Source organism: Cynocephalus volans, chromosome 10, assembly GCF_027409185.1.
Source record: "Cynocephalus volans isolate mCynVol1 chromosome 10, mCynVol1.pri, whole genome shotgun sequence".
In the NCBI taxonomy this organism is placed as follows: domain Eukaryota; kingdom Metazoa; phylum Chordata; class Mammalia; order Dermoptera; family Cynocephalidae; genus Cynocephalus; species Cynocephalus volans.
Window position 1 is genome coordinate 27,389,168 of NC_084469.1, and position 243,227 is coordinate 27,632,394.

At 38.1% G+C, this 243,227-nt stretch overlaps 3 protein-coding genes, 1 non-coding gene and 1 pseudogene across 5 annotated transcripts; 3 read left to right on the forward strand and 2 right to left on the reverse strand.

The window, feature by feature from the left end:
• Positions 1–19,276: 19,276 nt before the first annotated feature.
• On the reverse strand, positions 19,277–30,388 carry TMIGD1 (transmembrane and immunoglobulin domain containing 1). The gene is made up of 5 exons (XM_063108892.1): positions 30,292–30,388; positions 28,175–28,453; positions 24,720–24,998; positions 21,004–21,107; positions 19,277–19,321 (listed from the first exon to the last, which is right to left on the reverse strand). The coding sequence occupies exons 1-5, from the start codon at positions 30,386–30,388 to the stop codon at positions 19,277–19,279; spliced, it is 804 nt and encodes a 267-aa protein (XP_062964962.1).
• Positions 30,389–71,552: 41,164 nt separating this feature from the next.
• Positions 71,553–154,279, forward strand: CPD (carboxypeptidase D). Its single transcript, XM_063110462.1, has 21 exons — positions 71,553–72,345; positions 77,795–78,042; positions 109,095–109,237; positions 109,942–110,111; positions 110,992–111,341; positions 111,804–111,995; positions 113,408–113,575; positions 125,003–125,112; positions 134,206–134,308; positions 134,787–134,929; positions 136,354–136,523; positions 137,859–138,182; positions 140,570–140,765; positions 143,003–143,138; positions 144,174–144,305; positions 145,160–145,255; positions 145,361–145,425; positions 148,695–148,826; positions 149,372–149,557; positions 149,981–150,080; positions 151,497–154,279. The coding sequence occupies exons 1-21, from the start codon at positions 71,624–71,626 to the stop codon at positions 151,721–151,723; spliced, it is 4,113 nt and encodes a 1,370-aa protein (XP_062966532.1). The 5' UTR covers positions 71,553–71,623; the 3' UTR covers positions 151,724–154,279.
• LOC134389842 (small nucleolar RNA SNORA1) lies at positions 81,373–81,507 on the reverse strand. The gene has a single exon (XR_010024801.1). It is a non-coding gene; the product is annotated as a small nucleolar RNA SNORA1 (small nucleolar RNA).
• LOC134389511 (histone deacetylase 2-like) lies at positions 129,245–133,137 on the forward strand (annotated as a pseudogene).
• An 11,753-nt stretch (positions 154,280–166,032) lies between the features above and the next one.
• Positions 166,033–213,647, forward strand: GOSR1 (golgi SNAP receptor complex member 1). 2 transcript variants are annotated; one of them, XM_063111231.1, is made up of 9 exons: positions 166,033–166,070; positions 168,454–168,574; positions 172,266–172,353; positions 172,721–172,828; positions 177,145–177,236; positions 179,391–179,465; positions 201,561–201,590; positions 207,976–208,058; positions 211,743–213,647. In XM_063111231.1, the coding sequence occupies exons 1-9, from the start codon at positions 166,040–166,042 to the stop codon at positions 211,865–211,867; spliced, it is 753 nt and encodes a 250-aa protein (XP_062967301.1). In that variant the 5' UTR covers positions 166,033–166,039; the 3' UTR covers positions 211,868–213,647. The 2 variants fall into 2 exon arrangements, with proteins under 2 accessions (XP_062967301.1, XP_062967302.1); XM_063111232.1 differs by having other exon boundaries at positions 168,454–168,568.
• The last annotated feature ends 29,580 nt before the right edge of the window (positions 213,648–243,227 follow it).

The window sequence follows — 243,227 nt, forward strand, 5'->3', positions numbered from 1 at the left end:
CAAGGTGATCCCGCTTCCTGCCCACGGGGCGCTCTCCCGGGATCAGGCCCGCTCCGGGGAGGGCGGCCGAGGGGTTCCGGACTGGCCCAGACCCCGAATACTCTAGCTCGGGGAAATGGATCCCATTAAGCCTTTTGAGAAGCCAAAAGGGGGCTCGAAGCGGTAGGGGGAATCTGAGGGGCCGCATAATTACGCACGGGGCTTAGGATGGGTTGACAGATCACAAGAAATGTGCCCAAAGGCCCTTCCTATAGGCCTCCTCTTCTGACCAACCACTGCATTTTCAATGGCAACTTGTTGCTTGGATTCTAGTCAGAACCAAGTGTTCGTATTTGAGGGGAAATTGAAACCAAGCTGTTCCCCACCCACTCACAAGCTACTACCATGGTACATCTGCTCATTTCAAGAAAACTACCCGTTCAGGGCTTCATGGATTTCAGGGGTGTCTCATGTATAGCCCAATGGTACTGTGTGATTTAGCTATGGGGATTGACAGAGGTCAGTCTTATGCATCATTACCTGTCAATGATGCTACCTTTTTAAGCTTCTGAGATAACTCAGCAGTTTTCCAAGGTTTTGAGACTGTGAAAACCTTGTTTTTCTTTCCATTGTTTCATGCCTGAAATCTCAACCCTTAGTGAGATGTTGGGATGATACCCCCAGGTGATAAAACAAGTACACATATATCTGCCTTAACACTGAAACTCTGTCTCTGCTATTCAAAACAGAGTTTTCTGTAGGACCTAGAATCTAGGTCTTAGATTGAAACTTATCACTGATTCTAAGGAACCCTGATATCTCGAAAAATCCATATTCAGACACCACTTAGTCATTTGAGAAATCACAGTCTGTCCCTAGAGATATTCAGTTAAAGATTGGGGATATGACATAGCAACTATCTCCAATGGGGTCCATCAACCGATGGCTTAAATCTGAGATTCTTTCAATATTTGTAGAAAAGGAACAGGCTGAAGATTACGCTGAGAGAAATCATTGGTTCTTTCACAAAATAATGTTCAGCATCCTACCCAATTCAAATCATAAATTTTTATTCAACATCTACAATGGAGCAGGCACTGGGCAAGCTGCTACTGCTATGGAGACTAACAAAGCTTAATCTCACCCTTAAGAAACTCAAAAGGTAGTGAGAAAGAGATGCAAAACAACTTCTAGATGATCCATACTAATCTACAAATAGTGCTGTAGAAGCAGAGGAAAGAGCTGTTACTCAGGGTGAGAGGTGCCTGAAAAAAGAGGTGGCAAGGAAGCATAATCTTGATTTTACAAGGCAAAGAACAGAAGAGCATTCAGGCATCAGCAAAGGCACAGAGACATTAAAGAACATGGCAAAGTCATGTTCAAGAAACTGCGTGTTATAGTCTGATGTGGTTAGGAGCAAGGAACATGTTGGGATCAGAGTCAAAGCATAGGACTGGAAAAGTAGGTTGGGGCCAGGACATGAAGGGTTTTATATGCCACGCCTGAGCATTCAGACTTTATCTCATGGTTAATTGGAAACCAAAATAGGTTTTTAAACAAATGAGCAATATGCTCAGATGTGTGTAAGGAAAGAAATCTGGTGGTAGTGGGGAGGGTGATTTGGAGGAGAGAGATTCTGGAGATAGGGAAACTAGTTAGAAGTCTATTCTACTAGTGCACTTGGGAGATATCAGAAGTCTTAAACTGTGGAAAGGAAAGAGGCATAGATAACCTTGCAGTGTTCAGTGGAAGGAGAGGATGGAAGGTGGTGTCATTAACTAGGACAGGGAATACAGAAAAATAGGCCTATTTGGGAATATGCGAGTGTGCAGATCTGAATTCAGTTTGGGCCACAGCAAGTTTGGGGTACCCCCAGGACACTCAGGAAGAGAAGTCCAGGAGGCAGATAAAAAGATGCCTAGATATTAGGTAAGACACATAGATTAGAGTTGGAACCATGAAAACCAACACGATTGCAGAGGGAAAGAAGATACAGCAAGAAAGAAATGAGGACCAAGGGGAGAACTCTGGGCTGCAGCATGCAGTTGCACAGGGTGTTCATGGTACCAGAGCACCAGACTGAGTGTGGTGAGTAGAGGCTGAAATTTAGTCCAGGTTCTGCTTGCTAAACCACACACCCTGGCTCAGGGCTGTGACCAATCAGAATATGATGTACCTTTTACTACTTCTTACAAGGATGCCACATGGGAGTAGCATTAGCGCTGGAAACAGTACCATTTAAAGCCTGGGTGAAGACAGAGGAGCCAGAAGAAAAAGGAGTAGTCAGAGAAGTGAGAGAAGACCTGGGAAATTATATCCCGGAATCTCAGGAAAGCAAGGAGAAGATGGTGAATGGGACTAACAGCTGCAGAAAAGTCATGTAAGATTGGGTTTGGCAACTGGGTCAGAGTCAACCTTAGAGAGGGAAGTTTCAGAGGAAGTGTGGAGTGGGCAGAAGCCACAATGCAGTAAGTTGAGAGGGAGGTAAATATTAGGGAAGCTCTTTTGGGAAAAAAGGAAAAATTTATGTCTACTGGAGGATGAGAGAAAGGAACCAGTACAGATGAGAGATTAAATATATGTCAGAGAGGGTCCAATTGCTAGAATAAGAGCTCAGAAAAAGATGGGATGGAATCACTGGAGAGTGAGAAGGTGGAGGTGACCAGTTTTACAACTACTGCCCTGCTTTTCATGCCAGTGATTATATTTCCCCACCCCATTCCCAGAGATTTCTATCATCATCTCTTTACCAGGCATCCTGCTCTACCCTCATTGTCAGGGTGGCACCCTTAGTACCAGCTTTCCACCCAGCAATTCACATGCATACATTCAGCCCCCATGTGTGCATGGAGACAAGGTGCAGAATAAAACTGGTTTCTTAGTGGGTCCACCCGAAATGACCCAGCCAGGAAGACATTTCTCCATGAATTGAATTCTTAGGACCTACCCCTCTAACTCCAGCCAGAAGAGGTGCAGGGTCCAACAACACCTTGTGGGACAAAGCAACCAGAAACAGAATTCTAGTGTGAAATCCCTTATATTAGAAAAGAAAATCTATATAAATCCTGTGAAGTGGCAGCATCTGCCATTTCAGATACGCCTTCTGCCTATTGCTTCCATGGCGCTCCACCCAGTTAAAGCAAACAGGGCCAGTCTTAAGGCAAATTCTCCATCCTGTGGCTCCAGTCTTTGATATGTGTTGTTCAACTGCTTCTACTTTGATGGAAAAAACCAGATTTTTATATTGGATGGAAATCTGAATTAGAATCCAACACAAACATTCTGCAGTTCTATGAAACTCACTCCCATGTAAGTGTTGCCCCAATGGACTCTGAGATCTGCTTTGGTCAGAAAGCCTCCTGATATTTCATCAGACCTGATAGTAAACTTTAGAGTTCACAAATTGTTTGCCAAATTCAGCTCCTAGATGTTTTGTTTGGCCTACAGGGTAATTAAAAATTTTTGAACCAGTATACAGAATTGGGAAGTTTTGTATAGAAAGCTGTAGCTAGCTTTTCTTGAAAATATTGTTGTTTTTCCATGATAGTCATTTCTCCATCAAAAGTGAAAAAAAACAAAAAACAGGTCAAAGGGCCCACATGATTTTCTTTGTATGTAGCTTGCTTCATTCATTTACATTTATTGCCTGTGCGTATTTAAGTTTTTCAAATCCTGATTTAGAGCGACCTAGGTGGAGTTTGGGAGAATTACCTCTCCCCTTCTACACTCATCCCCACCCTTACCCCATAATTCCTGGAATGAGCAAAGCCAGCAGGAGCTGACCTGCTAAGCCTTTGAGATACAGAATCCTGGCACTTTCTGGTTCCAAAAGAGCCTATATCCCTTCACTACAATTTTCCTCCAGAATGTGGCATGCACCCACCTGAATACAGGTGAACTGGCAGCTTTAGGACTTCTACCTCCCCTGCCACTTTAAACTACACGTCGGCTTTAACCAACACTTGTCTTCCCTCCCTCAGCGCAAAAAACTTTAGATTCAGATTTTAAGTGTTTCAGCATATTTGACATTGTTTGTAAATTATGCTTTAAAAAAAAAGTATCCAGTGTTCTTAAATGATATTGCTATACCCACATATTATTCCTGCCTCTGGATGTGACATTTCTGCCAATCACTGTTCTCCTAAATGCTAGCAATTCACAGAGTATTCCAGGCAGAGGAAGCAACACGTACAAAGGCAGAAGCATGAATGGGCGTGAGTGTCATCAGTAACAATGAGAAAGTCTGGTCAAGTTGTATAAGTATTTGAGTTATGCAAATCTCAAGTAGTTCCTTATAAACCATTAATAACACCTCACTATATGCACAGAATTTGAAGTAACGTGAAGCTCCCACAATATTTAACATTTGTCAGGAGTTGCATAGTTTCAAAGCTGGTGGTAGTGATGTGAATTAGAAACTGTTTATGCTATTGCCACATGGAGGAGCTATTTAAGCTGGAAAAATAGTATCTTCCTTTCAATAAATTTACGTTTATTGCTGTGAGAAAAATAGTCTTGAACTATGGAAGTTTTTCATTTTGTGTAAATGTTTCAGAAATGTATCTCTTTCATAAAATTCAATTTGGTGGCAAGAATGTAGAGTAAATGGTAGGGGGAAAGAAGGCATATAGAAGGTGAGAAATGAGGTTGAAAAGGTGGTTTACAGTCAGACCATGAAGTGCTTTGAAGGTCATGCATCCTTTATGCATGGGGATATTACTATATCTGCAAAATGCTCCCACAGGCAGTGAGAAAAATGGGAGAGAATCATCTTCAAATGATATTACTCATAAAGGCAATAGGTTGGCATTATATTTCTCCAAAATTTATTTCTTTCTCTCTCTCTCTCTCATTCATTTATTCAACTGCTTATTAAATACCTACTGTTTGGCAACAACTGTACTAAGCACTTGAAACACAAAAATGAATAAGACTTTTAGTCCCTGACCTCAGAGAGCTTCAATCTAAAGGAGAAGATGAAAAAATTAAACTAACCACTGATTTTTAATTAATACAAAAAATACTCATTGAGCATTCGTATGTGTCAGGCACTGTGTTTTCTGTTTATTAGACACAGAAATACATACGAAAACCATATAGACAAGGTCCCCACCCTCCTGGTGCCTACATTCTAGTGGGGGAGACAGACAATAAACAAATAAATGCAGTTAATTTCAAATAGTGTTATAAAGAAAATAAAACAGGATGATGAGATAATGACTAGCCAGGGGTAATGGTGTCATAAAAAGCCTCTCTGAGGAGGTGACCATTTGGGCTAAGATTGAATGGCAATAAGGATCTGACCTTGTGAGGATCAGCGGGAGAAAGTTGCAAGAGGAGGGAAAAGCAAGTGCAAGGGCCTTAGGATAGAAACAAGCAGCTTTCAGCAAGGTGGTAAAGAACCCAACTTCTTCCCAGCACTATGATCTGCCACCTGTGGTGTTAGTATCCTCCTTGGGTCCGTTGTCATTCTTCCTCTTTCAAGTATAGCAAGGAAAAAGTCTGGCTTTTTCTCACCCCCTCCTAAGGGTGAAGACCAGCTTTCCCAGAAGCTTTCAGCAAATCTCTCTCTGAATTTTATTGTCCAGAATGAGGTCATGTGCCTTATCCTGAACTGTTTTTTGGCTAGAGGAATGGGATTACCCTTATATCAATAGGGCCTATCCCTAGCACAATGGTCAACTCCCTAAACTGCATTGCTTCTCCTCGGTGCTGCAGGGGTTGGACGGATGTTGAGAGCCAACCTTAATGTTTACTATGCCATGTAAGAAGTTTAGATTTTATACTAAGGGCAATGGGAAGCCATTATAGAGTTTTGAGGAAGAAAGAGACATAATTTGATTTATGTTTTTATGGAGAACATTGAAGATATTTGTAACATATTAAATCAGAAAAAATAATATTATGAAAGATAATGAACTCCTAAATATAAATAGAAAAAAAGACAAACAACCCAATAGAAATAAAGACAAAAGACCTAGACAGGCATTTCACAAAAAAGGAAACATGAATGTCAAGTAAACAGTAATGATGGAAATGCAAATTGAAACTGAATTAAGATGCCACTTTATACCTAGACAGCCAAAATTTTAAAGGCAGACATTAAAAACTACTGTTGATGATTCTTATATATTGCTGGTGGAAGTATAAATTAATATTACTACTTTAGAAAATATTTGTCAGTGTTTTGTAAAGTTGAGGGTGCATATACTCTATAACCTAGCGACTCTATTGGGTGTATAATCTAAAGCTATTCTGTCCAATATGGTAGTCACTAGCCACTTGTGGCTATTTAAACTTAAATTAATTAAAATTAAAAATTTAGTTTTTTCATTTGTAGTAGTCACATTCCAAGCACTCAATAGCCACATGTGGCTGGAGGCTACTATATTGGACAGCATAGATACAGAACATTTTCACCATCGCTATAAGTTCTCTTGGACAGCACTCCCCTAGAGAAGTTCTTGCACATGCACACTAGGTGTCATGGTCAAGACTATTTTAGCATTTCTAGTGATTGCATAGAACCTTAAAAAAAAAAATCCAATAGTTCATCAACATGAATCTGCATGAATTGTGATACATTTATAAAATGAAGTACTACACAGAAGTGAAAATCTATGTGAATGAATTCCAGAAACAATGTTGAGTGCAAAAAGTCATTTTTGAAGAGTTCAGAAATAAGTAAAATTAAATAATGTATTGTTTAGAGATACATACATATGCAGTAAAATAATTTCCTTTTTAAAACAAGGGAATGTTAAACACCAAATTCAGGACAGTGTTTACCATTGGGAAGGAGACACTGTTGAGTTTCAAAGGTATTTGTAGTTTTCTATTTCTTAAGCTGCTGTTGGGTGCATACGTGTTTTTTCTATTTCTTATACCTAATTTCAGACATTATCTATATTTTCCTATATATGAAATATTTCTTCTTAAAAAGATCACTGTGACTGCAGTATGAATGATGGACTAAAGAGAGAGAGGAATGTAAGCAGGAGACCTGTTAGGTGACTATCATTTGTCCAGGCAAGAGGTGAACAGTGACGTGGATCAAGAAGGCAGTGGTAAAGCTGAAAAGAAGTGGATGAATATGGGATATGTTTTGGAGGTGGATTATCCTAACCCTAACCCTAACCCTAACTATGGTGCTGTGGTAGAGGTTTGCACAGTGTGATGTGGAGCATGGAGGAAGACTAGCTAAGTCAAGCTGGGAGCTTTAGGGAAAGGTTCTTGAAAGAGATAGGTCATCTGAGTTTTGCACAATTAGGAGTTTGTCAAGTGATACCGGCTGGGGAAAAGAAATTCTAGTTGGAGGTACTGGCATATTCAAAAATCTTAAGGCAGAAGATCTCTGGAAACTGCAGACTTGAGCACAGCTGGAACTAAAGAGAGAGGGCAGGGGCCAGACCTGGAGAGCCAACTGTGTCCCCTGAGGAGCTGAGACCTTGCTCTGAAAGATGCAGGGAAATTGCCTCTATTTCTCTTTCCTTCTCTCAGGAAGAAAGGAGGATCCTTGCAAAAAAAACAGCAAAGTAAGACACTGATCCTCAGTGACCTGAGGATCTAGCTGTTAGGTGGTCCTGGTTGTGTTGGAGTGAGCAGGATTGAAGCCATGCTGTGACCTAAAGCCACATGGGTTGTAGGAAAATTTTTAAAAGGATACAGTTTTTTTTTTGTTTTTTGGTTTTTTTCTTAGCATGCATTTCTCTGGCTAGAGAAATGTCTCTTTCCTATGGCAAGATGACATTGTTTACATGAATGTGGAGTTGTTTTCCAACTCGCCTGAGGCTGCAGGCTCGCAGACCCTGGGAAGCCAAGGAAGACATCAATCAAGCTATGCTGACTCCACCCCTCCAGCAGTATCTTGAGATGACAGCAAGGATGGCAGCAGGGCCCAAACAGAGTCCTGGTGAGATTTTGTACCAGAGCCAAGTGGTTCAAGCTCATTCTCTGAGGAGGGCATTAGTTATCCTGCTCTGAGTTCTCACAGAGTGACTGCCATCCAAAATAACCATCATGGTGCTTCAAGGATACGAACCCTTGAGCCTCTACACACTTGAGCCTTCCACGGGGCCACTCAACAGTCTAGGTAGAGAATTATACTCCCACGGACAGGTAGGGACAACTGCTCTGACCCAGCAAGAAGCAGCTATAGGAGGCTGGCAGGATGGATCTATGGCCTTCAGCTCCCCCAAAAATATTTATGGGAGCAAACTCTCTCAGGGGGGAATTGATGCAGGACAGAGTAGGAACACGCCCCAGGGAGGCTGCTCATAAATATTCTGACTGGATCGGCCAGAGCCTGCACACTAGGCAGGACAGGAGGCGCAGAGGTCAGCCTTTAGGAGTTCGCACGTGGGATGGAGAAGATGGAGAAGGTCAGGGGCATGTGTGTCTCTCTCTGGCGGAGATTTCCTTGGCGTGTACCTTTGCTTGGTAATAAAGCCCTATTATGTTTCTCTGTCCTCTCTTCCTTTCCTTTTGCCAGTCCATGAAAGATTCTCTGACGGATCAAGAACCTGGATGTGCCACCTGGTAACAGCTGGGCTACTCTGAAAATGCTTCTCTTGCACTAATCACTCATAAAATGATCACCCACAATTGCCAAAACCTAAATTCTGTTGAAGTACAAAAAGGTTGGAACGAAGATAAAAGGAAAAGAAGACCAAATGGAAGAGAAAATGACAGAGATGAAACAGGAAAAATTGGACTTGAGAGAAAATAATAATTATTATTGGAGACCATATGTCCTGGTTTCCTTTTAGGAATGCTGTTAGACTGGCTCTGCTTAAAGCTGCAAAACCAGAGCTTTCGCTAATTCTTCTTTTCTTTATGAACTACATTCTTTACTATCTGAAGCAAATATTTAAGTATAATGATTATGGTGTTATTATCCTCTTTTTAGAGGCTTTGCTTGAGATGTAAAAATCTCAAAAATAAAATTAACATGCTTTAATTTTTTATTTTTTTAATTTTAAAAAAAGAAATTAAATTGAGTTGGTGACTCAATTTCACCTTTTCCAATACATATTCTTTGTAATATTTTCTCATTCAATTTCCATTTTTGATTCTCACCTTATTTTTCATTCATTTAATATTCTTTTTTCCTTGTTCCAAGAAAAACCATTCATCAGATAGAAGTAAAACTGAACACCTTCGCAGTGCAAATGGAAACTAAAGAAAAGAGAACATGCATCTAACTCCAAAAGTGTATTAGCCAAGGTCAGAGGTTTGGATCCCTGTACCAGCCAGCTGCCCAAACAAGAAAAAAAGAAAAGAATGAAAGTGCATGAAAAGATTGGTCTCATTTTTTAGGACTAGAAAAAAATTTGTTCCCTAAAAGCTTCAATTAAAAAATCTCATCTCATACATTAGTTGAGAAAGGCATCATGAAGTTAAGGGAAAAGCCAAAGTTTTAAGTCCAATATACCTGGATCTACTATTATAAGCAAATAAAGTAATTTAATCTATGAGTCTCAATTTCCTCTTCTGAAAAGTGGGTTTGGTAATAATACTAGCTATAATAGCTAAAATGTATCGAGTACTGCTATGCCACAGGCACTGTTCTAAGTTCTGTACAAGCCTTATCTCATTTAATCTTCACTATAACCCTCAATCAGAAGGTAGGTTCTGTTACTATCTCTATTTTACATCTGAGGACATGCAAGAACAGAGACGTAAAGTAACTTGCACATCATCACATAGCTAGTAAAGTGGTAGAATCGAGATATAAACCCAGGTATTCTGATTCCAGAGACGAAGAACTTAAAGCTCTAATCTAAGCCTAAGGATCAAAAGATATAATGTAAATGAAAGCACTTTGAAACTCAAGTACTTCAGACATGCCAGTCGGAACAACAAACCTGCAGATTTATACATTTCTAAGTGTTGTTGCATGTCATTTTTCAATTTGCCACAAAGTAACCATTTGTGGATGGTTTAGGTTTATGGGTGCTTTTACTCTAGGCTTTTGCAAATGTAACATAATCATGAAGTTTTTCTTAGGCCCATATGTTTGCAGTTAAGTTTTCATATTAACCCATTTTAATTTGTCTGATGTAGGTAGAAAATAATGATGACTTCTCAATGTGACAAACAATGAATCGATGATAGAAGCTGTAATTGGATGACTAATAGCATTGTGGAATAATAAAAGCATTATTCCTACATTTAGAGTGATCAAAAATGATTGTAAATGTTAACACAAATATGAACTTGCTAACAAATCATTAAATATTTTCTTAAAAACCAATATAACCCACATCTCAAATTGGGGCAAAGTCTTTCAGACTGGTGATTTCCAAGTGAGCCAAGTTTGTTATTACACATTTTTCTGAAGTACTTTAACTATAAAATCATTTAAGGAATTCAAGGCTATAATTCTTTAGCAGCAAAAAGTTTACAGCCTCTTTGATGGAATTGTTTAATGATGCCCGTGAGCTGCCTATAAATCTACAAATAACAGCTGGCATGAAAATGACCTATTTGAGGCTGAGAATCTGTTTCAAAAGGAATATACAGTTTGCAAAATGACACAAAAGGAAGTAGTTAGGCCTTTTAAGAGCTGTTCCATTATCATTAAGTTTTTAAAATGTCAACCGTATAATATTGGCTCACAGGATCTTACAGATTATCTTCTGGTCTAGTCCCTCAGTTTTGAATCTATGAAGGATTATGTGACTTCCTTGAGCTGAGCAGCTCATTAGTGGCTGAGCTGGGATGAAAGGGCAATTTTTTGAAATAACTGTTCATACATCTGGTAGCTTCACATATGTCTAGTAGCAACTTTTCCAGAGCAACATTGCACATATACAGCAGAGTTGCATCACAGACCACAGGAGTACAAACACTTCAGCACTGACCCTGCTCAAAGGTGTACGTGGGGTTGTGGCTTCCTCAAGGGTTAGGTTCCAAAGTCAAGCAAAACCATACTTTAAATTCCTATACAACCATCCTGTTTTTCACTTTCAGTACAGTATTCAATATACCACTTGAGATATTTGACACTTTGTTATAAAACATGCTTTGTATTAGAAGATTTTGCCCAACCGTAGGCTAATATAAGTGTTCTGAGCATATTTAAGTTTGGCTAGGCTAAGCTATGATGTTTGGTAAGTTAGGTGTATTAAATGAATTTTTGATTTACAATTATTTTCAATTTACGATAGATTTATTGAGATGTAACCTCATCGTAAGTTGAAGAACATCTGTAGAGTCAAAATTATCCATGGAAATTTCTTGGGAAGGCATCTTCAGAGACCCAAATGCCTCTTCTTAGTAAGCAGAGCCAGTTTTTATCCCAGGATGGGGAGAGATGGCTGTTTCTTTGGTTGAGAACCAAATGAAGTAGTTGGCTTGCATTTAGGGGCCATTTGTAAGAAAAATGCAAATTCTCGAACACTGGACTCATATAAGATACTCACACTTAGAGAGCCATGAGCGGACTAGGTCTGGCCAGGAGAGCTGATTCTTCTCCCTCTCTTATGCCAACTTCAGGGCACATTTTCTTTGACTGGAATGGCAGGCCTCATCACAGGCACTTTAACTCGCTCTCTCTCTCCCCCAATCCTTCTTCCCCCATTTTCCCCTTCCTCCCTGTCTCTCCATATCTGCTTTCTATTTGAATTCAAATGTTAAATGTGTCAATGATGGGCATTAAATGAGTCTGTTACATATGTGTCTTCCTGGCATATAGGAAGTACCATATAAATGTTAATTAATTCTTAATGTAAAAAGCGATTTAGCCTAGTGGTTAAGGACCCAGGAGCCATACTTCCTTGGTTCAAATCCTGGTTCAGCCACTAACAAGTTGTGTGACCCAGGGCACATGAGTTAAATCCTCTGTGCCTCAGTTATCTCCCCTGTAAAATGGGTGTGATAAAAATAAAACTGTGATTGTTATGAGGATTAAATAAGTGATGATGTATTTAAAGTGCTCAGAACAATACAGGGCAACTACTTATAGGAGTGTAGCTATTGTTACGGGATGCCACTATACTTCAGATAGCTCAGAGAACTCAACTTTGACCATTCTTAACAATACCCAATGGAAACAATTGGTATTTGTGTATGATAGTTTAATTTCTCATCTCCTATTGCCATTCTTCCTGTCATACAGCAATCACCCATAAGACAAAAGAACTGAACGATTGCCCTATACAAAACTGAAAACAATTATAGTACTTACTTAGCGCCAAAAGTCAGGGTAATGGAAGGAGTGACCCTTCTTACTAGCTGTGTGACCTTGGACAGACCACTTAACCTTTCTTAGTATCTCCAGTTGCAAATCAGAAATAATGAAAGCACTACCTGGCTCACCAAGTGACTGTGAGGATCAAACAAGATATGTGTAAAAACATTTTATAAACTATAAGGTAACATGAAAATGTAAGAGGTTGTCATTACTAAATATAATATAAACAGAGGCTAATGCTATTGTTGCTTTCAAGAGTATCAAAAGAAATAAGGACAAATAATTCATGAGTTTCCACAGCAACACTTTATTGTAGGAATCTGTTGGCAGGAGCGGATCTCCAGCTTTTTCTTTATGTAACATATATAAAATTATCTGAGAACTTAGTTTTTTATGAATTTACAATAGCGTCCTCCATGTTTTCCAGAATTATGTTAAGTGAAAATGACCCATGATATAAATTGTTTGCTACATAACCACCTTGATGTTGCAGATATAGGCCCTTAAGAAAAGATTACCTGAGTGTTGAGAAATTTGTGATTAATGTATCGATTTTGTTCTCTATAGCTGCTGGCCTAAGATTAAGTATAACTTGGATTTTTTAAATAAAATGACACAAATTAATTCGATTCTGGCTTGCACTACTGCTGCTCTGTTTCCTCAAAGATGTTTTGTCAATAGATGTAAGTTTATTCGAAAGGAAAAACATAAGTTTGTTGCAGGTTATTCATTATTTAATATTACTTGGGGTCCATGATGGGAAGGTTGTGTTGGGGGGTGGATCACGCAGAGGAATCCAAGACCGGCATCAGTGTTGCAGTTTTACAGCTCTTTATTTGGTGTTACAGCTTTTTGTTCAGTGTTATGGCACCTTTTTGCTTGCAAGCAAGGAGAGCACCAGGGAGTGAAGACTCTTAGACCAGTGTCTCCCCAAACAGAGGAAAGAGGCAGTCTTATATAGCCAAAATTCCCACCCTAACTTCCCGCCCAAGTTTCCATTCAAGTCCTCTTATGTAAATCAGGGACTCTGTCCTGCTAATTTGTATTGGCTGATTATGGGACACAGTCCACTGGTCGGCTCTGGGGCCTAATTTGCATCCAGACCTTAGGTCGATGTGAGACTGTTGTTGTCTCCTATTAGCACATGGATACAGACAGGTGCAGGAACCAGGCAAGCTAAGTTGCAGGAGCCAGAGTTTGCTATTAAGAAAGTCAAGCATAAAATTTCTAAAATGGTTTCTTGAGCAGAAAAAAAGGAAAGCTTTAACAATTAGAAAATGCTCAGGGTTCCCTGCAACATTTGGAGATTATTAAGGAATTTGCCCCTGAAAATAAGAATTATTGTTTTATTAAACTATACAAAATGTCTTGTGAATTCTTATTGTGATGAAAATACCTGCATTAATCAGAATAAGCTAAGTTAGGCTGCAGTAACAAATTAACCCTAAAATCAAATGACATAACACAAGGGTCTATTTCTCAGGAAGCTCTGCTTCACATAGTTATTCAGAGCCCCAGGCTGATAGATGCTCTGACATCTCTCCATAGTAGCCATGTCAGGGGAAGAAAGCATCTAAAGAACATGTACCTGTTCTGCTTTACTTTGCCCAGAAATGTCAACATTAATTATGTCCATGGCCACTTGACTACAATGACACACAGACTACCTAATGGCAAGGGGGCAGAGAAATGTAAAGAGCAGAAGGACATTCAGTGAATGAGAAATATTTCTGCCACAATCCCCAGGCACCTATAGCAGGAAGATGCTCTCAATCACGTTCAAGTACTTTTATCCCTGTCCCCTTGCCCCAGGACCATATATTGTGGAGAAAGGAGCACAGATTATGGGGTCAGACTGCCCTGGGTTTGAATCCCAATTTCACCCCATGCTAATTGTGCAACTTTGAGCAAGTCATTTTGTTCTCTAACCCTCTTTTACCTGTAAAATGGATATTCCAACATCTACCTTACAGGGGTTGTTGCAAGGAGAAGAAATGATCTATGCAAACACTTGGACAAAGAGTAATACTTGGTGATTATTATCATCAGGAGGACAAGCAAATATTTAGGGCAGCAATTCTCAGTTCCAATCCTGCAACAGTCCATGACATTGCAAATTATCTAAAGGAGTACTGTAACATTTTCAAAAGGCTCTCAACTAAGATTATGGCAAATTGCCTTTACTTATAAAAATTAATTCTCTGCTGGTCATTAGAAGTAAGACTGACATTGACTTCACTCTAGGAGTGTTATAAGAAAGCTGAGATTTTTCTTTGTTATTCAACAAAGAAAACGGAGATATCCTCTCCCCTACAACAGTCCTCAGGCTTTGGATCACCCTGGGTGTGAATCCCAGCTTAGTCACTCTGTACACATTAGGTAAGTATTTTGAGCCCAAGCGTCCTCATCTTCAAAGTTGGGACAATAATGACTACTTCATAAGGTTGTTTATAGGATCAAATAATGCAAGTAATGTCCTCAGCGCAGTATGACTAACTGCCCTCTGACTTTTTACCTTGTGATCATGCCTGAGCTCCGGGAGAGAGGAAGCTATGAGTGGAAATTATAAGAGCTGTTTCATAAAAATCTCTGTGAGACGATGAAAGCCCAAGTCAACACTGGATTATAGCCCATCTTCCAGAGAATAGCAGAGGACCCAGGATTAAAACAAACAAACAAACAAAAGAACTTTTAAAATTAGAAGAATTACACATAAAAATTCAGATTTCTGACTTCTCTTAAAGAATCAGAGGATCTGCCCCTGTTGGTAACTATCAGCCCTCTTTTTAAAAAAAATTTATTTTTATTGAAGCATAATTGGTTATACATATTTTGGGGGTTCAACATTGACTACCATCACCTGTGTACAATGTATGTTGATCAAATCAATATTATTAGCATCTTCATTCTTACAAATCATACTTATTTTTTATGCTCCTTGTCCAATCTCTCCCCATACCCCTCTCCCTCCCCCCATCCCACCTCTAATAACCCTAGATTTCTTCTCTCCTTCTGAAAGATTAATGATTATTCTGTTGTTTTGTTGCCTGGATGATCTGTCCAGTGCTGAGAGAGGTGTGTTCAGGTCCCCTACTATTATCATAGAGCAGATGCTTCTTCTGTTACTCTGGAGTGAACTTAGTGGAGAGAGACATGCTTTTCTTTTTCTTTGGTATCCACTGGTGACTCTCCTTGTGTCTATGCAGTCGAGTGGCTGGAAGACCACCTGCATGGTGGCTGTGTCTACTTTTGTGGCATCTAGCTGCTTCTGTGGCAGCCATGGCTATTGTGGTGGCTGTGTTGGGCCACCTGTGTGGAAGTGGTGTTTTTGGTCTGCTCCTTGCCTGGTTGTGGGCTGGGGTGGCGGCCCTTGGCTCCTGCCTCAGGACCCAGCACGACCCCTTGGTGGTGTTCTCAGCCGTCTCTTAAACACAAATGCACTCTCTGCCACAGTACCCACTATTCCCTATTGCTTCACATCTAGCCCATTTCACTCACTGATCTTCTTGACAACTGTAAGAATTTGAGTTTATGACCCCTGGCCAATAGGTTCAGCAAAATAATCATAATGGTGGTGATGACAGGGGTAAAGTTGGTGGGGAAAAGTAAACTTTTCTCAGTGACCCAAAAATCCTAATGTTACATTAGTATTTTTAATCCAATGGTTATATTGTTGACCTCTAAAAGACTGCACAGGTTAACCTGCACCAGATTTCTTTGATTTTATGTGGAATTATATCAACTGGGTAATTGTGTTGTCATAAAAGAGGCTCAGACTGGCAAGTAGATATCATGTTGATAAATGTTTTAAAAATTGGAAAAACAGATAAATATTATTTAATAAATAAAGTTTGGGCCAGCCTGTGGCTCACTCGGGAGAGCGTGGTGCTGACAACACCAAGTCAAGGGTTAAGATCCCCTTACCAGTCATCTTTTAAAAAAATAAAATAAAATAAAAAATAAATAAAGTTTGCTTGATACACTGGTTCTTTAAAAAGTGGGACCCAAGAAGGAGAAAAAAATAATAATGAAAGGTGTCCTCACTGGCAGAAAAATTGAGAAGGAACCACTGGATTTGTCACTTCTCCACTGGTTTTGTAGTCCTGAGAGTCAAAACCAGAAGAATGAATGTTGGAGTTTCAGGTATCTCAGAATAAGTAGAGAAGACATTTGAGGAGACAGTGGGGACCTCTTTTGAGTCCTGAAATTTCATGTCCTTCCAAGGTAGGCTCATTTCTGATTTTAGTGTTCATAATAGATATAGTTTTTAATACAGGCTCTGTTTATTCCTGAAGTGTAAAGTGAAATGAAATGAATGGCTAGTTATGATATTGCTCTGCTCAATGGCTATTTATGATATTGCTGTGCTAAAACAAGTTAAGTTCCTTGTTTGTGCTAATGTACAAGGCCACTGTATTTTATAAGGGTGAAGAAACTCTTTTCTGTTGACCTGTAATTCTCAAGGATTGTTATATGTCCTAGAATAAAGCTGATTCATAATTCTACTAAGTGGGGCAAAGGTATTACATTTCCATTCTTGCTTACCAACTCCTTTCAGCATTTAACTAAAGCACGTAGGAATCTTTTAAGAATCATAGAATTTTCAAGCTAACATGTACTTTAAGGATCTCTTAATTCAACTTCCTCATTTTCCAAAGGCCCACGAGAGGGAAAAGGACTTGCCCAAGGCAACAGAGCCAAGAGTGGAACTCAGGTCTCCTGATTTCAAGTTCAATTTGATATGTAAGTTTTTATGTTTTCTTTTCCACTTTATACTATCCCAACCTGCCATTGGCTGAAATCTGTTTTTTTCTTTTTTCTTTTTTTTTTTTTTGCCTTTTTTTTGTGACCGGCACTCAGCCAGTGACTGCACCGGCCATTCCTATATAGGATCCAAACCCGCGGCGGGAGCGTCGCCGCTCTCCCAGCACTGCACCCTCCCGAGTGCGCCACGGGCTCGGCCCTGTTTTTTTCTTTTTTTACAGTCTCCCAGCTTCCCCTTAATTGTCTAAGCTTTCAGATTTTTCACAATCCTCCTACTTTATCCTTAACAGCATTTTCACAGGGATTCCAGATTCTACTTTGAGAAATCTTGAATGAGGGACATGATCTGGACGTGCTGGGGCCTCCAAGAATACAGAGAGATCTGTAAACAACAGTCTTTAGCAGTCTCTCTCTCTCTGCCCATCCCATGCTGGTTTCCAAGGCAGCTAGGAGAGCCTAACAGGAGGCTTGTGTCTGTTCTTTTTAGAAACAAGTTGTTGAGATTTCATACATTCTGCTCATCTCTTCTTTTTGCTCCTATGTCAATAAAGGGAGTTTTACCACCTGATAATATATCTCTCACGCACTGTGGCACATTCAGTTACTGCAGTGTTAGATGGAAAAATATATTTTTTTCTAAGGTAGAGGAAGAGCACAGCAGAGACATCAGAGGTGGTTCTGGCTAAGGCTCCTTTTCCCACTAGTCCACCCCAGCTGTGTGGGAAAGAGAAGCCTAGACTCTTCCAGGAGAAAACTGAACAAAAAATGGAGGTGGGGAAAGCCAATAGTAAATTAGGAGAGAGCTGTGATTTAAAGTTGAGACACATGAAGGGGCCAGCCCGTGGCTCACTTGGGAGAGTGCGGTGCTGATGACACCAAGGCCACGGGTTCTGATCCCTATAAAGGGATGGGCGGTTAGCGCACTTGGGAGAGCGTGGTGCTGACAACACCAAGTCAAGGGCTAAGATCCCCTTACTGGTCATCTTAAAAAAAAAAAAAAAAAAAAAAAAGGTGAGATACATGAGAAGAGTACAGGCTGACTCACAGTCAATACAGGTAGCTCTATGCAAGTACTATGCAAAAAGAGGCAAAGGAGACTTGTAACGAACTTGCTGGGGGGCAGGGGGAAGACACTGGTCAGCCCCCACTCCCCTGCTCTTTGCACACTCATAACCACATACAGCTCACAAATTTTGTGACCGTGTTGACGTGATGAGATGAGAAAAATGAAGACATATGCTGAATTTTTCATAATACTAAATTTATTCCATTTTTTAAAGTGTCTTACATTCTGAGATTATACTTCATTCTTTTTTTAGTCCTTAAACATTTCTTTGATGAAATGACAAGCTAGCTGATAACTGATATTTTATGTGCTTCCTTGGCAATTTAAAAGGTTGATTGCTCTGTGGTGTCATTACCCGCCACCATCTTTTTTTGGTATTGCACTGATTTGTGAAACCTAAATGTCTGCTAATCTCCTGCCTAGAAAAATACACATTAAATACTAAATGGTTTCAAACTTATTTGGAACAGATCTCAATTAATTAATATATACTTCAAGGAGAAAATTTAACAAAATCTTACTTTTCATTCTTAACAGCTCTCATCATAAAAATGTTCCATAAGTATACAAATCAGTCAGAACAACTATTGTTAAGTGATTAATGAAACACTTCTTCATAACCTCTGACAATTTGACAGGAGCGAATTTAATAATAGCAATAAATACAGATGGGACTACATAAATTGAGGAGGTCTGATGCAAAACTCTTCCTGTATTAGTTGGCATCTCAGCTTTTTCATCTGAAACGAACCAAGAAATTAATTATAATGACAATCGTAGCAATCAGAAAAAAATTCAAAACAAAATCCATACTCTGTCAGAATGCCTTTGTTCTTGAAACCCACTGCCCGCTTCCTGTTTGCTGCAGGCAACAGACTAAAGGAGGCTCCAGAGAGAGGTCAGTACTCAGGATGAAGAACGTGGCTCATGACCTTGCTGTGAAGGAAAACACAGCAGGGGCAGTGGCTTCCCCCAGGGCAGGCCCTCTCAGTCATTTATATTGTGTGGCAATAAAATGCAGTTGCACAAGCATTGGCCAGACTTGCTTAAAGAGAGAGCAGGCTTAGAACCAAAGTTGTTCTCGGTTCTAGGCAACCTTCCAACCTTCCTCTAAAGTGGACGCAGATTTTCCTCCACCTCTTATTCTCCTCTGAACCCCTTCACCTTCCAGCACCTCCCATCTCTGGAGGAGTTTGCCTGGAATGGCTTAATGATGCACACCACTGCTACCCATCTGCTTATGGAAAATCACTGGCCCCAGCCCAGAGTACTTACAGAGCTGTTTCTTTATGAGGGTCTTCATACTTTATGCAGAGCTAAAAGCAAACACAAAAAAAGGCAATGAGTTTGCCTGCTTTTCTAAGGCCCGTGGATAAACATTTTGAAGACATCAAGATGGCTCAGGGACAGGTGCTGCGGAAATGCAGACACCTCTGCTCTTGCTCAGGTCTCATTTCTTTGGGCACATTAATAGTTTTTATTGAACTTAAAGAAGATGTAACTCTTAATCAGGGAGCTTCAAGGATTCTTAGGTAGCTGAGTATTTCTTTTTTTATAAGAAAAATTTGCTTTAGATTGGAACAGAGGGGTGGGGTGAATTTTTTCTTAGGAGACATTGTTGCCCTGAATAACACCCAGTTATTATGTGTTTCAAGGACAATGCCCCTTGCTGCATGATGAACTCAGCCTAAGGTATACTGGCCTTTCCTTAGAGGCTTTCTGCCATACCTGCTCTCCTTTGGTACTGGATTAACTGGCAGAGTCAAATGCATGGAATTAACCTATGCATGCACATATTCTGAATCATGCTACCCAACAAGGTTAACCACTCAGCAATACCAAACCCCAGCCCACTGCAGCCAGGGCATATGGCTGTACTTAAGAGGTGAGCAGCAAGTGCCATCTTTTTCATTCAGATCTCTGAATCCAGAGCAGATGTTCCTCCTTAAATTTATTTGTTGTACCACAGGCACCAATAGCAACAATAAAGGGAAATTTAAAAGGAAGAAAATTCAACCCCAAATCCCTGACCCCTAACACCACAGCGTTTTTCATTCAGGCCTTGCTTGTGAGCACTCCTATTCTTTGTAAAGCTGTACTCATGATTATATACTTTTAGTCCCTTGAGCAACTTTATTTTATTTTGTTTATTTATTTTTTGCTGTTTTTAAAAGAAAAATTTATTTGACAAGATTCACTTGCTGTAATACACTTAAAAGAAAATCACAATACAATGAAAGATTTAAATCAAGGCCTCAGAATTTCATACAGACACTAAGACTGAAATCCTAAAGTCTTAGTATTGCATCTCAAATTTTCCCTGTTAACTTAAAAAAAAAACTCTTAAACTTATGTGTCTTACAGGTTATTAAATAAAACTAGAATTAACTAATGTGCCAAATGTTTCACTTTTAATTGTAGGCACAGCTCCTATATTGTTTTACAAAAAAGCATGTCTTTCAGCATGCATCCAAAATGTTAAATGTCGTGGTATAAGAGCAGCATTTAACACAATTCAACTGCTTTAACCTAAATATGCTTACTCTTAAGTACATCCTACAATATAACCAACTTGGGAAAAGCTAAAAATTGTTTAACAGTTATAGTTTCCTCAACTTCGTTGCTACGTTCTAGATGAATATGTTCAAAAATACTGAACCTTAAAGTCTTTCAAACAATCCTGGGGCTGGCCGGTTGGCTCAGGTGGTTAGAGTGTGACCCTGTAACACCAAGGTCAGGGGTTTGGTTCCCCATGCTGGCCAGCCACCAAAAAAAAAAAAAAAAAAGAAAAAGAAAAAGAAAAAGAAATCCTGATTTCCACTTACAGAGTAAGCATAAATCACAAGCTTGTATGAGCAACTTCATTCTAGACCTCACATTAGAGAGACCAGATTCAACTTTTCCCAAGAATGGTTCCTAGCTCAAGTCACTTATATAGCCAGTTTTCTACCTTTATTTAGATGACTTTTTACCTAAATAGCTTAAAATACTTAGATACCTTCATTATTCTTCTTCTTCTAGCAAACAATCCAAAGCACAATGTCAGAAAGATTACAACACAAGCAGCAATAACGGGTTCTATTGGTACTTTCACAGTTTCATCTGTTGGAAATGCAAACACAGGGAACAAGAATGAACATTTATCTGCTTCTAATTCATCTGCTTCTAATATGTCCCAGCCATGGTGCCTTGCACTTTACATCTATCCTCCTCTTAATTGAATCCTCCCAACAACTCTACAAGATAGGTTTCATCGTCCCCATTTTACAGGTGAGTAACGAGGAGCTTTGAGAAGTTAGGTTTCTTGTCCAAAGTCACAGAAGTAGTAAATGGCCAAGGCAGGTTTTGAATCTGTTCCTTTGTGGAAGAATAATTTATTGTAATATAAATAACTCCCCAAAGCAAGTAGTCAGACCATCTTGCGCTTTCTTCATTCACAACTTTTGCCGCACAGAAAGCAGAAGTAGATTGAAATCAATGGTTTTTCCTGCCTTTTGAAAAGGCGAAAAGATATTGGGAAGTATTCCAGACGGGGAAAGAGAGGAAGGAAGGCTTTAAGAACAAGAAGAGAAAGGGTGGTGAGCTTTCTAGACTAAGAAGGACAGAGAGGTCTGTAGGTCCCAGGAGGAGTGGAGACCCTTACCTAGTACTGTGATAGTGTTTCAAGCAGGTGACAAAACATTATAGAAGGTGGCTGCATGGTGCCCCTAGGGAAGGAGGACTCAAAGCATTAGCCTTCCCAACCTTGGCAAAGATTTCTGTATCTCTCTAAATGACATGAAAGGACAGAGAATCTACTTCTAACCCTGACTAGAAAGAGATTAGCAGCAACCATAATAGCCTGGAAGCTCAGAGCTATTTTATTTATCAGACACTACAGGCCTAGTGACTGTGTCTGCAAGCTTTCCAAGAGCCTATGAAAATATTTGAGAGCTGAGAAAAAAATGTATTGGCTCCAAAATATGAAAAAAAGTGGCAAAATTAATCAAAATTAAGAAATGTTTATCTATAAAATGTAACCTTGTGTCAACTATAACTCAATTGTTAAGCAATAATGCTTAAACCTCAAGAACCAAACTAATAACTTATTTATAATGAAATTCAAAATCTATGCAAATTATACAAATCCTTTCAAACTTTTTACAGCAAAAAGTACATTTAATGTGCCTCACTTTAATATGTTTGCCCTAATATTGGATGAAACTCTCAAAAGTAAGAATGCTTAAGGTCAACAAAAGTTCTTAAATGACCTTATCTGAGCCCCTGGATTCTAATGCCACCAAATTAGGGGAAGGGGTTACAATCATTGCTTAAATAAAATTTTAGGAACTTAAAGGAAATAAAGAGTGTACCATTTATTATTCAATTGACTTTGTGAAGTGAGATGTAGTCAAACAAATATTAACCAAGTGACTGATATGTGTTAGGTGCTGTGCTCAGCCCTGCAAAAAACAGGACAAACATGGAAGGCTCATCTACCTTTGTGGAGCTCATATTGTAGTGGGGAAGACAGACATTAAACAAACAAAAACTACAGATCGAGATAAGCAATATAAAATAAACAAGGTCATGAGATAGTACACAAGGGGCCGAAGGGGGAAAAGAGGGGAAAAGTTGACTTTAGAGAAATCTTATTTCAAAGCCCAAGCCCTATATGCCTCAAGATTATGAAATAGTCCATCCCCCATAACTGTATAACACACTAACCATTAATCATTTTCTTCTCCAGTATTTGTCCAGCTCCTGCTCAGAATAATTGGGGAGTAAGTGGATTCATCATTCTTCCCTTTTGCTCTCTCTTGGCTATTCCTAAACTTTATTCTCATGAAGGTGTGTGTTGTACCTCTCCCCTCTCCCTGCCCCGAGAAACTTTGCTGAATGGGCCTTCTTCTAGTAAGCCCTGGCTCTCTAATAGCCAGCTCTGGGACATCAAAGGGTCATCACTTTACTGGGAAGCCCCTCCACTTGTGTGCCAAGGAAAGATGTCAACATGAAGGGAAAGCCAAGGTGGGACAATTAGGAAAAGAAATCATAATTCAGTCACAGGCTGGAATAGTTTTACCAAGCCACTTACGACAGCTTTCACCACATCACAAGCTGAAACAAACTGCCTGACCCATTGGCTCACTTTGGAATCCAAGTTTCCGCTGAAGGTGACTTTGGCAAGTGTAACTAACAGCACCTCTCTCCTCTTGTCCTGTTTTACACTCTCATTTGTAACCAGAACTGACATTTTTTCCCTCCATATTCATTATGATAAAATAATTCCAACACGTGGGCTCAATCCTGTGCTCAAGATCCATGATGTCATTTCCAGCTCTGCGTGGCCTCAGTTAGAACCTACCCCACTGAGTGGTGAAGTGGGGAGAGGCTCATGGAAAACTCAGGATTTAGCCTGAGCACCAGAAGCAGAGTGCTTACGCTACAAAGGCAGCCAATAGCCAGCGGAGTAAAAAAGCAGGAAGAAATAAGAAAAACAAGTTGGTTTGGATGAGCTCCACCCAAAACAAGTTTCTGCCCACCTGAAAGCCAATTTGCCAAGCTGGCATCCTGATTACTATACAGCTGTATTTTTTTTTTTCATGTGACATAGAGCAATTACAGTTTCTTCTTAACTGAGAGGGATAATATAATTTCCTAGTCTCCAAGTGTGGTCTTCACAACCAGTTAGGATGGCATGGCATGAGGCCCACCCTACCATGCTTTTGTGAACCTGGGGGGCAGTTAATAGCCACAAGCTATTTCACTGCTTCTATCCCATGGGTACTAAAGTTATTTATGGGTTTGGTTTTTAAGGCAAGTGGCCCTGGGCATACTGTCAATGCTCTGTAGGACAAATTACTGAACATGCCAGTAATCACAGTGATGGGCATTCTACCAACAGCAACCCTTCCTCCCCACCAGATATTTTGTTCATGTCCCAGACCCCCCAAGGGGGAGGAAATAAGATGTCCTTTGATTACATCAGTCTAACATGTCTGGCAGGGATTCAGTTGGCATCCTGGGAATGGGCAAGAATGGCAATGAGTAGGTACAGGGAGGCAAATGACAAAGTGAATAATGTTCTAACAATACATAGGAACCTCAGCTTATTTGGCTGCTCCTCACATACTGGCCCAAGACCAGAAAATGCGTGCATGAGCATTTTCTGCATCTGCTACACCAGGTAGCTCACTTTCTCTTTTTTGCATGAGCAAGAAATGTAAGCAGATGAAGCATGAAGCCAAGAGAAGGAGTTTTTTTTTCGGATTTTTCTCCACTTCCTCTTCTGATTAACCTACAGGTTAGAATTTCAAAGTTAGGAGTGACTTTAGAGATCCATTTATATCTTGTCAGCATCTTTCTTCTTTGTATGTTTCTGACTTCTCTTCTGTTTGCCATTATGCTGAGAACTCAAAGGTACAGTTCCTACACACCTTGTTACCCAGGAGAATTCATGGAAATACTCTTCCCTAAAAGCCAACCAGAATTTTCTACACTTGGTTCCAGAAAAGGACCTTTACTCAAATAACAGTGTCTTATATGGAATGGACATAATTCCCCCAAAAGAATGAATTAGAATTCTTAATGGAAAATTCTCGGATGGGGATTGTTCTCCAGAGAAAATCCTAGCTACTAATCATAATTTTCATCATAATTTGTTGTCACCAAAAATATTTACTGAGCATCTATTCTGAGTTTTGCACTGTGCTAGGTATTAAAAAAGAGAGTTACCTGTAACAATCAGGTGAAAGTCCATGGTCTCCGTTTGCACAGTTGAAATTGCAATACAGTTGTAGGTTCCGTTGTCAGATTTTTCGACGTTGGTGATTGACAGCTGAAAAGACTCTTTCGTCTGTTGGATTTTGTGACGATCTTTCTCTAAATTCAGGATGTTACTGTCCTTATACCACATCATTAGAGACTGGGGGTTGGATTTCACATTGCAAAGCAACTTCACGTCACTGCCTTCCTCAACTGTTTGAAGGTCCTTTCCACTTAGGAGAGGAGGATCTGTAAGACTCAAGCATTTAGGTAAAATTAGCAGATAAGCAGTAGATCATATGTCTCAAAGTCATAGTCATGACTTACCACTTTGAGACAGTTACTTAACTGCTATGGCCTCAGTTTCCTCAACCAAAAGATGGGATAATAACACCTACCTCATGAGTGGCTGTGAAGATTAAATGAGATAATCTCTGTTAAGAATTTACCGCAGTGCTAGCTATTATTGTGGTGCTGCTGGTGGTTTGGGGAGCTACTCGCATGCTCTATTTTTGCATTTTATCTAAGTTCATCTGCCCTGACCATGTATTTACCAATGCAAATTTGCATTTCCTCAGTGATCTTCTAGAAATAATGTCTTCCTCCCACGAGGTGTTCTAATTGTGGCAACTATGGCATCTGTGGAAGGTGAGAAATTCTTCTCATCCCTCTGTGTAAGCAACTCCTTATTCCCTCCACAATAAGGACAGTTGTAGACCTATAGACAGTCAAACTAGATAGCCACATTATTCATCTTCACCAAATAATTCCAACCCTCACCCTCCACCAAGGCTTTCCCACATCTAGGGGGAGAAATGGCTGAGCTGACTTTCTCCTCTACTCCATGCCCCTTGCATTTTCTGGCAAAGGTGCAGAAGAGTAATTAAATGTTTGAAGAGTGGGAAGTAGGAAAGAGGTAGAGGCAGAGAAAGAGGAAAAAAGGAGCTTGTGTAATGTGCACACTGAATAATTAGACCCTGAGTAGGCTGTGCTATTAATAACTCTCTCAGAAGAATGACATTTTGTTGCTCTTTGGAATGAGCTTAAATTCCGTATACATATCCAACAAGGATGTTATGTGGTATTCAGATATGTAGGGAGTTGCTAGAATAGAGAACATAATTGCCAAGTAGAACAATCCCACTTGTGGATAGATCCTGTTAGTTATTCCTTTTTATGTAACTATGTAAAATTATTTTAAACATATAAACTGTATATGACTATCCCCCTTTAAACAAATAGTACATTTCAGATAAAGGTAAAGTCTTCCTTGACTCTGGTCTGGTCATTTTCTGACTCCCCAGAGATTCCCACTGCTATGAATTTGGTGAAGATTCTTCCAGATCTTTTTTTTTTTTTTTAAATAGCTTTTTAAACATATAATGTACCCACAGGAAATATGTTATTTGTTGTTTTAGGAGCACAGGAAGGGTTTACATAAAAGACTTCATTCTCTCAATAACATGCATGATTTTGAGATATATCCATATTGAACCACAGAGATCTAGCTCATTGCTTATAGAGAACTATAGTATAATATATGACTCTAATCATTTCAGTTTAATGGGCATTAGGTTGTCTTCATTTTAAACGTTAAATATTTAAGTGCTACAATAAACATCCTTGTACATGTCTCTCTATGCACATATGCTTTGTTTCTCCAAGGTTAACATCTAGAAGGAGAAACACTGGGTCATAGGATAGGCGCATTTTAAATTTTGATAGATATTGCAAAAGAGGTGGTCTCGATTTATACTTTCAGCAACGATGTATGAGAGAACCTGTTTCTCCACACCCTCCTCCGAACAGTATACCATCAAGCTTCCATTTAGTTCTTGATCTGCTATTTACGACACTTATAATACTTCTCTGGATTGTACATGATATTCTTGACACTTTTTATAAGCTCATTTTGATATATTGATTGATGAGTTTGTGTCAGTTGTTGTCATTATGAATCACTGACCAACTGGTTATATATATATATATATATATATACCCACACACTCTTGGCAGCAATATTTAGGAGGTTGCAACGAACATTATTTTAAAAGTGAATTGAGTCTAGAAAACAAAATAATTTCCTTAAGCCACCAAATCATATTTTTGGCATTTCTGCCATGTCTCTCTTGAGAAGGTACTGTGGGGGACTGGCTGGTTAGTTCACTTGGTTAGGGCAAGGTGTTGGTAACATCAAGGTCAAGGGTTTAGATCCTGCACGAGCAAACCACCAAAAAAAAAAAAAAAAAAAAAGTACCATAGGAAAAGCACTAAATTACGATCCTGGGATTTGTGTTCTCTTCCCAGTTCCAGCTGTGATTTGGGCCTCAATTTCCTCATCTGTCATTTTATAAGATTGGATTACAAGAACTCCAGGGTTCTCTGATAGTCTTATATTCTATCAAAGCAGCAGACAGGTAGCTTGCTAAAAATCACATTTTACTGATTCATTGAAAATGAAAAACAAGGCTTCTGTGCTTCGGGACATGCAAGTGATTCACTCTAGAAAAGCAAGCTGCAGGATGCCAGCATTTTCCAGAGCTGGGTTCCTCAGCATTTTCTCCACACCTGTATCTCAGGGGCAATGGCACCAATTTTTCACAGAAAAGTTGGCTGAGCTCATTTGGGTCAAATGGTTTTAACTTTTATTACTAGGTTCCAAGTCAATACAACACCATCATCCTACTTGTATCACTTCTCACTAATCACCCACACCTCCCTCATGCAGAGCCTGCTTTCCACCTGAACAACCCACATGTTCACCTACATGGTATCATTTGAAGGTCCCCTAACCTTATATAGCTCCACCCATGGGTTACCAATACCCAGAACCCAACCATTGAAGAGCTTCACCTTTTTGGGCTTTAAGGTGATGTGAAAAGATCCCCAGTGGAGGTCTTTCTAAGTAGAGCACAAAAAGCTAGACACCACAGAGGAAAATATGGGTACTTAAAAATATATAAACATCTAAAATTTAATACGGCAAAAAATAACTATAAGAATTTTCAGAAACAAATAGGAGAAATACTTACAATCCAAAATGACAAAGGGCTAATTTTCTTAATTTATGAAGCCCTTGTACAAATTAATGCAAAAAAAAGGCAAATAATGCAATAGAAAAAATGATTGAAGGTGGAGCAGGCATTTCACAGAGAAGAAACATAAATAGCCAAACATTTATGAAAAGGTGAACACCTTAATTCTTAATTTAAAAAATGAAAATGAAATTTCAGATTAGGCTGTCAAATTCTTAGAGTCTGAGGATACTCAGTGCTTGGGAGGGTGTGGGAAAATAGGAGATCTCATGCTTTGTTGTGGGAATATAAATTGGGCAATTTGGCAATATCGAGATCTAGATTTCAACTACCACTTAATGTAGTGCAGGCATCACAGACTGACTAGCAGTTTCTTTTCCCCACACTCACATGTAACATTCAGCACAACTGAGATGGACACCGTCTGATCCCTCTTCAGCTTGCAGGTAAAGCTGACTCCATCGTCATCTTCACTGATGGGAAAGACACAGACAGAGCTGGAGTTGATTTTGTTTTCAGATTTCAAATCCACGCTCTGCTCTTCTCGGTACCAGAGAAGTTCTTCATCACTGGTGTGGTTTTCAACAGCACATGTCAGAGATTCTTGGAAGCCTTTCTGGGTGTCCAGAGTATAGTTTTCAGTGTTACCATTCACAGTTAAAACAGAACCTGGGAGTATAGAAAGAAACTATTAAGATACACAGAGTGAACAACCTAGATATCCATCAATAGGGGATTGGTTAAATAAATTATTTTACATTGGTCCAACAAAATATACTCTCAACAATTAAAAATAGTCATATTGATCTATATGATATTACAAGGCAAAAGAGTCACAAATATTATAAACTAAAAAAAGAAAGAGTTTAAAATGGTAGTTACCAAATTTTTCTGTACATTGGAATCACTTGGGGAACTTTTAAAAAGTACTGATGCGTGGCTCTCATCCCCAGACATCTGTGTAATCGACATGAGTGCAACCTGGGCATTGGATGTCTTAAAAACCCCCAGATGATTCTAACATGCAGTGAAGTTTGAGAACAACTGGGTTAGAAACTGGTATGTACAGAATGATTTTACATATATACAAGGGTACTTCGTGGAAAATGGAATTAAAAGATAATACAAATCCTTCCATGAACTTTTTGAAGGCCCTTCATATATAATCATTCATATATGTGTGTGTGTATGTATGTATGTGTGTGTGTATATATATATATATTCATTATTGGGGAAAAGTCTTGGGAAAAAATTCTATATACATTGAGTAAGATTGATAAAAATAGAGAAAAGTGGAAAAATACTTATCAGACTTAATTTGTTTATTTAAGGGGTTGAAAGTAGCAAAGCAAGGGAGTGGAAATGGGGAAATAAAAAGGAAAGGACTATAACAAAATGGAAAGATATTTAAGATATGAACCCTAGCAGAAAAGACGGAATATAAATTACAGCTACAATAATTCCTACAAATGTATCAAAATTGAATATGTATCTGGGCAAAAACTAATTTGGAAACAGTTTTCAGATTAGATGATAGGATTATGGACAAATTGGGTCTTTCATTTCTGATGTTTTAATACTGTTTTGGCAGTGTAGTAAAATAAAAATATATTTAAATAGTTGTGGTTTGTGGAGTAGACAAGTTTTTGTGGGATAGGTGATCAGGATATATAGCAGTTTATTTTTCAGCTTTGGTATTTAGGAATCCATTCATTGTATAGTAATATATCTGAATTTCAATTTTTATTTTCCTGGTTCAGAAGTAAGTAACAAAAAGTAAAAAGAACTTTAGCTGCCACAAACTCCCAGATAAAATTTCTTAATATATTCTATAAACACATTAATTTTTTGTTTAAAAAGCATAAGCTACTGGTAAAGATAATGGGACTGCTGCCTAGTGTTTTTTTAAAATCTGGAAGACTGAGGGAGGAGGGAGGGAGGTTTTGGTGATGGGCAACAATAATCAGCCACAATGTATATCGACAAAATAAAATTAAAAAAAAAAAATCCGGAAGACTGTACACCAAAATGTTGAGTGGTTATCTCTGGATTATGGAATTTGAGGCGATTTTTAGTTTTCTTTTTTCTTATGTAGATTGCCTAATTTATTTCACAATGACTATGTATTATTTTTTTAAGTCAGGGAAGAAGGGTGGAAGCTACTTCCAGATAGAGGTAAGGAGCGAATATGAGAAAGATTTTGTGTAAGTGGCATGTTCAATTGAACAAGATTATTTTGGGTAAGATTAGTAATGAAATGCTAATTAAAATGTAGGAAAATTCTGGATGTGGCTCTGGAGAGAATACAATGCTTCACCTTGGTCTTGTCATATCAGAACCATAAAAACAATATTTTTTCACTTTTATTATGTTTTCTGACTCCTATATTCTGAGCCATACCAACTATATAGTCATTCTAATTTGAAATTTAAGAAGGTACCTAATGCCCATTGATCATTTTTTAATCTGAAATTATTCTTTATCTAAAAAGAGGCCAAAAGACTTACTTGTCATCTCATGCGGCAGAAATAAAATCACTAAGAGAAGAAATCTGCACATTTGCATTATACCAATGCTCTTCCATGCCATCTTTAATAAATTCATCAGATCTGCCAGGGGAAAAAGAATGCAGTTGGTTCCGTACTTTGGTCTACAATGAGTTTATAAACCTTCCCCGTATTATGCACTTAAAATAAAGTCCCAGATGAGTCATCCCGGCTCTAACGGTACTACCTCTAGTTTTTAATTAAACAAACGTGTTCTAAGTTCAAAGTAATTTTAGTATTAAGGACTTTTTCTTTAAGGCAACAAGAAGAAAACCACAAGGAAATAGGCTATAGAGCATCCCTGGGGAAGATAAAACAACTGTTCCCTACAGAAATTGATAGAATGTTATTTTAACAGAAGGAGAAATGAAACTTGCTTTATTCTCAGATGATCCTTACTGAACAAAGTGATTCTTGTTTTAAAAGCCTCTCTTAGGTCATTTTTGTAAAGTTGTTCCCTATTAATAATAATAGAGACTATTCCAAATCCCATAGATTTAAATGTGTGTGGTTAGAAAAGACTTAATCAAACATGGCCTCTAGTTTTAAACCATGTTAAACTCTGCTTTCCCCTACCCCTCTCTCATTCTTCCCTTTATAATTCTCCTTCCCCCTGACCCAGTATGGGCTAAAAATAACAGATAATAAAGGTCTCCTTTCTCCCTTTTTCTGTGCTTTTGTTCCTACCATCTCTGTCCCCAAGATATTCTCCACTTGCATCTGAGAAAAACATATATCCATTATCTTCTTTCAAGAGTACTACTATGAATATAGTAGAAGCACATACAGAATGCTTTTTGTGCAACAGGCACTGTGCTAAACACTTTACACACATTATTTCAATCACGATTAAGCCCTACACCACCTTTGAGGTTTAGAGAAATTATGAAATTTGCCCAAGATCCCAAAGACGGTAAATGTCAGAGTTAGGATTTGAACTCAATATTCCGAAGAACACTCTTGTAACCACCCTACTGCCTAGATTAATATTCACACCCTTTAAGAAGTTGCTGTTAATCCCTTCCAGTCCCTGGCCACTCTATGGACCTCAGTAACTCGGAGTTTTGTCCCCTTAGCTCAAGTATTAACTTTCAAGAGCTGGAACATACCTAGGACTTCTGTGGGCCTGCTCAACTCCTCCCCTGTCCCAGGCCTGTCTTGACAGGAGCAAGTGTCATTCCTGCCAGGCTCACCCTTTTCGGCTGGCAAGCTTGTATCAATCTTTTAATAAGATGCAATTAAATAAGTACTAATATTGATTCTTTGGTAATTTTAAACTTTTTCCAAAAAGATTTCAATCACAGTGTTGCAACAGTGATGATTTCAGAATTCATTAATAGAGTTTTCTCAAGAACTCTCCACTGTAGGTGCTCCATAAAAACAGTGAGTGTGGGCTTCTTGGCAGACCTGATCCCATCCAATCCAGGGGGAGAATTAATGTCTTCTCTTTCCTTCCACCCCACCAAGATAGCAACTTTTTAAAGTAAATTTCCCTCATTTGACCTATTTTTAATTTTCATAACTGTCTACTTTCTATATGAGACAGTCTTACCACTTACCTGCTGAGCTCTAAAAAGCTGACTTCCTGGGTCTGTTCTTCTGCCTGGGAATCATGAATTCTTTCCCTGTTACTATCCTTTATAATACTTGAATTTGAACACTTTATGACAGTAGGATCAAGTCAAGAAGATAGATTGGGTTCAAAGTCTGTTTCTCTTTATGGATTCTTAGAGAAGGCAGTAATTGGGAAAGACATCCTCTTAAGGTCTAAGTTTTCATGTGTACCTAGGTTACTAGGTGGGGCCAGATATTACTAACAAGGATGTATTATTCCAAGAAAGCCTGAACTGGTGCAAAAATTTGTAGCATATATCACTGAACATTGTCATCTTCAAGTTAGATGACTGTGCTTTGGTAATCTGAGAGCCTGGGGACTTGACTTGCACAGCAGTCAGAACACTGGAAGATTCCACACAACTCAAGTAATGCTGGAAAAGTATTACTCACCACTAGTAACCCAAGACTCTTACCTTGCATTAAACATTCAAGAATTAGCAATTGGGGATAACCTTTTTTTAATTGGTAAAAAATACATATATTTATGGCATTGTTAATAATACAAATTTTATGTGCCAAGTGCTATTGTTCTCATTTAAACAAAAAAAGAACAATATTTATGGTTATCCCCATGTTTTAACACATTAGTAAAGCCCACCAGAGATCTGCCTCTTATTACCTGTGTGACTTTGAAAAGTTATTTCACCTTTATGAGCCTCAGGTTCTTCATCAATATAATGGGAATAATAATACTACCCTCCCTACAGAGTCACTGTGAGGAAGAAATGAAGCATGTAAAGCTGCCACACAGTATGCTCTTAGTAACCACAGCTATTATTAGTAGTATTAAGATAGCCTGGATAAGGCATAATAAATACACATAGCCTCAAGATAGCATTTTTTTCAAGTAAGAATCATAACCAAGAGCAGTTTCTATTGGCTGCGTTGCAAGCACCACCTAATCAGGTTTTGAGTTTGCTTCTCTATGGACCCCAAAATGTGTGTTTTATGATTATCATTTTTAAATGAATTTAGCAATGGACTGTTGTCTTGTGCTGGGTCCATCCAAAACAAACCCTGAGACAAAGCTTTGGGTGCAAGTAGTTTACTTAAATGTGGTTTAGGAAGTACAGTAAGGAAGTGAGATAGGGAAGGGAGGAAAACTAACAAAGGAATGTTAATGAACAGGTTACTGCTACAGGCCACCGTCACTGCGGATCCTTTCTTTTCAATTCTTACAGCAAGTTTCTGTGGAATACACGTCAGAATCAGCTCGTGATGGGGGAAAAGCTTGGGTATTTATCCACCAACTTCTCTCCATCATTGGCTGAGGTGTTGACTCCCTAGCACCTCCAGCCTGTGCTGTGAGGGTGGCGTGTGTCTCTCAAACCAGCCAAGAATGTCCGGGCAAAGACACCTAGGAAGTCACGTACTAACAGGGAACTCTTTGCAGGTAACCTCTAGGTAGGCCAAGGGCATGTGGGTAGGGCACCAACAGCAATTTCTATAACTGCATATTAGTTGATATTAGGAAATAATGGTTAATTATTCTTAGGCGTGATCATGGTATTGCAGTTATGTAGGAGAATGTCCTCATTCTCAGGAGATGCCTGCTGAGATATTTATGGGTTAAGTGTCATGATGATTGCAACTAACTTTCAAATGACTCAGCAAAAGTAAATAAATACACACACACAAACACATATGCACAAATACAGTTGGCCCTCCATATCCATGGGTTCCACAGCCCGTGGATTCAGTCTCCGATCAAAAATATCCATCATGGTCAACAACAGCACCTTCAAAAAAAGAATATTCAGGGAAAAAATTGCATCTGTACTGAACATTACAGGCTTTTTTTTTTGTCATTATTCCATAAATAATACAGTATAACAATTATTTACAAAGCATTTACATTGTATTAGGTATTATAAGTAATCTAGAGATGATTTAAGTATATGGAAGTTATATGCAAATACTATCCCATTTTATATCAGGGACTTCAGCATCCTCCGATTTTGGTATCCACGGGAGGTCCTGGAACCAATTCCCCACAGATACTGAGGAATGATAATACAGCCAATGGTGACATTTACTGAATCTAGACAGGGGTATATAGATCTTCATTGTACTATTCTTTCAACTTTTTGTATGTTTGACATTTTTCATGACTAAAATGTTGGGGAAATGTATTTAGCAGATATTTACTCAGGATCTACTGTGTGCCAAGTATTCTAAGTATTGGGGATGCCAATCCTACCCAAGCCAATATGGTGGCTTTGTCATGAATTAGGAAAAGATGGCCTCTCACGTCACTCTACTGCCATCTGTGGAAAATTATTGTAATAACTCTACAAAGCTATGATGTCTACAAAATGAATGGTGCTCCCTGATCTCCACAACATTAACTGGGTACCCTGGGAGATATGTAGATGAGTCAAACAAAGCTCTAGGCCTTCTGGGATCTTACATTCTAGAGAGGAAAGTTAAAGATGGTCAGGAGCCACACAGAATGCCCTTAGGTGTTGAGGAGGGATTTCAGATAAGAAAAATGGTATCATGGCACCCCTTCTGGAGAGTCAACGAAGCGTTGTGACTTGTCTAAGGTCATATAAATCCCTGGAACATTCTTTCCTAGAACTGACAGAGGGGAGAAGTCGTTTTTCTATAAGTAATTAAGCCATTAAGCCATTTTTCCATAAGTAATTTAGTTAACCATTAAGCCTAAGTAGCTCGCTGGTTTGAAGTATTAACAGAGTCCAATACTCCACAGCTTTCCCAAGTAGCTTAGGCCCAGAAGGAAAGAGGAGAGGCAGCCTTGCGTCTGAAAATTCCTGGGAGTAGAGACCAACCTGTTCCATATTCCCAGGCCTATTACCTTCAGGAAAGGTAATAAAGAAGGGAGTCCAGGAGCCAGCAGCCGTGCCTTTCTGATTAGGGTGAGTATAAAAATCACCTGGAGGAGTCTCCTGGCACCTTTCCTTCATCAGTTCTGATGAGACTGAAGAATCTCATTTTTAACAAGCCTCCCGGGTAACTCGGATGCAGTGGTTTGTGAATCTTACCTTGAGAACCAGACTATGGGACTAGGTATTGACCAAGGTGGTAAAGGTGAAAGGCCCTCAGCTAAGGGGAAGTATCTAGCACAGCGCCAGGGCATGGTGGATACTCAAGAAACATTAGCCAAAGGAAGAAAGGAATGGAGGGGGGAGGATGCCCACTCTGAGATAGATTAGAGGTGCAAGTTGGGTGCCCCACCCGGGACGGGGATGTGCACACAGGGCTCCCCTGTGAGAGACTGGCCCTGCAGGTGCCCAGGCCTCGTAGTACTTTCTGTCATTTGACAGTGAAGAACAGGAGACAGAAACAAGCAACCAGAATGCAGGAGAGGCCTGAGGGGCAGTGCTGCTGACTGCTGAACAGTGCCATCCCCTCAGGCCTTCGAAGCCACGGCCTTCATATCCTTGTAACCAGACTTGATGTGATGGAGACAGCAACTCAGCAAATGGCCAGAGGGTCGCAGGTTGCAGGCCAGCAGGGTCATCCTGCCAGGCCACTGGGAATGCCATTGAAGGTTTTAGGGTGACAGAAATTCTAGAAACCTGGCAGTCACAGCCTAGCAATGATAGAATGGTTCTTTGACCAATGCAGGGACCCAATGTGTTACCTTTTCCATCCAGAATCCAACACAGCACTGGCATCCATTAAACTGCTTAAATTGGTCATGGGACTTGAATTTCCAGCTTAAACAGTGACCAACGGTGCTCCCTAACTTCCCATACCCCACATTAGGATTCCTCCATCACCAAAAATCTTAGACCTTAAAGCAAGACTTGAAAGGCCACCTGTCTAGGGTTGCCAGATTTAGCAAATAAAAATTTGAATTTCGGGTAAATAATGAATGCTTATTTTGTATAATTATGTCCTGTACAACTACTATGTGCTAATTCATCAAAAAGCCAATATTTAGTACATACCAATATTTTTTAAAAAATCATTGCTTCTCTGAAATTCAAATTTAATTAGGCATTTTGTCTTTTATATGGCAATTCTACATCTGCCTAGCCCTTGCTTTTGTTAACAGGTGAGGAAATGAGGTTCAGAGAGGTAAAGGGACGTGTCCAAAGTGACACAACTATTTAGTGGCAGAGCAGGGATCAGAATCCATTCAAGATTCCTTACTGCCACACTGCATCCTTTTCCAAATGTCTTACATCAGAGTTTCTCAATTTGGCTTCTTGAACCACTATGGACAAGCTTTGGAGTGTCAGTGAAACTGCTGAAATCATAGGCAAAAATGTGTGTGTGTGTATGTGTGCGTGCATGCACATATGTGTATTTTTCTGGGGAGAAGATCTCACCTTAGCCAGAATGGACTAAGACACCATCCTACCCTCCACAACCTACCTATATCAAAACCCCAAATTCCTCTGATCTATCCTATATTCTCTTCCCTTCTTTGCCCTCTATGAATTTTTAATTTGAATGGAGGAGTAAGAAAGTTTTACTGAGTACCTCTTGCATGCCAAGCCCTTTACACATGCTCTATCATTCAATCCTCATATCCACTTACAAGGTACCTCTGATTACCACCAATTTACAGGTGAGGAAACTCAGGTAGCAACCCAAGTTACTCAGGGTGAAGATGATAAAAGTATGACAATAACCCAAGTGCAAATGCTCCCCCAAACGGTGCCCTTTCCCCCGAAGCCCCCTGCCTCCAGACTGACAACAAGTGGGAAACTGTATTGATGGGTTTTTATTTCCCCAGATTACTACCCCTCTTGGAACGAACAACCCAGAGTTGACAGACCAGAACGCCTCTAAGAGAATAGGTAGAAGGGAGCAGTGATGTGACCTTTGTAATTGACCACTAGGGGTCCCTTCTCATCCAGTCATTCTGGAGTTAGACTTTGCTAGGAGTTAGAGAACATATTTCCTCGGAGCAGGTCTCTGCCTGTTATAGGCATAACTGGGATATTCTGTACCAAGTAGTGGGGGAGTGGCCGTGTGATACAGCAGGAGCGATGCAGAATAAAATGCCTTCCTTAGAAGAAGGTGGACGATATCCTTCAGTATCAGTCTTGAAGGCAGAGTGTTCAAGTGGAAACAAGGTTCTAAAGCTTCTTCCTCACCCAAAAGGAAAAAAACGCAGGACATTCCACCACCCACCATTACCAGGCAAACATCCAGTTTCCTTCTGAGTACAGTCTAGCTCCAGGGGCATATTTACTGGAAGCTAATGAAGCTTTAGCTTCAGGGACCCTCATTTGCACAGGCCCCTTCTAAAGGCACTGACCCTGGTCACTTTATATTTGTAATTTTGTATTCTTTTCTTTAAAGAAGCCCCTTTACCCAAAATATATAATAAACATTAGATGCATAGGGCCTGGATCTAGCCCTGTCTGCCTCCAGGATACAGGGTTTCAGAGGAAAGGAAAGTGGGGGAGGGGGTGTTTCAAAGGGAAATCCTACTGGAGGCTAATGAGAGAGGGTTTCCTGTGGGATGTGGAAGAGACTAATACATGTGCCAAAGTCCCAGGCAGCCACTTAACTTCCGAAGAATCAGAAACATGGGCACCAGAAGTGAGGGAGCCTCCTTCTCTTGCCTGCTTGGAGCTTTCCTTGGCCAGCAAGAGTTTGTCAAATCTTTAGAGGCAGGGTGGTTGACTGACAGGCCTGTAGCATTCTGTTGGCTGATTACTGAATAAACAGATGGTCTTGCCAACCATTGTGTCGATTTGGGGGTGGGGGGTGGGGGAAAGGAAACCGCAGTTCCAGAATTTCTGAGTTGTGATGAACTATAAACTTTACAAAGGAATAATCAGGGTGGAATGACGATTCTGTTTGAGAGATAGGGATGGATGTTAGCACAAAAGCTAAAGCAATATCCTCAACTTTAGAAGCAGATGAGTGTAAGGAGCTGGGAGGTTTTCCATTTTTGAAAGAAAGCTGGAAAAGCAACCAGCAATGTGCTGGAACTGGCTTGCACTGACTGGTGAGAATTGACTGTATCTCTTCCCAACTCTGCATTTAGTGACTTCAACTTGGTAGCTTGAAATGGGTCACAGTGGGAGCATTTACACCATTGAAATTGGCAATTGCTAAAAATCAAGTCTCTCCTCTCCAGAACTGGTTGTTGACTTTTACTGGTACATCATTGCCTGTATCTCACCCCTAACACTCGTACACACACCACAGAATCTGCAAGCACTCTTCCTCTTTACATATGTACACTTTCCCTTTATAGCCAGCTTGGATCTCAGCAAACAACCTTGCTCTGTCATGCTGACATATTTAGTGTTTTCCTACTAATTACATCCTGATCCCAGACAGTGATCTCTCTCTTTCTTGAATTCACAATTGTTCTTTCCCTTATGTCACGAGGCTCCCAGTGCCTCTGGGATTAAGTACCCGATTGTGAAACCTTCTGAGGCAATGATACAGTCAGGACAATGGATCGCCCTATCTGTCCACAAGTGAGCTGTAAAGACGATAACAACACAGTATCATCCAAATAGTAACCATGTTAAAATTTGGCCATTGTTCTTTCAAGACACTCAAAGCTCTTCCTGAGTTCTCGCCACATAAATCCCATTCCTCTAATATACACAGAAATTTGAGATGATCATCTGTACGTTAGATGGACAAAAAGAAAGAGAAGTCATGCAACTTGCTCAGGCCAGACCCAACAATGGATGTCACTTCTTAGCCTGAAACACCTTGAGCTGAAAAATACTATATGGGAGACATAAAGGAGGGGACTGGCATTTACGTGGCTTCTTCATGTCAGGTACTCCCATGTCAAATAGTCTCTAAGGGAGACATTATTATCCCCAACTTCCAGATGAAAGAACTGAGGTCCAGGGAACTTAGGTAATCTATTCAAAGATATACCACTAGTAAATAGTAGAATATTTTGTTAATAATTTAAATAAAGAAAATTTTAAATCAAATAGCATAGCAGGGCTTATTGAGGAAAACAATCTCTTGCTCTGTTTCTCTTCTCCCCTCCGCTTTCCTAAACCTGCTCCCCAAAGCAACTCTTGTAAGACTTTTAACTCTTTCTTTCGGTAGTTACCTTAATATCTCTCTCTTTAACCAATAGGCTTATCACTAGAATAATGAGTGCAGTGACTTTGTTTTGTTTATTTTGTGGCTGTATCCTCAATGACTAGAACAGGGCTTGACACGTCGTAAATATCTGTTGAGAAAATACTATCATTTCTTGTGATTTATTAACTGACCTTCTGCTATGAGAGGTAAGGATTCAGTACAGTAACATTTTCCTTTTACCTCCCCAACTGCTTCCTTAAGATTTTGTCAATGTTTTTAGTTCCTCGGCTACACCTTTGTAACCCTAAGTCACGCACACACCTTTATTTCTCGTTCCACAACTACAGATGGTATCTTTAGATTCCAGCATGAGAGTCTTGATTTCATGCACGTCTGCCTGACTTGAGAGCCTACACCCTTCCACTCCACACTGAGCCTCCCACACTGACTCCTTCTGGATCCTTGGCCAGAGTCCCTCTGGCTAGTTTTGGGAAATATATTTTAAAATAGGCATTAGGAAAAGGATTTTGAACTAGAAGCATTCTTTGGCCAGCATATGGGAGAACAAACCGAAGACAATGGAATGAGTCCTAGCTAGTTTGTGAAATTAAAGTTAAATTTGGTTCAGAGGCATTTGAAAAAAATATCCACAGTCCAGATTTTGGCTCATAATCTCCTGTTCCCTAATGTGAGCTCCTGCTCTTTCCACAGGGCAGGACTTGCATTTTACAATAGGAATACTTGGGTCTGAAGAAACTAGTGGACACCTTGGATTCTTCCCTGCTACGATCGGCTTAGAATACCCCAGAAATGCCCTCTGTGTATGTCCTGAAGCAAGTATTTTCCTTGGCATGCTCTGAAAAGGAGAGTGAGATCTGAGCACAGTCCTGGCATAAGCCTGGTGTGGGTTTCACTAGAGAAAGTTACTGACACTGCAGAGCAGAGGCCATGAAGGAAAACAGTCATGTCCTTTGTTTTCCAGGGGCCTCTGGCTGGCACTGCACACACAACGCAAACACTGTCCACATTGGTGCCTTATACAGATTTTTTTGTTTGTGTCTATTCCCTGCCTGCTTCCAGCAGACAGCTTCCTTTGCCTTTTATCTGCACTTCCTCAGCCCTGGCCACTCCCACCCCTTGTTCTGAAAAGTACCTGCTGGCTCTGTGGATCTGAGTTAGACAGGAATTGACCTTGGTAGTCTTGTACCTGCCAGGCCTTTGGACTTAGGCAGCACCCAAGGAAGATGGCAGGAAAACTTGGTTCAGGGCCCCACAGCCTCCTTCAGGTCCTGCCACCTGCTAGAACCCCAAGGACCTACCCTCTGCCCTAGCCCCACTCCAGTGGTTCAGCAGGAACATCCAGCTCTCTGGGGAATGGCCCATACTCTGAACACGGCTGGTCAACACATCCTAGGGCCTTACCCTTTACCAGGAACCTGGCAATGTTTGATATAACTTGTGCTCTATACTTTAGAGATGATACCTCCCACTGGAAGTATTGTGGTTGGAAGCTGCGGGGCAGCTCAGGTGACAGCAAGCCCGGATTTGAATTGCATAAGTTTAGAATTTGGACTTGAACAAAGCTACATCATTAGTTAGAATTAGAGTTCGTTAGGAGTAACAGAAAAATCTAGAAATGGCTTACATAAAAATGCAAATTTATTTTCTCTTTCATACTTAAGAAGTCCAGAGATAGTCAGCCCAGGACTGATATGGCAACCTTTGTCCCTGGCATGGGAAAGGAAGAACAACAGGCTTAGACTTGCCCCACCAAAGAGCCACACCAGCTGAAGGGGACAGGGGGAATCCACCAATCCTGTAATAGATGTGTACTTAAGGACACCAGACTTTTAAATCAGGACCCAACATAGACCTTGCACCCATCTCTAGCACCTAACTTGGCTCGTCAGTTTCTGCCTACCAGAGCACAGAACCCTGAGAAACTGAGAATGCAGGCCGTGAGGCCATGACAGATTCAGGAGCCTTAGAGCATTTCACTGACCAAGACCTGGTAAATCTCATGGCACCCTGGACCAGGCAAAGCCACACCCATGAAATTGCGATGTGGATACTGTGTTAGGAAATCTCTGAGATGGCTCCAATGATCCCCACTTCCTGGTGTTCGTTACCCTGGGTAATCTCCTTGTGTGTGGGCTGGACCTAACAACTCATTTCTAACAAATAGAACAGGACAGAAGTGATGGGATGTTACTTCTGAGATTAGGTAACAAAAAGATGGTGGCTTCCATCTTGCTAGTCCTGTCTTGCTCACTTGCTCTGGGGGAAGCAAGCTGCCAAGTTGTAAGATGCCCTAGGAGAGAAGATGCCCACGTGGCAAGGAACTGACATCTCCAGCCAACAGGCAGGAGTGATTGAGACCTGCTGACAGCCACTTGAGTGAGCTTGGAAATGGATCTTTCTCCAGTCAAGCCTTGAGATGAATGCAGCCCCAGCTGATGGCTTCACCAAAACCTCATGAAGGACCCTGAGGCAGTCACACAGCTAATCTGCACCCAGATTTCTGCCCCACAAAAACTGAGAGATAATAAATGTTTGTTGTTTTAAGTTGCTAAATTTTGAGCTAATCTGTTGTGCAGCAATAAATAATACAGGTTTGAACACACTTTATTTTATTTATTTATTTTTTGATGGCTGGCCAGTACAGCAATCTGAACCCTTGACCATGGACTCTAACAACTGAGCAACTGGCCAGCCCAATACAGGTTTGTATCTTAAGAAATTCTGCTAGTTTATTCTCATTCTCAGCTTTTAAAATTTGTTGCTCTACCAGTCTCAAAGTAATAGGTTTAGGCCATGCAAGAATGTGAATACAGAGCTGAGATAATCCACTTGAATATAGAGAAACATCTCTACAGGCATTATGAGTGTCAATGAAGAAACACTATAAGTTATTTCCTTTATTTACAAAAATTTGTGGGAGTACGCTTATAAACAATATGCCTTCATATAGAAAATCAGCGTCTTCTATTCACTGCCTGTTTCTTCTCATAACACGCTGCAAAGATAGATAACCGGTGGTTGTGCCCTGATCATATTTGCCAACTTCAACCCTGATTCAAGGTCAGGGTGCATGTTGTCTGCTAATTGTTCCTGGTGAATGAAGCAGTATGTGCGTTGGCATTCAGGTGCAGCCTTTTATTCCCATGGTAACACCCTTCTTTGCTAAACATATGTCCTGGATTCCATCAATTCTGACTCCAACATACATTTTTCTCACAAAATAATTGTTACCGATGAAAAATCTCTCTCCCATAGCATGAGTCTGCAGTGACAAATAGAATTAAACATCACTGCATTTTTCTCATGTATGTGGTACCCATATGCCAGAGACTGATTTATACCTAGCACATCAGCTGTTTCCTTCCCATGTGAAGGGTAATATCTTTTAGGATGTGCACATGATCTTAATTGCTCTTTGTGATATTGTGAAATATATATTTGGTCCTGTCCCTGTTTCCTGGCATACAACTCCTAAAATCCTTGAAATATCCAAACCGATAAGTGTTCTTTTGTATGGTAATGAAATGACCGGTAGCCGGCAGCCCCTAGGTAGTTTCAGGGTAGGGTCTGGTCATGGGAAAGACCGAGGCATGATTGGAGGGTTGGCACTTTTCAGTTCAACTCCCCAATCTCCAGGGGATGAGGGCTGAAGGTTAAGTTGGTTTACCAATGGCCAATGATTTAATCAATCATGCCTACATAATGAAGCTTCCGTAAAAACCCAAAAGAACAGAGTTCAGATGAGCTTCCAGATAGTTGAACTCATGACGGCTCCTGCAAGGTGGTGCACCAGGAGAGGGCATGGAAGCTCCCTGTCTCTTCCCCTATACCTTGCCCTGTCCATTTCTTTACCAGGTGGTCATCAGTATCATAGGTAAATGTTTCCCTGAGTTCTGTGAGCCACTCTAGCAAATTAATCCAACCCTAGGAGAGAGTTGATAGAACCCCAATTTATAGCTAGTGGGTCAAAAGCACAGGTAAAACAACTTGGGGCTTGCAATTGACATCTGACATGGTGTAGGGAGGGACAGTCTTGGGGACTGAAACTGTTGGAGTGAGCAGGACTGAAGCCATGTTAGGACCTAAAACTGCTTGGGTTGTAGAGGTGGGGAGGATTTTAAAAAGGATTTCTTTCCATTCTTTCTTCCCATCCCCTGACTTTATTATCTCCCTCCCTAAGTAGGAAAACAAGGCCGAGAAGCTAATTAATACTCTGCAAAGCTAACAGTTATTTCTTTGAAATTTGTTGAGTTTTGAGAAATGATCAAGGCCAAACGACTGAAGCTGACCTTGGGCACTAGCCAAGTACACCGGCGCAAATCAAAATCTTGCAGGCTCCTGAGATAACAGCGAAGATGAGAACGGAAACCAGATGAGGCCTTGACGAGACCTCATACCTGACCCGTAGCAACGGGCCCCTCATAACTCACATCTCCTCTCCTGCTTTTCACCTCCCACATTCCATTCCCTCAGCCCCTCCTTTAAAAACCCCTCAGTAAATGTAAATCTTTGAGATGGGGTAGCCTACCATCTCCTTCAGCTGAATGCATCTGCTTTTCTACCACCAAACACTTGACTTCAGAGTTTTTTATTCTTTCCTTCTCAAGGGGGCGGGCAGCTGGACCTGAGTCCGGTAATAAGACCTCAACCTGTGGGATCTGACACTGTCTCCAGGTAGACACTGTAGATAGCGATAGAGTCAGAACTGAATTGAATTAGAGGACACCCAGCTGATGACTGCTGCAAAATTGCTTCCTTGCTTGGAGTGTGTGCGAAAACCCTCACACACTTGGTCATAGAAGTCTTCTGTGTTGATTGTTGAGTACAGGAGAAATTGAGTTTGTTTTTTTCTATATATTCTCAGACTCTTTCATGTTTTTTGCTGTTGAATATTTGCAACAGCCTAGAGTCATTAGATAAAGAACTTTTGTTGCTTTCTCTTCAAGTATAAAATGTATTGTTAGCTTTGTAAATAGATTTATACCTTTTTAGCAACAGAGGGATTTATAACCTTGTTTTACTAAAGGAATATAGATATCAATGATGTTGCTATAGTTTTGGTATTTTATCTGCCTTTAGAAACAAAATTCATCAGTTTGGAAAGAAATATTTTGTTCTTTTTCTTTCTTTCAAAAAAATTTTTAATTCTTTTTTTTTTATCATTACACAATGTAAACATTTTTGTGCCCCTTCACCAATTTCTGCCTATCCTCTCCCTTCCCTTTTTCCTACCTCTGGTGGCCTCAGTTCCGTTCTCCCCTTTTGAAAGTTCAAGGAATTATTGTGATTATTGTATCTTTCTTTCTTTCTTTTTTTTTTCAGTTCCCAATTATGAGTGAGGACATGAGGTATTTCTCTTTCCATACCTGGCTTATTTCACTTAACATAATTTTCTCTAAGTTCATCCATGTTGCTGCAAATGGCAGAATTTCATTTCTTTTTATGACAGTAGTATTCCACTGTGTAAACAGACCACATTTTCCTTATCCGGTCATCTGTCAATGAACATTTAGGTTGCTTCCAACTCTTGGCTACTGTAAAGAGAACTGCAATAAACATGGGAGGGCAGGTATCCCTTTGACACAATGATTTCCATTCCTTTGGGTGTATACCCAGCAGCGGGATTGCTGGATCACATGGCAGTTCTATGTGTAGCTATTTGAGGAACCTCCATACTGTTTTCCATAATAGCTGCACTAATTTTGTTCTTATCCTAGAAAAAAACACATAATCTCTTTACTAGAGAGGTACCTGTGTTTTGTTCGAAAATGACATTAAAAAAGCATGGGTGGCTTTCTGTGCATATAGAAGCAAAGTTCATAATAAACAATGCACTGAAGAATAGAGATGAATAAATTGCTAGCCCACTGTATTGATCAGTGTTGTCCAGAGAAACAGAACCAATAGGATCTATCCATCTCTCTCTCTCTCTATGAAGAGACTTATTATAGAAATTGGCAAACATGATTATAGAGGCCGAGAAGTCCTACCATCTGCCCTCTGCAACCTGGAGAATCAGGAAATCTGGTCGTGCAACTCAATCTGAGTCTGAAAGCCTGAGATAAAGGAGTACTGATGTCCAAGGGCAGGAGAAGTTGAATGTCCCAGCTTAAGCAGAGAGAGAGAATTCACCCTTCCTCCATCTTTTGTTCTATTTGGCCCCTTACAGGATTGGATGATGCCTACTCAAATTGACGAGGACAGATCTTCTTTACTCAAATGCTAACTCTTCCAGAAACACCTCACAGACACACCCAGAAATAACGCTTTACTAGCTGTTTGGGCATTGTTAGCCCAGGCAAGTTGACACGTAAAATTAACCATCACACACAGTAAAATCCAATTTACAGACACATCATCCCTTTAATGATTTGCACTGTAATTTTTTGGCATGTTGTACAAAATAATCATATTTTTAGATGCTTATCCTATAACATACAGAGTCACACTTTATTTTTTCATTTTTGGAGCCTGGCTGGTATGGGGATCTGAACCCTTGACCTTTGTGTTGTCAGCACCAAGCTCTCCAAAGTGAGCTAACTCTGTCATACTATATTTTAGTTAGAGTCCTGTTCACTATTCAACTTTATAATGCTATTCTGACTTATGGTATTTACATTACTATAATCATGATTTTTAAAAAACTTTAATAACAGGTTTATTGATATATAACGCACACAAAACTTGCCCTTTTAGTTTTTTTTTATTTTTATTTTTTTGTCTTTTTTTGTGACCGGTAAGGGGATTGCAACCCTTGGCCTGGTGTCGCCCGCACTGCGCTCAGCCAGTGAGCGCACTGGCCATACCTATATAGGATCCGAACCCACGGCGGAAGCGCCGCTGCGCTCCCAAGCGCAGCGCTCTCCCGAGTGCGCCACGGGCCGGCCCAAAACTTGCCCTTTTAAAGTGTACAATTCCATAGTTATTAGCACATTCACAGAGTTGTGCAACCATCACTACTATCTAATTGAGAACATTTTCATCACCCCAAAAGGAAACTCTGTGCCCCTCACCAGTCACTTCATATTCCCTTCCTGCCTTCCAGCTCCTGAAACCAATAATCTACTTTCAGCCTCTGTGGATATGCTTATTCTGGACATTTAACTTAAAAGTAACCACATAATATGTACCTCTTTCACTAAGCATGATGTTTTCAAGATTCTCTCATGTCATAGTATGTAACTTCAAGGCCAAATATTATTCATGGTATGGATATAACACATCTTGTTTATTCATTTATTCAGTTCATGGGTATTTGAATTGTTTCCACTTTTTGGCTATGATGAATAATGTTGCTGTTACCGAAACCCCAGAGGTCTGTTTGCTCACCACTCAATAGCCAATAATTGAGAGACAAGTGTTGGTTTAAGGAAAGGTAACCTTTAATCAGGAAGCCGGCAGCCTGGGGAAATGGTGGACTCATGTCTCAAAGACCATCTCTGCTTTTCCCAGACTTGCCAAACGGTTTTATAGGGAAAGGTGGAAGGGGGGCTGCTTCATGGCGATTTAAGCGGAGACATGCAGGCACAATCATAAAATTGAACATAAACCTCAAAGAACTTCTCAGGTGGGAGCTTATTCATGGAGACCATCCTCCATGAAGTCAAGTCACAGATTCAGTTCCTGTTAACCTCAAAAGATCTAGTTAGTAAGCCAGTAAAGAATGGCCACCGGTATCAATAATTTCTTCTATAATTATTCTGTGTACAGTGTGAGAGAAGGTCATTATGTTCTAGCAATCATGTGAACAAGAATCATTGCATTCTAATGTCTGGCTGCAAGCTATGCAGTTCAGGTTACAAGAGTAAGGAGGAAAAACCTTTTCAATTTAGAAGTTTAACAAAATGGAGTCACTTTTGTTCAGCCTGTTACACTGCCATGAACATTTGCATACCAGTTTTTGTGTGGACATATGTTTTCATTTCTTTGGGTATATACCTATGAGTGCAATTGCTGGGTCATATGGTAACTCCATGTTTAACATTTTGAAGAACTACCAACCTGTTTTCCAAACTGGTTTTGCTATTTTACAATCCCGTCAGCAATGCATGAGGGTTGTAATTTTTTCACACATTATCAACACTTATTATTGTCTCCCTTTTCTATTTTAGCCATCCCAGTAGGTACAAAGTGGCATGTCATTGTGTGCTTTTTTTGTAACAGCTTTATTAAAATAACTCACCTACATATGATTCCCCCTTTTAAAGTGTACAATTCAAGGGCTTATAGTACATTCACGTTTGTGCAAACACCACCACAATCAATTTTAGAACATTTTCGTAACCCCCAAGGGAAACCCTGTACCCTTTAGCAATCACATCGTAGTTTTTATTTGCATTTCTCTAAGAAATAATAATGTTGAACATCTTTTCATGTGCATATGGCCATTTGTATATATTATCCGGAAAATGTCTATTCAAATCTTTTGCCCATTTTTTAACTGGGTTATTTTTCTTTTTATTATTGAGTTGTAAGATTCTTTATATATTCTAAATATGAGTCCCTTATAAGAACAAGGCCTTATTATGATTTGCAAATATTTTCTCTCATTTTGTGAGTTGTCTGTTCCCTTTCTTGATAGTGTCCTTGGTAGCACAAAAGTTTTTCATTTTAAAGAAGTATAACTTAGCTAATATTTTTTTGTCACTTGTGCTTCTGATGTCATATCTAAGACACCATCGCTTAATCCAAGGTCACAAAAATTTACTCCTATGTTTTTTCCTAAGAGTTTTATAATTTTAGCTCTTACATTTAGGACTATGATATATTTTGAGTTCGTTGTTACATATGGTGTGAGATAAGAATCCAAATTTATTCTTTTGCATGTGAGTATCCAGTCAACCCAGTGCCATTTGCTGAAAAGACTATTCTTTCCCCCTTGAATGATCTTGGTACACTTGCTGAAAATCAATTGACCAAAATGGGAGGGTTTATTTCCAGACTCTCGATTCCATTGCGTTGATCTATAGATCTATCCTTATGTTAGCTCTCTTGATTATTGCAGCTTTTTACTAGGTTTTGAAATCAGGAAATATGAGTCCTCCAACTTTGTTCTTCTTTTTCAAGATTGTTTTGGCTATTCGGAGTCTCACTTACCAATTTATACAAAAAAAAAAAAAATGATGGTATTTTGATAGGAATGGCATTAATTCTATAGATCAATTTGGAGTATTGCCATCTTAGCAATATCAAGTCCTCTGATCCATGACTATGGGATGTCTTTCCATTTATTTAGGTTTTCATTAATTTCTTTCAAGGAGATTTGTAGTTTTCAGTGTACACATCTTACACTTTTTTGCTAAATTGATCCCTAAATATTTTACTCTTTTTGATTCCATTGTAAATGGAATTTTTAAAAATGTTTTCATTTTTGGATTGCTCATTGCTGCTGTATACAATTGATTTTTCCATGTTGCTTTTCTATCTTTCAACTTTGCTAAGCTTGTTTATTAGTTCAGATAGGTTTTTAGTGAATTCTTTAAGATTTTATATATATAATATCAGATTATATCATCTACATAGAGATAGTTTTACTTCTTTCTTCCCTATCGGGATGCTTTTTATTTATTTTTCCTTGTCTAATTGCCTTGACTGTCATATCCAATACAATGTTGAATAGAAAGCAGACATTCTTGGCTTGTTCTTGATTTTAAGGGAAAGCTTTCAATCTTTCACCATTAAGTATAATATTAACTGTGGGTTGTATTAATATTTTAATGAACTACTTTTCAGCTACTAATCCTTTTTGTTTATTTTTTATAGAATTTTGGAAATATGATGCACTGTATTAAAAACAATGAAAATACAAACTTAATCATTGTTGAGTCAGAGTTCCTAGTTACAAGTAGCTAAAACTAACTCTAGCTGACGTAAGCACAAAAGAAATTTACTAAAGAGACATTGTTGAGAAGAATGGAGAAATAGGCTCTGAGAATGATCAGAACAAGAGGATCCCAGCAGTGACTAGGACCACAGCTTAAATATTGCCATAAATTAGTCCAGGATAATACTGTGACCACCACTGCTGAACCATTGAATGCCACAGCTTGGAACAGGGGCCCCCACAACATTGGATACTATCCCAGGGCCGAAACTAAAGTTGCCCTGGGAGTGGACATTTCTGCCTCCGCTGCTGCCACTAGACACCATAACCGATTCCTGATTCTTTGTGAAACTTGCTCTCGATACAAAGTTGGGGGCAGGAGGATGCGAGTGTACTTTCACCTTTGCCTTTCTTACTTGCTAACACTTCCCAGTGGTGAGAATATATAGAGCTCCTTCACTAAGAGCCCACCTCTGGAATAAGACTGGGGTAGCTCAAGAAGGCAGCAATCTGGTTGGAATGAGGTCTGGTGTTGAAGTTGCATTTAAGAGTTAACACACTGATTTTCCTTAGGTTGTATATTTATTTGTGGTGGCTTTGGACAAACTAATGGAAGTTACGTAGAAGCTAGTGACTGTAGCACTCCTCCACACCAATCCACCCTTTAGCATACACAATTCAGATCCTAGAGGAAGCACTCGATTTGGTTCCGTGAGATTAGGAAAATTATTTAAATTTTCTAAGCCTCAGTTTCTCTGTCTAGAAAATGGAGACATGGCTTTTTTACAGTCATTCTGAGAGTTAAAGGGACAATGAACATGAGGCAAATAGGACAGTGTTTGAGACATAGTAAGCATTAATAATTGATGGCTATTATACATATTCTCTGCTGGCCTATTTCTACCAGGTTTTTTCCCTTGGAATCAGCCACAGCGTCTGCTTTTTACTCTAGCTTTTGAACCACCTATGACTCCCAGTATTCTTTCATATTTCAGCTCCCAACCAATGCCGGTATTTTTGAACTTGAGTATCTGATCCACCCAAAAGCAGCACTTCCTCATATTGAACTTGGCCATGCTGTTGGCTGAAAGCTATCTGGCTTAGAAATGCCTCTCCACCCCTACCGTAATTAGTCATGGCAAGTTGGCATGAGGCAGGACAGAAACAGCCAAGGCTACAGACTCTGGAGTTAGACAGCCTAGAATCAAATCCACTCACGTCCCCCACTTATAATGAGCGACTTTGGGGAAGTTATGTAACCTCTGTGCCTCAGTTTCATCTTCTGTAAAGTGGGGTTAGTACTGAATTATTTCATAGAGTTATGAGGATTAAATAAATTAATACAGGAAAAGCACGTAGAAGGCAAGGAGCAAGCTCTGTAGTGTTTGCTATTATTATTATTATTCAGTTTGGGACTCAAATTCAAGCAATGAGAACATAAGGCAGGAAAACCTCAACTGGGAACTAAGATGCTAAGGTCATACTGCACCCAGCTGAAAGACTGGCTCACGCCAAACAGTGAGTTGGTGACACTCGTCCCCTACATCTCAGGAGCAGAGGCAGCTCCTGAGCCTGGAGCACAGCTGTTATAAAGGGCTCAGCTGTGCCACTGAGAAGGCAGAAGGGGACTGGAGGGAACTATGTTATCAAGAAAGAGTATGGGCTTTACCAGCGGATAAATGGACAATGGATAGATGACAAAGGTTTGCTGGCAAGAAAGTGAAAGGATCAGAGTGGTGCTTCAAAGGGGCTGTGTGTGCTCATTCCTGCAAGTGCATTAGATACTGCCCTGGGCTACAGAAAAAAATGTTAGTACTTCTATTTTCCTTTAAAAGAATTAAACCTTGCTGATACCTAATATATGGAGTGATGCTGACAGCCACTCTTGTCTATATATGAGTCAAGTTGTCATAAATGGTAAGAAAATTCTCCTGAGAGGAACATGTGTGCTGCAGGGTGTCATTAGGACTATTTTTATTTTTTTATTTTTTTAAAGGCAAAAAATACACAAGGCCTTTTAATAGTAGAATCTTTATAATACTGTGTAATGAGATGGGACAGACCATAAAAATCAATTGCACAAACGGGTTCATAGGTCATTCGGGAGTAAAGGACTTAAAAGAATTGTCAACTTAAAGATGAACTACACATTTTTTCTCTTACAAAAAGACTAGTGTTCCAAAATTTCTGACCTTTTCTGTTATGACAAATGACTTTCAAAGCTATGCTACTAGAAGATATTAAAATTATAAACACATTCAATCGGTATTTTTAAGGAAAAGGTGGTGTTTAACAGTGAGTGAAAAGCAACTGCTTGTGCAAAGAAACTTTTTATTGAGAGAGCATTTTGAAAATGGATGCTTCGAAATGTTTCCACTATTATTTTATTCCTGAAAATGATATAACTGTATCATTACCTATGAAACATTTATAGCTGCATGCTTAAAAAAAAACTTGGAAACAGTCTTTAACCTAGCAATATTCCAGACATAGATTTACAATACCTTCCAATTAGTTTGCAAGAATAACTCTCTGACATCAGTAAATTTAATGACTGAATTTTGATAAAACTTTGCATAATTGCTAGATGAAAATAAATATTATGACTTAATAATGCATTTTTGGTGCATCTTTGAGAATATCTTTTTCAGCTATGATGACAATCAAAACCTATTTTCAAAATAGACTGAAGTTAGAAACACACTTGTGAGTCCCTGTATCACAAATTGTTTATTCAATTATAGGAGGAACAAAAATGTTTCTGTAACTCTATGAAATCAAATAAAAATTTTAATTAAAAATATTCATTTCCTTTCTTTCAAATTTCTGTATTTGTGTGCATTTTATAATGTATGTATATGTTTAGTCCTGTGCATACATTATTTAGAAGTAAACAAATATAATAGGGATTCATGCTCAAGTATTTTTACTGATGGAGTGTAGAGACTACTGCTTTAGAAAAACAAGTCAGAGGGCCGAGCCCGTGGCGCACTTGGTAGAGTGCTGCGCTGGGAGCGCGGCCACGCTCCCGCCGCGGGTTCGGATCCTACATAGGACTGACCGGTGCACTCACTGGCTGAGTGCCGGTCACGAAAAAACGACAAAAAAAAAAAAAAAAGAAAAACAAGTCAGAGCCTATGTATGAGATAAAAGAAGAGAGAGTGCAGAAACATGAGAGGACAGAAGACTAGTCAGTTACTTCTGCAATGCAATATTCCAGGCCTGTGGTAATAAAGGCTGAATTGGGGTAATAACATCTTGAATGAAAAGGAGTAGATTAAAGAGAATGAGATAATGGGAAGACAGAAGCAATAAGCTAACTAATGGCATGTAGAAAGCAAGAGAAAGGGAGGTGCCTATGAATGAATTGAGAGGAAGAAATAGTTATTGGGGGATAAAACAATGAATTTTGTTTTAAATATGTTGAATTTACATGCCTTTTGGGACACTAAGTGAAAAGACCTAAGGAGCAGTTGAAAAAAAGAAATTGGGTGGCAGTGGCTAAAAATTACTTTTTAGACAAGTTTTACAGTCCATATATTTTGCAATTCTAACATACATTACTGTAAAGATAGTGTGCCTTCATGAGAATCAACAAATTTAACTTCTTAAAGTATGAATACCCTTTGGGGGCATACACATCTTTTTTTTCCTCTCAGAACTTCCCACTGTAGCAGAAGATACCCATGTGAACATTGCTTTGGGAAACTCAGGTTCCAAACTCACCCTATGTAATAATAATTATGTAATAATGCAACTCTAGAGATTTATTTAACCCTTCTAAGGCTTAGTCCCTTCATTTTTTTTTTTTTTTTTTTTTTTTTTTGTCTTTTTCGTGACCGGCACTCAGCCAGTGAGCACACCGGCCAGTTCTATATAGGATCCGAACCCGCGGCGGGAGCGTCGCCGCGCTCCCAGCGCCGCACTGTCCCGAGTGCACCACGGGCTCGGCCCCTTAGTCCCTTCATTATTAAATGATGGCATAATAATACTTATTTTATATAGCTATTGTGAAAATTAAATGAGCTAATATATGTAAAATGCTGATGTCTTTGCCTTGTATAGTTAAACATTAAGTAAAAATTAGTTCTAATTATTCTCTGGTTACTATAGTTCTTGGAGAACAAATTGGTCACTGCACTATCTTTTATCTCAGCCTACTGTATCATATGCTACATATTCACATGAACACACATGCTCAAAATAAAGATCATGCACAAAGTTTTTAGTACCTGAGACCTGAACTGAGAAAGAAGATAAAAGTTGCCATATTTGGATCACACCTATAATAATAATTACTATCCTTCTATCTATATAGAACTCTGCAGTCACAGAAATGATATCCATTGATAAAACACAACAGAAATCCACCATATATTATACTTGGTGTCCCCAAGTAGAGAGCAGAGCAGATAGAGAATAAAAATATTCCAAGAGAAAAGTATAGTTTTCTGAAATGAAGAACAGAATGTATAAATTTAAAGGACACACTATGTTGTAGGAAAAATTAACACAGAGGCATAGAAACATGGCATAGCCACATGAAGTGACTAAATTTCATGAACTAAGTGAATAATTCTGTGGGTATCTAGACAGAAAACACAAGTCACTTGTAAAGAGGTAAAGTTGGGCTCAAACTTATTCAGAGCAATGGTCCATGCCAGATTATAAGGCAATGTTTGCAGAGTTCAAAGGAGAAATGAGTCTGACCAAAAATTTTATACCCAGCTCAATTTCCACTTGTATACAAAGGCAATCAAAAAATAGTCTCAAACATGCAAAGGCTCACCTCAGATAAGTGTGTGATTGTTTTTGAAAACGTGTCTTAATATATCAGATTTTCCCCCCTGGTATTACAGATATTTATTTGGGGGAAACAACACAGAAAATATGTTTAAAGTATTATTTGATGTATATATGTACAAATTCTAGGATTATCACATTAATTCGTCACATGACACCAATTCCCTTCAACTGTGTCTTGCTTTTCTAATACATAAATAAATTTGGATGTATCGTTAAGAAACTTTGTCATGCTAATTTGATAAAGCATTTTAATACTAATTAAAGAATGTGAAGTGGCTAGACTGCACGTAGACCCTGAGATCTCCTGGACCACCTCAATTTGCAATGTCATTCACCTCTTTCCTCACTACTGCCCAAGCAGGCACATGAAGCTTGGTCACTGCACAGACTCCCAGAATTTTCTGGATCTCCACTGTAAAGTTTGAATCTTGGAATTTCCTTGTGGTTTCACATTTGTTACATTTTCTTCTCACTTTGCCACCCCCCACACAGACTCAGCCTTCCGCTACAACAACATGTGGTTGCTTCACTTCCTGGCTTCTGGGAAGCCACAGTTGCAAGAGCTATTGCTGGGGAAGCTGAGTCCCCATCAAAGACACATAAATTAGGACACAGGTGCAGGGGAACCACAAGTGCACTATGTGAACATGTTTCCCCAGCCCTCACTCATCCTCTGGGAGAGACGCCTCTCTGGTTTTCCATCTTCACAGGGCTGCCTATGGGACATTTTTACATGATATTCTTCTTCACATTAATGAAAGTATGCTTTCAGGACACAAGAAATATCACATTGAGTCAGAAAAATAGTTTGATGGGCTCAGGGTTTTTATCATTTGTGGTACTGTTAACCCATTTTGTACTATCTACTGGTTGTTCCAAACTCTGGTCTCCAAACGGGTACTGACATGGGAAAATTTTTTTAATAATCAATCTTTGATGAAGTAAAAATAATAAGAAAAATGTGGGAGAACATGTCCTAATGTCATTTTGGGCGAACAGCTACTCTTTATACTAAGACTATATTCTTCTCACATTTTTAGTTTCAATAATATACCTCTTTTTATGAAATGCAGGTGATAGTCAATGGCGGGTTGTTTATTGTTTTTCAGCGTCTTTACTTGGCAAAGTAAAAAGTAAGCAACCAAGATGAAGAAGAAGAAAAAACAGTAGACAACCTCATGTGAGTCCCTGTGCATCTTTTTTCCAATACTCTTGTGTTTCAGAAATTATGGTAAAAGACACAGAACTTAAAAGTTACCATCTTAACCATTTTTACATGTACAGTTCAGTGCTATTAAGCACATTCACACTGTTGTGCAACCTTCATTGCCATCCATCTGCAGAACTCTTTTCATCTTGTAAAACTGAAACTCTGTGCAATAACTTAAATACCAACTCCCCAATTCCACTCCCCGTAACCCCAGCCATCACCACTCTCCTCTCTGTCTGTCTCCATGAATTTGACTACTCTAATATTTGTCCTTTGGTGACTAATTTATTCCACTTAGCATAATGTCCTAAAGGTTCATCCTGTTGCAGCACATGTAAGAATTTTCTTCCTTTTAGGGCTTACTAGTATTTCATTGTATGTATATACCACATTTTGTTTATCCATTCATCTGTCGATGGACACCTGTGTTGCTTCCACCTTTTGACTATGGTGAATAACTGCTATGAACATGCATGTACAAATATCCTTTTTTAAAAAAAAAAAAGAGGTATAATTTATATACAATAAAATGCACAGATTTTAAGTGAACCATCTGATAAGTTTCAACAAATATATTGGTCAATTCGTCAATTCAACTACTATCCTAATCAAAATACAGAACATTTTTATTACTCCAGAAAGTTCCCCTGTGCCTCCTTACAGTCGATCTCTCCTCCCAAACAACCACTGTTGTGATTTTCATCACCATAGATTAGTTAGGCCTGTTCCACTTAATATAAATGCAGTTAAACACTATGGACTCCTTTGTGTCTGGCTTCTTTTGCTCAATATAACATTTGTGGAATTCAGCCATATTGTTGCAATTCATTCCTTTTACTGCTAAGTGTTGTGCCACTGTAAGAATATACCATGATTTGTTTATATCACAATTTCTTATTTGTTATTCTCACTTGGTTTGCTTCCGGTTTGCGGATATTATGAATAAGGATGCTATGAACATTCTCTTATGTATTTTTTTTAAAATCTATTTTCATTTCTCTTGGGTAAATACCTAGAAGTGAAATTGCTCTCATTGGACAGTTGTATGTATAACTTTATTAGAAAATGCCCGTTTTCTAAAGTGTTTTTGTGTTGCTGTTGTTTTTACCATTCCTTCCCCATCTCCCAGCAACGTAGGAGAGTTCCAGTTTTTCCACATTTTTACAGATTAATATTGTCAGTTTTAAAATCTTTAACCATTCTAGTGGATATGGGATAATACCTGTGCTACCTTTTATAAATCCCCCAGTTGATTAATTTTATTAATTATTGTTGGATGGTTTTGCTAGGACATAAATCTTTGGATACGAGTTGTAGAAACACAATTTAAAACAGTTTAAGTGGAAAGCAGAATTTGTTGTCTCCTGCAACCAAACCATGGAGAGTAGAGGTGGAGCTGCCCTCAGGAGTGAACTACCTTTGGATGATTCTCCCATACATCTGTCTTCTCTCTGCACACTGGCTTCATTCTTGCAGTTCCGTTGTTCCCACTAAACTGGAATTTTATCTTCAGGCAAGTCTGAGCTTTCATCCACACAGTCTTCCATCTGAGCAAAGGAGAGCCTCTTCAATAAATGGTGCTGGAAAAACTGGATATCCATATGTATAAGAATGAAACTAGATCCATACCTCTCACCATATACCAAAATCAACTCAATATGGATTAAAGACTTAAATATAAGACTTGAAACTGTAAAACTCCTAAAAGAAAGCATAAGAGAAACATTTCAAGAAGTAGGACTGGGCAAAGACTTTATGAACAAGACCCCAAAAGCACAGTCAACAAAATAAACAAATGGGATTATAAAAAGAAACTAAAAAGCTTCTGCACAGCAAAAGAAACAATTAACAGAGTGAAAAGACAACCAACAGAGTGGGAGAAAATATTTGCAAACTGTGCATCTAACAAGAGATTAATATCCAGAATATAGAAAGAAGTCAAACAATTCAACAGTAAGAAAACAAGTAACCCAATTAAAAAATTAGCAAAGGAGCTGAATAGACATTTCTCAAAGGAAGATATATACGAATGGCCAACAGACTTATGAAAAAATGCTCAACTTCACTCAGCATCGGGGAAATGCAAATCAAAACCACATTGAGATATTATCTTACTCCAGTTAGACTGGCCATTATCAAAAAGACAGAGAAAAATGCTGATGAGGATGTGGAGAAAGGGGAACCTCCTACACTGTTGGTGGGACTGTAAATTAGTGCAGCCGTTATGGAAGATAGTATAAAATTTCCTCAAACAACTACAGATAGAACTACCATATGATCCAGCAACCCTGCTGCTGAGTATATACCCAAAGGAATGGAAATCATCATGTCAAAGGGATCCCTGCACTCTCATGTTTATTGCAGCTCTACCTACAACAGCTGGAATCAACCTAAATGTTCATCGACAGATGACTGCATAAGGAAAATGTGGTCTATATATACTCAATGGAATTCTACTCTGCCATAAAAAAGAATGAAATTCTGCCATTTGCAGCAACATGGATGAACTTAGAGAAAAATATGTTAAGTGAAATAAGCCAGGCATCGAAAGAGAAACACCACATGTCCTCACTCATAAATAGGAGCTAAAAGAATGAAAGAAAGAAGGAATCACAATAATACATTGAACTTTCAAAAAAAAAAGAAGAACAGAACCTTGGTTATTAGAGGTGGGAAAGCGGGAGGGGTTAAGAAATTAGTTAATGGTCACAAAGATTGACTATGTTTTGTAAACATGAGATTACTAATTATCCTGATTTGATCACCCCATATTGTACACATGTATTGATATTCAAATCTGTACCCCACAAATGCATATAATCAATTATGTTTCAATAAAAAAACTGTCAATAAATAAATAAAAAGAACAGAGGAGAAAGCACCTTCCCACCGTTTCTAGCTAGAGAACTCTGAATATCCTAGCTTGGGATATGTGCCATCCCTGAACCAATCACCATATTTAGAGTGAAGACCAGCTCGGGTTGTGTACCCATTCTGTAGCTGGAGAATGGAGAAACCGTGCTTGGACAACCTTGCCGTCACTGTGTTTGGAACGGGGAAGGGGCAATTCTCAAAGAAGAAGAGTACTCTTTGAGGCAGATAAAACAATAAATGTCTATGTAGTCTCTCTGATTTTTAAGAGAATTTTGTGTTTGTCTGAAATCCAAAAGTCTTGGAAACTTTGTTCTTCAATTCACTGGCAACCACAATTCGGGGATGCCGGCCAGATACTTCTAACCTCACTTAACTGGTTGTACATCTCTCAGCTACGAACTTACTTAAACCATCCATGGACCCAGTTCTATTTAGGTTTTGGCCTGTGTGACCTCTAAGGCTAACATAAGGACTAGGAGAGGAGAACCACTTAAGCAATGTTCTGTTGAGCCCAGTAGCCAAAATCCTACATAGGCCTCCTAGCAGGCCTACCCCACCTCGTAAACCTGTTGACATTCTCTTTCCATATTCTCCTTTGGCTACTTAATCCTTGTCTTTGGAACCCAACTCTACTCAGTAAATCATTATTGGCTTTTAACTCCTTCCCTTGCCCACCTTTTAACCTTGGAAACTTTCTGTGTTTCCCTGAAATTCTCAGCACCTTCTCACCATTGGCAATTATTCCGGCCATTGGAAGCCATCTCAGGAACTCTCTTTTCTTCCCTCACCTTTACTCATTCCTGTACTGCTTTTCTGTGGACATGTCATGAACCAATTCCTGCCTGGTTTAACATTAACAGTTTCAAGAACTGACCTCTAATTCTAGTGTTTGAGGAAATGATGAACAAGGCCACATTTGCTGAATATGACATATTGCCTCCTGACTTCTATATGTCTTGATAGTGTTAAAAGTATGAAATTATTTAATTTATCCCAAGATGGAATCCATTCCATCCCTTTGGCATATTGGTGTTCTCAAAACCTTTTCCACATCTTGAAGCATAGCTACCAAAAGTTCATTCAGCATCCTGATTATGATAGCCCGATGATTTTGTGGGATTTTTTTCAGCAAATAGTCTGGCCCCTTTTCAAGAATACCAATTCCTCCCCCTGTTGCCACCTCAATCTCCTTCCACCCATTAACAACCATGGTGGCTACAGAAATCAGGAAAGAAAAGAGCAGCCAGGGTAGCCAGAAAGATGGGAGTCATTCTCCCATAAGCTTTTTAAACACAGGGGACATGTTCACAGTCATCTCTGAAGGCACCAGCAAAGCAGGAACACCAAAATAAGAGAGAGGGAAACATTCATCTTTCATTAATGAAATCTGAATTTTGTAATCCCCAAATCTAGAAAGAACCTATTTTAACTTTAGCATATAATTAAGGTTTATGCCACTCTGAAAAATAAAATTTTCTTTTGGCAAGGGGACATCCTAGTCTTTCTAGTGCTTAAGACCTCTGAGGCTCTTCCTAATCTGGCCTTAATTGTGTTTTCTTCACTCCTACATGCCCAGAGCCTTGTACTGGGCCTGGCATAAAGACTGTTCTTAATCAAGGTCTGTTGGATGAACTAATAAATGGATGGAAGATCTTGCAGAGCAGAACCAAGTGCTGGGAAGGGAACGAAGATGGGGGTAGGGAGCAGGGTGGCATTGGAAAACAGCATTAGAAAACTTGACTGGAACATCTGCTCTGGTGCCCTAGAGATCTGCTGTGGTTTGTACGAGTTTTGTCTTATCTGTGGTTGCATTAGTTCACCCTGTTTTATCTGGCTTAATAGTCTGTTCTTTCCTTTCTTTAAGTGTTTCTCTTTCCTACTGAGCATATCAGCTAGTAATTGCTTTTTACAAGAGTTTTTGTAGACCCACTGCCCTTTTCTGTGTCCCTGGCACTCAGGGTCTCCTTGGGAGCTTTGGCTGTTGTTTGGACCTGCAGTATTTTGGCAGCTGCTTTCTCCAGTGCTGTAATTCCCCTTGTACCATTTTTCACTCAGAACTGTAACAGAGAGATGGCTGCAGATTGCTCCCATAAATAGCATCAATCTCTTCACCTTCTGGAGCTTCAGCTTGTACTCTTGAGATGGAGTTCAGCTGGCTGGATGTGAATGTGCATTGTTTATGCCAATTCAGCCCCGGCAAGTATTTTCATCAAAATTAGAGGTTGAAATTGCTTGTTTCCAGAGCATCCCTGGTAACTGAACATTTTTCTGGTAGGGAGTGTGAGTTCTGCTCTAGGTCTTTTATGCAAGAGTGCACAGTCCTAATTTCTTGCTATTTTTATTGGAGGATATCTTCAGGTCTGGGCATACCATATCACATCTGGGCAAAAGAGCATTTGGTCTCATTGAAATTTGTTGCTAAAATCTAGGGCCAGCCTTGGGCAAACCTGTAAAATAGGTAAAAGGTATAACCCAAGTAAAACAAAACTATATTTAGCCCTGTCTCAGCACAGGGTCACAGCTGAAAGAAATCCAAATCAAACTTCTATACAAGCTTTAAAAAGTATGGTAAATCTTCACTGAAGTTATCTTGAGAGCATCTAGAAGGAAGTTACTGGGCCCATCACAGAGCACACCATCTCTCTCCTAAGGTCTCGCACTTCTCAGGAGCTGCCTCCAATCCTCTTTTTCTCTCTAAAACTCCTCCACCCTCATATGTGCTCTTTATTACCCTCTCCCCTCTCAGCGAATGCATTATATTTTTTAGACTTGAGGCAAAATTCACATAACGTAAAATTAACTATTTGAAAGCACACAATCCAATGGCATTTAGTTCATTCACAGTGTTGTGCAACCATCAGTTCTATCCAGTTTCACAACATTTTCATCACCCACAAAGGAAACCCTGCATCCATTAAGCAGCCATTCCTCATTCCTCCTTGGACCAATATTTTTTAAAAACTCCCTGGGTGATTCTAAAGGTAGCCAGGGCTGACAACCATCAGTATCAAGCAATCTAGTCTTCCCTGGGCCTTCCCCTACGTACATCTCCCCTCTCTATCCAGATGGGTAAGCAGCCAAACCAAAGATCTTCTTTAGAAACACAGGGACAAATTCTGTTTTTTGCCCCAGTCACATAGGTACTGTTGGCTTTGGCAATCAGATTCCTCCCCTTTCAGAACTTCTCTCCTTCTTCTGTGCCCACCCCACCTGCATTCCACTCGTGGGTCCTTGCTCTCAAGCAGCCCTTAAACAAGTTCTCTCTAAGGTAAGAATCCCCACCTTTCCCACCCCATCCCTAGGTATCAGCTGATCTCAAGATCCCTGGAGTGTTTGCTTTTAATTGAAGGAAAATCCTGTAAGACTCAGAGGAACCCCTCTCTAATAGTGCATTTTAGGCACTAGACAGATGGGGAGAGAGAGGGACTGTTTGGGGAATAAGGGAGGCTTTCCCAGTTTCTCTTTACCTATGAATGATGCATATACTGAAAAAAATATGGGATTTGAAGTTGGCAGATCATGTGGTCCTAGGCACCAGTTACCTAATCTCTCAGAGCCTGTAAAATGAAGATAATAATGCTCCTCCTTGGGAGTCTTCATGGAAGGCAGGACCTTCCCTGACTCTACAGGCTGAAAATGCCAAGTGCTTGCGCTCCCAAGACATGGGCACTTGGCTGAGGTTTGCCCAAGTAGACAAACTGGGTGCTAGTGACACAAAGAAGCCAAGGCTGTGGAGCATTCTCTCTGGCTGTGGTAGGGTGGAGGTGGTAGCAATATATAGCTTCTGGGGCGACACAGCAAACAGGACACTCAGCTCCCAGCAGCAGTGGTGTTGGCAGGACGAGCTCTTTTATAGGCTCTGAGAGATTAGGTAACTGGTGCCTAGGACCACACAATCTGCCAACTTCAAACCATAAATTTTTTTCACTATATGCCTCATTTATAGGTGAAGAGAAACTGGGAAAGCCTCCTTTATTCCCCAAACAGTCCTTCCCTCTCCCCACCTGTCTAGTGCCTAAAATGCACCTGTAAAATGAGGATAGTAATGCTGACCACAAAGGGTCATATTTCAATAAGTTGCAGCCATAGAAACTGATTCTGGTTAAAAGTGAATTTATTAAAAGAATATTGGTTGGCTCGCAGAATTGCTAGGAGGGCTGGGAAATCAGAGGTTATATGCAGGTGGGAACAATGCCCCAAAGCAAGCGGCACTACCAGCTGCTGCAGTTCGTCCTGCCAACACCACTGGTGCTGGGAGCTGGGTGTCCTGTTTGCTCTGTCGCCCCAGAAGCTATATGCTACTGCCACCTCCATCCTACCACAGCCAGAGAGAATGAGCCACAGCCTCTGCTTCTTTGTGTCACTAGCTCCCAGTTCATCTGCTTGGGCAAACCTCGGCTATGTGCCCATGTCCTGGGAGAGCAAACACCTGGCATTTCAGTCTGTAGAGTCAGGGAAGGTCCTGCCTTCCACCAAGACTCCTAAGGTAGAGGGTTCCCCAAACAAAGGGAGGGATGCTCAGATGATAGACAGCCAAAAATAAGGACAAATGTCCCTTTTCAAATTCTGAGGATGAGTGAGAAACTGTAGGAAATGCGTATTGTAAGCTCTAAAGGGCCATGCAGTATTGCTTATTAGCATTTGTTCATCCTTTCCCTTATTTCACTGCATTACAGCACTTTCTCTTCCACCTCTCTCTCTTCTTCCTTCTGTCCCACACACCGTTACATGTCCCCCAGCCCGGGACAGGGCACACTCAGAAATGTTGAGTGAATAAAACATTCTGCTGCTTTCGCTCATTTGGTGAAGCAGTTGATATTTATTTGAGTCTCTCCAGCTTCCATTCCCTACTTACCCCTTGCCAAAACCCTGATTTGGGGTCCATGTAGTTCATGGGAATCAGACTCCATCCTTGGTCTCGGCAGTGGAGTTCACGTTCTAAACTAAGCCAACTGGTATATTCTATCTCTCTGGCCATAACCATTGGTTCAGAGGTAGGCACGTGACCTAACGTGCTCCAGTCTGAGTGAAACTCAGCAATTCTAGGACAAGAGCATCCTCTGTTTTCTTGCATAGTGTGAATGAAAAAGTGTGGGGCTTTGGGAGCTTCTGGCAGCCTTCTTGGAATCACAAGGAAAGTCAGATTTAGAATAGAGTGAACTTTGTGGAAGGCAGGGCCAAGGAACAAAAAGAAACCAGGTGCTTGGTGACCATTTAGCCAAAGGATAAAGCTATGCCTGAATTCAGACTTCTCCTTTGGACTTCTCAGTTATTTGAGCCAATAAATTCCATTTATTATTTAAGCTAGAATGAGTCAGGTTTTCTGATATGTGCAAATGAAAAGTATCTGATTCCTGCTTCCTGCCCTCCCTGCCTCATGAGAATAGCACTGCTGTCCATTTGGTGCTGACTAATAGTGAGTTTTTTAGAAATACAGATCAAAACCATTACCATAGCCTCATGACTGGGCAGCAGCATATCTATGCCCTAGAAACTAGGCCTAAGTAAAATTCAAAATAGAATAGGTCTACCTAACCAAGGGCAAATTTTAAAAGAGATTTCAATAAACATCTTTCATTTCTCTTTGGATTAGAAAGATGAAGACTCCAAAAAAATAACAGCAAACTCTGTCAAACAAATAAAACACAAACCAAAAAAACAAAATTAAAATGAACAAACAACAACAACAGCAAAACATTAAACAAAGAGGGCAAGATGTATTCCATCTAACCCACAGAGGGAGGTACTATGAAGTTACATCCTACGTGGCTTTCTTAAGGTAGGTTCCTTAGAAGCATAGCCTGAGAGAGATGCTTGTATGGGTGATTTATTGAGGGAGTGCCTTTAGGAGAAATCTGTAAGGGGTTAGGGAAGCAAGATAGAGGGAGAAGGTAAGCAAGGATGAAAGAACGCTTACCTCAGCCTGATTTCACATAATAATCTGGAGCATAAATTGCTCCAAAGTTTGTCTCCTCCAGAGAGAGGCAAGGGGGCCTATTATATCCTGCATCTGTCAGTCAGTAGGATGACCCTGGCATGGGGTAGGGTGCAGGCAGTGTGTAGAGCTTCTCAGGGATTTCTGGGCAAAGTAGCTCCTGCCAGCCAAGGGAAATCTTCCCAGGAAAGGTTCAGGTATCAGCAGCAGCTAGGAGATGGATATGCTGGCCTGGTAGAGAGAATCTGGGTGGAAAACCAACAGTACCTGAAAGAACTGATGGGGCCGAGGTTTCTCTTGAAAATTCCCTTAATTTGTCCATTTTGAGGCTTTGCTCCACTAAAAAAAATTCCTCTTCAGAAATAAAATCATTCCTGTTTTTTGCTGCTTACAACACATCCAACACATCAGCAAATTTATGAAAATTCTAATTGGATGCTGCTTTATGTTCTCATCATCCTTGTCTTCCAGAGACAACTTTTTGTTAGTTCCCTGAATTCATCTTTAAGTTAATGTGTCTCTACAGCCCTCAGTTAATTCTTGAATTTCTTCCTCCACAGGCACTAGTCACATGCCTGGTCACCTGCATATTACATTTCATTTCTCTGTTAATGACCAATAAACCCTTAAAATTATTCTCACATCCTTTCCACAGTTTTCACTAACATGTGCATCTGTTTTTGGCTTGGTTGCTACTTTCTCTCACTCTTTCTCATTGTAGTTAGAGATGTGCATACAATGTGCATATACCTCAGACTGAATTAAGTGGAATGAGCCCCAGGTTGTCACGGCAGGAGCTCTGGACAGATTTTGTAGATAGGGCTGAAGCTCCCAGCTCTGCTCTGTGTCTTGCTGTGGGACTTGACTGAGCTGGTTAGTGGCAGCTTAAAACCAGAACCTTCCTGGGCTGCCCTGCTACTGCTCTCAGTTATTGTGAGCATTGAGTAAGACAACATATACAAAAGCACACATAAATGTAAGGTGGTGGTGGTATTATGCAGACTGAGATTGACATGATATTTATCATTTACATCTATATTTGCTTTCAGATGGTTGCCTTTTTATTTCTGAGATGGCTTCATCTCTTAATAGTGTTCCTTGAGCTGCAGTTACTAGGGTTTGGACTTTCTCCCTCTTTCCTAGATCATTCCCACCAATACACAAGTAAACTGTAATTTCGCTTAAAAAAGAAAAAACAAAAACTCTCTCTTGACCTTATGTCTCCCTCCAGCTTTGTCCAATTTTTCTATTCCTCTTTATAGAAGGACTCCTCAAAAGAATCATTTCACCAACTCCACTTCATTGCCTTCTATTCTCTCTTGAACCCATTCAATTTGGGTTTTCCCTGTACATGCCAACAACACTGCTCTTGTAAAGGCCACCAGTTTAACCTCATTGCTAAATCCAATGGTCAATTCAATTTAGTTTTTATCTTACTTGTTCTCTCAGTAGCTTTTTTTTTTTTTTCTTTTTTTGTCTTTTTTGAGACCGGCCACACCGCAGTGAGCGCACCGGCCATCCCTATATAGGATCCGAACCCGCGGCGGGAGCGCTGCTGCGCTCCCAGCGCCGCACCACCCGCCCGAGTGCGCCACCGGGCCATCCCCCAGTAGCATTTAATACAGTTGACCACTCCCTCCTTCTTGAAGAGCAGTCTTCATGTGGCTTCCAAGAGCTCACACTCTCTTGGTTTTTCTCCTACCTCACTAGCCACTCCTTCTCAGCTGCCTTTGCTCATTCCTTCTCCAATTCTCCACCTCTATATGTACATTGGAGTGCCCCACGGATTCAGGATTCTGTCTTAAGATCAATCTCTCGCTCCTTCTTTCTCACTCCTTTTGTGGTCCAGTCTCATGGCTTAAATATCATTATACCCTGGACTCTTATTATTATTTTTTTATTGAAACATAATTGATTGTACATATGTGTGGGGCACAGTGTTGAACATTATTACCCGTGTGCAATATGTGATGCTCAAATCAGGATAGTTAGTATATTCAACATTATACAATGCAATAATTTTTTATGGCCCTTTACCAATTTTTCACTAACTCTCTTTCCCCCTCCCCCTTTTCCACCTCTAGTGGCCCCTGGACTCTTATTAATCTGATATCTTCAGTCCAGACCTCTCCATTGGATAATGGTGAGGTTTCCTACCACGTCACCCCACTAACTCATGAAGTCATCTTTTATTTATTCCCTCTTACCCAAGCAGTTGCTAAATCTTATTACTCCAACCACCTAAACTTCTCTCAAATTTACCTCCTCCTTTCTATCCTCACTAAATTTGCCAGAATCAGCTCTCTTCTGGATAGCAACTCTCTTTAGCCTGCCCCACACAGCCCCTGGAATTCTCTTGCTAAAACACAGATGTGATCCACACCATTCCTCCTCACACACAGCTCTGTAGGCTTTCAATTTGCTGTGGAATAAAGCCAAACCCCCTTAGCATGCTATACAAAGCCTTTCATCACCTGGTACCTTTACAGCTATGGCTCCTGCAGCTCCTCCCAACACATCTTATATTCCAGCCACCATTTACTACACCCCTCTGAGTGCTCTTTTCTTCATTTTTTTTTCTGTTTGAGAATTCTTTATTTTTTATTTTTATTTTTATTTAATGTTTAGATAGAAAATTATTTGCTCAGCATTGAAATGAAGGAAAACATCACAAATTGAATTTAAAGTCAATTGATAAACAAACTTAACACACAAAGATTGACCTCCTTAATGCATAAAGAACTCTTAAAAATGAATTAGAAAAATCTTAACAGAAATTTGGTGAAGGACATGAGCAGACAAGTCACCCACCCCAAAGAAACACACGTGGCTAATAAAAACATTCTAAGATATTCTTGTGGGCAGGGCTGGTGGCCCATGGCCTCTGTCTCAGGACCCTGGGCAGGCTCTGTTGCTTGCTTGCCTGGGTGTGGGCGGGGGTGGGGTGGCCAAGATAATGATTTCTGAATGCTTATTATATGCAAAGTACTACATTAGATATTATGCATGTATTATCTCATTTAATTCTCAGAAAAATTAACTTGTCCAAGATAAAGCAGCTAAAAGATGGTTGATCCAGGATTTGGACTTAGTCCTGATGCCAAAAGTCATGATCTAAATTGATAAAGTTTTTGGAGAGTTCTGGTCAAGATGGCAGAATAGACGGTCCCCAGCATCATTTTCTTCCGCAAATCAACCAATTTACAATTATAAAAATGTAACAACAGCCAAGCTGGGGCCACTGGAGCTCAGGGGAATAGGAGGAGAGACCTACTGAGTTCATGAAGGGGGAGAAGCCACGATGAGAGAAAGAAAAAACTGCTCAGAGCGATTCAGGCCATGGCTACTTTAAGGCTGGAGCTGCTGAGCACATGGAGCAGGAGCTGGCAGAAGCCACAGCTGTGCCCTTTGAATGGAGTTGCTTAGAGATGGCAGGGGAGAAGAGGGCCTTGGCGGACCCCAGGACAGCAAGACCACTAATAGGGTTCCTGTGGACCCACGCAGGAGTGAGAAGCCAAACAGCTGAAAAAGAGGAGCCATTCAGAGGCCAGTGAATCATCACAGGGGACTGGTGCAGGGCCTGTCCCATGGCAAGTGTTTGGAGCATGGATGGTCGGGCAGACAGGCCAACAGGGAGAACACTGGGACACAGCAAGGACAGCCAAACCACCCCCCCCAATCAGCGCAGGACCACTCAGAGGAGACTGGTTGGGAATGCAGAATTGCATGGAGTGCAGTTTGATGAAAAGATTCAAGCCCAGATCAGAGTTTCTACACAACCCAGGTGCACTGGGTCTCTGGAGAGCTGGAAGTACCTATAAGGTCAACCCTGAGCTCCACAAAGTCTTCCCTAGCAAAACAGCAGGAAAGTAGCAATTTAGCTCAACCACACAGCTCAAGTACTGGTTCCCACAGGAAGTTCCCGTTTTAGAAGTAAGCAAAGAACAAAAATTAGTTCCATTCCAGCCCAGGCACACCACCACTGCCTCATGCCGGCCAAAGGGCCTGAGGTATGGAGCCAGAGACCGGACCTCCAGCCCACAACCATGCATACCACCAGCACCTCAGGGCCTGCCCGGGGACCTGAGGCTTGAAGCTGGGGACCGGACCCCTGCCCACACCAGTGCCTCAAGACCCCACTCAGGGGCCCAGAGCATGGAGCCAGGGACCAGACACCCCCAAAACCAGGCACACCACCAGTGCCAAGGAGCATGCCAAAAACATCACTTGCATGTGGGAAGCCCACCACAGCCACCACCGTAACCACGGCTGCCGTGAAAGTGGCTAGACGTCACAACCACCATGCAGATTGTCCGCCAACCACTGGAGTGCATTGACACAAGGAGAGTCAACGGCAGAGACAAAGAAAATAAGAGGATGTCTCTCTCCACAAAGCCCATTCCAGAGTGACAGAAGAAGCATCTGCTGTATGATAATACTGGGAGAACTGAACACACCTTTCCACATTGGACAGATCATCTAGGCAACAAATCAAAAGAGTGACCATTACTCTTTCAGAGGGAGAGAAGAATTCTAGGGTTATCAGTGGTGAGGAGGGGAGGGAGAGGGGAATAGGGAGAGATTGGACAAAGGGTATAAAGAATAAGTATAGTTTGTAATAATATACCATACTAGTAATATTGATTTGATCAACATATGTCAACATTGAATATCAAAAATACGTAAATCAATTATGATTCAATAAAAATTTTTAAAAATTGATAAAGTTTTCTCTGACTCATCACAATTACTTGCTTTTTCTTCTGTGTTCTAAAAGCAATGTTGTTTGCTTGTTTGTTTGTTTTTTAGTTCACTACATAGAAGCAGTTTTATTACAGAGGTTAAACACACAGACTCTGAAGCCAGACTCCCTGCATTTGAGCCCTGGATCTGTGGCTTGCCAGCTGGGTGACCCTGTCTCTTTATCTTTGCAATGGGAACCATAATAGTACCTACCTCATAGGATCGTTCTGAGGTGTCAACCAGCGTAAAGAGTTGAACACAGTGCCTGTTACATAACTCTGGACCAGTGTGCACATCCTTTCCTTTTTGTTGTGTCTATGATCTATTCTCCCTTTCTGGATTCTGGCCCTGGGAGGAGAGAGATCTCCCAATCCTCCTCACCTAGCACATCTTCTAATCCTCCCGCACTCAGCACAGCAGACCTTTCACTAGGTTGGGTGCTCCATAAATATTTATCAAATTGAATTTGTAAATCTGTGGGTGTTTGTGCCAGACAATAAGACATTTACAAGCTCATGATCTATGCTGTGCTTTAATTACCTATGACTCTTTTAAAGAAAGTGGATACAGAATCAGGCTGGCCGTCCAACAGCTTGTGCTCTGTTTTTAAAAATCATTACCACTCTGCTTCTGTGAACAGGAAGCCTTTTTACCTTCTAGTCTTTCCCAAGTTCCCTCACTTGTGAGACCAAGACTTTCCTGGAAGGGTGGGGTGGGGAGGAAGGGACACCTGTCACAAGTTTGAAGAATTCTCAGACACAGCTGGAGGTATTTAGCTATAGGTTAAAAAAAAAAAAAAAAAAAAAAGCCAGCCCTCTGCCCACCTTCTCCACTCCAGTGAGCAGTGACCCAGGTACGGAGTTTGGGTTTCACTTGTAACCATGGTCACAGCATACCTGCTAAGGAAAAAGTCTCCAGACTTGTAAGAGGCCTCCAACACACCATGGGAGGCCTGAGGATCACTGGGAGGGTGCTGGCTCAAGTTACAACACATTATTCCACTACCTTAATGCTTGTTTATTTACATTTCAGCCTGTCTCTCTAGGTGAGGCTGCGGGGAGTGAGGGGGCAGGAAGAGGTTCCAAAGAAGAATGAACATGGTAGAAAAGGAAATATTTGATTAGAGGTTAACATATCCCTTGCGGCTTCTATGATTTGGATTATTGTAAAAGTGCATAGTGTAATGATTAAGCACTCCCAGGAGGGGAGTGGTCTCTGTACAGAGTTGGGGCTTTGTTTCTGATGAGTTGCAGCTGCTGTGCTTAATGTAGACTAGACCAAATGGGGTATGGAGGGGAAGAATGGTTTACAGGACTACAGTGACTGGGCTCGCTCTTGTGGCAGAGTACTAAATTCATGATCCTCACCTAAGCCTTGCTTTCTCCTGTCCTATACTTCAACTATCACTGCAAATTGCTTAGGCTGTAACTTGCAGTCAGCCTACAATCCTCTTCCTCTGTCTCCAGATCCTACCCACTCTCCCTCCTAAAGGTATGTCAAACCCATTTCCTTCTTTCCAGTTCCAGTGGCACTGCCCTTGTTCAGGGCCTCATCATGTCTTCTTGGATTATATCCTCCTCACAGGTCTCTCAGCTTCCCATTCCATTCTCCATGTTACTGTTGGAGGAATTTTTCTAAACTAGCTTAAAATCCATCTGTGGCTCTCCATGGCCTTCCAGATTAAGTGTGCACTCTGGTGCCTGATTTGCAAGGCTCTTTGGGTTCTGGCCCTGCTTCTCTGGCTTCTGTCCTGTCAACCCCACATCTGTGAGCCCCTTCACACCTGTAATCCTGACCTTCATGCAATTCCCAGAACATGCAGTATTTGCTCTCAAGCCTTGCAGCCTCCTGTGCTTGCTCCTCTTTCTGCCCAGAGTCCCTCCCTTCCCAATGGCTTCTCTTCTCTCTTCCTCCTCCTCATGTTGAATGAGGTTTCCCTCACCTGTGCCACCATTCCTCTATTGTAGCATTTATCACAAACTGCACTGTATCTGTAACTTGACAGAAGAATGAATTGCTTAGCTTTGGCTTGCAGTAGTTGCTCAATAAATATTTGATAAATGAATGAATAAACTGTACTAGTCATATTAGAGTTCAACCATAGTTCAGGGCAGGGGCCTTGAAATACCTGGCTCTGAAAGAAGGAAATGCAACAGTTATTGCAATGATGTTGTTAGATGAGCAGAATTCCACACTTGATAAAAGGATTGTGAAGTTTTGTGTTTCTTCAAGCTAAAGTATTAAAGGCTGGCTTAAAAAACCTCTTCTCTAGACTTAATGAAATATTATTTACCAGCTTTGGCCAAACGTTGAGGAGTTCAGGAATTATACTGCAAGCGTTTCCAGAAATATCAGACCTGCTGCTTAAAAAAAAAATGTCATTCCAAATCCACAGTTAAATATATAACTTGCTCAGAAGAGGTGTGAGATGTGGGCAGGTGAACTGTGAAATGAAATCTGCCTGAGGGCTGAGACCAGCACACACAGGGAACTAGTTGCCAAGAAACAACGCTGGGTGATGCCAAAGAAATAGATAACGTTAACAGAAAAGGGGCCTACTCCGTAGCAGTTTCCGCTAAGCGTAAAGGAGACACCTTTCCACACAGCAACTCAGAAATGGAACGGACCGCCTTGTGGGGTAGTGAGAACTCAGCTACTCCAGGTGTCCCATTCTTTTCAAGCCCAGGCAGAACGAATCCGGAGGAAAGGGTGCAAAGGAGATTGGGCTAAGGCCTCCTTTGACCCTTCGAACGAAGACTCTTTAGAACCTCTTGATTTTTTCGAGCCCTTTGATTCTTTAGTCCCTCTCGATTCTTTTGATTCTCTGTTCTAAGCGTCGTAGCGCAGCCGAGGAAAGCTGCAACAAAGATGGGAAGGGAGCTCGTAAGAGTACTCGGATAAAAAGAGGTGACAATTTGAGGGGAGAAGCCATAAAGAAGAGATTGACCGAGTAGAGGAGAAGTGGAGCCAACGCAGAAGAGGAAAAGGAGGGTCGGGTGGGGGGAGAAGAGAAGGAGATGAACCTCAGCGAAAAAAGAGAATGACCAGACTCCTCCGGGACAGGGGAAGGGAAGGCACGCCCGGAGGGAATCGGTCGCTTTAAGGACAGCTCCGCCCCCTGGCGTGACGCCACAGCAGACCCGTCTGCGATTGGCTGTGGCCGGAGGGCGGGACCGGGTTGCTAGGCGCGGAGGGGATCCGGCGGGCCCTAGCAGCCTGGATCGCGGAGCCGCGGGTGTGGAGCTGGGGTTAGCGGCGCTGCTGGAAGATGGCGAGCGGCTGGGACGCGCGGCTGCCCTGGAGGCTAGGGAGCCTTCCGCTGCTGCTGTGCCTGCTGTTGCTGAGGAGCCCGGCCCGAGCGGCTCACATTAAGAAAGCGGAGGCCACGACAACGGCGGGCGCCGAGGCGGCGGAGGGCCAGTTCGACCGCTACTACCACGAAGAGGAGCTGGGCTCGGCTCTGAGGGAGGCGGCGGCCGCGGGGCCCCCCGGCCTGGCCCGCCTCTTCAGCATCGGCCGCTCGGTGGAGGGCCGGCCGCTGTGGGTGCTGCGCCTCACGGCCGGCCTGGGGTCGCTTCTCCCTGACGGCGACGCGACGCCCGACGCTGCGGGGCCGCTCCTGCCCGGTCGGCCGCAGGTGAAGCTAGTGGGCAACATGCACGGCGACGAGACCGTGTCGCGCCAGGTGCTGGTCTACCTGGCTCGCGAGCTGGCGGCCGGCTACCGCCGCGGGGACCCGCGCCTCGTCCGCCTGCTCAACACCACCGACGTGTACCTGCTGCCCAGCCTCAACCCCGACGGCTTCGAGCGCGCCCGCGAGGGTGACTGCGGCCTCAGCGACGGCGGCCAGCCCAGGGCCAGCGGCCGTGACAACAGTCGCGGCCGAGATCTCAATCGCAGCTTCCCCGACCAGTTCAGCACCGGCGAGCCCCCCGCCCTGGACGACGTGCCCGAGGTGCGCGCCCTCATCGACTGGATCCGCAGGAACAAGTGAGTGTTGCCCACCCCCTCATCCTCATCCACATCCACGTGAATCTCCAAGGGCGGAGGCTGGTTTCTGCGCCCAGTAGGCGCTCAAACAATGCTCGCTAGCCTAAGGGGCGAGGGTAGTGAGGGTAGAGGGAGACACCCTGTAACAGGGACAGGGCCCAGGCCGCGTAGCCTCCTGTCCCGCTAATTGTCAAAGAAGCGCTTCCAAAACTGGCATTCTAGCATCCTGGTCCCCTTCTCACAGGAGCATAGATACCGAGCGATGGAAGAGACCTTGAGGATCACCTAGGTCAGCGCACTCATTTTGTAGACAAACTGTCAGTATTGTTACCTTATTACAGTCGGCACTGTACTAAGCTCTTTCCGTGACTGCATTGTCTCAGTCTTTGTTGCCACAACTTGATGACATAGACACCATTAATATCCCTGTTTTGCATACGGGGAAATTGAGGGTCAGATTGGTTAACTAATTTACATAGTAAGGAGTGTGTATGAGACTTAGATTCAGGCAATCTGATTTCTAGTTACCGCTTTTAACAGCCACTGAGTGAGTCTGTAGCCCAGAAACGGTAAATGACACCCCCAGGGTCTTCCTCTTGGTTATTTGATGGAAACTGAATCTTTACCTCTGACTCAGCTAAAGAGCCTATGGACTTGGCTGGAGAACTTGCACAGATCTGTGAGCTGCTTCATTTTAGACTCTGAAGGGTTTCTGGTGCAATTTGTGCACCTTATTAATGGGCCTGGGCAGAATGGCTAATCGTCACGCTTAATACACACCTTGAGTGTTATTAAGCGCTGTGTGGGATTTCAAAAAAATTAAAAAGTAGAAGCATGAGGACCTCAAGAAATTAGTATATAGCAAGAGAATATTATAAATATATATGAGGTGTGTTTATCTACCCAGTTAAACTTCACAGGCAAAATGAGTGTGAGCTGCAATAATATGGACCACCTCTGTGGAAGAGTAGAACTTGAACTGAGTCTTGAGAGATGGGTAGGATTTTCAGCAAAAAGGAGGAGAGGAATAAAAGAAGAGGGAACTTACTCCAGATGGCATAGTGTCTGAAGTGAGCATACACCTCTTCCCTTTATCAAGCATCAGCTTTGCCAGCATATCCCCATTTTTGTGTCTTCATAGGGTTTTTCAGGCTATAGCTAATACTTCTATCTTGATTTGAAGAAAAATTCTGAGTGACACGTGAGATAAAGGTAATAATGAACAAAGAAGTTTCTCGGTGGGACTTGGAATCATTTCTTCTACATGATTTCAATCATATATAGTAGATCTAGAAAATTCGTGGGCATTAAGACAGTTCCAGATTTATCTTCTACCTTTCACTTTACTCCTCTTTATAAGATCCCTTGTACATCTTTAATTTCACATACACTTTCTGGGAAGATTTTTTTCTTTTAAAGATGTCGTGTCATAACTTCTGAACATCTGCATAAGAAATATGAGTTGACATATTGTCAGAAGTTGTGACGACCAGGGCTTTTCTGAGATGATATAGCAGATGCACAGTTTGTGTTGCTTAAATGTTTAAAATGGCAGTCAGGACCCTTACAGGGATGTAAATTCTGTGGCTAGGCTTTTCTCTTTAGTGTAAGTTCTGCTGTGACCAAAAATGAAAATGAGCTTAATCTTGGCGTAAGTTGAGTCTGTACTAAAAGCTTTAAACTTTAAATCTGGAACCAAAAATTCTCTCTGGTTAACTCTCTCATATCACTAGTATTTAATGATTATAAGTTATGGTTTGGGCCAACTAGTTCAATAGTAGGAGCTTGTGAGGATTTTAAAGGTTTACGTACGTCAGTTGATATTACATAAAGAATTGTTTTGTTCTGTGGCTATGGATTACCCTAATCATACCCAACAGTTTTTCAAACATATGACTCTAATCAAAAGGGAAACTATATAGGGTGAAGAGTACATCCATCCATCCTCAGTCTTCAAAAATTAACTCAAAATGCATATTCTTTAATGATTAATCAATAACAGAGGACACAGATATGTGAATAAAATTAAAAACACAAGTACACACATAATTTGAGGTTGATTCTTAAATATAGTCAACTTTATGGATAGGATATTTTTAAAAATGCAGACATTAGTCTGTATGGGAAAACTACCTTTTTCATTGTATTCTGTGAGGTAAATCATTTGAGTAATTTCTTGATATCCTATTTACCCAGCAATATTAGAAATAGATTTTTATTGTTATTTTGAATATGTAAAATTTTCAGATTTATTTTCTCCAGCTTAGGAAAGTGAAGTTTATTTTCTTTGTTTCACTTTGTACTTCATCCGATGGATATTTGGGTGCTATTGATAACTGAGACAAATGCTTAGGAAAATATAAAAGATTTTAACTCCATCATTAAAATAAAGATATAGTTTAGTTCACCCCCATATTTTTGGCACACTCAACTTAAATAAATTTAAGTAAATATACTTGGTATTTAATAGGATATTAGCATATCAATGATTTTTTTTTTGGTATGTTTGTGAAAAACATTTAAGTGTTGGGGGTGGGTACAAATTATTTTATAGAGGTTGTGTATATATATCTCTACAATTTTCTGAATCTTTGGAATTTAGTTTGTTAGACGTCAAGTTTTCTTAATTTTTTAAAGTTATCTATAGGGTTATTTGGAGAGTGTTATAGAGTTAATTTAGAGATCAACTTTTTAATATTTATAGTCTTGTTTATATGTATAATATATTTAGCAGCTTTTTAAAATCTTATGCAAGGAACGATATATGATACTAAAGTCAAATGAGAAACATTTGAGTGAACTGATTTGAATGGAAGCAATAAAATATCTTCTACATAAGATTGGAGTTGATATGCAAAGTTGGTTTGACAAAGACTCAAAGCAGTAATCTTACCACTGTAATAAGTATCACATTCTCTTGAAATCCTCATTATAAGAGTGGCATTGCTACTTTAAGAACTATATAATTAGAGTCAGGAAAATCTAATTGAATTTTATCACTCAAGTAGATTGCAAATATTTCAGTATTCTAAAAGTATTTGCTTTGGTCATTTTAATGATATTTCTGAGAAGTGTTGCAACAAATGTTGAACAAGATGAAAAATGACATTTAGTACAGAATCTTGGGATTTTAAAGTTTTAATTAAAAATATGTAATTAAATTTGCATGCTTCGCTTATTTAGAATATTCAGTCATCCGTTTTATTCTACTAGAATACGAATGCCAGATGGGCATTTAAAATTATTATTATTTGGTTCATTGATATATTCCTAAGTGCCTAAAACAATGTTTCATACATAGTTGACACTCAAGAAATATTGGTTGCTGAATGGATTACCTGAATTGGGTTGCCTTCTTATAACTTTCCCAAAGTCAGTGGGGGAAAAAAGTACTTAAATTATTTTAGAAATATAAACCAGAAAAAGGTTTTTTAATACCTTAGCCATGGGGGAGAGGTGGATAGGGTGGAGTTAGAAAGTTAGAATATGTACTTAGTTTTTTTTCTGTATCATTCTGTCACTGAAGGGCTGGCAGTGCAAGTGGAGAGTAGAAGGATAGTCCGTAAGGCAGTAATTCCCTAAACAGGATGCTAGGAATCTCTAAAGAAATGAACATTTGTTGAACAGGAGCAATAAAAGCAGCCGTTGTGCTAGATGTTTCGTGTGTGTTATCTTATTTAATTTTTATAACAACCTTGGAAAGTGTTGTTTAATGGTTGATTAATGCTAGGTAGCATTAATCCCTGTTACACAGATGAGAGGGAAACTGTGGTTCAGTGAATTTAGAGGCAATAACTTCTCCTGGTCATATGACTGGTGAGTGGCAGATCTGGGAGACCAAATGTTCTTACCCATATTTGCCTGGCTCCAAATCCTGTGCTACTGCCACTATACCAAATGGCATTCTCCTCTAATGTCTGGAAGGGTGCTAATTATAATTATCTTAGTTTTTAACTCGTATCTTTTCATAATCTATTCTAGTGTTTAATCACCGTCATTATTGGCTAAGTTATATGTTCTGATGAACAGATTCTGTGTTACAAGAAATTTTCGTTTTTTCTTCTGGGATGATACTGATCATGCTTAAAATAACGTTTCATATTAGACATATGATAGATTTAATTTTCTTTCAGGCATATAGAGAGAAATGTTATGTATCAACCTCCTTTAGAATTTCTGAAGGTCAGTTAATTTCAACTATGGAAAGGCAGAAGCAAGAAAATCCAATTTACAGTGCAAAGAGAAAAGTATTTAATTTCTACTTGGAGTAATGGTTTGAATTGTTTACCTAAGGGAAAGATGCACAATTAGGACCTAAACATGTTTTTGCCTTTAGCTTTCACCATAAAAGGATTTCTTCAGTATAAATTTAAACAAAGTGTAAATTGGTTCACTTAAAAGTAGAAACAAACAAAAAAAACCCAAAATGTTTCTTTTATAGGAGCAGCCTTGTCTCCATGTCAGTTTATTTTTTAATGGCCCAATCAGAAATCTTGGGACTGGAAAGAGCTGCTTGTACAATGATGCAGTGGAGGACTAGTCTTTGATATGCTGTTTTGTTTTTTTTCTGAAAGTGGCTCACTGTATCAGGTTGTTTTGTTTTGTTTTTCCTGAATCTTCTCAACTGTGGCTTCTCTCTTGAAAATGTGAATTTAGTATATTATGAAACTGGAGTGAGACAAAACATATTCTGTGTTAAATTAGACTCCCTATCTTAAAAATTCTATTTGGACAGTAAATGTAAAAAGCAAAATCATGTGTTCTACAAATTTTTATACCGGCCATGTTTTCTATGATATTGACACATTATAAAATATATAATTATGTATTATATATTTTATGTAATAAAATTTATTTTATATTTTTATTTTATATTTTATATAATATATATTCAAGTATTATGTTGAACCATATGAAATTGTCATTTCTGTAGGTCAAAAAATGATTGAATATTGGCAAATACATATAGTTCAACTTAATACATGAATTTGGAATTCCCTAAATAAGATGTCTCCTGAAATGTTAATTTATATTTTTATTCAGCTACTTTTTCAATCATGGAAAAATTTTTTAAATTACTTAAGGTTAACTTGAATTGTAAAATCTGTTTGAATTTAATATAATTTTATTTATTAAATTAAATTTTGTTTTATTTTATTTTTGGCAGCTGGTCAGTACAGAGACCTGAACCTTTGACCTTGGTGTTATAACACCACACTCTAACTGAGCTAACTGGCCAGCCCCCTGTTTCAATTTTAAATTGATAATACTTTCTTTTCATTTTCTCTTTTGTTGTTAGTGATGGCCCACCTTATGACAGCTGATAAAATTTTCTTCTAGGTCTCCAAGAGGGATATCTGAGTTCATTTATGAAAGATGTTGTGGAATTAAATGCATGGTGTTTTCTGTGCCCTTTTTTAAAATAAGTGATTTCGTTGTGTTTTCAAAGGTTTGTGCTTTCTGGAAATCTGCATGGTGGCTCAGTGGTAGCAAGCTATCCTTTTGATGATTCACCAGAACATAAGGCTACTGGAATTTATAGCAAAACCTCAGATGATGAAGTCTTTAAATACTTGGCAAAAGCTTATGCTTCAAACCACCCCATAATGAAAACTGGTGAGCCTCATTGTCCAGGAGATGAAGATGAAACTTTCAAAGATGGGATCACAAACGGTGCACATTGGTATGACGTGGAAGGTAGGCAAAGCACTGAATTTGCTATATTTTCTCCCTTGTTCATTTAGCTTTATTTCTTCTTATTTTGTAAATTTTAAGCTCATGGTAAAATTGAAAGAAGACTACTGAACACCTATATATCTTTCATTTAAATTCACCTACTGTTATCTTAACCTGAAATGTTCTGCCTTTCCCTCTCTCTCACACCTACTCTCTGTCTACAAACACATGCATACAAACAATCTTTTGTCAAACCATCCAAAAGTAGGTTACTGGTTTCATCATACTGCACCTGTAAGTTCCTCAGCATGTATTTCCTAAGTACAAGGACATTCTTCTGTACAACCGTATACCATTACCATAACTGAAAAATCAACAATAATTCAAAATTATCATCCTACATGCTGTCCATAACTCAAATTTCCCTTATTATCCCAAAAATATCCTTTGTAGCTCCTTTTTCTCCAGATCCAGGATCCAATCAAGGTTCAAGATTGCATTTGGCTCTTGTGAAGAGTTCAGGCCATTCATGCTATGGAACTTTCCGTATTCTGGATTTGTCACTTTCTTCATGAAAAGATTCAGGTCAAATTTTCCAGCAAGTCTATTAGATAGATCACATTACATCATGTCAAGAGGCACATAATGTTGAGCTACAAGTGGCCGAATTGGACAGCTTGGTTAATATAATGACCACCAACCAGATTTCTCCTTTTTATATAAAGGCACATTTTTCCTTTGTATTTTAATTTGTGGGACAACCATGAAAAGCTGTTTTTTTAAATTGTGGTAAAAAATATATATATATTGTGCAACTATCACCACTATTTCTAAAACTTTTTCATCACTCCATACCGAAACTCTGAAACCATTAAGTAATAATTCCTATTCCTTTCTCCCCCTCACAGCCACTGGTAACCTCTAATCAACTTTCTATCTCTATGAATTTGCCTATTCTAGATATTTCATATAACTGGAATTATATAATATTTGTCCTTTTGCATCTGACTTCTTTCACTTAGTATAATGTTCTCAAAATATATCCATTTTGTAGCATGTATCAGAACTTCATTCCTTTTTATGGCTGAATAATATTCCTTGTATGTATATAATACATTTTGTTTATCCATTCACCTGTTGATTGGCACTGGGTTGTTTCCACCTTGGCTACTATGAATAATGCTGTAATGAACATTGGCATACAAGTATCTCTTTGAGTCCTCATTTTCAATTCTCTTGAGTATATATCCCAGAGTGGAATTGCTGGGTCATGTAGTAATTCTATGTTTAGCTTTTGAGGAAGCACTAAACTGTTTTCCATGGTGGCTGTGGCATTCCCATTCCTACCGGCAATATAAGGGTTCCAATCTCTCATGGAATGCTATTTTTGAAAGAATTGTTAAAGCTTGAATAGTTTGCCTTTTCTTTTTAAATGTTATTAAAGCAGGTGTTGCTCTTTTTAAACTTTTTATATATTTTGAATAATAACTTTTTCATTTTTATGCACAGACAGACTATTAAAGGTAAGCAGAAGTAACAAGTCAACCCATAGAAATGTTATTAGTATAAATTTTTGTCTTAGGATCTGCCCATGGTGAAATGCCTTAGGTCTTCTTTATGTTTTTATTGGCAGTCATAGTGTCTTATAACATGTCTCTTAATGTGCCTTCATTTAAACCTTTGAATTACCCTTGGACTTTTTATGTCAAGCCATGTGTACCCAAAATGGGCCCTAAGTTTGAGAACTAAATACCTTCTAGAGTTTTCTAATCTCCCTATATTTCTTGTATTTAACACGCATCCACAAAGAGGTTTGAAATATTTAGAAGCCAGGCTTTCCTCCATAACAGTTAGAGGTGATTTGAAAACCATTAAACTTTTTTTGATAGATAAGAGACATACTTTAATGTGTTGTAATTCTCACGTTTAAATTTCAGTAAACGTGTTTAATAATATCTAACTTTCTGAGCTGCTGGTTTTGTGATCTAGTCAAGTTGCTTTATTAATTTGAGATGATGTTACTTAAAATAATAGGTTGAAAATAATTACTTTTCCTTTTTTGGAAAAAGTTATAAAAGGTTAGAAAGTAATTTCTAATTGGTAATTGATTGAGAAAGGTAAATATGTATTATGCTACTTAAAAAATAAATATCCTTCCTTCACAAAAAGGCTAGAGATTATTTGGGCAAACCAGTTATCAGATTTTTCTGATTGTTTAAAGAATCAGAATTTTGCTGCTGTCATTGTTATTGTTTTTAATGAGCATCAAATTTCCTCCTGTTTTAGCTGAATGGTCAGACATGTTTTATGTTATTTCTATAATAACTAGCTTATTTCTCTTTCTACCTCAGCAAATATCAAGGAGTTTCTCCTCTAAGAGGAGGCTGTGAGACTTTTAGTAGTTTCAACAGAACAAACTCATTTTGTTTATCTTACGCAGTACTGCAGTGAGTAAGATGTTGTGAAACCTTGTGACCAGGCATATATTCAAACCCGGATGTCCTGGAGTAATTTTACTGAAGCTCTTTGTGGTGTAGTTAGGAATTCTAGGTCATAGAAGTATGGACTTTTAGAGTTGAAAGTGAATATATTGATCTATTCTAATCCTTTTGCTTTATACAAAATCAAGGCCCTAGAGAAGAAGTAACTTGTACTATATAATTTATTCATTTAGCAAATATTTACTGAGTACTTGCCATGTCCCATATGCTGTATTAGGAGATGGGGATACAATGGAAGCAAAACAGAAACAGTTCCTGCTCTCAGGGATCAGACAGACAGCGTGTTAGTAGTGTGGAATGTAAGGTGATTTAGCTCCTACTGACTTTACCTTCATTGCTGGGGTTGACTCAGCATATCTAGCTGCCTAGGTGGGTGGGCCTTGCTCCTCTCAACATGTCTCTATGCCAGTAAGGCCTGTGAATAGTTATGCTCCCCTGCCAAAGCCTCGTTATTGTTAGAGCCTAAGTCGGACTTGTTCATGTAACAGGGTGCTGTTTTTTTAAACCTCAATGTGCTGATTTGTATGCCTTTTTCCTACCATTAATTTAGTTTGTTTGTTTCCATAGAAGTTGAATTGTAGAAAGTGCATTGATTATTTTGGCAAATGATCTAAAATATGTTATTCTTTATTTATTTCTATTATTGAAAAGTCAACATTTTTCTCTTGTCATATATTTTTTTTTTTTTTGTCATTTTCGTGACCGGCACTCAGCCAGTGAGTGCACCAGCCATTCCTATATGGGATCCGAACCCGCAGCGGGAGCGTCACCTCGCTCCCAGCGCCGCACTCTCCCGAGTGCGCCACGGGCTCAGCCCTCTTGTCATATATTTTCAGTCATCATCTTAGCAAAATGTTACAGGTCTCATTGTCACCACTGCAATACATTTACTGTGATGGAAGTATAACCTGTGTCTCAATACAGCCACATTAACAATTTTGGGACGCCATGATCAATGGTGTCCATTCTCATCTAGAATGAGGCTTTTACCATTCACACTTTTGAAGACATAAAAATCAGCTTATGGCTTAGTATGTTCATTTCAAAGCTAATTTAATGAAACTGAACTGTAGTTTTACATCAATATTTAAGAATTGCCCTCTTTCAACTTATAAAATTTAAGAATGGGCAAGTAACCCCGACTACGTATAATTGAAATTATTTGATCAGAGGTCACAGTTTTGTGTAACTTTTACAAGTTTTGTCTGTAAAACATTGTTATATTTTATTTTCCTACAATAGAAGGATGTAGATGGCATTGTAGTATAGTGCTAAGAGCAGTGCTTTGGAATCCTACTGCCTTGGGTTTGAATCTCAATTCTGCCTTGACCAGTTCTGTATGTGTGTATGTGGGTGTGTGTGTGTGTGCGTGCACACAAGAGAAAGATATCTTGGACAAGTTAATGAATTTCTCTAAGCTTCAATCCCACATATATAAGATAAAGATAAATACTATCTACTTCACAGGATTATGAGGCTCAAGTGAGAATATGTTGTAAAGCACTTAACCTAGCATCTGGCACCATGGCTACTTTTCTCTGCTGGAGTTTAAACTTCATGAGGATAAGGGCTTTATTTTATTCTTGCATAAGCATTTTTTATGTTTAGCACATAGAACCATGCCTGGTACATAGAAGATAAACAATCTTTAAAAATTTTTTGAATTAATTAATTCTTGCCATCTGAAAAATGAGAACATAGTTATTTAAAATCTTAAATGATCTTTAGACTAGATAATCTTACAAAAATTTATAAAAGTATTCTTCCTAGTTTTGCTCCTCTTGTGAGATAATAAACTTGCCTTACTGTTAGGTCCTAGATAAGTATTTTTCAAACTTAAAAATTTTTTTTTAACTTATTTTAATTTACCAATATACAATGTAGTTGATTTTCATGTCCCTTTACCAATTCCTCCTTTCCCCTCTCACTCTTCCCCCTCCCCTCCCATCAACATCATATCTGTTCACTTTTCTTAACAAGTTCAAGAAATTGTTGTGATTGTTGTGTCTTCAGCCCCCCTATTTATTTGTTTGTATATTTATTAATTAATTTATTTTTAGCTCCCACAAATAAGTGAGAACATGCATTATTTCTCTTTCTGTGCCTGGCTTATTTCACTTAATATAATTTTCTCTAAGTCCGTCCATGTTGCTGCAAATGGTAGTATTTCTTTTCCGTTGTTGTTGTTATAGCAGAGTTGTATTCCATTGTGTAGATATATCACATTTTCCTTATCCACTCAACTGATGATGGACATTTGGGCTGGTTCCAACTCTTGGCTATTGTAAATAGTTCTGCAGTAAACATGGGAGTACAGGTATCCCTTCAACATGATGATTTCCATTCCTCTGGGAATGCTACCATTCCACTACCAGCAGTGGAATAGCTGGGCCATATGGTAGATCGATCTGAAATTGTTTGAGGAACCTCCATACCATTTTCCATAAAGCCTGCACTATTTTGCAGTCTCACCAACAGTGCAGAAGGGTTACGTTTTCTCTGCAGCCTCACTAGCATTTATCATTCTCAGTCTTTTGGATATTAGCCATCCTGACTGGAGTGAGATGGTATCTCAAAGTAGTTTTGATTTGCATTTCCTGAATGCTGAGTGATGTTGGGCATTTTTTCATATGTCTGACGGCCATTTGTATATCTTCCTTTGAGAAATGCCTATTCAGCTCCTTTGCCCATTTCTTAATTGGGTTACTTTTTTTTTTGCTCTTAAGTTGAGTTCCTTTTATGTTCTGATAATAATCCTTTGTCAGATGCGTATTTTGCACATATTTTCTCCTATTCTGTTGGTTGTCTTTTCACTCTGTTAATTGTTTCTTTTGCTGTGCAGAAACTTTTTAGTTTGATATAATCCCATTTGTGTATTTTTCCTTTAGTTGGCTGTGCTTTTGGGGTTGTATTCATGAAGTCTGTACCCAATCCTACTTCCTGGAGTGTTTCCCCTATGTTTTCTTTAAGGAGTTTTATTGTCTCAAGATGTATATTTAATTCTTTAATCCATTTTGATTTGATTTTGGTATATGGTGAGAAGTATGCATCTAGTTTCATTCTCCTACATATGAATATCCAATTTTCCCAGCACCATTTGCTGAAGAAGCAGTCTTTTCCCTAGTGTGTGGACTTGGTACCTTTGTCAAAGATCAGATGGCTGTAGGTCTATGGGTTGATTTCTGGATTCTCTGTTCTGTTCCATTGGTCCATGTATCTGTTTTTATGCCAGTACCATGCTGTTTTGGTTACTATAGCTTTGTAGTATAGTTTGAAGTCGGGTAGTGTTATGCCTCCAGCTTTATTTTTTTTTGCTCAGGATTGCTTTGGCTATTTGTGGTCTTTTGTTATTCCATATGAATGTTTGGATTGTTTTTTCCATTTCTGAGAAAAATGTCATTGGAATTTTGGGGATTGCATTGAATCTGTAGATTACTTTGGGGGTCAAACTTCCTCTTTTCAATTGTGACCTATAATATGAAATACTTTTTAGTCATTTATATACATTTCATGTGCACATAAAACTGAAGCAACTTCATGAAAGAATACTTAACCTTTGAAATATTCTGGTATTATTTCTTCTAGTCTATTTCATTTTAAAAAGTTTTGTCTGAACCCACTAACATATCTCACAACCCATTAATGGGTTATGACCTCCAGTTTGAAAAACACAATACTTGATCAGCATATGGTAGAATTGATTTATTTTCATATCTAAGTAGGACCAAAACACCTTACTATAACTTATTATTGGGGTTTTTCTTTTGCTCTGGATTGTTTTTACATCTCAGTCATTTCCAGTGAGGATTGGACCACAAATATTAGATCATCTACTTTTAGATTGCCTTCCTTATAATATGAATGAATACCAAAATAGGAAATTGGTCAGAAGTATATTTGTCATGCCTATGAGTTGCTCAAGTGAGTCTATGCATTCTATAATTAGTTAGGACAGCTGCCATAATGCTTTATATCTGTTTTTTTAAGATACTACTAACTTGGGGCTGAGCCTTTTTAAGCTAGTAATTATGATTTCTTTTGTCAAATGGAAAAAGAAAATGTTCTGTGGATTTATCACACTTTCTTCCCACTTCTTTTGTACTATGGGCAGAAAGTTATGAAATATGACCAGAGAGCATATAATGTAACCAGTTCAGTTTTTTTGTGTGTGAATATAAACTCCTTTGATCATGTGGGCAACTATTCTCTCCCTAAAGTGGAGGTCAGACTGAGCAGCACTAATGTGCTCTAAATATTGAGGTGCATTCAGTGTGAAGTAGATTGCTGACAGGGAAGAACATAGGGAAAATAACTACCAAACTGTTTCAAAAGCCTATTAAAAGGTTAGATTTAGTCCAAAAATGGACCAAAATGAATTCTTGAGGAACGTTTTCTGTGTCTTTAAATAGGGTGTTATGAATTAATCCATAGAATACCAGAAAATAGGAATCTAAAACAAAAAAGAATCAAATGAATAGTAAGTGAAAAAATACAGTATCTGTTATCATTAGACAAATTCATAAATACAGTAGAAAATTTAAAACATGGCTCTCTCAGTAATCGTTAGATCATGAAGACAAAAATATGAATAAGGATACAGTACATTTGAATAACATAGTAAACCAATCTTACCTAATGAACATACACAGAATACTGGTTTCACATCTAATTTTCATGCAGAGTGTATTTACTAATCTGAGGTATAGATGTCTAAGTAACTTACCAGTTGTCACACTTAGGGAAGATGTACATAATGCTTATACTCTTATGCTGTTAATAGTTTTTTTTGTGCTCCTGTTACAGTGTGAATTCTTTGATAGTAAGGACATTGTGGTGCTATTCATTTTGGAGTTATCTTTGTGCAAAATGTATTGGCAGAGAAAGTCCTAGAGGAAGGGAGGCTAAGGGAGGTCTTTATAGTCATTATAGAATGAAGTCTGTTTTGGAGATAAGGGATTTATGGAGATAAGGGTTTTATCTAGAGGTATGTGTGGGAATGAAAAGGGAATAAGAAATATATAAGAAATTGTGCAAGAAGAATTGCAGGACTGACCATTGGTTAAAAGGTAGAACAGAATGTTAAGGAGAGGAAGGGACCAAAGATATGACTTTGAGGCTTTTGAACCTGGACAAGTAAGAACGATGATGAGAATGGGAAAATTAATTGGAGTAGTGTGTGTGTGTAAGGGTGCCTCTGTATGTTGCCGGGAAGTAAAAATTGGAGGTGATAACATGATGTACTAGTCACAAGCTCCCAATGGACAGTGAGGAAATAGGTTCTGCACCTTAAGAGAGAAATCAAAATTAGAAAGAGATTTAGGAGTTATGAGACATTTGGAAGGCATACAGCAGTGTATGTAATTTTGAAAATTGAACTGATTTTGTTTCCTGGCATAATTTAGTTGCTTAGAGCCAGAAATCCAACTAGAGCATATATATAAATGAACAGATGGGTGTTTTTTCACCTCCAAAGTGAATGCACTTTTGGCATTTTGTACTGGGATGTTTTCTTTAAGGAATGCTGACAATTCATATATTAATTCTCAGCCTGTTTGTTTTAAAAGTACAATTCTTAATTAAATGTGCATTAGTAAAGTGGTTTTAGTTTTATCTGATCTTGGACATTAAGGAACTGGTTGAATCTCTTTTTCTTTTTCTGTTTAATCTGAGTGCTGCCTAACTTAATAAGGAAATCAAAAAGGTAAAACAATAATCCAGACAGAATATTTGCTTCTACTTGAGTCATGAGTTTGCTCTAGTAAGCTGAAATATAACCTAACATAGAATTTCACCTTTAGGAGCAGTGCAGTTGTGGACTTAGTAATGTGATAATAGGTGTACATGAAGTTTGAGCACCAAACACTGCTTTAGGATTTGGTCCCCAAATCTGCAGATGCAATGTAAATAAATTAGATGTACTTTTCCTCCCTTTTTTCTGTTTAACTAAGGTGGTAGAGATGGGGAGAACACTTTTTTAAAAAAAAGGAAAATGCAATTCAAAGAACTGTGTGAGAGATAGTGTTGACCAAGTTAAACAAAACTGGAAACAGATGCAGGACTGTAACTTTGTAGAATCATGTCATTAGCAAATATATATTCAATGGGAGTGGTAAAGGAAGTAGATTTTCACAAGATAAGTTACTCAGAATACAAAGACCAAGTTTGGTTAAGATTGGGTCAACGTGAGCTTGAATCTAAAGATTAGGAATTTGGGGAATTTTTTTAATGGGAAATCTCTGTTTTTTCCATTCATTTGGCCCAGATTTTCCACTTAAAAATTTTTATGAACATCATGCTCATTAGCTTTTAAAAGTATCTTAGGGTGTGCAAAACTATCACTTAATAACTCACTATTTGTAAAGAAATTGTTCACAAAAGTCACAGTTGTAAGAATGTCTCACTATCCTTTGAAGTAGTTTTATTAAAGGAAGAACATTAAGCTCCAAATTTAAATATGGAGTGGAAATTGCCTATCTATATTCCTACATTCTTACCTATTGGAATAACAAGATAAAAAAATAAAATGCTTTTCCTATTTAAAAAAATGCACTGTAGTTTTCCTGTGAAAGAGTAGTGGGGTTCTTGTATTATATACACTTTGACACTTTAGAGTTGGCTTGCTGAGACAAGTAAAAAAAAAAAAAACGAAACACCTGCTGTGTTTAAGTCAACACTAAAGCGTTGACTATATTTTTTCTATTGGCTTTCTGCTTCAGATAAAAGAGTAAATCATTAGTATCTTTGAAAAACAAAACAAAACACCTGCTGTGTTTAAGTCTTAACACTAAAGCATTGACTATATTTTTTCTATTGGCTTTCTGCTTCAGATAAAAGAGTAAATCATTAGTATCTTTAAGTGAAGAATTGAATTTATTGAAGTCCCCCCTCCCCTTTAAAGCTAGATCTCTCTGTAGTGAAAACAGTAATAGAGATACTGTTCCATGATAAGGATGAATTGAGTGTCTTAAAGCATATGAAGATTAGTTATAAGACAAATGGATTGAAAGAGTTTGATGATTATGAGTAGATCCTTTGGTTAGAAGATTTAGCTACCCATAGCAATTAGTATTGGTATCAATCACAGTTTGTTGTGATCAATGGTTATACTTTGGGTCTTGTTCTTTTATTCTGTTAAAGGAATTAAAGCATGGTAGGTTTCATTGTACATTGCATTCACTTTTTTCTGAATCCAGAAAACTCTGGATTGGTAGGTAGGTTTAAAAGCAAAATGTAAAATGTATACCTATTGACTTTGTTAGTTCCCCTTGTGAGAAGAGGAAATAGTCGAAATCAGTGGTTTTCAAACTGAGGTATGAACAGGGAGGAGGGAGAGACCAGTTAGTATGGATAACTTCAAGGAAATTAATTTCCAGATCTACTCCTTCCTAAAATTGGTCTGCCTGAGAAAGATGTTTGCTGTGTAAGTTCTATCTCATAATCTCTTCTTCCACTTGACTGAAGACAGGCTCAGTTTTCTAACCATCTGAATCCCATTATAGTGTATTGCCTCAGAGTTTTTACAAACTTCCAGGGCACCAAAACAAAAGGGACAATTAGATGATTACGTCAATGGTAGCATAAAAGCCATCAAAGCATCACCCCAAACATTTATTAAAAGATACATTTTTAGGGCCGACCCCGTGGCGCACTCGGGAGAGTGCAGTGCTGGGAGTGCAGCAGTGCTCCCGCTGCGGGTTCGGATCCTATATAAGGATGGCCGGTGCGCTCACTGGCTGAGCGCGGTGCGGGCGACACCAAGCCAAGGGTTGCGATCCCCTTACCGGTCACAAAAAGACAAAAAAAAAGATACATTTTTATTGATTATTACCTGTTGTGTTTATTATTTCTCAAAATTTATCATAAAGCTATTCCTTTTTGATAAATTATTTGCCAGTGGTTATTGTAATAATTCAACCTAGAAGACAAAAATTTAATACTTAGGGTATTATGGTCATTGGAAATTAAGAAAAATTTAAATATACATATATATTGTAGACTGAAGTAATGTAGGACATGCAATGAATGATTCAAGCGTGAAGGTATATCACATTCAAATAACATTCTTTGGAGGAAGTGGAATCGAAGAAAAGTTCAAGGAGAAAAAGGGAAGATGTAAAATTTCTACTGTTAAAGAAGATGTGTGTTCATGCCATTTTTAAATAGATGATTCTAGAAATCAAATCTCTGGTATTTTTATTGAATACATTTAAAATAATGTCAAAGTTTTATTTAAAACTATCAAATTCTAGGCTGGCAGGTTAGCTCAGTTGTTTATTTTTTTATTTTATTTTATTTTTTAACTTTTATTTTGTTGATATACATTGTGGTTGATTATTGTTGCCCCTTACCAAAACCTCCCTCCCTCCTCCCTCTCCTCCCTCCCCCCCAACAATGTCCTTTCTGTTTGCTAGTCGTATCAACTTCAAGTAATTGTGGTTTAGCTCAGTTGTTTAGAGTGCAGTGTTAATAACATCAAGTACCACCAACCACCAGAAAAAATAAAAAATAAAAAAATAATTTATTATTATGCAGGCAATTACTTTGTTTACGACTATTTAAACAAGATGAAAACATTTGGATACCAACTTAAAAATTTGTGAAGTGTTGCATAATTTTTCAGTTATTTTAGTATGAATAAGCAAAGAACGTTGGTCCAGTTCACCCCCTGAGAGGCTAATGGTTAATAGAAGCTTGCTTATTTATGATTTTTAATAAGTAGGGTAAATAACAGAGCCTTTATACTATTAGCAAACTGCTTTATTGCTTTGAGGTATGCCTATAACTGAATGTTTTATTCCCCAAATTAAAGATTTTTTTGACCAGATGGAGATATTATTCTGAAATCTGACATTTCTCCTTTATGTTGAGCCAAATAGTATATATCAGCTTAAAAAATAAACAAATGTATTAACTGAATTGGACAGCTGCTGCAGCTGTTAGTAATGTCAGGCCTTTCTACAGATGAATGGCTATTCCCTGATACAGTGAAGTGTAGCTTTGTCTGAGTAGGTTCTTTGTTGAAGGAAAAATCAAGACAAGTCTGAACCAGCTACCTAGTTAAGATTACTTATTATACAGTCTTTGACATTTAGTATTGGAAAAATAAATGTTAAGTTTAACTTAAATGGCATGTAATGCCTATTTGTGGCATCTCACAAAAAATTCTTAAATTATTCATAATCAGACATTTAATATCCCCATTTGTTTCCAAGTTTCTAGATAATTTTTCCAGAAAAGTAATTTTTAAACTAAAATTGAAGTTGGTAAATTAAGACTTTTTGACATTTTATTTATTTTTCTTCTGGATGTTTTAAAGCTAGGATCGCTTTATCTTTTTTGTCCTGTGAAATAAAAGTTAGTTTGCTACTTTTCTGACAGTGACTCAAGTTTAGAAAAAAATAAAGGTAAGTATCATAATTTACTAATTGCTTTCTGAGAATAGTTTATTATTATAGACTCAGGAAATGTGCTTTACATTATGAGATTGCATCAAGAGAAGGATATGTTGAAGATATCTTTCTGCTATTGATTTCTGTTTAATTCCATCATGGTCAGAGAACTTAGTATGATTTCAGTTCTTTTACATTTGTTAGGTTTGCTTTATGACCCAGGATATGGTCTGTCTTGGTGAATTTTCCATGTGTACTTGAAAAGCATGTGCATTCTGCTGTTGTTGGTTGGAATATAATATAAATATCATTTAGATCTAGTTACCTCAAAGTTGATAATGTTATTGAATTCTTGTCTGTCCTTTGCTGATTTTCTTTTTACTTGTTCTGTTGATTACTGAAAAAAGAATGTTGAAATCTGCACTGGATTTGCCCATTTTTCCTTTTAGTTCTATCAGTTTTTGTTTCATGTATTTTTGAAGTACTGTTCTTAGGTGCGTACACATTTAGGATTATGTCATCTTGTTTAATTGACCTTTTTATCATTATATAATGTCTCTGTTTATTCCTGGCATTTTTACTTGTTTGGAAGTCTCCTTTATTCTACAGCAGTATAGCCACTCCATCTTTCTTTTGAATTGTGTTTGCATGGTATGTATTTTTTCCATTCTTTTACTTTTGACTTACCCATGCCATTATATTTAAAGTGAGTTTCTCCTACACAGCATAGAGTTGGGTCTTGTTTTTTAATTCAGTTTGACAATTTCTGTCTTTTAGTTGGTGTCTTTGCACCATTTACATTGAATATAATTAAATGTTTGGATTTAGGTTTACTTTTTAAGTATTTTTCTGTTTGTCCCACTGTTTTTTATTCTATGACTTCCCTTTTCCTGCCTTTTATTTGATTGTTTGAATGTTGTTTAGTATTTCATTTTAATTTACCTAATTTTTTTTTAGCTATATTTCTCTGTTTAGTTTGTTCTGGTAGTTGCTCTAGGAATTACAATTTACATACTTAACTTTTCACAGTTCTACCTAAAATTAGTATTTTACTACTTCAAAAAGAATGTATAAACCTTACCATTGCACCCTTTATTCTTGCCTTTTATGTTGTACTTGTCATACGTATTATATCTACATACATTGAAAACACTACCAGACAATATTATAATTTTTACTTTCAGCTGTCATACATACTCTAAAGAATTTAGGAGAAAAATAGTTTATTATATCTACCCAGATACTTACCATTTCAGTTGATTTTCTTCATTCTTGAAGTTCCAAGATTTTTTCTGGCATCATTTCCCTTCTGCCTGAAGAACTTTCTTTATCATTTCTTTTAAAGCAAGTCTGCTTACAGTGGGTTCTTCTAGTTTTCCTTCACTGAGAATGTCTGTTTTGCCTTCATTCCTGAAGGATATTTTCAGTGGATATAAAACTCTGGGTTCTGGATTGACTGTTGTTTGTTTGTTTGTTTGTTTGTTGGAGCACTTTAAAAATTTTGTGCCATTGCCTCTGGCCTCCATGGCTTCTGATGAGAAATTCACAGTCATTTGAATTGTTTCCCCTATATAAACACATTATTTTTCTCTAGCTACTTTCAATATTTTTTCACTGTCTTTGGTATTTAGCAGTTTGATTATGAAGTATCTAGGCATGGATTTCTTTGAGTTTATCCTGTTTGGGACTTGCTGAGCTTCTTGAAAGTAGGTTTATGGCTTGCCAAATTTGTGAAGTTTTCAGCCATTTTAATTCTCAACTTTTTTTTTTTTTTTTTTTTTTTTTCCTGCATGGCACTTTTTCCTCTTCTGCTGCTGCTCTGATCACAACAATGTCAGAACTTTTAATATTATTCCCCAAACTCTGCTATTATTTTTTTTAAATTTATCTTTCTCTGTTGTTCACATTAGGTAATTCCTACTTACCTATATCCAAGATAACTCTTTCTCCTTATCATTTCCATTCTTCTTTTGAACCCATCCAGTAAATTTTTGAATTCAGTTATTATATTTTTTCAGTTTTGAAATTTCCATTTTGTACTTTTTTATGTCTCCTGTTTCTTTCACTTCTAAGAATATTTAATTTCACTTCCTTGGAGCGTGGCTATAGTAACTGCTTTAAAGTTAGTGTGATAATTCCAGCATCGAGGTCATCTTGGAGTTGGTGTTCTATTGAGTTTTTTCCTTGCAATTTGTTGAGATTTTACTGTTCTTTGAATGTCAAATAATTTGGGGTTATATCTCAGACATGTTGAATCTTATGAGATCTGGGCTTTGTTTAACTCTATTAAAAAATAGTAATTTTGGGCCGAGCCCGTGGCGCACTTGGTAGAGTGCGGCGCTGGGAGCGCTGCGACGCTGCCGCCGCGGGTTCGGATCCTATATAGGACTGGCCGGTGCACTCACTGGCTGAGTGCCGGTCACGAAAAGGACAAAAAAAAAAAAAAAAAAAATAGTAATTTTGGGGCCGACCCCGTGGCGCACTCGGGAGAGTGCGGCGGGTGGGAGCGCAGTGGTGCTCCCGCCGCGGGTTCGGATCCTATATGGGGATGGCCGGTCACAAAAAGACAAAAAAAAAAAAAATGTAATTTTTTATTTGTTTGTTCTAGCAGGTAATGATTCAGATTCAGTTGCAATTTTTGACTCACCTTATGTGGGCTGTGATTCCAATGTCTGTTCAGTTTTCAAAGCCTTTGCAGTGCTGTTCAGATCTGTCCTGTGTGTGCACCGCTCAGGGGCCAGTCTGGGACCTAAGCAGTGTCCTTTTCTGTAGTTCAGTTCTCAGTGCTTTTGGTGTGCTGTTTAAGGTCAGACCCACACATGTGTAATTTAGGATTAAACCCAGGAATTCATAGACAACTTTATGGGAGCCCTTTCTCCAACTCCCTCATATCTCACCAACAGTCTGTGGCTTCCAGGGTCTCCCAATATAGATGGAGAATAAGGACATGAAAGATATCTTTTCGTGAGGAACAAAGGATGTGCAATATCATTAGTTGTCAGGGAAATACAAATGAAAACCACAATGAAATCACACTCTAGAATGCTTAAAATTTTAAAGTCTGACTAGTTGCTCAAGCAACTTGTTAGATGATGATGCATAGCAGCTGGAATATTTATACATCGCTGGTGGGAATGTGAAAATGGTATTACCTCTTTGGAAAGCAGACAGTTTTTTATAAATTTAAACTTAAACTTACCATATGATTCAGCTGTGTCACTACTCCTAGATGTTTACCCAAAAGACATGAAGACATTTCTCCACACTATAATCTATGCACATCTTAATTCATAATCACCAAAACAAACAAACAAAAAAACAGTAAACAACTGAAATATCCATTACATAATGGATAAACAAATGGATAAACTACATCTATATGATAGAATATACTTACTTAGTAATAAAAAGAACTGTTTATATATGTAATGATACAGATGGATCTCAAAAGAATTATGCTAAGTGAAAGAAGCCAGATATAAAAGGCTATCCACTGTATGATTCCTATTCTGGAGAAGACAAAAATATAGGGAAAGAAATTCAAGTAATGGTTGTCCAGGGCCTGGGAGCTGGGGACAGGGAACTTTCTGGGGTGATGCAAATGTTCTGTATTTTGATTGTGGTAGTAGTTATATGACTGTATACATTCCATTGTACACTTAAATGGGACAAGTTTTACAGCATATAAATTACAACTCCATAGCCTGACTTTTAAAAAAGCTTTAAACCAGCATGTTGATTAGAGAGATTTTCAAAATTGTTTTGAATTGGTTACTTCATACTTGAGTAAAGGGGCATTGTTTAAGAAACTCTATGCTTCAAAGAAGAATAAAATTTAAAGTATCACAAAAAGATTTGTCTTGTATACGCTGCTTTATAACCTTTTTGATTAATATGTGATAAATATCATGACAAAAATAAATGTATGTCTGCAATACTTTAAATGGTTGCATAGTAGCCCGTTTTATATCGTAATTTACTAAACTGGCTCTCCATTTTTTTTTGGATATTTGTTTTTTGTTCTGGGGGATTTTTTTGGCAGCTGGTTGGTATGAGGCTCATATTTGGACATTTAGGTTGTTTCCAGTTTTATTCTGCTTCAATTTAAACACTATAGTCCTCATCTTTATAGCTGTTATCTTAGACTAAATTCTTGGAAAAGGAATTTCTATGTTAAGGTCATGCCTTTTTAAAATATAAACATATTACTAAATTGTTACTTCGAAATATTCTATAATCCTTTTTCATCTGGTTTTTTTTTTTTTCTTGGTCTTTCATTTTCTTCTTAATTTTTTTGATGGTAGTTTTTTGGCTAACTACTTAAGTCTATCATTCTATTCCTTTCATGATTTCATGCTATTTTGATGTCATACTTAGAAGGCCTTTCCTCATCCTGAGAGTATAAAAATATTTATGTTGGCCTCTAGTTTTGTTTATGGTTTCATTTTTACATTAAAGTTCCTATGTATGGATTAAAGTTCCACCTGTATTTTTTGCCACCTAGCTAACCAGTTTTTTTTTCATGTAACAGTTACTAATTTTCTCCCTATAGGTGTTAAATGTCTTTTTAATCATACTCCAAATGCTTTAGTTTCGGTTACTGTGATTTCTGTCTTGTTCTATTTGTCTGTTTATTTTGACATCTGAAATGAAGTGCTTTAGTAAGTATAATTTTATAATATATACTTTAATATCTGGTGCAAGTTCCCACTTATTATTCTTATTTTGTAAATGTTTTCTTAGATATTCTCACCCTTTCTCAGAAATTCTCACAAAGTAATTTTTCCAAATTTACTTCTAGATCATTTTGCCAGTTGCAATAAAAATCTGTTTTTTGCATGATATTTGTAAATTAATTTGGGGGAATTTGATATCTTTCTAAGCCTCCTATCTAGAGACATGATAACTCTTTACTAAAATCTTCTATGTCCCTCAGCAAAATTTTATCATATCTATTTGCATTATACATTCTATAACTTTTCATCCTATATATTTTGTGGGTTTTGTTGCTGAAATCTTTTTATATTTTCTGATTACTGCTGAAATATAATAAAGATAATGATTTTTGTATTGTTTTTAAGTGGTCATTCTTTTATTTCTAATATCATTTTACATGGCTTTTTGTTTAACTTAAATTTGGTCTTATCAAAGGAAAATTTGGGGAATGTATGCCAAGATTTAACTGATATTCTGTATTTCCACTAGATTCTACACTGTGAAGCTAATATTAATGTTGCAGTTAGGTACACTATTCTCTGTAAAATTTTCTCAAATCTATAGGACCTACAAAAAGAGGCTCATCTCCATGAATCTGACCTTTAGTTTTGGATTGTTCATAGAATTATATATTAAAAAAATCAGTGTTTATAGTGTGTGATCTGTAGGACTAGAAGCCACTAAATGTATTTTCTTCTCTTGGAATTAAGTCTTATTTTTAGAAGACTTCTCTACCTCTTCTCTACCTGCTACCCTGGGGGATATATTTATATGTGTCATTGGTTGGAGCTGGCTAGTTATGGTCCTATTAAAGTTTCAGTTAAAAACCTGATAGGTAGCACTCTAAAATGTTACTGTAAACTTGGTCTTCTTGCTGCCTCTTAGCTAGTGTTCTTTAAATTGCTACTGAAGTAAGACAAGGGATAGACAGAAGAATGCTAGAACTCAAACCTGGTGATTATAGTGTTATAAGTAATCTACTTCACTGCCTTCTGGCATAATTAAAGTGTAATTTGGCCACGTTTGCTGTTTAACACAGCTACTAAATTTTACATGTGCAAAAGTACTTACATTAGTTTACATTTACAGTGCTCTGAAATGGTTACTTTTTTGTGTTTTCTGTTTTACTTTCTCACCAAGGCTCTAAACTCTGGATGGAAGTATGTCTCTTATTTATAAATCCCAATAATCTTAGTATAATGTCTTATACACAATGAACATTGTACTGTGACCAATATAGTAGTAAAGTTTGGAAAATATTTTTAATAAATATCATGTACAATGAATAGCATGTGTGAGTCCACAGGTATAAGTGAGACTTACCAAAGATGATCATAGGTTAGCAATGATGAAAGGTGACTAATGTAACCTAGTCACTAAATGTGACTTGGTAGGGATATGAATATCAGCATCCTATTAATTTCCTGCCAGACCCAAAGTGAGTACCAAGATGGTAGAAGATAAGAGAAAGCTAAAAGATAGCCTTGCCTTCTAAGAGAAAAGGTTAAGACCAAATTACTAAGCTTGTGATTATACACCTGTATCTATTCTGGGAAGGCAAAGTCTATTTGACACCTCCACATGGATGTTCAATGGGCATCTCAAAATTAATGCATTAAAAATATATATCTTGGGCTGGCCCATGGCTCACCTGGGAGAGTGTGGTGCTGATAACACCAAGGCCACAGGTTCGGATCCCCATATAGGGATGGCCAGTTGGCTGGCTTGGGAGAGCATGGTGCTGGCAACATCAAGTCAAGAGTTAAGATCCCCTTACCAGTCATCTTTTTTTATTTTTTTAAAAAAAGTCTTAATTTTCCACTACCCCAACCTCCTTTCATTCATTCAACAAATATTTATTGAAAGACTATTGTGTAGCAGGTACTGTTTTAGTGCTTGGAATATCCATCACTGGGTATAACAAAGATCTCTGCTCTCATGCTGCTTATAATCTTATAGAGAGAGGCAGCAGCAAATGAACATAATAGGTAAATTGTTAGGTGTTGTAGAGAAAAATAACAAAGAAAAGGGTTAGAGGAATTGGGATTGTTGGTGGGATGGGCATAGGAATAGTGTTGGAGAGAAGTAAGTGGCAACATTAAGTGTAGAGGTCAGGATGACCTGACCTCATGTCAAGTTGAAATTAGAGCAAAGAGCTGGAGATGAGAGAGTTAGTTGAGCAGGGACATCTGGGGAAAGAGCATTCCAGGCAAAGGGAACAGGTAGAGTTCCCTTTGAGCAAAGGTGTGATATCTGAATTGCCTTTTTAAAAGATCATTCCGACTGCTGAGTAGAAAATGACTGTAGTGGAGCAAAAGAGAAGCATGGAGATGAATTAGAAGATAATGGTAACTTGGATTAATTCCAAAGTTGGGAGGTACATAATGTATCCAGTGAACAGCAAAGAGGCCAGTGTGTCTGTTGCAGAGCCAGTGATGGCGGTAGTATAAAAGGTTAGAGAGGGGAGGGCCGGTGATGAGGGTCAAATCATGTAGGGCTTTCAGCTACTGTAAAGATTTTGGCTTTTAGTCCGAGTCACTGTACTGTTTTGAACAGAGGAATAATATCTGACTTTCATTTTAACAGAATTACTATGACATCTCTGTTGAGAAAAAATATGGAAGGTCAAGGGCAGGAACACGAAAACCATTAGGAGTGATTGCAGAAATCCATACAGACCTATAAATATGTACAATAATTAAGTGTCAATTAATAAGTGTCAAAAAAATTTTCTGAAAAATCCATGCATAGAAATGGTGGAGGCTTATACCAGGGCTGCAGCAATGGAGGTGAGGAGAAATCTTTAGGTTGTGGATATATTTTGAAATTACAGCTAGCGTGATTTTCTGACCCTTTGGAAATGAAATATGACTACAAGTCTTTAAGTTTGTGATATCCAAGTAGAGATATTGAATAGGCAATTGAATATATAAGTCTGGAATCTGGGAATGAAGTCTAGGATGGAGATTGAAATTTGAGAGTTATCAGCCTGTAGGCAATATTTAAAACCATGGGACTGCATGTGACACCAAGGAAATAAGTAAAGTAAGATGAGAGGAAGAAAGACAGAACTGTAGGCATGTCACATCTGTTTCCTTTGTCCTCATTCCTCTTTTCAGCAAATTACACTGCTATCTCCCTAGTTTCTCAAGTCAAAAATCTAGAATTCCTTTTTTATTCCTTATAAAGAAGTGCTTTCTACATCTAAATCTGTCCTCTCATCTCCACTAACAATCTAATCCAAGTTACCATTATCTTCTAATTCATCATCCTGCCTCCCCTTTGCTCCACTACAGTCATTTTCTACTCAGCAGTCAGAATGATCTTTTAAAAAGGCAATTCAGATACCATACCTTTGCTCAAAAACTTCCAGTGTATGAAACAGCAAACATTGTGAATCAATGTTTTGAATCACAAATACTGTAAATCAGTATGAAACATTGTCAAACGTGAAACAACAGAGTTTTAAGTAGCCTATGGAATGGGAAAAAAATATTTGCAAACTGTATATTTGATAAAGGGATTGATACAACTCAACAACAAAAACCATGTAGTCCAATTAATAAATGGGCAAAGGACTTAGACATTTCTCCAAAGAAGATATACAAACGGCCAACGAGCATTTGAAAACATGCTCAGTATCGCTAATCATCAAGGAAATGCAAATCAGAACCAAAGTGAGGTATCACCTCGTACCACTTAGGATGGCCACTATCAAAACAAACAAACAAAAACCCCAGAAAATAGGAAGTATTAGTGAGGGTGTAGAAAATCAGAACCCTTGTGCACTGTTGGTGGGAATTTAAAATGATGCAGCCACTAATGAAAACAGTATGGAAGAAAATGTAGTATATACATAAAATGAAATATTATTCACCCTTAATAAAGGAAGTCCTGTTGTATGCTGCAACATGGATGAACCTTGAGGACATTATGCTAAGTGAAATAAGCCAGTCACAAAAAGACAAAATGTTGCATGCTTCCACTTATATGAGGTATCTAAAGTAGTCAAACTCAGAAACAGAAAGTAGAATGGTGGGTTACCAAGGGCTGGTGGGGGCGGGGAGTCATTCAGTGGATGTAGAGTTTCAGTTTTGCAAGAAGAAAAAGTTATAGAGATCTGTTACACAACAATGTGAATGTAGTTAATACTATTGTACTGTGCACTTAAAAATTATTAAGGTGGTAAATTTTATGGTTTTTTAAAAAACACAATAAAACCAAAACAACAACCCTCTAATGGTTCCTATTGCACTTAGAATAAAATTCCAAACTTCTTACCCAGGCTGCCACAGCCTTATATTATCTTGTTTTGGCCATCTCTCTCCACCTCCTCTTCCTTTGTCCATTATTGTCCAGCCATGGTATACCCTTCTTTCCATTCCTCAAACTCACCAAGCTTTTTTCCTCTGCCTGGAACATTCTTCTCTCTGACTTTTACCAGGCTGGCTCCATCTTGTTTTTCAGATCTTGGCTTAATATGACCTCCTCACAAAGGCTTTTCCTGACCACTTAATCTCTAGTCACCACCAGTCACTAGTTATCATATCACTCTATTTAAATTTTCTACACAGTATTTCTCACTATCTGATACTGTTCTTGTTTATTTTTGTTCACTCTCTGCCTCTCCCATGTAAGAATTTAAGTTATGTGAGTGCAGGGACCTTGTCTGTTTTGTTTATCACTGTATCCCCAACCACCTAGAACAGTGCCTGGCATATAGTAAGAGATCAATAGATGTTTGCTGAATGAAAACTGAACTTTCTAGTCTTAAATTATCATTTTTTGAGAAGGATTGCCCTTTTCCCCAAGCTCCAAACTGGTATTTTAAATTCCTTTTTGGGTATTTCTATCTAAAAATTCTGCAAATACCTGAAACTTAACATGCCCCAAACAAAAATTGTCATACTCCTCTCTGCTCAGTTACTCTTACAAATCTTGTTCCTTCTCTCTGTTAATGGCATCATCATTAGCACAATCAATCAGGCCAAAGGCCCTCTTTGATTCCTTTCTTTCCTTCAACTCCCACCATTTATCAGATCCTGTCAGTGTCTTATCTTGCATCCTTCCCTTCCTGTCCACACAGTTGCCATCACCTTGTTTGAGGCCTAATTTTCACTTGGAGCATTGTATGGGGGTACTTCAAAAAGTCTGTGGAAAAATATAATTGAAAGATAATATGAGGGCTGGCTGGTTGTTCAGTTGGTTAGAGTGTGGTGTTGTAACACCAGGGTCAAGGGTTTGGATCCTCATACAAGCCAGCTGCAAAAAAAAAAAAAAAAAAAAACCCAAACCAAAACAAAACAAAGCCCAGTGAACTCAGAGTCTGAAGAATTAGACACAGACAATCATAAAATACAAGATAAAAACTCCCTCTGCGGTTCTCTGGCAGGGCTGGTGGCATGGGGCGTCCCCGGCCAGTGTTGGGAGGGCAAGGAAGTACGGGCGGGCCGACTGTCACTCCACCACACCCTGGACTCCGGCCCCCGGTAAACTTCCTGTTACTGGGAGGCAGATACCATCTCTGCGGCCACCAGTTTGGAAAAAAGCCTAACGAATTTCTGGTTGGGAATAGTGTGGTAGGAGAGTTCCCAGGTCCGCTTGAACCTGCCGGAGAGCAGGCTGCAGGCGGGCGCTAGACTCGGTTTATACCAGGGGGATACAAAGGTGAACAAGACCCGAGAAAGATCTACACAGTGCTACAAAGGCATCCAGAGAGACCGGTCGTCTGTGCCTAGCAGAAACCTGGTAGACTTCCTGGGCGAGGCGGTGCCGAGCAGGGTCTTGAAGGCCCAGCTGATAGACGAGGGGTGCAGAAGACACACCCCAGCCCAGCACAGTGCGCACAGAGGGCGGAGACGTGCGGCCAGGGAGGCGGAGACTCGACAGAAACCACACACCCGGTGGGGTCGCCACTGCACGATCTAACAGCCTGGGCCAGAGCACACGGAACGGGGAGAAGTCCTGCACAGGAAGTGAAAGCTCAACAGAGATCACACACCCTGTGGTACGTGATCCACCAGCCCAGCAGAGTCCAAGCTGACCAGAAAGGTGGCTCCCCGGAGAAGCCCAAGACCCGAGGCAACCACACACACAAGGCACTAGAGGCCAACTGAGCAGTCACGGAGGGAGCCATACGAAATTGGCAACCACAGCAACATCCTAGTTAGTCATTAGTCTCAAACCGGTGGACTGTGAAACCCCCTGCCACAATGAATAAACACCAAAAAAAAGATACCAGAAATACAAAAACTCAAGAAAGTACACCACCAAAAGTTAATAAATCTCAAACTCTAGATCCTATAGAACAAGAAGCCCTTGAAATAACTGACAAGGAATTCCGAGTGATAATTCTAAGGAAACTGAATGAGATACAAGAAAACTCAGCTAGACATCATGATGAAACGAGGAAAAGTATACAGGACCTGAAAGAGGAAATGTACAAAGAAATCAATGTCCTGAAAAAAAATGTAGCAGAACTTGCTGAACTGAAGAAGTTATTCAGCGAAATAAAAAACACAACGGAGAGTTTAACCAGCAGGCTTGTCGAAGTTGAAGAGAGAACCTCTGAACTTGAAGATGGGCTGTTTGAAATAACACAAGCAGACAAAAAGAAAGAAAAAAGAATCAAGGACATGGAAGAAAATATGAGAGAGATATCAGACAACCTCAAGTGCTCAAATATCCGAGTCATGGGTATTCCAGAATGAGAGGAAAATGGAGATTCCATTGAAAACATATTCAACAAAATAGTGGCAGAAAACTTCCCAGGTATAGGAAAAATCACAGATCTTCAGATCCAGAAAGCTCAACGATCTCCAAACGTATTCAACCCAAAAAGGCCTTCTCCAAGACATGTCATAGTCAAATTGGCAAAACTCAGAGACAAAGAGAGAATCTTAAAAGCTGCAAGAGAGAAGCGTCAAATCACCTATAAGGGAGCCCCAATCAGGTTAACATCAGACTTTTCATCACAAACCCTAAAAGCTAGAAAGGAATGGGATGATATTTTCAAAATACTAAAAGACAAAGATTGCCAGCCAAGAATACTCTACCCTGCAAGGCTATCCTTCCGAAATGAGGGGCAAATAGTATATTTCTCAGACAAACAAAAACTGCGGGAGTTCACTACCACACGACCACCCTTACAAGAAATCCTCAAGGGAGTACTGGGTTTGGTTCCTGAAAAATAACTACCACTGCAATAAAAACCCAAGAAAAATCTAAACCCGCTAGTATAATAAAAATGGCATTCATGAAGAGAAAACAAGCTAACAAAAACACTATCTACAACCTAAGGAACCAACAAACAAAGAAACCAAACTGTAAATCAGAAAGCAAGGAACAAAAGACACCTAAGACAACGAAACAACCAATAAAATGCTAGGAATAAATCAACACCTTTCAATAACAACTCTTAATGTAAAAGGCTTAAATTCCCCAATTAAAAGACACAGACTGGCTGACTGGATCAAAAAGCAGGACCCAACTATATGCTGCCTACAAGAGACCCACCTCACCCATAAAGATTCACACAGACTAAGAGTGAAAGGATGGAAAAAAATTTACCATGCAAACAGAAAAGAAAAACGAGCTGGAGTAGCTATTCTTATATCTGACAAAATAGACTTTAAACTAAAAACCATAAAAAGAGACAATGAGGGACACTACTTAATGATAAAAGGACTGATCCATCAAGAAGACATAACAATCCTAAATATGTACGCACCCAATGTTGGAGCAGCCAGATTTATAAAACAAACTCTATTAGACCTAAAGAAGGAAATAGACACTAATACCATAATAGCAGGGGACCTGAACACCCCACTGTTAATATTAGACAGATCATCTAGGCAAAGAATCAGTAGAGAAACACAAGATCTAAACAAGACTCTAGACCAATTGGAATTGGCAGATATCTACAGAACATTCCACCCAACCATCTCAGAATATTCATTCTTCTCATCAGCACATGGATCATTCTCCAGGATAGATCACATATTAGGTCACAAATCAAGTCTCAGTAAATTCAAAAAAATTGGAATTATCCCATGTATCTTCTCAGACCACAATGGATTAAAACTAGAAATTAATAACAAACAAAACTCTGGAAACTATACAAACACATGGAAATTAAACAGCATTCTACTTAATGACATATGGGTCCAAAAAGAAATCAAGCAGGAAATCAAAAAATTTATTGAAACTATTGAAAACAATGCTACATCATACCAAAACCTGTGGGATACTGCAAAAGCAGTATTGAGGGGAAAATTTATTGCATTAAATGCTCATTTCAAAAGAATAGAAAGATGGAAAGTGAACAACCTAACACTTCACCTTAAAGAACTAGAAAAACAAGAACAATCCAAACCTAAAGTTAGCAGATGGAAAGAAATCATTAAGATCAGAGCAGAACTGAATGAAATTGAAAACCAAAAAACAATACAAAAGATCAACGAATCAAAAAGTTGGTTTTTTGAAAAGATAAATAAAATTGACAAACCATTAGCATGGCTAACAAAAAAAAGAAGAGAGAAGACTCAAATAACAAAAATTAGAAATGAAAAAGGTGATATTTACAACTGATTCATCTGAAATACAAGGAATCATTCGAGACTACTATAAAGAACTATACGCCAACAAATTTGAAAATCTGGAGGAAATGGATAAATTTCTAGACACACACAAGCTCCCAAAACTGAACTGTGAAGATGTAGAAAATTTGAACAGACCAATAACAATAAAGGAGATTGAAGCTGTTATCAGAAGGCTCCCAACAAAGAAAAGCCCAGGACCAGATGGATTCACAGCAGAATTTTACCAAACATTCAAAGAGGAATTGACACCGATTCTTTACAAACTATTCCAAAAGATTGAAACGGACGCAAATCTCCCAAACTCATTCTATGAAGCAAACATCATCCTGATACCAAAACCAGGTAAAGATATAACCAAAAAAGAAAACTACAGGCCGATATCCTTGATGAATATAGATGCAAAAATCCTCACTAAAATACTAGCAAACAGAATACAGCAACACATACGAAAAATTATTCATCACGATCAAGTGGGATTCATCCCAGGGATGCAAGGTTGGTTCAACATACGCAAATCAATAAATGTGATACACCATATTAATAAACTCAAACACAAGGACCATATGATCATCTCTATAGATGCTGAAAAAGCATTTGATAAAGTTCAGCACTCATTCATGACAAAGACCCTCTATAAGTTAGGTATAGAGGGAAAGTATCTCAACATAATTAAAGCCATATATGCCAAACCCACTGCCAGTATCATCCTGAATGGGGAAAAGCTGAAAGCTTTTCCTTTAAGAACAGGAACTAGACAAGGATGCCCACTCTCACCACTCCTATTCAGCATAGTGTTGGAAGTACTAGCCAGAGCAATCAGAGAAGAGAAGGAAATAAAGGGCATCCAGATTGGAAAAGATGAAGTCAAACTGTCCCTGTTTGCAGATGACATGATCCTATATATGGAACAGCCTAAAACCTCTACAAAAAAACGGTTGGAATTGATAAATGATTTCAGCACAGTAGCAGGATACAAAATCAACACACAAAAATCAGTAGCATTTCTTTTCTCCAATAGTGAACATGCAGAAGGAGAAATCAAGAAAGCCTGCCCATTTACAATAGCCAGCCCAAAAATAAAATACTTAGGAATTGAGTTAACCAAGGATGTAAAAAATCTCTATAATGAGAACTACAAACCACTGCTGAGAGAAATTAGAGAGGATACAAGAAGATGGAAAGATATTCCATGCTCTTGGATTGGAAGAATCAACATAGTGAAAATGTCCATACTACCCAAAGTGATATACAAATTCAATGCAATCCCCATCAAAATTCCAAAGACATTTTTCTCAGAAATGGAAAAAACTATTCAGACATTTATATGGAACAATAAAAGACCACGCATAGCCAAAGCAATGCTCAGCAAAAAAAATAAAGCTGGAGGCATAACACTACCTGACTTTAAGCTATACTACAAAGCTATAATAACCAAAACAGTATGGTACTGGCATAAAAACAGACACACTGACCAATGGAATAGAATAGAGAATCCAGAAATCAACCCACACACTTACTGCCATCTGATCTTTGACAAAGGCACCAAGCGTATTCACTGGGGAAGGGACTGCCTCTTCAGCAAATGGTGCTGGGATAACTGGATATCCATATGCAGGAGAATGAAACTAGATCCATACCTCTCACCGTATACTAAAATCAACTCTAAATGGATTAAGGATTTAAATATACACCCTGAAACAATAAAACTTCTTAAAGAAAACATAGGAGAAACACTTCAGGAAATAGGACTGGGCACAGACTTCATGAATACGACCCCAAAAGCACGGGCAACCAAAGGAAAAATAAACAAATGGGATTATATCAAACTAAAAAGCTTCTGCACAGCAAAAGAAACAATTAACAGAGTTAAAAGACAACCAACAGAGTGGGAGAAAATATTTGCAAAATATACATCTGACAAAGGATTAATATCCAGAATATATAAGGAACTCAAACAACTTTACAAGAAGAAACAAGCAACCCAATTAAAAAATGGGCAAAAGAGCTAAGTAGGCATTTCTCTAAGGAAGATATACAAATGGCCAACAGACATATGAAAAAATGCTCAGCATCACTCAGCATCCGGGAAATGCAAATCAAAACCACATTGAGATACCATCTAACCCCAGTTAGGATGGCTAAAATCCAAAAGACTATGAACGATAAATGCTGGCGAGGCTGCAGAGAAAAAGGAACTCTCAAACATTGTTGTTGGGACTGCAAAATGGTGCAGCCTCTATGGAAAATGGTATGGAGGTTCCTCAAACAATTGCAGATAGATCTACCATACGACCCAGCTATCCCACTGTTGGGAATATACCCAGAGGAATGGAAATCATCAAGTCGAAGGTATACCTGTTTCCCAATGTTTATCGCAGTACTCTTTACAATAGCCAAGAGTTGGAACCAGCCCAAATGCCCATCATCAGATGAGTGGATACGGAAAATGTGGTACATCTACACAATGGAATACTACTCAGCTATAAAAACGAATGAAATACTGCCATTTGCAACAATATGGATGGACCTTGAGAGAATTATATTAAGTGAAACAAGTCAGGCACAGAAAGAGAAATACCACATGTTCTCACTTATTGGTGGGAGCTAAAAATTAATATATAAATTCACACACACACACACACACACACACACACACACACACACACAAAAACCGGGGGGGGGGGAAGAAGATATAACAACCACAATTATTTGAAGTTGATAGGACAAGCAAACAGAAAGGACATTGTTGGGGGGGAGGGGGAGGGAGAAGGGAGGGAGGTTTTGGTGATGAGGAGCAATAATCAGCTACAATGTATATCGACAAAATAAAATTTAAATAAATAAATAAATAAATTAATTAATTAATTTTAAAAAATTTTAAAAAATACAAGATAAAAAAGAAAGATAATATGAATCTTTCCGTTATCTTTTTAAAGTAACCTCATAAAAACTGCCTAAGTGGGCTTTTTGCTTCTAAACTCTCTCCTCTCCAGACCATGCTACTTTCTATCCATCATGCTGCTTTTCTGTTCAAAACAAACAAGCAAACAAAATATAGTCTTTTTTTTTTTAAGCCTTGGAATGCCAAAGAAGTCTTTATCCTCAGCCTTTTAGACCATGCTTATCTTAGCCTGACCTTTCACTACATCCCTGAAGCCCTGTGCTTCTGCCCTAATATTGTGGCCTTAGCAGCCTTATTGCCGTTCATCAGCATATATCAGGCTTTCCTACCATACACCTTTACAAAGCCATTTCCTCTGACTAGAATGCTCCTGAACCCCCACGTCCCTTTTTGACTCATAGTTTTACCCATTTTTCTTTAAGACCTGACCACAAAACCGCCTTCCCCAGGAAGCCTTTCTAGATCTTCCCTTGACCCTAAAATTGGAACTAGTAGTATGGGCCCATAATGTCACTATTATTATTATTATTATTGTTATTGTTGTTGTTGTTATTATTATTATTATTATTATTATTATTATTACTTTGTGTGTGTGTGTGTGCCTGGCCGGTACAGGAATGTTATTTTTTTATTATGGTACAATATACATACAGGAAATATAAAATTTACCATTTTAACAATTTTTAAGTGTACAGTTCACTGGCATCAAGTACATTCACATTGCTGTACAACCATACCCCAGTCCTCTATTATCATGTTTATATTAATTGTTTATGGATATAGTTGTCTCTTCCTCTAGATTGTAAACAAAAACTTGGCCTTCTTGATGTTTGATTAACATGCATGAACATGAATATAATTTGATAATCTCCCTCATGTATCCTGAGATTAGACTGCACGTCACCAGCATAAGTGTGATCCTACTCGGGTAACTTTGGATTGTGTTTGTTTCTTCTTTATATTTTTAAAAACAGCATCGGCTGGAGTTAACAGAGTCCTGCATTTTAAAAATGTTCTTTGCTCAATTTCTTCTTTACTTATTTTTTATGCTTTACCTAGCTTTTTTAACCTGGCTTTTTTGTCCCAACAATATTCTGCAAATATATCAATGAAATGAAGCATGTTGTGTTAGGTAAGGTAAACATGTTTCAAGAGCTAGATGTTTCTCAAAGCACATAATGAAACTTCATCAGAAATGAGATTAAGAGTTCAGTTTTCAATAACATTGCTACTATTTTATTTCTGTCAAAGTTTTGTTAATTTTGCTGTCTTGTTTGCTTTTCTTTACTATTTTCTAAGCCCCTGTTCTTTGATGAACTCCTAATAAACTGTGCTTTTTAGACTGTGACATTGACTTTTCTTCAGACGCAAGTTTCAGAATTGTCTTTTTTTCCCCCAAGCATTCTCTCCCTGCGTTTTCTCTTATAATCACATTAACAGGTATTTTAATCATCATAGAATCTGAGACTTGGAAGGTCCTTTGTGATCATCTAATGCTCACTTTGCAACAAGTAAAGACCCATGTGAATGCCAAAGGGTTCTCACCCAGTGAGTAGCGGAAGAACCTATGACTCAAACATATCTGTTGGTGCTAAGTCACTGAAGGAAATCATTCTCCTCCCTTCCAATCTGAAGGATCCTGTGTAACATCATATGAGATGCATGAGGGGCTGGGGAAAAATGACCCTTAAAATTCACATTTGTACTTTGCCCTGTCAGAGGGGAAAAAAAATCTCTTTGGAGAAGGTTGAAGGAAAGAATCCCCCTTGCCAGGCATAGGTATATCCAGGATTCTAATGAATAGTGGGCTTCGATGGAGCCAAACCTAGATGTGAGGAAATTAAGTGACAGGAATGATAGGCTTTGTACAAAATGAGTGTGCGGCCTTATATGAGTATAGATGTAAAGTGGTGAAGGGGTTCATCATGGATACTAATTCCCCTCTTAATTCCATCTTCCATTAAACACATTTTGAAAGAGTTTTTTGTGTCTTTTATTTTTCCCCGATTTGTGTAGCTGTGCCCCCTAGATATAGTCTATTTTTCACTTGCCACTTTCTTGATAAAGGGCAGTACAATTAGAATAGTAGGTACTTAATAATGCTTTGGCATGAATTATGTCCCCCCCCAAACCCCCTGAAGCTTGAATTGTGTCCCTGAAGTTTTATGTAGTAGAAACTTAGCCCCCACTGTGACTGTTAAGAGGGTGGGAAATCGTATTATGGTAATTGAAATGTGGAGCCTTGAAGAGGTGATTAGATTGTGGGACCATACTGTAGTGAAAGGATTAAAAATGGTGGTCAGGCTTTCAAAGAAGAGAGTTTGTCTTTGTCTCTGCTCTCTCTGCTTCCACCATCTTGCAATGTGAGACCCCTGGGTCACTGTCACCATCACCAGATGGACTTTGGACTTCCCAGCCTCATAAACTGTAAGCAATAAATTTCATTTTCTTTATAAAATACCCAGTTCCATGTATTTTGTTATAAGCAACAGAAACGGACTAATACAATGTATATCCTTCATTGTCATTCTGTTATAAATCTTAACCTCTTTGTGCCTCACTTCTTACATCTGTAAAATGAGTGAAATACCTACCTCATATAATTTTTGTAAAGATTAAATGTTAATACACATAAAGCTTTTAGAACAGGTTCTGGCATAGAGTAAACACTCAAATTGTAGACCTATGATCATTATAGTTATTGTTATTAACTGATGTATTCATACTCTTCATAACTGTTCATCCTATCAGTTAAGTGTGTTTACTTTATGTATATTCCTTTTCAATGTATATTCCTTTAACCTTCCTTCTTAGTTTTCTCTATAATTCAAGAGGCTTCTTCAGTTTCAAGCAATTTAATGAAAAGAAAATTTATACATGCAGAGATGGTTGATTTAATTTCTTCAAGGTTTTTGGAGAATTTCGTTCATTCTGAGAATACACTTATTTTTCCTTCATGTTACAGGTGGTATGCAAGATTACAATTATGTGTGGGCCAACTGTTTTGAGATCACATTAGAACTGTCTTGTTGCAAGTACCCACCTGCTTCACAGCTTCGACAGGAATGGGAGAACAATCGTGAGTCTTTGATCACATTGATTGAAAAGGTAAAAGTAGATGACTGGAAGTTTGGGCTATAGAAATGATGGATTAAATAAGGGGGAAATTTGGTCTATATTAGATATCCTTTATTTTATTTATCTGTTTTTATTATTTAAGATTATAGATTACCTTTAGTGATTATTAGATTATGATTTATTAAAATATATTCTATATCAGGAAATGTGCTTGCTCTAGAAAAAATTTTTTAAATTAAAAAAAAACTCTAGCTCTACCTTGCCTGTCCTTCACCCCCAGTGCTCTGCTTCACAGGGCTCCATTTGCCTATCTTTACAAACTGAAATAATTAGCCAAATTTGTACACAGGTTCTTACAATGTCATGTGATTATATTTGCTAGAGAGTCTTTACCACTGTATGAACCATGGACATCTTTTAATTTAAACATCAGATAGGCTAGTACAGCTGTTGTATATACCAGAAATTATACCTTGTTGATAAAATTAGAAGCCTGGCTTTGAGGATAGGGAATTTCAAAAGCACCTTACTAGTGGAGAGTTCAGACATGTATGACTTAAGTTTAAAGATTTAATACTTTTGTCTACATATTATTTCAAGGGATTGGAAAATGTTTAGGGGAGACAGAGAAGTAACCATAGTTTTTAGAAATCCTAGCATCAATGCAGAGGGAAATAATGCTTTCTTGCTTTCTGAATTAATTGTCTCTGGTCTTTGATTCTTTTTTTTTTTAGGTCCATATTGGAGTTAAAGGATTTGTTAAAGATTCAGTTACAGGATCTGGTTTAGAGAATGCAACTGTCTCAGTGGCTGGTATTAATCATAATATCACAACAGGCAGATTTGGTGATTTTCACAGATTACTTGTTCCTGGAACTTATAACCTTACAGTAGTTTTAACTGGGTAAGAATTTAAACTATCCCCATACGAGCCAGCTGCCAAAAGAAAAGAATTTAAACTATACTCTTAATTAAAATGTCAAGCCTCAATTTTATATCAAAGACAGAAGTATAGTGTGGTAAATGTTATTTGCTCTATCTTTTATTTTTCCTTATTTTCTGATTTTTCTCCTTTTATAATGAGAAAATACTATCGTGGAGTTTTTTGTTATGTAATCTAACAGTACAACTGGATGTGAATCATAGTTGTAGCATGGGTGGAAGGACAGTTTTAAAAGCTTGTAAAGGTGCTCAGCTGTGTAAAGCATTGCCTCAAGGCTAATTGAATACAAGAGTAGAAGAAACCCAGGGCTCTGTAAATAAATGACATTTTGAAGAACTGTTTTATCACCACCTTTCTAATATGTTAAATGAGTGGTTTCCCACCTCCCTAGAAACCTTTCTGGAAGCTCACTTTGATAAGGATTTAACTGATAATCTTTAATTTAATTTGGAACTTTCCTACCTGGGAAAGAAGTTGGAATGCCAATTTGATAAGGCACTGCAAAGAATTGGATAATTTATTGCTTCTTTGAATATTGTAGCAGTAGTTATAATGGAGTAACAACCTCCTTCTTTCCTCTGAATGTAATTTTCTATAAGCATTCTAGTGTGGTACCTCAGAAGATTTGGTAAGAGAAATAAGTCTTTAAAGACTTAACCTGAGATTCTCCGTGAGATAACATCCTAAATCTCTTAAATTTACACATCTATCTTTATTTAGATTGAGTTTTGATAGACCACTAAGTACAAGAGTATGAAAAGGCTACTGTGCTTTTTATAATGTTGATGCATTGTGTTTCTTAACTCCAAGCCATCTACACTTTCAAACTTTTTTTTTTCAGGTATATGCCATTGACTGTTTATAATATAGTGGTGAAAGAAGGACCAGCCACACAGGTGGATTTTTCCCTTCGGCCAACTGTGACTTCATTAATCCCTGACACAACTGAGGCTGTCGCAACTGCTAGCACAGTTGCTATACCTAATATTCCTTCTGAAACATCATCTTCCTACCAGCCAATTCAGCCAAAGGACTTTCACCACCATCATTTCCCTGATATGGAAATCTTCTTGAGAAGGTTTGCCAATGAATATTCTAACATCACTCGGCTTTATTCATTGGGAAAATCAGTGGAGTCAAGAGAACTTTATGTGATGGAGATATCTGATAATCCAGGTGTCCATGAACCAGGTAATTGGTATGGTCTTATACATAATTTCACTAGTGCCTCTCAAAACTATGTACTATATTGCTGTGTTTAATTCTGTAAGGTCACTGATAGTATGTATAACTGGAACTAAAAGAATGAAAGAAAATCTAGCCATTTCTTTTTCCCAGAAAGAAGAAAATCCATTTGATTGTTCATATTAGGCATAGTATTTAATATGTGCATAAATTAGATTTCTTCTGCTAATAGTATTTTTATTTTCATATTATCTGGCATGTATATGCTTTGAGCCTGCTCAGATGTATATATTAGGAAAGAAGCTGCTTTATTAGATGTTTATGAAGGTTTTTCCTGCTTCCTTTGCCGAAATAAATGCTTCCTTTAATTTTTAGTTCAGGATTCATATATGTTGAGGGAAAAACCCAAGAGAATCAATGATAACTGAAAAGGAAAAAAACTTTTCCATGTAATTATTTTGTTTTCAGGTGAACCAGAATTTAAGTACATTGGAAATATGCATGGAAATGAAGTGGTTGGGAGAGAACTGCTGTTGAACCTCATCGAATATCTTTGTAAGAACTTTGGGACAGACCCTGAAGTAACAGATTTGGTTCGTAGTACTAGAATTCACCTTATGCCATCCATGAATCCTGATGGATATGAAAAGTCCCAGGAAGGTAAAGAATAGCTGTCTATTAATGCTTAATCTTTTGATTATCATATGGCATGATTATTTGGGGGTAGAAAAGAATTTGACCTGGTTGTTTCTCTGGAATTTCTTCCTGTTTTAGTTTTACAATTTATAATTGGTTTTAGCTTTTCTATTCTTGTAAGATAGGCCAGTCCATTCAATAATTATGGCGCTTTGGCAATAGCTCTTATTTACTAAAAGTAGTATAAGATTTTTACCAATTGTTCCATTTTAACAGCAGTTCTTATTAAGTTATTGTATTGGGAACTTTATTTCGTAAGTTAAAAATCAAGCCAGATATCTTTTGAAGCCAGTGATTCTGATTTGACTCTCAGTTCTACACGGCATGCATATTCTAAACCTGCTAAATTATTGACTTCGCATTCTTCTGCCTCCTCTGGGCAAGCCCATTGTCTCTCCTGGGACAATATAGTCAGGGCTGGAAGAGCAAGCTTACACAGACCACTTTATGTACAACACTAGCAGAATGAGAATCCATCTTTTCCCAGCCCACAATTCCTTCTAGGCAGTGATACCTGTCAGCAGAATAGGCAACACAAGATGAATATGCAACCACATGGTTTATTACTCTCACTGACATGACGAAAGGAAAATCAACTGGTCATTAATACCCAGAAGTGCTCTTCGATGAATAGGCTCAAGTTAACCCTTATACTATTATTCAGATTCTTTCCCTAAGGACCTCATTCTTTTTGTGACCTCATCACAAATCTCTCCCATGTTCCTCCTCAAACATTTCTGAAAGATGGAACTAATTACAACTGGTGAGCTGTCCAGTTTTCTTCATTCACTTGCATTTTTCCTCATTATAATGACAATAATAGGGCTCCCACCCTATATTAAAATGGAATATGCACAATTAAGCTTAAGTTGAACCCTTTTTCCACCAGATTAAATTTCCAACTTTGTTCTTGTATAACTTTACCTTTTCATGATCACTTTAATGTATGCACATCACAATTTTCTTTTCTTTTGATCTGTTTCTTATCATGTCTTAGTGAGCTGTATGCAAGTATGATAGAGTCCCCTCTGATCAGTAATGCCTCTTAACGTTGTGTTCATGTCATTATATGTGGATTATTGACAGTAGAGCAGTGTTGTAATATAATTTGTATGACTGAATTTTTTCCTCTCAAAGTATGACCAAAGGGCAAAACCAAAAGGGTAATGGTTTTACCTCTCTGTTCAAAAGATCTGGAAGAGATGCATTTTTTAAATGCACAGTGTGAAAAAGATGTGTTTTAACCATAGTGTGATTAATAATAGTGAAGCCTGATGTGTTCACACTTACTTTTGAGTTAAGGTAGCTGAAGGTCGTGTGTGTTGGGTTAAAATATAAGTAGAACATGGCTTAAGTTTGAATTCTTTGTGGTGCAGGAGATTCAATTGGTGTAACTGGCAGAAACAACAGCAACAACTTTGACCTGAACCGAAATTTTCCAGACCAGTTTGTTCAGATCACAGATCCTACCCAACCAGAAACTATTGCTGTAATGAGCTGGATGAAGGCCTATCCATTTGTACTGTCTGCAAACCTGCATGGAGGTATGACAGCTTTATATTTCACTGATTAGTTCTTGTTGACAGCATTTGAAAGTCCTGGTGGAATCTTATCTGTTTATAGTCTTAGGCTTTCTTCAAATAAGTATCCTGTTATTACTTTCATGGCACACAACAAGAATGGTCTTTTCTCATTACTTTTCAGGCCAGTTTCCTGACTGTTTTTCCTCTCCCTCTTTCTCTATTTTTATTTATTATAGTTGACACATTATAATTGTACATATTTATGGGGTACAATCTCATGTTTTGATACACATATATGTTGTATAATGATCGAGTCAGGGTTGTTAGTGTATCCATCACCTCATGCATTTATCATTTCTTTGTGAGAGAACATTCAAAAGCCTCTCCTCTAACTATTGTGTAATATGCAAAATTTAACTGTTATCCATAGCACCCTACTGTGCAATAGAACACCAAAATTTGTTTCTCCTATCTAATTATAATTTTGTACCTGTTGGCCAACCTCTTCCTGTTTTGCCTTCCTCCCTCCCCTCCCCAGTCTCTGGTGACCACTGTTTTACTCTCTGCCTCTATAATATCACCTTTTTTTTTTTCTTAATATTCTACATGTGAGTGAGATCATGTGGTATTTGTCTTTCTGTACCTGGCTTACTTCACTTAACATAATGTCCTCCAGGTCCATCTATGTTGCTGTGAATGACAGAACCTCATTCTTTGTTATAACTGGATATTCCATTGTGTATATATACACCACATATTTTTTATCCATTCACCTGTTGTTGGACACTTAGGGTGATTCTATATCTTGGCTAATGTAAATTATGCTGCAGTATACTGGGGAGTTCAGATATCTCTTCAACATATTGATTTCATTTCCTTTAGGTATACCCAGTAGTGGGATTGATGGATCATGTAGGAATTCTATTTTTAATTTTGTGAGTAACCTCCATGCTGTTTTCCATAATGGCTATACTAGTTTACATTCCCACCAACAGTGTGCAAGTGTTCGCTTTCTCCACATCCTCACCAACACTTGTTTTATTTTGACTTTTGATAATAGCCATTTTAACTGGAGTGAGGTGGTATCTCTGTTGTTTTGATTTGCATTTCCATGATTAGTGATGTTGAGCATTTTTTCATATGCCAGTTGACCATTAATATGCCTTCTTTTAAGAAATATTTATTAAGATCCTTTGCCCATTTCCCAATTGGGTTATTTGCTTTTTTGCTGTTGAGTTGTTTAAGTTTCTTATATATTCTTGATATTAACCCCTTGTCAGAAGTATAGTTTGCAAATATTTTCTCCCATTCTGTCTCTTTACTCTGTTAACAGTTTTCTTTGATGTACAAAAGATTTTTAGTTTGATGTAATCTCACTTGTCTATTTTTGCTTTTTGTGCTTTTAAAGTCTTTTTAAAAAAATCCTTGCCCACCTGCATGTCAAGAATCATTTCCCCTATGTTTTCTTCGTGTAGTTTCATAGTTTTGGGTTGTACATTTAAATTTTTTATTCATTTTCAGTTGGTTTTTGTATGTGATGAGAGGTAGGGGTCTAGTCTCATTCTTCTGCATGGGGATATCCTTTTTTCTCTGCACCATTTATTGAAGAGACTTTTTCCCAATATGTATTCTTGGCCCAAAAACAAATTTATCTTTGTCAAAGACCAGTTGGCTTTAGGTGAGCAAATTTATTTCTGGGCTCTCTATCCTCCTCCATTGGTCTATGTGTCTATAGCTTTATAGTATAATTTGAAATTAGGTAATGTGATGCTTCCAGCTTTGTTTTTCTCAGGATTGCTTTGGCTATTTTGGGTCTTCTCTGGTTCCATATGAATTTTAGGATTGCTTTTTCTATTTCAGTGAGGAATGTAATTGGTATCTTCATAGGGATTGCATTAAGTCTGTAGATTGCTTAGGATAGAATGGTCATTTTAGCAATATTAATTCTTCCAATCTATGAACATGGGATATCTTTCAATTTGTGTCCTCTTCAATTTCTTTCTTCAAAGTTTTATAGTTTTGAGTGTAGAGGTCTTTTACCTCCTTGGTTAGGTTTTTTCTAAGGGTATCATTTTATTTACAGTTAGTGTAAAAGGGATTGTTTTCTTGATTTCTTTTTTCAGATAGTTCGGTGTTAGTATATAGAGATGCTACTGACTTTTGTATGTTGATTTTGTATCCTGCAACTTTACTAAATTTGTTTGTTAGATCTAACAGTTTTTTTGTGGCATCTTAAGGTTTTTCCATATATTAAATCATGTTGTGTGCAAACAGGGACTTCCTGTTTGACTTCCTCCTTTCCAATTTGGATGCCTTATATTTCTTTCTCTTGTTTAATTGCTTTGGCTAGGACTTCCATTGCTATGTTAAATAATGTGGCGAAAGTGGGCATTCTTGTCTTGTTCCTGATCAAGGGGCAATTTAATCTTCAATGGGGTGTGGGGGGTGTCCAATCTACAGTACCAAGCTTGCATTCCTGGGATAAATCCCACTTGATCATAAGGAATGCTCTCATTAATGTGCTGCTGAATTCTGTTTGCTAGTATCTTGTGGAGAATTTTTACATTTATCTTTGTCAGTGATATTGGCCTGTAATTTTCTGTTTTTTGTCCTTGTCTGGTTTTGGAATCAGAGTAATGCTGGTCTAGTAAAATGAGTTGGGAAGTATTCTTTCCTCTTCAATTTTCTGGAATAATATGATGAGAATTGGTATTAGTTCTTCCTTAAATGTTTGGTGGAATTAATCAGTGAAACAATCAGGTCCTGGGATTTTCTTTGATGGAAGACTTTGTATTACTGATTCAATTTCCTCACTTGTTATTGGTCTGTTCAGAATTACTGTTTCTTCATAATTTAATCTTGGTTTTGTATTTGTCCAGGAATTTATCCATTTCTTCTGTGTTATCAAATTTGTTGGCATATAGTTGTTCATAATAGTCTCTTATGACCCTTTGTGTTTTTTGGTATCAGTTTAATGTCTCTTTTTTCATTTCTCTTTTTTTTTTATTGAAGCATAACTGATTATACATATTTTGGGGGTACTCCTTTTTCATTTCTAATTTTGTTTGAACCTTCTTTTTTTCTTGGTTGATCTAGCTAAAGGTTTGTCAGTTTTGTTTCTCTTTTCAAAAAACCAAGTCTTCATTTTGCCAGTTTTGAATTGTTTCTTTAGTTTCTATTTCATTTATTTCAGCTCTGAGCTTTATTATTTCTTTCCTTCTGACAATTTTGATTTAGTTTCTTGTTTTTTTAATTTCTTGAGGTGCATCATTAAGTTTTTTATTAGAAATCTTTCTGCTTTTTTGATAAATGCCTTTATTGCTATGAACCTTCTTCTTAGAACTGCTTTTGTCATGTCCCATAAGTTTTGGTATGAGTGTTTTCATTCTCTTTTGTCTCAAGGAATTTTTTAATTTAACGTTTAATTTCTTCATTGATCCATAAGTTGTTTAGGAACATGTTGTTTAATTTCCATGTATTTATAAAGTTTCTGAAGTTTTTCTTGTTGTTGATTGCTAGTTTTATACCATTGTGGTCAGAAAAGATAATTGATATGATCTCTATCTTTTAAAATTTGCATAGACTTGTTTTGTGGCCTAACATATGATCTATCCTGAATAATATTCTGTGTGAGGTTGAGAAGAATGTGTATTCTGCAGCTCTTGTATTTAACATTCCATAAATGTCTGTAAGGTCTGTTTGGTCTATGGTACACTTTAAGTCAGCTGTTTCTTTGTCTATTTTCTGTCTAGATGATTTGTACATTGTCAAAAGTGGGTGTTGAAGTACCCTACTATTGTTGAATTGTAGTCTATCTCTCCCCTTAGGTATAATAATGTTTGCTTTATATATCTAGGTGTTCTAGTGTTGCATACATATATATTTATAATTATTATATCCTCTTGCTAATTTGATCACTTTATCATCATATAATGATCTTTTTTGTCTCTTTTTACAGTTTTTTATTTAAATTCTATTTTAACTAATATAAATATGGCTATTTCTGTTCACTTTTGGTTTTTGTTTGCATGGAATATCTTTTTCTAGCCCTTCACTTTCAGTATATGTTTGTGTTTAAGTTAGGTGAGTCTCTTGTAGCAGCATATTGGGTCTTATTTTTTAACCATTCAGCCATTGTATATCTTTTAATTGGAGAGTTTAATCTGTATTCAAGGTTATTATTTATTTGTGAGAACTTATTTCTGCCATTTTATTAATTGTTTTCTGGTTGTTTAGTAGATCCTTAGTTCCTTTCTTTTTCTCTTGTTATTTACCTCTGTGTATTAGTGGTTTCTGTAATGCTAAGATTTATTTTCTTTCTCTTTCTCATTTGTGTATCTGCTGTAATTTGTGTGTGTGTGTGTGTGTGTGTGTGTGTGTGTGTGTGTGTGTGTGGTTACCACTTTGGGGCTAATAAAGAGTCTTGTAGTTATGGTAAACTATTTTAAGCTGATAGTAACTTAACTCTGGTCACACGAAAATACTCTGGACTCACCACCCCCCCATTTATATTTTTCTTGCCTTAATTTACATTTGTATCTATTGTGGGCCGAGCCCGTGGCGCACTCGGTAGAGTGCTGCGCTGGGAGCGCGGCGACGCTCCCGCCACGGGTTCGGATCCTATATAGGAATGGCCGGTGCACTCACTGGCTGAGTGCCGGTCACGAAAAAACAACAACTACATTTGTATCTATTGTATGTTTCTTAGCCACTAATTGTAGCTGTTGTTGTTTTTTGATCATTTTGACCTTAAACCTTCATACCAGAAGATTGAAAATTTTACATAGCACTATTACCTCATGAGGTATTCTGAATTTGAATTATGAACTTACCTTTACTGGTAAATTTTGTACTTTTTTGTGTTTTTGTGATAGTAGTTATTGTTTTTTCCTTCCCACTTGTAGCATTCCCTTAAGCATTTCTTGTAAGACCTGTCTATCAGTGATGAATTCCCTCAGCTTTTGCTTGTCTGGGAAGGTCTTTATTTCTCCCTCATTTCTGAAGACTAGCTTTGCTGGAGAAAGTATTCTTGGCTGACAGGTTTTTTTTTTTTTTTTCTTTCAGCACTTTGAATATATCACTTTCTTCTCTCCTGGCCAGAAGTCTCTGTTGAAAAGATCTGCTGATAGTCTAATGGAGATTCCCTTATATGTGATGATACTTTTCTCCTGCAGCTTTTATAATTCTTTCTTTGTGTTTGACTTTTGACAGTTTGATTATGATGTGCCTTGGAGAGGATGTTTTTAGGTTGAGTCTAATTGGGGACCTTCAAGCTTCCTGAATCTGAATGTTCATATCACTCCCAGTATTTGGGAAGTTTTCAGCTATTATTTCAAAGCCTGGCAGCTCTGTGGAGGTGTGCCAAGGGAGACAGAGACACTTTTTGATAAGATGCTGAGCCAGGAGGAGGCATGCATGGGTGCAGCACCCACCTGGCAGCCCTGTGAAGGGCCTGACATATCAGCTGTTGAGCCTGGAGCATGCCTGCATGGGTGCAGCAGGGCTGGTTAGCTCTGTGGAGACCTGCCAGTGGGAGGAGGAGCTGTTGACTGACCCACTGTCCAGTAGGGAGCAGGCCTACATGAGTAAAACAGGGCAGGGCAGCTCTGTGGAGGCCTGCTATTGGAGGTAGAGCTACTGCCCAATCAGCTGTTGAGCAGACAGCAGGCATGCACCAGTGCAGCAGGGTCCAGCAGCTCTGTGGAGATCCACTGGGTCAGCTGTTGAGCCCAGAGAAAGCCTGCAGGGGTGCAGCAGGTCTCAGCAGCTCCATGAGGCCTGCTGGGGTAAGGCAGAGCTGTTACTTGAGGTACCAGGTGTGCACAGGCGTAGTTGTGTCCAGCAGCTCTCTCTCTCTCTTTTTTCCCCTTCTCTCCCCTCCCTCCTCCTCTTCTCTCCCCTTCTTTTTCTCTTCTCTCTCCACCACCCTCTTCTCCTCTCTCCCCTTCCTATTGCTGTCTCCTCCCACTCTTCTCCTCTCTCCCTTCTCCTTTCTCCACCCTTATATCTCCCCTCTCCCTCTTCTTGTTCTTCCTCCTCCTCCCGTCTTCCTCTCCTCTTCCTCTCATAGTTCTTCAAGTGTTTTATATTTATCCCTCACACTGGGAACTTTGTAACATGGTCTTTGTCATTCATAGAAATGGAATACTAACAGATCCAAGTGTTTAGTCTTATTTTCTTCTCCAAATTTAATAAACTCTTTAATGTAAGCTTAGATTTCAACATTCTCTTATCTTTTACTTGCTGTATCCTTAACTGCAGCACAATGACCTTATTGTCATGTGGCATCTGAGCTTATATACCTCCATGTAATTCAGCAGGAATGGATCAGTTGAATAGGTTGAGAAGTCAAGATTAAAAATCATCACAAACCCCAATTAGAGTTGAGTGAAAAAGTAAAGTTATCAATACCCAAGAGAACTAAAAACGTATCTACACATAAATTCATGTATATATGAATGTTCATTCATTCAGTGTACATGTTCATGTACATGAATGTTCATTCAGTATTATTCACAACAACCAAAGAGTAAAACCAACCCAAATAACCATCAACTGACAAATGGATAAATAAAATGTAATATGTCTATACAATTGAATATTATTTAGCATGAAAAGGAATCAAGTACTGATGCATGCTACAACATAGATGAATCTTGAAAACATTATGCTAAGTGAGAGAAGCCAGTCACAAGATACCACATACTGTATGATTACAGTTTTATTAAATGTTCAGAATAGGCAAATCCATAGAGATAGAGAGTAGATTAGTGGTTGCCTTGGGCTGGAGTGGATAGTGGTGGGAGGGGAGAGGGGAGAGACTGCTAGTGGGTTTGGATGTTTCTTTTTGGAGTCATGTAAATGTTCCATAACTAGATAGTGGTAGTGGCTGTACAACCCTGGGAATATAAACAGTTTTAAATGGGTGAAATGTATGGTATGCGAATTACATCAATAAAGCTATTTTTTTAAAAAGAGTGAAAGTATTAGCACCAGGGCAGTGCAAAAATATTAGTGTCAACATTGTTTGGTATATCCAAAAGAAGGATCACAGTTGAGATTTGATGATATATAGAGTAGCCTGCCATTTTAGAATGACAGTATATACTTGTGGATATTTAGATTTAGGAAGTAAATTGAGATTCTCCAAAAATTACTTTGAGAGATTCCCAGTAGTAGAAAAAGATAATTCTACAGTTGGTAATCATGGGCTATTCTCAAAGAGCCAATTAAGAATTATGAAATCACATGCTGGTTGGCAAAATACATTTTTTGTTTTCTTTTTTTAATATCTTCTGTATTTTATACCATGTTTGATAGAAAATATTTTTCATTTAGAGTTTTTAAAAATATTCTCAGAATAAGTCATATGTCATGTTGGCTAAATCTGAAAACTTAATAATAGTTACATTCCAGTGAAAATAAGTCACAAATTTACAGATGTGCTATGAAGACCTTGGCATGGTGCAGGGCAGTCATTTTCAATCTTGTAGACATGTTTCCTTCCAAGACGTATTTTGTTTTTTCATCTTCAAATCTTTAAATGGGTTTTGAAATGTTGGCAAAGAAATTTAAAAGAGAATTTCTTTGCATTGTAGGGGAGAAAAAACTTTTTCTCTACCCTCTTCTGCAGCTGGAGCTTGTGAATTAAGCTGAGAAAAGACAGAGTGACAGCAGAAAAGCATACAAATTTTATTCGATGTTAATATTTTTATGTGGCACAGGGGGCTTCACAGGGAAAAATTGAAACCCATAAAGAAGCATGTTAGATTTGAACACTTACATACTCTTAAGAAGGGGTGATAAGTTATGGAAAAGTGACTAGTAAAAGAAAGGGGTTTGGGCTTCTAGGGGAAGTAAATTGTAGGAAACTGACTAGGAAATATATGAGGGGAAATAAGGGTTATTTTAGTAAGGTTTGTTTGTGTAGATTCATCATGCCAACATCACTTCCCATCTCTGGTAAAGAATGTTTTCTTCCTGATACCAGGAGGGCACCTTTCTCACAGGAAATTTATGCCCTGCTTTTAGGCAGGAAGGGAAAATGCAGAGAGCCCTTTCTGTATCTGCTGTTCCTCAATTGCCTTCAGCTCAAAATAGTTAATATGCCAAAGTGGCATATTTTGAGGTGGCATGTTCTGATCTCCTTTACTGCCAACTTAATTTAGAAGGATTTTAGAAGAATATAGGAAAAAGCAAGATTCCTTTTTGTAAATTTTGATACTAATTTTTAAAATTCAGGTGAAATTTTCATAAGATAGAATTAACTATTTTAAAGTAAACAATTCCAGTGACATTCACAATGTTGTGCAACTACCACCTCTGTCTTGTTCCAAAATGTTGTCATCTCCCCCAGAGGAAACTCCATACCCATTAAGCAGTTGCTTCCTATTTTCCCTTCCTTTTAACCTCTGGTAACTACTAGTCTTTGTTCTGTCTCTATGGATTTACCAATTCTGGATATTTCATAGAAATGAGATCATACAATATGTGACCTTTTGTGTCTGGCTTCTTTCACTTAGCATAATGTTCTCAAGTTTCATTCATGTTGTAGCATGTATAAGTACTTCATTCTTTTTTATGGCTGAATAATATTCATATACATATACATACACACACACACACACACACACACACACACACACACACACACACACATAGTTTTTCCATATTTTGTTTATTCATTTATCCATTGATGGACATTTTAGGTTGTTTCTACTTGACAATTGATGAATAATGCTGCTGTGAACATTGGCATACAAATACCAATTTGAGTCCTTGTTTTCCATTCTTTTGGGTATATACTCCATTCTTTTGGGTATATACCTAGGAGTGGAATTGCTGGGTCATACACTAATTCTATTTTTAGCTTTTTGAGGAACTGGCAAACAGTTTTTTGCAGGGCTGAACCATTTTACATTCCCACTAGCAATGTACAAGTGTTCTAATTTTTCCACATCCTCGGCAACACTTGTTATTTTCCCTTTTTAAGAAAATTATAACCATCCTAGAGGGTGAGAAGTGGTATTTCATTGTGGTTTTGATTTGTGTTTTCCTGATGATTAATGATGTTGAGCATCTTCGTATGTGCTTGTTGGCCATTTGTATATCTTCTGTGGAGAATTAACTGCTCAAGTCCTTTGCCCAATTTTTATTGGGTTTTTGCCTTTTTGTTGTTGAGTTTTAAGAGTTCTTTATGTATTTTATGTATTCTGGATATTAGACCTTTATCAGATAGTTGATTTGCAAAATTTTTCTCTCATTCTGCAGGTTTTTTCACTTTCTTAATAGTGTCTTTTCATGAATAAGTTTTTAATTTTGATGAAGTCTGATTCATCTTTTTTTTTTTTTTTAGTTGCTTGTGCTTTTGGTATCAGTTCTAATTACTTTTTGTGCTAGACTGGTAGAACCATTGTAGGTCTTTTTCTCTTTTTAAAAAAGAAAAAAAAATTTTTTTCTGCTTTAGAAAATTAGCCATTTGAGAGACAGTATTGAGTAGAAATTCATGTTGATTTTTTTTGTTGTTTGATTTTTTACGTATGGTTCATGGATCCAGAGTGTTTTTGAGAAATTAAATTTGTGTAAGAGAAGGTGTTGAAGAATACTTGTTCTTGTTAGAAATGTTTTGGGGATAGAATGAGCACAGTTCTTCATATTTGCTTCTTTTTTTTTTTCTTCTGTGAATGTTTTCTAGTGTTTGTTATTACAGGATTACTTCATCTGAATTCAAGTTGGATATGTTCGTTCACTTCCATTCCTATGAAGTGGCATGATAGAAAAGAGCAAAGATGAATGGCTCCGTAGAAGGCAGAATAAGTGGACAAATGGACAAATTAAAACAATATGACTAATAAGAAAATAAAGTATTCAATCCTATGGTGGGGGAGTGGGCATGTGTAGCTCAGGCTTTTGCCTGAGAAGCACTCTAACTACTTTATGCCCTGTGGGGAGCATGAAGGGAATTAATATCCTTTACATATGTTCTTTTTTCCTATTTATTTATTTATTTAATCTGTACATTTTTATGGGGTACAGTCTTTTGTTTCAATACATGCATCTATTGTATAATGACTTAACAGAATAGTTAGCATATTTATCAAGTAAACATTTATCATTTCTTTGTGGTTATAACATTTAAGATCCTCTTCTCTGGCTATTGTGAAATATGCAATATTATTAGCTATAGTCATCCTAGAGCACCAGATCTTATTTTTCCTATCTAACTGTAACTTTGTATCTTTTTATCAACTGCCCCTCCCTGCCCCCCTGTTCCCAGCCTGTGGTAACCACTATTCTACTCTCTATTAGTTTTTTTCTTTTTCTTTTTTCTTCATTGGTCCATGATAATTGTATATATTTAAGGAGTACAATGTGATATTTGGATACATTAATACAGTTTGCAATGATTATAGGGTATTTAGCATATCCATCACCTCAAACATTTGTTACCTCTGTGTTGGAAACATTACTGTCTCAGTTACTTGAAGTTATACAGTAATTTGTTGTTGACTGTAGTCTTCCTATATTGCTTGAGAACACTAGATCTTATTCTTCCTCCTTCTCTTCAGTTTTGTATCCATTGACCACCCTCTCCTTCTCCCCTCTCTACTCTCCCCTCTTCCCTTCCATTACCCGATTCTAGTAACCACTATATTCTACTCTCTACTTCTGTGAGATCAACTTTTTTAGCTTCCACGTGTGAATGAGGACATGAGGTATTTCTCTTTCTGCATCTGGTTTATTTCACTTAACATAATTTTCTTCAAGCTCATTCATGTTGTTGCGAATGGCAGTATTTTCCTTTACATATGTTTTAACGCATCACTTTCTTTACCTTAGGTCATGAAAAGTCTTATGATATAATTCCAATTGATTAATTTCTAATACAACTATCAGAGAAATTTTTAGCATTTTTTTTTTTTTCTGAGTGTGGGTTAGATCTGACTCTGGTATTTATAAATCATTTAACCTCTCTGTTTTAGATTCCACATCTCCAGAATGAGGGGGATGGATTAGTTAGACCTCAAGGTCTCTTCTTATTTTAAAATTTCATGACCTTAAAAATGTCTGAATTTTACTGAAAAAGTATGAAATTTTGCTTAGTTTTTCTGACCCTAAACATTATAAAAGGAAAGTTGTTTAAATTATACCTGTTTACCTTCAGATTTCTGCTCTGACATGTGAATTACACCTGTAAATTCAGGTAAATTCCCAAGACCTTTCTAGTTAAGGCAATCTTTAGGTGTCGTTATAGCTATTTATTTTCTCACTTATCCACTTCGATTTTCTGTTGAGGAAATGAGTGTATTTTTCATTTCTATTGAGGAAATTAGCCTTGGCAAACGTTATTGGTTTCCCTTTTCTGGCAGTATTATGAAATGCTCACTTTATGTTAGTGATCCATCTTGAAACACATAACATGATACATATTCCTGTTTTCCTTTGTAGGCTCTTTGGTAGTTAACTACCCTTTTGATGATGATGAACAAGGACTTGCCACATATAGTAAATCACCAGATGACGCTGTGTTTCAACAAATAGCACTTTCTTATTCCAAGGTAAGCTTATGTTTGAACATAAGATACTATAAAATTAATTCTTTCATTTAAAAAAATGCTTTAAAATAAAGTCCTTCAAGACATAGGTCAAGTGCTTTCTTAATTAAACCTTCTGTGACTCTTTTTAGTCAGCCTTGGGGTGTTTTCTCCTCTGTTTCCTACCATATTTTTTTAAATGGTATGTTTTTCTCCATTAGCTTTTTATTTATGTTTTTTAGCACAGTCTCTAGAACATATGCACACTAGTTTATTTCATTTGACAAATACTTAAGTTATAAGCCCTGTAAAACAGGCTCAGGTGTGGGGCTGACAAACTACAGCTCTGGGGCCCAATCTAGCCTACCTCCTGTTTTCGTAAATAGAGTTTTATTGACACACAGCCATAGTCATACTATTATTGCTTTCTCTTTCAACATTTGAAAATAAGTCAGTGCAATTCATGTATTAACAAACGAAAGAAGAAAAACCCTGCAGTTATTTCAGTAGATGAAAAAAGAAGAGTTGAGTAATTGCGACAGAGACTTTCACATTTGTAAAGCCTAAAATTTTTACTATCTGTCCCTGTACAGAAAAAAAATTGCCAACCCCTGGTCTAAAATATTTAAGATTCTGTAATAATATATAACGAGAGAAATCAGGCAGAAATTTCTGTATTTTCTCAACTTCCTATAATGAATGTGGATTACTTTTACAATCAGAAGTGTTAAAATTTGTGTGTGTGTGTGTGTGTGTGTGTGTGTGTAAATTTCATTTAAAAATTGTTCTTAGAAAACATGTTAAAAGTTGGAGCTTGGGAACTAGGCTTGTTGGTTTCACTTTTTGGTCTTCTGTGGACCCAGCTTGTGACTTTAATTGGTTATAGATAATGAAGATTATTACTGCAACTCTGTGCTCTCTAATCACAGCTTTCTATCATTCCACTGTCTCATTCTCTACAAATAGACCTTGTGAGATTGTTTAGAGTTCCTGATAGAGAAGTACAGCTGTTTAGTTCACCTTAAAGAACTGTTGCCTTCTGTTTGGGCATATATTTTGGAGGGACATACATGGAGTAATAAGAGAAGAATGAATACTGTCCCAGCCATTAAAATCAAAATTAAATGATCAGATTTTGCATATATTCCATCACATTCTGTGTTCATTCTAATGATTCCACTTTTCACCCCCATTGTGACTTCTAGTTCCTTAGCTTCTCTTTATTTTCTTAGAGCATTAACCTTTTGATTTGATTCACATTTCTACCCAGCCTGGACACATGGACATACCTTTTCAGTGATACTCTGAAGGATCTTGTACACTCTCTTGACATCTGCCTCACCAGTGTCCAGTCCACAGTAATTACCACCATCTCTTGTCCCCATCCCAATATTACAAGTATAGCCTAGAATAGTCATACAGTTATGGGAATTTCCTAAACTCCATATGTATGCTCTCTAGCCTCATCTGAGCCCTCAATCCTACTTGGCAATATTTCATGTTTTGCTGCTTGGCTCCCTGGTTTATTTCCCACTGTAGTGATTCTATGCCTTTATCCTCTACTTAAGCCTCCTCACCCCAGCTCTACCCCTCTTATTCTCAGTAGATCACTTTGCATTGAACTAAAGTGGAACTTTGAGTAATCTGATGTCAGTTAATTCAGATTGTGTCTTCTCAATTATTATTTATTTGAGTCTCACCCCTATTCTCCTCCATTTCTTGATCGCACTACATCCTTCCTCCTCTGGCATCTGTGTCTTCATGTCTTCTGTTGTAAATGGAAAAGGTGATAATTAAAATCCTCAGTCTTTACTCACAGCCTCCTTTTTCTTGGCCAGTAAGCAGCTTACCTAAAAATAAGATTTTCCATTAACCTTAACAAACACCTATAAAGGTACCATTCCAAGTTTCTTTATCTTTATGCTTCCGAACTTCTCAAAAGAAAATAGTTATGGGAGACTTCCAAGTAGCCAGAAATAGTGATGGCTATGTAATAATCAACCTCTCTCAATTTTTCCTCAAACCATACAAAACTACTTTACAACTACCAAAATTCTACATAAAACCACACCCTTAGCATTACAAAAGATCCTGAAACTATAAAATAACTGTGAGTAAAAAGAAAAAAAAAATCAAGAAATCCCAGCATGATCTATCATGTACTCACACCCAACTCTCTGCCCAACTGCAAGGCTTTGTGGTGAGGAAAAGCATACCAAGAAACCTGTGGAGAAGACAAAAGGGGGGAGGGGGATAGTAAAGGGCATGCCTAAAGGGAATTTGGAATGACCACCAAACATTATATATATCCTAAATCCGAAAATACTAAATTAGTAACTTGGCAGATGAGAGCACTGGAAAACAGGAAAGAGATTTCAAAATGCATGAAACTTAAAGGATCTGGTGCAACTTAAAGGGATAAGCACAATTTAAAATCACAAGAGAGTTTAAAGGGAAATCTTCCAAACTCATAGCTTCTGGGAGAGGGAGAAAAAGGCTAAAAAAATTTTTTTAAAAAAGAGTGTCTTATGGCAATTAGATGATGAAGGGGAAATGTAGGGTTCTACAAGAAAGAAAAGAACTATAAAATCAGAGGACTTACAACTCTACTCTTACCACCAAGACAAATAAAACAAACTAAACAACCACATTAAAGTACCTGGAATTGGCTAGACTGAAGAAAAGGGCACCATTAAATTGAGAATCATGTAAAATAGTTCAGTGTTATAGAAGTGAACAAGAGGAAAATGAAGTCCATGGAATTTGCAGAAAATCAGGAAATGAAATTTCACACATGTAAACCAAGGAAACCCTACCACTACCAAAAAACAATCAAGGCACAGAAGAAAACTGTAAGTTGGCACTCCAAACATATTAAATATACCCAAACATGCATTGAAAATATGAAAAACCGCCTTAACTCGGACAGTCAAAAAATAAAAACAAATGGAAAAAGAAAAACAGGGAGAAATGAAAAAAAGTTGATAGGACTTAGGAAAGAAATGGGAGAAAAATAAAATTATCTCTGAAATGAAGAATAAATTACAAGAGTTAGAAAACTAACACTTCCCAATTTCAAACTTATTACAAAGATACAGCAATTAAGACACTGTGGTACTGGGATAGGATGGACATATAGATGAATGAAAAAGAATTGAGAGTCCAGAAGTAAACCCTCACATTGATGGTCAATTGATTTTTTTGACAAAGACACTAAGGCATTTCAATGGGCAAAGAATAGTCTTTTCAACAGATGGTGGCAGGACAGCTGAATATCCACATGCAAAAGAATGAATCTAGACCTCTTCTGCACACCATACCCTAAAATTAGCTCAAAATGGAATAAACCTAAATGTAGGAGCTAAAACTAAAACTCTTAGGAAAAAACATAGGAATAAATCTTTGTGACTTTGGTTTCCTAGATATGACATCAAAAGTACAAGTGACAAAAAAAGATTGATACATTGTACATCATCCAAATTAAAAACTTTTTTACTACAAGGGATACTGTATTAGTTTACTAGGTCTCTGTAACAAAGGTCCATAAACTAGGTGGTTTAAGACAACAGAAACTTATGTCACATTTCATAGGTACTAGGGGTTAGGACTTCAATATATCTTTTTTGAAGGACACAACTCAACCCATAACAGATAAAATCAAGAAAGTAAAAAGACAACACACAGAATAGGAAAAAATTTTTGTAAATCATATATTTAATAAGAGTCTTATATCTACAATATATAAAGAACTCTTCTACTAAATAATAAAAAGACAAATAACGCTATTGAAAAATGGGTAAAGGATCTGAATAGACATTTCTCCTAACAAGATATAAGATGGCCAACAAGCACATGAAAAGATGATCAACATCATTAATCACCAGGAAAAAGCAAATCAAAACAATTAGGTACCATTTCTCACCCAGTAAAATGGCTATAATTAAAACAGAAAATAGTAACTGTTGGCAAAGATTTGAAGAAATTGGAACCCTCATATGTTGCTGGTGGGATGTATAATGGTATAACTACTTTGGAAAACAGTCTGACAGTTCCTCAAAATGTTAAATATAGAATTACCATATGACCCAGCAATTCCACTCCTAGGTATGTGCCCAAGAGAAATGAAAACATATACCACTTAAAAACTTTTACACGAATGTTCGTAGTAGCATTTATTCATATTAGCCAAAAACAGAAGGAACTCAAATGTCCATCAGCTGATGAATGGATAAACAAACTGATAAATGGTAAGCAAAATTATACAATGGTATATTATTCAGCCATAAAAAAGGATGAAGTACTGATACAACTTGAAAACATGCCAAGTGAAAGTCACAAGAGACCACACATATTGTATGATTCCATTGATATGAAATGTCTAGAACAGGCAAATCCATACATTGGTGGTTGCCCAGGGCTTGGGGTAGAGGTTGGGGAGAGATGGAGAATGCTAATGGGTGCAGGGTTTCTTTTTGGGGTAATGAAAATATCCTAAAATTTACAGTGGTGATGGTTGCACAGCTCATTGAATACCAAAAACTATTGAATTGTACACTATTAATGGGTAATGTGTGGTGAATGAATTATATTCTCAATAAAGTGGATTCTGAGAATGTAAAGAAGACTGAGGGCGGGCCATCCATTCTTAGTTCATATATATGCCAAAAAAAAAGGTCTGAAAGTTACATACCAAAATGTTAAGTGATTGATGATATCTAGGTGTATGGGTTTTTTTCTTTTCTTTCTTTCTTTTTTTTTTTTGCTTGCCTGCTTTTTCTAATCTTTCTACAATAACTCTTATTATATTTTAAGTATAATATAATGAAATTCAGTGAATTTAGTTAAGTGAAAGTGAAATACAGCTTTCTACTGTACAGTGAGACAGAGATCAAGGAATAGAGAATTTCAAGGAATCATTAGTGTGAAAACTGATATTTGAATAGAATAGTTTATTTTAGGGCTGGCCCCGTGGCTCACTTGGGAGAGTGCGGGTTCGGATCCTATATAGGGATGGCCGGTGCCCTCACTGGCTGAGCGCGGTGCGGACGACACCAAGCCAAGGGTTGCGAACCCCTTACCGGTCACAAAAAAAAAAAAAAAAAAAGAATAGTTTATTTTAGTTAATAGTATTATACCAGAGTTAATTTCTTTGTTTTGATCATTGTAGTGTGGTTATGTAAGCTCACATTAGGGAAAGCTGGATCAAGGGTACACACAGCTCTCTATACTATTTTTGCAACTTTTCTGCAAGTCTAAAATTAGCTCAGAATAGGTTAGAAGAAGAAAGAAAAGTGAATAGTCTCTACTTGTCTCCTCTTCCTTACTATTCTCTTAATGCCTCAGTTTCTTGTAATCTGTCTTCTGCCTACATTGTTTTACCATGAAGTGCCCCCTCCAGTGTTACCAGAAGTCTGTTTTTTTTACTTACTCAACCTCTGAAGTTTATTTTCTTCCCTTGATCTCTATCATATTGTCTAATAGAGAGCTCTGCTTTCTTTTTCTTTTATTGACTTCTCTTTTACTCTTTTTTTCCTCCTCCATAGTCCGCCCATAGCTATTTTCACTGCCTTGGAAATTACATCTAATTGCTTTACCTGTCACCAGTATGGAAATGCCTCTTTAAAAATCATTTCATATAATGAAAGTTATTTTTAAAAGATTAGAAAATACAGACAAGACAAAAAAAAAAAAAGGAAGAAGAAACCTAGAGATCACCAGTTATTTAATATCTTGGCATATAACTTTTAGACACTTTTTTTTGTTTGTTTACTTATGGACCGAGACTAGACACCCATACCCGCCTCCTTTAAGTTGTCAGACTGTTTGCTTTAAAAAATTTAACTAGGTTTTAAAAAAATTATCAAAGTAGACTTATTGTTAGGATTAAAGGACATTGTAAAATGCACATAGTAAAATCAAACTATCACAGTCATGTGCTCATTATCTCTCTCACTTGAATTATTTTGTTAGCATCTGATGGGTCTCTCTGGCTTTGATAGATTTTCCACATTATTATCAGAATAAATCTTGCAGAGCTATGAGTATTTCACATATCACCCTTCCTTGAGAGGTCTTCACTGGTTCGTTATTACTCTGAGAATGCAGTCAAAATGTTAATAGTTATTGCCTAGAACTGTGATGTCCAGAGTGGGATTTACACTAGGTGGTCCACTAAGACGCAAGAAGAATATATTAGAAATTCTGTTTATATTTTTAAATTTATCTTTTAGTTTTTTTAATACATGTTTATAATATCTTAGTCCAATAAACAGTGGCACATATATATATAATTAGGTGGATAGACAGATATTGATGGAAATGAAGATATAGAGGCATAGAAGATTGTGTGCAAGTCTCTAGTAGAAAATAAGAAAGCAAAAGAACATGTATACAATTGTTACAGTAATTTAAAATAATAGTTTTGGCTCTTGGTCCTTTGGCCAGGCAGTACCGAGCCATCCTGGCATTACCCTCCTCTCCTCCCTCTGACCTGCCCTTCCCCACGGAACTGCCACCCCCACTTTCACCCCATCCCCTTTCTCTTCCTGCCGAGTTGCGAGTTGCAGCAGAAGCAGCAGCAGCAGCAGAAGGAGGAGCCAGAGCCGGGAGGTGTTGGTGGCCGGGGAGCCCATAGCATAGTCAAGAGGCTGCAAGAAGAAAGTCTACTTCTATGATGGCAATATTGGAAATTATTATTATGGACAGGATCATCCTATGAAACCTCATAGAATCCACATGATCCATAACTTGCTGTTAAATTATGGTTTATACAGAAAAATAGAAATATATAGGCCCCATAAATCCACAGCTGAAGAAATGACAAAATACCGCAATAATGAGTATATCAAATTTCTACAGTCAATAAGACCAGATAACATGTCTGAGTATAGTAAGCAGATGCAGAGATTTAATGTTGGAGAAGGTTGTCCAGTGTTTGATGGACTCTTTGAGTTTGGTCAGCTCTCAACTGGTGGCTCAGTTGCTGGGGCTGTGAAGTTATACGTACAACAAACTGATATGGCTGTTAACTGGGCTGGAGGATTACTTCATGCCAAGAAATCAGAAGCATCAGGATTCTGTTATGTTAATGACATTGTACTTGCCATCCTTGAATTACTAAATTACCATCAAAGAGTCTTATATATTGATATAGATATCCATCACGGTGATGGTGTTGAAGAAGCTTTTTGTATAACAGATCATATAATGACTGTATCATTCCATGAATATGGGGAGTACTTTCCTGGCACAGGAGACTTAAGGGATATTGGTGCTGGAAAAGGCAAATATTAAGCTGTCAATTTTCCAATGAGAGATGATGTAGATGATGAGTCATATGGGCAGATATTCAAACCAATTATCTCAAAAGTGATGGAGGTGTATCAACCTAGCGCTGTGGTATTACAGTGTGGTGCAGACTCATCTGGTGATAGGCTTGGCTGCTTCAATCTAACAGTCAAAGGTGACGCTAAATGTGTAGAAGTTGTAAAAACTCTTACCTTATCATTATTGATGCTTGTAATGTTGCTCACTGCTGGACGTATGAGACTGCAGTTGCCCTTGATTTTTAGATTCCCGGTGCGTTGCCATATGATGATTATTTTGAGTATTTTGGACCAGACTTCAAACTGCATATTAGTCCTTCAAACATGACAAACCAGAACACTCCAGAATATATGGAAAAGATAAAACCATTTGTTTGAAATTTTGCGCATGTTACCTCTTGCACCTGGTGTCCAAATGCGAGTTATTCCAGAAGAGGCTGTTCATGAAGACAGTGGGGATGAAGGTGGAGAAAATCCAGATGAGAGAATTTCTATTCAAGCATTGGACAAGCAGATAGCTTGGGATGAAGAGTTCTCAGGTTCTGAGGATGAAGGAGAAGGAAGTCGTAGTAGAAAGGAACAAAGAAAGCTAGAATCGAAGAAGACAAGAAGGAAACAGAGGACAAAAAAGCAGATGTTAAGGAAGTAGATAAATCCAAGAACAATAGTGGTGAAAAAAACAGATACCAAAGGAGCCAAAACAGAACAGCTCAGCAATCCTTGAATATGAGAGTCTCACCAATTTCAGGGAACCTTTTAAAAAGGGAGAAAATACTAAAGAAGTAATTGGCCTTTCTGAGCCGATTTTTTCCATCTTTTGTAATCATCTGTATTAAAAAATTTTACTTGGAAAATAAATAATTATTTTTATTTCATTAGGAGTGGTGGGATCATAACCCTACACTGGGTATATTAAGTTTCTGGAAGGGGATTGTTTATTTTAAAGTTAAATGGTTAATTCTCAGTAGTGGTAAAATGGGAAATTATTATTTTTATCTTCATACTTGTTTGTACTTTTCAATCTTTCTATTTCCAAAAGAGAGAAATTAAGATTTGACGATCTTTCAGAGTTTAATTTCTTCCAGGAAACTTCCCCTGCCACTCTAGTCAGAAGTAATTTTTCTCTCCTCTGGCTTCCAATAAGCATTTATTCGTGCCTGAATGCCTGTTTTTCTTACCCTTCTCTGAACAAGCAATTGCACATATACTGCATGCTTAGTCCCTGGGCTAGATGCTGAGGACACAAAGACACTATTTCAAGGAGTAGTGTATTGTTATAAGGGAAGAAAAGGGTGCATGCAACCAGTTGTAATAGGATAAGAAGATTATTGTTCAGAGTGCAGTCAAGGCACAGGATCCATCTAATTCCCCGTGGAAGTCAGGGAAAGCTGCTTACTCTACATTGTATGTGTATCGTCTCTTCTGGACTTTAAGCTCTCCTTGAAAGCATTTAACAAAAGTATGAATATGAGCAGACCTTTGTTTGTTTGTTTATTTGTTTGTTTGTTAGAAAGGGGTTGGGATGGGTTTTATATTACTTATAATTGCAGGTAATAAATGAAGTCTTCAATATTTTCTTACAGAGCACAAATGCACATAGCCAGAAATCAAAATGGCATAAAAAGCTCTGCATTGAAAAATCTCACTGCTTCCCATGGCTCCGTCCACCCTATTCCCACCTTCACCCCCTCACACACCCTATTGGTAGCCACTTTTATCATTTTCCTATATTCTTCCAGTGTTTTTTAATGCAGATAAAAACAAATACAAATTATAATTTTTTTCCCCCTAGGAAAATTCGCAGATGTATCAAGGTAGACCTTGCAAGAATATGTATCCTAATGAATATTTTCCTCATGGAATAACAAATGGAGCTAGTTGGTATAATGTCCCAGGTAAAGATGATTTTATTTCTAGGCCTTACAACTTGATAGCTTTTTTTACTCCCCTGGATGGTGCTGCTTGTTACTTTTAATTTTGAGGAAGAATCATTCTTTTTAAATGTTGTTTAGTTTAAAACATTCAACTAATCTTTTCAACTATTTTTACACTTGGTGCACTTTGGTTTTGAGTAAGGATAATGCACTAAACATTGATGAAAGTGTTATATTTTACTAGTGTCTATTGCAAAGAACCTTACATGTGTTAATAGGTAAGAGTGCAAGGTACACTTGAGTTCTTCTTGAACATGAAAGTACAGGTGTTTTGCCTGTACCACAAGCATCAAAGAACCCTCACGTGAACACATATTGTTTTTCAGTCAATGCTGATACAGATGAATTTGGCTCTTTACTGTGAATGCTGCTTACTTTTTGGGATCTGAGCTATTTAGAACTTCTTCAGAGTGACTGATTTAATCTTTTATCCTTTTAGGGGGTATGCAGGACTGGAACTATTTACAAACAAATTGCTTTGAAGTGACTATTGAACTAGGCTGTGTGAAATATCCACTTGAGAAAGATCTGCCAAAATTTTGGGAACAGAATCGAAGATCTCTAATTCAGTTTATGAAACAGGTGATTACTGAGGAATAAAGTATGAAATTTCTCCCAAGAGCACGAAGACTTTTGTGTCTACATGTGGTTTTCATGTAGTGATTTGAGAATACACATTTTCAAATTCCAACTTGTTTTAGTATATTTAACCAGTCTGTTTATTTCAATTGTTTTAGTATATTTATCTAGAAAATTCATGAATGGAAATGACTTTATTTGTATACACAGGGAAGAGTTGAAGAAAATGATTAAACAAGGTAGTGATGTTTTGCTCTTAATGGTTAGTGATCGCTTTTTACCCTGTCCTTATAAAAGGCCAACATAAATTGGACACACAGCTAAGCATTTGTTAAGTGATTTATTCTTTTTCTTATTGTCAGTGATTTATTATAAAATGATTTATTTCCTTTTGTTTGGATATGCATGGTGGCCAATAGGTAGACTATAAGAACTATGCCAAAGGTTGATTAGGATAATCTGACTAATACTTTGTGCCAGTATATCTCTGCTTTTTTCTTTTCCTGAGTGGTGAGGCATAAAGGCTGTTTGTTGACTAATTTTTTTTTTTTTGGTGGCTGGCCCTTACCAGTATCTGAACCCTCAACCTTGGTGTTACAACACTGTGCTCTAACCAGTTGAGCTAATCAGCCAGCCTAGTTGACTAATATTTAAAAAGATTTTATTCTGAAAAATTTTAGACATACAGAAAAGCTACAAGACTAGCTGATAAACTCTCCTATACCTAAAGTTAACATTTTTAACATTCTGCTGTATTTGCTTTATTTATTTATATGTAAAGTATACACACACGTTTTTGGCTGAACTATTTCAATATAAATTACAGGCGTTGTGGTATTTTACCCCGAAATATTTCAGCATCTGTCTTCTAAAAATAAGGATTTGTTTTTGCATATCATCCACAAATGCCATTATCTCAACTAAGAAAATAAACAGTAATTCCCTCATATTGCCTAATACCTACTCTATATTCAGATTTCCAAACTTGTCCCCAAAATGTAATTTTATAGCTGTGTTTTAGAACCAGGATGTAGACAAGATTCATGCATTGTATTTGGTTATTTTATCTCCTTAGTATCTTTAATCTAGAATAGTCCTTCCATTTTTAAAAAGTGACATTTCCTTTTTGATGAGCCCAGGCCTGTTTTCTTTAGAATGTCCTAGATTCCGAAATCATCAGAATTGTGCTGAACAGTGTTATTTATATTCTTCAAGATAAAAACAAACCTAGCCTATGAAAAGTTAGCCTTCAGGAACAGAAATATTTTGTTTAGTGAGTACTTACATTTAGCTTTACTCTGAACTCCTAAATTCCTGTTTGTTCCATTTGTTTACATTATTAACAATTTTTATTTTGGATATAAGTTCTCAAGATAATTAGATGATGGTCTTTACTATTGAAATCTGGGTGTCTATACTTTATCTAGGTTCATCAGGGTGTCAAAGGATTTGTCTTAGATGCCACGGATGGCAGGGGTATATTAAATGCCACCATTAGTGTTGCTGAAATTAATCATCCAGTGACTACTTACAAAACTGGAGATTACTGGCGTCTCTTGGTTCCAGGAACTTATAAAATCACAGCATCTGCTCGAGGGTGAGTGACTGAGTGCTTTGAAATTGAGTGTTGGGGGTTAAGACAAATATGGTTCCATTCTGGAGGATTATTACCAGAAAGTCCTAGAAAGTCTGCTAAGCAACCTCAAGTTTAATGTTGGAAAGTTTAGAGCTGTTTACACCTTTGACTCTCCTCGAGTGGCAGAGTGATTACTTGAACTGTCAAATGTAAGAAATCTGTGAAATCATGCACTTTAAACAGTGGCTTCCTTTACCCTCCTCTTCTCTGATCACCTGTCCCCTGTCTAGATGTAAATGACATAGTGATTTTCTTCTCTATTGGTAATACTGGGAAGTGCCTGTTAGTTGGAAAAAAAAAAAAACTGTTCTGCATACTTGTAGTTATATTATCCAATAAATGCCACTATGCATTTGTACCCTTTTAAAAGTCTTTTAAAGCTTTTTCACAGACATTCATTTTTTACTGTTGTACATGTGCTTTCTTGCTTCAGTGAAATATTCTCTTTATTGCTAGTTCTCTAAGTAAGGTCATTTTCATCTTTTTTACAGGGTTTTTTTCCACAAAGATTTATTAAAAAAGAGAAAATGAAACACCTAATTCTCTTCTCCCTCTTTTACAAACAGCTTAGAATTGGAACCACCTAACTGTCTAATCTGAAACTTATCATTTTTACCCTCTTGTAGTTTTCTTTGTAGTGTTCTAATAAGTTTATTTGATAAGTATAGATGTCACCTCATTATATTTCCTCCCTCCACCCCGACTGGCTAACTTATTTCTGAAGAGTTAGTTTGAATATTCATTGAAGTAAGGGTAAATACATGAACACATTTATGGTTACTACCTTTTTTTAAAAAATGTTTTTCAAGTATCTAGTGATCCATAACTGGATAGGCTAGAACATGAGTAATGAAGGCTTTTCTGTCTTTCTCTCATTTTAGCAGAGTATTGGATAAACTAAAGCATCAGGGTATCTGAGAAATAGGCAACAATGATGTGTTTGGTACAGAATATACCAATTCAGTACCTCTCAAACTTTTCCATGCATATACCTAAATGGAAGACAAGTGAACTCATATTCCAGGAGACATGGGGATATGCACTGCAAGCACAAACTTTCTTTTAAAATCATACATTTATTTTAAAAACTCATTCAGATTTTACAGTATACCCATGTCTGTTCTTTGTTAGTGTTTTAAAAAATCATACATTACCAAAAGTTAAAAATTTGACTCTTTAGGAAGATGCACCACATTTATCCCAAGGATTCACGTATTCTCTGCACACCTCTATCCTCTCAGGGCTTGGGTGGTCCAGCTGAATAAATGTGGTTCTGATCTGTCTCCTTTGTTATAGGTATAATCCAGTTACTAAGAATGTGACCGTAAAAAGTGAAGGCGCTGTTCAGGTCAACTTCACACTTATTCGATCCTCAACAGATTCAAACAATGAATCAAAGAAAGGAAAAGGGGATAGCACCAGTACTGATGAAGCCAGTGATCCAACTACTAAAGAGTTTGAAACTTTAATTAAGGACCTTTCAGCTGAGAATGGTTTAGAAAGCCTCATGTTACGGTCCTCCTCAAATCTGGCTCTTTATCGATACCATTCATACAAGGACTTATCAGAGTTTCTGAGAGGACTTGTAATGAACTATCCACATATTACAAATCTTACCAAGTAAGTGCCACCTTCTTACTGCCTTTCTTTTTCTTTCTTTTATTGGTACGAGGGTGTGTTCAGCATTAGCCAGTTGAATAGTTTTTGTAATTTATTTAGAAATATTTGAGAGCTGAATGTATAGAGACCTTACCTATAAAGACCTTATTTATTTTGCAACAATTATTTGCTTGGAGATCTTTCTAATAATGAATCTTGAGAACTTTTATGAGGAACATTGGAGAGTTACTTGTTCAATTACCAGTGTATAGCCTGTGCATCCAGGAAATGTAAAATTACTTTTCCTAATGCTTACTTTGATTGATTTCAGATCCGTGTTCTGACTAAATAAATATCGCTTAGTTTGTTTTATTTTGCTGGGGGCAAGGGAGGAATTTGGAACTATGAGTTCACCTGTCAGGAATCATGTGTAACCTTTTCTTTCAAATTAGAAAACGAAGCCTGTTTGCATCACTTCCTATGCTGTAGTTTCTACTCACAGTCTCTGATACCTGAAGCTTTAGGGACATGTGTGATTGAGGGTCCCAGGGAAGTATTCAGTACTGGCTTATGTAAAACTGATGGCTGAGACAACATTTTCCTTTACTTCCTGGGCCTTCTCTGCCTCACTTGCACTGTTTCATTATAGATTATCTGTAGGCCTTGTTACAGTTACTCCAAAATTATTTCCATAATTTATTGATTTCTGTGGTTTGCTTATTGTAGGTAGAGTCTTTACATTTTGCCCTGAGCTTACAGCTCACTATCACATACCTAAGGAACATTATCTAGCCTTTTTTTTACTTTCTTACTTTGTTCTCTTCATTGGTCTTTTTAATTTTACCAGGAAATTTAGCCTCTCAAATTCTGATTTATAATGTTCACAGATGCAAAGAGTGAAGTTTACTTTGGTAGTACCAATCACCTCTCTTCCTCAACTGATTCTTGAATATTTCTGCCTAGTTCAGGTTTTAATATCATCCATTTTAGTGCCATATAGAGTTTATAGACTTTACGAAGGTATACCTGTTCCCCAATGTTCATCGCAGCACTCTTTACAATAGCCAAGAGTTGGAACCAGCCCAAATGCCCATCATCAGATGAGTGGATACGGAAAATGTGGTACATCTACACAATGGAATACTACTCAGCTATAAAAACGAATGAAATACTGCCATTTGCAACAACATGGATGGACCTTGAGAGAATTATATTAAGTGAAACAAGTCAGGCACAGAAAGAGAAATACCACATGTTCTCACTTATTGGAGGGAGCTAAAAATTAATATATAAATTCACACACACACACACACACACACACACACACACACACAAACCGGGGGGGGGGGGGAGAAGATATAACAACCACAATTATTTGAAGTTGATACAACAAACAAACAGAAAGGACATTGTTGGGGGGGAGGGGGGGAGGGAGAAGGGAGGGAGGTTTTGGTGATGGGGAGCAATAATCAGCTACAATGTATATCGACAAAATAAAATTAAAAAAATAAATAAATAAAAAATAAAAAAAAAAAACTGGGAACAAAATGTAACTCCTTCAACACAATAAAAGGTATAGACAAAACACCTAGAGCTAAGATCATATAAAAAAAAAAAAAGAGTTTATAGACTTTATTGTTTTAAAATAAATCCAAAATTGGACATTATTTTGCACCTGTTTACTTAGTTCATTTGATTTTTTTTAAACCTTCTTATTCAAGGTGTACTTTTTAGTTAAATATTGCCCCCAAATATAGCACACCTGCCAGTGGTGGGGCACAAGTTGGTTTTAGGTGGTATACCAATAGGCGTGAATGAATAGCATCATGAGAAAGCAAAATTTTTTCTCTTTTATTAATCTTTTCAATTTAATGCTAATATATATTTTCTACGTAAATCTTGTAAATCTGCCTTTATAATAAAGAAATAAGCCTTAAGCTTGGAGCTCTTGGGCAAGCAGAGCATTTGACCATAGCTTTGTTTTCATTGAATTATTTTTACTGTGAAACTGGTGTTGTGTTTATAGTAAAGTATAAAATATCTTATTTACATGATTAACTTAGATTTAAAAAAGGAGGTTCTTCACATTCACATATATGTAAATACTTCCATAATAAAAAATTGAGTAAGCTAACTATCCTGATTTGACCGTCACATATTATATATAACTATTGATAGTCAACTTTGTACCCCACAAGTATATATAATCAATTATGCTTCAATAAAAAATAAATTTAAAAAATTAATTGAGTTAATTTAAAAAAAAATTAACTAAATAATAGTGTAGATTATAGAAGATAGGCCAAATATTGTGAAGATGGTGTGAGAATTCTATTTTTAAAGCCCGTAAGTCGGCATTAACATAGTGATTGATTATTTGCTGAATTTTTGTTTCTGGTTTTTGAAAGTTTGGGACAGAGCGCTGAATATCGTCACATTTGGTCCCTTGAAATCTCCAATAAACCCAACATATCTGAGCCTGAAGAACCAAAGATTCGTTTTGTTGCTGGTATCCATGGAAATGCTCCAGTTGGAACTGAATTGCTTTTGGCTCTGGCAGAATTTCTCTGCCTGAACTACAAAAAGAACCCAGCTGTTACCCAAGTAAGAGAATAGCCTGTTTTGACATGCTTTAAAAGGAAAAACCTCAGTGATACATTGATAGCAGGGCACCACTTAAAACTTTTAAATTTCTTGTTAGATTTCACACAGAGGCACTTTTAATGCATTATAAACTGTACTCTTTAAAAATGAATGATCTTTGTATATACTCATTGTTCATATGTCTTTCTAATTGTATTTCTTTGTATATATCAAGAGGCATGGTAGAAAAAGTATTAAAAATTTACATTCAATTCTCTACTCCTTTATTTAATAGCCGAGCTACTCTTTCAATCTTTATTCACTGTTCTGTACATTCTAACTTGAACCTTTATTCTCAGTTACTTATAACTAGAACACTATTGTGAAAAATGTAGTAAAAGACGTAGTTTTTCTTTTCATGTAATACATAAAAAAAATTAGACATCGTGGCTGCTAAGAGATTTTAGAAGAAGCAATGTGACATTGTCTGCTAGAGCCATCCATAACTACAGAAAAGAATTTTGATCCAGAGGCTTGGTCATGTATGATTAAGCAATGTATTCTGTGTTGTCTCAGAGAAAGGAAGAAAAGAGTGCATCCATCCTTCTAAAACACTCACTAATTGGCACTGTTGAATTAATATTTGTTGAATACATACTGTGTGCCAGATACTATGCTGGGTACTTTATATACATCATTAATTTCATCCTTAACCCTGTAATAATGATTATCTCCATTTTATGAATGTGGAAACTGAGGCAGAGATTTGTTAACTTATAGGAGGTCCCACAGCTAGTAACTAGTAAAACTGGAATTTAAACCCAAGCGTGTCTCATTCTAAAGCCCCATGCAGCTTTGTTATACCATAGTGACTCCTCCAAAAGAAATTTGGAAAGAACTGATGTCATAATTAGGATCAGAAGGGACATATGTGATTAGGTGAGATGTGCTTAAATCAGACTTGATGAAAAATGATTTTACCATCTTCATTAAAGCAAATTTCATTGACTTCATGTGAGCTGCAAGAAGTATCTCAAAGACATTTTTTGTTCTTTTTTAAAATGGGAGAGTATGTAGGATGGTGGTTCCCAACCCTGGCTATACACTGGAAATACCTGGAAAGCTTTTTAAAATACCCATGCCTGGGCTGCATCCCCAGAGGCATCAAGATTTCTTTAGAAGCTCCTTAGGTTATTCTAATATTTGGCCTACTGGTCTTAAAGTTGTAAGAGACTATATACCTAGGTAAAACACCTAACAGGAATTTGTCTCACTGGTCTAATTGGACTTGAACTCATAAGACTAGATCACTTAAGATTGCCATTTGTTTTGAGCTAAGGGTCGGAATTACCTGGAGAGCTTAAGAAAATATACACATGCTCAGAGACCCCTATCACCAGAGATTCTGATTCAATAGACCTGTGGTGAAGCCCAAGGTGTGCCTTAGAAAAACATCTCCACCAAGGGAGAAGTTTAAGAATCAGTGAATTAAGGGGTCTCAAATATTTTCACTCTATAGACTATTTTACCATAGTAAATAAACCAGGGATCACTTATTCTGATTTACTATTATTAGAAATATGTAGGATAAAGTATATAAAAAATTAGTTCATGCCATATGTGTAGATATTAATGCCTATGGATCATCTGGAGGAGAAATTATTATGGTTAAGATAAATACTTCATCTCATTTTTTTTGACATGCTGATTTCAACTCTTCTGTTTTATTGTTTCCAGATGTACATTAATAATTGTCAGGGTATAAATTCCAATTTTTAATCAAGAATAGTCCTACCGTTATTATTGATCTAAGCCAATGGTCAGCAAGCTTTCTGTAAAGGGACAGAAAATATATATTTTAGGCTTTGTGGGCAGATGTTCTGTGTTATAACCACTGAACTCTGCCATCATATCACAAAACTAGTCGTATGTAAATGAATGGGTGTGGCTGTGTACCAGTAGAACTTTATATATAATAGCAGGCAGCAGTCTGGATTTGGCCTGCATGGAGTGGTTTCTGACCCTTGTTTTAAGTCACCAGAAGGTCTCTGGGAACAACAATAGGTTTTTGTTTCTTTTTTAACTTATTTGGATCAAGAGAAAATGTTATTTTCTTTTTATTTATTTATTTTTTTAGTTCTCCCTGTCAAATTCACTGCTTAAAACAACAATGAAGACTTTCTGTCTGAGTCATTGGAAGGTACTGGTTGGTTCCATACAGAGCTAATTAAACTCATTGATTTCTGTTTCTGTTTTAGTTGGTTGACAGGACTAGGATTGTGATTGTCCCTTCTCTAAATCCAGATGGGCGAGAGAGAGCACAAGAAAAAGACTGTACTTCAAAGACAGGACAAACAAATGCTCGTGGCAAAGACTTAGATACAGACTTCACAAGTAAGACCAATTTTTAGACTATTAAAGTACTTTGGGGATAATTCTTTCTCCTTGCTAGGAGACTGGTTGATCTTATTTTGTAGATGAGTAATGGGGCACTTTTTTGTCCAGGTTATGAATGTGAGGTACAAATAAATACAGACATCCAGAAAATTTTTTGAATGTTGCTCCTTTTTCATTTGCAAAATAATTCAACTTTTTTCATAGAAATTCCATTAATAACATTGGGGGACCTGTACCAACCAGCCACCAAAAAAAAAAAAAAAAGAATAATAATATTGGGGTATTCCTTCACTAATTATGTAGAGATGTGTATTCTCTTTCTCTCTACCCTCCCATATACAAGGGTACTTCAAAAAGCTCATGGAAAAATGGAATTAAAAGATAATAAGAATCCTTCCATGAATTCTTTGAAGTATCCTTGTATGTACACACACAGACACACACGACATATATATATGTTGATTTAGCGGGGCCTATTTTTGATTTGCTTAAATGGTATCATCAACTATATGTATTATTCTGTAACAGCTTTTTTCGTTGAATATATCATTGACATCTTTCCATTTTAGTACTTTCAGATCTCTAACATTCTTATTAATATGCCATTAATATATAGCAATACTCTAGTTTATTCAACTATTTTCTACTGATGAACATTTAGTTAGTTTCTGATTTTTTGCTCTTGCAAACAATGCTTCAGAAAACACTGTGCTTTCTGAAAATCTTATTTTATTTCAAGGATAGGTTACATATTCCCTAAATTATTTTTTAAAGCAGGATATGTCCATCCTCTTTTTTTTCCCAGTAAGAATTTCCTTAAACTTGCTTAGAGTCATTGATATATACATATTATTCTGAAGTATATAAAACTGCAAATAACTTACCTTGTAGAATATATCTAGAAATAAAATACTTATCTACAAATTTTGTCAGTTAGCGTTTTGATTGTGTTTAAGTAGAGAATATTTTCTTAGATACTCACACTAAAATTTAAAACTTGATATTTTATATTAGATTTTTCTCTTTTTTTAGGTAATGCCTCCCAGCCTGAGACTAAAGCCATCATTGAAAATTTGATTCAAAAACAGGACTTTAGTCTTTCTGTTGCTTTAGATGGTGGTTCTGTGCTGGTGACATACCCATATGACAAGCCAGTACAGACAGGTATGTAGAATGTTGTTTCACATATATACTATTTAAGTTTAGGTAGGAAATTCCAATTAAGTAATGTCCCTTCTGAATTTTTGTAAATAGTGAGCATTTGAGCACACTCCATGAACAAATCGCCAACCAAAGAAGTTTGTACATGCATCAGCTGTTCAAACAGTTACTTGGAGAAGGGAGGTCAGACCTAAGGAAAGCCTACCTTTTTTGAGTCTAGACATCTTGTCACGTCTGTTCAATTTAGTCCACAAGCATTTATTGAGCAATTATTATGTCTGTAGATATTGGGAATACAAAAGTGAATATGACACAGTGCCTGCCTCAAGAAACTCATATTGCCCTTCTCTGCTTTAAACCTTGACTGACTGGTTGTACCTTATGTACCTTATGGTGAGTTAAATAGTTACTTGCTTAATCTCTGTTAGGTCATAGTATATGGAGTGAGTTTGAGTTGTTTTCAGTTCAGCTTCCAAGGAATATTGTTATTAGGCCACAGTTGCCCCAAAATGTGGTAAAACATCCAAAAAACAAATTTGTATTTTAGTATGGTACCCTGTTGTGTAAACTCAGCATTGGTACATTTTAATGTAAAGAAGGTGTTTGTCTTCTTAGTCTGATTATCTTGGGATGAATAACGCCATGTAGTTAATTATCCCTGTACCAGCCAGCCACAAAACAACAACAACAACAACAACAACAAAAACCATTTAGTTAATTATAATAACTACTCAGTAAATTTCAGCAGGGTACAAGATTTACTAGGAGGAGAGGAAGATGACTTGTATCTGTGAAGTTGAACTTGGAGAAAAATCTTTTGGATTTCTCCACTGACTTCTGAATTTTTCTTTTTATAGTGGAAAACAAAGAGACTCTGAAGCATTTGGCATCTCTTTATGCAAATAATCATCCATCGATGCACATGGGTCAGCCCAGTTGCCCGAATAAATCAGGTAGGTATTTTCCCTACCCTTTTATTGTTATTATTGTTGTTTTTGTGGGAGCCGGGTTCTTGCTTTATGGTCTTCTTGACTCTACATCTCTCAACACTTTCATAGATGAGAATATTCCAGGGGGAGTAATGCGTGGAGCAGAATGGCACAGTCACCTGGGCAGCATGAAGGTATGCTTTACAGGACACAATTAGAATGGAATTATGAATATTGGCCATTAAGTGAAAGAATAGGTGATTTTTCTGATATAGCAAAGTGAAAGGCATTTGCTTCATGGCTTTCCTGACATGTACAGCTCTTGATTAACCTGACAGTATATATATATTTTTTTTTTGCCATTTTAACCATTTTTAATTGTACAATTCAGTTACCGTAATTACATTTACAATATTGTACAACCATCACCATATCTATTTATAAAACTTTTTCATTACCCTAAACAGAAATGCTGTACCCACTAAGCAATAATTCCCTAATTCCCCTCTCCCCACAGCCCCTGGTAACCTCTAATCTACTTTCTGTCTCTAAGAATTTGCCTATTCTAGATATTTCATATAAGTAGAATCATAAAATATTTATCCTTTTGTGTCTGGCTTCTTTCACTCAGCACGTTTTTAGGGTTCATTCATTTTGTAGCATGTATCAGTATGTCATTCCTTTTTATGGCTGAATAATATTCTATTGTATGCATATGCCACATTTTGTTTATTGATTCATGTGTTGATGGATACTTGGGTTGTCTGTACCTTTTGCCTATTGTGAATAATGCTGCAATGAACATTGGCATACAACTATGTTTGAGCCCGTTTTTGACTTTTGGGGGCATATATCTAGGAGTGGAATTGTTGGGTCATATTTTAATTCTATTTTAACTTTTTGAGGAAGCACCAAACTTTTTACAGCAGTTGCACCATTTTACATTCCCACTAGCAAAGTTCAAGAGTTCCAATTTCTCCATATCCTAACCAACACTTATTATTTTGTTTTATTAGTATTATTATTATTATAGCCATCCTGGTAGTGTGAAGTGGTATCTCATTGTGGTTTTGATTTTCATTTTTCTGATGGCTAATGATGTTGAGCATCTTTTCATGTGCTTATTAGCCATTTGTATATCTTCTTTGGAGAAATATCTGTTTAGTCCTTTGCCCATTTTCAAATTGGGTTTTTGTCTTTCTTTTTGAGCTGTAGGAGTTCTTTGTATATCTGGATTTTGAATTCATATCAGATACGTGATTTGCAAATATTTTCCCATTCTGTAAGTTGTCTTTTTACTTTCATGTCTTTTGATGCACAAAAGTTTTTAATTTTGAAGAAGTCCAATTTATTTTTTTCTTTCGTTGCTTATGCTTTCGTTGTCATATCTAAGAATCCATTGCTAAATCCAAGGTCATGAAGACTTACCCTTATGTTTTCTTCTAAAGATGTTATGGATTTACCTCTTGTATTTAGGTCATTGATACAGTACAGGTTAATTTTTTTATATGGTATGAAGTAGGAGTTCAGCTTCATTTGTTTCTATGTAGAAATTCAGTTGTCCCACCACCATTTGTTGAAAAACTATTCTTTCCCCCATTGAATGGTCTTGGCACCCTTGCCAAAAATCAATTGACCACAGATATACGGGTTTATCCCTGGACTTTTAATCCTATTCCAGTGGTCTATATGCCTATCCTTATGCCAGTACCACTGTTTTGATTACGGTAGCTTTGTATTAGTGGTTTTCGTTTTGTTTTGTTTTGTTTTATTTTTGGTTGCTGGCCAGTATGGGGATCTGAACACTTTACTTTGGTGTTATCAGCACCATGCTCTAACCAACTGAACTAACTGGCCAGCCCTATTAAGCTTTAAAATAGGAAAGGGTGAGTCCTTCAACTTTGTTCTTTTTAAAGATTGTTTTGGTTGAGCTCCTTGCAATTCCATTTGAAATTGAGGATTGGCTTTTCTTTTTCTGCAAAAAAGGCTGTTGGAATTTTGTGTTGAATCTGTAGACCACTTTGGATAGTTTTGACATCTATACAATGTTGTTTTTCTATACATGAACATAGTATGTTTTTCCACTTATTTAGGTCTTTAATTTCTTTCTGACAGCATTTTAATTGGTTGTCCATCCACTTCAAATTAGGCAGGAGTTGTTAGCAGATGGGTGGCTAGCTGGTCATTCCATTCACATGTGCAACCAGAAAATTGACTTTATTCCCATCTCTGCCTGCCTTCACTCCTTTATTTACTAAGAATTTACTATGTCTCAGGCACTTTGCTGTATTAATAATAAATAAAATGTATTCTCTGGCCTATTGTACCAACAACTGTGTTACAGAATTAATTGATTTTGATCTAGAAGAGAGCAACTCTCTACATGCCGTGAGAATTTATAGACAAAAAATTATACCTAGTCAGAGATGCAGTCTCCTCTTTATAGAGGAGATAGCAGTTGGAATGCAGAGATGATGAAGAAGGACATTCTGGAAAGAGGAAGCAGTATGCAGAGGTCAGTAAGCGTTCTAGTTTAGTTAGAATATGGGGTGTAATGGAGAACAGCAGAAGAATGGACAGGGAGTTTGGAGCCTTGAATGCTTTGTTTCAGTAAGGGATGGTAAGCCACTGAAGGTTCTCAGCAGGATATAGTGACATCTGAGCTGTGCTATGGGAAAATTAACAGTGGGTTAAGATAGTTTGGAGGAAGGAGAGACTGGTACAGGGTGGCTCATTTGTAGTAGTTTAGAAAAGAAGTAATAAGGGCCTAGATTAGTAACATCTAGGATGAAGTTTCAGAGGTATTATAGAGGTGGAATTGCCAGGATTTGGCAAATTATAGATGATAGTTAGATAAAGAAGTCACAGACAAGAGATTTCATGATTATGTGAGAAAATGAGTTAATGCCATTAACTAAATTAGGAAAAAGAACAAGTTTGGGGGGTAAGGTAGGTTTTTAAACCTGTCCACACAGGCAGTTCCTATGTCTGATAAATGCTATATTGAAGGCAGTGGGTATTGTCACCAGCAGGCTCCAGGTTGAGCATACTAGAAGGCAAGTGCTTGTTCTTCTACCTCCAGAGCTCCAAGAACAACAATGAAGTTCCAGCATTCAGAGGGAAGCTAGCCCTGTACATGTACTTATTCATTCAGTCATTTATTCAGCAAGCCCTAATAAGCCCCTTTTATATACCAGACACTGTGGTAAGCACTGGAGATATAAAAATGTGTTATTAGATATAGTCCCTGTCTTTAAGGGCTTTTTTAGGAGCTGTCATGTTTGTGACTGTTTATAATACAGAGTGATTTATTTATATTTGCTGTAAAATACTTTATAGATTCTTTGTTTACATCACCCAGGTTTACTTTTTATTCTGTTTATTCCATTTGTTGTATTACAAGCCTCATTCTTACTTTTTCTTATTAATTTTCCTACATTTGGTTTTGAACTTTATGTTCCAGGATTATAGTGTCACCTATGGCCATTGTCCAGAAATCACAGTGTACACAAGCTGCTGCTACTTTCCTGGTGCAGCACAGCTCCCTTCCTTGTGGGCAGAAAATAAAAGATCTCTTCTTAGCATGTTGGTGGAGGTGAGTCTTTCCCATTTAACTAGAAGCAAACTTCCAGGAATATGTTCAGTGAAAACCCTTATCAAAACATTGTCTTAATCTTTTACCAAAAATGTATATTATTTATTTTAAGTTTACATGGAATGGAAAGTTTTGTTTATTTTATGTTGCCTAAATAGAGGCCATGCATTCACATATCTGTAATTTGCTGTAAGGTAGGTAATTTGACCTTGTGAGATGTTGCAGTTTCTTTAATTTGAATATCACACAGTTAATGGAATCAGTATACTATGGTGGGAAGGAAATCATTCAGGGCATTAGAAGTTTGGATTCTAATTCTTTAGGCTTTGACACTATGTCAGAGTTCTTTTCTCTTATCTCCATCTCTATGACTTTGAAGCATCGAATGAGTAGCAAACAAGGTCAGAGTCAGTGGGGAGGGAAAAATAAGCCAGCCTTACAGGGTTTTTGTGTGTATGGCTTTTGTTTGTTTTTGCCTCCAGCTATTGCCTCTAGAATATCTGGCATTATGAAAACATAAATTTATATTTTAAACATTTTTTCAGGTTCACAAGGGAGTTCATGGATTGGTTAAAGACAAGACTGGAAAACCAATCTCTAAAGCAGTTATTGTACTCAATGAAGGAATAAAGGTACACACAAAAGAGGGAGGTTATTTTCATATACTGTTGGCTCCAGGTGTCCATAACATCAATGCTATTGCTGATGGGTACCAGCAACAACATTCACAGGTAAGAAACTCAAATTAGGTAGTATCTTTTTTTTCTTTTTCTTTTTTCTTATTCTTTTTTTTTTGGTGGCTGGCTGGTATGGAGATACAAACACTTGACCTTGGTTTTATAACACTGTGCTCTAACCAACTGTGCTAACCATCAGCCCAATTCTTATTCTTAACAATACTTGCATTTTATTTTAAAAGTCTTGTTAGAAAGCTTGAGGGAATAAAGAAATAAAAAGTATGACCACCTCTTGATTATGATATCTTGTTATCTTTCTATCCTTTAGCAACAAAAGGGAAAATTTTATAGCATTTTGTATACTTTATATGACAATGAATCATCTCCTTGGTTTGCGATACAGACCCTAAGACTGTAGCAGAGGTATAGTATACTTTAAGTAAACTTTTTCATAATTCTTGCACTCTATTCTTCTAGGTCTTTGTGCATCATGATGCAGCTAGTTCTGTGGTAATAGTCTTTGATGCAGATAACCGGATATTTGGTTTACCAAGGGAGCTTGTGGTAACCGTATCAGGTAAAGAAATTTTAATTTTTAGCAGTTGAAGTTAAAACCAGTCTTCACATTTCAATTTGAGAGTGCATTGCTTCCATAATCACCTAGAGCTAATCACTTTTCTTCTAATGTCTCCTTATCTAAACATGATTTTCCTGGACCACTGTTCCCCCTATGTTCTCATGGCCTGCCCCCTCACTTTTTCAGGTCTGTACTCAAACGTCATCTCCACAGAGAGGTCTTCCCTGATCACCCTAGCTAAAATATACCCATCATTATGTCTATCCAGCTTTTTTCTATTATAGCACTTATCACTGCCTGACATACTATATAGTTATTCATTTATTTGTCTATATTTGGTCTCTCACACTAAAACATAAGCTCTGAGAGAGCAGAGAGTTTATCTATATCCCCAGAGCCTAGAACCATGATTGGCATATAGTGGGTCTTAATGAAGAGTTGTTGAATGAATGAATGATTTGTCTTATATGAAGATCAGAAGTTCCTAGGACCTGACTTATATCAGTTCTGTTTTCCAAGATCCAGGAAAGAGGAAATGTTTGTTACTCCAGAGTTAATTTGTGCCATTGCTGGAATTACTGAAAAGTTAGGAAGAAAAAAATATGTGATAAAATAAATACTCTGCTGTATTATAACTACTTGACACAAAGAACCTTGGTTCATTTCTAACTGCAACTTGTACTTGAGGCAAAATCACCAAGTTTTATTGCAGGGCATGTGTGGGAGAGATCCTTAGTTCAGAGAAAGTGGTATATTGGAAATATGGCTCAATTGTAGGGCCTTTTGTGGAGTGTTTAAAGAGATCTTAGCTTGAACCAGATAAAGTGTGAATAACTTAGTGGTTAAAAACAGAGGAGCTAGGATTTAGCCATGGTTTAAATCTGGTTCTGCACCCATTCATTAGCTGTTGTGAACTTAATTTTTATTACTTTATTAATTTTTTGTTACTAAGACTTTCATTTCGATAGCCTTCTGAACAAATTTAAAATAAATGAGGGGTTTTGAATGAAATGGAAATTTACTGGAAAGGAAAAGTAGAAGTTATTAATAGATAAAAAAGCAGGTTGCAGAACAACAGACAGTGTAATTTCATCATGGTAAAAGAAAAAAATACATTAATACACATGCATAAAGAAAGATCTGGAAAAATATGCACTGAAGTAATTAAAAACAGTCACTGGGTAATGTAAATGTAAAGATGTGGGGGTTTTTGATTTTGGTTTTAGTTATTTTTGCTTATCTGTATTTTCTAAATTCTGTACGTGTACTGCTTCTATAGTAGTAAAAAATTGCTCTTAAGAGCATGAAGTAAAAATAAAATAATTGAGGGGCAGATTATTAAAAGTGCCATTGTAAGTAGCTGATCATTCATACCCTTAAAATATAACACCTTCACGTGATGTTTTTGTTTGGCAGGTGCCACTATGTCAGCATTGACCCTAACAGCTTGCATTATTTGGTGCATCTGCTCGATCAAGTCTAACAGACATAAGGATGGTTTTCATCGGCTCAGGCAGCATCATGATGAGTATGAAGATGAAATTCGCATGATGTCAACAGGCTCCAAGAAGTCCCTCCTAAGCCATGAGTTCCAGGATGAAACAGACACTGAAGAGGAAACATTATATTCTAGCAAACATTGAAAAACACACTTTGCGTATCTCCCAGCATAAGTACCAAGCAAAATTACAGTTCCTCTTGGGAGACACTGCATTAAGAAGAGAGACTCTTGCTTCTTCAAAGAGTTTTGGGAAGTTAACTTGCTAAATTTGTATTCTCTGTGAATTTCACTGGCAGTTTTGAACTTCCCTTCCTTAAAGTACTCTTAACCTTTAAAAAAATCTGATTTCTATTTATGCAGCAGAGATGGGACAGGCACTTTGTTTTTCTTTTTATTTAAGATGAGCTATTTAGAGCTTATGTAATAACAGTGTCAAGCCAACTAGTGAATGTTGTATTTTGCACATCAGGTGTTTACTAGTGGCTCTAGCTTTTTTTCTTTATTTTAAATGGCCAAAAGAATCCAGAAACATCAAGGCAGGGACAGCAGTCAGAATCTGACATAAAGCTTTAAAAACTCGAGGTTTTCTCAGTCTACTGAGGAGTACTTTTCTCTAGTTATTAAATAGCTGGAGTTTCTCTTATTCAGGTTTAATGGAGGTTGAATTGAGATTTAAACGTATATAACATTAGGAAATGAATAAAAGTGCTTCCGTATTTGGCTTTCTACCTGTTCCAAAGCTAGATCAGAACTGTTGGGCTGCGCTCTAAGCAGGATTTCACTACCTCTCTCGTAAGGTTTAGCAAAGTTCTAAATATCCCCATTTTAAGGGAAAACTCAGTAACTTTGTTGTGAAAGACCTAAATGTGCACTTGAATGGAGCTGAGAGGGAGATCTAGCAAAAGCTAAAACTCATGCTGCCTGTCTTTTCACTTTGTAAAAACCCACAGGTGCTGCTACTTTTATCTGTGAAGCACTAGTTTATTCTAGGAATGCCTATTTCTTTAATATTTCCTAAATTTGAGCCTTTTTCTACATTGTACACTTATGGTTTTCAGATGACCCAGCCATCCATAAGATCTGAATTCTACTGAAAATATCTGGAAATGTGGAAGAGACCTACTTGCACATTCTTAACCTACATTTGAATACAAAATATCTACACTTCATGCTCCAGCCCAAGTCTACGCCCTGCAATAGCATACTGTTATTGAAATATCTTGGCCAGTCTTGTTCACATAGGCCTCTGCAACTGATTGGGTTCTTTGTCCTAATGTTTCTTTTGACAGTCTCTTTTTGATCAACCAATTGTGTTAGAAGTTCAATTGAAAACTTTTAAATATGGCTCCTTTAAAAAAATGGAAACTATAGACTGCCATGTGATATAACACTATGGTGTGAAAGTGTCATCTTCACTGCCAGTCAGGCAAAGATCTGAAAGATTTGCATTTTATTGTTTCTGTCTTATCATGCTAGTCAACGGAAGTTATGCTTTTTGTAAGTATGAGTCTTACCAATGACTAATGGTTTAATACCTTTGAATGTTTTAATGGCCAAGTTGCTGCTGAATTTGTACTAAATCAGGGGATCATCTTTTCAAATTGTATTCTATATCCGTTAATGTATCAATTATCCCAAAGCCTTGTGTGGAGTGGTTTACCACTCAACTAGGTCATTCAACCAGGTTTTGTGAGGAATGCATCCAAAGTGGCTTTATAAAAAGAGATTTCATTTAGCAGGAATAATGAGGTCATGACCTCATTGTTGTTAATAAGTGTGATAAATTTTGGTGGTACAAGGTTAAGCCATTCTGGTATTAATCCTGGTAGTAGCAACTCTGAATTCTGCCACCTCATTCTCGTCCCACCACATACGCCAAACAGAGCTTATGGGATGCTAATAGTTGATAAAATATACATGCTTTAATTTCTTCTAATAATCCTTTATGTTTTCTTAAGGGTGTATTGCTCTTTTTCAGCTTTATTTTGAAGAGTGTAACAAGAGAAAACCAACAAGGGGCCTGCGAGTGACTGGCCCTCCTTGGGACACTGCGGCTAGAAATGAAACAAAGTTGATGTGATAGCCTTTGCTTTATTAATATCGGTCTTCACTAGAGGATATCTTTTACATTTACTTCTCTCTTGAATTAAACATGTCCTTAACTGTACATCTCAGTGGCTAGAGGTCATAACTTTTAAGCATGTGTAAAACTTTTTTAGAAATGAACATACAAATAGTTCTTTTAGTAATTTTTCCTGAAAGGAAAACCAAATTCTTATATAAATCTTGAGTCTTTAATGAATTTCTAAATAATGCATTTAGCTGGAAAACAAGGCCTTCTCAGCCTGCGTTACCTATGAACGTGAATGTATAGGACCCATGACTACTAAGACTGTTTTCTCAGCCCTGCTCTGTCTTTAATTTGTGGATCTAATCTAATCGTAGATCACATTAACTGCTTAAGGCATTGAAGCCATACGGGATGGGGAATGCATTTCTTCAGTGTTTCTCCTATAGACTTTTCCATTTCCTTGGAGTCATGGAGGCAAGTATCACAGTATTAAGAAATTTGCCCAAATCTGAGTTGTGCCTTTCTTTACTCACAAGACCTGGTTTTTGTCCTGGTGACCAGTTTGTAAGCCTTTTTCCCTACCAGCTCCTTAATAAAAGCAAAGTGATTTAGTAGGTAATGTTCAAAGTGTCTGCCTGTGTAAATGTACTTCTACTGTTATGTAGCTCAGTAAGATGAGGCCAAATAATTTTAGAAGGAAAGACCCTTTGGTTTTGATGTATTTTTCAGAACACTCGGGTAGTGAGTGGGATCCCATCCAGTTGAGGAATGCTTACGATTCTCATTGAAGGGTATTTGCTTTGTAACTTTGTCATCTTCCAGAAAGGAAACATATGTATATTTGGCCCAGTGTGGTTGATTGGTTAATTTTTGGTAACTTTCACCTGAATGGGATTTGCTGAATTAATGAATATTGAACTTAAAACTAATGATAAGTTGACAAATAAATAAAAGGTAGTGCTTATGTCTGAGCTTATTGTGTTTCTGAGCTAACACCAGGTTACTCAGTAACCATAACATGCTCTTCCATTTTCATTTATTCTCAGCATTAATTTTATCTTCTTGTTGCCAGAAATGCATGTATGCAGTTTTGTCTCTGCTGTATTAGAAGCTTCTTGGCTTTGAATGCTGTAATAGTGCCCTATGTAATGGTTCTCTGGTGGAATTGTTTTAACAGTAGCAACCCAGCATTTCTCCTATATTTTTGCTTTATTGTCTGTTGTTACTAAAAATTCCACTATGGTTGATGTTCAGTGGTTTATCTACCAAGTTTTTGATAACTCTTTGGGTTTCTGATTTGTTTTAATTAAGGCAGATTTTTGGGGGGATGATTAAGGTCCTTGATTAATGTCAACTGAACTTGGCTTTCTAGTTCACGAGGAAATCTTTCCCAACACTCATTTCTCCTATTTTTAGCAATAATTCATTAATGATTCCACCCGACTTTCAGAATATTGTCACGGCTGATTTTGATTTGACCGAATACATTATGAAATTTTAAAGTAGGTTACCATTTTGAGGCAATTGGATATAAATTATGTAAATATGTATGATTATAATTTTTATAAATGGCATAACGTGAGTGTACTAGCTACATTCTGTGCTGGCCATGCTGCAGATTTTATGGAGGTATGACATAATGGTATATTTTTATGCTCAGATTAAAAATCAACTTTTCACCTCTCCAGTTTTTCAGAATGATACTCCCCAGCTTCAGAATAATCTATAGCTATTTATATGAGGTGTCCAATACCCATTCATTTTAAGTGCTTCAGTCTTTGGTTTATGTCATGCACTGTGCCTTTAAAATAAAATTTTTAAAAGGAACTTTAAATGAAATTGAATAGTAGTTTTAAAAAGTCAATCTGTGTAATTTATGTGAACTCTTAACTGTAATGAGGTCCTTTCTGTTTTTTATATGTAAACAGACCTACTAATCCTGCATAAAAGTTATTTTATGATGTTTGTCTTTCTTTGTGTTTTGTCTCATAATCTTTTTTCAAAAGCAATAGACCAGAAAAAGTTATTGTTCTAATTTGAGAGTTATACAGTTAGTTTTTCTACCTATAGTGGGGAGAAAATAGTACCAGGATTGGAATACAGAGTCTTACTTGTTGAATATTTGTCTTTATAAATTGACTCAAAAGAAAGCTTTGTTTCTGAAATAATCATATCATATAGTAACCACAGTTCTCTTTTCTGTTTGTAGCTCATCTATATTCATATATAGCTCATTCATTCTACAATTACACCACAAAACTGGTCACTAAAAGGTTTATGGTACCCATTTTAAACTTGCTTTTAAATTTTTGGTGGTTTTTCCAGATGAGGCCCAGTTAGACTAATGCATCCTGGCCCTGTTAGGCACAGTGATGATGAATTAAATATTCCCTTTTCATTTAGCAACAGTTTGTTGATACTGTTACTCTAATAGGAATTGGGAGAGCAAAGTTATATAAGAAACATGGGCTCTCCTGAGAAAGAATTTATAATCCAGACCAGAAAAATAGAAATGGAAATAAGCTGTACTTTAATAGTGACTGGTTCCTCTACAAAGAAAGCCTCTGCTGTAGAGGAAGTAGAACATAGGGGTTCAAGCATAGACTTTGGGGGTTGGACCAATCTATGATTGATTCTTGGCTCTGCCACTTGCTTCCTGTGTGACCTTGTATTGCACAAGTTGATTATTCTCTGAATCTTAATTTCTCTGCTGGTTAAGGAATAATCCTTGATACAATTGTAATGGGAATTAAATAATGTTAGCGAAGGGCCCAATGTAATATTTGATTCAGAATTGAATGTTTGTAGTAACCAGCATTGTTTTCCTTCGTTTACTGTTTTCTGATCTCTTTTAAAGAAAGTTACTTTCTTGAATATATGAGCAAACAAAGATCTGTTTACAGGTGGTCTTTTTAATTTAGAAGAAATCCCTAATACTCAACATGATTACTAAAAAGAAAACTTAAAAAAAACTATGAAGTTTCCATTCTGTGGTTCAATAGATTGTCTAAAGCATGGCATAAAGTTTTAATTGAGCCAAACACTTCATATTTGTTTTTAAATGAAATTAGATGGTATTTATGCTTCTTCAGTGAAAACAGTCTTACTTAAGCTGCAGGAAATCTGAAGAAGTCTAAACAGTGATAATGGTTCTTCTCTCAGTATTTAAAATATTTTCCTGAATTTTTCTCAGAAGTTTTCTCATAACTTGAATCAAGAAATCTTTTGGGTGGTTTCATTAACAGTAATCTACTGATCGTGTTCCATTTTTCAGGTTTTTAGGATCTGATTGTTCCCAGCAAAGTAAACATGATAGCCAATGCTAAAATACTACTCAATTATAAATAAGTGCCATTGTGTAGGTCTTCATCTCTTATTTTCACATGCGGTTAGAATACCAACCTGATTCTATGCTATTTATTGCAAATCTCAGATAAATACATCGTTAGTTATAACCCACAATTTGAAAGCAATGAAATCAGCTAATAAAGTTTAGTTTTAACGTTACTATCACAATTTCACCTACATTAATCAATAGAATGTTAAAAGTAAACACAATTTCTTTGGCATTTAGACTAAGGTCAAATGGAATCTATTCTGTATTACTGTGTAAACAAATGTAGACAAGGTGAGCAAGAGGAAGATAGGTTGACCTATATGGAGTAGAAAGCTGTTCAAGTTTAATGGCCAGCTTGGAAGAAGATTGAAAACAAAAGGGTGAGAAGATTTACTTGGTTAGATTGAAGGTATGGTAGTTGGGAGTATATTGAGACAGATGCCTCAAATTCAGTAAAAATAATTTATTGATTCAATTAGAAGCAATATGAAGAGGCAGTGATAAAGCTATAGGTGGCAAATAGAGAAATTCAAGATGGGACATATAGAAATAGAGTGCAGATTAAATAGAAACTTATAACATGGATTCTATTCTGTGATTGTCAATGAGTTTGAGCTAAAGTGAAGGTGTTATAGGGAAGGTATAGATTGCTAGATTCGAATCACGACTGATTTCAAGTATTTGAAGTTAGTCAATATTTATATCTATTGTTCCTCATTATGTATCATATGGTTTTTAGTAGAGTTTTTCAAGACCAAACAGGCTTTTTTGAATTAGCATCTGAAGGATGTGAGGTGCCTAGAACAATTGGCCTAAAGATAGGGACAAGAATAGATGGGGAGTGGGCAGGTTATGGTAAGGACTAAATTGGAGGACTCCTGGGTTTTAAAACATAATTTTAGAATAGCTTTAGATAAGTTGCAAAGATAATACAGAGTCGGCTGCTAGGTTTTTATTGGGAGGATGTGAGTGCTGGGAAGGCAAAAGAGGAAGGATTGTATAAAGTTTCCTATTTAGCAGGACCTGAACGCATTTGAAAGGACTGAGCATAGGAAATTGGATGTCTAGAACCTAGCCAGCTATGCATGGCTTGGGTGATCTAGGTGTCAAGCCATGTGGAACTGCTTCCAGGTGACTTGAGTTAAACTCAAATCTCTAGTGGAAGGTATCTCCTAGAGTTGGAGGAGACCTCCCAATTTTTCACCACCAGTAAAAGAGAACAGAAAAAGTTATATTTAGTTTTCAGATGGTGCCAAACAGTAAAACAAATGTATTTACTGTTTTCAAAGAAATAAAAGATAAACCCGAGACTATCACAAGGAACTACAAAATAATAGCAGAACATCTGGAAATGACAGTACAGAAACAGCCTGGCTGGTTAGGTCAATTGGTTAGAGCACCAGCTTGTAACACTAAGGTCAAGGGTCTGGATACCCATACTGGCCGGCCACCAAAAAAAGAAAAAAAAAGGACAGAAACTAAAATTAAGTGAATAGCTGCTGTAGTGGCAGATTGAGCACCAAGAAGTAGTGAACTAGAAGACAGATCTGTAGAAATTTTCTCTTATGCAGCACAGAGACAAAAAGGTAGAAAATATGGAGAGGGTAAAATGTGGATCATACATCAGACTAATACATGTTTGATAATCACAGTTCTAGAAGAAAGAAGAGAAAGAATGGAGCATGCAAAACTTAAGACACAATGACTGAAAATTTCTCCAAATTGATAAAAGATATCAACTTATAAATTAAAAACTCAATTAATCCAAGCAAGAAAAAGCAAACACCCACATTTGAATACATCAGTGAAACTTCAGAGCACCAAAGACCAAGAGGAAAAAAAAAAGTAAAAGCAGTCAGAAAAGAAATTAACTTCAAGTAATTAGCAGTTAGAGATTAAACTCACTCCCAACAATGGAAACCAAAGTACATTGAAATTATACATTGAAAGTGTTAGGTAAAACATTAAATAACTTCCAATGTAGAATTCTAGACTGAGCATACATTTCAAGGATGAAGGTAAACTTCCAGGCAGCTGAAAACAATGGTGGCAGCCTAACTACCTGTCTTCCAATATTTCATTGCAAAGTAATGCAAAACATAAGAAGGAAAAAGTAAATCTATACGGAAATCATACTCTCAGTGTACTTTGAAGTCATGATTTCAAAACCTCAAACAATAAAATTAGAAAAATCTCCAAATCTCAGAATGTACTCTTACAAGCCTGCCTCACTCACATACCACTGCAAGGCTTTGTGGGGCGAAGGCAGATAGATGGAGGCAAACTGCAGGGAAAACTGAAGAGGGACGCCAGCAAAAGGGCATAAAACTTCTGCCAAAAAGACTAAGTCCACCCAAGTCTGAATGGTCTAAAAAATCGTGTCCAAGCAGATCAGAGCACAAACTAGAGTGAAGGGGCTTCAAAGTAAGCACAATTTACAGGGAGCAGGTGTGATCTAAAGGGGCAGAGTTTGAAATACATAGCTTCAAGTTCCAGTCAAGATGACGGAATAGATGGTTCCCAGCGTAGCGTCACTCTCTCCCACAAATCAATCAATTTAAAACTATAAAAATGTAACATCAGCCAATTTGGGGCCACTGGAGCTCAGGGGAAAAGGAGGAGAGACCTACTGAATTCATGAAGGGGGAGAAGCCATGAGGAGAGAAAGAAAAAGCTGCTCTGAGCATTTCAGGCCTTGGCTGCTTTAAGGCTGCAACTGCTGAGCACATGGCGCAGAAGCTGGCAGAAGCCACAGCTGTGCCCTTCAGATGGAGTTACTAGGAGGCAGCAGAGGAGAAGAGGGCCTTGGTGGCCCCCAGGACAACAAGACCATTCATAGGGTTCCCATGGACCCACGCAGGAGCGAGGAGCCAGAACAACTGAAAAAAGGGAGCCATCCAGAGGCTGGTGAGTCATTACAAGGGACCGGCACAGGGCCCGTCTCATGGGAAGTGTTTGGAGCTCGGACAGTGGGGCAGATGGGCCCACTGGGAGGACACTGGGATACAGCAAGGACAGTCGATCTGCCCCCAAATCAGAGCAGGACCACTCAGAGGAGACTGGTTGGGAATGCAGAATTGCAGGGGTGCAATTTGATGAAAAAACTCAGGCCCAGATCAGAGTTTCTACACAACCCAGATCCACCGGGTCTCAGGAGAGCTGGAAGTACCTATAAGGTCAACCATTAAACCCTGAGCTGCACAAAAAGCCTTCCCTAGGGAGACAGCAGCAAAGTAGCAATTTAAACAACCACACAGCTCAAGTATTAGTTCCCACAGGAAGTTCCCCTATTTTAGAAGTAAGCGAAGGACAAAAAATTAGTTCCGACTCAGGCACACCACCAGTGCTTTGGGGCCTGCCTGGGAACCAAAGGCTTGGAGCCAGTGACCGGACCCCACTCCCACATCTAGGCACACCATGCCAGCGCCTCGGGGCCTGCCTGCAGACCTGAAGCATGGAGAAGGGGACCAGATACCCCCCCCGCCCCACAATCAGGCACACCGTGCCAGTGCCGCTGGGCCCACCCAGAGACCCAAGGCTTTGAGGTGACCAGACCTCACTCCCACATCCAGGCACACCATCAGCACCTCAAGACTCTGCCCGGGGGCCCAGGGTACAGAGCTAGGGACCAGACCTCCCTCCCACAACCAGGCACACCACACCAGTGCCTCGGGGCCTGCCCAGTGACCCAAGGCATGGAGCCAGGGAGCAGACCCCCCTCCCACAATCAGGCACACCACACCAGTGCCTCAGGGCCCTCCCAGGGACCTGAGGCATGTAGCCAGGGACCAGAGACACCCTACAACCAGGCACACCACCAGCACCAAGGAGCATGCCAAAAACATCACCTCCATGTGGGTGGCCCACCACAGCCACCACAATAATCATGGCTGCTGCGAAAGTGGCTAGACACCACAACCACCACACAGATGGTCCACCAACCACTGGAGTGCATTGACACATGCAGAGATAAAGTGGAGAGTCACCAGCAGAGATAAAGAAAAGGAGAGGATGTCTCTCTCCACAAAACCCATTCCAGAGTGACAGAAGAAGCAGCTGCTCTATGATAATATTGGGGGACCTGAACACACCTCTCAGCATTGGACAGATCATCTAGGCAACAAATCAACAGAGTAACCATTACTCTTTCAGAAGGAGAGAAGAAATCTAGGGTAATTAGAGGGGGGAGAAGAGAGGGAGTGGGGGATGGGGAGAGATTGGACAAGGGGCATAAAGAATAATTATGATTTGTAACAATACATATGCTAGTAATATTGATATTGAGCAACATATCTCAATGTTGAACCCCAAAATATGTATAATCAATTTGATTCAATAAATAAAATAAATTTTAAAAAAAACCAACCAGCCACAGAGCAGTGAGAGCAGACTGAATTTAAAGCAAATAAAAATTGAACTAAATAGAATTCTACAATAAAAAAATAAATACATAGCCTCCAGTGAAGAAAGAAAGTGAAAAAAGAAAGAGAAGCACCCTTTGACAATTAGAGGATGGAAGAGAAAAGAAGCAAAAGAGGAAAATTTAGAGTCCTGTCAGTCAAATGAGAACTGTAAAATTGGAACACTTACAATCACTCCCCACTAACAAAAGAAACCAACAAAAAACTCTCTAAAGTACTTGAATTTTGCTCTATTGACAGAAGAGATCTCAGCCATGAAGCATGAAAATGTAAATAACAGATACGCGTATTAAGAAAGAAACAAATCTGTCATTATTTGCAGATGATATGATCACGTATGGGGAAAATACAAAATAATCTACAGATAAGTTAGAAATAATAAGATAATTCCATTCCACTTCCAGCTATGAAACAGAAAGTTCTTCTCATCAAGAACAATTAGAAAAGCTGGATTTAAAAAACAAACACCAAAGCTGTTTGAAAGACTGGGGAACTACTAAAGTAAGATGACTTACAGGATCAAGATCCTAGAGCCAAGGGAGTTGAGAGGTGAACATGATAGTAAAAGTTTTACCTTGAAGCATTTGTTGATTCGTAAGTGGTGGCTAAGAGGTACACACACTTACCAGCAGAGAAGGTGGGCAAGAGGCGGAGAACCCAAACAGAAGTTTTGGCAGCATCACTGGGTGGGGGGAAATATGAGTTCAGAACCTCCAAGGAAGGGGGCACTGGTAAACAGGTTTTCAGTTAGGAAACTTGGATGGCTACGCATTAGAAGTAAGGGTTAGCCAGAAATAGATCAATTTTAACAAACATAGAACCCTGCTTGGTGCTATTTCCCCCATATTTGATTAAACTGATCCGCTTCTACCTGAACTGCCTGCAAGAAGCAGCAGTAAACTCTCTCTGGAGGAAGATAACATCATCCAGAGCCTCAAATGATTACTACAAACTTTCATCTACGGTAGAGCATCCAATGAAAAGTTATCTTATCCAAAGACAAGAGCAAATGATGAAAGACCAAGACAAAAAATCAAAACAGCCCCACAGAAGGTACAGACTTTTCAGTTATCAATCAGAAAACTTTAAATAATGGTGATGAATAAATTCAAGAAAGTAGAAGACAAGATACAGAATTCTAGCAGAGAATTAAAATCTGTTATAAGGGCCGAGCTTGTGGCGCACTCGGGAGAGTGAGGCGCTGGGAGCGCAGCGACGCTCCCGCCACGGGTTCGGATCCTATATAGGAATGGCCGGTGCACTCACTGGCTGAGTGCCGGTCACGAATAAGACAAAAAAAAAAAAAAAATCTGTTATAAAAATTAAGTGGAGAATTTCAATTCTGAACAGGATTAAGTAGATATATTTCTCTGTATTCCTTGTACTACGCATAGCAAAAACCTCATACGTTATATATAAACCAAAAATAAGAATACTCAGAAAGGTGAAAAGAAGGTAGACAAGCTAGGAAGCTCAGGATCTGAAGAATAACATGGAAGTGAATTCCCTGTGTTTTCTTTTTGCTTCATATTTCCCATAATGGGTTCTGGAGAAGCTAAAAACCCAGAAATACCAAAGGGTACAGACAAGAAAAGTCCAAAGGAAAGCCTTCTCTCTCTAGACAAAGGACCAGGAAACAAGTAGCCTAGCAAGACAGAATACTTTTAGACAATAATTGCACTACTCCAGAAAAATGCCATAGGAAAAACTGAGGTCCTGCCAGCAAAGGCTGTGTGGGGAGCCTAGACTTCCACCCTCACCTGACTGTAATAGAGCACCCCCTTCCCCATGCCTGGGCGGTGTCAAAGAAGGCCAAGTGGGGAGCCAGAATTCTCACCATCGCACAGTCATAACAAGACCTCACGTAGTGCTGGGGGGTGGGGGGACCACACGGAGAGCAGTGACAAGGCACCCCCCACCTGGGGTATCAAAGAAGACCAAGGAAGAACCTGAACTTCCACTCCCACCTGAAAGTGGCAAGGCGTTCCCTGTCTCCCCTACCAGCACAGTGTCAGAGAAAGTCAGCTTAAACAGAAGACGTAAATAACATCTAGAGTCTCATACTACCTAAAATATCCAGGATACAAATAAAAACCACTTTTGATGAAAAGAAACCAGAAAATTCCAACTTGAATGAAAAAAAGACAATCAACAGATCCCAACATCAAAACGACACAGATGTTGGAATTATCTGTCAAAGATTTTAAAGCAGCTATAATAAAAGGAGTTTAATGAGCAACTTCAAACGAAGAACAAATGATAAAAAGTGTCTCAGCAAAGAAATAGAAAGTTCCAGCAAAGAAATGGAAGATATAATGAGGAACTGAATGGAAATTTTAGATCTGAAAAATACAATAATTGAAATAAACTTAGCAAATCGGCTCAACAGTGGAATAGAGGGAACAGAGGAAAGACATGAAAGGTCTTCAAAAAGTTCATATTTTTCAAATGGAAAGGTTCATATTATCTTTCCACTCCATTTTTCCACAAACTTTTTGAAGTACACTTGCACTTGCCTGTCATGAACCTGAAGACGGAATAGTAAATATTACCCAATCTGAACGATGGAAAATAGACTGAAAAAATTTTTTGCAGAGCTTCAGGGATATGTGAGACTTTAACAAAAGATCTAGTATTCATGTCATCAGAGTCCCAGGAAAAAAAAGGAGAAAGACTATGGAGCAGAAAAAAATATTTCAAGAAACAATGGCTGAAAATTTCCAAAATTTGGCAAAAAACATAAACCTAAGATTCAAAAAGCTGAGCAAACCCCAAACAGGATAAATCCAAAGAAATCTACACTGACACATCATCATCAACTTCTGAAAACTAAAGAAAAAGAACGATTCTTGAAAGTGTTGGAGTGAGCAGGACTGAAGCCATGTTGGGACCTAAAGCTGCCAGGGTTGCGGAGGGGGGGAGGATTTTAAAAAGGACAGTTTTTTTCTCTCCACTCTGGCTTCCCATCCCCTGACTTTCTCATCTGACTTGCTAACTAGGAAAACAAGGCCAAGGAGCTAATTAGTACTTTGTAAAGCTAACAGTTCTGTCTCTGAGACTTGTAGAGTTTTGAGAAATGATCAAGGCCAAACAACTGAAGCTGACCTTGGGAACCAGCCAAGTACACCGGTGCAAATCAAAATCTTGCAGGCTCCTGAGATAACAGTGAAGATGAGAACAGAAACCAGATGAGGCTTGGCAAGACCTTGTACCTGACCCTAGAAACGGACCCCTCATAACTCACATCTCTTTCTGTCCTGCTTTTCACCTCCCACATTCCATTCCCTCAACCCTTCCTTTACAAACCCCTCAGTAAGTGTAAATCTTTGAGATGGGGTAGCCTACCATCTCCTTCAGCTGAATGCATCTGCTTTTCTAACACCAACCATTTGACTTCTGAGTTTTTCTTTCCTTCTCAAGGGGGCAGGAAGCCAGACCTGAGTCAGGTAACAAAGGCAGTAAGAGAGAAAAAATACCTTAGTTGTAGCATAAAACAATTCAAATGACAGCCAATTTCCCATCAGAAGTTGTGGAGGCCAGAAGGAATTGGAACAACATTTTTCAACTGCTGAAAAAAAGAAATTGTCAACCCCAGATTCTAAATCATCAACAATGTCCTTCAGAAATGAAGGGGACATAAAGACACTCTCAGATAATGAAAAACTGATAGAATTTGTCACCAGCTGACCTCCTCAAAAAAAAGGCTGAAGGAAGTTCTTGAAACGGAAAAGAGACAAGAGAAAGAATCTTGGAACATCAGAAAGAAAGAGTAAAATATGGGTAAATAGAGTAGGCTCTTGAATTCTGTAAATTATATTTGACAGTTGAAGTAAAAATTATAACATCGTCTGATGCGGTTCTTAGTAAATGTGGAGGAATTATTAGAGACAATTATGTCATAAATGAGTGGGGAAAAGGATTTCCCAGGAGGTAAAGTTTCTACACTTCACCAGAACTGGTAAAATGAAAGCACCAGTAGAGTGTGGTAATTTTTGTGTCTACAAAGGGTGGGTTTGGACAGCAGATTTCAACAGGTTCAGGGGTCAGGTTGGGAGCATGTGGGAGCAGTTAGCACACACCTTTTAGATTTGGTGGCTGGAAAGGAAAGAGGGCTGGGACCATAACTCCTGTAGACACAGGGACAAGCGGGCAGGGGAGAAGAGTGCTTATGCCAAAGAGAGCGGAAGGTGGAGCACAGGGACAGGTGGGATGAAGGGATTGGTCTTGGGAAGAAAAGAGCTTCTGGCTCTGAGAAAGGAAGAGGCTGGGTGAGGATCCACATTTGAGAGAACGTGAGGGAAACGGCGGGGGTTCTGTCCTAGGATGACGCTCCTCTCAGTCAAGTAGGCACCTGCTGAGAGAAGGGATAAGCCGAGATGAGGGAGATAAGGTTTGGGGCGCGAAAAGCGGGTATGAGACACTCAGGGAGTGTCAGGAGCTGAAGCTGAAGAAGCTTTCAGTCTCGCTGCTCAAACGCTGTAAAATAACGAATGGACCACACGGTGGCGGTGTCTGTGGAGGCTAGCGTAGCCCATCGGCCCAGGCGCCCAAGGCGGAAGAAGGCGGGAAGTGCCTCTCTGGCCCTCATCGCGTCTACTTTCCTATTCCGACTGCCGCTGGACAACAAAGATGGCGGCAGGAACCAGCAATTACTGGGAAGGTGAGGGAGAGGCCTGGGTAGGCTCCGCGAGGGGCGGCGGGGCTGAGTGAGTTCGGGTGTTGGGGGAGGCAGTAGAGGAAAGACCAAGGCTCCGGAGCGGCCGATCTGAGGGTAGAGCTTGCCTATGGGAGCCCCGGGACCTGGGGGCTGAGGGGACCGAATGGTCTGGGCTGGCCTAACCGGGCCTTGTGAGCCGGACCTGGGATGGGGGGTTGGCAGAGCGGACAGAGCGGGGATGGAAAGGGACCTGAGTCACCGGCGTAGAACTGCGTTGAGTGGGTAGTGGAACTCGGACGAAGGGGCTTGGGTTCGAACTCTGAGGGGGAACGAGTGTTGAGCAGGAAGAACCAGAGCCCGGGAAACTGGAGGAGTCAGCACCTTGGAGTTGAGGTTACTGTTAGAAAACTGAGTGGGAAAAGTGAAAGGAAAAACTTGTCGGTCCGGTCCACTGGGCGAAGTGTGAACGGAGGGTCTCCTACTGGCTCCGCATGGCAGCCTCAGACTGGGACTTCGAGAAAATAACTCCCTTCTGCTGTGGAGTCTAGGATGGGTTTTGTTAAAAAGGCAAGTCGAGAGAACCAGTGTGAATTGAAATTAATCCATCTGCTATACCTCTATCCCCAGAAAACCTTCTTGTGATTTGACAAGTGCATTTTTTTAATTCCTGTAGCTCTGGACCGGTAAAGTGAGGTCATGTAAAACTCATTCCTGGACCCTGATATCAACAAAGATGACAGAAGGCTAACCTTTTTCTTTGAACTGTCTCCTTGCTTTATTGCAATATAGAAACTTTCTCTTTCCTCTTCTGACCTGTTTCCTGTTGCTACCCACCGAAGCCACTGGAAACCACAGTATTGTCACTATCAGCCACTTGGTCTTAGAAACTTAATTCTAAGTTTATCCATACTTGCCTGTCATACTTTCAAAATGCTTTTACTTGATGTTTCTGTTAAGGAAGACAGTTACTAAAATTACAGAGAAATGTGCTTATAGTTTAAAACACATATTAAAATGCCCATTTGAAATATATGTACTAGCTAGAAAACATCTTTAAATTGTTTAGAAGTGGCTACTGGTATCTTTAATACTAGTCATTAGGCTATGGTTTTTGAAGCACTACACTGTAATAAATACACCAGCTCATTATTGACAACCTACTCTGAGCCAGCTGCTTTAAGCATATGATTACTAATGCATACAGAAACTCTGAAGGCAGGGTTTAAAAAACAAAAAGCTGAGGTTCATAGGCTAAGTAGATTGTTTATAAATCTGAGTCAGTAAGTGGCTGAGTTGAGATTTGAACTGGGATTTGGTCTCTGGGCAAATGTGCTCCACTATGTTACTCTGCTTCCCACTTCTGACTGCACAGTATATTGAAATAATTTTTTGTATTATCCCTGAAAGAGAGATTATTATCACCTTTTCTTCCTATATTTCGGCCCTTTTATTTTAAAGTCCACTTAACCATGAATGAGAGTACTGACATCTATGTGTGGGTTTCCAGACTGTGGCTTCTCCTACTCGATCCCTTAGATGCCAAAGTACTATACCAGTTTCTCTGCTTGCTTTTTTGTTTCTGCTTTGGAAATTCCAGTGCTTTTATTTCTGAAATACTCATATTTGACCTTGTTAGTAACACATTGTTTATTGTTGGTTTCAGCTTCTCCAAATATCTTTCAGTAAGTTTATTAAAAGTTAATTTTAAATTTTTATTAGTGATAATTTCTTTTTTTCTCTTTTTCTTTCTTAATTTTTGGGGGGCGGGTTCAGATGGCTGGTACAGGGATTTAACTCTAGAGCTTGGTGTTATGAGCACCACACTGTAACCATCTGAGCTGACAATCCAGCCCTTATTTTTTCTTTATGCTCGATCACTAAGTCATTTTACTATTATGAAAAGAATTTCATAAGCCTAATAAAGCTTTGGAACGTTAAAAAACAGCAAAATCCCTGTCAAAAACAGTGATGGCCTCTTTCTTATAAAGTAGCTGGTAGATTGATATGCTGGTCATAAACCATATTTAGTTCCTCTGTGGTTTGTATTCTCATTTTCCTCTAAATTATAAATTTTAGTTATTGCTATAGAAATAATTTCAGGGATGTTAGAACAACATTTCTTGTCTAGCTATCTTTGGAATAAAGCTGAAAATTTCCATCTCCCACCGCTATTTCCTTCTTGCCCTATTTGAAGCTTAAATAAGTGATTAATTTGCTTTCCTGGATAAGTCATTAGTTTTCTCCTTTTAGCACTTTTCTTTAGGGGGGAACTGAATCAGTATATGATCATTTTCATAGTTTGTTTTCTTCAGAATACTCTTATGGTTGTCATGTCTACTGATGTACTTTTTGTATCTAATTATTTGCTTTTATAATTTTGTTAAAGATCTCAGGAAACAGGCTCGACAGCTGGAAAATGAACTTGACCTGAAACTAGTTTCCTTCAGTAAACTATGTACAAGTTACAGTCACAGTAGTTCCCGAGATGGAAGACGCGACAGGTATAGGTACTACCAGATTCTGTCTCTTATGCCTTAAAATATATAATGTTTTTAAAGCATTAAAGAAAATAAACTAAAGTATATAGGCTCTGTTAGTTGTCTGTTGATGAATGTTTGGTGTTTTATTTTCTTTGTCATTGTTTTATTTCTTAGTGACTTATTAAAATTATTCTTAATTCTTGAAAGTAGCATTTATTGGGAATCCTTAAGCAAAGAACATGACAGTGTCAGAAGGAAGCTTCTAGGGCTTAAGAATGAGTTTGTGTTTAAAATAAGAGTTTCTAGTTCAGCCAGTATAAGGAAATGTGGTTGATTTGCCCACATTGTATTTCTTTTGTTTTCTAATTACTGAATGGATCTGAGGAACTACCCAAATGCAAAGTATACTGCTATTCTGGTGTTTATTCTGTTAGAATGAATCTAATGCAGTGTATATGCTCCCTGTTAATCATTGAACTTATTTTTAATTTTCTTACTTTTTTGAGAAACTAGTATATTACTATATTGAACATGTAGAAAATCTATTCTTATCTTTAAGTCTTATGCTCACTTTGTCACTCACTCGTTTCAAAAACATATTAGGAGATATTCAAAACACTTAGAAAGGTATAAAGAATAATATAATGTACACCTATGTGCCTATCTACTGTTTTTCAGAAATAATTATTACTGATTCAGTTGAAGCCCCTGATGACATCCCACTTTCTCCCTCCACATAATTGCCATATATTTTTACTATATGTGTTTGCATTTCTATGCAGTTAATAGTATCCTACCATAGTTACCATGAAACTTGCTTTTTTGTTTAACATTATCTTTGAGTTTCAGCTATAGATATATTTAACTCTGGTATATTCATTTACTATATACAGTATTATATTGTATGACTGTATCACAGTTTAACAATTCAATAGATGGACATTGTTTCTAATTTTTTTTTTTAACTAATTACCAATAATAAGTTTAATAGCTGACACAGTGTATTCATCTTAGGTGCTGTTCTAAGAATTTATATAAATGCTGCTAGGAACATTTTTACACAGAATATTTCTACAAATATATACCTAGCAGTGAAAATGCATGTAGTAGAGTTGTTAGTTGTTAATCTCTTATTCTACATACTCTTTTGAAGATTAGTGGTAGAAGAAATATTTTTCAGCTAATAATAAAAACTGAGCTTGGATTTGAACGTAAGTCTTTCTATCTCCAGAGTCCACACTCTAAACCCTACTATATTGTGCACATTCCAGCAAAAGGCTCATTTCAACACTATAGCCAAAGTATTTTTAATTTCTAAGAAGGGCACATTGGTTGTGAATATAGCAAGGCCAACAATATTGACTCTAGGACCTCAAAATAAGTTATTAGCACCTCACGTGGATTTCATTGCAGTGCATTGTTTTTGGCTCTCCTTTATTCAGCAAGTAAAGAAAATGAGGCCTGTTCTTTTCTATGAGTAAACTTATTTTATGATTGGAAAGCATTTTTCCTGAATTTACGTCTCCCACTTGGTTATACTGGTTAGTATACAATTTTAAAACTCTTGTTTGTTAAGAGATACTATTCCAAGATGCTTTTTCTATGTTCTCTGAGCTTCATGCGCTTAATACTTTTGTTAGTCCGTTAAAGGAAAAACTATCCTGAAAACATGCCCTAAGAAATTCTACTACAAATTGGGACTGACTTTGTAGAACTTCATCAGCCTAACCGTCCCTTTAAATAAAAAACCTAAGGCCATGACAATCAAGATCCAATGTGCATTTTATTTTATTTATTTATTTTTTATTTGTTTATTTATTTATTTTTAAAGATGGCTGGTAAGGGGATCTTAACCCTTGGCTTGGTGTTGTCAGCACCATGCTCAGCCAGTGAGCTAACTGGCCATCCCTGTATAGGATCCGAACCCGTGGCCTTGGTGTTATCAGCACCGCACTCTCCCGAGTGAGCCACAGGCTGGCCTCCCAATGTGCATTTTAAAGTGTTATGTTTGATGCCCAGGTTGGAAGCATGTCACAATGAATAAACTAAGTGATGACCAGAATTTTTCTTCCAGAAATCATTTTTTTTTTTTTACTTTATATATTGTGAAAACTTCAAGGTCCGTGAATCGTCACATACCTGTAAAATGAATTAAATTTAACTAAATCCTATTATTGTGGAGAATGAGTTTTTGGCATATTCCTGGACTCACGTATTGTCCTGAGAACGATGAATATGGAATAATCAGTAGTAGAGATTGACCCCCTCATTTATTCATTCATTCAACAAATATTTTATGATCTTCTGTCATGTGCCGGGGACTATACTAGGTGCTAGGCATGTATCTGTGAATAAGACAGGCAGCTTCCCCCCGGTGAAGCTTACATTCTGTTAGTCCATTGTTCTTTTTCGTATGTCTGGTGGGGGTGGGGGGTCTGTATTAGTATGTAGAGCATTTTTGCTTGAGTACATTCTAGGAGATAACCACAGAACCTTGGGTTGGCTCAGACACGTTAATAAAGAACTAGATATTTTGATATCATATTTTACAGCAAATAAATTGAAATGTTTCAAGAAGAAATAAAACTTCAAACCTAGTTAAACATGTTAAAATGAAAATCCACCTCATTAGCTACTTTTCGTCTGTTTCACTGCTTGTTACTATTGCTATGGAAGTAAATATAGACAGTGTAGCTTTTCAATGTTGAACTGATTTTTTAATCTGTTTCATTTGCTACACCCAAGATTGTTACAGGCAGGAAAATGTCTTCAGTAAGATTGGAGAGCATAGTCATTGCCTGGGCACTTATCTGTGTCCAGTATAACTCAGATCTGTGTTGAGTTGTTCATATGATAGTACATACCACCTGGGGACCTGATGAATGTTAGTGGTTTTTCAGAAGAGGCAAAAGAAACTTTCAGGACATGTTGTTTTAGAATTTGAATCTGTCAAACATAAGTTTCACTTGTAAAATGTTAGATTTTTGACTGACTATTCAGATTTTAAAAGACAGTTCAACATATTTTTCCAAAACAAAATGAGATGATTACATATTATAAATGGAAATGTAGAGGGTTAGTACTAAAACATGCTGGATATGTCTATACGTATTCAACTTTATTAAAGCCAGCTCCTGATTATTCAGTAACTAGTTATCCGGTCTGTGGATCATTTAAATCTCAGTTTTATTTCTTCTTCGGAATAGACAAGGAGAGAAGTGAGAACTTAATTTAAGGTCTAAAGAACTATAATTGCTTTGGCGGAAACATTTAAAAGATTATTTCTCACAGACAGCGTAACATAATTCATAATATATTTTATGGCTCCTCTTATATTCTGTACTTCATAATTCTACAGTTTTACATCACATTATTTGTTCTTTCAGATTCAAAGTTTAGTTGGGCAGTGCCATAGCTTGAGTTACTTCCTGTCATTTGGGAAATGGTAAACAAGCATTTGGAATTTCTTTACATTATTAAAACTGGATATATCAAAGCTTGGGAAAATCTTACATTCAATTATGTTTTGTACTGAATTTAATATTTTAGGACATGTGTGATCTTTATAGGAAAACTTCTATAAAAATCATAGTTTCTTAAGAAATAGAGTGTCTCAGGGGATTTACTTGACCTCTTTAAGAATTATTACCCTATTTTAACTATGTTTTAAAGGACTCAATTTGAGTAATGAATTCCCTTTAATTGCACTTCTCTTTAGTTCTGACACAACACCCCTTTTAAATGGATCAAGCCAAGACAGAATGTTTGAGACAATGGCAATTGAGATTGAACAGCTTTTGGCAAGGGTAAGTGCTTTCTATTAAATGGCTATTTTGCTAATAATTGTGTACTTGTTAGATATGATACTGGACTGTATTAATGTTGATATATTTATTGAAATCACCCATTTATCAAGTTATGTGCCTTTCCAGGTCACTTGAATTTTTATGACAGCCATTCCCAGGTTGTATGGGTGTTATTTTAGCCTTTATGGATTATTTGGGGGAAATGGCTTAATAGTTGTCTGCTGTCTTGGTTTTTGCTTTTTGGGTTTTTTTTTTTTTTTTTTTTTTTTTTGCTGTCAGCTAAAAGGGTGCATAGGCAAATAATTTGCTTTTAGCTTTTTATAATGCTTTCTAAAAATTTTTATTTTTTTTTTTTCTTTCTTTCTAGCTTACAGGGGTAAATGATAAAATGGCAGAATATACCAACAGTGCAGGTGTCCCTTCCTTGAATGCGGCACTGATGCATACATTACAGCGACACAGAGACATATTGCAGGTAATATATTGATTGGGCTTGAGACTTTTTCATTATCACAGGAGGATTTTTTGGAAATCCCTGAAAAGGATATCTACACATGTATTTAATAGAACAAAGAGAATCATTTTCTGAGAAGATAAATGCCATGTTATAGAAATTTGCCTTGTTTTATGTTTTTTCAGTATTATAAAATTCTGAAGTGTCTGATAGCTCCTGTTTTTTCTGGTGAAGTTGAGTTGTATTCATCTCTAGGTAAATATACTTCTACTCTGGAAGACCTAGCCAGTTAGCTGTATCATGAAATAGCCAATGGTCATGTATAGGCAATAGTATAGTGGTTTAGAGTATGCTTTCCTCATGGAAGATAACATGGAAGGGGAGTAATTTATTTTATTTAATATATCGCTTGAGAAAATATTAAAAGTGTACCAGTAAAACTAAGTAAACTCTTAGATTTATATGGGGGGTATTAAAAATATAATAGTACAAATAGGAAGGCAAATATTTTTAGTATTGAGAAAATTAAGCAACCATTTCTAGTTTTAAAAATCTTTTTAAAAAATATGAATAGAGGGCCGAGCCTGTGGCGCACTCGGGAGGGTGCTGCGCTGGGAGCGCGGCGACGCTCCCAGCGGCCGTGGGTTCGGATCCTATATAGGAATGGCCGGTACACTCACTGGCTGAGTGCCGGTCACGAAAAAGAAAAAAAAAAAAAAAAAAAAAAAAAAAAATATGAATAGAAAGATACATTATTTATCTCATGCAAAAATATATATACATATAGGATTAACAGCTAGCATCATGTATAATGGCAAATCACTAAAAGCATTCCCACTGAAGAAAAAAAACAAGACAATGATATCCATGGTCACCACAAGTGTTTATCATTGTTTTGGAGGTTCTTGGTGATGCAGTTAGACAATAAAAAGAAAAGATATCAATATTGGAAAGAGAGGGAAAATTTTTGTTATGTTGCAGGATAAGATTATATGTCTAGTACACCCAAGAAAATTAACTGAAAAAAAGAAACAATTAAATTCAGTGAGATGATGGATTGCAGAATTAATATATAAAAGCAAGCAGTTTTCCTACATAAAAACACTAACCTGTTAGAAAATATAATGGAAGAAACTATAAAATCCTTATGTATAAATTTAATAAGAAATGTGTAGGACTTTTGTGTGTAAAATTCTACTGAGGGCCATAAAAGATTAAAGGAAAGAATTACTCTGCTATTGGATGGGAAGATTCCCCGTTAAATCAACCTGTAAATTGAATCCCATCCCAATGGAAATAGGGGTTTTTTGTTGTTTGTTTGTTTCATTTTGTTTTTTAACTACAGCAAAATGACACCGAAGTTCATTTGGAATCATACACGTATAAGAATAACCACAAAAAACAATCTGAAAATGCAGATAAAAGTAATAAAGGGTGCCTAGTTCTACTAGCTATTAAAACCTGTTAAAAAGCTAGAAGAGTTAAGGCAGTTTGATTCTAGGGGGAAAAAATATAACAATAGAACAGAATAGAGTTCATATGAAGGGTCTTCAAGAAGTTCATGGAAAGATTTGTATTATCTTTAATTCCATTTTTCTATGAACTTTTTGAAATACCCTTGTATATAGACCCAAATACGCATGGAAGTTTCATTTTGATAAATGTGGTATTCTAAATCAGTAGGGCAAAGAGAAAGTATAAAATAAATAGAATTATAACAATTGGCTAATTATTCAGGGGGAAAAGCCACAACCTTAATCTCTATCTCAGTCCTCACATCCAGAATAAATTCCAAATGGATCAAAGATTTATATGTAGAAAAAGAAATCATACTAGTTGGAATGTAAATTAGTACAGCCATTATGGAAAACAGTATAGAAGTTTCTTAAAAAACTTGAAATAGAACTGCCATGTGATCCAGCAATGTCACCACTAGGTGTATATGAAAAGGAAAGGAAATCAGTATGTCAAAGGGATACATGTACGTCCATGTTTATCACAGCACTGTTCACAGAAGCCAAGATATGGACTAAACCTAAGTATCCATCAACAGGTGATTAGATAAGGAAAATGTGGTGTATATATTCAATGAAATACTTTGCAGCCATAAAAAAGAATGAAATCCTGACATTTGTGGCAACATGGTTGACATTATGTTAAGTGAAATAAGCCACAGAAAGATAAATACTGCATGTTCTCACTCATATGTGGAAGCTAAAAAAGTTGATCTCATATAAGTAGAGCATAGAATAGTGGTTACTAGAGGCTGGGAAGGAGGAGTTGGGAATAGGTTGGTCAGTGGATACAAAATTACAACTAGGTAGGAGGAATAAGTTCTAGTGTTCTATAGCATTGGAAGGTGACTACAGTTATTAACAATTTATTTGTATAATTTCAAATAGCTAGAAAAGGATTTTGAATGTTCCCAGCAAAAAGAAATGACAAATGTTTGAAGTGATGGATGTGTTAATTACCCTGATTTGATCATTATATATTGTATACATTACCCAAATATCACATTTACCCCATAAGTATGTACAGTTATTATCTGTCAATTAAAAATAATTTAAAGGGCTGGCCAGTTAGCTCAGTTGGTTACAGCATGATGTTATGACACCAAGGTCAAGGGTTCAGATGCTTATACTGGCCAGCCACCAAGAAAAAATTTTTTAAATAAAAAAATAAAATCTTCGAATTGTTAAAAAAAAAAAAAGAAAAAAGAAACCATAAAAGCTGTGTGGATAAAATTTATAAATTTTTGAGTAGTAAGGGACTTTCTAAGCAAGGCCAAATATCAGAAACTATATAACAAATGACTAATTTGTTTAATATACAGAGAAGTAATAGAAATAAATGAGAAAAAGACAACTTAATAGGAAAATAGGCACAGGATATGAACTTGCTTGCAAAAAAAAAGGGACCAAAACCATTAAAAAAAGTTCAGGTATATTTCCAAATAAAAATATACAAATCAAAATGAAGTATGATTTTTCACCTGTCAGATTAGCAAATATCAAAATGTTATAACCTGTTATTAGCAGGAGTGTAGAAAAATGGGCACTCATACACTTGGTGGGGACACAAATAGGTGCATCTTTCTAGAAGGCAGTTTAGCAATATCAGAATTTAAATGTAATATTCTTTTGTGGGGGGAGTAGCTGGCCATAAATGTAAGATTCTTTGATCCAGTTATTCTGCTGCTAGGCATTTTCTATCTATGTATTTATTTATTTATTTATTGGCAACTGGCTGGATCCAAACCCTTGACCCTGGTGTTATACCAGTCAGCCCTTACTCTTTAAAAATACTTTTTAAAAAAACAGTTCAATAAAATATATGTACAAGAATGTTTGTTGCAGCATTTTTTAATAGCAAAAAAAAAAAAAATGAAAGCAACTAAAGTGTTTATCAGTAGGGAATTTAATATGATAGTCATAAGATAATATTCTATGCAGCTTTTAAAAAGAATGATGTAGATTTCTATTTGCTAATATGGAAGGTTTGCTTGATATTTTATGAAGTACAAATAACAAGGTGTACATTAGAATTATAGTATGATTTCTTTAGCAAAAATGAAAGAAAGAATAGATAAGCTTGTATATGCAAAAACATATTTCCTGAAAGAAAACAGAAGAAAGTGATGATAATAGTTATAAGCTGTGGAGCAGGATTTTTTTTTAAACTTTATTCCTTTTGGTGTTCTTAGTCTTCACCCATGTTCATGTGTTGTTTTTGTAAATTTTTTAAAGGTCAACAGGGGCTTTCTGGGAGATGAGATTTTGATTTTCGTCATCTTTACTACTCTAAATTAAAAAAAAAAATCATGAATCTTAATATCTTTAAAAATACAGTAGTACAAAAATAAAAGAAAATGTTTAAAGATTATTTTGTTCTTTACAATTCTCTTGGTTCTGTTCTTCCTTTCATTAGTTTAAGAATTAAATTTTTATAGGAGGTCCAAAAGGATGAAACTTGAAAATAAGCCCCATTAGATACATTGAGTACAAAGAGCCTCCCAAGTTTTATCCTACGCTATTTGAAGTCATTCTTCGTAGAATTTTGTCTTTATAATTCTGCCTCATAAGACAAGGTACTAGAAGATATGACGGATAATGATTTAATGACACTGTTACCCTAACACTGAACTGTTTTCATTTGAAAGAAGTTGTTCACTCTTCAGGAAAGTAATTATAAAGTTATTTTTACCTTCTGGCAATTTGATTTCTTAAGTAGCAGTTTTCTTGACAGAAAATTACAAAATGACAGTATGAAATTGGTTCAGTAAGATGAAAATACATAATTAACTTATGTTGACAGTGGATGTTGATATATTGCAGGATTATACTCATGAATTTCATAAAACCAAAGCAAACTTTATGGCAATACGGGAAAGGGAGAATCTCATGGGATCAGTACGAAAGGATATTGAGTAAGTTACCTTTTATATTATGTTGTAAAATGTTAATTCAGATTTAGCTTTAGAAAATGTTGATGATTAATTATGAATTGAGTAGCAAAACCGAGATTTAGATATCAGGGTTTCCAATTCTCATTTCACTGCTCTTTCAACATTGCTACTACAATATTGTCCTAATCTACTTTCCCTAGTTTTATCATTGATTCCTGCCAACCTTGACTTTACTGTCTTAATTCGAAGTCCAGCTTAGAGATATCTTCATGAGTTCTTCTCTGAGCTCTTACTACCCACCCTAAGAATTACAACATTACCAGTAATGAAATTCTCCATGTTTCCCTTCCTGATTACCACCTATCCCCTGCCCCTCTCCCTTGTCTCAACAATTACATATTCAGGTAGCTATTAATGTAGCATTTACCTCCCTGAAATTTGGAAATGTTTGTTTTTTCCAGATTTAATACAAACTCATAGCGTTACATCAAATTATTTAGAACAGTCTATGCTGATTTCAATGAATAATTAAAGATTTAGTCTTTTCTTCCATCTGCTCACATTGAAGGTGAGCTTCAATGATATATTCTAGCATTTTATACACATTTTTGAAAACTTTTCAAAACTGATGATGAAGTTAAGTCTCATGGGCATCTAATTGAAGCTGAAGAGTTTGATTTTGGACCATCTAATGATACCGATCATTGTCTTCACTCGTGATAAGTTTATTGTACTTACGTTTCATAAACTCTGATATATATACATTTATCATAAACTGATATACATTATGTGAACTCTGATAAACATCTTTCTAGAGATCCTTTATTTTGTTGTAACATTAAGCCAGTTGTAATATTTTAGTCCTTTGGGACGTATAAGTCTTTTGTTTAATTTTTGTACAGTTGGCTTACATACACATTTTGAGGAATGTATTGAGAACCAATGTAGGGAACGACCTTTAATGTGTAGACATTTAGCTTCCCCGCAATTTGTGGGAATCACTAGAATGCAACCCACTATAATAACTTACTTTTTGAAAAACAAGTATTAAAAAAATGTTCATCCATTCATTAAACTATTTCCTTAGTACCAATTATGAGTAAGACATTATGTCAGTCACAGTAGAAGATGGAAATGAAAAGACCAACTTGGCCCTGTAGGATTTATGATCTAGGTGCTAGAGGGTAGTTAGACACATACTCAATTTAGTATAATACAAGGGAGAGTGATTCATTTTTGTAGTTTTTTGCAATTTACACAGTACTTTTTCATGTATTATCTCTTTTTTGACTTCACAATAATCTTTTGGTAAAGATAGAAATTATTAGTCTCATTTTACAAAATTAGATATTGAGAGACTTGTCTAAGGGTAACTAGCTATTAAATGATGGAGTATAGATTTAAATCCAAGTAATATGTCTTCCAAGTCCAGTGTGTTCTTGGTTATATCATTCTGCTTTTCCTGGTGTGCTTTGCATAGTAGCACGGCCTCTTAGCCAGTAATTCCATTTTAGCAGCATGCCTCTCTTTTGTCCTACTGCAGTATTTGTGCAGTTACTTGAATTTTTAAAATTTTGTTCTTGGCACTTTATTGTTAGTGGAAAACAAAAAAATGAAAGCATTGATAGTAGAAATAAAAAACAGTTTGGGTGAATTTTAATATGCTGAAGACCAAGATAGAAATCCTTAAGTGTGCCAAAATTAACAAATCTTTAGCTTCATTGCAGTGTTTAGGTGTCCATTGATGGACCTCACGTACTATTATTAAGGAAATGTTCCATTTCAATAGCTTTCCCATCCCATGTACCGTGTACTAATCAATCCAAAGTTTTACTTCTACTTGGAGAAAATGAAGGCACAGGAGATAATAGATAAAGAAAGGAAAAGTAAGAATTTATTTTTTGTTTAATAATGTTGAGTTATTTTGGTGAAAACAGTATAATTCTAAGGCCTAATTTAGAGTGGCATTCATATTTATCTATTTATAATAGATATCATTTTTAGAGGGAAATGAAAAGGATTATACATTTTGAAATGAAAAGGATTTTACATTTTAATTTTCATTCAAAACTGTGGAGAGGCTCAATTTGTCTACTTTTGATATCATCAGGGTCAGCCACTTAATCTGATTTTGCTCTGTCAGAATGTTCTCAAATTTTCTCTATTCTGTCCTAGGTCATATAAAAGTGGGTCCGGAGTAAACAACAGAAGAACTGAACTGTTTTTAAAAGAACATGACCACCTTCGAAAGTAGGTATTCTTGAATGTATGTGTACTGTGTAGTTTCCCATGTTTATTAATTCATTTCCTCAGGTAACAAACATTTTATGGTGTTTATTATAGTAAGAGCTTTATCAAGGTAATTCTCCTAATGACCCTATTCAATAGAAATGGAATTGCAATTATTGTGACCATATTTAGGAAAGATACTATGGTATTGAGTATTTCACATCACTTAATTATTACCTGTAATATGTTTTTTACTGCCTTAATGTGTTCTTTTCTTTAACAAGTCTATTGCTCTTATACTTCTGTTCACTACTACAGGTTATTAGTAATAATAATAGTAAAAGTACTGATAATCCCTTGTGTTTGAATGGCCTGTTACCACTTATATATGAAGAAACTTTATAAAGGGTAATTAGGACATATATCAAATCCAAAAAAAAAAGTTTTTTTGTTTTCTAAGATATCAGAAGAAAACACCTAAAATCTTAGATGAACTTTATATATTTTTTAAAACAAGTCACTGTACTCTATTCCTGCTTTGTCTGTTTTTCTCTGAAACGTGCTAGTTTCTTTACTGTTTGTTTTATATTTTTTGTAAAACTTAAGGATCAGAAAATTACTTATCTCTGAACTCAGCCTGTAAGCACTTAAGCAGCTTATATCCATGATAGTTAAGCGTTAGGAATTATGTTGATATTTGCTACTGAATTTCATAAATTAGTCCTGGCATATGAGCTTAATGTACTGTTCAATTTATTTTTCTTTAAAGATCACCACTTTATTTATTTATTTTTTGTTTGTTTATTTTTGGTGGCTTGCCAGTACAGGGATCTGAACCCTGGACCTCGGTGTTGTAACACCGCATTCTAACCAACTGAGCTAACTAGCCAACCCAAGTTCACCACTTTAAATCAAAACATGGAAAGATCAAGACCTTTTTAGGAGCCTGGGTGTTTCTAGTTGGGGAACTAGTTATTAATGTTCTTAAACTGTTGAATATTATTGATTGGCACAAGAGGGCAGTATTTCCTAGAGTGTGTTTAGTTTATAGTTATTCATAGCTTTGGTAATTCTTCTTGTATTTCTTAAAGACTACCATAAAAAGAATTTGGTATTGCATCCAAAACTATGTTAATATATTCTTGGGGTACTGAGTAATTCAAGGGAGAACATATTCAGGTAGCACAAAATAAAGATTAGATTGCATTGGTTTTTCTGTATTTATTGCCTCAAAAAAGAAATTAAACAGAAATGCAGTGGTTTACGTTAAGAAAAAACCAATTTGATGCTGAAAAGAGTATACCAGGGTAATTATATATATTAATACTCTTTATTTTATTACTCCAGAACAAATTGTGTTATAAACTTTTATATGAAATTTTGCAGGAAATTTTGCACTTATTTTAATTACTTAAAGTAATTAAGGGTTTTTTTTTTTTTTTTTGGTGTCTGGTCAGTAAAGGAATCAAACCATGGACCTTGGTGTTATCAGCACCACGCTCTAGGCAACTGAGCTAACTGCCCAGCCTCCCTTTAGGAGTTTAATATTGTTTGTTTTACAGGGAAAAAAAATGAAACGATTTAAGTATACACATCTTAAATAATTTGTTTAGTGTTATAAAAATGATGAGACAGTGGATGTTAGAAGGTATTTTTCCATTTTTGTTTGATCAAAGTAAAATGTCTCAGACAATTATATATATAATATACTTTATATATTCCTTTCAACATTCTTGTGAAAAAGTTTGCATGTGCTCATTCTACAGAGAGAAACTGAGGCAGGATTAAGCTGAATGGAATATGAACTTTTGATTAATTAGAGGAATTGTTGAGACTAAAAACATGGGTTTAGTTATTGCTCTCAATATTAGAACACCTTTTTTAAAAATACCTTTTTAAGAAATCAGTCTTTCTGTGTAAATTACAAGTACTTGCTAAGTAATAAAATAACATAAAATTATGGGCTAATATATTTACAAAATAAAATGAAAAACTTTCTCTGGTTTTTCAGTGTTGTCTCTATTTCATTTGCTAAGTGCTTTGAGGAAGAATTAGCAAGATTTTTTCAAATAGCTTTTCTTTAAATAACAATAGTATAAGTATTCTTCATGGTGCTTATTTTAGAAAGTATAGTTCAACAACACAAAAAGAAAATTTAAATCAGTACAGATTTTGTAACATTTTTTACTCATCAGTACATTGTGATCATTTTCCCATGTTATTTGATAATTTGTTTTGTTTTTCAAAACATATAGTACATATATTCCATAAAATAGATAAACCATAATTCATGTAACCGTTTCCCTAATGTTGACCTTTTGGATTATTTTCAGTTTTTACTTTTATACATAGTGAAGTCTTTGCATGTACCTTTAGTTATTTCCTTATGATAAATTCCTAGAACTAGAATTGCAGGATTAAAGAATTTTTTTTTTAATCTTACGTTTCAGAATATATTTATTTTTAAAACTTTTGATATAATATTGTCAAATTTCCTTCTAAAGGTATGCTAGTCTATAGTTCCATTGATATCATATACATAAACACTGCCCAGTGCCCTCAGTAACACTGGTGTTTTGATTTTTTTTTTTTGATTCATGTCAAGAAGAGAGGTAAAAATTTTCAGGCAGTAGTTTTTTTTTAAATATAAGGAATATATTTTCATCATAGAAAACTTAGGTTAAACAGCCAACCAAAAGAAGCATAAGGAAGTAATAGATAAATTAACCTAACAGTGAAATGGACAGCAAGAGATTATGAGCCTCCTCAAGCCCATTTGTAATTAGTAGGCCAGATTTGCTGCTAGGGTACTTTTTATTTTGATCTTTCATGAATAAAGTTTTTTAATACCGAGCAACTCATTTGATTTTGTGCAGTAAGGTAGGACTTTTTATGCCTTAGGTATATGTTTAAGTTTTTGATTCTTTGAAAAATATTATTTTTTCACGTTAAATAAATGTCTACAACTTGTTTCAAAAGTACATATTTTTGCCTTGAAAAAGAGTAAAGCAACTTTATAAATGAATGCCAGACTTTTAAAAAAAACAGTGAAAACTAACTTTGTAATCAATAGTTTTTACCAGCTTCCTTTAACATTCTTTTTGTCTAAAAATAAATGTTGTTAGGTTTTAACAGTTTATCTTACGAAAGGCAGTGATTTCTTTTTCTGTCTTTCCTTTTTTTTAATTGAAGCATAATTGATTGTATATATTTGTGGGGTACAAAATTGACTCAATATTTGTGTACAATATGCGATGATTAAATCAGGATAATTGGCATATTCATCATTACAAAACATAATCACATGTGTCCATTAAACAATTTCTTGCCAACTCCCCTCCCCCTTTCCCACCTTTAGTAACCAGTGTTCTGTTCTCTCCTTCTGTAAGTTCAACATCTTATTGTGATTGTTGTGTTTGTTTACTTGTTTGTTTTTTTCTCCTACCTTCCTTCCATCCGTCCATCCATCCATCTTCCCTTCCTCCGTTACCCCCTTCCTTTTTTCCATCCTTCCTTTCTTTCTTCCCACTTATGATTGAGGACATCCAGTATTTCTCTTTCTGTGCCTGGCTTATTTCACTTAATATATTTTTCTCCAAGCTCATCCATGTGCTGCAAATGGCAGGATTTCATTCTTTTTTATGGCTGAGTAGTTTTCCATTGTGTATATATACCACATTGTGTATATATATATCCAGTAGTCTGATGATGGACATTTAGGTTGGTTCCAGCTCTTGGCTGTTGTAAGTAGTGCTGCAGTAAAATGGGAGTGCAGGTATGCCTTCAACATGATGATTTCCATTCCTTTGGCTATATACCCAGTAGTGGGATTGCTGAATCATGTGGTGGTTCTATCGGTAGTTGTTTGAGAAACCTCTGTACAGTTTTCCATACTGGCTATACTAATTTACATTCCCACCAATGTATAAGAGTTCCTCTTTCTCCACATCCTTGCCAGCATTTGTTACTCTTTTTTTTTTTTGCTTTTGGCAGCTTGCTTTTATGAGAATTTGAACCCATGACCTTGGTGTTACAAGGCTGTGCACTAACCGACTGAGCTAACCAACCAGCCCTATTCTCTGTCTTTTTCATAATAGCCAGTCTAACTGGGATGAGATGATATCTCACTGTGGTTTTGATTTGTGTTTCCCTGATGATTAGTGATGTCGAGCATTTTTTCATGTACCTGTTTGCCATTTGTATGTCTTCCTTTGAGAAATGTCTATTTAGCTCCTTTGCCCACTTTTTAATCAAGTTGTTTGTTTTTTTACTGTTAAGTTGTTTGAGTTCCTTGTATATTCTGGATATTAACCCCCTGTCAAAAAATAGTTTGCAGATATTTTCTCCCAGCTGTAAGTTGTCTTTTCATTCTGTTGATTGTTTCCTTTGCTGTGCAGAAGCTTTTTACTTTGATATTTATACAATCCCATTTGTTTATTTTTTCTTTTACTGCTCATTCTTTGGGGATCTTACTCACAAAGTCTTTGCCCAGTCCTACATCCTGAAGTGTTTCCCCTGTGTTTTCTTATAGAAGTTTTATAGTTTCAGGTCTGATATTTAAGTATTTAATCCATTTTGAGTTGATTTTGGTATATGGCAAAAGGTGTGGGTCTATTTTCATTTTTCTACATATGGATATCCAGTTTTCCCAGCACCATTTATTAAAGAGGTTGTCCTTTCCCTGGTGTATGTTCTTGGTGCCTTTGTCAAAGATCAGTTGGCTTTAAGTGCATGGATTGATTTCTAGGCTCTCTATTCTGTTTCATTGGTCCTTGTATCTGGTTTTATGCCAGTACCATGCTGTTTTAGTTACTATAGCATTGTAATATAATTTGAAGTCAGGTAGTGTAATGCCTCTGGCTTTATTTTTTTGCTCAGGATTGCTTTGGTTCTTCAGAGCCTTTTGTTGTTCCATATGATTGTTAGGATTGTTTTTTCTATTTCTGTGAAAAATGTCATTAGTATTTTGATGGGGATCACATTGAATCTGTAGATCTCTTTTGGTAGTGTGGACATTTTCACAATGTTAATTCTTCCAATCTATAAAAATGGAATGTCTTTCCATCTTTTTGTGTCCTCTTTAATTTCTTTGAGGAGTGATTTGTAGTCCTCATTGTAGAGATCTTTCACCTCCTTGGTTAAACTTATTCCTAGGTATTTTATTTTTTTGGTAGCCATTGTAAATGGGCTTGCTTTCTTGATTTCTTTTTCTGCTAGTTCATTGTTAGGAATATAAAAACAGTACTGATTTTTGTATATTGATTGTGTATCCTACAACTTTACTGAATTCATTTATCAGCTGTAAGAGTTTTTTGGTAGAGTCTTTAGGTTTTTTTGTATGTATGATCATGTCATCTGCAAATAAGGACAGTTTGACTTAAGCTTTTCCAATTTGGGTGCCCTTTATTTCTTTCTCTGACCTGATTGCTCTGGCAAGTACTTCCAATACTATATTTAACAGGAGTGTTAAGAGTGGGCATCCTTGTCTTGTTCCTGTTCTTAAAGTAAAAGTAATTTCTTTTTCTATATGGTAGATAATGTAACTTTCATTTTTGACTTGTCTTTTCCTGAGTCTGTCACTCAGAAGAAAATGCTGACTTTGAATTAATGTCAAGCTTGTAGCTATTTGTTTTTCACTGCATTTTTATGGTTTTTTTGGTTGCTCTTTGGATTAATTTCTTTTTCTTTATGTAATTGTTGTCTTTCTGTACTCCCTGGTATTTTTTCTCTTTTTGAAAAAAGTATCTGAGTTAGTTTTGTATTTTAAAGTTTTTTTTTTCTCCCAATAAACTTTTGCCTTTATGATCTTGTCTCTTTTTATGTTTATTTTATAAAGTATATATGGCTGATTATATTATTGCTGTTTTACAGATGGGAAGTTAAGGACTGGATTACCTCAAATCTTGAAAGACTGATTTGTCCAAAGTCATGTATTCAGTATCTTACCAGGCATTTGTGCTTTATTTCTCTAGAAGCATTTTGACATTTTGAATAAAATATGTTTTCCACATTTACCTTAATGAAGTTGACAACTTTCAGAGATTTACAGTAGTGACGAGAAACTTAGATTAGGACATAAGCATATGCAAATATAAAAAGCATAGGGTCTTCCTGTACTTCTTTAATGCCAGTGATCATCACCTCCAGGTGAAGATTAGCCACCTGTTACCATGGCTTCATCCTCCATCTTCTCATCTGCAAATATACTAACTCAGAAATCTTCAACTTCATCTCACTGTGACCAAGACATTTTATCCATCCAGGCCTCTCTACAGTATCCCTAGCTTGTGTTTGTTTTTCTTCTTTATAGTCTATCTTCCTATTTTAGCCAGCCTGGATCTCATGGATAATTAACTAAAATACTCCCAACATAATAGCATTTCCCGAGCCCCCATCTTTCTGCTGTACCCCTGTAAAATGCCAACTCTATCCACAGTCTACTGTTCTACTCCTATACCTGATGGATAGAGAAAAAGCACCTAGTTATACAGATTAACCCTGTTTTGTATTAATTATTTCCAACCTCATCTGAGTATTCAGCGTGCCTGATAGCTTTTGCTTTCCTGATCCTGTTTAGTTCTCACTCTCATTCTCTTCAAGAACTTTACCAAATCTTCTCATTCCCCCTCTTTACCTTCCTGTCTCTTCACCCAAGATAGAGGTCCTTACCTCATATGTCATTGAGATTTTTAAGTTTTTGTCCTTTTCTGCAAGTTTACCTATAGGAATACCCTTCTTTACCCCTTTCCTGTAGTTTTTAGAGGATGGAGTGTTTCTTCCAGGTAACCCTAACACATCCATGTGGCACTTGTATCTAGCCCTATCTGCTACATAAGTATTTTGCTCTTCAGTCATCCTGCATACTGGCTCTGTCTCTCTAGTTTATACTTGCTGTGCTCTGTGTCAGTAATCATTTCCTCTTTAGCCTATTGACTTCTTCCGTCACAACTCTACTGAACATGTTATCAGTAGACACATCAATGATCTCCTGAATGCCAAGTCTAATAGGTATTTTCATTCTTCTTCTTTGATTGCTCTGCCTCAGTTGATACTATAATCTCTTCCCTCCTTGAAACCCTAGACTACTGTAACACTACAATTTACTGATTTTTATCTTTTTTATTACCCTTTCTTTGTTTCCTTCCTGAATGCTTTTAGATGCAGCCTAGAATCCTTTTAAATGTAGTGCTCCTGGCAAAAATAAGTTGGAATTAGTCCACAAGATATAACTTATTTGCCTCACATTTTAACTCAGTTATTTGTCCTTGACACACATCATAACAACATTTCCTCCTTCCCTGATGTGGCAGCTAAAAATAAGACCTAGCAAAGAGAAATGGAAGTGTTCACTCACAAGTTTATAGGAAAATCAATTGGTAAGATTTTTTATTGCCAAGGTTAAGAAAATTAATGAGAGAATTGAAGAAAGAGACATGAATTCTAAAATCATATGGAACCAGCTAAGAAGTTAAGCTGAGGAATTTCATCCATACTTGGAAGCTATGTTTGTTTTCATGTAAGTACTCTGGTTTGTGGGCATGTCATGATTACCACTAGAATTGCAGACTGTACATTAAGCACATCAGCTTTAAAATCCTTGACATTTTAAAAAGACTTCTGGCAGTGTTTCAGAGTAGTCAAGATATTTAAAATATTACCATTTTCTGTTAGTTTCCTAAAGTATAATTTCATTTATTCACATCTTATCATAAGAACATATTAATAGATTTCTTGGTTTATAGGCTTTTTTAAAAAACTTTTTCCATTTTTCTCTCATTAATTTGTTACTTTTATCTTGACTGAGATATCTTAAGGGGATTATTCCTTGAATTGGTAATATAGTATAATGGATGGTTTTGAAGTCAGACAGACCTGGGTTCAAATCCTGGCGTGGACTATTTATTTTGAGGCAAGAACTTTAATCCCTCTGATTCTCCAGTGTCTTTTAAATGGGGAAAATAATCCTTACTTTAAAGAATGTTACAAAGATTAGAGATGATGTATCTAAAGTGTTTACCCCGTACAGTGCCTGATATGTAATAGACCAGTCCTCAAATTCCATTGAGCCCCATTCTTGCCCATAGTGACATTAGAATTAAAAAAAAGTATACTGGTACATTAGAATTGTACACCTAGAGCTAAGTGACAGAAACTCCAGATCTATGGGGCCTTTCAGTGCCAAAATGGCATGTAGGAATAGGTAGATGAATGCCACCTAACACTCAGAGTGTTTTAAATTATTCTCTTATTTTATTACTCATTAGGTTTACTACACATCAGTATAATGAATGGTTTGTTTATTCAAAACCTTTTTTTTTTAGGTGAGGGTTATAAATTCTAATTGCATTCCACCTGTGTCTCTGCATTATCTAGATGTACATGTAAATTTTTTTGTATCAGTTTTGGTTGTTTTAACAAGCATTTTTTGAGCATCTATAATGTGGAAAGCATCATGTTGGGTGTTGGAGATAGAAAGGAGAATAAAGCATAATGGCATTCTTCCCCATCTTCAAAGAGTTCAGCTAAGGTGGGGATGGGGAGCAGAATGGAAATGTTAATGGATAGTTAAAGTGCAAAATTATAAATGCTTTAATATATGGAGAGGTTTGTACATACCACTAGAAGATCACATAAAAGGGAGTGGTTAACTCTGCAGAGGCTTTTGAAAGGGCTTTCTTTATAGAATTAAAACATTTGGCATGGGTCTTGAAGAATGGTTTAGGTCTTCACCAAGTAGAGATAAGAGGTTTGGGGAAAAGGCGAAATTTGAACCTTAAGACCATGCCTTTTTTTCTTTTTTTAAATTTCATTTGTTTTTATTATGTTGGTGGAGAAGCAGGGCGCTGGCCAGTACAGGGATCTGAACTTGTGACCTTGGTGTTATCAGGCTGCACTCTAACCAGCTGAGCTAACCAGCCAGCCCCTCTTTTTTTTTAAAATCTGCATCATTCCTGATAAATTATCAATATGGATATATTAAAAATGTCATTCATTTTTACCTCCAAATCCTGTTCTAGATCATAGGCCTTATTCATGTTCCAGAAAAGGGCAGCCCCATATAGAGCGAAAGAGTTAGTGGAGGGATGGACTGAAAGGTCGTGTGGGGTTAGTCTGAGGCTGCCATTTTTCCCCATAAATTAAATTTATTGAGTTATAATTTACTTATGATAAAAACATACCCATTTTTAGTTTGCAGCTCAATAAGTTTTAGCAAATGTATATACTGTTAACTGGCATTACGGTCAAGATCTAGAACATTTCTATCACCCCTCCCCCCCAAAAAAGTCCTTTGTTCCCCTTTCTAGTCAATCCCTGTCCCCCAGTCTCAGGCAGCTGATTACCTGCTTTCTATCACTACAAATTAGTTTTACCTTTTCCAGGATTTCATGTAAATGAATTCATACAGTATATACTTATTTCACTTAGCATAGTGTTTCTAAGATTTATCCATTTGTTTTCTTTATATCAGTAATTAGTTCCTTTCTACAGCTGAATAATTTCCATTGTATGATATACCACAATTTGTTTATTCATTCAGCCACTGGTGGGCATTTGGTTGTTTTCAGTTTTGGGCTATTACAAATAAAATGGTTATGAACATTCACAGACAAAATTTTGTATGGTCATGTGCTTTCATTTCTCTTGAGTAAACTAGTTTTGTTGTTGGGTTGTAGGGTAAGCAGATGTTTCTCTTTATAGAAAAACGTCAAACTGTTTTCCAAAGTGGTTGTACCATTTTTGCATTCCTGTCAGTAATGCATGAGAGTTCCGGTTGCTTTAAGTCTTCGCCAACACTTGTTGTTGTCAATCTGTTTAGCCATTCTGGTAGGTGTGTAATAGTATCTCATTGTGGTTTTAATTTGCATTTCTCTGATGACTAATGATTTTAAGCATCCTTTTAAGTGCTTATTGGCCATTCATATATCTTCTTTAGTAAAGTGTCTCTGTTTAAATGTTTTGCCTATTTTTTTATTGGGCTATTTGTCTTCTTACTCTTGAGTTGTAAGAGTTCTTTCTACACAACGGACAAAAGTCCTTTGTCAGATAGAGATTTTAGAAATATTTTCTTTGAGCCTGTGATTTAACTTTTCATTTTCATAATGATGACTTATGAAAGATGAGAGGTTTTTAACTTTGATCAAGTCTAGTTGATCACTTTTTTCTTTAACGGTTCATTTATTTTAGGCCTGTTGAAGAAATCTTGGCCTTTCCTAATGTTGCAAATATTTTCTACTATGTTTTCTTTCAGAAATTTTATACTTTTAGCTTTTACATTTAGATTTATGATCCATCTTGACTTCTCTTTTTGGTATGGTGTAAGTTAAGGGTCAAGGTTCATTTTTTTACCACATGGATATCCTGTGGTTTCAGCGCCATTTGTTGAAAAGACTCCTTTCCTCTGTTGGATTATGTTTACATCTTTCTTCAGAATCAATTGACCATATGTTAGTTGGTTAATTTGTGAACTCTGTTCTGTTGCATTAACCTATAGGTCCATCCTTATGCCAATTTCATACTCTTTTGATTACTATAGATTTATAGTAAGTTTTGAAATTGAGGTTGTGTAAGTCCTGTAATTTTTTTCTGTATTTTCAAAATTGTTTTGGCTCTTCTGGATTTGTTGCACTTTCATATACGTTATAATATCAAATTGTAAAAAAGCCTGCTGACATTTTAATAAGATTATAATGAATCTATAGATCCATATGGGAAGAATTGCCATCTTAACAATAGCAAATCTTCCAATCCAGGAATATGGTACGTTTTTTGTTTGTTTAGGTCTCCTTTAATTTCTCTCAATAGCATTTTATAGTTTTCAGCATATAGGTCTTGTACAAATTATGTTAAAATTATCTTTAAATATTTCCTTTTTAGGGATGTGATTATAAATGGACTTTAAAATTTCTAATTTTCCAATTGCTTTTGCTAGTATAGAAATACAAATGATTGTTGTATATAACCTTTTATTGTGTCACATTGCTAAAATACTTCTTCATTCTAATAGCTTCATGGTAAATCCCTTAGGATTTTCTGTGTACACAGTCATGTTATCTGAGAATACAGTTTTATTTCTTCCTATCCAGTCTGTATTCCTTTATCTCCTCTCTCCCTTATCCTCCCTTGTTGCACTGGCTATGACCTCCAACACAATACTGAATAGACTGGTGAGTGCAAAACATTCTTGATTTGCGTCTTAGTGAGAAAGTATTTAATATTTTATTATTAAGTTTGATATTAACTGCAAGATTTTTGTACATGCCCTTAATCAGGTTGAGGAAGAACCTTCCTGTTTTGCTGAGAGTTTTCTGTTGGTTGTTTTATCTTTATTTTGAAATAATTTTAGACACAGAAAAATTGCAAAAAGAGTACAAAGAATTCTTGTATACCCTTTACCTAGTTTCCTTAATGTTAGTGTCTTACATAACCTTAGTTCAATGACCAATGAGCAAATTAACACTGGTACAGTAATACTAACTAAACTACAGGCTTTATTCACCATTTTTCCAGTAATGTCCTTATGTTCCAAGATCCAATTCAGGATCTCACATTGCATTTAATTGTCATGCCTCCTTAATCCTCCAATCTGTGACAAAATTGCCAACTTAATTTGTCATGAGAAAACATCAGACAAACCCAAATGAGAGACATTTTACAAAAACACTGACTGGTATTCCAAAGTGTTGTGGTCATGACCCTATGCAGTTTTTGCAAGAATACTATACAAGTGATGATGTGCCCTTCTTGGAGCATCATATCAGGGTGTATATCATGTCAATATGTCTTATTATTGATCATGTTAGCCTATATTACTGGGCTAAAGTGGTGTCTACCACGTTTCTCCACAGTAAAATTAGTATATTTTTCATTGTAATTATTAAGTATAAGGAAGATACTTGGAGACTATGCAAGTACTTTTTCTTCTCAAAATTTTCCCACTAATTTTAGCATCCATTACTGAGTTTTGCCTCTTCAGTTATTACTGTGGTGTTTGCCTGCTAGTGCTTTTCTATTTCTATTAGTCCTTTTACATTTATTAATTGTGACTCTGTAAACAAGAGTTATCACTTCTCCACCATTTAGTTAATTAATGTCAGTATAGACTCATAGATACTTATTTTGTACTGTGGGGTATAACCCAGAACTATAATTATATTGTTGTTTAAATTGTTCCATACTTGGCCATTGGGAGCTCCTTCAGGTTAGCTTCTGTCATTTGACCATATCCCATTCTTTTTTCAGCACTTCTTTTACTTTCTGGCAGCACAAAATGTTTGTAGTTCATTTTGTATCTTTCCTGCCTCAGCTCTGGAATTAACCACTTCATCAAGCAGCTTTGGTTCCTTTTATTAGAGAATGGTATTCAGAAATTAAGATCTGGGTGCTAGATGTGCTTATTGTTATTCAGATATCGCTTCCAGGCTCTCTCTTGTGGTTTTTTGTGTGTGTGTGCTGGGACACGGCTGGCCATTACAAGGATAGAACCCTGGACCTTGGTGTTATTAGCACCATACTCTGACTGAACTAACTGACCAGCCCTCTAGACTGTCTCTTGCTGAAAGTTTTTATCATGAATGAGATTGAATTTTTTCATTTTATTTTTTGCAACTATTGAGGTGATCAGTTTTTTTTCCCTTTGTTGCTGCCATATGGTGAATTACCTTGATTATTTTCAAACATTAAATCAATATTTAATTCCTGAAATAAACTCCACTTGATCATGATATATTTATTATCTTTTTTACATATCGCTGGATTTATTTTGTTAAATATTTCTGCATTATTGTGAAGAATATCTGTAGCTTTCTATTCTTGAAATGTTTTTGTCTGGTTTAATATAAAGGTAATGTTGATCTCATCAAATGAGTTGGGGAGTGTTCCCTTTTCTATATTCTGAGAGTTTGTACAGGCTTAGTGTTATTTCTTCCTTAAAAAATATCTGATATAATTTACCAGTGAATCCGTCTCAGCCTGACAAGATTTTTAAGTTACAAATTCAGTTTCTTTTGTACATATAGGACTGTGCTTGGGTTGTCCCTGGACAAGGTTACTGTGATTGGCCCAGCCTAAGTCACAGATCCATCCTTGTGGCCAGGAAGTTGGAAAGTCTATTATCAGAAGAAAAGAATATGGCATACTCAGGGCTCCAGGAAGTTATCAGCCAACTAGTCTCTTCAATTTGGGTTTACTACACTTGCTTCTATACTCCAAGCCATAGGCATAGAAACAGTATGGTTAAGCTAAACTGTTTTTTCTAGTGATATTTATTGAAGTGCTTTTTTACTTTAATACTCCATTCTTCCCTCCATCTCCCCACCAATTTGTTTTGAGCTGTTTATGGACCTATAGGGTCCTCTATCTTTAGCTACAACCTAAATCTCCAGCTTCCTTACTCTCTTTCTGTTCCTTCATCCATATCACTCTCTCCCTTTACCTATTAGGTGCCAGCCATAATGGCTTCCATTCATTTTCTTTCACAAAGATATCAAGCTCTTTCCCTTTTCAGTCTTTTTGTACTTAGACTTTGTTTTGTCTGCTTCAACTACTTTTCTCTTAACTTTTCATATAGATTATCCTTTGACATCTCTATGGTCTAAGCTCACTTGTCACCTCCTCAAAGAGGACTTTTTAACTATCTCATCTGAAGTAGGTCCTCATTTGTTTTTACTTATTAGCAAAGCACCTTTTTTGTTTCCTTTATAGCATTTATGACAATATGTAATAATTTGCTCTTTTTATTTTTTTAATATGTGACCCTCTGAGTGAATGTAAGCTTCATGAAAGCAGGAACTTGGTTAGTCTAGTTTTGGGCAGTGTTGTAGCCTCAGTTCCTGTTATATCATAAGACACTATTTATTTGTTGTATGAATAAATGGATATAAGCAGAAGGTATTAATTTTGGTTTCATATACATATGAATATACATGTGTCACAATGTTTAGAAAACCTGTTTCCATTCATTCACTTATTCCATAAATATTTATTGAATACATACTGTATACAAGGTATTGGTCCAGATGCTAAATATATGAGTGTATATGAAATCTAATTTTGAGGACCAAAGGAAATATTATTAATGTAACCAATTATATTTTTTTGCTTTGCAAGATGAATTCTCCATGAAATTCCTTTTACAAAATCAAATTCTTATATTGGATATAATAAAAATCTTTGGTAAGCATCTCTGTTATTTATAGGTGACAAAACAAGATTCAAAGAGGATCTAGGCCAAGGTCTCATAACTATTTAATAGTATAGCTCTTACTAAATGTACGTTTCCTAACCCATTTCCTTACTTGTCCCACATCACACTGCCTTCCCTGTGATTTGCTTCTTTAAATTTTTGTTTTCATTATATTACGGAACCAGCATGGCACAGGTTTATTGAGCATTGGAAGCTCAGTTGCTTTTCACAGAGGTGACCTGGCCTCTCTGTCTTTTTTTTTTTTTCCATATTTAAAATGGAATAATAGCTGCCCCCCTATGTTACATGATTTTAAGGCTGAATGGCTTAAGAGTTAAGGCATTCTACAAAATTTAAAGCACTCTAAAAATATAAAGAATTTGTTGTACATTACATCAAATTCAGAACTATTCTATAAAGCAGGTTATGCTCAGACAGGATCGGTTACAGTATTTAGTTGAAAATTGTAATTCTGTTTTCATTTCATTGACTATTTAGCAGGTATGATTGAGTTATTATCTGAGAAGGCACACGTTTACTGTATAAGTATAAATATGTTCATGACTGAGCAAAGAATTATATTCTCAGTTGGAGGTTTACCTTTTATCTGCTGACTGTTTTCTTACAACTTTTGTTAGACTATGTTTAGACTTGATATTTTGAATTTTTTTAATTCACCAGCCTTGTCATTTGTGTGATCCAAAGTTGTGGTTGAAGAAATATTTTAGGTAGGCATTTTAAAACCATTAAAAATGTTTTCACCTTTTATTTGTTTGTTTCATGATTTTAGCCAATTTCCCCTGAGGTCACACAGCTAGTAAAAGCTTGGGATTCAAGCCCAGGCATTCTGGTTGTGTTGCTTCTGCAATACAGCACTGCCTCTCCAGGATGATTCTTATGGTATCTACTTCACAGGGTTGCTAAGATAATACATGTGAAAGGGCTCTGTAAACTGAGGCATTTCTGTATAAAACAGAACATAATGAATGTCGTAAGATTAAGAAAAATAAATAGTAAAGAAGAAAAGGATTACAAGCCCTTTTATATACTCTGCCAACTTATATTTCTTAAATAGAGTTTGAAATACTTCTGATGCCAGAATAGTCTTAACGAAATGAAATTCTAATTGTATTAATGGACCATGAGCATATTTGAAAAATTTGAGACGTATGATCCTCATAATTTAGTGACCTTTATAAGGAGTGGCTTTATCCCAGTTCAGTAATGATCAAATTATAACATCTGTGAATGGAATGATACAGTATACTGTTGACATGCAAGGATTTGACGTTAGTTTTCTTAATTATTTTTGAACCCTAAAGATTCATGGTGTATAGTTTTGTAGAGATACAAACTTCAGTGTTATATGCAATGAAGCTGTTGTTGAGGAGGAAGCTAATGAGTAAGCCTTACCCATTTGGACAGCAGCATTTATACTTCAACCTCACTTCTAACTTCATTTTTGCTGCTTGTTGTTATTTACTTAGTAACTACCATGAAGTGATTTATACACACACATATATATTCTTTGTTTCTTTCTGAAACATTACACCAAGGAAAAAACACCATTAATAAAGGTAATGATAATGAAGTGTTCCTCAGCTGTTAAATGGAAAAATGGGAGGTTTATAGAAGAAATTATGTATAATAGTAGTAGACATAAACTTTGAAAATGCAGAAATCTTGAGATATATCCCTCACCTACACCAAGCATTGTTTGTATAATAGAGAATTGAATTTTTAGCTCACGAGAACTGGTATTTGATTATTTCAGTGTATGTCTATCAGTCCATTCATGAGGTGTTTTAAGATTACAAAGCAAATCTTCCTTTGTCTCATGTGGAACAATTGTCTGCGATATTAAAATAGATGGCAAAGCAAAGTAATATTGTCCTGAACAGTACTTTGCTTATTTTAATACTCATCTGATAATGTCCAATTTTACAAAACAGAATTTTCTGTATAAAAGCTACTTAGGGGCTTTTAAACAGAACTCATTTTTCTTCACTTGGAGCTTGTTTGTTCAGTAGTGAAATCAAATCCATCTTCAATTGGTACATGGCTTTGTTAAGCAGTAAAACTTGAGTTGGTGATGCTCTGACATAGTAAGAAATTTTCTCTCCCCAGGTATTTGTATAATATAATATAATATAATATAATATATATACACACATACATGTACATGTTCACACACATACATATACATACATATGTACGCACACACTTACTCATATTCCCTTTCCCTCATGGAAACTTCTAAAGATTATTTTAGTGTTAGCACTGATTGTTATTAGTCCAACAAGTGTGTGTTAACTCATTTATTCTTTCATTTATCAAGAACTTAGTGAATGTCTCCTGTGTGCTAGGTGTACTGTACTAGACTCTGGGGAATCAAAAATGAATCAACTCAGTCTCTGCCCGCTGGGAACTCATTCTGGTTAGAGAAATTGCAAACAAATAATCATGATAGCCTGTGAGATAGTATATTTTTTAAATTATCAAATGAGATAATATATGTGAAAAAAACTTTGTAAGCTTTACAAATTTAAGATATTTTTCCTCCAATGATGCCTGACATATTTTAAGTGCTTATATAGTCTTGAATTAGTTGATGAAGAGCAAAGAGTTATGAGAGCATAATATTATACAGTAAAGAACAATTAGTTCTGTCTAATGTACAGACAGAACAGAGCAAGCTTCATGAGAACACGACTTTTGAGCTAGACTTTGAAATATAAGTAGTTTATGTCAAGTATTGGGAAAAGAGATTCCAGAGAGAGGGGCTATGAGACATTAAAGTGCCTTGATCTAGATCAACCATATATCTGTAGGCTTACACAGATTGTAACATACTTTTGTTTTACTTTATCTCTTTTGAACTTTATGACAGTTTCAAGAGGTGAGTTCATACATCTAAATGCTTGAGCCTTGACCAGACCTAGATTCTAGGATGTAAGAAAGAGCATCTAGCCAGTTTAGTCTTTATAATTGTATGAATGTCATGATTGCTAATATTATTAAATTTCTATTATATTTGTGAAATTAATTATTAAATTATATTTGAAAGCATTGCTTTCTGAGTTACAAATATGTGAGAGAGATATACATATAATGCAAAGTATAGTTCCATTTTTATTTATGTAAAGCAGATTAGCTTATATTGACACATGAAGGGTTTTTTTTTAGAGGTTTCAGAAACAAACAAATTAGAAAATGCTCTCTTAGTGTTTCATAGATTCTTTATAATTCAGGTAGGTTTTCAGGATTTTCAGTCCTTTTAAGCTATTTATCTAACCAACAGTAAATGGAAATTGTGATCCCCACATTCTCTCTTAAGCTGTTTCTGTTGTACATAAGTGACAGATTTGTTGACATTTTTATTTTTTGCACGAAAATGTTTGATTAAAATACTTTGAAGGGAAAAAGAAGAAACAAAAACTTTGTTTCCATTTATAGTTGACTTCCTGTTTTATATATGTTATGTGTGTTTTATGTAATCAAGACAGTGTGGTATTGGTGAAAGAATAGATTAGATAAGTAGATCAATGGAACAGAATAGAGACCTCAGAAATAGACCCATACAAATATAGTCAACTGGGCATTGACAGAGTAGCAAAGGCAATTCAATGGAGAAAAGGTAGTCTTTTTAATAAATAGTACTGGGACAGGGCCAACCCGTGGCTCACTTGGTAGAGTGTGGTGCTGATAACACCAAGGCCGTGGGTTCGGATCCCTGTATAGGGGTGGCCGGTTGGCTCACTTTGGAGAGTGTGGTGCTGACAACACCAAGTCAAGGGTTAAGATCCCCTTACCGGTCATCTTTAAAAAAAAAAAAAAAAAATAGTACTGGGACAACTAGACATCCACATGCAAAATAATGAACATACGCATTGACCTTACACCTTTCCCCAAAATTAAAACAGATCATAGACCTTAACATAAAATTAAAAACTAGAAAACAATTATATATGGTATTTTTAATTTTGATATCCACATTTATTGTTAGTATATAGAAATACAGTTGATTTTTTATGTTAATACTTGTGTCCTGTAACCTTGCTGAACACTTACTTGTTCTAAGAATTTTTTGGTGGATTATTTGGGATATTCTGTATAGACAACCTGACACCTGCAAATAGGGAAGTTCTATTTCTTCCTTTCCAATCTGTATGTTTTGTATTCACTTGCATTGCTGTATTGTACTAGCTAGAACTTCTAGCACCGTGTTGAATAAGAGTGGTGAGAATGCATTTTTTTGTCCTGTTCCAAATCTTAGGGGGAAAGCATTCCGTCTTTCATTCTTAAGTATAATGTTAGCTGCAAGTTCTTTACCAATGTTTTTTATCAAGTTGAGGAAGGATCCTTCTATTCCTATTTTTTCTGAGAATTTTTCTCATGAATGGATTTCGAATTTTGTCAAATGACTGATTACATTGATTGGTTTTTGTATATTGAACCAGCCTTGCGTCCCTGAAGTAAACCCCACTTAGTCATGCTGTATAATTCTTTTTATATATTACTGAATTCTGGGAGAACCAAGTTGTGATGTTGTGAAATATATATTTGGTCTTTGACCCTGTTTCCTAACATATAGCTCCTAAAATCCATGGAATCTCTGGAGTTATAAGAGTGTCTTTTGTATTCTAATGAGATGACAGGTGTCTGGCAGCCCCTAGGTAGCTTCAGGATGGGGGCTGGTCCCAGGAAAGACCAAGGCATGATTAGAGGGTTGGGCCTTTTCAGCCTCGCCCCTCAACCTGAAGGTTAAGTTGATCACCAGTGGCCAATGATTTAAGCAATCATGACTACATAATGAAGATTCTATTAAAACCCTAAAGGACTATGTTCGGGAGTTTCTGAATAGCTTGAAGCTCCCGGTGAGGGTATCGAAGCTCCATGCCTCTTCTCATATACCTTTCCCTTTGCATCTCTTTATCTGTATACTTTGTAATGTTTTTTATATAAACCAGTAGATGTAAGTAAAGTGTTTTCCTGAGTTCTGTGTTCTGCTCTAGCAAATTAGTTTGAACCTGAGGAGGAGGCTGTAGGAACCCTGATTTATAGCTTGTCAGTCTGGAGCACAGATAAAACAACCTAGGGCTTGCAATTGGCATAAGAGTGGGCGGGGGGGGGGCGCAGTCTTGTGAGACTGAGCCCTCAACCTAAGGAATCTGACCCTATCTCCAGGTAGATCATGTCAGAATTTAATTGAATTAGGAGACACCCAGCCGGTGTCCACTGCAGAATTTGGTTGCTTGCTTGGTCTGTGGGGGGAAAGACCACATATCTGGTGTCAGGAGTCATTGTGTTGAATGACTGTGTGAGAGTAGAGAGTAGGGGAAACTGAGTCTGTTTTTTCCTATATCCTTATACAAGTTAATTTTGTTTGTCCCAAGAATCTTTTGAGGGGCCCTCTAACTGGTTTATTAAAACAAAAATTGAATGATGATTGTGGAAAAGAAGAGAAGTGACCAAATCTGAGAAAGACTAAAGAAAACATAGGAGCATTCATGTGTTCATTCTTTGGAGTGAAGGGGACCAAGGAACTGTGGGTCTACTATGTGGATAGTCTGTCCTCTGTCGCTATTTAAATTGTCAAGAATTATGATAAAATTTGGAATGAAGAGATCCTCCAGTGACCTGGAGGTTAGTATATGAGAGGGAAGGGGAAGGTAGCGAGAAGGGGCAAACCTCAGAGTATAGATTTTTGCTAGCGGAGGGATGAGTGATAGTCTAGAAGTACTAGATAAAAACTAGGACTTATTGCAGACGGTGATGGGAGGGGAGGGGAGCTGTCATTTATTGAGACAGTAAGAGCCAAATCTCTGAAATCAGACTGAGTTTGAATCCTAACTCCGCAGATAACTGTATGACACTTGAGCAAGTTACTTCTGTTACCGACAGATCAGGCTCGGCTTGCCCTCTCGTGTTAAGCAAATGACCTGAAAGTCCAAAAGTTGATTCAAGGATTGGAAGGTTTATTCAGATTACCAGTACCAATATTTTCAAACCAAGGTTGGCCATGGGTATCTATAAGAGTGAGAAAAAACACATGCCGTCATTTCCTCTGATCTCTCACAGCACAATTATCGACAGAGAAGACAGACTTCTGCAACCAAATTTGTGGGGATTTATCTCCACCAGCAAGCAAGCACTTGTGCAGCAGACACCAGCTGGATGCCTTCCAACTCATTTCTGCCACTGTCTATAGCGTCAGATCCCACAGGTTGAGGGCTCAGTCCCCAAGACTGCCCCCACCCCCTTCAGATGCCAGTCACAAGTCTGGGCGTCTGGAACTTCTGACCAACCAGCTATAAATCAAGGTTCCCACTTCTTCCTTGGATTCAGATGCTTGAGCGGTTCACAGAATTCAGGGAAACACGTAGTTCCATATACTGGTTTATTATAAAGGTTATTACAAAGGATACAGATGAAGAGATGCATAGGACAAGGTATGGGAGAAGAGACACAGCTTCCATGCCCTCCCTGGGCGCATCACCCTCTTAAGAACCTTCTTGTGTTCAGCTACCCAAAAGCTCTCCAAACCCACGTCTCTTGGGTTTTTATGGAGGCTTCATTACATAGGCAGGCTTGATAAAATCATTGGCCACTAGTGATCTACTTAACCTTCAACCCCTCTCTCCTCCCTGGAGGCTTGGTATTTCCTGTGACCAACCCCCATCTTGAAGCTACCTGGGGATTTCAAGTCATCATTAGCATACGAAAAGATTTCTATCACTTTGTAGATTCTAAGGATTTTAGGAGTTGTGTGTCAGGAGACTAAGGATGAAGACCAAATATATGTTTCCACAATATCACAGTAACTGAGAAAAATGAAACTGCAGATAGGGAAGGACTGCTGTAAGTGGTAGAGCCAGCATTTAAACAGTCACACAGTCTGGCTTTTAACCACCATCTTTGTAGTTTTTGAATTTCTAAATCACAGGGTTTATATAATGTATTTATGACATTTTTAATGCTCATCTTTGTTCCTCAATTCATGCAATAACTTTGATTTTCTTCTTCACTACTTTTTTTTTTTTGGCAACTGGCCTATATGGGGATCAGAACCCTTGACCTTGGTATTACAACATCCAGCTCTAACCAACTGAGCTAACGGGCTAGCCCTTAGTTAACTAATTTATAGTAAAACCTCAGCTTATTAATTTATAGAATGAACTTAGAAATTCTTTTGGAGAGAAAGAAGTAGTTGGGAAAAAATGCAAGTATTTATTTGAGTGCCTACTGTGTACCTTGCACTGTGACAAATCAATACAGATCTCTGGAAGTTTGTTTTTCTACTTTGTGCTATAAAGCTCTCCCTGTACAAAATTTAGCTACCAATAAATTCCTCCCTGAAATGGCTTTGTTTGTTTCTTTCTGATGTGTGATGCATAAAGGCAAACGGTTTACAGATCAAAGGTGCATTTGGTGTCTTTATTCGGATTCTTGAATTCTGAAGTTAGTAAGCTGAGATTTAATTTAGTTTCCAAAAAAAACTTTCCCAAGAAAGGATGTAACTTTAAGGTATAAATAATTACTACTCGTAGACATCAGGACTGTATTTGCCTATCCTGTCTCAACAAGTTGGTTATAATTCTTAAGTTTTGAATGGATGGTGGGACAACTTTGAGCTATCTAGACTAAAGAAGCAGCTTTATTTCATTATGCTGTCATTAAAACTGTTCTGACTTTAGTCATTAGCTATCTCTGTGGGGAAAAATAGGTTTAAACTAACAAATAAAAGTAAGATGAAAATTTTATATATGTGGATAAATTAAACTTAATTCAAAGCCCAGAATTTTCTCCAGATGCTTTTAAAAATCGAGTCATTTTCATAAATGACTGAAAAGTTTATATATAAAAGTAGAAAAGTAAAAGTTTGAAATATACATTTAATAATTCCAGAATTTGAATTTCCTTTTTATTTGTAGCTCAGATCGTCTGATAGAAGAGACAATAAGGTAGGAATAATTTTTTGTTTTACTTTGTTGGTTTTGTTTGCACATAAATTTAATCAACTGATCATGTTAAACCTATAACAAGTTAAAATCAATTCATGCTACTTAAAGATGAGAATTTCACTAGATGGTAATATATTTTTTTACTGTGTCTTTCCCTTGTAAGAGACATTTGAAACCCAAAACATTTATTTCTAGAGTTACTGGATTTAGGCTGTTTTGCTTATTAATTTTTCCAGTTAATTCATTCTTAATCTTTACAGCCTCCACTTTTTTATTGTCACTTTTTAATGGAAACGAATCTTAAATTTTGTTTGGTAAATGTCTTATTTATACCAAAAATGGAGATTTGGTTTCTGTTACAGCAGCTGAAGAAAATCTTCTGCAGTAATATTCAATATTGTCTGTAAAAACATTGAACTAGTTTCTTGCTTAAGTTACAGGCATTTATTTGTTGGTTTGAACTGCTTAATTTTCTAGGTTTGGTGAATTTTAACTAGGTATGCTCTCTGCACATTAGAATTTAGCATTGTTTTTTAAGGAAAGGTAGAGTGAAGTACGTGGAAACAAAACAGCAAACGTTTGCATTCTTGCAGTGGGCCTTGGTCCTGTGCTAAAGTGCTTTGCATGCATTATTTTATTTAATCTTCTCAATAACCCATGAGATAGACACTAATTATTAAGTATTCTCTCCAAAACAAAAAAGAAATTAAGGTAAGTAATTTGCCTATGGTCACATAACTAATAAATAGTTTGGAGGATTCAAATCCTCAAATCTAAGTCTCTCTAATTCTAGAACCAGTGCTCTGTATAAACCAACTACTATATGTACCCCATTGTAGAAGGAATACAACCTTTGGAGTGTCATTTGGTTTGAAACCTGGCTGTGCTACTTACTAGATCTCTGTTGTTAGATAAGTCACTTTAGCTTTTTGGAACCTTCATTTTCTTATCTGTTTAAAAACATGGTATTGTTGATAATACCCACCTTGCAAGATTATTGGAAGATTAAAGATAATGTAAGAAAAATGCCTAGTACCTGGCTGATACTAGTTAATCTGTAAAGTAGATTGTTAATACTAATCCTTTTTTTAAAACTTTTTATTTTGATATCTTTTCAGATTTCAAAAAAGTTCCAATAGTACAATTGCACAAAGAATTCCCCTATACCCTTTACCTAGCTTCCCCAAATGTTAACATCTTACCACATTTGCTTTTTCAAAGTTTATTTTCTGAACAACTTGAAAATAAGTTGCAGACATAATGCCTCTTTACTCCTAAATATTTCAGTATTCATTTCCTAAATATTTGTATCAGTATGGATTCATGGATTCTTATTTTGTTCAGTACGTTATAGTATATTTCCATCATTATTTAATAATAATCAATACATTTTAATCTTTTACAATAATATGCAGTTATCATGTCTTGAATTTTTGTTTCAATTGCATGCACTGTATCTTCTATCTGAACAAAGTTTTCGCAGAATTGCTTAATTGTCAGCTGGAATATCTCCCTTTTAACTCCTTCGCTTTCATCAGTACTTGAAGTCTAATCACGTTTTGCCAGAAATTCTTTACTTTAAATTTCCTATACTCCTTTCCCTTTTTTCTTCTTCTTATTTCCCTTTCTTTCTGCCTAATCTTCTAGGGCCAGGCTGCCCTTGAAGCTTCTCAGTTCAGTGCTGACCTATTTAAGGGCTGATAATATGGGTATAAAAATTTGGGGTACCTCATAGGATAGGAACACTTGAGAACCATTGAATTACTGCTACTATTATTTTGCTAGTTAAAAAACATGTTGTTAGAAGGTCTTTTATTTTAGTATTTCCCTTTGTTTCAAAATATGGTAAGTGTAACAAGTGAAATTTCACTGAATATAAAGCTAGTCATGATTATATATGGACAATATAAAATTTGAGTCAAATAATTATTTCTGCATATTTCAAATGTGAAAATTTACCTTTTCCTTTTGGAGATACATTTTAAAGATGTGTGCACAACTGAGTATGGACTTTGACATCAATTTATGGAAAAGAACTAATATTTTTAATATTTATAAATTTATTCTTAACCTTTAAATGTGTAACTGGTATCATCTGTTGTTAAGAAAATAAGTGACTGAGTTTAGTTCACAGAACAGGTAAGAAAGTTGAAGTTCCAGTGGGCACATCAATGATTTATTGTTTTAAAAGCATTATATATTATTTGGAGCTTATATATTCGCTCTGAGTATTTGACCCTTGATAACAGCAGCCTAGATTTCACTCAGCTTGACTCCAAATGATGGAATGAGATTGGAAAGTGTATCTAGATATATTTTATGTGATACTGGAAATCGTGCATATTCAACAAGATAACAACATAATGTATGATGAGGAATACAAAGTGCTTTTTGAAAATTATTTTTTAATCTCTATCCACTTGTGAGTCAAAGTGCACAGGCGATGGTGATAGTCCCAGTTTAAAAAACAGAGGCATATGTGATTCAAGAATTGGCCTCAAATTGCTCAGCCTAGGTTTGTTTTTGTTTTTGTCTTTTGGCATCTGGCCGGTATGGGGATCCAAACCCTTGACCTTGGTGTTATAAGGCCACACTCTAACCAACTGAGCAAGTCTGCCAGCCCTCTCAGGCTAGGTTTGAATTCTGTTACTTTACACAATACCTAACACCTATTTTTTAAATACCTTGTAAATTTATTTTTAAAACAACCACATTTTAAACGTATCATGTTCTGTCATAGACATACACTTAAACTGAAAAATGATAGGAACTAAATGACACAAAGGAAGTTGTTGGTTTGACTTTTCTTCTTTTTTTTTAAAAAAAAGATGACTGGTAAGCACCATGCTCACCCAGTGAGCTAACCAGCCATCCCTATATGGGATCCAAACCCATGGCCTTGGTGTTATCAGCACCAAGTGAACAAACCAGCCCTGCTCTAATCTTGATTGGTTGTTTTCTAGGCCTTCCACTGTTCTGAGATGTTCTTTCTCCATTATCCTGAAATAATCTTCTTTATTAGATCACCAATTTGGGGGGTTTAGTGTCTTCCACTTTCTTAGTTTATTCCTTCATTATGCTGGACCGTGTTGTTTAATAGCTTCCTGAGAAAGAATAGGAGGGCAATTTTTTGGACTGTCTACATCTAAAAAGTCTTTATTATACCCATATTCTTGATTCATTGTTTATCTAAGATATAGAATTTTAGGTTGGAAATAATTTTGACATTTTTTTAAAGCATTGTTTCCAGTATTGCTTTTAAAGTCCAATTTCAATTAAAATTTCTGGTCCTTTGTATATGATACACTTCCTTTCTCTGGAAGTTTTTAGAATCATTTCTTTTTCTTTATATATTTTTCCAATTTCAATTTCACCATGATGAGCTTAGCAAGCGTCTTTTTCAATCTATTGCTTTGGGCATTGGGTGGGCTCATACAATCTGGAAACTAGAAACTCATCTTCAGTTCTGGGAAATTTTCTTATATTGTCATTTTCTTTTCTTTTCTTTTTTTTTTTTTGTGGCTAGCCAGTGAGGGGATCCAAACCCTTGACCTTGGTGTTATAACACCAAACTCTAACCACCTGAGCTAACCAGCCAGCCCCTTCTCTGTTTCTTTTTTAAAAATTTAAAAGGTTGTATGTTGGGCCTTCTGAGTTAATCCTTTCTTACCTTTTCTCTGTTTTTAATTCATCTTTCATTTTTATTCATCTGTCTGGGAGATTTACTCAATTTGTGCTTTCAGCCCTTCTATTACATTTTTAACTTTACTCTTCTTTTTTTAATTTACATGAGCTCTTTCTGAGGGACAGATACACACACAAACACATGTATTTCTATGTGTGTTTCATGGGTGTCATAACCTTCTTTTATCTCTCTGAAGACATTAGATATAATTTTTATTTTAGAGTTTCTTGAACTTTATTGCCTTTATTTCCTTAGACTCACTTTCTGTTTGCTTGTTGGTTTGTTTGTATCTCTGCCTTTTAAGTTTAAGCTGTCCCACATCTGGTGATTGTTGGCTCTTTGTTCATATTTAAAGATGTGGCTCTGAAATTCAGTGATTGGAAGCTCATTCCATGTGCATGGGTGGTTGGACTTACTCAGTGGTAGGCCTCACAGTGCATGGTCAGGCACGGACCTGGCTGTTTCATTGGGGACTTCAAATTGTCAGTATCCCTAAATCTCTTCTTCTGGGCTAGGTCTTCTCCTGGACTGGGGGCTGTCACCTGGCTCCATGGGTTAAGGAAGGCAGTTCAGGGGTCTGGCAACTCCTTGTACAAATTTCCATGAATCTTTTGCCTCATAGTGGTACTGAAGTGAATAACAGTAGTTGTTTTGGAGGGGGTAGTGTTATTAACATTTCTTAGTCACTTCAGGTGGAATTCCTCTAATTTTGTTTTCATTTGTCTTTATTAGACATTTATATATTATAAAAGTACAATGTTCTTGTTGTAACAATTTTAATAATACTAAAATGTATTTAAAAAAAAGTTAATCTCTGGTAGTGCCCCTGCATTCTTAGCTCCTGAAGTAACTTGTGTTAACTGACAGTTGTGTATCTTTCTGATACCTTTCTCACTATCATACAAACATACACAAAGATGTTTGCTTCTGAAAATAAGAGGACTTATACTCTACACATTCTATGGTTTGCTTTAATCATTCAGTATATCATAAACATCTCTCTAGGTTAATAGAAATAATACTAATTCATTCCTTTTAATAACCAAATACTATTTCATAGTATGATTATGTGAGGGTACTTCAAAAAGTTTGTGGAAAAATAGAATTAAAAGCTAATAAGGATCTTTCCATGAACTTTTTGAAGTTCCCTCATATCATAACCTATTATACCATTCAAATGTTGTTTCCAGTTTTGGGGGTTTTTTCCCTGGTGTTTTTGTCCTTGTTTGTTTTTTACTATTAAAAAAATGCTTCAATAAATATCCTTTCATATATTTCCTTACACACTTTTATTCCTTCTTTGCCTTCTCAAATCTCGAAATTGAAGTTTTGATTCATTTGTCATTTGCTAAAGCACTCCCACTAGCATTTCCTTTCAGTAAAGGTACCTGGTGGTTTACTATCTGAAGGCTTACCTGTCCAAAAATATGTTTACTCAGCTCCCAGATAGGTCAGACTATTAGAGACACTTAAGCAGTGGCATACCAGGTGCTGATGGATGGCCCAGTAGTTTTTCCTCTTAGGGAGTAGGCATCACACCAGCTGCTAGACTGTAAGCTCTCTGCTTCTAAGTTTCTGTGGCTGTGTGTAGCTGTCCTTTCCCAGCTGCAGAGACTGGGAGCAGTTCAGTCCGTCACACTGCAGCCTCTGTACATGCAGATCCAGGCTTCCCCTGTCTGGTCTCCACAGGAAACAATGAAACCTAGATATTTGCCCCAGGCTTGAAGAAGAATCTAAGCTTCCCTGCCATTAGTTCCTTGGTTCTCTTCTTGCTTGAGAGAGTATAGCCCTCCACCTGGCTTTCTTCCTGGGGACCTCAGATTGACCCTTCCCAGTATGTCTGCCTTTGTTCTTGTGTTACTGCGTGGAGGAAAATGGGCCAGAGACGAGGTTAGGAATTTGTACTCTGACTAGTCTTCCCTATTGCTTTTTTGTTTTTTTAATGTTTCATATATTTTCAGAATTACTCAACAGTATTCCATTTCCTATTGCTTTTTATAATGTCAATATCTAAAGCACTCCCCTGTGTGTTATGTATCAAAATGGATACTGGCCCTATCCTCTAGGATTCTAATGTCCAGAGAAATAAGACTATGGAAAATAAAAACCTGGAAGTGATAGCTAAAAGATGTAAAGTTAGATTCTTTTAAAAAAAACATCAAAGTAGTCACATGGAAGAGATTGTATTCTACTAGGAATGACTTTTTCCTTTCTCTCAGTCATGTTTACTGAATCTGTGACCTTTGTCTGCTGCCTTGGAAGCCCAGCATAATGTTGCATGTGTGTCCCAAAATCCGCATAGTTGATTCTCAAGCAGAGTTTTGGAACATAATCTCTTCATAAATTGAAGGCTGGTTGTGTATGAATATTTTGTGATATTTTACACTTTTGGTTCTATTTTTATGATTATAATTCCCTACTTCCCTCTCAAGTTTCTCCTGACTAAGAATCTTTTAGTAGCTGGCCCCTTTTAAAATCATTTTAAGAAGTTTTTGTATTATATGATCAGTGGAGTCATTCTGAAAAAGGACAGTAGGAAAGTGTCTTGGGAAGTAATTCCCCCGTACCTCCATTTTCCTGCCCAGTGCTTTTCAAGATGATTGTTGTTCAGTGTAGTTTTCCGCTCACTTTTAAGGGTATGGTGGATCCATGCAGGTAATCTTAAATGCCAATTTAATTGTCTCTTTTTCCCTCTTGCAGCATTGCTATGGCAACAAAAGAAAATATGACTTCACAGAGAGGAATGTTAAAGTCAATTCACAGCAAAATGAACACTTTGGCCAGTATCCTTTCTGAATGTTCGAAATTTGTGTTTGGGGTGGGGTGAGGGGGCAGAAATGTATGTGTGTGCTTTTTGTCTTCTGGCATGTTGCCATCATCAGTAGCAGTAGAGCCCATCGGTAATTACATAATATGAATAAAGATGCTGCTCGACTTACAACAGCATTACCTCCTGGTAAACCCATCGTAAGTTGAAAATATCTTAAGTTGAAAGTGCATTTTTGACTTAAATTCATCACAAATGGAAAATCTCTTATCTAGATGTAGCCTCATTGTAAGTCGAGGAGTTTACTAAACATGAATTGCTTTCTCATCATCATAAAGTCAAAAAATCATAATTTGAACCATCATAACTCAAGAACCATTTATGTGCTGTCCATTCCTATGAGGGTACTTGAAAAAGTCCATGGAAAGATTCATATTATCTTTAATTCTTTTTTCCACAAACTTCTTGAAGTATCTTTGTACTTTGTGAAAGTTCATGGTGTTTAGTTCCATTTCTAAAAGATTGCACACCAAAAGTTTAATACTAGTAGATTTAGAAAAAAATTATAAATGTGAATTCTAAAATTATTGACAAAATTGTTTTACATTTTAAAAGCTCTTCAATCCACGTTAGAACTCCACAGTATACATTATTCTTACCTGAACATCATAAATTACATACTTTTTCTTTTTTTATTTTTCTACTTTGGGGAGTAAGTGGCAGGTGCTTGGAAGGATGAAGGAAGGAGGCAACCACAAATGTAGATGAGTTGCAACTGCTGATAAGCAGTGTGACTTCATGCACAAAATGGATTCTAAGATAGATTCTCTACTTGTTTGTAGTGTCCTCTGCTTTTTCAACTTCCCAGTGTAAATTAGGATTACTAATACTTCCAAGAAACCCAGTAGGGAAACTGATCAGCCTTCTACTCTGAAGCGTTTTATTTACTCTCTGAAAAGCCAAGCCTTTTAGGGAAAAAAGCTTTCTTCCCCAACTACTAAAGGGGGAAGGACGTATAATTTTCAAAAGTTGAGTACCTTCTGGTCCTAGATCATTTAAGGTCACTTTTATTTAGTTTGATATCTGTTTGCCTAAGGAAAAGACTGTCCTGGAGCTTGTTGGTATTTTCCAGTCTTTTGTGAGTTTTGTTCTTGCCTTGTCACCCCGTATCAAACCACACATTCAGAAACACTTATGTTTTATGTAGCGCTATACAGTTGACAGAGTACTGTTATATACATTATCCGGTTTTATCATTTCCACAAAAGAGAGGATGTAGAAATTATTGTTGTTTTGCAGAAGTGGCTTGGCCCAGGTCCACAGCTAATAAATAGCACATTAAAGATTCAGATTTTCCATTGCTTTTTACATGAAATCGTGCTGTCTTTCTTATACTATAAACTTAATTACTAGCAAGAGCAAAGGCTACTTGGTGAATATAAAAGAGTTTGTATTTAGTGAAACCTTTGAAACTTTGGAATAGAATTAGGAGGTGGATAGCTGGGTTATTTAAAATACTAATTGAAGATTCTCCCAATTGTCCACTAGAATTTGTCACCACTCTTCCTTATGCCTTCTTCTCTACTCTATACTTATTTCTCCCCTACTAGAACCTAAGTTCTCTTAAGGCAAAGCAGTACCCCAGAGCCTAGTGTAGTGCCTGGCACAAGTGAGCCACTCAGGAATTTTACAATCATTCCTAAAATATGGGCATCCAAAAATCAAACAAAATGGGTTTGAGTTAGGACTGCATAGAGAGGAAGTAACGGAAACCTAAATCAGACCGACTTGAAAGAGAAAAGGAGGGAATTAATTTATTCATACAGCTGTAAAATCAAGGGGTAGAATTTGGCTTTAGGCATGGCTAGATTCAAGGGCTCAGATTTTATCATCAAGAATTTGCCTTTTCTCTCTCTTTTCCCCTCCCTTCCCCATCTTTTATCTTGGCTTTCCTCTGTGCTAACTTCATTCCCAGGCAGCCTTTCTCCTCATGGTGATAGAAATGGCTGTAATACCAGCTCAAAAATCCCCATGGAAAAAGGGTGTCTTCTAACAGCTGTTCCAGAAGTAGTTAGTACTTAATATTTTTACTTAGTATTTCAAAATATCTTCACACTCTTACTTGTTTATATGTTGTAGACCAAAGTGCTTATATTGTAGACCAAAGAGGACTATGATTGCTTGAGTCACTGACCATTCCTAACCCAGTCACTGTCCAAGGATGGAATATTCTTACTGGCCAATTCTGAGTTCGTATGTAGACCCAATGGTAGAGGATGAGATCAGCCCCACCCTGTTACATGGACTGAACTAGATTATTATGGAAGGAGAGAGGGCTGGTTCCCTAAAGGTAAACTGGACAAAAATATGTCCACTATAGACAGGATTTCCTGATGCCAAAATTTACATATGTGCAGTGGATTTGTTAATCCTTTTACTAAGCAAGGAGAAATTAAGCATTTTCTCTAGATGAAGTTTTTACCTTGTAAAATTTTTGTTCATTAGTTCAATACTTGCTTCCTGTTCTACAGTTTTTAAACTGTTTCTGCAAATTGTTCTTTTTTTAATTCATTAATTTTAAAACATATTAATGCCTACTGTGTGTAAAGCTCTATTTTAGACAAAGAAGGGACTTCAAGATTAAAAGGCATGGTTGTAATTATACAATATGTAGAATATATAAGTATACAAGTAATGTAGTCCCTGGTGAGACTCATTTTGTTACAGGAAAATGCATTGAGAATTTGCAAGGAATGGGAATTGTTCCACCTTTTTAGTATCCTGGGTGGTTTTTGTAGTTGGTTTATCTGAACTTGATATAATACCTCTGTTAACAAAGAGGATGCACCTGCAGGCATACTCATGTTGTCAGAAACCATTGCCAGAAATACAAAACAGTATAAGCACTTTGGTCTACAACATATAAACAAGTAAGAGTGTGAAGAAGTAAAATACAGTTGTGACTGCTATAAAACCCCTAAAATCAAATATTTTCTCTTTGCTTTTTTTATGTTCCCCAAATAGGACAGCTAGAGCAGTTTAACCCACTTTCTTACTATATCCTGCCTACTGATGCAAAGTAAATTTTGAAATTTAAATAATCCACAAGTGCATGTTTATATAGATCCTAGAGTTGGTTCCCACCAGTTGCCAGAATCCAAGGGGTGTTATTACCCTGTGGAGAGAGAATCAGGTATTTCTTCAAAACCCTCAGGCAAAACTCCCCAGTCTCCTGAAAGGAGGATCTAAAAAGAGAGAGAAGGAGAAGGAGGAAAGGGAGGGAAGTGGATCAGGTAACTGGAGGTTGTAGCTGCTGTGCCTGTGCCTCCACACCCTGCTGAGTTCCTCTCTTCCTGACCACACCGGCTCCCACCCTGACCTGAAGCCTGGCAGTAATGCCTCAGTACATGGGAGCTGTCATCATTATTATCTTCTTCTCCTGCTCTCTCTATTAAGTTTTTCTTTTCATTATTCATATTTGTGGACTACACACAAGAATAGGAGACTTGAATACATTTGGGACTTTGATCAGTTTTGCCATATGTGTTTGCTAAAGACTCCCTCACTGTGATTTTCTTCCCCTTATTTCTTCTCATCACTTACTGTTTCCAGATACCACTAAACTCTATTCTTGTGATTCCGGTGACTTTTCACTAAAGAGCCTTTTTCCAAATATGACCTTAATAAAGATTTCCCAAAGATCGTTTTCCTGCTGTGAACAGCCTGATCCAGAGGATCAACCTTAGGAAACGGCGCGACTCGCTCATCTTGGGTGGTGTTATTGGTATCTGTACCATCCTATTGCTGCTGTATGCTTTTCATTGATGGAACATTCCAGGGACTCTTGACAGCCACCATTTTCATGCCCTGATCTGGAATAAGGAAAACTAGGAGGGAGAAATTGTCCCGATAATTAGCCTGACCAGCAGGATGAATTCGAGACTAATAGTGATGGACTCTGTGACAGTCAGGTTGAGCTGAAGCCACAGTTTTTCTGTGCTATCTTTTCTAACATATATTTCCCTGTTTTTAGTTTTAAAAAAAGTTTTCAGTTGATTTTGTCTCCCTCAGAGGTAAGTAAACCAATCAAAAGCAGAGTTTCTGTGCTTCAGTGATAATGTTGAAGCCTGATGACAAGCTGGACTCTTCAGAAAACCAGGTTTCTCTGTATCCAAAGACTGTTTTTCTTTCAGCCACCAGATTGGGTTGTGAATAAAAATAATTCTTGTTCTTTTATTTTACATTCATGATGAGAAATCACAAGGCCTTTCTTGATAATTTGTGCTATAGATTTCTACTCTGTGTTCCCAACTTTTTTTGGTATTCAAGGAAAATTCCATTTTTCACAAATTCTTTGAGATGCTGATAGGCCAACTTCAGCATGTTTGAGATTGTCTAAAACAGAACAGTGCAAATAAAGCGCTTTTTTTTTTTTTTTTTTTGCTGTCCTTTACAGGGATTGAATCCTGGACCTTGGTGTTTTTAGCACCACTCTAACCAACTGAGCTAAATGGGCAGCTTGTTTTTATTTTTTAGTTCTTCCATTGGATTAATATTTGCTACTACAAGAATAGCCAATGTCTGTCAATGCCCCTAACTGTTCCTCATCATATCTGGTAGCTGAGTGAGGGGACTGCTCAATTTTCAGTGAGATTTATTCAAATAGCCACGTGTAAAAAGGCATTACTGTCCAGATAAGTCCATTTGTGAATGCTCTATGACTTATAAGCAAAAGTTTAAGAACTACTGCCTGATGTACCAGGAATTCTGTGTTCTATGAAAATGTATTCATTCCAAATCTGTTAAGCTTTTCCAAACATCCAGAGAATGGTTTCACTGTTGAAGGTGTATGTGACAGAATCTCTCTCTCTGCACCTCTTCTATTATCATCGCCACACATTGACAAAACTTTAAACCACCCACCAGAATTCTTTTTATGTTTAACCATTTCTCAGTTTCTGTAAATTCATCATTTGTCTTACTGAGCTACCACGTAGTTTGAAGACTTCCAACATCTACACTCCTCACAGAGAAAGAAGGCTGCTCTTTACCACTGGAATTTACTATGGTGTTTATACCATTGGCTTCAAACTGTGCCACAGGGAATAAAAGGATAAATGAAAGGATATTAGCATGTAGTTCTTACCTACATAAAGGTGTGTAGATGCTGTTGTTCACGTGAACTTGATATACAGGCTGGGTAAACTAACACCCAGTCTGGTACAGAGGTTGAGAAGTTTTTCATTCTGGTGTCAAAGTTTTATTACATTCTGGGTTTGAAGGGCATTTGATATATTTTTCTTAGCTATGGGGTTTATTTTTCTAAATATGGGCTGATTGATCAGTTTGTTGATTGGGGATGCCCTTAAAAGAGAGTTAAGTTTTCCCAGTGTGAACTGTAAAGGATCAGGGAAGTAAGTTCATTTATTAAATTCTCTGTTGAGAAAACAAAACTTCTTTCCCCTGACACTCTATTATCTTTGATTTTTCAAAGGGCCTTGATCAGTGGTTGTGCCTCGGCGAGAATTTATGGGAATTTGGTTGCTATATAGTTGGCATTTATAAAATCTGAAGTATCATAAATAAAGTTATTTATTTAATTATACTACCAGTCTTTTTTACTGGTCTGATTATTTGGTGCATTCATTAAAACTGACTGTGTGAGAATAAAACTAGGATACAAGCTAATCTAGCTTGCTGCAGCTGAGCAAACAATTTTGATGGCTGATGAGCCTTTCCATTAGGGTTGTGCTTAGACGAAGTAATAGAATTGTTGGTTATTTTCTTTATGAAAGTAAACCACTTCTTCCAAGGAAGTTGAAAAAGCTTGGTGTAAATGTTGATGTCAGATAGGTCTGACTAACCTCCCAGAGCTGTAGCCAATAGTGAGGTGACGTGGGGCCCAATGTAGATAGCTAAGACCATGCTTTTCCTTTCCTCTTCTGGTTCCTTCATTTGCAGAAAGAAACCCTCAAGCAAGGAAATAGGGGTGTGCCATTTATAGGAAGGGGCTGAATTTGGATCCCATGATACCTGATTTGAACTCTCAGTTTCATGCCATTTAACTTTTTTTTTTTAACCATCTTGGTTTTTTCCCTGTTTTTGCTGTCTTCCTTACAGACCAGTTGCTAGGTCCAGGGGCCAACAGTTAGTAACTTGTTAAAGCCAGTCAGTGAGCCAGGAGGTTAGAAGGAGTTTTTCATTTCTGGTCCCAAATATATGTTACCTCTTAGGGGAAGTTATGCTCCCTCAGCCATTGACTTATATAAAAAAATCTTTCATTTTTGGATCTGTTTAGTAACCACTCAGAACTTCCCATTTCACTAAAAAATATGAAAAATCGTGGCAACAAAAAGGGCAGAGAATTCCAAAGGTCTATTTCTGAGATTTTGTTCTAATGTGTATGGGTACTGATGATGTTAGTAAGACTGTGTAGTAAGCCTTTACTCAATTTCAAGCCCAGATATCCAGGTACTTTAGTTTATGTGTCCTGGCAATCTCTACATTCTTTTTATTACTATAATTAATGATGCCAAAGGACTACCTGTAACCTGCATTTTGCTCACCTTTTTTTTTTTTTTTAATGTTAGAGAAAGGCTTTCCTTCTCTATTCCTCTCTCTTTTGTACCAAAATTCACTTCTGTAGAGAATGCCTTTTTCCATACTGCCTCGTACTAAGATGAAGTGTGGGGGTAACTGAGAATGGAGACAGGTGATGAGAGGAGACACCAGGAGGTCACTTTTTGTACCTGGAACCAAATAGTCTTTGCTTTAGTTCCTTCATATTGGATGTGAATACATCTGAATAGAAAAATGTACTTACTGAGCCTTTTGAAGCAATGACTCTTGGCCTCTATGGAATTGAGACACTTCAGCACTCCCACCATTAATTTTCTATTTCACAGTGATCTCAAGCTGATGAACATGACTTTAAAGAACTGGTCTAGCCTTTTGGGTTATAATACTCGTGTTTGATCATTAGCCAAATATAATTTTTGGAAGTTGATTGAGTTTGTAACTTGCATTATTAAGTTGTTGGGGGAAAGTGGCCATGTCTAGTGTTACACTGAATGTTGTGGCAAATGTAACTAAAGAACAAATGGATTCTACTCAGAAAATTGCAGTGATTGTGTTCCATTCTCCTTTTAGGCTAAGGGTTGTTTAGCTCAGTCTCCAAAAAGATGCAGAACTTTTCATCATGGTCTTAATAACTTAATAAACTAATCTTATTTATTCCTTTATAAACTTGCATACTGAACTTTTATAGGGGGAAATAAAATGAGGAGGGAACAAGTGAATCTTAAGGATGTTTATATTGGATAAGCAGAGACAAAGCTAAGCCATGTCTTGACAGATCTTTCTCGTTTTCTATGTATCTGTCATCTTGATTTAATATTGAAATATTTGCATCCATTCCCACCCTATTAGCTCTTACAGAGGAAAATAAATCAATTTCAATCACACTTTACTATGATGGAAGATGTTTCCTCATGAAAAATGCCAATACAGATTTTTAAAAATCTATTCTTTCCAAATGCACTTTCTAATTTTTGGCTTTTAAAATAGCTTCTTGGAACCAATTTTATTGTATTTGTACTTAATTTTTGTTCTCATCTAAATGTGCATTTTCTGACTGTATAGAAGAAGATTTGTTATGTAATTTAATAATAAATTAGAAATCTAAATGGTTGTGCCTATAGCTGTTTATATAAGAACAGTAACCATTGAAGCGGTTTGGGAATAGTGACTATGAAATCTTTGGTGATAATAAGTATTTTTCATAATGTCCTAAAACCCAGGATAAAACAATACAGGTGCTGAAAAGCTGTCACCGTCATTCAAAAAACATTGTATGAACAATCCATTAATATTTTAGCCTATGAAGTGGAGAACCTCTTATCAACATGAAACTTTAGGAGATCTGGTCTAAAACTGTAGAATTTAGCCAGAAAAACACATTCTTATGCTCCTCAAATAAATTTTTATTATGTAAATCAGAATTTGATTCTCCACCACACCAGACAATGGAAGTACATCATTTCCCATTACCTCTCCAGATGTTCTTATTCATGTTTTATGCATCCTTTTTAAAAATAACAGTATAATTGAGATATAATTCATGAACCATAAAATTTACCCTTTTAAAGTGTACTTAGGGGTGTTAATATATTAGTTGTGCAATGAGCACCACTAACTTCAGAACATTTCCATTACCCACAAAAGAAACCCTGCACCCATTAGCAGTCACTCCTCAGGCCCCTCTTCATCCTTTTGATCTGACCACTCTGTTCTCCTTTTCTCAGGACCCCAGCTTTCCCCTCCCAGCCATGAGCATCGCTCCTAAAGTGCCCTCTCTTCCTTGGGGATCCTGACCTTTTTCTAGCTACCTCATATATACTTAGCCATTATGTGTGCACACACTCACGTGGACGTACATAAAATCAACGCCACTGAGTGAGGTGGCCTTCCCATTTTACAGAGGAGGAAATGACCAGTGGGATTCAGAAATTTGCTCAAAATCATAGAGTGAATGGTAAAGTAAGGATTTGAATCTGGAGGGCTCGTTGATGCTAAATCTTGTACTAGTTCCACAAAATGTATTTTAACTCTGCTGCATGATTAGGAAAGAAGCTATAAAATAGTCACTGATTTTGCCTGATTTAAAAGGTGATCATTTAAAATCTATTTAAATCCTTGTGGCTTGATTATTTTCAAGTAATGCTATTAGCCAAGTGCTTAATAAAGAGGACTCTGGGTTTGTAATTCACATTCCTTTATGAGTACTAATGGACTACAGCATTGACATCATAGTCGTAGGCTTTAATTTGGATCTAACTTCCTGCCCAACCTCTTCATACCCTCTAGTTTAGAATCTCGGAGTTCTTCCCAGAGAGCCCCAAAGCCAAGCCTGACAAAGCACATCACCACAGATCCTCAATTATACCATCTGAACAAAGGCGCTGGGACCTTTCCTTTCCAAGTGGAATGGGTTTGACGAGCTACCACTCCTATTTCATCTCTCCTTTCACGGCAAACGGATCTGAACTTCTGCCCCAAGTCTCCCTCGTTTGATATCAGAGATGCCTAGACATAAACAGGTGGCTAGAGAATCTCACTGAAGATGTTTTCTATCAGGACATTTTCCTTTGTTTCTCTAAAGCACATGCCAGGAGAAAGGCAAGTATCTTCCTCTTTGTGAAGATACAGATTTGCGTGGCTGAGTTGGAACAGGAAGAAATGCACTTTAGCCTGATGGTTTCCACTCTGCTCAACTTGGCTAAGATTTCCCACTTCAACAGAGCTGCTCAGCGTGCAAAGCTCTTTTTTATTAACCCTCTGAAGACACTTAAAAGCTAAGAACGTTGGGTGCTGAGAAGTGCAACTCTCAGTGTAGAGGAATCCCAGAGGTCACTTGACAGTGTTCTCTTCACTCCCCTAAAATAATCTTTTAATCTGTTTTCCTGACTTGTGGTATTCAGTTTCCTTCCTTTGAGAAAAAGCTGTTAGAAAACAGTTACTTAACTGGTACGTTTCTTTTATATATTTTCAAACATCCGATCAGTCTTTTACTGAAATTGCTTACAGCTTGAGGAGAAGCAAGCAAATATGGTTGGTAGCTCTTTTTAACCCATTACCAAAAAAGGTATGGTTTAAACATAATCATCTTCTCTGAAAGTGACGAGTTATCTCTAAATGAATATGGCACGGTGTGTTTTCACCCTGGAATCGGTCCTCAGTCCTCTCTGTGTCCCTCCCTGTCCCCCATTGCATATCCCACAAGCTGGGGCCCTGTTGTTCATTACCTGGCTGCATGTGGCAGCCACCTCTGAGCTAGAGCCCTGCCTCTCATCTAGCCCCTCTTGATGCCACCCTGCACATAGCTGCCTAGCCTGTCTTCCTAAACAACTTACAACCTGTCATCACTCTGTTCAAGAATATTGTAGTGAGTTAACCCATGCAATGTATGCCCAGCACTTTGCTTATACATACATACATAAAACACAACCACACCCACATGCAAATAAAATCCTATTCACTTAATGAGGTAGTGTTCTCTTTTTATAGATAAAGAAACAAGCCTAAGAGATGAAGGACTTTGCTCAAAATCACAGTCCTCCTGATAGCAATCAGTTGCCCTTTTCCTAACCAAGGTTTCCCATCCCTCATGAACTGTAAGCAGGGCTGCCTGGCACAGTGGAAATGAGGCTTGGAGTCAGGTGTCCTAGATTCTGGTGCTGGATCTAATACTTTTAGGCCATAGGCAAGTCTCTAAATCACTCAAGTTGTTTTCTTATCTGCAAAATGGACTCCAGCAATGTAATGCATTTGTAGAGCTCAAATGAAACAGAGGATCATGATGGTACAAAATTCCTCAGAATGTTCTTGAGAAATAATGGGCCAGTGGGTATTTTCCATTAGACTGCAAGTCCCTGGAGAGTCAGGGCAGTGTTCTGTTTGTCTTCATATCATGTGTATGAACTTTGTGCAGAAACTTTATTTAACTCTTCTAAACCAAGTTAAACCTGTCTCAGAGCCCCTATCCTACTGTGCTGGGAGAAAAAATAAATCAATAAATCTTGTTCATACTTGAATCTCCTTCCTTTCGCCACTTGGGTTGTGCAAAGCTCCCAAGAGTCTTTCACAGTCCAGAACATTTGGGGCAGACAGTCTTATCCACACTGGACCCCATGGAGATGCTCGCTATCTGAGCCACGTAGTCACTAGAAGCCACAAGTTTCTCTACAACTGTGCCACCCTTGGGCACAGGGATCTTTGCCAAGGAGCCCATGGGCCTAGGGTTCCCTCATACACCCCATCCCAAAACCATTCCCCTGAGGTGCTGCCACTCCTGGGGCACTGTGAGGGAGTGGGACACTGGCAGGGAGCAAGGCACAAGCTGATTCCAGTGGCTTCTCCCCCCCACCACTTCCCAGTCTCCCAGGAAGCTCTCCTGCAGTGCCCTTGGTCTTCTCACCTTCCTCCTTTCTCCACCCCTTCTAGGAGGAGCCACTACTCTAAGAAACAGAATATCGGTATCTCCTTTGTGGGGATGGGAAGGTAAAAGAGTGAGATGCTAACTCCTTCAGTAACTCATCCCAGTGGTGGTGCCCTTAGCATGACACATAGTAGACATTAAGTAGTTGTTGAATTAATGGAGGAAGGAATTTTTTTTTTAAACGCCACGAAGTTTCAACATCAATTTGCTTGCATTTGTAAGGTTAGGACCCAAAGCCACCCTCACTCATCACAGGAAAAGAAAATTGAGAGGCTGGACTGTTGTACAACAGTGAGGCAGTAGTTAATGAAGAGGCAAGAGCATTTGACAATGTTCACTTCCAAGCACGACAGCCATGACACTTTAGCACATGGCAACTGGATCCTTCCATTTCTCTTTCTCTTCAGAGGTGGTCCTGTGTCATGTCCTGTAGTCTCCTTAGAGCTCGGAGGGCATGCCTCCCACTGCACCATGTGATTTACCCTCTTCTTTGGAACTGTGGAGTACTGGGTGGGAGTCCTTCCAGTGATCTCAATTGGGGGCACCTCCCCCAGGGGACATTTGGCAATGTGTGGAGACATCTTTGGTTGTCAAAGCTGGGGTGGGGTGGTGTGGATGCTGCTGACATTTTGTGGATAGAAGCCAGAGGTGCTGCTAAATGCACAGGACAGCCCCCCACAGCAAAGATTATCCAGCCCAGAATGTCAGTAGCATCAAGATTGAGAAACACTGGCTCAAAGTGAATTCATATTAAAGTTGACAATATTCCTTTAGGGACTGTCTTAATTCATCTTTGTATTCTACAGTACAATGAACATAGTAGGTGCTCAATAACTATTGAAAAGAGAAAGAAATGGAAGGATCCAGTTGCCGTGTGCTAAAATGCTGTGACTGTCGTGCTTGGAAGTGAACACTGTCAAATGCTCTTGCCTCTTCGTTAACTACAGCCTCACTGTTGTACAACAGCCCAACCTCTCAATTTTCTTTTCCTGTGATCAGTCAAGTAAAGTAGGCACCTTGGGGAGCCGGCCTGTGGCTCACTCGGGAGAGTGTGGTGCTGATAACACCAAGGCCACGGGTTCGGATCCCATATAGGGATGGCCAGTTAGCTCACTGGGTGAGCGTGGTGCTGACAACACCAAGTCAAGGGTTAAGATCCCCTTACCGGTCATCTTTAAAAAAAAAAAAAAAGTAGGCACCTTGGCACACCAATTTCCCACAACTATCTCAAGACAATCCTATTGCTGAAGAAAACTTTGGAAGCAAAAAGTGACTGCAAACCAGGACTGCGGTACCAGCTCACAGGAGGGTGATCACCAAGAAAATCCCCTTTTGTGGAATTCACCTGCTTGGCAGGCCCTTTATTCCATGTGGAAACCATCCCTCCCATTTCAGAGCAGGCAGGACTGGACCCAGTGAGAGAAATAGGGCAATCTTACAGTATCTATCAAAATCATAAAAGAATATAACCTTTGACCGAACAATTCCACTTCTGAGAATTTCTCTTGTAGATGTAAAAAGATAAAAGATATTCATAGCAGCTTGATTGTAAAAGAAAATACTATAAATAACCTTAATGTCTATCAGTAGGGGAATAGCTAAATAAGTTATGTAAGTCTGTGTCATGGAAAAATAAGCAGCTGTTAAAAAGAAAGGTAACTTAATATGTACTGACATGGAATTATCTCCAAGATATGTTGTTAAATGGGGAAAATGATATTGCCTGATACACACACAAACACACACACACACACACTTTGTAAAAAAACAGCTTTATTGAGGTATAATTAACATACAGTAAACTCCATATACTTTAAATGAACAATTATACCTAAGAAACCATCACCATAATCAAGGTAGTGAGTATATCCATCACCCGCTGCCAGATTATAGCAATAGCTACGCTAAAGCCAAAACGTTTCATTATTTTAGTTATGTAAGTTTCCATTTGTATTATCTGGGTTAGGGGTTAGGACCCACAGACCTTTCAAACCCATTGTACAGACTGGGTCAAAGACTCCTCACATGCCAGGCTGGGTCGCCAGACCCCTCACACGCAGGTCCACTCTAGGTAATTGGAAAATATCCCGGGAGCCATTGGGAGATGACACGAGCTCAGTCCTCAGCAGCAGCAGCTTACAGCAGATCTGGGGGCGGCAGCTGTGGCAGCCTTCTTGGGGCATCCCAGGGGCACTAGCAACAGCAGCTTGCAGCAACAGTAACAGCCATACCCATGGCTGGGGGCAGGGGGATCCCTGTGGATCAGAGCCGCTGGTACTTTATACTTAAGTCCATAACCCAGGACACCTGGGTGCACATGTGCAATTACATTAGACAGTAACCAAGGACCACCTGGGCACATGTGCATATTTACATCAAATGCTTGGCAAGACTCTGAACATCTGAAGGTCCCTGACCATTTTCGTTTACTTTCCCAACACCCCCAAAAGTTATCTTGTGCCCCTTTGAAATCCCTCCCTCCAGCCCCTCCCTACCCCCTCATCCCCAAGCAACCACCACTCTGTTTTCTGTCACTATAGATTGGTTTGTGTTTTCTAGAGTTTTATATGAATGAAATTATACAATACGGACTGTTGAGGGGCGTGATTTGGCTTTTTTCACCCAATGTAAGCATTTTGAGGTTCATCCATGCTATTGTGTGTACCAATGGTCTATTCTTTTTCATTGCTGAATAGTATTCCATTGTATGAATGTACCACAATTTGCTCATCTACTTATTTGTTGTTGGTCTTTTGAGTTGTTTCCAGTTTGGGGCCATTACAAATAAAACTGCTATGGGCATTCATATACGTGTCTGTGTATGGACATATGTTTCCTTTTTTCTTTGATAAATACCTACAAGAATAATAACTAGATTATATGGCAAGTGTATGTTCAACTTTTTAAGAAACTGCCAAGCTGTTTTCAAAGGGTGCCATTTTATAATTGAGTGTAAGAGAGTTCCAGTTCATCAACATCCTCACCAACATTTGGGATGTCTTTATTTTTAGCCAGTCTGTTAGACATGTAGTGATATCTCATTGTGGTTTTCATTTACATTTCCCTAATAACTAATGGTGTTGAGCATCTTTTCACATGTTTATTTTTCGTATATCTTTTCTAGTGAAATATCTGTTTGAGTATTGTGTCCATTTTTCATAGGTTGTTTTATATGTAGAATATTAGGAAAGATATTGAAGAAAATGGTACAAGCAGTTGCCTGGGGGGGGGGGGGCGGGAAATGAGCTGACTGGAGCTCACAGATGGGGAGGACTCTTAATTTTTCACTCTTCATAGACTGTATTTTTTAATCATTTAAATTATATTTTTTAGAAAGAGAAATAGGCTACTTTGAAAATGTTAGTATTGAAAGCATGTTTCTTAATGGATGGATGGAGACTGTTCTGTTTAGCCAAGAGCACTTCAGAAACTCCACACTGGTAGGCAATTGGAGCACTGAGCCATTAATGGAAATGTGAGCATTTTATATATCATATTCAATCATTTATGGTGTTGGACGGCTGGCGATGATGACATCTGGACCATGACTCCTCTGAGACCCCATCAAACAGTACTTGGTATTTATATTTAAGTGAATACTGTTTCAGCTTTTTAATTTCACGAAGGTGACCTATGCAAAGAAAACTCAAGAGTGGTTCTTCCAGCTTGTCTCTGATCAAAGGTTTTGTCAATTTCCCTTTCACAGCCCACTTTCTATTTCCAGTACTGCTTCCCACCTAGCACATGATGTAGGTTTGTAGGTTTGTGTTGTAGACCCTAGGTAGATAAGTGCCTCATCCAGATTCATGACCTTTTAAGAAAGCAAGGGAGAATTAACAAGAAATGCTTTATCTCCTAAGACTTCTTTTTGACTCTGTTCTGGTCCTGCTCTTTGATCTGATGCATTAATTAGTTCATAAAAGTTTCAGAGAAACTAAAATTCATCCCCTAGGCTGAATTCTATCAGATTAATATTTAACTCCAAGGAAATATGGACATTTGCCTTAAAGAAGTTCTTTATCCCAGGGAAGAATCTATATTGTCATTATTCGAATGTCTGATTATAGTATGAAATTTTATTTCATCCTAAAACTCCCTGCATGCAAGTCCTCTGTTGAAAATGACATATTTTTATGGATCAATTCACTGATTCAGCATCTAAGCTTTTTTTTTTTTTTTTTAATTTTATTTTGTCGATATACATTGTGGCTGATTATTGCTCCCCATCACCAAAACCTCCCTCCCTTCTCCCTCTCCCCCTTCCCCCCAACAATGTCCTTTCTGTTTGCTTGTCGTATCAACTTCAAGTAATTGTGGTTGTTATATCTTCTTCCCCTCCCCCCCGGTTTGTGTGTGTGTGTGTGTGTGTGTGTGTGTGAGAATTTATATATTAATTTTTAGCTCCCACCAATAAGTGAGAACATGTGGTATTTCTCTTTCTGTGCCTGACTTGTTTCACTTAATATAATTCTCTCGAGGTCCATCCATGTTGTTGCAAATGGCAGTATTTCATTCGTTTTTATAGCTGAGTAGTATTCCATTGTGTAGATGTACCACATTTTCCGTATCCACTCATCTGATGATGGGCATTTGGGCTGGTTCCAACTCTTGGCTATTGTAAAGAGTGCTGCGATGAACATTGGGGAACAGGTATACCTTCGACTTGATGATTTCCATTCCTCTGGGTATATTCCCAACAGTGGGATAGCTGGGTCGTGTGGTAGATCTATCTGCAATTGTTTGAGGAACCTCCATACCATTTTCCATAGAGGCTGCACCATTTTGCAGTCCCACCAACAATGAGCTTTTTTTTAACTACATTTTTTCCAGACAGTATTAATATGTATTTATTGTAGAAAATATGGATCAAATAGAAAAATACAAGGAAAATTATGTTTCCCCAACTTTTTTTTGTTTTAAATGTCTAAACACTTGCACACTTTTTTTACAAAATTGGAGTCATATAGTACATACTGTCTATGACCAGATTTTGTCATCTAATACCGCATGTACATACAGCTTCTCATGTTATTAAATTTTCATATGCAGCATGCTTTGCAATGCCAGCATTGAATTTTATTATGCAGATGCACACCCCACCCAATTAATTGTTCAAATATAACCAGCACCCTGTTTTTTAACTATAAAGTGGTTTCCAATTTTTATCCCATTATAAAAACTAAGCAAAACTTGATTTTTCTTTTTAAAAATCCTGAAAGCAGGACATGTTCTGCCAACTCCCAGACTTGCTGTTGTCTGCAGCCTCCTCGTTTCTTTCTGGGTGTGTGTTTATTTTGTGAATTGAACCCAGTTGAGCTCTCCAGTTTGCCAAGAGGAATGTGTATGCTGTTTCTTGAATTTGTGGACATATGTTTCTGTTTAAAAGGGAGGCCAAGGAGGATGACCCCAGAGTGCAGAGAGTCACACTCACCCATTTAGAGAGGGCCAGGAATAGTTTTCATGGAAGCAGGGTGGAGGGGGCCAGAACTAAATGTCCGCCATGAGGTTGCTTTTAAACTCAGTCTCATGGTACCCCAGTATCACCTGTTCTTTGGAACACTCCACCTCCTGTTTGTTGATTCATTACTACAATCCTTCTCAATATTAGAATCACCTGCAGAAGTGGAGTTTAAAAAACAACAACAATGCCTGCATCTACTCCCAGAGGTTTTGATCCAATTAGACTAGGGTGGAGCCCAGACATAGGGATATTTTTTTAAAAAAACTCTCTAGGTTATTTCAACCTGCAGCCAATGTTGAGAACCTGTGCTGTATGGCTTTTTAGCCTCTGGCCGGGCTTGGGTTGCTGCCTTTGGCGCTGAATATTTTCAGGCCACAGGCTGCTCTCAGAGAGTCCCCTCTTCCCACCTGGCTCATGCAAAGTCATAAGAAGCTGTTTCAAAACTGCTGATACGTGTAGTAGGCAGGCAGTAAATGTTTGGTTCCCCTTACTCCTTAGTAAGTTTGATATTTTTACCATCTTCGTGCCTGCCTTTCTGACCCTGTTAAATCACCCTTTGGACCAGTGTTAATGAAATGTTATTGCAGAAGAGATTGAGAAAATTGGTATATCATACATATATCATACAAAACTTTCTTGTAACATAAAAAATACAATTTTATTATTGCTTGTGCCTCAGTTGTTTAAGTGAATATTAAAGGACTTGGAGGAAAAAAAAATGCTGATGCATGGAGGAACAGGGTATCCCAGCTCTCACCAAGTGATTAGACTGAAAGATCAGCATTTTACTGCAGCTCATCCACCTCCCCAGACAGCCAATTAGCCACAGAAACAGCAGACACTGCGTAAAGGAACTCTTTCAGGGCTGAGCTTTTAATGCCCAGAAGCACATTATTTAGTAAACAATACTGTGTTCACATCAGGCAAAAAGCATCTTGCTTTGGGTGGCAATATTTGCTTCCTGGAGAAAGGGGGCCTCACCTTGAACCTGGAGCTTGGTAGCACCTGGATTGGTTGAGAAAGGGGATGAGCATGCCTGGCATTGTGGGGAGGCAGCCAGCTATGGAGGAGGGAGCATGAGACCCAGAGATGTGGGTCTGAATCTCATCTCTAGTTTTGCCAAGCAGCGTGACTATACAGTTAATCCAGCTAATGGTCCATTCCTTCTCTGTAAAATGGTGATAAAGGTGGCTGCCATAATTATGCTCTATTTATGTTTGTCAGGATTATGTGAGGTTAATGCTTAGTATATTAACAAAGTCAGTGGGGCTGACCTGGTATAAGAGAGATTTTTGTTTGTACTAATGGTCAGAAACCAGGCCTCTCATGCCTCCTTAGTCCCCTCTCTTGCTGATGTGGGGGAGGAAAGAACACTGGAGAGGTGATCAGCAGACATCTTCAACTATGATGGGGCAGCTAAGAGGAAAAATGTGAGACGTTCTGTGTGGACAGGCAAGGTGGATCCCACACACCAGTAGTTTAACAAGCCTCCAGGTGATTCTGAGGCACACTAAAGTTTGAGAACCACTGCTCTATGGTATATTACATTGTATGAATATGCACATTCTATTTAGACATCCTATTATAGATGGATAGCTTTTATTTTTAGTTTGGAACTGTTACAAGTCATGTTCTTTTTTTCTTTGGGTGGCTGACCAGTATGGGGATTCGATGCTCTGAACATTCTTGAACATGGGTTTTGGGACACATATGTATACTTCTCTGTTGGTTATATATACCAAGGAGTAGAATTGTTGGGTTATAGGTTATGTGCATATTCAGTTTTAGGATATACTGTCAAACAGTTTGCCAGAGTGATTGGACCACTTTCCATTCCCACCAGCAATGTAGGAATATTCCAGTTCCTTCACATCCTCACCAACACTTGATGTTGCCAGTCTGAATTTGCATTTCCCTGATGACTAATGAGGTTGAGCATTTTTATATGCTTATTAGCTATTAGGGTATCCTTTTTAATGAAATGCTCCTTCAGCTTTTTGCATATTTATTAATTGGATTATCTGTCTTTTCCAATTAATTTTTCCTTTGTTAGATAAATACATTGCAAATATACCCTCCCATTCTGTGGCTTGTCTTTTTTCCTTTCTTAATGGTGGTTCTGATTAGTAGAAGTTCTTCATTTTGATGTAATCCAATTTATCCATTTTTTTTTTCCTTAATGGTTAGTGTTTTTCAATCCTGTTAAGGAATCTTTGCCTACCCCGAAGGCCATGAAGATATTCTCCAATGTTTTCTTCTAGACGCTGTATTGTTTTGCTCTTCAGTTTAGAACTATAATCACTTTACAATTGATTTCCATGTGTGATTTGAGCCAGGGGTCACGATTCATTTTTCCATGTGGATATGCAGGTGATTGGGCACCGTTTGAAAAACCCATCCCTTCCTCACTGCCCTGGAGTGTCAATTTGGTTATGAATCAAGCAACTCCGTACGTGTGAGTCTTTTTCTGGATGCTTCATTCTTTTCCATTAGTCTGTTTTCTACCCTGAGTCAATACCACTCTATCTTAATTACCATAATTTTATAATGAGTCCTAATATCCGGTAGTATAGGTCTCGCAGATTTGTTCTTACTCAAAGTTGTCTTGGCTGTTCTTGTTCCTTCACATTTTTATATAAATTGCAGAATCAGTTAGTCAGCTTCCAAGAAAAACGTGCTGGATTTTGGTTGGGATTACACTGAATATATGGATCGATTGGAAGAGAATTAACATGTTTACAATATTGAATCTTCTAATCTGTGTACAGGGTATTTCCCTCCCTCCATTTATTTAGGCCATTTACTGGCAGATCCTGATGTCTGTCTGATCTGTGTCCATATGCCCATTCTCTTTCTATCCTCTCTGTCACTGGGGACATTGATCAGGATATAAAACTGTGGGTTTACACCTTACACTCATTAGGATGTCTACTGTCAACAAAACAAAGTAAAAAAGTGCTGGTGAGAACGTGGAGAAATCGGAACCCTGATGCACTGTTGGTTGGAATATAAATAAAATGGTGCAGCCACTATGGGAAATGGTATGGTGGTTCCTCAGAAAATTAAAAGTAGCCTTACCGTATGATTCAACAATTCCACTTCTGGGTATATACCCAAAAGAGTCAAAAGCAGGGTCTCGAAGAGAGATTTGTATACCCATGATTGTAGCAGCCTTATTCACAGGAGCCAAAAGGTGGAAGCAACCCAAATGTCCATCAACAGATGAATGAACAGACAAAATGTGGTGTGTGTATATGTAATGGAATATTCAGTCTTAAAAAGGAAGGAAATCCTGACACATGCTAAAATACGGATGAACCCTGAGGACCTTATGCTAAGTGAAAGAAACCAGACACAAAACGACAGACAGTGTGTGACTCCACTCACATGAGGTACCCAGAGTAGTCAAAGCCATAGCGATGGAAAGCAGGATGGTGGCTGCCAGGGGCATGGGGGGAGAGAAGGGGGAATGACTGTTCAGTGGGTGTGGGGTTTCAGTTTTTCAAGAGGAAAAGAGTTCTGGGAGAGATGGTGATAGTTGCATGACAGTGTGAATGCACTTAACACTACTGAACTGTACACTTAAAAACTGTTAAGATGGTAAATTTTGTGTTATACATATTTTACCACAACTAATTTTTTTTTTTACTAAAGGAGTAGAAAAAAATCTGTGGGCTTAACGCTGATTTGGGAAAGATTCTTTGCTGTCAGGATAGAAGGCAAAGTTGCCACTTTTTATTCTCCAGTGGTCATAGCTGTGTATTCTTAGATAATAACTTCAACATTTGTAAATCTTTGTTTTCTCATCTGTCAAAAGTGGCGAGACTAATCCCTATTTAAAATAGGTTGTCGTGATGGCTGGCCAGTTAGCTCAGTTGGTTAGAGGGTCAAATGAGCTGTATGGGAAAGTAAATAGACCATAGTAGATGTTCAAAAAATGTTAGTTGAATGTGACTCTATTAAGGCAAAACAGAGCTTCTAAGAGAAGAACATAGTAGCTGGTGATTTTCACCCACATAATTAGCATTGAGAATGAGACTGAAATTTTTGGTGAAAATGAAAGTATACTACTTACTGTGGATTTAATTCATTGGTGCTCTGCCCATCTACACTATTAGCCATCTGTAAATGGGATGTCATTTTCATGTCTGTTTGTTAATCACATGCCCAGCCATGTCCCTAGATGGGGGTTTTCTTAATTTCTGCATCATTGAATCCCTCTTTTCAGCAGGGAGAAAGCTCAAGGGATGTGGTTTTGCTTCCCTGCAGGACCAAGTATCCTCCTGAGAATGAGCCTCCTGTGCTTGGCTTCCCCCGTGATCAGTTTCCCCCGTGATCAGTTTCCCCCGTGATCGGCTTCCCCCGCGATCTGCCCTGGAGAGATGCCTCTGAGCAAGGGAGGCACCCAGAGGCAGACGGCTCTCTGGGGAGCACAGCCTGGGGGGCAAGGGTTCCTCAGGAAGGCTCCTTGGGCAGGCAGGACTGTGCCCTTGATGTGGATGGACCACTCAGTGCTACCAGTGGGGCCAGGACTGAGCTTGAGGAAACTTTTAGGAACAGACTCCCCAGAAGCACAAGCAGGAATCCAGAGATGAGAATTAAGATTACGGTTTGGCCTGTGAAGCTAAATTCATACCAGATAGAGTTCTGGCTGGGTACGTGCTGACGGCTGTAGGTGACCAGAAAGAAGACTGACAGCATCAGAAGGCAGCTGGGAAAGAGCCCTGCTTTGGGGGACAGTAGGTCCTGCACTGGATTTTTAAACTAGAGACTGTCAGAGCCTTTTGCTGGGTGACCCTTGTAAACTTTTGCTGGTGGAGACAGCAGAGCACAACAGTTATCTCAAAAGCTGCTCTGAGATATTTGTAGTTTTGAAAGAACAAAGACCAAGAGAGGTAGGATACCTTATTTTTAATTGGCAACTACAATATTTAGTTTTATCTGAAGTGATGAATATATATAATTGATGAACTATTACCATCTCCTGCTTTAACCACAGTTTTCACAATTATTTGAAATATGTTTTACAGACATAGAGCTTTACATTTCGTGTATAAAGGTGAGCTCTTATACTCCTATTAAACCAATCTGACAGCACGAGATTCCATATCTTCCCATGTTGAAAGAGAAGGAAGGTCACCCAATTTTAAACTTTTTTTAAAAGACACATTTATTCAACATCAAAATCAGACTCTTACATTTAGCAATCAATGGCATGGGTGCAAAAGAATAATCTACATTAAAACCAATCTTAAACTTTCATGAGACCTTTGCCTCAGTTAATTAATCAGCTAGCCAAACCTTTTTGTTGAATTCACTCTTGTGAAATCCATTTTCTCATCAGCACAGACCAAGGCCTTTGATAGAACAGTTTCCAAATGAAACGGACATTTAGGTCCCCCAAGATGTGCTTCATAGCTTCTTTTTAATTAAAAGCCTTCTTATAGTGTAATCCATATTTCTGATTTGATGTTTTTCTAAAAGATGAAGCTTTTATTATCGTATCTGCAGTTCCTATTCTAACTCCACTGCTGACCAGCTGTGAGATCTTGAGCAAGTTCAGTGAATCTCTCTAATTTCTGTACAAATGACCCCAAAAGGTTATGAGGATGTATTCCCTGAACGTTGGGGGACAAGCCTATCCTTCCCCTCACTCTGCCCCTCTCAATGGTGCACTTGGGTAGATGTGTGATTCTAACATCATCTCCATGGGATCCACCTTATCTGTGCCTTCCCCATCCCCCCTGGCCTTAGACCTCACCCAGAGCCACCTTTCCCACTCCCTCCCCCAGCCCTTCCCTGACCCGGCATGAAGAACATAGTTAATTTCAGGTATAGAAATCAGTATATAAAATAGCATGAACTGGGTGATCACGGTGGAGTAAAAACATACACCTCATTGCGTTCATTCATTCATCAAACATGCAGTAAAACATTACTATGTACCAAGCCCTGGCCTGGCTGGGGGCATTAATGTGTACAGACCAACAAGGGCCCTGACCTCATAAGACTTATGATTGTTGTGGGGGAGAAACAGACAGTAAACAAGTAAACAAATCAACAAGATGAGTTCAGATGGTGGCAAGTGCTGTAATGAAAATAAGGCTGCTTAACATGAAGAAAGGGGCTGGACTGTGGAATTTGTAGGAATTTTTGTTTTCTTCTTTACACTGGTTTTGCATTTTCCAAGTTTGCCACAATGGGTTGTTGTATTAATTTTGTAATCAGAATGAAATTAAGGAAGAAAAAAAGCATCTGCCTCCCTAGGAAAAATCACGTTGGAGGGAGAAGTCACACTCAGGCAGGGAAATGTGGAGGCTGTGGGTAGTGAGAGATTTTTTTTCCCTCTATTTCCCCCACTTTCTGTCTTGTCGTCACTATGTTGTGCTTATAATTAAACCCGCTGTGCAGGGAGCCACCTTGGGTGCGTGTTTACCTCCTGCCTATTTAACCAGCCCAAGAGCAGCTCCCACAGGCCATGATCAAAACATGAGTTCATCAAGCTTAGTTCCCCTAGGGGGGCAGTCGGGCCCTGCCTGGAACTGTGTGTTCCCTTCTGCAGTAAATGTCCTGAGACTCTAGAATGGCCAGCCAGCCAGAGTGAATCAAGCTTGGGACCTCTGTGCCCTGGGACCTCCCAAATACTCCAACAGATGGATAAGTTTTGGGGGAACTGCAGGGTCTGGTTTTAGGGGTAAAAGCTAATCATGCCAGCCCATTCTCAGATCCAGGTTCAATCCCATTATCTGGACTTTCCAGTATCCACGCTGCCATTCAAATGGACATCAGCCATAAGCCTTCAGGATGGTCTAGCAAGTGGGAAAAGGTCCGGACTTCAGTAGAGAAGTGGGGGTGGGTGGGTACCAGAGGTATCCAGTTTCCTCACCGGACCAGCTGGGGTAATGGGAGGGCAGGGCTTCAGCAAAGGGATCCAGGGGCGGGGGGGATGCTGAGAGGAGACTCTGGAGACAAGAGCCAGACCGACCAAAGCATCCAGTTCTAGGGCAAGGGCCAAAAGCAAGAATTGAATCCAAAGCAAAGGTCAGGAAGAAGTGAACTCTGGGGTGGTCCCTGGAGGAACACAGAAGGAGGGAGCTTTCCTGGACACCCCCCAAGTCCAAAGAGGGAGCGTCTAAGGGCTTCCAGCCCCTCTGACCACACTGCTGCATCCCACCCACATGTCCCATTTTGTGTCATTTCATCAGGGGAGGCTGGCATGTCTGAAGGAGCCAGGTTTGAGGGAAACTGAAGGGCCAGCCGCTTAAAAGCTCTGGAAAGTCCAGCTGCAATGCAAAGAGCACTTAGTTGAACCCTTTTATTTTAAAGTGACTGTTGCTGTGTGTTAAAACCAAATTCGTTTTTAAAAGCCCGGAAGAAAAATTCTCAGATATTCACATTGATTGCTTCAGCTAATGGATTATAGGGAATAATCTTTCCTCCCTCATACATTCCTATTTTTTAAAAATTAAATTATAAAAGTAAGAGATAAAAATGCTTGCTGTAAGGTTCTAATGATATAAAGTATATGGAATAAAAAATGAAAGGCTGCTTTTATCACCTCCCCAATCCACTACCCCACCCCATGGGTGACTGCTGATAGCAGTTTGGTGTATATAACTTGGATTGTTTTTATATTGTTTTAAAGTTTAAAGAATGAATCTCCCATGGGCTGGGGAGCACAGAAAGTTTTTGTAGAGGAGGGTTGCTCTACAGAATTGGATGTGCGTGTCTGAGAGTCAGGGCGAGCGTTGCACCATCAGACAGAGGCCTCTGGGACACTGGTCCTTGCACCATGGTCCTCCTGGTGGCTGCATTCCTGAGAGTGTCACAAGAAGACCAGGGTCTCCTCTTACCCAGAAACTTCTTCCACTGACAGTCAACTAGGCAAAAGGGGATTCTTGTTATAACTTCCTTGAGAAACCTAGAATTTAAACCAAACTGAAAAATTTGTAGAAGAAAAGCTCCAGTGAAAAAACAAGAGGAGACACGAGCACAGACTGAGAAAGGAATAAGGGCTAATCTACTCCAGCCACCAAGGGTCCCAGCCTGAGCTGTGCCCCAGCAGGCAGCCCCACAGGAAGAAGGAGGTTCTGGCTGAGACCCTGTTAGCCTGCTGCTTTCCAGAGCCATCAAGAAAGTAAAGGCGGTTTAGACTTGTGCCCATCATTCCCAGGGGGTCCCCCAACAGTCTGGTCTCGTCAGCCTCAGCACCCCAGGTTCCCAGCCACCTGGCCCTGGGGTTTCCTTGTCTAGCCGCCTCCAGATCATCTTCCCTGTTTCTAACCCAGGTGGTTGCCAAGTCAGCAGACCCTGCAGGGAGGGTGGGCTCTGGCTGTTCTTCCTGGTGGGGGGCGTCAGTTGCCAGAGCTGCTCCTGAAGCACCTTCAGAATTCACTGCCCTACTGCTTCAGCCCCATTTTAAAAATTATAAGAGAAAAACTGGTCAGCTAAATGCCCAGCAATGGGAGAGAAGATAAGTATACAAGTAAGTTATGGATTATGCAACCATTAAAAAAGGATATGTACAGGCAGACGGGAGAGCACACCCAGGGTCCTAGGCAAGGAGCCGAGGGCCGCAGCCCCCTCTGCCCAGAAGCAGGCAACAGAGCATGCCTGGGGTCCTAGGCAGGAGCTAAGAGCAGTACCCCCCAGCCAAAAGCAAAGAGAGCATGCCAAAAACACCACTTCCATGTGGGTGGCCCACCACAGCCACCACCACAGCCACAGCTGGCTATCCTCCAGAAATGAGGGAAAAAATAGTGTATTTTCCAGACAAACAAAAACTGTGGGAGTTCACCACCACAAAACCAGCCCTACAAGAAATCTTCAAGGAAGTCCTGCATCTGGAATCCGAAAAACAATAAGCACTGCCACAAATGCACAAGAAAGAACAAAACCCACTGGTAGAACAAAAATGCAAATAAAAAAAACTAAATCTTATCACCACAAAAAGCCATAGTGACAATGTAATAATGCCCCTACTTTATTTATTTTAGTAATTTCAGTCTTCTTTTTTCTTGGTCAGTCTAGATGAAGGTTTGCAAAGTTTGTTGATCTTTTTAAAGAATCAACTATTGGTTTTGCTGATTTTCGCTATTGTTTTAAAATTACCTATTTCATATATTTCTGTTGTAATCTTTGTTATTCCCAGCTTATATTTGCTTTTGGTTTAGTTTGCTGTGCTTGTTCTATTTTCTTAAGGTAAAAGTTTACATTACTGATTTGAGATTTTTCTTATTTTTAATATAGGTGTTTACAAGTATAAATATTCCTCTAAGCACTGCGTGAGCCCTGCATCCTATAAATTTTGATATATTGCACTTTGATCTTTATCTCAAGGTACTCTCTAATTTCCCTGTGATTTTTCTTTTTACTCTTTATTTAGGAGAGTGTTGTTTGTTGTTTAATTTCCACATATGAAGTGAGTTTTCTTTTTTTTTTTTTTTTTGTCTTTTTCCGTGACCGGCACTCAGTGCACCGGCCATTCCTATATAGGATCCGAACCCGCGGCGGGAGCGTTGCCGCGCTCCCAGCGCTGCACTCTCCCGAGTGCGCCACGGGCTCGGCCCTGAAGTGAGTTTTCTAAGTTCTTTCTATTATTGTGGTCAGAGAACATTTTTTCTATGATCTTAGTCTTAAACAAAAAGGTAAAAATTTAAACAAACAAAAAAGTTCATGGAAAGATTTCCATTTTCTTTCAATTCTTTTTTCCATGAACTTTTTGAAGTGCCCTTGTGTTTATATTGTTTTATTTTTTTATGCAATTTATCTTACTATACTTAGATATTTAATTTCTGTTCTTGATTTCTTTTTATTAAGTGGACTTGTTGATTTGCTTAGCAATTAATTTGCCTTTGATTTATTCATCTTCCTCTGTTGAAATTAATTTGATATTTGCATACTTTTGGAAGACTTTCGAGAGCTATTTCAAATAATTGTCGAGTTTATAAAATGAAATATGTAAATTTTAATGTTTTACTCTCCAGTTTTTGTGAAAATTTGAAGCCCTACTTTCTACAGAGTATTTTATTATTCCTCTGTTACTCAGTTTATGTATTTGTTATTTGAACAAATAAATGTGCGTATCCTTGTTTTTAAAAAAGGATGTTTACAAAGAGTTTTTAATAACATAAGGAGATGCTTGGGTCAACAAGTCTAAAGTAGGTTTAGAAGAAAATGTTCTGCAAAGAAGGGACTTGGCAGCCCATTAAATTTCAGAAAAACTGCGTATCTATGCTTTCTTGGAGATTCACAATGCTCGTCAGCGTATTAAAGGCTCTGAGAAGTCTTACAGTCAAACCACTGTATTTAGCTTGATTTAATTCCGTGTTTTCCTGATCTGTTTGATGACAGCCCTTTTCTGTAGAATCCCCTTTCCCAACCACGGGACTGAGGCATGTCCTCCTGTTGGGGTGGTCACAGTATAGCCATCAGCTGGCTCCCCACACCTCCCTGGGGACTCCAGGTGATGCTTGTCCACTGCCCTACATTTCCCACTTCCTCACCCTGCCCCCCGTGCCCACCTCATGGGCTGGCACATTGGAGTCTTCAGTAAGAGTTTGTAGGATTGGACTGAACTAGAGTCCATGTTTGTTTCTGTTAGATACTACTGATCTGACTTTTCCTTCCTCCTTCTTTAAATGGTGTTTGTCATAGGAAAGGAGCAATCAGTCAACACCCCCCCCAGTGTCATTAAGTGACCTGTATAACAAGGGATTAATAACCGCACAGGCACTGCCGGGTGCTCTAGCTGGCCTCCCTGACATCGCTGTACGATTAGCCCTGCACTTTCCCTCCAGGACCTTGACCCTGAGCAAGGGTTGTGACTAACGTTGGGGGACCAAAGTCAACTCAGCAGCCATCCCAGGGACTAAGGGTGAGGATATCTTGGTGACAACAGCGAGGACCAGACTGTTGCCACTCAGGTGCTCGACTCAACACCTCAGCCTGCTGTAACCCTCAGGGAAGGGGAAGGAATCTGAACTGACTGGGCTGGAGTCTCTGCCACCTGGCACAATGGCAGTAAAGGAGAAATTAAATTTGGTCATAAAGAAAACATTTCTTGCGTACCTGAGTTTGGCTTGAGATGCACACATCCTACATTACACTTAATGTGTGTTAGATGGAACCATTGAACAGAACTGAGCCCAAGATCCCCAGCACATCAGGGCTGAACTGGTCTACTCCGACGCCTGCCACCCCCAGCAATGTCCTGGTGTTCCACTGTCTTTCCAAGCTGCTTTGAGGGCCCTGAGACTACAGTTTGGAAAAGTCTGATCAGGTAGGGAAAATCATTGTAGGATTCTGGATAATTCTGTTGACGTCCTCCCACCTCCATCCCTGCCCCTCCCCCTGCTAGCCCCACCCAGAGGTGCCCCAGATGGGCCATCGCCCACCCTCACTGCGTGCACTCTCCTGAAGCTCTGACAACATCCCCACCCAAAGCAGGGCCATCAGCAGTCCAGCGCTCTCCTCCTCCCCAAGACCGTGGCAACAATGGAAGAAGCCATCGTTTATTTTAAATAACATCAACAACAATAACAACTCATGCTTCAGGTCAGGGTGATGTAGGTTCTTCCCATGCATGATTCAATCCATCTAATATTATTTTTCCCTTTATACCCAGTGAGGAAGTGGAACCTCAGAGAATTTTAAATTGTCAGTGTTTGAACTCAGGCTGTCTGAGTCCCAGATGACCAGAAGTGTGGTGAGGACAGGGCACCCTGGTGCAGGGGCTGTGGGCAGCTCAATCCTGGGTAGGCTGGGTTTTTGCAATTCCAAACCTGCGAGGCCTTTCCTGGGCCTGCCCCATGAACAGGAGGAGAAACTTGAGATTCATCATGGCCTCCACCTTGGAAGCCCATTAAGCAAAGAGGCGGAAACCCTGAGAGCCAGGTCTGGGAGCCGGGATGCCTCCAGTTTGCAATCCTCAGCGCTTCCTTCCCCTGATGAATTATTCATGGCCACGACCGGGCAGCAGATCAATAATGCAGGAGGCAGAAGCCCTGGGTGGGTCCAGCTTCCAGCTGACCTGCTCTACTGCCAGCCAGCTCCAGGGCAGACTCTCCACAGCCCACTGCCAACAGGGTGGTATGGGCAGGCCTGCCCGGGAAAGCTATGCAGGTGGTGCCCTGCTCAGGAGGTGCCTGGGCCTCTGAGATCCAGATGCTCACAGTGCACGAGGCTGGGTGCCCCAGCTGCGAACATCCCAGGAAAGAGATGCTTTTGCCGTTTCTGTACTTCCTCTGCCGATGGGGAGTCATTTTGCAATCAGCACAGAGGAACCATAGGAATCTCGGCCAAACCTGGGAGTAGGAATTCCTGCCCCAGGACAGGGGTGCAAGAGACATAGCTTCTCAAGGTCCCTTCTTCCCCCTCTTCCTCTAGGACTAGAGTCTGGGAGGTCGAGACTCAGGAGAACCCAGGGTGTTAATTTTGGTTGAGTAGAAGTTTCCATCCAAGCAGCTCTAAGACACTGCTTGGCTTTCTTCCATCCCTAGGCAGGTTCCAGAAGATCCACAATTCCTCAGGAATTGTGATTTGGGGACACATTTACCCTCCCCCCCCACACACACAGGTCCCCTTCTCCACCTGGCCTGCAGCCTCACAGGTAAACATGATGAGAAGTGGGGTGTGGGCCTCTTGTGCTGTGAGGCCCCCCAAATTTATCTGGGATTTCTCTTGGCTTCTCAGTATTACCTAGATTTTCTCAGTTTGTTACAATAAACCCCGGAGGGAGGGAGGAAGGAAATTCTTTACAGAGGGTAGATAAAGGACTCCCTGGTTCCATGGCTCTACCTTTCCGAGACTGCGGCAAAGCTGGCCACTCCTGAGCAGCAGCGACTGATGGCCAGTGGCGGCGGCTTCAGGCACCTGTGCCAGAGCGTGTCCAACTTGGAAGTGCCTGTGAGCCTCCGGAGGATCTTGTTACAGGGCAGATTCCAGTGATGAGGGAAGGGTGCAGCCTGAGCGTTGGCCTTTCTGACAGCTCCGGGTGATGCCCGTGCTGATGGGCCCAGGACCGCACTTTGAGTAGCGAGACTCTAGAGTCTAGACCAGTGGCTCCCAGCCTCGAGTGACCGAGTGACCGTTGGATCACCTGGAAAGCTTTTAAAACTCCCGGAGTGCAGGCCACACCCCAGACCAATTAAGCCAGATGGCTAGGAGTGGCACTCAGGTGTCAGGAATTTTTAAAGCTCCCAGGTGAGATACCATCTCAGTCCAGTCAGGATGGCTAATATCCAAAAGACTGAGAATGATAAGTGCTGATGAGGTTGTGGAGAAAAAGGAACCCTCCTACACTGTTGGTGGGACTGCAAAATGATGCAGCCTTTATGGAAAATGGTTTGGAGTTTCCTCAAACAATTACAGATACATCTACCATACGACCCAGCTATTGCACTGCTGGGAATATACCTGGAGGAATGAAAATCATCATGTCAAAGGGATACCTGTTCTCCAGTGTTCATTGCAGCACTGTTTACAATAGCCAAGAGTTGGAACCAGCCCAAATGTCCATCATCAGATGAGTGGATAAGGAAACTGTGGTATATCTACACAATGGAATTCTACTCTGCTATAAAAAAGAATGAAATACTACTATTTGCAGCAAGATGGATGGACTTAGAAAAAATTATATTAAATGAAATAAGTCAGACACAAAAAGAGAAATACCACATGTTCTCACTTATTTGTGGGAGCTAAAAATAAATAAATAAATACACAAACAAACAGGGAGGGGAGTGGGGAAGACACAACAATCACAACAATTCCTTGAACTTGTTAAGACAAGTGAACAGATACGATGTTGATGGGAGGGTGGAGGAGGGGAGGGAGGAATCAGTAAAGGGACAAGAAAATCAGCTACACTGTATGTTGATAAAGCAAAATTTAAAAAAACAAAAACTAAAAAATAATAAAGCTCCAGGTGGTTCCAGTGTGCGGCCGGGATTGAGAAGCCTGATCTAGACCAACTCACTCCTTTACATGAGGAGACCAAGGCCCAGGAGAGCCCAGGGCCTGCCCGTGTGCGAAAGGCTGTGCCACAGGACAGTGTCATGCTTGTCCCTCACTGTACCCAGCTCTGTCTTCTCACACCCATGGGCCATTGGGCCTCTGAGCCCCATGGGCGTACAGAGACCCGTTTACAGATGGGGAGTCAGAGGCCCCTTGTCCCAGTGTGGGATTTTGGAATTCCCTACTGATTCCAAAACACTTGTCCTCCCCACAATCTCCTTTTAAATTTATGAAATGAGATCGTGTCTGACAAATGATGCCAAAGAAACTTTCTGTCCAGCAAGCCGGGCAGTAAAGCGGTGTGGCTGCCGCCGACAGTGCCCTGTGTAGAAGGTGCCTGTTCACGCGAGTGTTTTTCAATTGGTCGCATTACATTGGTGGCATTTCATCTTAATTCCGACCCCCCGGTGTTGCTTAAAATGGCTTTGAAAAGATCACAGTGATACAGCACTGGAGCAAAAGGCTGCAGAGAAATATGACTGTCACGTGCCAGGCAGTGCCGTCCATGGCCAACTCCCTTGGAACAGCTCACAGGGTTTCTAAGGTCTGGAGAGGCTCCTGTCACCAAAGCATGCCCTCGAAGGACTGTCCTCTTCATCATTTCTGGACTGTATGAGCTCGGTAAAGACACTGGATTTAAGTTTCATTTCTTCTCAGGAAAAGGGGATGATCCCTCACGGTGGCGGTGGCGGTGGCGCTGTGAGGATTAAGTGAGATCATTCTCACGAACCAGGGAGCCCAGCACGGGGCCCACAGGAAGCGCTCCCTGCCCTCTGCTCGGGCCAGGAGGAATCTCCACTAACGCGTTACCCCCGCCGGAGCCCATCTTCCTGCTCGGTGGCTCCCCTGACCTCCGAGGACAGCCCTCTCAACCCCCAGGGTTGGCTCCCTAAGCCTCAGCTGCCCCAGCGCTCACCACCGCCTCCAGCCACAAACCGCCCCTTCCTGCCACAGAGCTTGTCCTTGACGTCAGCCATCGAATACTTCGGGAAGCCTGTCCTTGTTCATCTTTGTGTCCCCAGGGGCCAGTGCCGGGCCTGGCACATAGTAGGTGCTTCGTGCCAGCTTGTGGAAGGAGGGAGGGAGGGGGCCCAGCCCAGGAGTGCCACTGCGGCACTGACACCCTGTCACAGCATCCGCCACGCCATCAGCACCTGCCTTCCTCACTAGCTCGGGAGCTCTTTAAAGCCAGCGCGTGGGTCTGACTCACCTCTGCGCGCCCATGGCTGGCCCCGGGCCTGCACGGGGAGGGCGCTTGTTGAATTGAATGAAACTGAGTTGAATGGACTCATGAGATGAGGTGACAGTGCGCAGTCGGTTCCTGCTGGCTCAGGCGTGGCTCTCAGGGAGTGTGGGAGGCCAACCTGGGGGTCCTCCCGCTCATCCCTCCACGGGGAGCAAAGCCAGGGCCACAGCAGTCAGAATCAGCTGCAGACGGGTGGCGGGGGGACCCTATAGGGACAGTTGGTTAACTCTCCCTCAGACCTTGATGGAGGGGTCAGTGCAGGATGGAGGGGGGCAGCCCTCTGTGCACAGATGGAGACGGGAGCTGGGGGCTCTGGCCTGAACAGGTCATTAGGCCCAATGGACACGCAGCCCAGCACCTTGTCTGGTCTCAACCGATTGCCTCGCCTCGGGGATTAGCCTGAGCGGGAGCCCCAGTGGCTCCTGGAGTCTGCAGGGCTCACCTCACTGGAGGCCACGTGTTCCGATTTGGTGAGGTGCAGAGAGGCTCAGGAGCTCCCCCAACGGGACTCAGCTAACAAGTGGCCAGGCATGATTTGAACACAGGTGCGCTGGCTCCAGCTCCCACGTCCTGATCGGCTCTGCTCTGCCGCCTCTTGGGTCCTGGGACCCTCCCTCCCTCTCCTCTGCCCATCCCAGCCCGCCCCCTTCCCAGCCTCCTGCCCCCGGTGCTGGCCGCCCCGCCGGGTGGCTCTGCCCATGCCCACCTCCCTCTGTGGCTTGCCCTCCTCAGGCCCTTGCCACCTTCCACAGTAAAGCAACCCCTGCCTGCTTCACATTGCTTGCTGGAAAATGGGTCCCCCTGTCCCACCCCCACCCCCAAACAACTAACTCACCTTCCTCCCATGGGGCTCTTCCTTTCCTGACAGCAAAGCATGGTGGCAAGAAGCCAGTTCTGGGGTCAGACAGGCCTAGGGATCGGATCAGTTCACTAACATTCAGTACCTTCTATGTGCCAGGCCTGTGACCTTGGATAAGTCCCTGGACCTCTCAGAGCCTCAGTTTACTAATCTGAACCCAGGGATAATGATGGTAGTAGCCCCCTAGGACCACCGTGGATTTGTCAGTGTGTGTAAATGCCCAGCACATGCCAGGAGCCAGCAAGTGTGGGTTTCCTGCCCTCTTCTCTTCACACCTGAGATCTATGCCTAAAGAACAACTGAGGGAAGATGGAACTGATGTCACCCACTTGTACAGTTGGAGAAACTGAGGCCCAGGGAAGACAAGTGACTTGCCCAGAGGAACACCTGGAGCTGCCATGGGGCCCCGGTTTGCCCAGGCTCCCAGTGCCCAGTTCCCTGCCCAACCCTGGGGGCCAGCAGTCTGAGTGGACTCCTGCCCTGCCTGCAAAACCCCCTTGACCGCAGCAGCACAAACACCCAGGCTGGAGGTGAGCACGTGTGTTCAGCTTTATTTCTTTCCATGCTAAGAAATGCAGAGGAGTCACTGGTGCAGTGCTGAGGTGGAGGTGAAGGATCATTCTTGCTGCTCCCTGTGGGACATGGGGAGGGGCTGGGTCAGTGCCCTGAGCCAGGAAACCACTGTGTTCGTGCAGCTGGTGGCCAGACCCAAGACGAAGCAGGGACACCAGGGCCACTGGGGATGCCAGCTGCCTGTGGGGCAGGGGCTGCAGGGACCCTCCTCACAGTCTTCTCTCATCCAGGATGGCTTTCCCTCCAGGGCCCCCAGCTTCCTCCTCCTCTCTGCTGAGAGGTGGGCCTCTGGGGGCCTCTGAGCTCTGTCCCTGGCACCACTAGAAAGCTCCTGAGCTGTTCTTGCCTGGACCGTACCTGGGGCCATCTGCTGGTGCTTCACCTAAGCAGGGCCCTCGACTGTTCTGGGTGTGGAGTGTGAATGAGTGTGTGTGTGTGTGTGTGTGTGTGTGTGTGTGTGTGTGTGTGTGTGTGTGTGTGTGCGCGCGCGCGCGCGTGCACATAGGGAGTGCACAGGGTGCCTATCTGTGTGGTGTGACTGGGGGGGCGGGGGCAGGGGAGGCCTGGGCCTATGAGACCTCCAAGGGCACACAGAGGCTGCAGACTCCCACCTTGGCATCATGTTCCCCATGTGACTACTCCTAAAACTGTCTGGTTCATTTCTCTCTTCTCCCTGGGTTGCTGAAGCTGGGGACCCCTGGGGCCTGCCAGGAGACCACCCACTCATGGCCCCTCCTCCCAGAGCCAATGACACAGACCTCATGTCTCTCCTGACCTGACCTGACCTCATGGTGACACAAATATTCTGGGCTCATACCTTCCCCCACCCACCCCCCTGCCAACAAAAAGGGCATCTCTATTTTGGCCTCAAGAATCCCATAAAGTGAACCCAACTGGTCCCTGCTTTAGGACTGGGAGAGTTTGGAGTTTATCCCCCAGGTGGGAGACTGACAGGAGCACCAGCCCCAGAGGGATCTGTCCAGCACCCCTGGGCCCTGAACTCCTGCCCTCCCGGTGGTCACATGGGCCCTGTCTGGAAGGCTCAGAGCCACAGCCGCAGGCAGGACCATAAGTCTCTCCTGCAGAAAGAGCTACTAACCCATGGTGCCAAAGCCAGCTGGGCAGGCAGGAGAGGCCCCTGTAGGTAAAGCCTGTGTCAGGGAGAAGCCTGGGGAGAATCATGGGCCAAAAACCAGGGAGGAGGCCGAGGGCCCTGCTCAGCTCCTTTCTGGTTGTCCCATTAGATCCTAAGACACAGAGGCCATGGCAACCAGCCCCCTGCCTCCAGGCACAGGAGTGTATTCCCAAACCTACCACTCCCCCCATCCCCCGGTAGACTGGACCCTTCAGCCAAGTCCTTCCCTCTGTCTTGGGACTCCCTAGACCTGAGAAACAACAAATCTTCATTAAAACTCTCTGGCCCACTCCCTTACAGGCAGGACAAACACCCCCAACAGCCTGGGAGCCCATGGGATGGTCCCAAAGCCTCCTCCAGGGAAAGCCTCCGCTGTGTGTGGATGGCAAGGGGCACAGAGCCAAGCACAGAGCATCAGATGGGGCTGGGCTGGGCACCTGAAGCTGGGTGTCACCCGAGCTGTTCTATATGGGCCACGAGCTTGTACCCAGACCTTCAAGGAGGCCATGGCAGGACGAGAGCTCAGGCCCTTGGCCTGGTTGGGTCCCAGGAGCTCTTGGTTGGTGCACAGGCCACAGCACAGGTATGCAGCAGAAGGCAGGCTGCATTGTCCTGAAAGACGCACTGGGACCAGAGTCCTCAGCTGAAAATTTTGAGAAGAGGTGTGCGGGTCGAGCTGTCCCCATACCTGTCTTCACCCACATGCCCCTCAGTGCCTCCGCCTTGCAACAGGGGAGTGAAGTGTGGCTGTTGCCTCTTTCCAGGGCAGCTGCACACCCCGTGTGCCCTGGGGCCCCAGGACATTGCTGAGCAGCAGCTTCACTGGCTGGGATCACAGCAGGCAGGTGGCACAAAGCATGCAAGCAGTCTGGTTGCTCCCCTCAAGGAAAATGCAAAAT

Coding starts and splice junctions, on each gene's coding strand:
- TMIGD1 (XM_063108892.1), bottom strand. CDS start 30,388: ATGAATTTATTAAAGATGGCATGGAAGAGCATTGGTATAATGCAAATG. Junction 21,108..24,719: donor CTTTCACCTGATTGTTACAG/GTAACTCTCTTT, acceptor CATTTCCAACAG/ATGAAACTGTGAAAGTACCA. Junction 19,322..21,003: donor GAAGAAGAAGAATAATGAAG/GTATCTAAGTAT, acceptor GTTTGCTTTTAG/CTCTGCATAAAGTATGAAGA.
- CPD (XM_063110462.1), top strand. CDS start 71,624: ATGGCGAGCGGCTGGGACGCGCGGCTGCCCTGGAGGCTAGGGAGCCTT. Junction 109,238..109,941: donor TGATCACATTGATTGAAAAG/GTAAAAGTAGAT, acceptor TTTTTTTTTTAG/GTCCATATTGGAGTTAAAGG. Junction 148,827..149,371: donor TTCTTAGCATGTTGGTGGAG/GTGAGTCTTTCC, acceptor ACATTTTTTCAG/GTTCACAAGGGAGTTCATGG.
- GOSR1 (XM_063111231.1), top strand. CDS start 166,040: ATGGCGGCAGGAACCAGCAATTACTGGGAAG. Junction 168,575..172,265: donor GGAAGACGCGACAGGTATAG/GTACTACCAGAT, acceptor ACTTCTCTTTAG/TTCTGACACAACACCCCTTT. Junction 177,237..179,390: donor TCAGTACGAAAGGATATTGA/GTAAGTTACCTT, acceptor ATTCTGTCCTAG/GTCATATAAAAGTGGGTCCG.